General features: G+C 42.3%; 6 protein-coding genes and 1 long non-coding RNA gene across 21 annotated transcripts; 5 read left to right on the top strand and 2 right to left on the bottom strand.

The window, feature by feature from the left end:
- Window positions 1–27,979: 27,979 nt before the first annotated feature.
- LOC139354077 (uncharacterized) lies at window positions 27,980–29,453 on the bottom strand. The gene is made up of 2 exons (XM_070998341.1): window positions 28,657–29,453; window positions 27,980–28,557 (listed from the first exon to the last, which is right to left on the bottom strand). Exons 1-2 carry the CDS (start codon window positions 29,211–29,213, stop codon window positions 28,434–28,436), a joined length of 681 nt encoding a protein of 226 aa, XP_070854442.1. The 5' UTR covers window positions 29,214–29,453; the 3' UTR covers window positions 27,980–28,433.
- Window positions 29,454–39,264: 9,811 nt separating this feature from the next.
- LOC139354076 (uncharacterized) lies at window positions 39,265–39,989 on the top strand. 3 transcript variants are annotated; one of them, XM_070998339.1, is made up of 2 exons: window positions 39,265–39,746; window positions 39,818–39,989. In XM_070998339.1, exon 1 carries the CDS (start codon window positions 39,265–39,267, stop codon window positions 39,634–39,636), a length of 372 nt encoding a protein of 123 aa, XP_070854440.1. In that variant the 3' UTR covers window positions 39,637–39,746; window positions 39,818–39,989. The 3 variants fall into 3 exon arrangements, with proteins under 3 accessions (XP_070854440.1, XP_070854441.1, XP_070854439.1); XM_070998340.1 differs by having other exon boundaries at window positions 39,265–39,764; window positions 39,822–39,989; XM_070998338.1 differs by having other exon boundaries at window positions 39,265–39,764; window positions 39,818–39,987.
- Window positions 39,990–42,906: 2,917 nt separating this feature from the next.
- Window positions 42,907–44,083, top strand: LOC139354075 (uncharacterized). Its single transcript, XM_070998337.1, has 4 exons — window positions 42,907–43,168; window positions 43,223–43,449; window positions 43,511–43,568; window positions 43,631–44,083. The coding sequence occupies exons 2-4, from the start codon at window positions 43,377–43,379 to the stop codon at window positions 43,869–43,871; spliced, it is 372 nt and encodes a 123-aa protein (XP_070854438.1). The 5' UTR covers window positions 42,907–43,168; window positions 43,223–43,376; the 3' UTR covers window positions 43,872–44,083.
- Window positions 44,084–46,288: 2,205 nt separating this feature from the next.
- On the top strand, window positions 46,289–165,459 carry Stlk (Ste20-like kinase). Of its 13 annotated transcripts, none has more exons than XM_070998327.1 (6): window positions 46,300–46,469; window positions 47,532–47,960; window positions 59,936–60,172; window positions 164,031–164,152; window positions 164,774–164,930; window positions 164,989–165,459. In XM_070998327.1, the coding sequence occupies exons 1-6, from the start codon at window positions 46,316–46,318 to the stop codon at window positions 165,012–165,014; spliced, it is 1,125 nt and encodes a 374-aa protein (XP_070854428.1). In that variant the 5' UTR covers window positions 46,300–46,315; the 3' UTR covers window positions 165,015–165,459. The 13 variants fall into 13 exon arrangements, 11 of the variants coding, with proteins under 11 accessions (XP_070854435.1, XP_070854428.1, XP_070854427.1 ...); XM_070998326.1 differs by having other exon boundaries at window positions 46,301–46,619; XM_070998334.1 differs by lacking the exon at window positions 47,532–47,960 and having other exon boundaries at window positions 46,289–46,619.
- LOC139354081 (uncharacterized) lies at window positions 125,599–144,709 on the top strand. The gene is made up of 4 exons (XM_070998342.1): window positions 125,599–125,620; window positions 135,193–135,528; window positions 135,649–135,704; window positions 135,759–144,709. Exons 1-4 carry the CDS (start codon window positions 125,599–125,601, stop codon window positions 136,563–136,565), a joined length of 1,221 nt encoding a protein of 406 aa, XP_070854443.1. The 3' UTR covers window positions 136,566–144,709.
- A 413-nt stretch (window positions 165,460–165,872) lies between the features above and the next one.
- Window positions 165,873–168,530, bottom strand: LOC139354385 (uncharacterized). The gene is made up of 4 exons (XM_070998612.1): window positions 168,338–168,530; window positions 167,745–168,286; window positions 167,088–167,544; window positions 165,873–165,892 (listed from the first exon to the last, which is right to left on the bottom strand). Exons 1-4 carry the CDS (start codon window positions 168,528–168,530, stop codon window positions 165,873–165,875), a joined length of 1,212 nt encoding a protein of 403 aa, XP_070854713.1.
- Window positions 168,531–170,831: 2,301 nt separating this feature from the next.
- Window positions 170,832–185,255, top strand: LOC139354078 (uncharacterized). The gene is made up of 3 exons (XR_011605186.1): window positions 170,832–170,870; window positions 175,251–176,883; window positions 176,946–185,255. It is a non-coding gene; the product is annotated as an uncharacterized lncRNA (long non-coding RNA).
- Window positions 185,256–206,873: the final 21,618 nt, after the last annotated feature.

The raw sequence follows: 206,873 nt of genomic DNA, 5'->3' as shown, positions 1-206,873 counted from the left end.
GGCCGCCACCACCTCTCGTCGTCTGGATCTCCTCATCCTGAAGCGCTCCCTTGCCTTCTGGACTTTCCGTGAGACTAGACGCATGCCGCTCAGCTGATGCTCCGCAAAAATCCGTTCCGTTCCATATAACGGCGAAGCCTCTCATCCTCCGGCAGGTATCTTAGCAAGTACTTATGACTATCAGATGGACTATGTATATTCTTGTTTTCGTCTTCTTTCTTCGGAACTACTTCGCGGGATTCCAACCTGGGCGAGTCCCTCCCGCTTTCGGACTGCCCAGCCGACCGTTTTCCGCGCAATCGGGACATTTTAGAGAAATCACGCCCAGCTTGCCGCACCGGAAACAAAATCTCCTCCACTCCGTGGCCTCGCAATCTTGGAATCCGTGTTCTGCTGCAGGTAAGTAGCACGCCCTCGACGACCGAAACTCCTCTCTACTTCGACGCACTCCTCCCGAAGTTCGTCTACCGTGAGTACGTCCATCGCGTAAACATACCTAGCGATGCCGTCCCTCAAGCCCTTTTTGACCACCTTCACCAACTGCCGCTCTGGCATTGGTTTTTTTAGGCGTGAGGCGAGTTGCTGCATCGCATGGATGTAGTCATCCGCGCTCTCTCCCGGCTGTTGCTCACGTTGAAGAAGCTCGTGCATCCTTTCGTGTTCCGTCTGGTGGCCACGGAACCGATCCATCAGAGCCCTGCGCAGCTGGGCCCAAGTGTCCACTCTGGACTGGCGTACATGTACCCAGTACCACTCCTTCGCTCTGCTCGATAAGAGAACGTGGAAGTTGCGCAGAACTTCACTCCACGGACGTTGATGCTGCCGCTGCAGGAGCTCCAGACGGAACACGAAGTCGTCCACGGAATGGCCATCGTCCTCGCCGCCGAATGAGAGGTTCCAGCGGTCCACTCGGATGTAGCGGTTTCCGTTGCCGGCTCCCGCGTTGGCGTATAACCGCGGCTCGTCCCGAAAATCCGCCGTCCTTCGGTCCTCGATGCGCCATGGTTCTCCGGTTCCTGGCTCAGGCTGCTGTCGATCCCTGGCGAGTCATTTACCGGCAGTCGAGGTCGCTGCCTGGGCGGCAGTTCCGGTGGCCTTCGGTCGCATCCTCCTGTATCCTGCCGCTGCTGAATCCCCGCTGGGCCATTTGCGCCGCCTTCTGGACACGACGGGGTGGGCACCATCGACACTTGGCGACTCGCGCCCTCCTGAAGCGGCTGCGGCTTGCTCTCGGCTGGCCTCAGGACGTCGTTCAACAACTTCATCATGTCGACGAATCCGTTCTTGATTTCTTTCCGCAACGCCTGGCTCACTCCTAACTCCTGTGATGCGCGATAGGTTTGGGCAGCCTGTGCCAGAGCTGCGTTCATCGCCGACTCCGCCGCTGTATCCCGTTCCGTGTTCAGCTTTTGTGGTGCCGTCTGCTCCGGAACCAGAAGTCGATCGTGCGCCTCGACGATTGCCTTGAAGTCCAGGACCCTGGGCGACCGGTGGTGCTCCAGATCCGCCGGTTGATCCCCCGCACTGCCGCCTACCGGCGTTCTGGGTAAACCCCCAGCCAGCGATATCCGCGGCAACCCAGCGGCACCCTCTACGTCCGTGGACCAAACATCGTCCTTGTCGTCGCCAGGAGGACCCATCGATCTGAGCTGGTGGCCGTGCCTATCCCTGACGTCCCTACCCTCGGACATACTTCCCAAGAATTTTTAAATAAATACTTAATAGCTACTAATACGATAAAAAATATGATGAACAAATAAATAAATAAGACAACAAGAAAATACAATAATAAATAATATAATAAATATCTAAATAAATACGAAAATAACTAATAGCAAAAATAAATAACAAAAAACCAATCTTCCTCACTTTCCAACACCTTTCAAAGTCTCCTATTTTTTCAATTATTTTTTTCTTCCTGCTACTCTTGACTTGGGGAGATGGAACTGCCCCTCGCCGGTGGGCTTACGACCTACTTGTTTTGCGCTTTCTCCAAAAATCCTATTTTCCCGTCTCCGCCTAGCCGTTCTTCAACTGGACTAGCTATCACTCGTGGTGATAGCTGCCAGTTAACGACAACGGCTGGTTTGGCTCCTGTTGGCTTTTCTTTCCCGCCCTCTTTTTCTATCTTAAGTCGAGGCAACCGTGCAGCGCGTAGGGTTGCTACGGGTCACGATTACGCAATTAAGTTTACAACCGACATAAAATTAGAAATCCAGGACGGGGAGAAAAACCCAGGAACCCAACATCCTAACAAAAAAACATTTCAAATAAATAAATAACAAAATACAAGCTTTAAAACTACTCTATCACAGATCTTATCACAGATTTTCTATTAGTGCATCCCGTGATGCAAATCTTAGTTTGCTCCAAGATGCCATCACCGGTTCACTGGTAAACCTGTGACCAGGAGCAAATCGTCGGCAATGTCCGCCGACCCGCCTCCCGTTCTACTTCCAACTTCCCTACTCAGCTGACTTCCCCGTCACCACTCCCTAGCAATTGCAATATATGTTGCAAGCCATAGGTCGTGATGGCGGGGGCGTCAGGGTCATAAATGGGCGAGACGTCGTCGCCTCGACAATTTATTATGTTTAAATTGGCGCCAATATGTTACGAACTGCTTTTTTTCGGTGGCAGTGCCGCTAGCTCAGTCGTTCCTCAGGGCAGAGTACCCCTAATGCAACAGCTCGCAACATAAATATCGATACTTCACGGTCTCACATTACTAAACTATCGGTCATCACTAATGACAACAAAAACGTAAACAAAGCAAAATTCTACAAATATTGACGAAAAAATGGATTACATTTAGTGGCTATCGATGTCCTAGCCAAGCGCTCCCACCCATCCATGGATGCCCTCAAGATGCTGCAGGGCACCACCCATTCGCAGTCGGCAGGAGCCCCCTCCTCGCGACTACGGCTACTGTTCCATCTCCCTCATTGGGAAAACTTACTCACACATAGTGGGTATTACAAAGGTTTAATAAATATCGTAAGTACAATCGTTTATAGACATGCTCCTCTTGACAGATTTATCCTTCCTCAGCCTTTAAGACAGAAACCTGGCCGCCGTCTCAAATATTTACGCGGTCAAAGCAGAGGATTCGTTTTGTAGGAAAAGGGTACAGGCGCCGCGGAAATTATGCTCTACCAGCCATGTATTGGTAGAGCTCGCATGGAAACGCGGCCCTCAAAGGGTCACCTAATCCTGAGGAGCTCCAGGGGAAAAGAAGGGACAGGCCAAAAAGGTACGTAACTGCACTGTAAGCTATACCATTTAACTAATGCTCGCGACCTTTTTAATTTTAGGCAAACAACGAGGACAAATAAGGCTCTCGGGTCTAACTCCGGATAAACTCACAAACAGGTAAGTAGATATCAATATATATGATCGAGGTACACGTGTATTTAATTTCTCGTAAATTTCAGCCACCGTCAGGCCGGGCCTGGAGGCGAGGATAGCCCGGGCTGATGACTTTCCGCCGGAGGCCAGCAGCGATACGGATCTCCACACGGGAAAACGGCGCTCTACGGTGAGTTGTGTAAGGGCAGTCCGAGATTCGGCTACCAGACAAAATGGCGATACTTCTCAGCGCTGCAATGCGACCGCTGGAAGTTCCCGAGATGAGGAGGACGCGGTACGCCGGAACGGACTCACCGGGAAATGTTGACGTCGTCGGCGTCAGCTGTGGAAGGCCTTTCTGGATGGTCGTTGGCCCGGGTCGAACGGACACCGGTTGCTGGGCAGCCAAGTCGGGCTGGTAGGTATGGCGAAGTATGGCGATGTCGGTAAAACTCCAAATAAATTCTTCCGGGGCCCTTTGTATTGGGACCCCGGCTGCCTTTATAAATGATAAATATTAAATACCGAACTACTATAGAACTTTAACATAACTCACTATTTAATTTAAAGCACAAAGAAAATTTATACTGTCACTCCTAGCTGCATCTGTCTTGATCGTTGGACAGTATGGCCGTGACTATCACGATACATGGCCTCTCTCAACATTGGGTCATTGGATACATGGGTCATTTGAAGTAATCCCAGAGCGAACCGGGATTAATCTTCAAATGGCCAGATCGCCCGCCAGACTCATCCCGCTGCTGCAGCTATCGCCCTATCGACCTAACCTATCGATAACGTCGCTCCCACTCGACTCCAATTGCAACATCAACCAAAGATTTCGAGTGGCGCTGCCCGGAGTTTCAGCAGAACGATGAAATAATTGGTAGCTTTGGAGATACGATGGGATTCAACACGGCACTGATACCATCCTGCAGTTCGATCGGCGCCTAACGCGGGGCCCACGCATGACGGGAAGTATTGCAGATGTGATCGCGATGCTCGTATACTTTGTTTTGTCCTTCTTTCAGGTCACAACCGGATGTCTTTGGCATGATACACTCCCAGACTGCGGCCTTGGAGATCCTCCAGTATGTATGCATTGCTGCCGACGGATTTGACCACCCTGGCTTTAAGGAACTTGCGAGCAAACTTGGCGTTAAAAGACTTGCTGAAATCACTTAGCACGAAGTTGCGGCGGAAGACTTCTTGGCCTGGCTTGGCGAGCAGCGTACGGGCTCGCTTATCGTAGCGCTGCCGGCTCGTCTGGTATGCACCCTCCAGTTGCTTCTGCACCTTGGCGTGGATAACTAGAAGCTTGTCCTTGGTCTGCATTCCGGCCATTTCATGGTCGACCAGAGACCTGAGTCGTCTGGCTAATTTGTAGCTGGAACTGTTGAGGAACATGTGATGGCCGAATACAGTGAAGAACGGCGCTTCCCCTGTGGCTGAGTGGACAGTGTTTCGGATAGCCACCTCAATCTCCGGCAAATGTGCATCCCATTCCCGGTGATCTTTCTCGTAAATTTCAGCCACCGTCGGGCCGGGCATGGAGGCGAGGATAGCCCGGGCTGATGACTTTCCGCCGGAGGCCAGCAGCGATACGGATCTCCACACGGGAAAACGGCGCTCTCCGGTGAGTTGTGTAAGGGCAGTCCGAGATTCGGCTGCCAGACAAAATGGCGATAAAGAAAATTTATACTGTCACTCCTAGCTGCATCTGCCTTGATCGTTGTACAGTATGGCCGCGACTATCACGATATCTTCTGATCATCGCCCCCCGTCATATTACATGGCCTCTCTCAACATTGGGTCATTGGATACATGGGCCATTTGAAGTAATCCCAGAGCGAACCGGGATTAATCTTCAAATGGCCAGATCGCCCGCCAGACTCATCCCGCTGCTGCAGCTATCGCCCTATCGACCTAACCTATCGATAACGTCGCTCCCACTCGACTCCAATTGCAACATCAACCAAAGGTTTCAAGGGGCGCTGCCCGGAGTTTCAGCAGAACGATGAAATAATTGGTAGCTTTGGAGATACGATGGGATTCAACACGGCACTGATACCATCCTGCAGTTCGATCGGCGCCTAACGCGGGGCCCACGCATGACGGGAAGTATTGCAGATGTGATCGCGATGCTCGTATACTTTGTTTTGTCCTTCTTTCAGGTCACAACCGGATGTCTTTGGCATGATACACTCCCAGACTGCGGCCTTGGAGATCCTCCAGTATGTATGCATTGCTGCCGACGGATTTGACCACCCTGGCTTAAAGGAACTTGCGAGCAAACTTGGCGTTAAAAGACTTGCTGAAATCACTCAGCACGAAGTTGCGGCGGAAGACTTCTTGGCTTGGCTTGGCGAGCAGCGTACGGGCTCGCTTATCGTAGCGCTGCCGGCTCGTCTGGTATGCACCCTCCAGTTGCTTCTGCACCTTGGCGTGGATAACTAGAAGCTTGTCCTTGGTCTGCATTCCGGCCATTTCATGGTCGACCAGAGACCTGAGTCGTCTGGCTAGTTTGTAGCTGGAACCGTTGAGGAACATGTGATGGCCGAATACAGTGAAGAACGGCGCTTCCCCTGTGGCTGAGTGGACAGTGTTTCGGATAGCCACCTCAATCTCCGGCAAATGTGCATCCCATTCCCGGTGATCTTCGTCGAAGAAGCTGCGAATTGCGGCCAAGACGTTCCGGTTTACCCTCTCCGCGGCATTGCTCTGTGGTGAGTATACGGGAGTCCTCATGTGCTGTATACCGAAGCCATCGATCATCTCCTCAAACGCCTTGGATACGAACTGTTTGCCGTTGTCCGAATGTATCGTCTCAGGCACCCCGAACTTGTAAAATACCTCTTTTACCAGGAAATTTACAACGTTCGACGCCGTCGCCTCCTTCATCGCCTTTAAGAAGGTGTACTTCGAGAAGTGGTCCACCACGATAAATATCCAGGCGTGTCCACTCTTGGACCTCGGATACTTGCCCAGGAAATCGATGTACAGCTTCTGGAGTGGCCTCTCCGTCTCTACCCTGTAAAGACCTTTTTCATAGGCTGGGATAAAACTCAGTCCGGCCAGGGTCCTCTTCAGTTAAATTTGTAGAAAAATATAGGAACGAAACTGGACGGGGAGTTGCCGCGGGGATTTGCGGGGAAAAGAGGCCAGGGTATCCGCATTGCACCGAGTAAGCGGCTCTAGCGCAACACGCCACCCGAAAGGTATAGTGGAGGGCGAGGCTGCTCCCGGCGAAAATACTAGCGAAACGAGCAGCGTGGCCGATCCCTGAGAGAATACCAACAAAACCGAACGGCGGCGCCGATCCCGGATAAAGAAAATACCAACAAAGCTGTACGGCGTGGCCGTTCCCCCTGGATGTGCGACTCACAAGCTACTGGGGTAGTGGGTAGGGATCCGAGGGGAGGATGGCCGGAGGCGACCCTTCCCTGTGCTCCCTGTGGTCGATCGAGTGGTCGTTTGCACTGAGTAATCGTCTCTGGCGCCACACGATTCCCGACCGGCACAGATCACTGCACGTGGCTCGCGACTACCTAAACCGTATTTGGGGCGGGGTTTCCAGGAGAGGGTGGCCAGAGGCGATCCTTTCCTATGCTCCTTGTAGGCGATCGGGTGGTCGTTTGCACCGAGCAAGCTTCTCTAATGCAACACGATTCCCGACCGGCACAAATCACTGCACGTGGGTTCCCGAAAAATGCACAAATTCACGCGGACACATACTTCTTCATTCTCTTTTATCTTTATTATTCGCTAGTTTCACAAGTTATTTTCCTAGTCCCCTACTTGCACTCAGTCTGATCTCTATTGTCTGTGTCCCACTTACTCCTTGGATCTGGCGTGCCGACGCTCGTGCCGCTGTGCCACTCCGGGTTGAAGTCCGCTCCTAGGTCTGGTCGCCTTTTCTGCCATTCGGGAATGAGAGTGAGCTTCCGCCCTTGCGGCCGCATGTGAGCTCGGTTTTCCGGGCTTTTTCGTTTCCCAACACAGTTTCATATCGATCCTCCGCCTATCGCTATCGGCACTATCAGCTGTTGGCCCTCGGTTGATCAACACTGGGTGGTTTTCCAGCCCTAGTGCGCGCGATATTTAAATCTGATAAGCTTAGCTTCTAGTTTGAACTTAAATAAATTGCCTTCGTGGCGTAACGACTTATGGCTAACTTATGCTTATAACTTATAAATAAATGGCCGTCGTGCTGTAACATCCAATTGTATGCCTTCGTGGCGGAAAGAATAAAAGTGGCGAAATGTGGAGGGTGTGTTTCACGCATCCTCACACCCCCGCCTTTCTTCGGCGTGATTATGGCGGAGGGAAACGATCACCTCCCGCCCGGCGGTGATGGTGACTCGGAACCGATGACCCTCGATCTGGCGCAGGTAGCGCACCCTCCGTCGATCCTGCTCCTGGATGGATGCGACTAGGGCTGTTGGCAGTCGTCGCTGGTGGGTGTCTACCCTCCAGGCGACTGGGGCGACGATCCACTGGGCCTCCTCCATGACTTGTCCAGCGTCTGGACACTCCCGGAGGGCTTGCAGGACCTCCTCCTCCTCTTCCCCGCTGAGGAATAATTGCAGGTCCGGTTCCTCGCTCGTCCCCCGATGCTCCAGCTGCAAACGCCGCAGGTGGCTCGCCGCTAACTGCGATGCTTGCGGCCGGCGACCACGGCACGGTGGAGATGGAGTCGCCGTTACGAGCTTACTGGAGGCTGAGGATTGGGCTGAAGCTGGGTGGTGTGGGGCTCCGGTCTGACAGGGCCGAGTCCCGGCTGGGGGGTGCGCCGTCGTTGGTATCTATGTCCGAGTCATGGTGGTCGACCGGTTGGTAGACCCCTGCGACGAAGTTTGGGTAGAATGGCTCCATCCTGTTGCTGTAGATCCGATCTGTAAATTGCTAGAAAATTACCATAGGCCTACGTTCCTTACTTGCCCTGCCTGAGTGCGAGGATCGACTTATCTAGTGGGTACAACTCTCAGCTTAACCTAGTTTTCTACTAAAGTTATTACTGCGATGCTTTGGGTACATTCGTCGACTCCCTTATGTTGGGCACGCGCTCTCTCCGGTGGCTTCTTCCGGGTCCCCTAGTTGGTCACTGCGTTGGTGGTACTCCTTCAGGTCGCCTACTCCTGCTGTTCGCCTCTTCCTGTTTCCATATGTTGTATCCCGACGATATTCGGGGAGAGGAACTTCAGCACCTTAAATGGCCCCGAGTACTTAGGAGCAAGCTTCGCGTTAAAGCCTTCGCTGGCCTTTGACAGGTGGTGAAGGCGGACCATAACCTGTGATCCGAGCTGGGGTCTCCACTCGTGACGTCGCAAATTGTAGTGGCGGCGTTGTTCCTGAGAAGCCATCTGGTTGGTTTCCAGCGCAGTGCGGAAAGCTTCCTGAAGTCGTTTAGCTCGCTCAGTGGGGTCCAACGGCGACGAGTGTAGACTAGGCGTGACCACATCAAAGAGGGCTCCTGGCAATCTTGGTTCCCTACCCTGCACCAGATAGGCGGGGCTGAAACCGGTGCTATCTGAGATGCTCGTGTTTATGGCCAGCGAGATCTCTGACAGTAGCTGATCCCATGTCCTGTGATCCTGGTCCACGTACTGGGCTATCATTCTCTTGATGGTCCGGTTTGCCCGTTCGGTGGGGTTCTGCTGCGGGGAATAGGGAGCTGTGTATTCCAGTTTGATGCCATTAGTGCGACAGAATGTCTTGAAACCGCGGCTGGTGAACTGCGTGCCGTTGTCGCAGATCAAAGTCCTGGGTGCTCCAAAGCGGGATATTATCCTTTCCCGAAATCCAAACTCCAGTTGGGCGGCTGTGGCCTTCTTTAGGGAGATGATCTCGACCCATTTGGAAAAGACATCTATAAATACGAGCAGCATGGTATTCCCTCGTCGGGTCCGAGCGCGAATGGCTCCGTGGGATGGCGGGTGAACATTTTGCCCGCCGGTTTGCGTTGACTCACCTTGTATTGTTGGCAAACCAAGCAGCTGGTGACGTACCGCACAACGTCTCAATGTAATCCCGGCCAGAAATATCGTTGGGCAATCCGTCTGCGAGTCTTCCGGATGCCCAGGTGACCAGCAGAAGGGTGGTCGTAGCATTCCTCCAGCACTCGTTGTCTCTGCTCCCGAGGCACGCAAAGCTTCCATGGGTTGCTGTTTCCCACGTCTGAGGTGTGTCCGATGTGTCGATACAGCTGTCCGTGATCCAGAGTGTAATCCGGAAACTTTTCGGGGCGCCTCTGGACTTCTTCTTGCATCCTCCAGATCCATTTGCACTGAGTTCCGTGTTCCGCGAGCAGCTGAAGCATCCCTAGGGGTTGTCGGGAGAGGGCGTCGGCGACAACGTTGTATTTGCCCTTCCGATAGAGGACGGTAAACTGGTATTGTTGCAGCTCCAGAGCCCACCGGGCTATGCGGCCCGTGGGGTTGTCAATCGAGTTCAACCACTTGAGAGCGAGGTGATCCGTAGCGCAACACGGCACCCGAAAGGTATAGTGGAGGGCGGGGCTGCTCCCGGCGAAAATACTAGCGAAACGAGCAGCGTGGCCGATCCCTGAGAGAATCCCAACAAAACCGAACGGCGGGGCCGATCCCGGATAAAAAAAATAACAACAAAGCTGAACGGCGTGGCCGTTCCCCCTGGATGTGCAACTCACAAGCTACTGGGGTAGGGGGTAGGGATCCGAGGGGAGGATGGCCGGAGGCGACCCTTCCCTGTGCTCCCTGTGGTCGATCGAGTGGTCGTTTGCACTGAGTAATCGTCTCTGGCGCAACACGATTCCCGACCGGCACAGATCACTGCACGTGGCTCGCGACTACCTAAACCGTATTTGGGGCGGGGTTCCCAGGAGAGGGTGGCCAGAGGCGATCCTTTCCCATGCTCCTTGTGGGCGATCGGGTGGTCGTTTGCACCGAGCAAGCTTCTCTAATGCAACACGATTCCCGACCGGCACAAATCACTGCACGTGGGTTCCCGAAAAATGCACAAATTCACGCGGACACATACTTCTTCATTCTCTTTTATCTTTATTATTCGCTAGTTTCACAAGTTATTTTCCTAGTCCCCTACTCGCACTCAGTCTGATCTCTATTGTCTGTGTCCCACTTACTCCTTGGATCCGGCGTGCCGACGCTCGTGCCGCTGTGCCACTCCGGGTTGAAGTCCGCTCCTAGGTCTGGTCGCCTTTTCTGCCATTCGGGAATGAGAGCGAGCTTCCGCCCTTGCGGCCGCATGTGAGCTCGGTTTTCCGGGTTTTTTCGTTTCCCAACACAGTTTCATATCGATCCTCCGCCTATCGCTATCGGCACTATCAGCTGTTGGCCCTCGGTTGACCAACACTGGGTGGTTTTCCAGCCCTGGTGCGCGCGATATTTAAATCTGATAAGCTTAGCTTCTAGTTTGAACTTAAATAAATTGCCTTCGTGGCGTAACGACTTATGGCTAACTTATGCTTATAACTTATAAATAAATTGCCGTCGTGCCGTAACATCCAATTGTATGCCTTCGTGGCGGAAAGAATAAAAGTGGCGAAATGTGGAGGGTGTGTTTCACGCATCCTCACACCCCCCCCCCCCCTTTCTTCGGCGTGATTATGGCGGAGGGAAACGATCACCTCCCGCCCGGCGGTGATGGTGACTCGGAACCGATGACCCTCGATCTGGCGCAGGTAGCGCACCCTCCGTCGATCCTGCTCCTGGATGGATGCGACTAGGGCTGTAGGCAGTCGTCGCTGGTGGGTGTCTACCCTCCAGCCGAATGGGGCGACGATCCACTGGGCCTCCTCCATGACTTGTCCAGCGTCCGGACACTCCCGGAGGGCTTGCAGGACCTCCTCCTCCTCTTCCCCGCTGAGGAATAACTGCAGGTCCGGTTCCTCGCTCGTCCGGAGTCGCCGTTACGAGTTTCGCGTGACTGGAGGCTGAGGATTGGGCTGAAGCTGGGTGGTGTGGGGCTCCGGTCTGACAGGGCCGAGTCCCGGCTGGAGGGTGCGCCGTCGTTGGTATCCATGTCCGAGTCATGGTGGTCGACCGGTTGGTAGACCCCTGCGACGAAGTTTGGGTAGAAGGGCTCCATCCTGTTGCTGTAGTTCCGATCTGTAAATTGCTAGAAAATTACCCTAGGCCTACGTTCCTTACTTGCCCTGCCTGAGTGCGAGGATCGACTTATCTAGTGGGTACAACTCTCAGCTTAACCTAGTTTTCTACTAAAGTTATACTGCGATGCTTTGGGTACATTCGTCGACTCCCTTATGTTGGGCACGCGCTCTCTCCGGTGGCTTCTTCCGGGTCCCCTAGTTGGTCACTGCGTTGGTGGTACTCCTTCAGGTCGCCTACTCCTGCTGTTCGCCTCTTCCTGTTTCCATATGTTGTATCCCGACGATATTCGGGGAGAGGAACTTCAGCACCTTAAATGGCCCCGAGTACTTAGGAGCAAGCTTCGCGTTAAAGCCTTCGCTGGCCTTTGACAGGTGGTGAAGGCGGACCATAACCTGTGATCCGAGCTGGGGTCTCCACTCGTGACGTCGCAAATTGTATTGGCGGCCTTGTTCCTGAGAAGCCATCTGGTTGGTTTCCAGCGCAGTGCGGAAAGCTTCCTGAAGTCGTTTAGCTCGCTCAGTGGGGTCCAACGGCGACAAGTGTAGACTAGGCGTGACCACATCAAAGAGGGCTCCTGGCAATCTGGGTTCCCTACCCTGCACCAGATAGGCGGGGCTGAAACCGGTGCTATCTGAGATGCTCGTGTTTATGGCCAGCGAGATCTCTGACAGTAGCTGATCCCATGTCCTGTGATCCTGGTCCACGTACTGGGCTATCATTCTCTTGATGGTCCGGTTTGCCCGTTCGGTGGGGTTCTGCTGCGGGGAATAGGGAGCTGTGTATTCCAGTTTGATGCCGTTAGTGCGACAGAATGTCTTGAAACCGCGGCTGGTGAACTGCGTGCCGCTGTCGCAGATCAAAGTCCTGGGTGCTCCAAAGCGGGATATTATCCTTTCCCGAAATCCAAACTCCAGTTGGGCGGCTGTGGCCTTCTTTAGGGGGATGATCTCGACCCATTTGGAAAAGACATCTATAAATACGAGCAGCATGGTATTCCCTGGTCGGGTCCGAGCGCGAATGGCTCCGTGGGATGGCGGGTGAACATTTTGCCCGCCGGTTTGCGTTGACTCACCTTGTATTGTTGGCAAACCAAGCAGCTGGTGACGTACCGCACAACGTCTCAATGTAATCCCGGCCAGAAATATCGTTGGGCAATCCGTCTGCGAGTCTTCCGGATGCCCAGGTGACCAGCAGAAGGGTGGTCGTAGCATTCCTCCAGCACTCGTTGTCTCTGCTCCCGAGGCACGCAAAGCTTCCATGGGTTGCTGTTTCCCACGTCTGAGGTGTGTCCGATGTGTCGATACAGCTGTCCGTGATCCAGAGTGTAATCCGGAAACTTTTCGGGGCGCCTCTGGACTTCTTCTTGCATCCATTTGCACTGAGTTCCGTGTTCCGCGAGCAGCTGAAGCATCCCTAAGGGTTGTCGGGAGAGGGCGTCGGCGACAACGTTGTATTTGCCCTTCCGATAGAGGACGGTAAACTGGTATTGTTGCAGCTCCAGAGCCCACCGGGCTATGCGGCCCGTGGGGTTGTCAATCGAGTTCAACCACTTGAGAGCGAGGTGATCCGTAGCGCAACACGGCACCCGAAAGGTATAGTGGAGGGCGGGGCTGCTCCCGGCGAAAATACTAGCGAAACGAGCAGCGTGGCCGATCCCTGAGAGAGTCCCAACAAAACCGAACGGCGGGGCCGATCCCGGATAAAAAAAATAACAACAAAGCTGAACGGCGTGGCCGTTCCCCCTGGATGTGCGACTCACAAGCTACTGGGGTAGGGGGTAGGGATCCGAGGGGAGGATGGCCGGAGGCGACCCTTCCCTGTGCTCCCTGTGGTCGATCGAGTGGTCGTTTGCACTGAGTAATCGTCTCTGGCGCAACACGATTCCCGACCGGCACAGATCACTGCACGTGGCTCGCGACTACCTAAACCGTATTTGGGGCGGGGTTCCCAGGAGAGGGTGGCCAGAGGCGATCCTTTCCTATGCTCCTTGTGGGCGATCGGGTGGTCGTTTGCACCGAGCAAGCTTCTCTAATGCAACACGATTCCCGACCGGCACAAATCACTGCACGTGGGTTCCCGAAAAATGCACAAATTCACGCGGACACATACTTCTTCATTCTCTTTTATCTTTATTATTCGCTAGTTTCACAAGTTATTTTCCTAGTCCCCTACTCGCACTCAGTCTGATCTCTATTGTCTGTGTCCCACTTACTCCTTGGATCCGGCGTGCCGACGCTCGTGCCGCTGTGCCACTCCGGGTTGAAGTCCGCTCCTAGGTCTGGTCGCCTTTTCTGCCATTCGGGAATGAGAGCGAGCTTCCGCCCTTGCGGCCGCATGTGAGCTCGGTTTTCCGGGTATTTTCGTTTCCCAACACAGTTTCATATCGATCCTCCGCCTATCGCTATCGGCACTATCAGCTGTTGGCCCTCGGTTGACCAACACTGGGTGGTTTTCCAGCCCTGGTGCGCGCGATATTTAAATCTGATAAGCTAAGCTTCTAGTTTGAACTTAAATAAATTGCCTTCGTGGCGTAACGACTTATGGCTAACTTATGCTTATAACTTATAAATAAATTGCCGTCGTGCCGTAACATCCAATTGTATGCCTTCGTGGCGGAAAGAATAAAAGTGGCGAAATGTGGAGGGTGTGTTTCACGCATCCTCACAACCCTTCTTCCGATTACGACCTGCATCCGGAAGTTTGGCGCTTTGGATTCCTTGCACTCCTCGCAACTCCGGACGTATTCCCGTGCCTGGATGGTCATCCCTGGCCAATAGGACTGGCGTCGCAGGATCTCCAAGGTCTTCGTCATCCCACCATGGCCAGCCTTGGGGTCCGAATGAGCACGCTCTACCAAGCTGTGCGTCAGGCTTTGCGGGATCCACAGCTTCCATTCGGATCCCTCCAGTTCCTCGTCCATTTTCGGATTCTTCATGCGCTTGAAGATTAGTCCACCGTCCACTTTGAGGTCCGGTAAGTTCTCCTTATTGGACTCCACGTCTTGTACTAACTCCGTATAATCCTCCGCAGCAAATTCGGTCGTCTCGAATCCCAGTAACACCGTTGGATTTATCCGGACTTCCTCTATGATGCGGGACATAGTGTCGGCGACTACATCCTCGCTGCCTTTACGATGTTCAATGCTGAAATCGTAGCCCTGCAGCTGGAGAGACCACCTTGCGAGTCGTCCGGACAGATCCTTCATGGTTATCAACCACTTAAGGCTGGCGTGATCGGTAATGCATGTGAAGGGCATCCCTTCCACATACGGTCTGAACTTCCGAATAGCTAGGATGGCCGCCAGACATTCCTTTTCCGTGACCGAGTAGTTAACCTGGTGTTTGTGCATCTTGGCCGAGAAGAACGCGATGGGCTGCTCGTCTCCGTCCTGGTTCCGCTGAAACAATACCGCGGCGACGCCAACGTGGGATGCGTCGCACTGGATGAAGAAATGCTTCTTGAAATCCGCATGAACCAGGACCGGCGCGCTCGTCAAGGCCAACTTCAGGTCATCCACTGCCTGGGTGGCGCTGGGACTTAGGGAAAACTTTGTGTTTCCAGCCTTCTTCAAGGACTCGGAGAGTGGTGCGGCTGGCGTAGCGAAGTTCTTGACGAACCGTCGATACCATCCCGCTGTGCCGAGGAAGGCACGTACTTCCTTCATGGATTTCGGGTAAGGCATCTTCTGGATTGCCGTAACACGTCCAGGATCCATCCGCAGCAGTCCACCTCCGACTATAAACCCTAGGTAAGTCAAAGATTTGAAGCAAAACTTCGACTTCTTTAACCCTATGGTCAATCCGGCTGATTTCAGACTGTGGGCTACCCGACGCAAGTATTTCAGGTGCGTCTGAAAATCTGGAGCCAGGATTAGCAGGTCGTCCAAGTAGACGAAGACGTTGGATCTGAGCTCCGCTGGTATCACCCGATCCATGAGTCGCACCAAGCGTTGTGCCGCGTTGCACAGTCCGAACGGCATCATTCGGAACTGGTACAACGGCCTGCCTGGAACCGTGAACGCAGTGTACTCCTTGCTTTTCTCATCCAGTTCGATCTGCCAAAACGCAAACTTCAGGTCAACGCTGGAGATGTAATGCGTCTGATCTATTCTGGAGAGTATTCCTTCTATACTGGGCAAAGGGTATGCATCCTTGATAGTCAAGGCGTTCAACTTCCGGGCATCCAGGCAGAATCGGTCTTTCCCTGGCTTCGACACCACTGTTGTGCGATTGCTCCACGTGCTTTTGCTCTCCTCGATGACACCCAGCTCCAACATCTTGTCGATTTCGTCTTCGACCACCTTCTGCTTCGCCGGAGACATCGGATACGGACGATCCTTAAAGACCCGAGCTCCTTCCATCAGCTCAATGGAATGCCTCTCCATGCTGGTGACTCCGAGGCCGTCCCTTTCAAAGGTAAGGAACTCCTCCTTGACCTTGCCTAACGCCAGCTTTTCCTCCGCAGAAAGGCTCCAGGATTCGGGTTCCTCCCTTACCTCGTCCTCATCTTCCTGGTCGGCATAGTGCTCCATCTGGCTGGCATGGATTTCCTCCGCTGCCTTGACGCCTCTCGTCGCCAGCTTCCCCACGACGGCTGGAGCTAGTCCGAAGGCTCGCAAGAAGTCGACTCCGAAGTACGCCGTTTATTAAAACGTGACCGGCTTACTTACGCCTTTGTACCTCACAGGCAGCTCCAAGCGTCCGATGTTGGATCGATCTTCGCCAGAAGCCGTACGGACTACCGAAAAATACGGTTGGACGGTAACTCCCAGCGCTTCCACGAGCTCTCGACAGCCTTTGCCCAGCACACTTACGCTGGCGCCTGTATCCAACAAGCCGGTGAGCTGCTTGCCCAAGGTCTCCACGTCGGCGAAGGGTCTAGGATCAGCGGCATCTATGCGTTTAACGGCCGCCACCACCTCTCGTCGTCTGGATCTCCTCATCCTGAAGCGCTCCCTTGCCTTCTGGACTCTCCGTGAGACTAGACGCATGCCGCTCAGCTGATGCTCCGCAAAAATCCGTTCCGTTCCATATAACGGCGAAGCCTCTCATCCTCCGGCAGGTATCTTAGCAAGTACTTATGACTATCAGATGGACTATGTATTTCCTTGTTTTCGTCTTCTTTCTTCGGAACTACTTCGCGGGATTCCAACCTGGGCGAGTCCCTCCCGCTTTCGGACTGCCCAGCCGACCGTTTTCCGCGCAATCGGGACATTTTAGAGAAATCACGCCCAGCTTGCCGCACCGGAAACAAAATCTCCTCCACTCCGTGGCCTCGCAATCTTGGAATGCGTGCACCGCAGCCCCGCAATTCCAGCAACCTGGCCTAAATGGATTTCGGACTCGCCCACGTAGCTCGTCCACCTCCAGGTGTCGCTGCTCGTCGACTTCGTCCTGTACGAACGCCTCGCTGACCCGTACCTTGTTCTGCTGCAGGTAAGTAGCACGCCCTCGACGACCGAAACTCCTCTCTACTTCGAAGCACTCCTCCCGAAGATCGTCTACCGTGAGTACGTCCATCGCGTAAACATACCTAGCGATGCCGTCCCTCAAGCCCTTTTTGACCACCTTCAACAACTGCTGCTCTGGCATTGGTTTTTTTAGGCGTGAGGCGAGTTGCTGCATCGCATGGATGTAGTCATCCGCGCTCTCTCCCGGCTGTTGCTCACGTTGAAGAAGCTCGTGCATCCTTTCGTGTTCCGTCTGGTGGCCACGGAACCGATCCATCAGAGCCCTGCGCAGCTGGGCCCAAGTGTCCACTCTGGACTGGCGTACATGTACCCAGTACCACTCCTTTGCTCTGCTCGATAAGAGAACGTGGAAGTTGCGCAGAACTTCACTCCACGGACATTGATGCTGCCGCTGCAGGAGCTCCAGACGGAACACGAAGTCGTCCACGGAATGGCCATCGTCCTCGCCGCCGAATGAGAGGTTCCAGCGGTCCACTCGGATGTAGCGGTTTCCGTTGCCGGCTCCCGCGTTGGCGTATAACCGCGGCTCGTCCCGAAAATCCGCCGTCCTTCGGTCCTCGATGCGCCATGGTTCTCCGGTTCCTGGCTCAGGCTGCTGTCGATCCCTGGCGAGTCATTTACCGGCAGTCGAGGTCGCTGCCTGGGCGGCAGTTCCGGCGGCCTTCGGTCGCATCCTCCTGTCTCCTGCCGCTGCTGAATTTCCGCTGGACCATTTGCGCCGCCTTCTGGACACGACGGGGTGGGCACCATCGACACTTGGCGACTCGCGCCCTCCTGAAGCGGCTGCGGCTTGCTCTTGGCTGGCCTCAGGACGTCGTTCAACAACTTCATCATGTCGACGAATCCGTTCTTGATTTCTTCCCGCAACGCCTGGCTCACTCCTAACTCCTGTGATGCGCGATAGGTTTGGGCAGCCTGTGCCAGAGCTGCGTTCATCGCCGACTCCGCCGCTGTATCCCGTTCCGTGTTCAGCTTTTGCGGACTCTTCTGCTCCGGAACCAGAACTCGATCATGCGCCTCGACAATTGCCTTCAAATCCAGGACTACCGCCTACCGGCGTTCTGGGTAAACCCCCAGCCAGCGACATCCGTGGCAACTCCGCAGCACCCTCTACGTCCGTGTACCAGATGTCGTCCTTTTCGTCGCCAGGAGGACCCGTCGACCTTAGCTGGTGGCCGTGCCTATCTCTGACGTCCTTACCCTCGGACATAATTCCCAAGAATTTTTAAATAAATACTTAATAACTACTAATTTGATAATAAATAAAATGATAAATAAATAAATAAGACAACAAATAAATACGACAATAAATATTACAATAAATATCAAAATAAATTCGAAAATAACTATTAGCCAAAATAAATAACAATAAACAAATCTTCCTCACTTTCCAACACCTTTCAAAATCTATTTTTTTTTATTACTTTTTTCTTTCAACTACTCTGGACTTGGGGAGATGGAACTGACCCTCGCCGGTGGGCTTCCGAACTAACTCGACTTATGCTTTCTCCAAAACTCCTATTTTCCCGTCACCACCTAGCCGTTCGTCAACTGGACTAGCTATCACCCGTGGTGATAGCCGCCAGTTAAGGACATCGGCTGGTTTGGCTCTCTTTTTCTATTTTAAATCGAGGCAACCGTGAAGCGCGTAGGGTTGCTACGGGTCACGATTACGCAATTAAGTTTACAACCGACATAAAATTAGAAATCCAGGTCGGGGAGAAAAACCCAGGAACCCAACATCCTAACAAAAAACATTTCAAATAAATAAATAACAAAATAAAAGCTTTAAAACTACTCTATCACAGAAATTATCACAGATTTTCTTCAGTGCATCCCGTGATGCAAATCTTGGTTTGCTCAAAGATGCTATCACCGGTTCACTGGTAATCCTTTGATTAGTAGCAAATCGTCGGCAATGTCCGCCGACCCGCCTCCCGTTCTACTTTTAACTTCCCTAGCAATTGCAATCTATGTTGCAAGCCATAGGTCGTGATGGCGGGGGCGTCAGGGTCATAAATGGGCGAGACGTCGTCGCCTCGACAACTTATTTTGTTTAAATTGGGCGCCAATATGTTACGAACTGTTTTTTTTTGGTGGCAGTGCCGCTAGCTCAGTATTTTCTCAGGGCACAGTACCCCTAATGCCACAGCTCGCAACATAAATATCGATAACTCCACTGTCTCACGATAACAAACAAGCGGTCATCACTAAGAACAAAAACGCAAGGAAAGGTAAATACCTGCAAATATTGACGGGAAAATCGGTTTAATTTGGTGGCTATTGATGACCTAGCCAAGCGCTCCCACCCAACCATGGATGCCCTCAAGATGTTGCAGGGCACCACCCATTCTCAGTCGGCAGGAGCCCCCTCCTCGCGACTACGGCGGTTCCATCTCCCCCACTGGAAAAGCTTACTCAAACATAGTGGGTTTTACAAAGGTTTAATAAATATCGTAAGTACAATCGTTTATATACATGTTCCTCTTAACAGATCTATCCTTCCTCAGCCTTTAAGACCGAAACCTGGCCTCCGTCTCAAATATTTACGCGGTCAAAGCAGAGGATTTGTTTTGCTGGAAAAGGGTACAGGCGCCGCGGAAATTATGCTCTACCAGCCATGTATTGCTAGAGCTCGCATGGAAACGCGGCCCGCAAAGGAACATGCGCGAAGCGCGTGTGTATGGTCACCTAATCCTGAGGAGCTCCAGGGGAAAAGAAGGGACAGGCCAAAAAGGTACGTAACTGCACTGCACCATTTAACTAATGCTCGCGACCTTTTTAATTTTAGGCAAACAACGAGGACAAATAAGGCTCTCGGGTCTAACTCCGGATAAATTCACAAACAGGGAAGTAAATATCAATATATATATATAACCAAGGTACACGTGTATTTAATTTTTCCTAAACTTCAGCTACTATTGGGCCGGGCCTGGAGGCGATGGTAGCCCGGGCTAAGGACTTCCCGCCGGAGGCCAGCAGCGATACAGGTCTCCAAGAAGGAAAACTGGCGCTCTCCGGTGAGTTATGGCGATACTTCTCAGCGCCGCGATGCGACGGCTGGAATTTCCCGGAACGGAATCACCGGGAAATATCTGATGTCGTCGCCGTCGACTGTGAAAGGCTTTTGTGGCAGGTCGTTGGTACGGGTCGAACGGACACCGGTTGCTGGGCAGCCAAGTCGGGGTGGTAGGTATGGCGAAGTCGCGCAGACATCAGTGAACTCCCAAATAAATATTCCGGGGCCCTTTGTGTTGGGACCCCGGCTGCTATTTAATTTTAAGCACAAAAAAAGTGTATAGTATTACTTCTAGCTACATCTGCCTGGTTGGACAGTATGGCCGCGACTATCTCGATATCTGCTGATCATCGTTCATACCCCCGCCATATTACATGGCCTCTCTCAAAATTGTGTCATTAGATACATGGGTCCATTTAAACTAATCCCAGAGCGAACCTGGATTAATCTTCAAATGCCCAGATGGCCCGCCAGTCTGTACAATTCCCTCAACGTTATTCCGCTATTCCCACGCCACATATGTACATATGTACAGTGTACATACATACGTATATCGATATTTTCGGCAGTGCACAGTGGGTCAAGGGCTTACAAAAAATGTTCCCTTCAAACAAACAAAATTAAAGTCCGTAATTCTTTACATAAGTCCGACCATCCGATATAATAAATATTTATTGACTCTGCCTATCCGTCTGCTCCTAAATTCCAACTGGATTCTAGCCCGTTTCCTTACTTCTGAATTAAAATTCCAAGTAGACTTAAGCCCGTTTCCTTACTTCTGAATAAAAATTCTAAATTATTTTACGTCATGGCAACATCAGTAACTGTGACTGTCTGAACCACTTTGAGGCCACTGTGAATGCTCCAGGTGCTCCTACCCCAACGTTATCCGCCTGTAAAATCCGACAAGATCGCTTCAATTCCTTGTGGTAAACGGTAAAGGCAGCATACGACATATGCTCCGACTGCATTATAGCTGCAGGCGAGAGCGCCGCAGACGCGAAATCCATACTAAAGTCCAAGTATAACCAAACGTACTCCACTTATGAAATATTTGCCGCCCAGCTTATGGAACAAATCCAAAAAGGCTCCTCCCAAATACCTCCAGTAACTCCGTCCCAAAATTCCTCATCATATGGCTGACGGCTCCCTCCTATCGACACAGAGGTTATCTCTGGCGATTATCTTCGCTGGCCGACTTTCCGGGACCTTTTCACGGCCATATACATAGACAATCCTAGTCTAACGCCCGTTGAAAAATTATTCCATTTAAATTCAAAAACAAGAGGCGAAGCTCATTCCATAGTTTCAAGATCCCCACTCACCAATGACGGCTTTCGCTCAGCCTGGAATAACCTAACTGAGCGTTTCGAAAATAAGCGATTGCAGGTGAACAGGCACCTGAAAACACTTTTCAATGTGCAATCCATAGCACAGGTATCGGGAGCAGCCCGCACTTTTCAAGGTTGCTTAACTTTCTTAAAATTTTCCGGTGTTAATATTGAGAATTGGGACCCTATCCTGGTTTATATGTGCTCGACAAAACTACCAAAGCTCACTCTCTCATTATGGGAGCAATCCATCCAAAATAAAGCCGAAATTCCTACGTTTAACTTCAGCAGGCTGTGTCGAGCGGCAGATGTCTACATCTCGCGCGCTCGCACTGCCGTCAGCTCTCCCTCTCCATCTCTCCCCTAAGTCTCCGCTCTGCTCTGGAGCGCTTAAGTTAAGTTAGGCTTAAGCAGTTCTTATTTCAAAGGGTACAAATAAACATCTACGCGCGTCGCGTAAAATCCCCAAAGTACTCCCGTGTTTTTTGCGTACCATCCGATCTTGGGGCTTCATCTATTTTCAACGATCAAGCCACCCCGCCCCAACAGACGGCCTTACCGAAATATCGGAGATTATTCTCAAAAACATTAGTGCCTTTATTAAATCTTCCGTGTGGGAGACATGCTGATCAGCTTAACACAGGTTGAAACTACTAGAAACGGGACCCTAGAGAAGGAAAAACGAGATCTTGCGGTATCACAATGGACCCATTGAGGTCTAAGGTCGGACCATAGTCCGACAGCCGCCCAAACCTAACATAACCTAAGGGCGTTTAATTTGAGGAGGCAGTGTCGAGCGGCAGTTTTATCCAGATGTCTACATCTCGCGCGCTCGCACTGCCGTTCGCTCTCCCTTTCCATCTCTCCCCTAAGTCACCGCTCCGCTCTGGATCGCTTAAGTTAAGTTAGGCTTAACGAGTCCTTATTTCAAAGTGAACCAATAAACATCTACGCACGTCGCGTTAAACCCCAAAGTAGCCCCGTGAGTTTTGCGTACCATTCGTTCTTGGGACTTCAACTATTTTCAGCGATCAAGCCACCCCGCCCCAACAATGCTTTTAGTCTAATGATTTTAAATCCTTATTTAAATGTTCAGTGTTCTCTTCTTCTTCTTCAATTAGTACATTCGTTGTGTATTGACAATCGAGTTCACAATGTAATCGATATCTGTTGTCTTATCGAGGCTTAAGCCTAGTACTCACTTCGACGAAATCCGGGCGCTAACCATAGGAGTGAGCGAGAGGCAAAAGCTTTTCGTCGGGTCTGTTTTTCAGCGCGGTACTCAGATGAGCTAAGAAAATACCAGAAAAAATACCAGATTTCTAGAGTGAATTTTCGATGAACGCCGTTAGCCGCGGCTCAAAGAATAAGAAATTTAATCTTTGGCGGTATTCGTGCAGAAGCGGTGGGGAATTTAAAAATGAAAAATGATTGAAAAAAAAACCAAAAACGGCTAAAGGAGGTCAGTGCAGATGAAAAAGGACGCCTAATCCAAGCTGTTGCCCATTATTGTGGAAGCAATACCACAACGAGGCAAATATGCAGAATAGTTGAAGCTACTTGACAGCTAAAGTGGAAATGGAAGACGCGCCGGCTTCTATAGGGAGGAGAGAATAAGGTCGCCCGCTAAGGGACAGCTGGAGGAGCCATCACCAGCCATTATTGGCCAGCCTATTGGGATCCGGAGCTGGACTGCAGATGGCGCGGGAAAGATAGCGAAGCATCCGTGGGACGAGAAGGAAGCCTTAAACTTATAATTTACATAAATAAAAACATTTGTTGAAAATTTCATTTATTTTTATTTTAATTTCTTTATGCACCAGCAGACTTTTTTTTTAAATTGCTCCACTTGATTTGTTTTCCGTTTGGCATCAAGCCCAAATGCTTGACAGTAAGACCATGCCACATGCATTGCGGGTGAACTTTGAAAACTTCGGTCACACTACAAAAAATAAGATTTTTCGACTAGTGAAACTCTTAGCCGATCTGTGTACTAAGCTTTAAGCCTAGTACTCAGATCGACCAAAACCGCGAGCTAACCATAGGAGTGAGCGAGAGGCAAATACGCGGCTAACGCTTTTCGTCGGGTCTGTTTTTCAGCGCGGTACTCAGATAAGCTAAGGAAATACCAGAAAAAATACCAGATTTTGCGAGTGAATTTTCGATGAACGCCGTTAGCCGCGGCACAAAGAATAGGAAATTTAATCTTTGGCGGTGTTCGTGCAAAGGCGATGTGGAAACTAAATATTAAAAATGGAAGGAAAACACCAAAATCGAATCCAGAAGATCAGAGCTGATGAACTAGGACGCCAACTCCAAGCTTATGCCCTTTATTGCGGGGCTTCACCGAGAGGAAGCAATTCCACAAACGTGGAAAATTCCCAGAATAGTTGAAGTGTTGAAGGAGATCCACTAGAGAATCCCAGTGGGAAGGAACATGCCGAGTGGGACTTCGATCTCTACATGGACATCCTGCCGGGCGCGTCCTCGCAAAGAAAGTAAGATCTGGCCAAAAGAATTTGGTCGCGTTGTACTAATAGAAGTACCTTTGTAGCAGAACCACCAGTAATACGATCTCCGACGACCTCTCCATTAGGACTCCGGACACCACCACCACCAGCTACTTGGCAGCTTAAGCGGAGCTGGAGGACCCGCTGGCTTCTATAGGGAGGAGGAAAATAGGGCGCCCGCTAAGGAACAGTTGGAGAAGCCATAGCCAGCCACTGCCAGGATGCTGGGCGACTTCCTGCAGCATTAGTGGATCAACCCCGTTCCCAATCCGTCTCCCAATTCCTCAAGGTCCAATATGCCCATTGACACTCGAAGCTGGACTGCGGTGGAGCGCGAAAGATGGCGTAGCATCCATGGGACGAGAAGGAAGCTTTAAACTACTAAATTACATAAATAAAAACATTCGTTGAACATTCGATTTATTTTTATTTTAATATCTTTGTGTACCAGCAGACTCCTCCTTTTTAAATTTTAATTTCAAACCCAACTGCTTGACAGTAAGACCGTGCTACATGCATTGCTGGTGAACTTTAAAAACTTCGGTCACACTACAAAGAATAAGATTTTTCGACTAGTGAAACTCTTAACCGATCTGAGTACTAGGCTTTAATATAAAATTATATTATAGAAAGTACACACTAAAATACAATGCAAGCATAACAGTATACATTCACATATGCTTACAATAGAAAGCACACACTAAAGTACAATGCATAACATAACAGTTCCGACCGGAGCGTGGCGCATCTTTGACCACATCTACCGCAAAAAGAAAAAACGTTGAAACCATCGTTTAAAACAGCAACAACAATCAATAAAACACGTGTTAGCGAGAGCTTTCCAAAAAGGTATAGCATGACCCGATGCGACGAATAAAAATAGAACTACGCGCTAGTAGCGACAGCTAGCGAAAATACCGCAAGCCTTTTTTGACAACCTAATACATACCTTATGTTATCGGAAACGCTTGTTTCTACCTATAACATTTTTTTTCGAATCTAGTATAGCCTTAAATGGGTGCAAGCTTCCGAGATACTTAGCAGTTTTTTGTCGTCAAGTGTATACAACCCCTTAAAACAAATCTCAACTTTTAAAGCATTTCATAAATCAAGTCAGTATACAAATAAATAACCTGATCACCGATGGAAATTTTAAAATCTATATTGACTGCGTTCAGCAATACAAAATGATAACTGATTATTGATCTATCATTTTGTTTAGCTGAACGCTCTTGATCAATAACGACGTCGAAAAAGTAAAACATATTTTATAAAAAGCTCCACCATTCAATTCAAATGATTTTAAAATTTGTCCTAGCGTATGTTCCAAACAATCGCTTTATATACAAATGCTTTTTTATTAAAGAGAAGATATGAAGAAGAAGTCACTTCATTCACAATTTTGTTAATTCTTATAGCTATTTCACTAGTCGACACACGCCAGCAGCAATGCATCATGTATCAACAAAATTGTAATCATGTGCGTTCACCAGAACTATCCTATCAATACCATCAGTGATCAGGTATCATGTTGTTGTGCTGAACACGGCCATTTCTACTGACTTGTACCTTTAAGCCTAGTACTCAGATCGGCTAAGAGTTTCACTAGTCGAAAAATCTTATTCTTTGTAGTGTGACCGAAGTTTTCAAAGTTCACCCGCAATGCATGTGGCATGGTCTTACTGTCAAGCAGTTGGGTTTGAAATTAAAATTTAAGAAGGAGGAGTCTGCTGGTACACAAAGAATTTAAAATAAAAACAAGGAAGAACGCTATAGTCGAGTACCTCGACTATCAGATACCCGTTACTCAAAGGGAAATGGAGATATGCAAGCAGCAAAGCGAAATTAAAATGCGCCACCTACCGGCGGTAGACAGATTTAAGCGTTATGGGCGTTAGAGTGGGCGTGGGAAATTTATTTTTGGATCAATCGATAGGTATTGACGACACCAATACATTTCAGTTAAAATTTTTTATCTAGCATCCAAATTGTGGGCGTCACAGGTTTTTGCGGCAAACTTTTTTTAGGTCAATCGATAGGTATTGATGAGAACAATACATTTCAGTTAAAATTATCTATCTAGCATCAAAACTGTAGGAGTTTCAGTTTTGGGCGGTTTGTGGGCGTTAGAGTGGGCGTGGCAGTCTACTGAAACAAACTTGCGCTGCGTAAGAAGCTCAGGAATCTGTACGCCAAATCTCAATAGCCTAGCTCTCATAGTTTCCGAGATCTCAGCGTTCATCCGGACAGACAGACGGACAGACGCACAGACGGACAGACGGACAGACGGTCAGACGGACAGACGGACAGACGGACAGACGGACAGACGGACATGGCTAGATCGACTCGGCTAGTGATCCTGATCAAGAATATATATACTTTATGGGGTCGGAAACGCTTCCTTCTACCTGTTACATACTTTCCGACGAATCTAGTATACCCTTTTACTCTACGAGTAACGGGTATAATAAATCGAATGTTCAACGAATGTTTTTATTTATGTAAATTAGTAGTTAAAAGCTTCCTTCTCGTCCCATGGATGCTACGCCATCTTTCGCGCTCCACCGCAGTCCAGCTCCGAGTCTCAATAGGCATATTGGACCTTGAGGAAGTGGGAACCGGTTTGGGAACGGGGTTGATCCGCTGATGCCGCAGGAAGTCGCCCAGCATCCTGGCAGTGGCTGGCAATGGCTTCTCCAACTGTTCCTTAGCGGGCGCCCTATTTTCCTCCTCCCTATAGAAGCCAGCGTGTCCTCCAGCTCCGCTTAAGCTGCCAAGTAGCTGGTGGTGGTGGTGTCCGGAGTCCTAATGGAGAGGTCGTCGAGGATCGTATTACTGGTGGATACTTCTATTAGTACAACGCGACCAAATTCTTTTGGCCAGATCTTACTTTCTTTGCGAGGATGCGCTCGGCAGGATGTCCATGTAGAGATCGAAGTCCCACTCGGCATGTTCCTTCCCGCTGGGATTCTCTAGTGGATCTCCTCCAGCACTTCAACTATTCTGGGAATTTTCCCCATTTGTGGAATTGCTTCCTGTCGGTGAAATCCCACAATAAAGGGCATAAGCTTGGATTTGGCGTCCTATTTCATCTGCACTGAGCTCCTGCATTCGATTTTGGTGTTTTCCTTCCATTTTTAATTTTTAGTTCCCACATCGCCTTTGCACGAACACCGCCAAAGATTAAATTTCTTATTCTTTGGGCCGCGGCTAACGGCGTTCATCGAAAATTCACTCGCAAAATCTGGTATTTTTTCTGGTATTTCCTTAGCTCATCTGAGTACCGCGCTAAAAAACAGGCCTGACGGGTTCCTTGACAACGGGGGTCCCGCGGGGTCAGGACTTGTCTTCCGCACTGGCGCGTTTGGCTTTATGTGAGTCCTCGGAGCAGGCTTTGGAACTGTTTTCGTCCCCCCCCCTCGGTGCCTTGCGATGATTGCGGCGTACCGGGTGTGCTTGGGGATTGCGCGGTTGCGGCCGTAGGAGTCGCCCGTGTATCTGGGGTTGGTTTGTTATGTCGCCATCCCTCACTAATCGAGTAATCGAGAAAACCAGGGATGCAAAGTGGGTTTAGGGTTTCCAGTGATGGGCAACGTGAAAATTGGAGTCAGTTCGGGGGCGAATTCAAATTCAAACCGGACAAATGGAGGTTATAGGGACATTAACCCAGAGTGCAGGGAACCGAGGTCCGTAATCTGCATAGGTTGGCGGAAGGAAAATGGCCGACACTAGATCAGTTCAGACTTGGTGTCGGCGGCGCGCAGTCGCAGCGGGTTCGGTGAAAACTATCTCCTCACGCGGTCGTGGTGTTCAAGTGGCCATCAGCGCCTAGATAAGTGCAGCCAAAATTTCGAACGCAGTCAGTACCGATAAATAAAAAGGAGTGAGCCCGCTCGTGCAAAGTTTTCGCCGGTCGCCGACGCCGGAGAACGGTCTCTGAAGCCGGACTGGTCAAGACCCTACGGTGAGTGCGTTCCAGTTAGTGGGGGAAAAAGAAAATTCCAATAGGAATCCCATTTCAGGCCAGCGAGAAGAGACGTGGAAGGTAGTGGCCAGGTTCCATTAATTAGGGCCTGGCCAAGTTTTTCTTGGAGTAACCCCGGTTCTCGGCCGGAGATTACGTCATCGGCGAGCCCGGTGCCTCCAGCGCTAGCTACCTGGAGGAACCTGTCGTGCCCGCGAGAAATCGGTGGGGGATTCGATTGCGCGTCACGGCACGTGGAATTACATCACCAACCGGACCTGGAAAAGATCGGCGGCTTACTGCGAAATAGTCTTTTTAGCTTTATGTTGTGTTGTCCCTTAGTTTATTTAGTTATTTGTTTATTTAATTATTTGTATTCTTTTGTTGGGGGAGGGGATCTTATATAACACTTAAAAATTAACCTATATATATTGCACATAGATACACCCATATTGCACTATTATTTATTTATTATATCACCAATTTTAAACTGTTTATTGCCGGATGTGAACAATTCACGGCGAGTGTTTTTTCCACATTTGTTTATTTAGTTATTTGCCACTTATCGCTCCTTCTGGGCGAGACTTGACATTTAAACCGTCAAAGCCAAGTACTTGTTAATCCCATGGGGAATCCTCTCCAGCGACCGCGTCGAATAGGTTATAATCGGGTCAGGGGTCCCCTTAAGAGAGCTCTTTTAGGTAGGGACCGAAATAAAGAGAACAGACCAGTCTACGTAAATCCCTTTGGTGACTGTCGCACCCGGCGGGCGGTGGTTGATGGGTTTCCTTACGGGAAGCTGAAGCCCTGTAAATAATTTAAGTAAATAAATGATACTATAATGAATATGGAGTAGAATATCTTTCAGAGGGGAGGGAACATGTAAACGGTTCCAAGATATCTCACAGTGACCGGTCCAAGGGGCAGTCGGAGTCACCTACGGCTGCTACGGTTGGGTGGGAGCGCGGAGGCTTTGGGTTTGCCCCCAAAAGCCCACAATATATCTGATGGCGTCCTGTGACCTGAAAAGGAACAAGTCGGGGAATTAGTTTTGTGATAATCACGTGTTGTGTTAGTTTTATAGTTTCGCATATTTCGTCAATGTTTTCGGTCCAGTCATAAGACAGCTGTTGCAGCGTGAAGTGTTGTGAAGTACAAACATCTGTTTGTTTATTGTTGCGTGTGTGTGGGCAGGGTTGGAGTACCCACACCCCAAGTGCTCTAGAGCTAGCCGGCGCTGCCCACTCGCGGACACACGTAGTCCTATTTTGGGACATAACAGGTTCTACGTTCCGGGTGGCAGGTGGGGCCCATCCTCGCAGTTTCTCGGCGAACACGGCCGCGGATATGGGGCTGTGCGGAAGATGGGCGGCTGGGTTGGCGGCCGGTATCTCCCGTCCAGGGCTTTTCCGTAGGTTCCCTAAGCAGGGCACGGAAAGCGTGTGATCCTCAACTCCGGGCATCGGTGAGGTGGCCCGACTGGTGGACGTCCTCGGGGTGGGTGCTTCCGGGTATATTGCCTCCAGTGCGGCAAAGCGCTCTCGTAGAGCCGGGCTGTGGTCTCCTCCTCCGATGAAGGATGCCAATCGTGGTCGTAGTTCGTCTACTTGGCCGTTCGGGTCAAGTCCAAACTCTTTTAGCAGAGCCTGCAGCTCGTCCTTCCGGCGGTAGGCGATCCACCTGACCCCATGTTTGTGGTCGTGGAATCACACCCCGGATGCGGTGAAAAACCTGTCCTCTTCCAGTCCGGCAGCTGCCGGATCTGGCTTTGATTCTGCGTCCTCTGACGTTTTCTTTCCCGAGTCACTGGGCATAGGCGCGGTGGCGCTGCCGATGGCTCTGCTGGGGATCACTCGGTGAGCGCTCCTAGTGGCGTGACTGGGCGCTGGGCGCTGGGCGCTACCAGGGGCTCACGGCAGGTGCTGCTGACGTGCGGCAGTGGCTGACCGATGTGGTTGCGGCTGGCGCTCCCGTTGGCTCTCGGTTAGTGCGGCTGGTGAGCGGCGGCGCTGATCGTTGGGCGCTCCTGGTGGCGCTCGGTGGGCGCTGCTGAGGTTGGCGCTCCTGATGGCGCTCGGTTGACACTGCTGTGGGTGCCGTTGGTACTGTTGATGGCACGGTTTTGCGCTCTGTGGGCGTGGCTGATTGGCGCTCCTGATGGAGCTCCTGATGGCGCTCGGTGAGCGCGGCTGGTGAGCGGCGGCGCTGATCGTTGGGCGCTTCTGATGAACACGTGGGTGCCGCTGGTGGTGCACTGACGCCGCTCGCTGGGCGCTCGTTGGGCGCTGCTGGGCCGCTCTGTGAGTGGGTTGGCGTTGGCGGGCGCAGCGTTACGGGATCCTCTACTCTAACTATTCCTGCGGTCTCCTATCTTTCCCTAAATCTCATCTACTGGACATGGGTCTTTAGGCCATGCGGTTGGTGGTAAAAACCCAACTCTTCTGAAAGATATCTAGTCGTCCTTATTCGTCCCTGTTCGGGCGCCAAACTGTAAGGACCTTTTTCATAGGCTGGGATAAAACTCAGTCCGGCCAGGGTCCTCTACAGTTAAATTTGTAGAAAAATATAGGAACGAAACTGGACGGGGAGTTGCCGCGGGGACTTGCGGGGAAAAGAGGCCAGGGTATCCGCGTTGCACCGAGTAAGCGTCTCTAGCGCAACACGGCACCCGAAAGGTATAGTGGAGGGGGGGGCTGCTCCCGGCGAAAATACTAGCGAAACGAGCAGCGTGGCCGATCCCTGAGAGAATCCCAACAAAACCGAACGGCGGGGCCGATCCCGGTTAAAAAAAATACCAACAAAGCTGAACGGCGTGGCCGTTCCCCCTGGATGTGCGACTCACAAGCTACCTGGGTAGGGGGTAGGGATCCGAGGGTAGGATGGCCGGAGGCGACCCTTCCCTGTGCTCCCTGTGGTCGATCGAGTGGTCGTTTGCACTGAGTAATCGTCTCTGGCGCAACACGATTCCCGACCGACACAGATCACTGCACGTGGCTCGCGACTACCTAAACCGTATTTGGGGCGGGGTTCCCAGGAGAGGGTGGCCAGAGGCGATCCTTTCCTATGCTCCTTGTGGGCGATCGGGTGGTCGTTTGCACCGAGCAAGCTTCTCTAATGCAACACGATTCCCGACCGGCACAAATCACTGCACGTGGGTTCCCGAAAAATGCACAAATTCACGCGGACACATACTTCTTCATTCTCTTTTATCTTTATTATTCGCTAGTTTCACAAGTTATTTTCCTAGTCCCCTACTCGCACTCAGTCTGATCTCTATTGTCTGTGTCCCACTTACTCCTTGGATCCGGCGTGCCGACGCTCGTGCCGCTGTGCCACTCCGGGTTGAAGTCCGCTCCTAGGTCTGGTCGCCTTTTCTGCCATTCGGGAATGAGAGCGAGCTTCCGCCCTTGCGGCCGCATGTGAGCTCGGTTTTCCGGGTTTTTTCGTTTCCCAACACAGTTTCATATCGATCCTCCGCCTATCGCTATCGGCACTATCAGCTGTTGGCCCTCGGTTGACCAACACTGGGTGGTTTTCCAGCCCTGGTGCGCGCGATATTTAAATCTGATAAGCTTAGCTTCTAGTTTGAACTTAAATAAATTGCCTTCGTGGCGTAACGACTTATGGCTAACTTCGGCTTATAACTTATAAATAAATTACCGTCGTGCCGTAACATCCAATTGTATGCCTTCGTGGCGGAAAGAATAAAAGTGGCGATATGTGGAGGGTGTGTTTCACGCATCCTCACACCCCCCCCCCCCCCCCCCCTTTCTTCAGCGTGATTATGGCGGAGGGAAACGATCACCTCCCGCCCGGCGGTGATGGTGACTCGGAACCGATGACCCTCGATCTGGCGCAGGTAGCGCACCCTCCGTCGATCCTGCTCCTGGATGGATGCGACTAGGGCTGTAGGCAGTCGTCGCTGGTGGGTGTCTACCCTCCAGCCGAATGGGGCGACGATCCACTGGGCCTCCTCCATGACTTGTCCAGCGTCCGGACACTCCCGGAGGGCTTGCAGGACCTCCTCCTCCTCTTCCCCGCTGAGGAATAACTGCAGGTCCGGTTCCTCGCTCGTCCGGAGTCGCCGTTACGAGTTTCGCGTGACTGGAGGCTGAGGATTGGGCTGAAGCTGGGTGGTGTGGGGCTCCGGTCTGACAGGGCCGAGTCCCGGCTGGGGGGTGCGCCGTCGTTGGTATCTATGTCCGAGTCATGGTGGTCGACCGGTTGGTAGACCCCTGCGACGAAGTTTGGGTAGAATGGCTCCATCCTGTTGCTGTAGATCCGATCTGTAAATTGCTAGAAAATTACCCTAGGCCTACGTTCCTTACTTGCCCTGCCTGAGTGCGAGGATCGACTTATCTAGTGGGTACAACTCTCAGCTTAACCTAGTTTTCTACTAAAGTTATTACTGCGATGCTTTGGGTACATTCGTCGACTCCCTTATGTTGGGCACGCGCTCTCTCCGGTGGCTTCTTCCGGGTCCCCTAGTTGGTCACTGCGTTGGTGGTACTCCTTCAGGTCGCCTACTCCTGCTGTTCGCCTCTTCCTGTTTTCCATATGTTGTATCCTGACGATATTCGGGGAGAGGAACTTCAGCACCTTAAATGGCCCCGAGTACTTAGGAGCAAGCTTCGCGTTAAGGCCTTCGCTGGCCTTTGACAGGTGGTGAAGGCGGACCATAACCTGTGATCCGAGCTGGGGTCTCCACTCGTGACGTCGCAAATTGTAGTGGCGGCCTTGTTCCTGAGAAGCCATCTGGTTGGTTTCCAGCGCAGTGCGGAAAGCTTCCTGAAGTCGTTTAGCTCGCTCAGTGGGGTCCAACGGCGACGAGTGTAGACTAGTCGTGACCACATCAAAGAGGGCTCCTGGCAATCTGGGTTCCCAACCCTGCACCAGATAGGCGGGGCTGAAACCGGTGCTATCTGAGATGCTCGTGTTTATGGCCAGCGAGATCTCTGACAGTAGCTGATCCCATGTCCTGTGATCCTGGTCCACGTACTGGGCTATCATTGTCTTGATGGTCCGGTTTGCCCGTTCGGTGGGGTTCTGCTGCGGGGAATAGGGAGCTGTGTATTCCAGTTTGATGCCGTTAGTGTGACAGAATGTCTTGAAACCGCGGCTGGTGAACTGCGTGCCGTTGTCGCAGATCAAAGTCCTGGGTGCTCCAAAGCGGGATATTATCCTTTCCCGAAATCCAAACTCCAGTTGGGCGGCTGTGGCCTTCTTTAGGGGGATGATCTCGACCCATTTGGAAAAGACATCTATAAATACGAGCAGCATGGTATTCCCTGGTCGGGTCCGAGCGCGAATGGCTCCGTGGGATGGCGGGTGAGCATTTTGCCCGCCGGTTTGCGTTGACTCACCTTGTATTGTTGGCAAACCAAGCAGCTGGTGACGTACCGCACAACGTCTCAATGTAATCCCGGCCAGAAATATCGTTGGGCAATCCGTCTGCGAGTCTTCCGGATGCCCAGGTGACCAGCAGGAGGGTGGTCGTGGCATTCCTCCAGCACTCGTTGTCTCTGCTCCCGAGGCACGCAAAGCTTCCATGGGTTGCTGTTTCCCACGTCTGAGGTGTGTTCGATGTGTCGATACAGCTGTCCGTGATCCACAGTGTAATCCGGAAACTATTCGGGGCGCCTCTGGACTTCTTCTTGCATCCTCCGGATCCATTTGCACTGAGTTCCGTGTTCCGCGAGCAGCTGAAGCATCCCTAGGGGTTGTCGGGAGAGGGCGTCGGCGACAACGTTGTATTTGCCCTTCCGATAGAGGACGGTAAACTGGTATTGTTGCAGCTCCAGAGCCCACCGGGCTATGCGGCCCGTGGGGTTGTCAATCGAGTTCAACCACTTGAGAGCGAGGTGATCCGTAATCACGTCAAACTGGTAGCCCTCCAAGTAGCAGCGTAGCTTCCGCGTGGCCCAAACTATGGCGAGGCACTCCTTTTCGGTAGTGGAGTAGTTTTCCTCGGCTCGCTCTAGGCGTCGAGCGTCTGAAGCTGGAACTTGTATTCAAAATTTGGGCAGGCCAGTACCGGTGCGGCCGTTAGTCTGGCTTTGAGTGTTTCAAATGCCTGCTGTTGGGGCTCCTCCCAGCTCCACTTGACCCCCTTCCTGAGGAGTCGGGACATGGGCTGAACGATGGAGGCGAAATCCTGGACGAAGCGTCGATACCAAGATACGATACCCAAATGGCGACGGAGTTCCTTGACGTTGGTTGGCGGGCGTAGTCCTTGGATAGCAGCTATCTTATCTGGGTCCGTCCTGATGCCTTCTTCGCTGATCAAGTGGCCTAAGTATACCAGCTTTTTCTGGAAAACTTGCACTTGCCTTGATTCAGACGAAACTTTGCTTCCCGCAGTCGTCGGAAGACTTCCCTGAGATTCCTGGCATGTTCCTCCCACGTCGCCCCGATGACGATGATGTCATCCAAGTAGGCGAAGGCGTGGGTTTCCATATCCGGCCCGATGACGCTGTCAAGGGCTCGCTGGAACGTTGCTGGGGCAGAATGCAGTCCAAAGGGCATGACTTTCCAGTGGAAGAGTCCACGCCCAGGGACGGTGAAAGCCGTGCATTCGCATTTAGCTCGTCGAAAAGCTGTAGCTCCCCCTGCAGAAAGTTGGCGGTTTCCTCGGCGTAAGGTTCTTCGGTCACCAGTAGCCTGGTTGGGTCCTCCGCTACAGTGGCCAGGTGTCCGTGGGGACAGTGGCTCCGGAACGGGTTGTGCTTCCGTGCGCTGGCTGCGTCCGACTGGGCTGGCATCTGATATACACCGATTTTCCGTTGTGGTTCCCGAAGCCCAAGTGAGGTGGTTGGTTTGCTAGTGTGAGTTTGCACCGTTGTGGTGGCCAACATGGCGCTCGTGGAGGGGCGTCGAAACGGGTTCTTCTCCTTTGCCGTGGCGGCGTCCGCCTGCGGCTGTAGGCCGTACCTGTTCTCCGTGGTGATGCAGGTTCCCGCGGTGTCGCCTGACGGGTTCCTTGACAACGGGGGTCCCGCGGGGTCAGGACTTGTCTTCCGCACTGGCGCGTTTGGCTTTATGTGAGTCCTCGGAGCAGGCTTTGGAACTCTTTTGGTCCCCCCCTCGGTGCCTTGCGATGATTGCGGCGTACCGGGTGTGCTTGGGGATTGCGCGGTTGTGGCCGTAGGAGTCGCCCGCGTATCTGGGGTTGGTTCTACCTTCCGGGTGGCAGGTGGGGCCCATCCTCGCAGTTTCTCGGCGAACACGGCCGCGGATATGGGGCTGTGCGGAAGATGGGCGGCTGGGTTGGCGGCCGGTATCTCCCGTCCAGGGCTTTTCCGTAGGTTCCCTAAGCAGGGCACGGAAAGCGTGTGATCCTCAATTCCGGGCATCGGTGAGGTGGCCCGACTGCTGGACGTCCTCGGGGTGGGTGCTTCCGGGTATATTGCCTCCAGTGCGGCAAAGCGCTCTCGTAGAGCCGGGCTGTGGTCTCCTCCTCCGATGAAGGATGCCAATCGTGGTCGTAGTTCGTCTACTTGGCCGTTCGGGTCAAGTCCAAACTCTTTTAGCAGAGCCTGCAGCTCGTCCTTCCGGCGGTAGGCGATCCACCTGACCCCATGTTTGTGGTCGTGGAATCACCCCCGGATGCGGTGAAAAACCTGTCCTGTTCCAGTCCGGCAGCTGCCGGATCTGGCTTTGATTCTGCGTCCTCTGACGTTTTCTTTCCCGAGTCACTGGGCATACGCGCGGTGGCGCTGCCGATGGCTCTGCTGGGGATCACTCGGTGAGCGCTCCTAGTGGCGTGACTGGGCGCTGGGCGCTGGGCGCTACCAGGGGCTCACGGCAGGTGCTGCTGACGTGCGGCAGTGGCTGACCGATGTGGTTGCGGCTGGCGCTCCCGTTGGCGCTCGGTGAGTGCGGCTGGTGAGCGGCGGCGCTGATCGTTGGGCGCTCCTGGTGGCGCTCGGTGGGCGCTGCTGAGGTTGGCGCTCCTGATGGCGCTCGGTTGACACTGCTGTGGGTGCCGTTGGTACTGTTGATGGCACGGTTTTGCGCTCTGTGGGCGCGGCTGATTGGCGCTCCTGATGGAGCTCCTGATGGCGCTCGGTGAGCGCGGCTGGTGAGCGGCGGCGCTGATCGTTGGGCGCTTCTGATAAACACGTGGGTGCCGCTGGTGGTGCATTGACGCCGCTCGCTGGGCGCTCGTTGGGCGCTGCTGGGCCGCTCTGTGGGCGCTGCTCGGGGCGCGGTATGCGCTTGACGGCTTCGTGGGAGGCCACGTGGCTATGTGGTGCTCCGGGAGTGGGTTAGCGTTGGAGGGCGCAGCGTTACGGGATCCCCTACTCTAACTATTCCTGCGGTCTCCTATCTTTCCCTAAATCTCATCTACTGGACATGGGTCTTTAGGCCATGCGGTTGGTGGTAAAAACCCAACTCTCCTGAAGGATATCTAGTCGTCCTTATTCGTCCCTGTTCGGGCGCCAAGCTGTAAGGACCTTTTTCATAGGCTGGGATAAAACTCAGTCCGGCCAGGGTCCTCTACAGTTAAATTTGTAGAAAAATATAGGAACGAAACTGGACGGGGAGTTGCCGCGGGGATTTGCGGGGAAAAGAGGCCAGGGTATCCGCGTTGCACCGAGTAAGCGTCTCTAGCGCAACACGGCACCCGAAAGGTATAGTGGAGCGCTCCCGGCGAAAATACTAGCGAAACGAGCAGCGTGGCCGATCCCTGAGAGAATCCCAACAAAACCGAACGGCGGGGCCGATCCCGGATAAAAAAAATACCAACAAAGCTGAACGGCGTGGCCGTTCCCCCTGGATGTGCGACTCACAAGCTACCTGGGTAGGGGGTAGGGATCCGAGGGGAGGATGGCCGGAGGCGACCCTTCCCTGTGCTCCCTGTGGTTGATCGAGTGGTCGTTTGCACTGAGTAATCGTCTCTGGCGCAACACGATTCCCGACCGGCACAGATCACTGCACGTGGCTCGCGACTACCCAAACCGTATTTGGGGCGGGGTTCCCAGGTGGGGTGGCCAGAGGCGATCCTTTCCTATGCTCCTTGTGGGCGATCGGGTGGTCGTTTGCACCGAGCAAGCTTCTCTAATGCAACACGATTCCCGACCGGCACAAATCACTGCACGTGGGTTCCCGAAAAATGCACAAATTCACGCGGACACATACTTCTTCATTCTCTTTTATCTTTATTATTCGCTAGTTTCACAAGTTATTTTCCTAGTCCCCTACTCGCACTCAGTCTGATCTCTATTGTCTGTGTCCCACTTACTCCTTGGATCCGGCGTGCCGACGCTCGTGCCGCTGTGCCACTCCGGGTTGAAGTCCGCTCCTAGGTCTGGTCGCCTTTTCTGCCATTCGGGAATGAGGTCGAGCTTCCGCCCTTGCGACCGCATGTCAGCTCGGTTTGCCGGGTTTTTTCCGTTTCCGTTGGCCCTCGGTTGACCAACACTGGGTGGTTTTCCAGCCCTGGTGCGCGCGATATTTAAATCTGATAAGCTTAGCTTCTAGTTTGAACTTAAATAAATTGCCTTCGTGGCGTAACGACTTATGGCTAACTTATGCTTATAACTTATAAATAAATGGCCGTCGTGACGTAATATCCAATTGTATGCCTTCGTGGCGGAAAGAATAAAAGTGGCGAAATGTGGAGGGTGTGTTTCACGCATCCTCACAACCCTTCTTCCGATTCCGACCTGCATCCGGAAGTTTGGCGCTTTGGATTCCTTGCACTCCTCGCAACTCCGGACGTATTCCCGTACCTGGATGGTCATCCCTGGCCAATAGAACTGGCGTCGCAGGATCTACAAGGTCTTCGTCATCCCACCATGGCCAGCCTTGGGGTCCGAATGAGCACGCTCTACCAAGCTGTGCGTCAGGCTTTGCGGGATCCACAGCTTCCATTCGGATCCCTCCAGTTCCTCGTCCCTTTTCGGATTCTTCATGCGCTTGAAGATTAGTCCGCCGTCCACCTTGAGGTCCGGTAAGTGCTTCTTATTGGACTCCACGTCTTGTACTAACTCCGTATAATCCTCCGCAGCAAATTCGGTCGTCTCGAATCCCAATAACACCGTTGGATTTATACGGACTTCCTCTATGATGCGGGACAAAGTGTCGGCGACTACATTCTCGCTGCCTTTACGATGTTCAATGCTGAAATCGTAGCCCTGCAGCTGGAGAGACCACCTTGCGAGTCGTCCGGACAGATCCTTCATGGTCATCAACCACTTAAGGCTGGCGTGATCGGTAATGCATGTGAAGGGCATCCCTTCCACATACGGTCTGAACTTCCGAATAGCTAGGATGGCCGCCAGACATTCCTTTTCCGTGACCGAGTAGTTAACCTGGTGTTTGTGCATCTTGGCCGAGAAGAACGCGATGGGCTGCTCGTCTCCGTCCTGGTTCCGCTGAAACAATACCGCGGCGACGCCAACGTGGGATGGATGAAGAAATGCACTGGATGAAGAAATGCTTCTTAAAATCCGCATGAACCAGGACCGGCGCGCTCGTCAAGGCCAACTTCAGGTCATCCACTGCCTGGGTGGCGCTGGGACTTAGGGAAAACTTTGTGTTTCCAGCCTTCTTCAAGGACTCGGAGAGTGGTGCGGCTGGCGTAGCGAAGTTCTTGACGAACCGTCGATACCATCCCGCTGTGCCGAGGAAGGCACGTACTTCCTTCATGGATTTCGGGTAAGGCATCTTCTGGATTGCCGTAACACGTCCAGGATCCATCCGCAGCAGTCCACCTCCGACTATAAACCCTAGGTAAGTCAAAGATTTGAAGCAAAACTTCGACTTCTTTAACCCTATGGTCAATCCGGCTGATTTCAGACTGTGGGCTACCCGACGCAAGTATTTCAGGTGCGTCTGAAAATCTGGAGCCAGGATTAGCAGGTCGTCCAAGTAGACGAAGACGTTGGATCTGAGCTCCGCTGGTATCACCCGATCCATGAGTCGCACCAAGCGTTGTGCCGTGTTGCACAGTCCGAACGGCATCATTCGGAACTGGTACAACGGCCTGCCTGGAACCGTGAACGCAGTGTACTCCTTGCTTTTCTCATCCAGTTCGATCTGCCAAAACGCAAACTTCAGGTCAACGCTGGAGATGTAATGCGTCTGATCTATTCTGCAGAGGATTCCTTCTATACTGGGCAGAGGGTATGCATCCATAATAGTCAAGGCGTTCAACTTCCGGGCATCCAGGCAGAACCGGTCTTTCCCTGGCTTCGACACCACTGTTGTGCGATTGCTCCACGGGCTTTTGCTCTCCTCGATGACACCCAGCTACAACATCTTGTCGATTTCGTCTTCGACCACCTTCTGCTTCGCCGGAGACATCGGATACGGACGATCCTTAAAGACCCGAGCTCCTTCCATCAGGTCAATGGAATGCCTCTACGTGCTGTGTACGCAGTGTACTCCTTGCTTTTCTCATCCAGTTCGATCTGCCAAAACGCAAACTTCAGGTCAACGCTGGAGATGTAATGCGTCTGATCTATTCTGGAGAGGATTCCTTCTATACTGGGCAGAGGGTATGCATCCATGATAGTCAAGGCGTTCAACTTCCGGGCATCCAGGCAGAACCGGTCTTTCCCTGGCTTCGACACCACTGTTGTGCGATTGCTCCACGGGCTTTTGCTCTCCTCGATGACACCCAGCTACAACATCTTGTCGATTTCGTCTTCGACCACCTTCTGCTTCGCCGGAGACATCGGATACGGACGATCCTTAAAGACCCGAGCTCCTTCCATCAGCTCAATGGAATGCCTCTACGTGCTGGTGACTCCGAGGCCGTCCCTTTCAAAGGTAAGGAATTCCTCCTTGACCTTGCCTAACGCCAGCTTTTCCTCCGCAGAAAGGCTCCAGGATTCGGGTTCCTCCCTTACCTCGTCCTCATCTTCCTGGTCGGCATAGTGCTCCATCTGGCTGGCATGGATTTCCTCCGCTGCCTTGACGCCTCTCGTCGCCGGCTTCCCCACGACGGCTGGAGCTAGTCCGAAGGCTCGCCAGAAGTCGACTCCGAAGTACGCCGTTTGTTCCAGGTATGGGCACAGGTAGAACGTGACCGGCTTACTTACGCCTTTGTACCTCACAGGCAGCTCCAAGCGTCCGATGATGGATCGATCTTCGCCAGAAGCCGTACGGACTACCGAAAAATACGGTTGGACGGTAACTCCCAGCGCTTCCACGAGCTCTCGACAGCCTTTGCCCAGCACACTTACGCTGGCGCCTGTATCCAACAAGCCGGTGACCTGCTTGCCCAAGGTCTCCACGTCATCAGCGGCATCTATGCGTTTAACGGCCGCCACCACCTCTCGTCGTCTGGATCTCCTCATCCTGAAGCGCTCCCTTGCCTTCTGGATTCTCCGTGAGACTAGACGCATGCCGCTCAGCTGGTGCTCCGCAAAAATCCGGTTCCGTGCCTCCATATAACGGCGAAGCCTCTCATCCTCCGGCAGGTATCTTAGCAAGTACTTATGAATATCAGATGGACTATGTATATTCTTGTTTTTGTCTTCTTTCTTCGGAACTACTTCGCGGGATTCCAACCTGGGCGAGTCCCTCCCGCTTTCGGACTGCCCAGCCGACCGTTTTCCGCGCAATCGGGACATTTTAGAGAAATCACGCCCAGCTTGCCGGACCGGAAACAAAATCTCCTCCACTCCGTGGCCTCGCAATCTTGAAATCCGTGCTCCGTAGCCCCGCAATACCAGCAACCTGGCCTAAATGGATTTCGGACTCGCCCATGTAGCTCGTCCACCTCCAGGTGTCGCTGCTCGTCGACTTCGTCCTGTTCGTACGCCTCGCTGACCCGTACCTTGTTCTGCTGCAGGTAAGTAGCACGCCCTCGACGACCGAAACTCCTCTCTACTTCGACGCACTCCTCCCGAAGTTCGTCTACCGTGAGTACGTCCATTGCGTAAACATACCTAGCGATGCCGTCCCTCAAGCCCTTTTTGACCACCTTCACCAACTGCCGCTCTGGCATTGGTTTTTTTAGGCGTGAGGCGAGATGCTGCATCGCATGGATGTAGTCATCCGCGCTCTCTCCCGGCTGTTGCTCACGTTGAAGAAGCTCGTGCATCCTTTCGTGTTCCGTCTGGTGGCCACGGAACCGATCCATCAGAGCCCTGCGCAGCTGTGCCCAGGTGTCCACTCTGGACTGGCGTACATGTACCCAGTACCACTCCTTCGCTCTGCCCGATAAGAGAACGTGGAAGTTGCGCAGAACTTCACTCCACGGACATTGATGCTGCCGCTGCAGGAACTCCAGACGGAACACGAAGTCGTCCACGGAATGGCCATCGTCCTCGCCGCCGAATGAGAGGTTCCAGCGGTCCACTCGGATGTAGCGGTTTCCGTTGCCGGCTCCCGCGTTGGCGTATAACCGCGGCTCGTCCCGAAAGTCCACCGACCTTCGGTCCTCGATGCGCCATGGCCGTGCGTGGCGATCGCTCCTGCCTGCCGGATGATACTCCGGTTCCTGGCTCAGGCTGCTGTCGATCCCTGGCGAGTCATTTACCGGCAGTCGAGGTCGCTGCCTGGGCGGCAATTCCGGCGGCCTTCGGTCGCATCCTCCTGTCTCCTGCCGCTGCTGAATCCCCGCTGGGCCATTTGCGCCGCCTTCTGGACACGACGGGGTGGGCACCATCGACATTTGGCGACTCGCGCCCTCCTGAAGCGGCTGCGGCTCTCGGCTGGCCTCAGGACGTCGTTCAACAACTTCATCATGTCGACGAATCCGTTCTTGATTTCTTCCCGCAACGCCTGGCTCACTCCTAACTCCTGTGATGCGCGATAGGTTTGGGCAGTCTGTGCCAGAGCTGCGTTCATCGCCGACTCCGCCGCTGTATCCCGTTCCGTGTTCAGCTTTTGTGGTGCCGTCTGCTCCGGAACCAGAAGTCGATCCTGCGCCTCGACGATTGCCTTGAAGTCCAGGACCCTGGGCGACCGGTGGTGCTCCAGATCCGCCGGTTGATCCCGAATCCGATCCACCGCACTACCGCCTACCGGCGTTCTGGGTAAACCCCCAGCCAGCGATATCCACGGCAACCCAGCAGCACCCTCTACGTCCGTGGACCAAACATCGTCCTTGTCGTCGCCAGGAGGACCCATCGATCTGAGCTGGTGGCCGTGCCTATCCCTGACGTCCCTACCCTCGGACATACTTCCCAAGAATTTTTAAATAAATACTTGATAACTACTAATACGATAATAAATATGATGAACAAATAAATAAATAAGACAACAAGAAAATACAATAATAAATAATATAATAAATATCAAAATAAATACGAAAATAACTAATAGCAAAAATAAATAACAAAAAACAAATCTTCCACACTTTCCAAAACCTTTCAAAGTCTCCCATTTTTTCAATTATTTTTTTCTTCCTGCCACTCTTGACTTGGGGAGATGGAACTGCCTCTCGCCGGTGGGCTTACGACCTACTTGTTTTGCGCTTTCTCCAAAAATCCTATTTTCCCGTCTCCGCCTAGCCGTTCGTCACTCGTGGTGATAGCTGCCAGTTAAGGACATCGGCTGGTTTGGCTCCTGTTGGCTTTTCTTTCCCGCCCTCTTTTTCTATCTTAAGTCGAGGCAACCGTGCAGCGCGTAGGGTTGCTACGGGTCACGATTACGCAATTAAGTTTACAACCGACATAAAATTAGAAATCGAGGACGGGGAGAAAAACCCAGGAACCCAACATCCTAACAAAAAAACATTTCAAATAAATAAATAACAAAATACAAGCTTTAAAACTACTCTATCACAGATCTTATCACAGATTTTCTATTAGTGCATCCCGTGATGCAAATCTTGGTTTGCTCCAAGATGCCATCACCGGTTCACTGGTAAACCTGTGACCAGGAGCAAATCGTCGGCAATGTCCGCCGACCCGCCTCCCGTTCTACTTCCAACTTCCCTACTCAGCTGACTCCCCCGTCACCACTCCCTAGCAATTGCAATCTATGTTGCAAGCCATAGGTCGTGATGGCGGGGGCGTCAGGGTCATAAATGGGCGAGACGTCGTCGCCTCGACAATTTATTTTGTTTAAATTGGGCGCCAATATGTTACGAACTGCTTTTTTTCGGTGGCAGTGCCGCTAGCTCAGTCGTTCCTCAGGGCAGAGTACACCTAATGCCACAGCTCGCAACATAAATATCGATACTTCACGGTCTCACATTACTAAACTATCGGTCATCACTAATGATAACAAAAACGTAAACAAAGCAAATTGACGAAAAAATGGATTACATTTGGTGGCTATCGATGTCCTAGCCAAGCGCTCCCACCCATCCATGGATGCCCTCAAGATGCTGCAGGGCACCACCCATTCGCAGTCGGCAGGAGCCCCCTCCTCGCGACTACGACTACGGTTCCATCTCCCTCACTGGGAAAACTTACTCACACATAGTGGGTATTACAAAGGTTTAATAAATATCGTAAGTACAATCGTTTATATACATGCTCCTCTTGACAGATTTATCCTTCCTCAGCCTTTAAGACCGAAACCTGGCCGCCGTCTCGGATATTTACGCGGTCAAAGCAGAGGATTCGTTTTGCAGGAAAAGGGTACAGGCGCCGCGGAAATTATGCTCTACCAGCCATATATTGGTAGAGCTCGCATGGAAACGCGGCCCTCAAAGGAACATGCGCGAAGCGGGTGTGTATGGTCACCTAATCCTGAGGAGCTCCAGGGGAAAAGAAGGGACAGGCCAAAAAGGTACGTAACTGCACTGTAAGCTATACCATTTAACTAATGCTCGCGACCTTTTTAATTTTAGGCAAACAACGAGGACAAATAAGGCTCTCGGGTCTAACTCCGGATAAACTCACAAACAGGTAAGTAGATATCAATATATATGATCGAGGTACACGTGTATTTAATTTCTCGTAAATTTCAGCCACCGTCGGGCCGGGCCTGGAGGCGAGATAGCCCGGGCTGATGACTTTCCGCCGGAGGCCAGCAGCGATACGGATCTCCACACGGGAAAACGGCGCTCTACGGTGAGTTGTGTAAGGGCAGTCCGAGATTCGGCTGCCAGACAAAATGGCGATACTTCTCAGCGCCGCAATTCGACCGATGGAAGTTCCCGATATGAGGAGGACGCGGTACGCCGGAACGGACTCACCGGGAAATGTTGACGTCGTCGGCGTCGACTGTGGAAGGCCTTTCTGGATGGTCGTTGGCCGGGTCGAACGGACACCGGTTGCTGGGCAGCCAAGTCGGGCTGGTAGGTATGGCGATGTCGGTAAAACTCCAAATAAATTCTTCCGGGGCCCTTTGTATTGGGACCCCGGCTGTCTTTATAAATGATAAATATTAAATACCGAACTACTATAGAACTTTAACATAACTCACTATTTAATTTAGAGCACAAAGAAAATTTATACTGTCACTCCTAGCTGCATCTGTCTTGATCGTTGGACAGTATGGCCGCGACTATCACGATATCTGCTGATCATCGCCCCCCGCCATATTACATGGCCTCTCTCAACATTGGGTCATTGGATACATGGGTCATTTGAAGTAATCCCAGAGCGAACCGGGATTAATCTTCAAATGGCCAGATCGCCCGCCAGACTCATCCCGCTGCTGCAGCTATCGCCCTATCGACCTAACCTATCGATAACGTCGCTCCCACTCGACTCCAATTGCAACACAAGTTTGGGAGGTGATAGCGCCTTCAAATATATTTTACTTTATATAAATAATGTGCGTTCTGGTGCAACATATGTAAAGTTTTGCCACGAAGGACATCAGCTGAAAGTTGGTAATTTCTATAAAACAAAAACGGCAATTTTTATTTTTCTAGATAAGATCCGAGCTGTTGATCCTTAGTGTTGGGCCAACAACAATTACCTTTTAACAGCTGACTTGTGCCACTAAAATGCATTTCCGTCGCAAAAAAATACCAAAACGGCTTGAATAAAAGTCACCTAACCTCGTAAAATATACTGAATAAGAACATTGAAATACTGCACTGTTTGGTGTGTGCGGACCCATTTTCCGCTGATGCGAGCTGTAGCGACTGTTTGCCTTCACTTTTTAGCACGTGTATTTCTTATGGAAGAAAAAGTCGCTGAATCGGAAACACCCACCGTGTGAGTAGCAATTTTGATTGGTCAGCGCTGATTACTGGATTGTATTTGTTTTATTTAAATTTTACACTGGGACGGTCCACATTTGCTTAAAAATTTGTTAGGACCTACTTTTATTTCAAATTAAGGTATACCAAACTAAACTTTTTGGAAAATCCACAGGGATCCATCCACCATCTGCCATCCGTTGAACGGATGGTAAATAAGGTTTTGCCGTTCCGAATATTTCCCAATTAGTTCCCCATCCAAATTTGACGGACTCTTTTATGCAACAGTTAGGCGATGTTTTTTCGGTGCAACTAGGGTGCTTCTTTTTGACAGTGGATATTGAAACATTCACTACGAAAACGTAAGCAATGACGACAGGTTATCGGATGGTAGATGGTGAATGTGCTCTGTGGGAATTGGAGTTTCACATTTGAAAATGGGAGGAGCTGAAGCAAGTGGATTGGTTTGATTAGCCACATGTATTCGGATCAGCTGTTATCGGATGGTAGATGGTGGATCTGCTTAACCGCTTCGAACGGATGGTCTCTATGGCAAGAGGGTAAAGGGCTTGCGAATTGGTTTCAAAGCTTATAAGTCATACGAGTCCAGGTTGATCAAATATATTATTTCTAATCAAATGTCCCTGACTTGGATGAAGAGTCCGTTGTGTCCAGTTCTGACTTTAGTTTTCCGTTCAAAGACATTTCGCTACTTTTGGTCAATTTTCTATTCATAATGACCGAGATACGCGTGTTGACAAAGTTGGGGAGGGGAAATCGTACTTTTTGAAAAAAGTTTCGGCTGATATGTAGTATGTAGTATGAGTAATTTTTAAAGATACATTGAGGAAGATTCACTTACACTTTAATCAAGCAAGTAAAAGGGCGATAACCAGATTTCATTTTTTGGCCACCCTATTGTAGAAAATTATTATACATTAACAACCGAAGCGGGAAGAATCATAAATAGAATTTATCGAATTAGTTTCAGATTAATATGCGGTTTTTAAACACAGATGATTTCAAAGAAAATAAATCTAAATAAATTAACTCGTTCCCTTGAAAGCATCACAAGTTTGCCTTGCATTAGTGTGAGTGTAAAAAGCACGAAGTTGGCGCGCAGCGCGCTAAAGCCTGACGTTTCTCCGTTTTGCCTTGAGAATCTCTGCCGCAGCAGCAAAAATGCGCGCCGAAGATGAGAAAAAAAAGACCCGAAGACCCATGCCGATGTCATACGAACATCTACGTTATACGTGAGCGAGCAGCGGATAGTCAAAACGATTAATAGTCCGCTGCCGACCGCTGCTTTAAAGTAACGATAAAGTCGGAGTTTCACATCTGTTAAACATAACAACATTTTCTTAGGAATGGGTTGTGTGAAGAAGCTCTTACACAGAATTCGTCACAGAGTGGATGGTGTATTCTCGGTGGGAATCGGGTATAAGATGCACTTTTGGATTTCAAACAGAAAAATAGTCACATAAATCAATTTTAATAGCGATGTGCAGCAACAATATACACCACTATAAACTATTGCAAATATTGAAATATGGGAGATATGGAACAGTTTACAAGGGATATGATTTTAATAATAAATGTTTAGCTATTAAAAAATTGTCTCTGGACCAACCAATAGAAGAGCTTACGGCAATGTGTAATGAAGTTTTGACTATTCGTCGTTTTAAGCATAAAAATATTATTACAATCCTTCACTGCTTTTTGTTTAATCAGCATGCATATCTGATATTCCCATATATGTGTTTTGAAAACTGTGAAATGCTGCTTCAAAAAGTGTACACCTCGGGTAAATTTATTATGTTTTCATGCATAAAAGTATACGTAAAACTGAAACAACATACATATGTACATACCCCTTGCTCGCATAACTATGAAGTGGTTTCACACAAAAAGGCTTGGCAGCAGAACACAGTCGAAAAGAAATGCATTCCGGAACACGTTCGTTTATTAGCAAATGATCACACATAACATTTTCCGGAAGTGATGAACTTCCCATTCAATTTACACGAGTGCAGGACCAAAATAATGCATTTATGCCTTTATCTAGAAGGAGCCTGTAAACGCCCACTCTTACGCCCTCAAACCGCCCAAAACTGTCGCTCCTACGTTTAAATGCTATAAAACAATTTTTAACTGAAATGTACTGTTCTCTTAAAAACCCGTCGATTGTTCCAAAAAAATGTGGCCACGCCCACTTTAAAGTCCTTAAACTTCAAGAAATCGTCCATATGAAACCTCATACTTGGTATTTAAGATTCGTACGCAGTGCAAGTGTGTTACGCTGATGTGCCACGCCCACAAACCGCGCAAAGCTGTGGCGCTAACAGTTTTGATGACATGACTAGACAAACAAATTTAACTGAAATGTATTGGTATCGTCAATACCTGCCGGAGCTAAAAGAGAGCAGAGCGCGCGGCTAACTTATTATATTGAATAATAGTTTTCTTATAGTTTTATTGTTGCTTAAAAAAATAAAACTCAGATATTAAGTTTGGTTGGTAAATTTTGGTTTTTATATAAAAAACTCAAGGAACAACTTATATTTTTAATTACTTCAAGTAAAAATATAACTCAAAATCATGTGGCGATTCTGTGGACTTTGAAATAAGTATTGAAATAATAATCTTAACTGTTATGATCCCTCGTTTCTTCTTGTCTTATTATATATTTATTCTGAAGCCAAATCTTGTTTTTAAGGTTTTCCGGAGATTATAATAGCACTTATCATAAAGGATGTATTATCAGCTATTACATATATTCACTCTGAGAACTGTGTCCATGGATCTATAAGAGCTCAGCATATTCTTATAAATTCTAGAAAAGCTGTTATATCAAATTTTCGTGATTGCCAAACTTTTATTAATCACGGAGAAAAAAAAAAAGTGCTATATGGATCAACAGTGGGAAAAAAAAATCAGTTGTATTGGAAAGCACCAGAAGTCTTAAATCAAAACCTTTCTGGCTACACCGAAAAAACAGACATATACTCCACAGGAATCACTTGTTGTGAAATGGCAAATGGCTTTCAACCATATCAAGGCACAGAATTAACATACATGTATATTGAAAAGGCTCGTGGAAGTCGTCCTTTGCTATTGGATCAGAGCAGTATTTTGGAGGACCAAGGTAATTTATTTCACAACTATTTTTAAGTTAAGTCAAATATCTAAACGCTAAAAAATTATAACCTATATAAACTCATTGGTTAGATGTATTTATATATATGTCAGGGGCTGAGACATTTGCTGGTCTCCTTCTTGCATATTGTTGCAGATGCGCAGTGAGTCGCGGTCAACGTCTTCTCCGTTCAGATATCAAAAGCAAAGTGAAGTCGGCTTCCTTCTGCCGGCTTCTTCTGACACACGTCAAAATGACACACGTCATCTAATTGCAAATTCCTTTCTTTTCTCTCTCTCTCATTTGCAATTCCTTTTTGGTCCTTCTCTCTCTCAGAGTCCTTGACCTTGACCATGACCGCGCCACACTCGGCTGAGACGACACTCTCTCTCGTTCTCAATCCACGCTCTCAGCAATTGTGCAAATGACAGGAACCACAAATAACCTAGTGACTAGTTTATTTTATTCTTTATTCTATCTCTTTCTTAACGCTCTACATTTTCTTTTACATTTTCTTTCTTCTTATACATCTCCGACACGGCCATCCTGACTTTCACACGTCCTCGTGTGCATACTGTAACACTAGGTTGGTATCATTCTTGCTTAATTTCTCTTTTCATCTTTTACATCTTTCAACATCATTCTTAGCTTAATAATTAGTCTACACACACAACTTTATAAATTGCGTCATCAAATGTCGGTTTCGCAGGCTATCTCGCTTTCTCACATCGTACAGTGAGTCAAATCAAACTTGTCTCACCAGTCAACCGCGCCACACGCCATGACAGAACACTTCTGGTTCCACACTTGTGCCTTCGGCTTGACCTGGTTCAACTTTCTCTCAGTAGCTCGTACTCTTCTGCGCAAACCCGACCATTTGGCTATCCTTGTTATCAAACCACAGTTACAGGCTCTTGCCGCCCCAGGCGACGCTTTGCACCTTTAGTGCCACGATCTGCTCAGATCCAAACTGCATCACACAATATCATCCATACCAGGCATGACTATTGTTGATCAAATCTAGCCCCTGTGTTTGATGTCTCACGACGAGTGTCTTTTTCACCACTGTCACTTTCCTCAATAGTCTCATCAGAGATCTGCTCGTCCGGCAGCCTTCTCAAACTCTCGTGCGAATACTTATAGGTTCGCTTGCTAGTTAACGATTTTAACAGGTATCGATCACCTTCAAACAACTCGGCAACCACAAAAGGTCCTTTGAACTTAGGATCCAATTTGGTCTGATGCCGCTCTTCACTTCTAAGCAAGACATGATCCCCAACCTTGTGTTTTACAACTTTGGCCTTATTCTTATCAACTCGATTCTTTTCATATTTCGCATTTATTTCAATATTTTCTTTGGCCTGAGCCCTCGCTTGCTTACAATCTATTTTAGTCTCTTCATTTATTGGCAATAAGCCCATTGGCCTGGCCTCTCTTCCAATCAATATTTCTAATGGGCTATACTTTGTTACCCTGTTCGTTGTGCAATTCATGGCTAACTGTACTTCACTGAGTGCATCCTGCCAGGAACGTTCACCTATCTCTACCGCTGTCAACATACTCTTCATCGTGCTCATGACTCTTTCAACCTGTCCATTGGCCCTACTTGCACCTGTTGCTATCAAATGTAACTCTATTTTATGCATTGAACAGAACTCACGAAATTTCCCACAAGAGAAACTCCTGCCTTGATCTGCTATGATACGGTTAGGTACCCCAAAAAGTGATATTGTTGATTTTACAGCCTTAATACAGTTTTCTGCATCTAAATGCAAAGTATGATATAGGTGAACAAATTTAGTAAATGCATCTATTTGTACTATGACATATTCCTTGGTATCATTTTTACCACTCAGCTTTCCACTAATATCAATGTGCACAGTATGCCAAGGTATCTCAACTTTCGGAATTGGATGCAATTCCATTTGAATTTTCCCTGATGGAGGCTTTGCTAGTTTGCATTTGATGCAGTTTTCTACAAATTTTCGTACATACTTGGACATATGCTCGAACCAATACTGCTCATAAACCTTGTCTAACGTTTTCTGCCACCCCAAATGCATGATTGCTTCATGGACGTGATTTACTACAGACCACCTAAAGGCTCTTGGGATTACAGGTAGACAGCGTGTTTTTCCATTTCTCTGAATTTTCCGATACAGAATTCCTGCTCTTAGCTCATACGTCTTTGCTAAACTCTCCAACAACTCTCCATCATTCAAATGGACTATAATTTCCCTTACACACGAATCACGCTGCTGCTCAGCTACAAGCCAGTTGTCTGTCACCTCTGTCAGGTCGATGCGGACTTCGGGTACTCTATTGGTTGTCTCACATTCAATGACAATCGGATTTCTGGATAAAAAGTCCACGTGCGCCATGCGATTTCCCTTGCGGTACTCTACAGTGAAATCAAATGATTGCAAATATGCCCACCAACGGTGAACTCTCGGCGTTAGTTCTATTTTAGCACGACTTGCTTTCAATGAATTACAATCTGTGAATATTACAAACTTTCGACCGTGAAGGTAATGTCGGAAACTTTTTACAGCGTTGTATACTGCCAGAGTTTCTAATTCGTATGAATGATACTTCGATTCTGGGGGCGATGTACACTTGCTAAAGTATTCGACCACTCTAGGCTTACCGTCTATTTTGTGCATGAGAATGGCACCATAGCCACTTGCACTTGCATCTGTATGCAGCTCTATGGGATATTGTGGATCAAAAATAATTAAAACCGGATCATGTGTTAGTACTGAGATGATCTTCTGCCGTATTTCTTCATGCTCAGCTTTCCAAACGAAACTACTAATTTTGGAAGTCAACTGATATAACGGTTTCATCTGTTCAGAGAACTGTGGGACAAATTTACGGAAGTACGACGCTAATCCTATAAATTGTCGTAATTGTGAAACATTCTTTGGTTGAGATAGTCCAGCCAGAGCTTGTATTTTTCGCGGATTTGGTTCAATACTACCATCCTTGACCAAGTAGCCAAGATATTCTATTTCAGTTTTCAGAAAAGAGCATTTTTTTATATTAAATGAAAATCCTGCTTCCGATAGAGCCTTTAGCACAACTGTCAATCTTTCAAATGCCTCCTCTTTTGACCTTGCTACTATCACTACATCATCAATGTAAACAATTGCATAGGAGTACGCCAGGTCACCCAGTGCTCGCGCTATAGCTCGCTGAAAAATCGAAGAGGCATTCTTCAGCCCAAATGGCATAGATAGAAACTCGTACTGGCCCTCAGGGGTTACAAAAGCAGTTCGCTCTATAGATCCTACATCTATTGGAATCTGATAAAACCCACTAGCCATATCTAAACAAGAGAAGTATTTACCCCCACGCAGTCTGTTTACTTGATCTGATATTAGAGGCAAAGGATATTTGTCAGCCACTGTATTTGCATTTAGCTCTCTATAATCTATGCACAAACGATCACTGCCATCTTTCTTCTTAACTAACAAGATTGGACTCGCGAATGGAGAATTACTTGGACGTATTACATTTGCCGCCAACATTTCTTTGATTTTATCTCTAACTAATTCCTTTTCATCTACGCCAAGTCGATATGGACGTCTCTGCACAGTCTTGTTGGCATCTAATAAACGAATTTCTAATTCTCCAGTCGTGACACGTCTGCTCGGTATTCCAACAATAAAATGCTCAGTGTATTGGTCAACAATGTTCTTCAATTTAGACTTATCATTATCACTTAAATCATAATTTTCATCAAATAGCTTATCATAATTTGTAATAGTTTCATCGGATATTGAATTAATTTGTTTACTTTTAAAAATACTAAATTTATCAGCATCCATCGTTATGCCAAAGCCAAGTGCCAAGATTTCACGACCAATCATTATGTCATGTTTCAAATGCTCGTCCATAACTACATTAAACATGATTTCCAAATTAAATTTACAAATTTGTATGGTGGACAGTATTTGTAAATTACAGTGTACAACATTTGTTCCAATTCCTTTTAGAATGACTAAATTATTAAATCTTTTTCCGGCCAGTTTGACTGCTAACTTTTCCTTTATTAAGGAGCACTCGGCACCCGAGTCGAAAAAGAATGGAAAGGCCTCACCAAATTGATATAAAATTCCTTTCGGCTCCAACACTGCACAGACATCTACTCGCTTCTCGTTCATACTGCTACTCGATGCTGCTGTTCCCTTCATACATGCCGATGCAATATGACCGACGATTCCACATTTAAAGCAAGTCACGCCAATCCTGTCTCGTCCCGCCAGTGGTCTTCCAAACGATTGATTTGGTTTTGATTGTTCTGCCTTCCTTTTACGGCAGTCCAGCATTTTGTGTCCAGAAATTCCACAGTAATGGCACTTCATTGGTGTGTGTGCCTTGAATCTCTTCCTGTCGGGGCCTATCGAAAGATCTGAAGCCAAATGCTCACTTCGCTTGCTGTATGCGTACGCCTTCAACTGCTGCTGCAGTTCATTTCTGTTCGTTATATTGGTGGTGAACAGTAGACGCTGCAGTCTAGTGTCGATTTGTGACGTGTGTGCCAGCACGAAAGAAACAGCTATTTCTTCGATGTCCATCGACTTCCATTTTGTCAAAAGTGACGTCACTAATCGGCTACCGTACGCTGACAAACACTCGCCCGTTTTCGGCCGTCCGTTGAGAATGTTCAATAAGGTGGCGGCCGGCGTCTCAGAATCGTCGTAGCGCTGAACAAACAACTCTTGGAATTGTGGCCAGGTAATACCAGCGTAGCTGATCTGTGCAAGCCATTGGGAAGCGCTCCCTTCTAGTGCTCCACTCAGCGACATAACCAGCGCACTGCCCTCCAGAGGATGCTCCGTGAGAATCATGTCGGCTGTTTTGCGCCACGCGCTGGCGTCAGCTTCAGCCGCGTCTGGATTAAACTTTGGTAGTCTCAATGATTTTTCACTTGTTGTTGTTGAAGCAGGCTGCTGCATTGTTTTTAATATTTCGATGAATCGTAGATTTTGTGCTTCCAACAGAGATCGCCATTCACTATCACGCTGGGCCTGAGCCGATCCCACTTCTGATGTCAGGGGCTGAGACATTTGCTGGTCTCCTTCTTGCATATTGTTGCAGATGCGCAGTGAGTCGCGGTCAACGTCTTCTCCGTTCAGATATCAAAAGCAAAGTGAAGTCGGCTTCCTTCTGCCGGCTTCTTCTGACACACGTCAAAATGACACACGTCATCTAATTGCAAATTCCTTTCTTTTCTCTCTCTCTCATTTGCAATTCCTTTTTTGGTCCTTCTCTCTCTCAGAGTCCTTGACCTTGACCATGACCGCGCCACACTCGGCTGAAACGACACTCTCTCTCGTTCTCAATCCACGCTCTTTCAGCAATTGTGCAAATGACAGGAACCACAAATAACCTAGTGACTAGTTTATTTTATTCTTTATTCTATCTCTTTCTTAACGCTCTACATTTTCTTTTACATTTTCTTTCTTCTTATACATCTCCGACATATACATATTTCGCAAGAAAGGAGATTATATAGTTATTTGTATCAAGATACCCGAATGGGTTCAAATAACAAAAAGATGGATCTACAAAAAGGAGACGCAGATTCCTGTGCCCACCTTCCTACGTTTTGAAAAATCTAATCTAGACTGCAAAATAAGGGGAGAGGTCAATAATCTACGGGGGTTAATTAACCGAAAAAGATTGATTTCTTTAAGGTGAAGTTAATCGTATGTGTAACGCCAGACAGACAGATTAAGCGTTATGGGCGTTTTTTGGCGAATGTGCGTGTCAATCCGATAGAACAAAATTGCGCTACGCAAGAAGCTTCAGAATATGCATTCTTATCTCAACATTTTACTTCCTATGTTTTCCGAGATCTCAGCGCTCATACGGATAGACATTCAGATATGGCTAGATCGACTGGTGTTCAGGATTAAGAATGTTTATACTTTATAGGGTCGGCAACGTTTCCTTTAACCTTAAAAGTTGACAAAAAATTATTTTAAATTGAAAAACTTTTTTTCGGGGACGTAATAAAATAGGGTTACTCGTCCGCTTTGTAGGGCAGGTTGTGCTCCATTTTCTTATTTTTATTAACCGATTTGACAACTTTGGGTTACGGTGCGCTTTCCATTCAATGAAACTGGGTCCAGTAAAATACATGTATATATATTTGAAAACGATAATCGATCGTCTACGAGGGCAATCCGATAAGTACTTAGCCTCACCGCCCGATGGCGTCACTATCGCAAGAGAAATGTACTATCGTGTAGTAATTCTCGTAGACGGCTACTGGGGAAATTTCAGCCAAATCGAACTCGTAGTTTTGATTTGACTGCGTGTGGAATCGGACGTGTCCGCGGAATTTAGAAAAATCGAAAAAGAGCAATTCGATTCTTGTGTTTGGGGGGAAATCGCACAGCGAAATCAAAGAGCGCTTGGATGCTGTGTGCGGTGACTTCTCCTTCGATGGCGACCGTCAAAAATTGGTTTAACGAGTTTCAAGACGAGTTAACGAGTTTGAGACAGTAGGCATGTCAACAGACCGCAATGAAATTTTGGGCATGAGAAAGCTGTCGGCGCGATGGGTGCCGCGTTTGCTCACTCCGGACAACAAACGCAATCGTGAGACCACTTCAGAGCAGTGTTTGACGCCTTTTAAGCGTCGACGAAACATGGATCCACTGGTACACACCAGAGACCAAGAAACAGTCGAAACAGCGGACTTCACCCGGCGAACCTGCTCCGAAGAAGGCGAAGACTGTCCTATCGGCCGGAAAGCTGATGGCCACCGATTTTTGGGACTCACAAGGTATGATCTACATCGACTACCTGGAGAAGGGCAAAACGGTCACAGGGCCGATTCGCCGCCGAATTGCAGAAAATACAGCCCAATTTGGCGAAGAAAAAAGTGCTCTTCCATCATGACAACGCACCGGCTCACACTTCCGCCCTTGCAAAGGCCAAATTGGTCGAATTGGGCTACGAACTGCTACGCCATCCACCATATTCTCCAGATTTGGACCCGTGTGACTTCTTTTTGTTTTCAAACTTGAAAAAGTCACTCGCTGGACAGAAATTTGCGTCGAATGAGGAGGTCGTCGCCGTCACTGAGGCCTATTTTGCAGACCTCGAGAAAACGTATTTTTCAGACGGGTTAAAGAAGTTGGAGCATCGCTGAGTCAAGTGTATCGAGCTAAAAGGAGATTATGTTGAGAAATAAATCGCCACTTTCACAAAATTTTCGTTTTTCTTTTGGAGGCTAAGTACTTATCATACTACCGTCGTAGAAGTAACCAATATCTCTTCTTTTTTTTTTACCCGTCCAGTGTTGATAATATTAAATTTCAACATTTTGCTAAATTTGACTTCTCACTAAATTATAAATATAATGGGTATAAAACCCGTTGAGCAACTAGCCAAGTCGATCTACCCAGCACCGTGTGTATGTTCGTAAAAACGCTGAGATCTCGGATACGATAAAATCGAGTTGGTCCAAGATGTAGTTTATTTGAGGTATCGGGTAGCTGTCTTTTATAGATTTTGCGTTGATCTGCATGAAGTCGGATACAGTCTTTATTCACCTGTCTTCTTTTTCACCAAAACGATGGAGGAGCTGTGAGGGCTGCGTCCCCCCATCTCGAGACGCTACCAACGCATTGACCTACCCCCTCGATTTTTGTGTTCTTGGGCTTATGCTTGATTGGTTTGTTTTCTCCTTCAATGTGATCTGATACTATGCCATGTTATATCATGGGTTTGAAGTATGTCTGTTCCTCCAGGAATTTCGATGTGTCGTGGTCCCTACCTGTCTGCTGAACGACTGGCACCGATAATTATACCCGTTACTCGTAGAGTAAAAGGGTATACTAGATTCGTCGGAAAGTATGTAACAGGTAGAAGGAAGCGTTTCCGACCCCATAAAGCATATATATTCTTGATCAGAATCACTAGCCCAGTCGATATAGCCGTCTCCGTCTGCCCGTCTGTCCGTATGAACGCTGTGATCTTGGAAATAAAAAGCTGCTATACTGGGATTGGGCATGCAGATTCTAGAGATTCCTGCGCAGCGCAAATTTGTTTCTAAAGCTCACAAAAAAATGCAACTAAAGTGTATTGATCTCGACCCAAACAAATTTTGCCACGCCCACTCTCTCCCATAAACTTCAAAGAATCGTCAAAATAAGCGCGGATATCTCGGAAACTATCAAAGATAAAGGGTTGGTACTTGAGATGTAGATTCCTTAGCTTCGTTCGCAGCGCATGTTTGTCACGCCCACCTAACGCCCACAAACCGCGCATAACTGTAGTGCCCACAGTTTTGATGCTAGACAAACAAATTTAACTGAAATGTATTGGTCTCGTCAATACCTATTGACCTTAAAAAAGTTTTCCACACCCACTCTAACCCACTCTAGCATGTGTGTGTAAATAGTTTCAGGCCGAACTGCGCGACAAAGCGAACAGCGCTGCCGACGCTAAGAGAGAGAGCAGAGTGCGCTTGTTACTTATTCTATTGAATTTATTTCATTAAAGTCAGTAAATATCTGCCAACATAAACATAACACACGTCTCACATCAAGTGGGCGGGGCAAAGACAGGTGGGTTAAGATGTTTGTTACATTAAAATTTACAGAGCAATAAGTGAATATCAAAATAACATTATATCATTATATTGCGAACATAAAACGTGAATTGGATCATGTGACTCAAAATTAGTCTTACAAATTTTTGGGCAATAGGTCGAAAATGACGAGTTGACTTTACAGGGATGGAGAACTGTATTTGGCCAAGAAGGTAGGTAGCTTGAATTTACAAGTCCACTGATTAATTTGTGAAAGAACATAACACAATGGCAGGCCCGGCGATCCTTGAGTGAGGCCAGATGTTTCCTAATTTAAACCATAGTAAGCCACGTAATGCTAGCAAGAGGAACTGTTTCTGTACTGATTCAATAAGGTCCTGATACCTAGCAAAGGTGGGTGACCATACACACGAGCAGAATTTAAGGAGTGGACAAACCACGGAAATGAAAAAGTGTTTCGTGGTATAGGGTCCTCAAATTCCTTTGACCAGCGTTTGACAAAGGCAAAAACCCCTTTTGCTTTGCTAACTATGATGACAATGTGATCAGTGAAGTTTAAGTTGTGGTTAAAAAGACTCCAAGGTCTGTAACGGAATTTATGCGTTCAAGATCACTCGACCCTATAAAATATCTTATGAGGAAAAGATTCTTCCGATAAAAGGACATAAAGTTACATTTGCAGTTGTTTAATGTTTATAGCAAATTCTTCAAAGCGGCTTGTAAAAGTGCATGGCAATTGGGATTCGTTAACGGCAAACAAAGTTTTACGTCGTCAGCATACATCATAACATGAGCGGTCCTAGGTAAATCAGGATTCAATTTAATCGGTTAATCGAACTAAAACGGAGAGAACTAAAAAGAGAGAAAAAGGCATACACATCTTTGCACAAAGGAAAATAAACATTCAAATTCAATTTATTTCTTAAAAATACCAAACGCTTAAAATAGTAAAAAACTAAAAAGTTTACACATTCATTGTGGTGAGATTATGTATATAAAACAGATAATTCTGTTCTTTTAGAGATCATATACACAATCATTGTGGTTTGTTTTGATAGTAAAAAAACTTAAAACATATAAGACAGTCTTCATTGGTTTTTATGATAAGCTAGAACATGTCTACATTTTTGGATTTTAATGCTGATCTTCTATAAGAAATTATGTTTCCAGCCGCACTGAACACTCTGTGGAGCTAGCTGGAACGCAAAGAAAGTTGTTACCGCACGTTGCACAGTGGTCGAAAAGGCTCATCTAGCAGCGTTTAATTGATACCTCTTAGCGTAAAACTTTTTCTTTTTTTAATATTTTTTTTTACGTGCATATATGTAGATTTAGCTACAATGTTTAACAAAAAAAATATATTTTTTTAAATTTATGTGAGGTTTTTTATTTTGTCAAAGATGCAACTTTTTATCATAATTTGAACATTGTTTATTTCAATGACCAAATTATGAAAAAAATTTATAAATGTGTTAATTTTTTATTCAAATAAAAATACATTCAAACTGAATAATAAAAATATTAAAATTTTTTTTTTTAATTATACCATATATATTTTGTTGGTTTAAGTCACAAGTTTTTATTTTCGTAATTTCTTATATTTATAATCAAACAAATACACATCTTAACGAGGTAAAAAGAAGTGGCGAACGCGCCTTTAACAAAAATATCTGATATCAACAATTGTGACGAAAAATAATATTACATTCGATAAAATAAGTAAGCTATATTAAATTTGTGATTTCGGTCCGCAACAGTAAATATTTATTTACCTACACGTAAATTTTCTGTTGTAGCGTGCCGAATACATAAATTTAATATAGTTTATTTATTTTTTCGGATGTAATATCATTTTTCGTCACAATTGTTGATATTAAAAGTTTTTGTTAAAGGCGCGTTCGCCACTACTTTTTACCTCGTTAAGAGGTGTTTTTTTTTGCACAAGAGTTTAAGTACCCCAATACCATGACTAGGAGTCGTCCCCATATGTCTTGGCTATTGAAAAACCAAACACACACTTTCATGTTCCACTTCGGCTTAACTTTATTCTAATAAGGTATCTGTTGTTTACATTCACATTCTAATAAGAATGACACATATAATATGAATATTAAACTTTTCAATAACAAGTTTTATCGCTTCAATTACCTATTTTAATAGAACAAGTTTGGAATCTCAAGAGCTGTATAGTTTCAGATTTCAAGAGAAATCTGTCGTTTCTTACATTTCCCGCTGAACTAGCGGGTTTTTCCAAAGTAGTAGAACAAATAGATCAAGTTTCCTATTTCGATTAGCTTCATGCAAGTAAAGGACCCTAAAATCATAACAGATTTTCCGTTTGAAAAAATCTATTAAGAATATTTTTCATCAAATTGGTTTTTTCTTGTTTATTTTAATAAGTATGAATTATTACGTATACGGAGCTGAAACGAGTTGCACTTTTATCGCTTAATATCTTCCAAACGGTAAAAAGTGTTGTATATCAAAAGTTGAGGAATCTCAAGGGCTATATGATATAAAATTTAAAAAGAAATTGTTCGACTCAATTTTGAGATAATAGTCAAAAAGTGGTTTTAAAAAATAGTTTTTTGTCTAGCACTAAATCTATTATATTCAGACAATTTTACTATATGAAGAGTATTTAGCAAATTAAATTATCTTTTTAGAGATATAGCACGTTTTTGTAGCATTAGTTGTTTAGCTAAATCTGTTTTTTTTTGATTTTTCGCTAAACTAGCGGGTTTTTCCAAAAGTTACGAACAAACGTTTCCTATTTCAAGCTGCTTTATACAAACATAGGGTTTCCAAAACGCTAAAACTAAGATGGGATGCAAGAAACCCACAAACAAAGGGACAAACATTTTCATTTTGGGAAGAAGAAAATCTTGTTTTTTGAATTACTTTTGAACGGAACATCGGATTTCAACAAATGAGGTGCCATTCGCCGCGTATTCTCATCAACAATAAAACTAGCTAAACAGCCGGGGGCTTTTATCCCCACCGTGTCCAGCAGCTCCAATTTTCAAAATTTTTAATTTTTCACTTTCACCGTTTTTTCTCTTAAACAAATCTATGTTTCGAAAGTCTTGGTAAACAATCTTCTTAGTTTTTGCAATACCTTTCGATTGGTGTATCACTCGATACGATCGGACCATAATGGCAGATTTTCAATTCTGCGGCTATATATAGTAGTTGTCTTCGCACGCTCTCTTGCGCGCTTCGCCACTACGTGTACTTCCGTCCACAGTGATATTCACTTAATACGGTTTTTGTTATACGATTTTAATTGCGAGCCATAGGTTTGGCATTCGGTGTATATTAATCGGTTTATCGATGGTAGCTTACTTTCTTTACTTTTTAATATATTAATACTTTTTAATTAATATTATGTAAACCTTTTATTCAATTTCAGAGTCAAGCTTACTGCCTGAAACAAATGAACAATTTCGCCGTGATATTTTTATGAAAAAATCGTTTTCAGATGACTTTCATCAGTTCGTTGAACTATGCTTGAATAAAAATCCACTATCTCGATGGGCCGCGTCAAAATTAATGACACACTCCTTTCTAAAGCAATGCCGCTGTACAAGTCTTGCAGAGCACTTCAAAGATTTCAATCATGATTTGTCAAAATGTAAACTAAAAGAACGTATGTATATTAATACTACCAACACATATATTATGGCTTTAATTAAATTTAAGGAGTCACAGCGACCAAACAAAAAAATTTCAATACTGAATGCTATTACTTTTAAGCAAATTTATTAAATGTTTTGTAAGTTTATATTTTTCAAAAGTTTATTTTCGTACCCAAAGGTGCTCAACATGACCACACCCAACAAATCAAGCAGTAGCCAAGTTGGGAACAGTACCAGGCGCTCAGTAGCACCCACTGCATATGAGAATTGCTGATCAGCATATTATATGTCTCACTAACTCACCGTCTCACCGACTCAACGGCACACTTTGTAGCCTGTGGTCCGGCGTTACAGTAATCATCGTTACCATTGTGATATTTTTTTTCTTTTTCACAAAAATAACCAAAAAAAAATCGATTTTATAGTAATTGGATGTAGAAAAGAAAAAAATTGACAACTACCGAAAAAATTAAATCTTCATACCCTAACAATTGGTACTGTTGGGAATATGATGGTGCCAATTTCAAAAGCACAAATGAAAAAAACCACAAGGTCCCACGAAATGTTTGCTAAAGATATTATTAATACGTGTATATAATACAAGGTGAGTTCCATCTGTATGTCAACTGATGCGTTAGAATCTGCTATCGTTTATCGACTTCCAGTAAAAATTTCATGACATTTCATCTATTGGAAGTGAGGTTATTGCGTTTTAAGTGTCAGTATGTTTTTGTCATCGGTGCGAAATTGAGCTTCAAACAAAGAGCCATCATTAAATTTTGTTTTAAAATTGGTAAAACAAGTTTATGGCGATGATTTCCTATCCCGTAGCAGAGTGCACGAGTGGTTTCAACGTTTTCAAAGTGGTCGTGAGGACATAAATGACGATGAACATGTGGGCCAACCAAAATCCGTGATCACCGAAAATTCCATCGAAACTGTGCCTGAATTCATAAAAAATCAGCCAAATCATCATTGAAATTCATGGAAATAGAATGGAACATCTCCAAAACATCGATTTATCGCATTTTGACCGAACATTTGGGCATACAAAAGGTGTGTGTACGCACAAATTTCTGACGTCCAAAAATTGCTCAGAATTCAACATTCGAAGGACATCATTAAAGAGGCAAAAAAAGACCCGAACTTCCTTTACAAGATTATGACTGGTGACGAAACGTGGTGTTTTCAAAATGATCCCGAATCGAAACGCCAGAGTGCTGAATGGAAGGCGCCGGACGAGCCGAAACCCAAAAAATCGCGCCTGGAGAAGTCAAAAGTGAAGACAATGCTGTTTTGTTTTTATGATTCCAAGAGTATTGTCCACAAAGAATTTGTTCCACCCGGCCAAAACGTTAATGCGGTATTCTACCTTGGAGTTTTGAAGCGTTTGGTGCGCCGTATTCGACGTGTTCGGCCCGAATATCGCGAAGATGGAGGTTGGCGTTTGTTGCACGATAATGCGCCGTCTCATCGATCGACGCTTGTGTCCGACTATTTGACCAAAAATCACATTTTAACCATCAACCACTCCCCGTATTCACCTGATATGGCAACGTGCGACTTCTACCTTTTCGGAAAAATGCATTTGCCGATGAAAGGAAAGCGTTTTGCAGACGTAGGCTTGCACCGGCATACTGGCGGCCATACTGGGCAACGAGCTAAAACACTCGTTCGACATGCTTTTGGACCGTGCAAAACGCTGTATTAAAGCAGAAGGAGACTATTTTAATTAAAATAAATTAATCAGTTCTAGACAGTCTACTATATGTAGACCACCTAGCAACTAGATCCCTATCCTTAAAGCGCCACCTCTCTATCATCTCGTTGGATTTTTCCAAGGCTTTCGACAAAATAGGTGTCCACTCAATAATTCAACAACTCCAGGAATGGCAGCTAGGACCCCGAATCATAAACTACGTCTCGAACTTCATGAAAAAAAATTATTATCAAAAACGGCAGAAATCTATCTAACAGTTTTCCTCTCGACAATGGAATCCCACAACGATCACCCATTTCAGTCATCCTATTCCTAATTTCCTACAATTCCCTAACAAAAATAATAGCCTTACCAAGACAAATCAAATTCACTGCTTACGCCGACGACTTCCACCTAATTATTGAACACAACAGAAGACAAGAAGGCAAACTTTTTTTTGGGTCAATCGATAGGTATTGATGAGAACAATACATTTCAGTTAAAATTTTTATTCTAGCATCAAAACTGTAGGAGCCACAGTTTTGGGCGGTTTGTGGGCGTTAGAGTGGGCGTGGCACTGTGCTGAAACAAACTTGCGCTGCGTAAGAAGCTCAGGAATCTGCACGCCAAATCTCAATAGCCTAGCTTCCATAGTTTCCGAGATCTCAGCGTTCATCCGGACGGACAGACAGACGGACAGACGGACAGACGGACATGGCTAGATCGACTCGGCTAGTGATCCTGATCAAGAAACGCTTCCTTCTGCCTGTTACATACTTTCCGACGAATCTAGTATACCCTTTTACTCTACGAGTAACGGGTATAAAAACCCCATTGTCGACCTATCTTCCCTCTTCCAGGAAATAGGACATTGGTGTTCCGACTCGGGAGCCTCCCTATCAATCGAAAAATGCCAAAGCCTACACATATGCCGTAAACATAATTGTAAATCAGAAATTCGTACCGGCACTGTAAATATCCCAGAAACCAAGAACACAACAATACTAGGTCTCACGCTAAATAATAGATACAACTGGTCCACCCACATAAACAAATTAAAAACCAATCTATGCAAGCCCCTGAACATCATTAAACACCTTTCCTCTCTAAAATACAATACCAACACTTCCTCGCTAATCCATATTGTAAAATCCATCCTCATATCAAAAATAGATTACTGTCTGCCCATTTACGGAAACGCTCCCAAACACCTAATAAACCGTATTAAAACTTCCCTAAACTCAGCCATCAGATCAGCGCTAGGTGCATTTAGGACAACACCAACAAACAACTTACTTATAGAAGCCAATATAAGCACAATAGAACACAGAACAAAACTTTTAACAGGCAAACTTTCAAAAAAACTTATACACTCTTTTGACACCCCACTTAAAAAACTTACTAAAACCTCCAAAAAGAAATTCAAATATCCCAGTACAATAGACAGAATAATTAACATTTGTAAGCAACTTCACCTTCCCTTTGCACCAATCAAAAACAACTACAATAAAAAATACGACATGGAAATTATTAACAAAGCTACTAACACAACACTATCCAACTTCAACAAAACCAGCACATCTCCCATAATATATAAGCAACTCTTTCAAACTCTAAAGAACACTCTGCCCAACCACCAATTCCTTTACACCGACGGCTCAATGGCCAACGGTATAATCAGCTATAGTGTAACCAGCGAAACCAATACAATCAAAACAGGACTCCTTCCCCACTACTCATCTGTTCTCTCTAGCGAGCTTATAGCCATACACGAAGCCGTCAAAATCGCGCTAAAAATACCAGGGAAACATGCTATCTGCTCAGACTCTCTCTCTGCGCTAAAGTCCCTCACCAACCCCAATAACCATTCCTACTATCCCTCAACCATCAAAAACCTGGTTTCTAACCACTTCCCTAAAATTATACTAATTTGGATCCCCAGCCACATCGGCATAACAGGGAACGAAAACGCCGATAAAGCAGCCAAAGAGGCCCACAAATACCCCCTTACCTACTCCACAAAGAACAACTCTAACGACATTTCACACTTCTTGAAAAAGCACATACAATCAAAACAAGCTGACATCTACAGCAATGTATCGCCTTGGTACAAACAAATTCTACAGACCTCACCGCAATCCATCTGTCAGTTACCCCCAAACACCAATAGGAAAACACAAATACTCATACACCGGATACGACTAGGACATACCAAACTGACTAATGCCCATTACATGGATAGAACACTTCCCAACACATGCCCATTCTGCCACCACTCCCCAATAGACATCCAACATATCATTATACACTGCCCTTCCTTATCCCAACCCAGATCAGAATCCTTCCAATCACTTAACCCCATCAACACCATCTCAAACCCAACCCCCGTCGACATCAAAAAAATCATCACATTTCTTGAAAATGCCCAAATTAAGCTTAAAATTTAAATGTATATAAAAATGCTGTTAATCCCACACCTTAGATGAGCTGAAGGCCTTAGCTGCTAGAGCTCTTAAATTTAGTTAGCCTATAGTTTTAACTCTAAGCTAGCTTTATATAAATAAATAAATAAAATGAAAATAAATTGATTTTGCCGAAAAAACTAATTGCTCTGTCTTTTTTTTAAAAGTCCCGTTTACTTTGGAACTCACCTTGTATATATGTCTTGGTTTTTCACAAATCTTCCCTCTGGCACTGCTGAAGCACTTATAAATTGAATAGGTTTCATAAATTTTTACTCCGCCTTTTTAGTCTAAATTATCTCACAATCAAATTACTCGAATTCTAAATAATAATATTGTAAATACCTTGTCGGCACGACAAGAGAAATCGGTAGTATTCTTTTCGTGTTCTTAGCAACATTCATACGCTTCGCGAATATAAAGTGATTGTTTTTGTGTTTAAATAAACAACATTAGCTAAAAACTTAAGTCTCTGTGCAGTGATTGTTGTTATAATCGTTACTCGTAGAGTAAAAGGGTATACTAGTAGTATGGAAACGCGGATTCTGGGACGGTTATCATATAAATGGCCACCCTCCCCCCCCCACTCATTAACGTATGCGAGTTCTTGAACAATTAGCATAATCCATAAATTAACTGGTTTTAATGGGCTTTGAAGTCATACAAATGTCACGATCATTTCCATATATTACTTAATTTCCCCCATCGCCTCCACATCCCTATGTGACAATATTGATCATGTATCCTATCCCTCATTATTAGCAATTAAAAGTTACGTGAGAAAGGTCGCACAACCTTATTACCCAATGATTGTTATCTTAGCGGAACTTTTCCGATCATGCTGGGAAAATATCTAAAGATGGTTATCTTAGAGAGACATGTCCAAACATATTCGGGAATAATGTTTCCTATGACTGTAAAACTAATTTGGAAATCAAAAGAACCCTAAATCAATGATTCTCAGATGTGGAATAATTTCATACACATGTTTTTGTTTCCGCCCCAGAACTTTTAACTTGTAAATTCTCTAAAATTCTCTCCTTTCCACAAATGGGTCATAAACATGTCATAAAATGGGTTCAACCAAGAACTACCCGAACATGCGCACCTGTCCATTACCTCACCGCAAAAAAAGGGACACATGCACAAGCCTGAAGGAGCACGCTCATTGATGAGATCATGAGCCTCAAGCCAACGACCTCACGGCTGACTGCTAGCTCTAACATGTACCATAATAGGTGTTGAAATCACGACCGCGCAACAATTCGCAAGTGGCCGATATATCTCAGTCAAGAAAATATTTTCCATTCCATTCCTTACCTGTAATTTTAACTCGAACTTAGAAGTCAGAAGTTTATTTTGTAGCATAATAATACATTTGTTCATTTATTTTGATATTGCGAACATGTTTAAATATATTTTGAAACTAATTTTCTGGCTTCGTTCCGGCGATTTGCATAGAAGAGGCAGGCGCACGTTTCCTTTGTCAATTCAGGATTACAAAATGTAAAGTGTTCACCATCATTCATGAACATAGTTTTTGTGTTTAGAAGGTATTGAAAATGCTGATAAAATATCTGTCCTTTAAATTGTTCAATAAATTGGTCAATTTCCTCATGAAATTTTATTTTATTAATTTTGTTTTCTTGTAGGTCTTCAAATTATTTTATTGTTTTAGAGCTATTTTAAAAAAATGTCAAAATAACGTATGCGTTGTTAAGAGCACAAACTCCGCCCTTAAGATGTGTTTCACAATATGGAAACCGGGTTCCCTTAAGCCTGTATAATGACAGACAGCCCATTTCCTCGATGTTAATGACGCCTCCCAAAAAACGTCTGTAGAAATCGTTTCTTTTCCACACCTTTATAAATAATTTATTTTCCGTTTGTAATTGTCCTTAAATACTTTCGAGTTTGCGGAAAACTGTTTTCTCCATCGTTCCAAAAAACTTTGTGATGTGTATTGGTTCGAGAGATTTTATATTTAGCAAAGTAAAATCATATGGTGATTCTATTAAAAAACTATTATTCAAGCTTGTATCTATATCGAATACAACTCCAATTTACTTTGAGCATTTATCGAAACAGTGTCTTTCAACATTTTTCAAATGTTAAACAACTCGTTGCACTAGTCCGTTTAATGGGTTATATTCAACTAATCGGTCATGTATGAGGAGACAATAAGCTTGTATATTTTCATGACCTGGTGTCTTCAGTTCTATTTAAATTCTGGTATGAAATTTTGATATGTAAGATCAACCACAATAACAGGGGCCTTAAATTTAAATTCATTTGGGGTCAAAAATGATTGTGATCCACATTTATAGTAACTAGATTGAAATCTTATATACATTTCATATAGGTGAGCGTACTGTTTCTTACTAAAATCGACATTCAGATTATCATATGGATATGATTCAGATTTCAAGTGAACTTTAAAGTTTGATAGATTATTTGTGATAAGTTCTCCATTTAGTGTAAATCCAATTATTGCAAATCTCGGTTCTTCGCGGCTAGGCGACAATTTCACTTTCCAGCTGGGTTGACTGCCATACCCTAATTTAAGATTAACATATGTCATTGTTTTCCTTTTAACCTTTTATATTATACTCGAAGCTTCAATCCTAACGACTTTAAAAATAGTTTATTTTTCAAAGTAAGTGGGCATCTTTTTACTGTTGGTGCTCTTTCTATTGTTTTACCATTTGTTATGATTGGCTGAGGACTTAAGCTGCCCTTTTTTTTTTTGTTTATTTTGGTTTTAATTCTTCCTAACGCTACAAGTACAAGAATACTTATAAATTAGTGCGCTAGTCACAATTCAATTTACTTCATGAACATAAAAATTTCTTAACTATATAGTTCTAATACGAGACATTAAAGCTATGACATTTGACATTGAAACATTGAATTCTTAAGGGCTAAGTTTTGTTTTAAATTATATACTGTTTTGAAGTTGTATGTGTAAATTGGCTTTGAATTGCGTGGCAGATTTAATTGTTGTATGTAATAGTTTATTCCAAGAACGTACAGGACAGATAAAAAAAGTGCTTCTCAGCATAGGAATGTTTTAGTTTTTGACAAATTAGATTGTTTGTTCTGTTGGAAGCGCTGAATTTTAAGTTGCAAAAGAGATATTTTGGCTCGGAAGTTGTTATTAGTTTGTGCTGTAGTAGTGTTTTGTACTCGATCCAGACTTTTAGCGGCATATCAAAATTTTTAATAGTTGCATCAGAAATTCGATCTGTGCCTTTGCGATTATATATATAGATCGCTACACTGTTGAAGGCTACAAGGAGTTGTTTTCTTTTTCTATAATCATTCTATTGAACGAATGTGCATGCAAATGGATACGCTTTCACCACGTAAATTCACCAAATCGCCGTTTTGATCAATTATGCGAATAGATAGTGTGCTTAGCGTGCAGTTGATTGGTAAATAAATTAGGTTATGTGATGTCACTGTCATTTTATATTCAGGCGGAACATTAACGCCAAACTCATGTACCGTGTGATTCGGTGTTCTACCTACATATGATCCCCTGATTATATTAAATTCCAAACGAATTGCGTTACTTTTTAATATGTTCACAGTCTGATCTGGTCGATAGGTTTTGGTAGGATGTGGTTCTAGTACTTTTTGATGGAAGTCAGAAGTTAGCAATGCAGTGAAGAAGACGTTTCCGACCCCATAAAGTATATATATTCTTGATCAGCATGACTAGACGTATCGATCTAGCCATTTTTTTTTCGATGTATTAAAAAAATACCAAGAAACAAAAAGAATATTAAAAATGATATCAAGAAATAATAGTTCCAGTTTCATGTCCGTCTGTCCGTCCGTTTCTACTCAAACTAGTCTCTCAGTTTTAAATTTATCGGGCAAAAACTTTCGCAAAAGTCTTCTATCTTTTGCAGGTAGTATATAAGTCGGAACCAGCCAGATTGGAGAACTATATCTTATAGCTCCCATAGGAATAATCCGTAAAACAAATTTAAAAAATTAAATCCTTGATGTTTTTAACATACAACCTCCTAAGCTTGGAAATAAACATTTTTTAATTAGTTTTGCATTTTGAATTAAATTTTATCAAAATCTATACTACTATATCATATAGCTGCCATAGGAACGATCGTAAAATTGGTGGGAAAATAATATGAAAGAAATTATAGTTTCGGTGTTCCTTAACATATAATTTCCTACGCTTGGAAATAACATTTTTTAATTAGTTCTGAATTTCGAACTTAATTTTATCAATATCGGACGACTTTATCATATAGCTGCCATAGAAACGATTGTAAAATTGGTGGGAAAATAATATGAAACAAATTATAGTTTCGGTGTTCCTTAACATATAATTTCCTACGCTTGGAAATAACATTTTTTAATTAGTTCTGAATATCGAATTTAATTTTATCAAAATCGGACGACTATATCATATAGCTGCCATAGGAACGATCGTAAAATTGGTGGGAAAATAATATGAATCAAATTATAGCTTCGGTGTTCCTTAAGATATAACCTCCTACGCTTGGAAATAACATTTTTTAATTAGTTCTGAAAATCGGACGACTATATCATAAAGCTGCCATAGAAACGATCGTAAAATTGGTGGGAAAATAATATGAAACAAATTATAGCTTCGGTGTTTCTTAACATATACCCTCCTACACTTGGAAATAAAATTTTTAATTAGTTCTGCATTTCGAATTTAATTTTATCAAAATCGGACGACTATATCATATAGCTGCCATAGGAACGATCGGAAAATTGGTGGAAAAATAATATGAAACAAATTATAGCTTCGGTGTTTTTATACCCTTGCAGAGGGTATAATGATTTCAGTCAGAAGTTTGCAACGCAGTGAAGGAGACGTTTCCGACCCCATAAAGTATATATATTCTTGATCAGCATCACTAGACGAGTCGATCTAGCCATGTCCGTCTGTCCGTCCGTTTCTACGGAAACTAGTCTCTCATTTTTAAAGCTATCGGGCTGAAACTTTTCCAAAAGCCTTATATCTTTTGCAGGTAGTATATAAGTCGGAACCAGCCGGATCGGACAACTATATCTTATAGCTCCCATAGGAACAATCGAAACAAAATGTAAAAAAATTTATATTTTCGGTGTTTTTTAACATAAAACTTCCTAAGCTTGGAAATGATATTTTTATACCCTTGCAGAGGGTATAATGATTTCCGTCAGAAGTTTGCAACGCAGTGAAGGAGACGTTTCCGACCCCATAAAGTATATATATTCTTGATCAGCCTCAATAGATGAGTCGATCTAGCCATGTCCGTCTGTCCGTCCGTTTCTACGCAAACTAGTCTCTCAGTTTTAAAGCTATCGGGCTGAAACTTTCCCAAAAGTCTTATATCTTTTGCCGGATCGGACAACTATATCTTATAGCTTCTATAGGAATAATCGGAAAAACAAATGTAAAAAAATTATATCTCTGGTGTTTTTTAACATATTACCTCCTTTCCTTGGAAATAACATTTTTTAATTAGTTTTGAATTTCGAATTAAATTTTATCAAAATCGGAAGACTATATCATATAGCTGCCATAGGAACGATCTTGAAATTGGTGGGAAAATAATATGAAAAAAATTATAGCTTCGGTGTTCCGTAACATATAACCTCCTACGCTTGGAAATAACATTTTTAAATTAGTTCTGAATTTCGAATTTAATTTTATCAAAATCGGTCGACTATATCATATAGCTGCCATAGGAACGATCGTAAAATTGGCGGGAAAATAAAATGAAACAAATTATAGCTTCGGTGTTCCTTAACAGTGTTCCTTAACGGTGTTCCTTAAAACTTTCCCAAAAGTCTTATATCTTCTGCAGGTAGTATATAAGTCGGAACCAGCCGGATCGGACAACTATGTCTTATAGCTCCTATAGGAACAATCGGAAAAAAATGTAAAAAAATTATATCTTTGGTGTTTTTTAACATATTACTTCCTTTCCTTGGAAATAACATTTTTTAAATAAAAACGATCGTAAAATTGTTGGGAAAATAATATGAAACAAATTATAGCTTCGGTGTTTTTAACATATAACCTCCTACGCTTGGAAATAAAATTTTTAATTAGTTCTGAATTTCGAATTTAATTTTATCAAAATCGGACGACTATGTCATATAGCTGCCATAGGAACGATCGTAAAATCGGTGGGAAAACAATATGAAACAAATTATAGCCTGGGTGTTTTTTAACAAATAACCTCCTACGCTTGGAAATAACATTTTTTTATTCATTCTGAATTTCGAATTTAATTTTATCAAAATCGGACGACTATATCATATAGCTGCCATAGGAACGATCGGATAATTGGTGGGATAATAATATGAAACAAATTATAGCTTCGGTGTTTTTTAACATAAAACCTCCTAAGCTTGGAAATGACATTTTTTTTATTTAGTTCTGAATTTCGAATTAAGTTTTATCAAAATCGGACGACTACATCATATAGCTGCTATAGGAACGATCGGAAAATTTGTGGGAAAGTAATATGAAACAATTTATAGTTTCGGAGTTTTTTGATATATTATCTTATACTATTGGAAATAACATTTTGTGTATTTTTAAGAATTTCGAATTATATTTAATACAAATCGGACGACTCTAACATATAGCTGTCAAAGAAAGATTAAGCGAAATAATGAAATAATTATTTTAAAAAAAAATTTTGCTTTGTTGATTTTGATCGTATTTGACTTTACTCTGGGTATAGAATATTTTAACTTTTCAGAATTACGAAATTAATTTTACACAAAAATCTGACGACTATAATATTTTGCTGAATGGGGTGGTGTTAGGACACGAATAACATGTGTACAGGTGTCCAAATTATAAGGTAGGATACCTAGGTATACCCGTTTTTCCTATTTTATATTACAGAAATAACCTTTACAAGGTTGCCACGAAGCTAGATAACAGGTAATAATGCAGTTATTACACAATCCTTAAATTAAGTAATCAACTTGGTTGACCTAATTTACCTACGAATTGTCCCTAAAATCAGGCATTGTCCGCCATCGAAAGGGTTATATGAAGGTTAATAGCAGGTATGATTCAAGTCAATATATATGACTCGTAATCCTAATCCGCGGATTAGTCTGTGAAAACCAGTTGCCGAGTGACAACGTATACATTGTTGTGTGTATCTTTTATATTCAATTAATATAAACACACCGAAAGTATAAGGTGAAAAGTTAATGAAAATCTACCAAAAAGTACAAGGTGAAATGCTAATATAAGCCCATAAAAAAGTAAAAGGTGAAAAGTGATTAAAAATCCACCAAAAGGTATAAGGTGAAAAGTGAAAAGAGTGTGTAACAAAATAATAAAGTATTATTATACTTTTTTCCTTTGGTAATTATTTCTATAAAGTAAAACAGGATTCATAAATTCGTAACACATAGGTCTCTTCTGGTGAAATTCAGGTGGAACATCAATGAACATAAATAAATATTTACCAGAATCCCGACCAAAGAGATTTTAAAAATCTCTGACAAATTATAACCCCTTAACTTTTATACAATTATTTTTTAACAGCAAAATAAAGAGAATGCCGCGCATATCTTTTTTATCTCAAGAGCCGCCAAGCTGCGCTTAGACGAAGCCGATCCCAATATGCTCAAAATGCGTCACAAATAAGGACCCGTAATGCGCAGCACATTGCCTTGGCCCGTACAAGTAATTTGGAGGTAGCAGAAGAAGCTCGCTCGCGAAATTCCGCTGCTCGCTCTCAGAGAAGGAGAAGCGAAAGAATTCGAGCCAGTGAACGATTGAGGAACACTGACAATCGCGCTACCTGGAGGGCGAACGAGGAAAATCGAGGACCAGAGCGCGCACGGGACGCTGTAGCGCGCGCAATAGTCAGGTCGGATTCCGAGGAGCGACGACGACACTGCTGATCATGCTACCTGGAGATCGATCGGGGAAAATCGAGGACTCGAGCGTTTACGGGACGAATGCAGTTCATAGGATCACTAGGAACAACCCTATCACTAGGACACAGGAGTAAAGGACCAACACAGTGCATCATCGGAACACAAGATTTCAGCAAAGATTTCGGGAACAACATATTCAGGAAATGGCTGACAAGCGACTTCTCACTTACAGGTCGAGTTCACAAAATCGACAGGCGGAATCTTCCAGACAGTCACAGCGCAATATTGCTGCAAGTGCACAACTTTCGGTGGATGAACGAGAGGATCAACGGGAACGCCAGTTACGGAGGTGTCGAGCTACGGCAAGGGAACAATATCTTCGTAACATTAAGGACGGACCAACTAAGTTTTCTACGTGCTGTGGAGGAACGTGGTTTCCATCTCAGGTAAGTGGTTTGAACATACGTACTATTTCTTCCAAATACCGTAACTTTAGTCTAGACAATGGCTTTTATTTAAGTAGAAAGTTTCCGAGTCCGACCGGCAAATATCAATTTTGCAGTACATGTCGTCAAGGCGTTTCCAAAGGTAGGATACCATCCCTTTGTCTCTCTAATGGCTTCGACTTTCCAGAGATACCTGAATGCCTTAAAAACTTGACATGTCTTGAGGAGCGCCTTATTTCTCCTCGAATTCCCTTCATGCGCATTATACCCTTGGATATGAAAGGCAATGCGGAATAAGAGGCGCTGTAGTCAATGTTCCAATTTCAGTACCTGATAGTGTAAGCGTACTCCCGCGCACCTTTGATTCGACCCATGTAATCCAGGTTTATTTAAAAAGAAAGTTAGAATATTCCCATAATTTCATGACGGAAACTATTCGACCCGCTCGGGTTATTCAAGCTGTGCGATACTTGGATAACACTGAGCTCTACAGAAAGCACAACATTTCCTTTGACGGTGATTGGCTCAATCAAATGGGAGCCGAAGAAGAGATACCTTTCATCGCAGATGAACCTGACCGAGAAGCCGTAGAAGAGCTTCTTCGTCTACATTCTCATTCTCAATCAAATGACGATCAAGAAGGTGATTTAAATCCCGGAGGTCATGAAACCCTATTAGAAAACGATGATAGTGGATTTCAGCGTATTGCTATGGCTCCCGGAGAAGGCCGCATTCCAACAAATTTAACCCTTGACGACGACGCAAAAGAACTTTCCTTCCCAACAATTTCTTGCGGCGAAATATTTAATGGGAATTCGAAAAAAAGTTATAGCCATGATAAGACAATTTGGGTTGCCTACATTCTTCATAACCCTCTCTGCTGCTGAATCTAAATGGAACGATCTCTTAGTTATTATATCTCTTTTATTGGATAGCAGAGACATTACTGAGGAAGAGGCAGCAGCTCTTTCTAGCGCCGAAAAAGCTAGATTAATTCGATCCGACCCAGTAACGTGCTCCCGGTACTTCGACTACAGGTTCCAGCAATTAATGAAATTATTTTAAAGCTCCGAGATATTTGGTGAGTTAAGACTCGTCCATTATTATTGGAGGATCGTGTTCCAGCACACAGGATCGCCGCACTCTCATGGGATGTATTGGTTTTCTGGTGCCCCAAAGCTAGAAGGACCCGATAACGCCGAAGAGGTCACCCGCTTTATTGATCTTTTCATTACTACCAGCGGGGACGATCCTGAAATTCATGAAGTAATTCAATATCAGCGCCATAAGCACAGCGCTTCATGTTTAAGGGAATTGCGAGGACGATCGCGTCGCGGCTATGGTAACGATGGTTACTGCGATGCCGGACCACAGGCGATGCGGAACTGCGCTGAGGTTGAGCTAAGTTGGGTCAGCTGCTAGTGGAGATAGTGTATTACGAGCCCTATTCCCAGAAATAGGAAGTAGAACCGCGGAGTTATGAGATGCGTTGATAACTGATTTATTCTTCATTTGGTACATGTTTATATACTACTTGGAACACGGAAGTTTAGTGTAATGATTAGTGAATGAGCTATATTCTAAAGTAGGTAGGTAGGTCAGGGAGTTTTGATTATGGTAGCAGTTTGTGTAGTTGGCTCGGCAGACACTGCAAAATGTGCTGACTGCATTGGCCGGTCAGTGTGCCGTTGAGTCGGTGAGACGGTGAGTTAGTGAGACATATAATATGCTGATCAGCCATTCTCATATGCAGTGGGTGCTACTGAGCGCCTGGTACTGTTCCCAACTTGGCTACTGCTTGATTTGTTGGGTGTGGTCATGTTGAGTTCTTTTAGGTACGAACATTCTCCCCCCCATTGAGGGGTACCCTCAATTAAGTCGTGATGTCGGTCAGCCCTTGACCGAATTGTATAGGAAGCACCTAACAAATCATTGACCAAGGTGGATCTTTCCTTCAACTGCGGTTTGTGATTCAGGTCCTTCACATCTTCTTGATGTTGCTTAACACTCCCCTTTGCGTTAAAATTGACATTACCGTGGGGACTGAAATTGTGCTCTCGTAGAACTTGATCATTTGGCACGTCTATGGTATGTGGACATTCTGCAATAAAACTAAGATATTTCTTGGTTAGGTTTGGACATGTTGAACCAAAGTCAGCCTTCTTGTCGGTTTTAAATTGATGAGAAGTCGGTACTATATTCGTCGGATTTTTATCTTTTGTTGGCTCATAAGCAGCGTTCGGTCCTGCAAAATTACCTCTGCCTTCTACCAGAATAGGGTTGATTTCCGTATCAGATGAGGTTTCTTTATTGAGATAACCTGTGATTACATAACCAAGCCTAGTGCCTTGTGCCAAAGGTTTATTAGGTCCTAGTTCAAGAAGTTCACCGGTTATTACACGAGAATACACCTCAGACCCTAAGGTTAGGTCAATGGGTCCAGGTTGCCAAAAGTCAGGATCTGCTAATGGCAGTCCCCCGGGAATATTAAGATCGTTATCAATCGATACTGACGGTTGGTCTGGAATGACTGTGGGAATAATAAATACCTCTATTAGTCTTTCAAACCCTGATGTAACTGATGAGAGCTTTAGTGTTGATCTAATTGCTGTTGATATTTTTCCTCCGATTCCAGATATTTCAATCGGTGACCTTTCCTTAAGAGATAGCAGATCTGCCATTCCCCTTGAGATAAGATTCACCTGTGATCCACCATCTATTACAGCGCGACATGTTTGTAATTGACCGTTTGGCCCTTGTAATGAGACCTTGGCGGTCGCGAGCAGAGTATATCCTCCTACGTCGTCGTAGCCTGCAATGGTTACTGCGCCGGCCACTGGATTGATAGTTGGTCCTTTGTGTAACAGTGAATGATGCCGTTGCTGGCAGACTCGACAATTGGTCGGTGATCCACAGTTTTCAACCATATGAGCTGTAGACAAACAATTTGTGCATGCTCCTATTTGAATAATGGCTTGGCGCCGTGTTTTGGGGTCCATTTCCTGGAAACGGCTACATGCTCTAAGATTATGTGGTCCTAGGTGACAAATCTTACAGCTCTCTTCGTTGTGAACTGACTGATGGCGTAGCGTTGCTGTAGGTTGAGCGCTTATCGTCTCCAGCATGCAAGCGCGCAGTTCAATAAACGTCAGTACACTCCTTAACGTTGGAATTTCCGTTGGTGCATCTGCTGAATTTTCTAGAGCAGCTAGAGACTGCTGGTCTAGTTTTCTTCTGATAAGAAAACACAGGATTGGATCCCAGGATTTTGTGCTGATATCTGATATTTTTTATAGTGTCATGTAAGGCCCTTAGTTGGCGCGAGGAACCGTCTATAGGCATATGGTCAATAATTTTTGCAATGGCGGCGAATACTAGTATTTTTCCGTTCTGGTACCTGGCCTTTAAACGCAACCAGGTGTCGTCATAGCCACCCTGTGAGAAGGCTGTGTCTGTCAAGACGTTTCTCGCTTCACCACGAAGCGAACTCTGTAGAATATGTAGTTTTTGACTGGCCGAATATGGTTTATTATGTACCAATTCCACAAAGAGATCATGGAACCGTGGCCAGTCTAGATACTCGCCGTTGAACTCCAGAATGCTAATTGGCGGAAGTTTAGGCTCATTGGCGCGTCGTTTTCTCGAAGCAGGTTCATTTCGTATTCTTCGTATAATGTGTGGAACTGAGCTAGCTCTGCTTCTGCCAGGGCTGCGGCTCCAGGTGTGCTGTCCAATTCGTCGTGGGCTTGCCTCAGCAACGCCCAAAGGAGATCCAGGTGCCTTTGTAGGGCTGGGGTGACGGTTGGGGCGTTCGATGCTAATGTTAATGATGACTCCAATTCGTTGCATCTTCTCTGCAACTGTCGGATCACCGTGTCAATTGCGGAATCTCCTTTGACTTGATCTCTTGTTGTGATCTTGATGTTGGCCGACGTTCGTCTCGGGGCCTTCGGAAGCCCGCTTCCAGTCGGCATGTTGTCCAGAAAGATATTCTGATATTTTTCGACCAGCTCCCTAAGTGCTACTACTCGTGAAGAGTACTCACTTCCAGTGGGTAATGCCGCTTGCTGGACTTCTTCATCTAGGTCGCAAAACTGCTGCCAGAGATCGTTTAACTGATGTAGCTTACCGGAATAATAGCCGTCGGTGGCGTCGGTCGGCAGAATCCTTGCCATAGTTCTTAATGAGCTGTTGGATTTTCCCTTCCAGCTCGTTTTGGGTGTCTAGTAATCGATTGTGTAAATCGATTCTTGTGTGACTTGTTTCCTCAATGAATGAAGTAGACATATTGTGTGCCTTGGAAACAAAGAATTCTGTGAAGCTGGATGAAGCTGAGTATCCTGTAAAGCTGGATGAAGCTGAGTATCCTGTGAAGGTCTGGATGAAGCTGACGTTCCTGTGACGCTCGAAGACGAAGCGTATCCTGTGAAGCTGGATGAAGCTGAAGTTCCTGTGACGCTGGAAGAAGAAGCGTATCCTCAGAAGCTGGATTAAGCTGAAGTTCCTGTGACGCTGGAAGAAGAAGCGTATCCTGTCAAGCTGGATTAAGCTGAGTTCCTGTGACTCTGGAAGAAGAAGCATATCCTGTGGAGCTGAATTAAGCTGAAGTTCCTGTGACGCTGGAAGAAGAAGCGTATCCTGTGAAGCTGGATTAAGCTGAAGTTCCTGTGATGCTGAAAGAAGAAGCGTATCCTGTGAAGCTGGATGAAGCTGAAGTTCCTAAGGCGCTGGAAGAAGAAGCGTATCCTGTGAACCTGGATCAAGCTGAAGTTCCTGTGACGCTGGAAGAAGAAGCGTATCCTGTGAAGCTGGATGAAGTTGAAGTTCCTGTGACGCTGGAAGAAGAAGCGTATCCTGTGAAGCTGGATTAAGCTGAGTTCCTTTAGTGGGAAGGGGGTTCCTTGAGTGTGATCCTTTCTTGTTAAAGATTCACGTCGGGGTCACCAATGTTTGTGCCTAACCGAAGTAGACACTTCCGGGTCACACCGCGGGACAAGGGGGTAATGAGCACTTGTCGCTGGCACGCTGGGACGCTTTGCTGTGGTAACGATGGTTACTGCGATGCCGGACCACAGGCGATGCGGAACTGCGCGTTAGCTGCTAGTGGAGATAGTGTATTACGAGGCCTATTCCCAGAGGTAGGAAGTAGAACCGCAGAGTTATGGGATGCGTTGATAACTGATTTATTCTTCATTTGGTACATGATTATATACTACTTGGAAGACGGAAGTTTAGTGTAATGATTAGTGAAGTACGCTATATTCTACAGTAGGTAGGTAGGTCAGGGAGTTTTGATTATGGTAGCAGTTTGTGTAGTTGGCTCGGCAGACACTGTAAAATGTGCTGACTGCATTGGCCGGTCAGTGTGCCGTTGAGTCGGATAGACGGTGAGTTAGTGAGACATATAATATGCTGATCAGCAATTCTCATATGCAGTGAGTGCTACTGAGCGCCTGGTACTGTTCCCAACTTGGCTACTGCTTGATTTGTTGGGTGTGGTCATGTTGAGTACCTTTGGGTACGAACATTCTCCCACCCATTGAGGGGTACCCTCAATTAAGTCGTGATGTCGGTCAGCCCTTGACCGAATTGTATAGGAAGCACCTAACAAATCATTGACCAAGGTGGATCGTTCCTTCAACTGAGGTTCATGTTTGTGATTCAGGTCCTTCACATCTTCTTGATGCTGCTTAACACTCCCCTTTGCGTTAAAATTGACATTACCGTGGGGACTGAAATTGTGCTCTCGTAGAACTTGATCATTTGGCACGTCTATGGTATGTGGACATTCTGCAATAAAACTAAGATATTTCTTGGTTAGGTTTGGACATGTTGAACCAAAGTCAGCCTTCTTGTCGGTTTTAAATTGATGAGAAGTCGGTACTATATTCGTCGGATTTTTATCTTTTGTTGGCTCATCAGCAGCGTTCGGTCCTGCAAAATCACCTCTGCCTTCTACCAGAATAGGTTTGATTTCCGTATCAGATGAGGTTTCTTTATTGAGATAACCTGTGATTATGTACATAACCAAGCCTAGTGCCTTGTGCCAAAGGTTTATTAGGTCCTAGTTCAAGAAGTTCACCGGTTATTACACGAGAATACACCTCAGCCCCTAAGGTTAGGTCAATGGGTCCAGGTTGCCGAAAGTCAGGATCTGCTAATGGCAGTCCCCCGGGAATATTAAGATCGGTATCAATCGATACTGTCGGTTGGTCTGTAATGACTGTGGGAATAATAAATACTTCTATTAGTGTTTCAAACCCTGATGTAACTGATGAGAGCTTTAGTGTTGATCTAATTGCTGTTGATATTTTTCCTCCGATCCCACACATTTCAATCGGTAACCTCTCCTTAAGAGATAGCAGATCTGCCATTCTCCTTGAGATCAGATTCACCTGTGATCCACCATCTATTACAGCGCGACATGTTTGTAATTGACCGTTTGGCCCTTGTAATGATACCTTGGCGGTCGCAAGCAGAGTATATCCTCCTACGCCTGCAATGGTTACTGCGCAGGCCACTTGATTGCTAGTCGGTCCTTGGTGTAACAGTGAATGATGCCGTTGCTGGCAGACTCGACAGGTGGTCGGTGATCCACAGTTTTCAACCTTATGAGATGTAGACAAACAATTTGTGCATGCTCCTACTTGAATAATGGCTTGGCGCCGTGCTTTGGGGTCCATTTGCTGGACACGGCTACATGCTCTAAGATTATGTTTTCCTAGGTGACAAACCTTACAGCTCTCTTCGTTGTGAACTGACTGATGGCAAAGTGTTGCTGTAGGTTGAGCGCTTATCGTCTCCAGCATGCAAGCGTGCCGCTCAACAAACGTCAGTACACTCCTTAACGTTTGAATTTCCGTTAATGCATCCGCTATATTTTCCAGAGCAGCTAGCGACTGCTGGTCTAGTTTTCTTCTGATAAGAAAACACAGGACTGGATCCCAGGATTTTGTGCTGATATCGAGGTTTTTAAGAGTACTCATTGAGTTTTTTATAGTGTCATGTAAGGCCCTTAGTTGGCGCGAGGAGCCGTCTATGGAATACTAGTATTTTTCCGTTCTGGTACCTGGCCTTCAAACGCAACCAGGTGTCGTAATAGCCACCCTGTGAGAAGGCTGTGTCTGTCAAGACGTTTCTCGCTTCACCACGAAGCGAACTCTGTAGAATATGTAGTTTTTGACTGGTATTCGGCCAGTTGGTTTATTATGTACAAATTCCACAAAGAGATCGTGGATCCGTGGCCAGTCTAGATACTCGCCGTTGAACTCCGGAATGCTAATTGGCGGAAGTGTTGGGATCTTGATGTTGGCCGAAGTTCGTCTCGGGGCCTTCGGAAGCCCGCTTCCAGTCGGCATGTTGTCCAGAAAGATATTCTGATATTTTTCGACCAGCTCCTTAAGTGCTACTACTCGTTAAGAGTACTCACTTCCAGTGGGTAATGCCGCTTGCTGGACTTCTTCATCTAGGTCGCAAAACTGCTGCCAGAGATCGTTTAACTGATGTAGCTTACCGGAATAATAGCCGTCGGTGGCGTCGGTCGGCAGAATCCTTGCCATAGTTCTTAATGAGCTGTTGGATTTTCCCTTCCAGCTCGTTTTGGGTGTCTAGGAATCGATTGTGTAAATCGATTCTTGTGTGACTTGTTTCCTCAATGAATGAAGTAGACATATTGTGTGTCTTGGAAACAAAGAATTCTGTGAAGCTGGATGAAGCTGAGTATCCTGTAAAGCTGGATGAAGCTGAGTATCCTGTGAAGGTCTGGATGAAGCTGACGTTCCTGTGACGCTCGAAGACGAAGCGTATCCTGTGAAGCTGGATGAAGCTGAAGTTCCTGTGACGCTGGAAGAAGAAGCGTATCCTCAGAAGCTGGATTAAGCTGAAGTTCCTGTGACGCTGGAAGAAGAAGCGTATCCTGTCAATCTGGATTAAGCTGAGTTCCTGTGACGCTGGAAGAAGAAGCATATCCTGTGGAGCTGAATTAAGCTGAAGTTCCTGTGACGCTGGAAGAAGAAGCGTATCCTGTGAAGCTGGATTAAGCTGAAGTTCCTGTGACGCTGGAAGAAGAAGCGTATCCTGTGAAGCTGGATTAAGCTCAAGTTCCTGTGACGCTGGAAGAAGAAGCGTATCTTGTTAAGCTGGATTAAGCTGAACTTCCTGTGACGCTGGAAGAAAAAGCATATCCTGTGAAGCTGGATTAATCTGAGTTCTTGTGACGCTGGAAGAAGAAGCGTATCCTGTGAAGCTGGATTAAGCTGAAGTTCCTGTGACGCTGGAAGAAGAAGCGTATCCTGTGAAGCTGGATTAAGCTGAAGTTCCTGTGACGCTGGAAGAAGAAGCGTATCCTGTGAAGCTGGATTAAGCTGAAGTTCCTGTGAGCTGGAAGAAGAAGCGTATCCTGTGAAGCTGGATGAAGCTGAAGTTCCTAAGGCGCTGGAAGAAGAAGCGTATCCTGTGAACCTGGATCAAGCTGAAGTTCCTGTGACGCTGGAAGAAGAAGCGTATCCTGTGAAGCTGGATTAAGCTGAGTTCCTTTAGTGGGAAGGGGGTTCCTTGAGTGTGATCCTTTCTTGTTAAAGATTCACGTCGGGGTCACCAATGTTTGTGCCTAACCGAAGTAGACACTTCCGGGTCACACCGCGGGACAAGGGGGTAATGAGCACTTGTCGCTGGCACTCTGGGACGCTTTGCTGTGGTAACGATGGTTACTGCGATGCCGGACCACAGGCGATGCGGAACTGCGCGTTAGCTGCTAGTGGAGATAGTGTATTACGAGGCCTATTCCCAGAGGTAGGAAGTAGAACCGCGGTGTTATGAGATGCTTTGATAACTGATTTATTTTTCATTTGGTACATGTTTATATACTACTTGGAAGACGGAAGTTTAGTGTGATGATTAGTGAAGTACGCTATATTCTAAAGTAGGTAGGTAGGTCAGGGAGTTTTGATTATGGTAGCAGTTTGTGTCTTTGGCTCGGCAGACACTGCAAAATGTGCTGACTGCATTGGCCGGTCAGTGTGCCGTTAAGTCGGTGAGACGGTGAGTTATTGAGACATATAATATGCTGATCAGCAATTCTCATATGCAGTGGGTGCTACTGAGCGCCTGGTACTGTTCCCAAGTTGGCTACTGCTTGATTTGTTGGATGTGGTCATGTTGAGTATCTTTGGGTACGAATATCAACGTTGAAGAATATAAAGAAATATTTAAAAAAGTTAAAGAGCTCCTAGAGTCTGTTTCCGAAGAAGAATCGGCCATGTTTAATAATTTTGAATATTTTCTCAGCCATCTTGAAATTTAATATGAGGAGTTCAAGTACAAGCTTAAAAAAGCCCCAAACATTTCTTCGTCGCCAATTTTCTGATAGGTTGCTAAATGCTTACAATAGAAATATTTTAGGCTTGCATAGAGCAAACATGGATATTCAATTCATTCTAGATGCTTACGCCTGTTGTAGTTATATAATTAACTACATAAATAAATCCAACCATGGCGTGTCGCAACTGCTTCGAGAAGAAATGGCAGAAATAAGCCATGGAAGTGTTTCCGTCAAAAGAAAATTGGAGCATTTAGGGAGCAAGTTTATTAACGCTACAGAAATATCTGCCCAAGAAGCTGCATACAACATTTTAGGTTTACACTTGTCTGAGGCTAGTCAAGGGAATGGTTTTATTAACACTTGCCATCCAGATAAAAGGGTCCGGATAGTCCGATCTATCAGAGAATTAGAACAGCTTCCCGCAAACTCAACAGATATTTTTGAGCGAAATTTACTTGATCAATACGTGCAAAGACATGAACAACTAGAATCGTTATGTATTGCTGAATTTGCGGCTTGGTTTAAATTCTCCAAGCTAAATGCACGATCAGAACAGTCAAAGGAAGAATATGACGAAGCAATCGACTTTGATGCAGATGAAGAAAATAACGTTGCTGCACAAAGATACCAAATGCTGAATGGGACTTGTTCACGTCAAAAGGGCGTTTAATTTCAGGAGGCAGTGTCGAGCGGCAGTTTTATCCAGATGTCTACATATCGCGCGCTCGCCCTGCCGTCCGCTCTCCCTCTCCATCTCTCCCCTAAGTCTCCGCTCTGCTCTGGAGCGCTTAAGTTAAGTTAGGCTTAAGCAGTTCTCATTTCAAAGTGATCCAATAAACTTCTACGCACGTCGCGTAAAAACGCCAAAGTACTCCCGTGTGTTTTGGGTACCATTCGATCTTGGGGCTTCAACTATTTTCAACGATCAAGCCACCCCGCCCCAACATTTTGGTCCAGTCGAAGCCGGATTTCAAAATCTTTGGATTTTCCTCTCCTGGAGTTTCCTTTGATTTTGTCCCAGCAGGCTTGAAACGCTCCAGATAAGTTCCACTTACCATAATTGCCGGTCATACAGCCAGTTTTTCGAACCCTATTTCGACTAACTTTGTGTATGATATATATTGTCTAAATCCAGAAGTGATTAATCCGACGCAACGGCATTTAAAATATGTATTTCAATTCCGTTACTTGGGCCCGACAATATTCCAGTTTCCTTTGCCCACAGTTGTACACTTGAAACAATTCCAGTAAATATTTCAGTGCTACTATTCAACGAAAATATTTGTCAAATATATTTTCAATTCCAATTGTGTGTAAAATATAACTCAGCCACAGTAAAAAATTCCCGATTATAAAGATTGTCCTTAAGATTTGCACTCTTTATTTTTTACTGTGTTCCAGCTGCATGTGTATATTTACAAAAACAATCTAATACAGTCCGCTCGAACTACTTTTTTCTAATACAGTCCACTCCAACTACTTTTCTCGACCTACAAATACGGCTAAACTATTTCTAAAATTAAAAACAAAGTGACAATATCCACAAATTTACTCCAGCAAATCGTTTGCAATTTAGTTGTGCAGGTGACAAACAAACGCACCGACATACAAACATAAGCGAAGTCTTTCCAATTCCCGCAACGTTATTCCGCTATTCGCACCCCACATGTACATATGTACAGTGTACATACATACGTATATCGCCAGTGCACAGTGGGTCAAGAGCTCACAAAAAGTGTTCCATTCAAACAAACAATATTAAAGTCCGTAATTCCTTACATAAGTACGACCATCCGATATAATAAATATTTATTGCCTATCCGACAGTGTGACCGTATATATTTACAATCTTAATTGGTTCCTAAATTCCAATTTGATTCCAATCCGTTTCCTTACATCTGAAGTAAAATTCTAAATTATTTAACGTCATGGCAACATCAGTAAAATCCGCTTTAACCCGATTTATGGCCACAGCTGACTGTCTGATCCACTTTGAGGCCACTGTGAACGCTCCAGGTGCTCCTACCCCAACGTTATCCGCCTATAAAATCAGTCGCGATCACCTCAATTCCTTATGGCAAACGGTAAAGGCAGCATACGACATATGCTCCGACTGCATTATAGCTGCAGGCGAGAGCGCCGCAGAAACAAAATCCATACTAAAGTCCAAGTATTACCAAACGTACTCCACTTACGAAATATTTGCCGCGCAGCTGATGGAACAAATCCAAAAAGGCTCCTCCCAAATACCTCAAGCTCCAGTAACTCCGTCCCAAAATTCCACGTCCTATGGCTGTCGGCTCCCTCCTATCGACACATAGGTTTTCTCTGGCGATTATCTTCGATGGCCGACTTTCCGGGACCTTTTCACGGCAATATACATAGACAATCCGAGTCTAACGCCCGTTGAAAAATTATTCCACTTAAATTCAAAAACAAGTGGCGAAGCTCATTCCATAGTTTCAAGATCCCCACTCACCAATGATGGCTTTCGCTCAGCCTGGAATAACCTAACTGAGCGTTTCGAAAATAAGCGATTGCAGGTGAACAGTCACCTGAAAACACTTTTCAATGTGCAATCCATAGCACAGGAGTCGGGAGCAGACTTAAAGGAACTTCAACGCAGTTTTTAAGGTTGCTTAACTTCCTTAAAATTTTCCGGTGTTAATATTGAGAATTGGGACCCTATCCTGGTTTATATGTGCTCGACAAAACTACCAAAGCTCACTCTCTCATTATGGGAGCAATCCATCCAAAATAAAACCGAAATTCCTACGTGGCTTGAGCTTGATTCATATTTGACGGAGCGCCATCTAACTCTTGAGGCCGTCGATAGCTTCCGATCTGCCAATTTCCACCACGTCCAGTCCAAAGACACAAATCAAGAGGCAGAATTTCCAAAAATAAATTCCTTCAACACAAGGTTAGTTCCGATAACCAAAGGCTGCGATCTGTGTTCGAAGAAGAACCACCCCGTGCGTATATGTCCACGCTTCCTACAGATGACGGTAGAAGATCGCTTAGCCTATATCCAAAGGAAGCAGTTGTGCTCCAATTGCTTTGCAAGTAGCCATCAATTCCGGGATTGCACAAGCGCTCACAACTGTCTCACTTGCCAAGATCGGCATCACACATTGCTGCATCGAAACAGCGGTCCTACTACTCCGACGATTCCATCCGACCCTCCAAGGCCAGTATCCGCCTCAGTTCCACACATCATTTCGTCCTATTCAACGCAAGTTTCCGTACAAAAAGTTCCTCCTAAGAATACTCCATCCGAATATTGGGTTCCATACCCCGCCTTGGATGGCAGACGTACTCGAGGTATTAAATCCTACCAATGCCGAGTCTGCCAAAAGATCCATCCTCTACGGAAGTGCCACCACTTTCTACGGCTAAGCCCCCAGAATCGGCTTCAGGAAGTACATATCCAGAAGTACTGCTCCAATTGCTTGGCTCACAATCATTCCAAGGACTCCTGCCGCAGTGGTCATCACTGCCACAAGTGTGGAAAGGCCCACCACACTCTCCTACATACGGACGACCGATCTACACTTCCAACATATTCCTGAGCCTACTATCCTGAGGTTCTTGCTACGGGTGTCCTCGCAAGGGGGGGGAGAATGTTCACGCCAAAAGGGCGTTTAATTTCAGGAGGCAGTGTCGAGCGCGCTCGCACTGCCGTCCGCTCTCCCTCTCCATCTCTCCCCTAAGTCTCCGCTCTGCTCTGGAGCGCTTAAGTTAAGTTAGGCTTAAGCAGTTCATGTTTCAAAGTGTACTAATAAACACCTACGCACGTCGCGTAAAAACCCAAAAGTACCCGCGTATTTTTATGCGTACCACTCGATCTTGGGGCTTCAATTATTTCAACGATCAAGCCGCACCGCCCCAACAGATGTGGTTTTAGGTGTTAGACAAGACACAAATAATTGCTTCCTGTATGGAACAACCGAGAGGCTTTTTCTTCCACCACCAGCAATCTGAACATCATTCATATGATTATCGAGACTAGGGACTCCTATAGAGCTAACTTCATCTGTAGGTACAGAAAGCTGCGTAGGGTTTGACCCCTTAGGCTAAAACTTTAAATCCCCCAGCCCCAGTGGATGCCGACATAGCTGCCGTTACCGATCGGGTAAAAATTTTTGAAGCTACGTTGGGATTTGGAACTGATGCCTTTACTGAACAGATATTGAAGAAGCGGTCTTTTGGCGTTTAGGTGACCCTACTCACATTTTGTTATTATAAAGGATCAGCAACTACGCTCATAAGTCTATTAAAAAGTTTCATAAAACGATCAATGGTCAGCGTAACATAGCCATTCAAATCACGGTCTATTTCAACGCATGAGGCACAAGTCCACGAAAAACCAACACGAAGATCAATAAAATCTTTTACTCTGCCAACAAGTCCAGTACATTTTGGATGTATGACTGTATTAAAGAGACGACAGTAAATAAAAACGTCATTAGGTGACGATCCAAACTGACAATCTTTCTTGGAACTAAAAGAGCCATTTTTAAGTATTTAAATTTAAGAAAAAAAGTTATTTACAAAACCAAAAAATCAAAAGAATTATAAATACCTCACTTAATTTGACACTGGGATCAAACAATAAAAATGTAGACACACAAAAAAACACAAAAGTATAAGAGCGCGTAGAGACTGCGAAAGCGAGAGAGCGCGACAGAGTGGCTGTCGACTGAGCGTGGCTTGCGAAACACAAACAAAATATACACGACAACAGTCTAGACGACAAGAAACGGGAGGGAGATTACAAGAACGTTATGGGAAACAACAACAAAAGCTATTGAAACAAATGCACCGCAGCGTATAGAAGTTACAATAACAAAACGCACAGGCTAAAAACAGAGTTAGGTTTTGTTAAGAATTCTACAATAAAATAGACAATTAAACATAAACAAACGATTTAAAACACAAGCAAGGCTGGTTATGTTGGACTAAGTCACGAAGCAAGGCAGCAGTAACACAGATATTAATGACAAATTGACAAAAATCACAGGGCACAAGATAAACACAACCAGTCACAAGCGACGCTAAATCAATTATGACACCCCCATCCGCTCATGTGGCCAAAACAAGCACCTTTTGCCTGTTGAATGCTACACATACTAACAAAATACCACATAAAAGGGGTTTTTAAAAGGCCTTTTAATTAAACAAAGAAAATGCGCGAATGAATCTAATCCTGGTGGAAAACTAACGAAAATGAGAATACTGAAAACAAGATATGCGTGCGTGTGTGTGTATACATAATGCTTTTGCATTTGACGGAGGATGTGAGATTAGTTTAAGTACCAAATCTTTATAATACCCACTGCTATTCAACAACAATATTTCTCAAAAATATTTTTAATTCCAATTGTGTGTAAAATATAACTCAGCCACTGTAAAAAATTCCGGATCATAAAATTTTTCCTTAAGACTTGCACTCTTTATTATACCCGTTACTCGTAGAGTAAAAGGGTATACTAGATTCGTCGGAAAGTATGTAACAGGCAGAAGGAAGCGTTTCCGACCCCAAAAAGTATATATGTTCTTGATCAGGATCACTAGGCGAGTCGATCTAGCCATGTCAGTCTGTCCGTCTGTCTGTCCGGATGAACGCTGAGATCTCGGAAACTATGGGAGCTAGGCTATTGAGATTTGGCGTGCAGATTCCTGAGCTTCTTACGCAGCGCAAGTTTGTTTCAGTAGAGTGCCACTCCCACTCTAACGCCTACAAACCGCCCAAAGCTGTGGCTCCTACAGTTTTGATGCTAGAATAAAAATTGTAACTGAAATGTAATGTTCTCATAAATACCTATCGATTGACCCAAAAAAAAATTGCCACGCCCACCCTAACGCCCATAAACCGCCCACAAACTTCAAAAAATCGTAAATATGAACGTGGATATCTCGGAAACTATCAAAGATAGAGAATTGGGATTTCAGATTTAGATTCCGTAGCCTTATACGCAGCGCAAGTTTATTACGCGAATATGCCACGCCCACTCTAACGCCCACAAACCGCGAAAACCTGTGACGCCCACAATTTTTATGCTAGATAAAAAATTTTAACTGAATTGTATTGGTCTCGTCAATACCTATCGATTGGTCCAAAAAAAATTTGCCACTCCCACTCTAACGCCCATAACGCTTAAATCTGTATACCGCCGGTAGGTGGCGCATTTTAATCTCGCTTTGCTACTTGCATATCTCTATTTAGCTGAGTAACGGGTATCTGATAGTCGAGGTACTCCACTATAGCGTTCTTCCTTGTTTTTTACTGTGTTCCAGCTGCGTGTGTATATTTCTTTGGACGTTGATGCACTATGGTCAGTACAAACAAGTGGCCCTACGACACCAAGCAAAGCTTGTTACGCGCGGAGCCCATCACCGTTTTGGGCGAGTAAACATAATCGCGGACAAAGAAAAAGACAATGTAACAATAGACAATTAAAAATACAGGTCAATATACGAATAGACAAAATACATCAAGTAAAACTAATTAGTTACTAGGGAGGATAGTATTATTGATTTAAAGATAGGAAGTGAGTCAGTAGTAGATATTAGATGATATAGTCTATTATAATCATTGCAAAGTACTCTAAAAGGTTCATGCATTGCGTAATTAGAGATACAGTGATTTAATACTAAAGGAACATAGTTTCTAGTGAATCTATTTGGCACATTAAAATGCAGGCGACCCAGTAACTCGGGACTCTCTACATCACCATGAATAAAATTTCTAATAAACGTAATACCAAGCATAGTTCTACGGTTAGCTAACGATGGTAAGTTAATTAGAAGTAGTCTACTAGAGTAGGATGGTAGTATTAGGCTTGTATCCCAGTTAAGTCTCCGTAAGGCAAATATTAAGAAGTTTTTTTGCACAGACTCAATCCGGTCTATATGCACCCCATATTGGGGACTCCAAACAGGAGCGCAGTACTCAAGAATTGGTCGGACTAATGAAATAAACAAGGTCTTTGTGACATAGGGATCATCGAATTCCTTCGACCACCTTTTGACCTTGGCTTTATTTACCATAGTAGTAATGTGATCGGAAAATTTAAGTCTAGGATCCATGTAGACTCCAAGGTCGTCAGCATGCGTTATCCTATCTAACGCACAACCACTCAAAGTATACGTTGAGTAGTGGGGGCTGACACGAAAAAAGGTCATTAGTTTACACTTAGAACCATTTAAATTCAATTCATTATCCATGCACCATGTTTGAAATGCATTTAGATCCGATTGTAAAGCTAAACTTTGTGCGGGGTCATTATATTGCAGGCACAACTTAACGTCATCTGCGTACATAAGAACCCGTGACTTCGTTAAGACTAATGGAAGGTCATTTAAAAATAATGTAAACAGGAGCGGACCGAGATGACTTCCTTGTGGTACACCGGAAGTAACTCGGATTAGGGATGACAAAGAGTTTTTAAAAATGACCCTTTGAGTCCTATCATTCAAATAACTTAAAATCCACCTAAGAAGATCACCTGAAAACCCTAAAAGGTCCAATTTCCGGACTTACAGAATCAAACGCCTTACTAAAATCAGTGTAGACCACATCAGTCTGACGATTCTTTCTAAAAACTCCTATAACAAATGAAGTAAACTTTAAAAGGTTGGTTGTCGTTGACCTACGTTTTATAAATCCGTGTTGACAAGAGGAAATAAGGGACCTACAACTGTGTTGTAAATGAGGCGTAATAATGTTCTCAAAGAGCTTCGGTATAGCTGATAGCTTTGAAATACCTCTGTAATTACATGCGTTCAATTTACTCCCTTTTTTATGAAGCGGGATAACAAACGATTCCTTCCATCTGTGTGGGAAATCGGATGTTTCTAAAGACAAAGTAAACAGTTTGTGCAATGGTCTACACAAAGTCTCAGCGCAATACATAAGCACACATCCAGGGACTCCGTCAGGACCCGGACAGTAGACTGGTTTGACCCTTTGAAATTCTAAAAGAAGTGAGCTTTTACTTATAACAGGACAACAAATAAAGTTTGATTTAGGAATGACATATGGGTAAGACTGATCTGGAGGACTTGATGTTGAATAGGTGGTTTGAAAAAACTGTGCAAAAAGATCGGCTATAGCTTGATCAGTGCTAGCAGCCGAATTTTCAAATTTAAGTGATGATGGGTAACTAGAAGATTTACGCTTTGTGTTAACAAAATTATAAAACTGTTTTGGATCCAGTGTAAACTGGGTCTTGCAACGAGCTAAATAGTTTTTATAACAGTGGGCGTTAAGCACGGTGAAATCAGACCGAGCACTTAAGTATCGGGAAAAGGCAGCTTGTGAACCTGAAGCTCTAAATTTTTTGTAGAGTCTAGACTTTACATTTTTAAGTCGTGCCAGCTCTTTGTTAAACCACGGAGGTTGGTTTGAAATTTTAGGATAATACGTAGGAACGCATGTATCAAAAACTTCGTTTAATATGTTATAAAATATATTAACCGCTTCATTTATATTAGTACTTAAGTACAGATTGGACCAATCCGAGCAAGCTATAAGGCTATTAATGAGTGCAAAGTTCGCTTTACGAAAGCAGGGGATGCGTTTAGCTATTTTTTCAGATACTTCATACACTTTTGTACCCGTGTCAATAGTCAGCTCTAGCGTTGGGTGATAAGGGTCTTCTGGTAAAGTAATTGCAGAGGTTCTAGCTATGCAGACACAATCTGGACTGGAAACAAAGCATAGATCCAGTAATCGTCCTAAGAAATTTAATACATGATTTACTTGAGACAATGAAATATCAAGCAAACCGTCAAGAAAATCATGCTGCGTTGAAGGTAACAATATATTTGAGGTTTCGACGGTGGACCATGTCGCCCTAGGTATATTAAAGTCACCTAAAACTATTAACTGATCCCTATCTGATAGTTTACTTGAAATAAACTGGATAGCGGACAGATGATTCGCATATGTCGGGAATTCCGATGATGGCGGAATATATGAACATGTTATGTATATAGAAATACCCGGAAGGGATAGTTTTATACACAGAAATTCAATGTCATTTATTTCGTCGGACGTTATTACTTCAGACGTTAATTCTGAGTTAACTGCAATTAAAACTCCACCTCCACGTCGGGACGGACGATCAAGCCTGTAAGTTGTGTACTTACTTGGAAAAACTTCGGAACTTAGAACTTCCGGTTTTAACCAGGTTTCAGTAAAAACAATAACATGGGAAGACAAGGAAAAACTATCAGTATACAATTTGGTCAACTTACTTTGTAAACCTCTTGTATTCTGATAATAAAGCTAAAGAAAAGAATCTAGTTTTTTGAGATAGATGAGGATGTAGATGTGGATGGCTCTTTAAAGGGATTTCCAACTTCCTTTGAACGAATTTTCTTTTTTTTAGCTTCGTACTCTTTAACAAAAATGCCAACAGGCCAAAAATTGGCTGAGCACATAGTTGCAAAATGAGCACAGGGAACACCGATCTTAAAAGATGATACTTCCCTAGCATATGGAAAATTAAATCGTTCAACCTTTAGATCATCAATCTGAACTTTGTTACGGATATAGGCCGTAATGTCCAGCGATGAAAGGTCAGGATTTAGCCGAGAAACAAAAATTTGTTTCCGCTGCGGTACACAGGTTACTGTTTTAGGTACCACGCATGTGACAGGTTTTGGTACTACGGCATTTACGGCTGCACTACCAGTTTCATTCGGTACTCCGGACGTTAAGTCAACATGCGGCGTTGGAATTATTAAAGTATTGTTTATAGCAGATTTTTCGGGCGTCTCATGCGGCAAAATCTCGCGTCCTTTGCATTCGGAAACCGAATCTTTTTTAGCTTTCGATCTCAGTACCATTTGTGCGGCGGCTGAGATCGACTGCTGTGCTGCAGACCCCGGATCGCCAGAGAGAGTTACACTAGCGGCTACCGTGGGTTGTCTATCGACCGCGATCTTTTTACGCTTACGAGAATCGGGCTCAGATAGCATACGGCTAGTGAGCTGCGACTCAAGCGCCACAAGCAGATCCGTATTTTTACGGCTGTTCCGGATTAATTCCGTAACAGTGCTTTTTGTAAGCCGCCTTATAGAGAGTGCCTCGGTTTCATAAGCAATGCATTCATCACAATAGTAGCGCAAGCCACTTCTCATGTCGATTGCATCGCGTACCAGGCCCGAATAGCCAAGGCATTTTGCATGAAAAATATTCTCACACGAATGGCACGGAATGCTCTGTTGTCCAGCCGAAATTAACGACTTGCATTTCTTTAAGTTGCAGACAGCCATTATCGGGATATTCCGAACCACAGTGCCAAGAGAATAAAGCTACGCAAGTAAAAGAGAGAGTTAGAGAGCGGGAGAGAATAAGCGGGAGTAAGTAAGCTGGGGGAGCGTAAGTTTTAGATGTTCCAAAAACAAAGTTATAAGCGGGAGTGCGGGAGAGCGGGTAACTACCGTTTAGACACTTACCGCTCCAAACAGCGTTTGGAAGAAAAGAAGAAGGCAATTAGAAAAAAACAATAACAACAAACACTGCACAGAGATTAGACGTGCAAACTAATTTTGTTAATTTAAACACAAAACAATCACTATGCACTCGCGAAGCGAACGGATGTTGTTAGGGACATAAAAAGTTATATAGTCGTATGAAAATATAAATTAAACCCCGATGGTTTATGGACAAAAAGAACAAAAATTCGGAGCGCAAGACAAAAACACGACCGTTCACTGAAAGTTCTCTTGCACATTTACATAAATATTCTAATACAGTCCACTCCAACTACTTTTCTCGACCTACAAATAGGGCTAACCTATTTCTAAAATTAAAAACAAAGTTACAATATCCACAAATTTACTCCAGCAAATCGTTTGCAATTTAGTTGTGCAGGTGACAAACAAACGCACCGACATACAAACATAAGCGAAGTCTTTCCAATTCCCGCAACGTTATTCCGCTATTCGCACCCCACATGTACATATGTATAGTGTACATACATACGTATATCGATATTTTCGCCAGTGCACAGTGGGTCAAAAGCTCACAATAAATGTTCCTTTCAAACATACAATATTAAAGTCCGTAATTCTTTACATAAGTCCGACCATCCGATATTATAAATATTTATTGACTCTGCCTATCCGACAGTGTGACCGTATATATTTACAATCTTGATTGGTTCCTAAATTCCAATTAGATTTAAGCCCGTTTCCTTACTGAATTAAAATTCTAAATTATTTTACGTCATGGCAACATCAGTAAATTCCGCTTTAACCCGATTTATGGCCACAGTTGACTGTCTGATCCAAGGCAGCATACGACATATGCTCCGACTGCATTATAGCTGCAGGCGAGAGCGCCGCAGACACAAAATCCATACTAAAGTCCAAGTATTACCAAACGTACTCCACTTACGAAATATTTGCCGCGCAGCTGATGGAACAAATCCAAAAAGGCTCCTCCCAAATACCTCAAGCTCCATTAACTCCGTCTCAAAATTCCACGTCTTATGGCTGTCGGCTCCCTCCTATCGACACAGAGGTTTTCTCTGGCGATTATCTTCGCTGGCCGACTTTCCGGGACCTTTTCACGGCAATATACATAGACAATCCGAGTCTAACGCCCGTTGAAAAATTATTTCATTTAAATTCAAAAACAAGTGGCGAAGCTCATTCCATAGTTTCGAGATCCCCACTCACCAATGATGGCTTTCGCTCAGTCTGGAATAACCTAACTGAGCGTTTCGAAAATAAGCGATTGCAGGTGAACAGTCACCTGAAAACACTTTTCAATGTTCAATCCATAGTACATGAGTCGGGAGCAGCCTTAAAGGAACTTCAACGCACTTTTCAAATTTGCTTAACTTCCTTAAAATTTTCCGGTGTTAATATTGAGAATTGGGACCCTATCCTGGTTTATATGTGCTCGACAAAACTACCAAAGCTCACTCTCTCATTATGGGAGCAATCCATCCAAAATAAAGCCGAAATTCCTACGTGGCTTGAGCTTGATTCATATTTGACGGAGCGTCATCTAACTCTTGAGGCCGTCGATAGCTTCCGATCTGCCAATTTCCACCACGTCCAGTCCAAAGACATAAATCGAGGTGCAGAATTTCCAAAAATAAATTCCTTCAACACAAGGCTAGTTCCGATACTTAAAGGCTGTGATCTGTGTTCGAAGAAGAACCACCCCGTGCGTATATGTCCACGCTTCCTACAGATGACGGTAGACGATCGCCTAGCCTATAGTCAAAGGAAGCAGTTGTGCTCCAATTGCTTTGCAAGCAGCCATCAATTCCGGGTTGCACAAGCGCTCACAACTGTCTCACTTGCCAAGATCGGCATCACACATTGCTGCATCGAAACAGCGGCCCTACTACTCCGACGATTCCATCCGACTCTCCAAGGCCAGTATCCGCCTCTGTTCCACACATCATTTCGTCCTATTCAGCGCAAGTTTTCGTACAAAAAGTTCCTCCAAAAAATACTCCATCCGAATATTGGGTTCCATACCCTGCCTTGGATGGCAGACGTACTCGAGGTATTAAATCCTACCAATGCCGAGTCTGCCAAAAGATCCATCCTCTACGGAAGTGACACCACTTTCTACGGCTAAGCCCCCAGAATCGGCTTCAGGAAGTACATATCCAGAAGTACTGCTCCAACTGCTTGGCTCACAATCATTCCAAGGACTCCTGCCGCAGTGGTCATCACTGCCACAAGTGTGGAAAGGCCTACCACACTCTCCTACATACGGACGACCGATCTATACTTCCAACATATTCCTGAGCCTACTATCCTGAGGTTCTTGCTACGGGTGTCCTCGCAAGGGGGGGGGGAGAATGTTTACGTCAAAAGGGCGTTTAATTTCAGGAGGCAGTGTCGAGCGGCAGTTTTATCCAGATGTCTACATCTCGCGCGCTCGCACTGCCGTCCGCTCTCCCTCTCCATCTCTCCCCTAAGTCTCCGCTCTGCTCTGGAGCGCTTAAGTTAAGTTAGGCTTAAGCAGTTCTCATTTCAAAGTGATCCAATAAACTTCTACGCACGTCGCGTAAAAACGCCAAAGTACTCCCGTGTGTTTTTGGTACCATTCGATCTTGGGGCTTCAACTATTTTCAACGATCAAGCCACCCCGCCCCAACAGGACTGGTAGGGTAAAAAGACGTAATCATGCCCTAATTCTTAGGTGGATTCGCTTCAGTTTAAGCTCTTCTCCATCAGATTATTTTAGAGAGCACGTTATGCTCTTTTTCCCATGGAGAAGTGAAGAGACGGAACTCATTGCAAACGACAATGAAAGCACATTTAGAAATAATTTTGAAATTATTAAACGCAATAAAGAGCAGTATGATGTGTTTGACGACATGGAGTTAGAAAGAGTTCTTCAAGATCTGCAAAATGTGGATAGAGAAGAAAACGGCCCCCTTCCCGAAGGGCCAGCCTCTCAATACCTTGATGAAGAGTTCAGAGCTTTGGCAGTCCCCGACGTCGACAAAATCGTAAATGTACTCCAAGATGAAAATGATTCAAATGGCGAACTTCCTCTTATAAGACTTCCTCCGATAGTATCTGAAGATAACCTTTGCTCGCTTACCCGGTCTCTCAACTTTAAGCAACGCCAGTATTACGCCCACGTAATGTATAATGTTGCAGACAAAAAAACATTTTATGAATATGTTGGTGGAGGGGCCGGAGTGGGAAAAAGCAGATTGATTTCTACAATATTTCAGTCTATAACTTGGCGAGCAAATAAACTTCCTGGGGCAACAGATTCCGCAAAGGTTTTACTTTGTGCTCCTACTGGAAAAGCAGCTCCCTTCCTGTTAATCAAACATCTGGTCCTTTAAGACCCTTAAGCAATGACACATTAAATGCAATGCATTGCAAGTTGATTGATATCCAATTAATTATTATAGATGAGATCTCGATGATCGTATCAAAAATGCTTGGATACTTAGATCAAAGACTTTGTCAAATTTTTAGAAGTCAAGATGTAAACTTTGGTGGCAAGTCTATAATAGTGTTTGGAGATCTGAAGCAGCTTAGCCCAGTTGGAGATCATTGGATATTCGCAGAAAATACATCTAATCCGTATAATATTCTGGCAGGAGCTAACTTTTGGAATAACCTAAAGATTTTCGAGGTAACGGATATAATGCGGCAACGTGACGACCACGCTTTTGCTTTGGCGTTGAATAATATGTCTAAAGCCAACATGACAGATGCAGATATTGAGTTTTTCAGGACAAGAGTTCTTCCAGTAACCGATGTTGCTGACGACGCAATTCACTTATTCTGTTCTAATGCTGACGTAAACCATTACAACTCCCTAAAACTTGCCCAAATTAGAACCCAAGAATTTGTGTCAACTGCAGTAGATACAGTTAAATCAGCTAATATGTCTGAAATAAGTCGAGAATGACTCTTAGGCATGCCCAAAACATGAAGACCTCTGAAACTCAGGGTCTACCATGTATTTTATACCTGAAGACTACTGCAAAATATATGGTTACCGTCAATATTGACACAAATGATGGACTTGTAAATGGGGCAACTGGTCAATTAATGCGAATTGACAACTGTATGGTTAACGGCTCATTATTAGTTACTGGACTGTGGATTAAGCTTACAGATGCCACTGTCGGTACTATAGCTATGTCAAAAGTTCGAGGAAATGATCACCCAGACTGGACTCCAATTTATAAAACAGCCCGAGTATTCCAATGCGGAAATTCGTGACATTCTTCTATTGATCGAAAACAATTTCCAGTTCTTCCTGCTGAGGCTATTACCATCCATAAGAGCCAAGGAGCAACCTACAGCAAAGTCGCAGTGCATCTTAAAAGAGGCATTAAGCGAGCTTCGTTGTACGTAGGTTGCAGCAGAGCAACTAGCGCATCGGGTATTTTCCTTTTAGTAGACTTTGTCCCTCCAACTAGATTTGGAGCTACAAATGTCCAAGTAGAACTTACAAGTTTAAGAGGGGAAAGGCTTTGACTACGCATTATGAATTTTTGGTCAATGAAAATGAGGATATCTCTTTATATTACCACAACGTGGAATCTCTTCGCGCTCATCGCGAAGATGTTGCCTACGACAACATTATTTGTTCTGCCAACTTTTTATGTTTTGTTAAAACCTGGACTCTTCCACAAGAAAAGTACAGTTTAAGGGATTTCGACATTATAAGAAGAATAGATTGCAATCGTTTGAATGGTATTGGGAAGAAAATAAATAATAAATAATTAAATATCTTGACACGTTATTTATAATTGTTTATAGGAGTCCCGGATTTCCTATTGCAAGATTTCGAAATGAAATTAAAACTGATGTGGAAGAAGTGCGTAGAATGGATAATACTAAAGTTGTATTATTAGAAAATCTTAATATTTGCAGATCCACAGGGACTGATATTCTGAAGGAACATTTGAATGCCTATAACCTATTTTCAATCAATGATTCTCCCACAACAAAACAAATAACACAAATTGATTGGATATTTTCAGACTCTCGAATTCCACAAGCTCTTGCCCTTACTTATGAGACACCATATAGCCACCACTATGGAATTTTTTTAAGTATAGCTTGTAGTAGGTAATATAATTAAATATATAAATTGTAAAAATTGTAATAGGTTAGAAAAAAAAAATTAATTGTATATAGCATATTGTATATATGTATTTTTATGGTATTATTAATTTATTTATTTCTATCTATCAACGTAGTTTTCAAAATTGTATATATAAATTAAAAGTTTAGATAGTATTTTTATTTAAAAAATATACAAACTTTATTATTTGAGTTCAGATTTACAACTAACTTTTCTTATGTTAATAATTTATAATGTAGCCTTGGTGCTGCTGCCGTTTCTGCCGCTGCTGCTGCTGCCTCTGCTGACGTTCTCTGCTATCGTCATTGACCCTCGCTGCTGTTGTTGATGTGGTCGGTCCTAATTGGTTGCTGTCGCTGATATTGCTGCTGCCGCGGTGCAGTTGACCATTTCTTATTCTGATTGGTCAACTTAATTTGGCAATAATTGTTGTTGCCAAATGCACTCGGCGTTGGGTTCAATCACCCAGTGTTGAAGCTTTCCCACGATCGTAAGGTGGGCAGTGCAAGCTCAGCGCACGTGGCTGCTGAACTCAATTGGGGGCCTATTGGGCAACGTTCTGGCCAGTATAGGGTTACTGTTGGGAAATTGGTGCCTATGCTTTTCTCGCGCTTATAACCAATTTGTTTTTGTTTGGGATTTTGCGCGTGTGGCGATACTCTTACTTGAGCATCTAGCATTCTAGGTGTTAACTCCTCCCCCCTTAAACGCGACTGTCCTCGGTCGCAACGTAAAAGAGTACAAATCCGGAAGGGGATGGCTCTTCAGTTGTTTTCGCTGGAGCTGGCAAGCCTTCTGTTGGTTTGCGCCTTCGCATGAATCGTATGATCAGTCCTAGGGTAACTACAAATAGGATGATGGCGGATCCATAATTCAGGGAAGAATCTATAATTCCTTCGCTTCTGAGTTTCTCTAGTACTCTTGTGTTGTTTATGTTAAGTTCCTTGACCATTTGTAGTGACAGTACTTCATCTATTTTCGACTTTTCCGCTGTTAATTGAAAAAGTGGGGGTTCCGGTTCGACCGTGCTGGTTTCTTTTGACTTGTAGATGTTTTCTCCAATTGTTACTGTAGAGTTCCTGTATTGGATTATAAATGAGCCCTGTAGTTTTAAGAGTTTTTCGTCCAACGATACAAGTCCGCTAAAGTCGTTCAGCAGTAGAGTTCCTGGCAATATTTCCTCGACATCGGGAATGTGTTGATTGTTGACCCATTTGCATACCGGTTCCTTAAGGTTGAGCAGAGCATTTACGCAAGTATCGTTACTTAAGTCTAGCAATTTTTCGGAATTACAAATAGTTTTATCGTTATGTGCCTCGCAAGGTTCTGTTATTGCGAATAGCTGTTTCTTACATTCTAGTAGATTTTCATATTTTAGATCGTTAATTATATGGGCTTTTTTTAGTGCTTTTACTTTTAATGTTCTGCAAGTATCTTTATTAATTGTTGGTAGGCTAATAATGTAAATGAGTTCGTGGCCGTTGGTGGCAAGTTTGACTTTAGCAAATTCTAAAAGTTCTTCTATGTCGAAAAATAAACTGTTTTCTTCTTTAAAAATGTTTTCTACAATGTTGGTTTCTTTTGAATTTTTTGTATTATTTCCTCTCGTTGATTTCTTATATCTTCTGGTGTATTAGGGATTGTGTTTCTAAAAAAAATGTCTATGGGCTTTTCTTTTGTTACTGAATGTATTGATTTATTGTATTCCTGGACCGCCTGAAAAAGTAAATCTTCGAATACCATGCTCCCGTTGTCTTTTTTTAAGCACCTTAAAATTTCGGATAGTGTCGAATGGAACCTTTCTACTTGTCCATTACTTGTTGATGCGAATGGGGCAGTGGTGTGCACTGAGATTTTAAGTTGGTCTTCAAGCATGAATTTTATAGCTGCAGAACTTAAAGAGCATTCGTTATCCATTATTATCCATTTCGGCATACCGAAAGCTATAAGCATTTCTCTTAAGGGGTTTTTAATGTCTTCAGCTGCTCTTGACTGTAAAATTTTTACTTGAGCGTATTTGGAAAATTTGTCAATACCTGTTAATACGCTGTTTTTTTCTGTGATATAAATATCTACATGGACTATTTCTCCTGGATATTTGGGGATAGGTGTTGGTTGAATTTCGCCCTTTGGCGGATGCCTATCGTATTTAGATTCTTTACAGGTCTGGCAGGACTGAACTATTGCTTGAATTTTCTTTTGAGCTTGCGGGAAAAAATAATTCTTAAGTATTTGTATTTTATTTTCTTTCGCATCTCTATGCGCTCTCTTGTGTTCTAGAGTTATTAATTCATTTTGTTGTAATTCGGACGTGACGTCGTCTACTTGTTTTCGCGTAAACCTTACTTTATATGAACTGAAATATGTGGGATAAATATTTTGTATTTTTCCCATTACTTCTTCGGAAGTAAAAATTCCGTTTATTAATCTGGGATCTAGTCTGCATGTTAGGATTGCTATTATTTGTTCTTCTGTGTACTCTCTTCTTTTTACTATGTGTCTATGGTAGGTTGGGAATGGAATTTCAAAAGTATCTGAGTCCGTTTCGTCCATGAGTAGGAATAATTGATTTTTGAAAACATTAATGGGAGCTTCTACAGAAAATATAAGATTGTGAGATGAGCTTTCGTCGCTATGAATGGTTGCTGTGGAGCTGAGTGAATTTATTTCGGCCGGGGCCCTAAAAAGTGCGTCAGCTACTACATTAGCTACTCCTGGCTTGTATTTAATTTCGTGATTATATTCGCCAATAAGGTCTCTCCATCGTTTTAGTTTCGCGTTATGGTTATTGACACTATTTGAAAAACTTAGGGGCTGGTGGTCTGTGTATATTACCACTTTCGAATATCCGTAAAGATAATGTCTTAGGCTTTGAAGTGCCCACACGATGGCTAACATTTCCCTTTCGTTTGTTGCGTAATTTTCTTCGGTTTTTGTGAGTGTACGTGAGATAAATGTTATTGGTCTATGGTTTTGTTCTAAGACTGCGCCTATCGCATAACTTGACGCGTCGGTTGTAAGCTGAAATTCTTTTCCAAAATCTGGGTATGCTAGGGTGACGTCTCGGGAGATAAGTGTATTTTTTAATTTTTCGAAAGCATTTATTGCTTCCTTGTCTAAGTTAATAGCTGTCCTGCTTGATTTATTTTTTGATATGCGACCTTCTTCTCCTCTGAGGAGAATGGTTAGTGGTTTTGCAATTTTTGCATAATCTCTAATAAATCTTCTATAATACCCTGTCATGCCTAAGAAAGATCGTAGATCTTTTAACGTTTTCGGAATCGGAAATTTTCCAATGGCTTTTATTTTGTCACTATTTGTCTTTACTCCGTCTTGTGAGATGGTATACCCTAAAAAATCTACTTCGTTTTTGAAAAAATGACATTTTTCTATTTGTACCCTCATGTTGGCATTTTGTAGGGTTGAAAATACTTTTTCGAGGTTCTGACCGTGTTCTACTTCGTTTTTGCTAAAAACGATTATGTCGTCCACGTACACATAGCAAATTTTCCCTATTTATTCCCTCAGGATGTCGTCCAAGGCTCTTTGGAAAATAGATGGCGAGTTTTTTAGACCAAATGGGAGCCTGGTGAATTCATATTTTCCACCGTTTACTGCAAAGGCTGTTTTTTCGATATCCGTGTCCTTTAATGGGATTTGATGAAATCCACTTTTAAGGTCTAACACTGAAAAGTATTTATTATCCCCTAGCTGTGCGATAATTTCGCCAATCTCTGGGATAGGGTACCGATCAGAGATAGTGACGTCGTTGAGTTTCCTGTAATCTATTACTAATCTATACTTTTTTTCTTCGGACTGACCTGACTTTTTTGGAACTACCCAAACGGGTGCATTATACGGAGAACGTGAAGGTCTAATAATGCCATCTTCGAGCATTTCGTTTATTTGTTTTTCTACTTCCTGTCTTAGTGAAGCTGGGTATGGGTAGTGTTTTCCATAGACTGGGGAGTCTTATGAAGTTCTTATTTCTCCTACTACTTTAGTTGTGTATGCTAATTTTGTGTCTGGGTCGGCGAATAAGTTTTTGTGGCTTTGTACAAGGTTTTTTATAATTATTTTTTGTGACTCGGTCATATGACTGACTTGTGGTCCTATTGTGTTAACGGCTTGTGCGGCTAATTGGTGAATTTTAATTTTCCTTTTGTTTTCAAGAATGAGTGTATCGTTTTTGACATCTATAATTGCGCCTAATATTTTCATTGTATCGTTGCCTAATATGCCATGGAATGTTTTTAGTGTATCTAGTAGAAAAAATTTCATTGGTTTATCTGAGATATTGGGGAGTTTAAGAATCGTGTGTTGTGTAATATTATTGTTGCCTCCCACAGAGCTAACTGAAAAGTTTTTCTCGTTTGGTTTTGGGTTTGGTACCAGTTGTGGTTGGATGTAATTCTGGTTTGAGCCTGTGTCTATTAAAAATTTTAAGATTTTTCCGTTCCCCGTCGTTACTTTAAAATAAGGTAGTGAGGAACGATTTATTCTAAAAAATAGAGCTCGGACATGTCAATGTATTCTTGTTGTTCTGTATCAGTTTGCCAAGTAAATTCTTCTTGAAGTTCGCCTATGTTATTATGTTCTGCCATTTCGTAATATTCCTGTTCTGCACTAGTTGTATCTTTTTGCGTTTCCTGTTGTGTAGTAGTTTCGGACTCGGTTTGAATATGAAATTGTCTTGGCATCTTGCTAGTGTTCTGAACATTAGAAGTGCTGAGAGGTCGTTTCCCAGAATAATCGTTGTTCGCCGGCTTATTCATATAGTTAATATGACGCGATCGAATTGATTGATCAACTTCCATAGGTATTGCTTTTGGTTGGGGTCGGGGGGGCGGTGTCGGGGAAATATAGGGTGTTAATTGTCTTGCTTGGCCTGAATTAGCTTGATTGTAATAATTAGGTTGGGTGGTTTGTGTGAAGGGGAATTTCCCGGTTGCGGCTACTACTTGCATCTGTTTAGGGTTGTGGTATAAATGGGGATGAAAATTTTGTTTCGCTCCTACCATTCGGAACGGTTGGTGAGTTCTTGGTGGTGGTGTAGGCGGTTTTCCTGAGTAAATGTTTTTAGGTGTTTGATTGTTTCTAGTGGTCTGGTTCTCAAGCAAACTGCATAGGTGTAGTGCGTGCCCTAAGTCGTGCGGTTCTTTGATTGCTAACAGTTGAGCTAGATTTCCGTTTAGGCCTCTAACAAAAGTGTCTAGAGCTTTTTCCCTGTACATAGTTGTTAAAGATTGTATGGTTTCTTGTGAAACGTCCATGTTACTAACTTGGTTCAGGATGAGGGATAGCTGTTGGTAGACTGTTTGGTAGAACTCGACTATAGTATTGTTTCCTTGAGCGAGGGCATAGAGCTGGTATTCTAAAGTTTTAAGGTCTCGTTTGTCGGCAAAATGCGATGTTAGGCATTTCGAAATAGCTGTCCAGTCGAGTGGGGTGTTGTATGATTCTAGCACTGCGTCTGCCTGTCCAGTAATTTTATTGCGGATTGCTAAAATAATTCCGTAATATTTTGGTGAACCAATTCTCCCTTCATAGATTTTTAAAACTCGTGCTACACTCTTTTTCCATGAGGAATATTCACTTTTGTTTCCTGAAAATTCCCTAAGCGATCGTACAATGTCCGGTATTTTGTCTAATTCACTAAGGTTGTGTTCTAGTTCTCGTTTAATTGTTTGGTCTGTATATTGCGAAAAATCATTATTAGGTTTAATTATTTTTTTCACCAAGCCACTTAATTTGGTTTCTAAGACACCTTTTATTATTTCTTCGATATCCCTCTCGGTCATAAGTCGCGCATGGGTAGTTGAGGAAGGGCCTGTAAGGTTTCCTAGTCTGTCTGCTAAATCTTGGTCGGGCATTTTAGTTATTTTTTTGTGATCACGATATTTGAACAGTAGGTTAAAAGAATGAATTTATATTTAAAAAAATTTTCTGATAGTTACTCAGAATTCGGAATGAAAATAGTTAATTATTTCGTGCTGTAAAAATTATAAGGTTTGGTTTAGAGCTTAGAATTTAAGTGCTCTGTGTTTTCTTAATTCTTAATATAGATTTTTAATCCTTACATATTTTTCTTTAAATTTGATAGGTAACGATTATTTGTAAAAAAATTTTGCGATCGATTTAATTTAATTTTAAAATTCTTTGATTCTTTGTTTATCAATTTAATTATTCGTTAGTTATTATACTTTTCCTTTTCACGGAATTTGTTTGTCGCTTGACAATTATTGTTTCCTTTTTTTGTTTGGAATATTTGCTTAATTTTATGCTTACAGAATAATCATATCTCGGTGTGCTCTCGTGCCGGTAATCTTGGTGTTTTTCCTTTTTGTCCCACGTTGCAGCGATTTCTCCAGAATGCGGGTCTACTTGGGCACCTCCTTTACACCTTTGTTTGCACGTTCCCTCCGAACGGATACTAAAGGGAATCACAGCGATAAAGCTTGGCCTGATATGTCCACCAGGTACAAGTCCTTTTTGCAGGAGTGTCACTTTGTAGCGTTTTCTGGAACGGCACTTTAACTGTGGCACTTCCGGGCTTCGGTGGTCGGTTTTTTTCGTACGGATTAGGCAGGATAATTTTACCGAACCGGCAGGATTTTTTTTACTGCTCGTCGCGAAGCGCGGAACTTGTATCTTTCGCGAACTTTTATATCAGGTCCCTGTTCGGGCGCCAGTTAAAAGCTTAGATAGTATTTTTATTTAAAAAATATACAAACTTTATTATTTGAGAACGTTCTGGCCAGTATAGGGTTACTGTTGGGAAATTGGTGCCTATGCTTTTCTCGCGCTTATAACCAATTTGTTTTTGTTTGGGATTTTGCGCGTGTGGCGATACTCTTACTTGAGCATTTAGCATTCTAGGTGTTAACTTATATATATATATAAATGATAACATTTTCCCCCTCGTGGACTTTGACCTTGACGTGGTGGGGCTGAGTACGTAAAATTGTTTTAATATCACTGAAGCTAGCAACAATCCTTTAAATGTAACATAGTGTTACTAACATTGAATTTTTCTTATAACTGCAAGGGTATTCAAACTTCGGCTTGCCGAAGCTAACTTCCTTTCTTGTTTATAAATAAATTACGTATGTATGCTTAAATACTCTCGCTTTGGTTTTTTAAAATATTTTTAACTCTCTAATATTTACGCTCGTATATTTTTTAGGAAATACCATTCCGTTTTTCAAAATATACAAAAAGGATCATTTAATTCTATTTGATAATGTCTTATGCTATTCCTCATTGTTTTAGATGAAATGTTTTCTGGCGCTGACACTAACAGGAACAATGATAATACAATATGGAATTTTTAGTCAATTTTAATAAACTGCTAATACTTTGGGAAAATTTGATTAATAAATTAACATTTTCCTCTACGCTTTTTGGAACTAATTGATGTTTATATATATATGATGGACGGTGAAGTACTATGAGCAGTACAAACATGGGGCCCAACGACACCAAGCACGTGCTTGTTACGCGCGGGGCCCTTTTATCCATTTGGGCAAAAAATTAGAGTTCGCGAGGAAGATACATAAAACAAATAAAGACGGGACACAAATGAAAATAAAAGGGGCAACTAAGAATGAAGAAAATGAGTTAAAATATTAGTTTTTAATACCGGTGTCGGGTCACGCAGCCGCAGCAGCTAATTAACGTCTTAATTCCATCTGTTATATTAATTGCATCGCGAAAGGTATCTCTCTCTATCTAGCTCTCTCATTTTTGTGTACTTGCATTCCTGGACCCAGCATTCGGATGGCTGTCCCTTTGTAAAATCAGTAGGAATTCTGATCTCGACAAACGCACTTTCGTCTCGCCTGCTGTACTCTCTTTCGCTAATAAATTGTTAACAAGCATAAAGCAACCCGAAATGTCGTATTTTAATTTATCAATAACTAATAAAAAACGTATTATTTCAACATTTGGCGACCCCGACGTGATTTGTACATAAATAATACTAAATGGAAATCATATAACTCTATTTATTGACTTTTTCGTTCTTGCGGCTGCGGTGCATTGGCGGAGCAACAAATCATAAGTCCTTTTGTAAATGCAGTGAGCGCTATAAATAAGTAGCAGTTGGTGATTGCGGAAATTTGCATATAAGGCGCAAAATCATAGCCCAAGTAACGGGCTGTCATTCCCTCGTTTGCTTTGCGCTCATTCCCGCTGGAACCGAATTTCGGGCATTTCGTCTGTTCGGTTTGTTGTTGTTGTGGAGCGTTTAGTGGATTCCCTATCAAGTGCGGTGTTAACTTCATGCGACGAATCCGGTCTTCATGTGAGGTTGGAGTTGATTGATGAGCTTCAAATGTCATTTAAAAAGGTTCTCGGTGATCTCTAAGAATTGGATTTCGAGTAAATTGAAAGTGATTTGAGTGAGAAATTTGATGACATTCTCGTAATTCGTGTTCTATGTATCCCATTTGCAAAAGCTCGTCCACCTTCGCATTGATCTCCCCTTGAACTTTCGGATTCTTGGGGTACTGTCGCTGCTTTATTGATTTGTCGTCCTTCATTGTGATCTGATGCTCTGCCATGTTCGATGTTCCCGTCATGGTGTTGAAGCTCGATAGCTCTGCCTCCAGGAATTTCGTCGTGTCGTCATCTTCGCTTGCTTGTTGCACGAGTTCTTTGCTTATAAAGCTTGCTGTTGCCCTGGTGTCGATTGTGGCCTTGTATGTCTCCCCACCAATCGTCACCGCTGCGGACAACTGCTTCTCCTTCTCGATCAGCTTTCCCGTTAGTTTGGAGAGGTAGCATCTTGCGACCCCAGCTCGCCTCTCTGCGGCTGAGATCGCTGGGCATTTCCCGTCTGCTGGCAGCATTCGACGCTCCTGACGCCTACTCTCCCGCACACCCAGCAGAACAACAAGCGTTGGTGCCGACACCCCCGCGCCCAGTATCCATGACCACCGCACTTTCGGCAGGCCTCCTAGGGGTCTGTGATGTGTGTCGTTTCACGAGGCCTTTGTGTTGTACTTGGTGGCCTCCAAACGTTGTTTGCTGGCTGCATCTGTTGCTGTTGTGGTGGTGTCCATTGGCCTCCGCGTGGTGCTCCTGTTACCTGCGTTGGTGATGCCGACTTGGTCTTCGAGAATTTGTTTTCTTGCGCGAACGCTTTCCGCTCCTTTTCGAGTTCTGTATACTCATCTGCTAATATCATCAGCGTGTCCAGGTCCGACACTTTGTACGCCCTTGGGAAGATCCTTTGACTTGGGGTGCTGTTTTCCTTGATGATCCTTAGGGTATCTTTCGCGGAATAATTAAGTGGCCTCACCATCGTCTGCATGTCGATCATGTAGTCTTTGAACGACTCGCTGAAGCCCTGCTTCCGTTGCCTGACCTGATCCGCCAGCCTGGTGAAGAAGTCTCTCGGCAGAAATTATGTGTGGAAACTATCTATGAACTCCGCCCAGGTTTTCCATTGTTTGTTGTTGGCGATGAACCACTTCAAAGCCCTTCCCTTAAGCAATTCCGGCATCGCTCGGGGAATTATGTCTAAATCCAAGCCGTATGTGTTGGCGGACCATTCCACCTGCTCCAGGAACTCGAACGGGTTTTCCGCCCCGTCGAACCTGAACGACCATTCGCGGATCTGTTTAGCGACCCTTGAATAGTCTGACTGATTAGGTCTCGAGATCAGCGCTGTTGTTTTCGTGTCTTGGCTTGACTTTCTCCTGTGGGCCTCTTTTTGTAAGTTGTCAACGCTCAGGCTTGCCACTAGGTTGTCCCCTTCGGCGTTCGTTAGCGTGATGCTTGGGTCTGCTCTGTCGTGGATATGTAGCTCGGCCCAGATGTCGATGAGTTGTGGGTCACTCTCCGTTTCTGAGTAATACTCCGATAATGCCTTTCTCATGTCTTCTAAACTGCAGTCCAGAGCGACATTAAGCCTCTGTGCGACTTTGGCGAAGTCCTCCTTTTTAAGGCAGTAGATCCACTTCTTTCCCATTCTGTTTAAGTTACTTCCACTGCTGGGACAATCGCGTTTTGGGCGCCAGATGTAAGGATCTGATTCTTGTGGTCTGCTCGTTATGAGATTCGTGCGGCTAGCTCAGTAGATTGTGTGTTCGTCCCACCAAATTTATATTAACGTGACCACCCAGTAGCTCAGTAAGAAAGCACAAATTTCAAGGTTTCGTAGTGGGTTTATTGCAGGTATATATGATAATAAATGACTTGGTAGCTTGGTTGGCCTTAATATCGCCACTTGTGGCCTTCGATACCACCGACGGTCCTTGTTGTCTCGATGACCTCTTGCCTCGTTGACTCGGTGCTCCAGTCCTGTAGCTCCCTAAAGATCATTGAAGTTACCTGAAGATGCTCGCTCGCTGCTCGTCCCTGACGCGTTGACTCGGCGACTGCTTATAACGACTCGGACTCGCGAGGGGGGTCATCCGCGCAGGATTAGGGAAGCGTCACCGATCTCAGACTAGGGTAAATACATGCTGCGCTCTCCATGATCACTCCTTTCGACACACCGCCGCCTGTCCCTTGCCCTGTCCCGGATGGTCCCACTAGGTTTCTGCTCAGCCCGCGCGGACAGTCAAGGCTAACCGCCAGGAAGCTGCCTCGCGTTTTTTTTCGCTTCTACGCCTAGTGTAAACGAACGTTCAACCCTAGCCTCACCCTTCCGGGACGTTTCCGCGTGGCTCAATCTGTCTTGCGTGTCTGTCGTGATGTGGTGGCTGGCTTTCTGCTGACAATGTCCTGCGCACTGCTCTCGGCTGTGAAGGCTGTGCGGGGGACGAAGCGCGGCTTCTGGTACTCGGGTTTCGGGCATACGCCGATCCGGGATTTCACGAGTCGAAGCCGTAGGGCTCTCCTGGACAAATCCACTCGAGACCGTATCCTTGTTCAAGGATTGTTTTATTTGGTCAACTTTACACAAATTGTAATCACATCCATACCTTTATATATACTTTTTCAACATAAATGCAAAACTTTTTGGAGAGTCTGAACATGCATGGGAGAGAAGTGAGATAAGCGTATACGTTTACATCTCCGCCGGCGCCGACTCAGTTTTGAGTCTCAAAATTTCTTAGTTAAAATAAAAAAGCAAAAATGGTGACAATCAAAATCATTTTACCTTTCTGTTTATTTTATTTTACTATATTTGACCTCAATCGAGCCAAACTAAGAAATTCTTTAAAAAGCAAATCTAATAATGTCCCGAAAAGCGTAATGGAAAATGAAAATATATTAATAAAATTTTACCCAAAAAATTACGCAATTTTATCTAAGACAATGAGATAAGTTAAACCTCATTACAATAAAAATTATTGTTATTCATAATAATAATTAATTAATTAATATTATTATATTCTATTGTGATAAATGGATTTAAGAAAAAAAAGCAGACTGACGTTATATTTACAGTTTTTCGTAAGGCCTTTGACCAATCTCTTCTCTTATTCAAATAAGATCAGCTTTGGTTTCTATGTAATCTATTAACTTTAATTTAAAGTTATTTGAATGGTAGGACTCAGAGGGTTATATTCAAGAACGCTGCTTCAAAATTAATATACGGGACATCTGGAGTGCCTCTGGGTAGACATTTTGGCCCCCTTGCTGTTTACTTTGTTTATTAACGATCTTTCCTCTATCATAACACATTCTCGTATACTAATGTATGCTGATGATGTTAAGCTTTGTTTATCATATATCGAGTTTCAACTAACAGTCAAATATTGATTGTTATCATGGATGGTGTGAGTAACACCTTTTTATGAATTGGTACTCCTACTTTTGTTAGTTACTCTCTTCAAAATACGCCATCCGATCGTATATATTCAGGTAATGAGTAAGGTGTTCTTTTGGACCCAAAATTTAAATTTCACTGCCACATAATGTCCACTGTCAACAAAGCCATGAGTGTTCTTGGGTTTATAAAGCGTTGGTCAAAAGAATTTGATGACCCTTATACAACCAAATTATTATTTACCTCACTTGTCCCTCCTATTGTGGAATATTATTCTTCGGTTTGGAGTCCGCAATATCAAGTGCATATTGACCGTATTGAGTCGGTACAAAAAAAATGTCTCTTTAGAGTAGATTAGTATTGCTTAATTTACCTACACTTGTAAATCGTAGAACAATGCTTGGTACTATTTTTATGCAAAATCTTATAAGAAATGATATTGATTCTGACGAACTTGTAAACCGCCTATCTTTCAATGTTCCTGTTAGCCCTTTTCCGTTCTATGTACTAATTATAACAACCTTTATCGTTTAATATGCACTTCAAATTCTATCCCGGTATTAAAAACTAATATTTTAACTCATTTGCTTCATTCTTAGTTGCTTCTTTTGTTTTCATTTGTGTCCCGTCTCCATTTTGTTTTTTGTATCTTCCTCGCGAACTCGCATTTTTTGCCCAAAATGATAAAAGGGCCCCGTGCGTAACCAGCACGTGCTTGGTGTCGTTGGGGCACTTGTTTGTACTGCTCGTAGTGGATCAACGTCCATCATACAACTTGGGGAATGAACTTGCTATTATCAGCATATAAATATTTAACTTTAAAAGTAGTCAAAATTTTCACCGTTTTTATGTCATTGATGCGAAGCTTTAGAGAAATGGGCCTCCTGTTGAACTTTAAAAGCTCATAACTTGGCCAAAAGGAATCAGATTTCGATATGGTATACCTTTATGGACTTGTGGAATTATTATGCTGCTATCTGAACTAAAATATTTAACTTTAAAGGTAGTCAACATTTTCACCGTTTTTAGGTCATTGATTTTAATTTTGCGAAAGTTTAGAGAAATGGGCCTTCTTTTTGAACTTTCAAAGCCCATAACTTGGCCAAAAGGAATCGGATTTCGATATGGCATACCTTTATGGACTTGTGGAACGAATTCGCTGCTACCTGCATACAAATATTTAACTTTAAAGGTAGTCAACATTTTCACCGTTTTTATGTCATTGATTTTAATTTTGCGAAGGTTTAGAAAAGTAGGCCTCCTTTTGCACTTTTAAGGCCCATAACTTTGTCAGAAGAACTCGGATTTTTGTATGGCATACCTATATGACGATTTAGCGTCGCTTGTGAACAGATGTGTTTTCTCTTGTGCTCTGAGTTTTTGTCTTATTTCAGTGATTTTTTGCGAGTGTCTTGTGCTTGTTTGTTAACAAAGCTTAGCCTAACAGTTGTGTTAGTGTTTTTGACTAGATCTCCCAGTAAACGTGTATGTGGTTATAGTTATTTTAACTTTTCTATTTGATTTGTTTAATCTCCATGCTTTGTTAGTGTAATTTTACACTCACTAAGTTTGCTAAAACTCTGTTGTTCCCTCTCTCTCTCCCGCTCTATATTACAACTGTAATTTACACTCTCTCTGAACCTGCCGAATTTCTGGTAGACTTTTGGTGTGCTATCCTCTTAATCTCTCTCTCTCTTGCTTGCTTTCGTGCGTAAAGTTGTCAGTGTCCCACAAGCAACGCTCAGTCGATTGAAGATTTACTCTCTCGTGCTCTGCGATTCGATGATGCACGTAACATGCGCTGGATTTACTGCTAGAGTCAAAGACTTCATTGATCTTGCAACAAAATGGTAGTTGAGATGAGCGGCTTTATGAAGCAGACTCGAGACAGTCTTTTGAATCTCTCAGGTGGTTTTAAACAGCTCAATGAGGGGTTCAATTCCGTTTGTGCCCAATTTATTAATAGAAAATTACTAACGGCAGTTAATACGATCATGGTATCCACCCCAAATCCGAACTTGGTAGCTGCAGCAGTTTCTGTTGACACAGGGGTAAGTGAACATACTGCGAATATGTATACAGCTGACTCCGGTGGAGTCACTGTTTCTGAAAGTCTGGTGGTAAAAAATCTTTAGTGACGGCTACGGTGCAGACCGTACCAATAGGTACAGAAGGTACCGTTTCTGGCTCTCAGCTTAGTGAGGTTCAATATGCTGCTGGGGGACGTAAGAAACTGTCAGTTGTTCCTCATAGGAAGAAATTATTTGTTTCTAGGTTCACCACAGATACCACATCTGAGGATGTTTTGGAATTTATACGTGAAAAATTCCCATCCGAGAATATTTCAGTTGAACCATTTCGATTTTCAAACGCTCGTAGTATATCGTCTTTAAAAATATTTGCTAAGCCTGATGTTTTTAAGGTACTACTTTCTGAAAGCTTGGCTTATTGATGATATGGTAATAAAAGAATTTGTTCCCAATAAACCGAGAACAAATAACAGGCCTTCCACTGCGCAAAAAAAATAAAAAGTTTTTTTTTGGCTTTTCAAAATGTTAGTGGACTAAATATGAAGCTACCCAAGCTTTATGCTGACTCCTCAGCATTTACTGCAGCTATTTTGGCTTTTATGGAAACTTGGCTGAAACCAGAGATGTCTGACTCTAAAGTTCTGTCAAACAATTTTAAGGTGTATAGGACCGAACCCATCGCTCTTCACGTAGGGGAGGCGGTGTGCTGATTGCCGTTACCACTAGCCTAACATCTGAGAGTATTCACTTTGATATCCCTATCGAAATTGAATTTGTTATTGTGAAAGTTTCCTTTCAATCCTTTTATATTTTTGTTACATGCTCCTATATTCCACCTGGCTCTGACTTAATAATTTATGAGCCCCATCTGTCTGCGATTAAATCGCTATCCCTTCTTTCTAACAGAGACCTTTTGATTGTTTTGGGTGACTTTAATCTCCCTGAAATTTCTTGGTCTCCTCCTACTGACTCACTTGTCGCTATACACTTATCCGTCCATGATTTTGTAGATGGTCTTTTAGAATTATCGTTACAGCAAATAAGCTACGGAATTCATTAAATAGACAATTAGATCTTGTGTTTGTTTCAGACCCGTCTGAAGTCACGGAATTGACGTTCTTTTTGTACCTGAAGACCGATACCATCCAACAATGGAATTGACAATCTGCCTCCCATGCGTTGATACCCTCTCTTCTTTAGTTTCTCCAACTAAAATGTGATGTTTTCGCAAATGTGACTATAATAAACTGAACGATATGATTTCTCAATGTAATTGAACAGACTTGTACAAATGTATGGATATTGAAAGTGCCACTGAACTATTCTATATAGTGTTAAAAACTTTTTTTAATGAATGCGTTCTTGATAGGCTTCCTTCAAAGCTAAATGGCGTCCTTGGTTTACCAATGCGCTTCAAAGACTTAAAAACCTGAAAACAAACACTTATAAAAAGTATAAAAAATCGGTTAAGCGATTTGATTTTTCGAAATATGTGGTGGCTCGATCGGATTTTAATGCTCTCAATAGTCATTGCTAATCTATGTATTTAAGTCTATGTAAATTTGAATTTTCAAATGATCCGAAGCAGTTTTATAACTTTGTTAATGTCAAGCGTAAGTCGTCGGCATTGCCTTCATCGGTACGTTTTAATTCAATGGAGGCATCGACGGATTCTGAAATTGCTGATTTATTTGCCGAGTTTTTCCAAACTACTTATAGTTCGGCTGCTTGGTCAAATTCTAACCTCCTAATCCTAATCCTAATCCTTTAAACGGGGAAAATTGTATTTTTACCCCTGTAATTACGAAAAGTTCTTTCTTAAGAGACCTAAGAGACGGTGCAGATGGACTCCCCGAATGTGTGATTATGTTTTGTGCGTCAACCCTATGTAAACCGATTCTTAAGCTTTTTAATTTGTCTATTTCATCATCAGTTTTTCCTACTATCTGGAAGGACTCTTTTATCATTCCATTTTACAAAAAGGGTGCGAAGGCGGATGCCCAGAATTATAGAGGTATTTCTAAATTGTCGTCAATTCCTAAAGCATTTGAACGTATTATTACTTCTCATTTGCAACATTTATGTTCCTTGCTAAAATCACCGTGTCAACATTTTTGTGAAGCGAAGATCGACCACCACCAACTTTCTTGAATTGTCATCTATAGTAATAAATGGATTTAAAAAAAATGCAGACTGACGTTATATATACAGATTTAAGTAAGGCTTTAGTAAGACTCTGTCAACCACTCTCTTCTCTTATTCAAATTAAATCAGCTTGGGTTTCCATGTAATCTATTAACTTGGATTTCAAGTTATTTGAATGGTAGGACCCAGAGGGTTATATTCAAGAACGCTGCTTCAAAATTGATCTACGGGACATCTGGAGTGCCTCAGGGTAGACATTTGGGCCCTTTGCTGTTTACTTTGTTTATTAACGATCTTTCCTCTATCATAACACATTCTCGTATGCTAATGTATGCTGATGATGTTAAGCTTTGTTTATCATATAATGATACAGCGTCGGTTTTCAACTAACAGTCAAATATTGATTGTTATCAGGGATGGTGTGAGTAACACCTTTTAAATTTGAACTGCCTTAAATGCAACGTTATGAATTTTTATAGTTAGTTAGTTTATAGTTAGTTAGTTATAGTTACTCTCTTCAAAATACGCCACTCGATCGTATATATTCAGTTAATGAGTTAGATGTTCTTTTGGAGCCAAAACTTAAATTTGGCTGCCACATAATGTCCACAGTCAACAAAGCCATGAGTGTTCTTGGGTTTATACAGCGTTTTTACCGTTGTTAGGTCATTGACTTTAATTTTGCGAAGGTTTAGAGAAATGGGCCTTCTTTTAAACACTAAAAGGCCATACCTTGAATTTTTGGTTATCTGCATAAAAGTATTTAACTTTAAAAGTAGTAAACATTTTCACCGTATTTATGTCATTGATTTAAATTTTGCGAAGACTTACAGAAATGGTCTTCCTTTAAAACTTTAAAAGCCCATAACTTGGTCAGAAGGACTCGGATTTATTTATGGCATACCTTTACGGACTGGTTATCTGCATACAAATATTTAAATTTAAAGGTAGTCAACATTTTCCCCGTTTTTATGTAATTGGTTTTAATTTTGCGAAGATTTACAGAAATGGTCCTCCTTTAAGACTTTTTAAGCCCATAACTTGGCCCAAACGTATCGGATCTCGATATGGCGTAACTTTATGGACCTGTGGAATGATTATGCTGTTATCTGCATAAAAATATTTAACTTTAAAGGTAGTTAACATTTTTACCGTTAGGTCATTGACTTTAACTTTGCGAAGGTTTAGAGAAATGGGCCTTCATTTGAACATTAAAAGCCCATACCTTGAATTTGCGGCTATCTGCATAAAAGTATTTAACTTTAAAAGTAGTCAACATTTTCACCGTATTTATGTCATTGATTTAAATTTTGCGAAGACTTACAGAAATGGGCCTCCTTTAAAACTTTAAAAGCCCTTAACTTGGGCAAACGAAATTGGATTTCGATATGAAATACCTTTATGGACTTGTGGAATGATTATGCTGTTATCCGCATAAAAACATTTAACCTTAAGGTCAACATTTTCATTTTAGTAAGGCCTTTGACTCTGTCAACCACTCTCTTCTCTTATTCAAATTAAATTAGCTTGGGTTTCCATGTAATCTATTAACTTTGATTTCAAGTTATTTGGATGGTAGGACTCAGAGGGTTATATTCAAAAACGCTGCTTCAAAATTGATCTACGGGACATCTGGAGTGCCTCAGGGTAGACATTTGGGCCCTTTGCTGTTTACTTTGTTTATTAACGATCTTTCCTCTATCATAACACATTCTCGTATACTAATGTATGCTGATGATGTTAAGCTTTGTTTATCATATATCGAGTTTCAACTAACAGTCAAATATTGATTGTTATCATGGATGGTGTGAGTAACACCTTTTTATGAATTTTTATAGTGGTACTCCTACTTTTGTTAGTTACTCTCTTCAAAATACGCCATCCGATCGTATATATTCAGTTAATGAGTAAGGTGTTCTTTTGGACCCAAAATTTAAATTTCACTGCCACATAATGTCCACTGTCAACAAAGCCATGAGTGTTCTTGGGTTTATAAAGCGTTGGTCAAAAGAATTTGATGACCCTTATACAACCAAGTTATTATTTACTTCACTTGTCCGTCCTATTTTGGTATATTATTCTTCGGTTTGGAGTCCGCAATATCAAGTGCATATTGACCGTATTGAGTCGGTACAAAAAAAATGTCTCTTTAGAGTAGATTACTATTGCTTAATTTAACTATACTTGTAAATCGTAGAATAATGCTTGGTACTATTTTTATGCAAATTCTTATAAGAAATGATATTGAATCTGTTGAATGCTGGGCCCAAGAATGCAAGTATACAAAAAACGAGAGAGCTAGATAGAGAGAGATACCTTCCGCGATGCAATTAATATAAGAGATCGAATTAAGACGTTAATTAGCTGCTGCGGCTGTGTGACCCGACATCTCCCACCTTGGAAGCCTGGGTTTCAACATCATCCTTAAGGGGTAGCAGACACAACTTGTTTACTGCTCGCTTTGTCACTCTTGATGCTGTCTTCAGAACGGCAACTCTAGCAACCCCATCTCCATCGAACAGAAGCTCGATCTCTCTGGCGAGGGGCTACTTTAAGTTTTCGTCCTTGACCAGAACGAAGTCATCGACAACCAGGCCAGGTTTTGGGGTGCGCCTCTTGGAGCGCTGCTGCAGTAATGTTAAGTATTCTTCCTTCCATCCATTCCATGCCATCCATCCAAGCGATTGAAGCTAAGACTGGTCACATCCGGCTCGACGAAAAAGGAATGCGGACCACCATTCAAAAAATGTGCTGGGGTTAATACATCCAGATCAGCTGGGTTTTCTGAAATCGAGACTAATGGTCGAGAATTAACAACCGCCGAAATGTGACACACCAGGGTCCGCAACTCCTCAAAGGCTAAAACAGCAGTGCCAACAGCGCGATAGAAATGATGCTTATCGATCTTCACAGCCGCTTCCCAAAGAGCATTATCAGCATTATCAGACCAAATCTGCCGCGGCCTTCTTCTAGTGCATATACATCTTTTGAGGTCATGTAGAAACTATACCGTAGAGAGATCCTTGATTAACCCCAAGTGAATAGCCTTCGTGGCGAAACAAATGAAGACACAAACGTAGCATTTTACTGGAGGCTTGCTTCGCGCCTCTGACTTGTAGAAAAATGGCCCGCAAAAGCCAAAGCCAGTGACTTCGAACGCATGGGATCCATCAAGTCGCTTCTTTGGAAGATCCGCCATAATATGCTCCACTACTCGAGGCTTCATTCGAAAGCATCTAATACATTTGTTTACCGCCTTCATAACCGTCTTCCTCCCCCCAATAGGCCAATATTGGGATCGAATTATGCCGAGTAATGCCCGTGGCCCAGTGTGCAGATTGCGTTCATGAAAGTGAGTAATAATGGCAATAGTGACCGAATGACTCCGTGGTAATATAATTGGATGACGCCCATTAAAATCCAGAGAAGAATTCCTTAGCCGGCCATCCACGTAAAAATCGCGACGAATGACCTCAGCCCCAAGCGGACACGCTGTATGCTCGTCTGCTGACAACTGATGCAGGGATCTCCATTCCAACCAGAGGGCATAAAGAACTGCACGCCTTCCTGGGATTGGGTTCTGGGTTCTAGATGGCAAGTTGGTCCAGAAAAAACGGTCAAGCTGCATGCCACCGGGCAAACAAGCAAGCGGTTTCCAACTGACTGCCTAATCCCCTTAAACGGCGCTTTTTTATCGCAGATTTCACTCTGAATTCTGCACTCAGGACCCCGAACCCCGAACTCTGTGCACCCTGCACTCTGCACTTTCCAAGTGCCACTGGCTTTTTGTTTCACCGCACTTTTTGGCGCATCGTCGAAAGGTAACAGGCAAAACGGTGAAATGGCATTGAAATGTCGGTGAAATGCCACCGGCTTGACCTTTGCACACACGGCTGCAGATTGTTTTTTGCGCGAGTTCTCTTCATATCACTGGCGTCAACGGTATCACGGCAGTTGCCAACTTAATTTCCATATGGTGCAATTTTGATGGCTCCGACCGTAATTCAATGCCGTCTGCTTTTTTCCCCGTTGTTTGCAGCTCGTTCGTGATGTAGTGTCATATGCAGCAGAGGAGAAAAAATTGGACAAAAATTGAAAAAATTGAAAAACACTGGTGGCCGCTAACAGCTGCCAACAACAGGAACTGCGATTTGACCAACATCAGCACCTGCCATTTAGACAAAATGGTCAATAAGGGCACCTAAAAGGAAAGTCAATTTTACAGGAGTTTTGGGCAGACATATTCTCAGATATTGTATAATATATCTCTAATCTTTCTAAATCATTACAACAATTTTTAATATACATTGTATAATTTTTTAAAGAAATAAAATCCTATTTATTAGGTCGGAATTTTATTCAAGTCTCTCTTTTTAGGAGTTTTCGAATAATACCTAAATCGGTATATTCTTTTTAAAAAATTGATCATTAGATCTATTTTTTTTTAATTTAAGATCAATTACAAGTGTTTAACAGCTTAACTAAGCAATTTTTAAGACAATTATTTTGTTGGTAAACAGTAACTTATAAAATAATATTATTGTAATATTAAACAAAAATATTAAAACTAAAATAACAGTTATGAAAGTTACAAAATTCATTTTCTAGTTTAAAAAAATTATTATTAATTCTGTTTCTTAAAGTGAGTTTTAAATAATGAATAAATTAGCAAAGGCGCATATTTTTAATTGGACCATAGCCAATAAAGCTAATTAAAAGTTATAACTTCTATTGACACTATATCAAAATCGCCAGCTCTGCGAAATCTTTTCAAGTATGCATTTGTAATGACAGGTTAAATTGACTCTTTGGCTAGATGATGCACTGCCGGAAATGATGTTGGCTTCGTGCCATTAGTAACGGCGTCTAGCTTAAACACCCGCAATTGGTCCTGGGGCGAATCCCTCCACAAAATGCATTGCAAATGGCTGTCCTTAGGTTGAACCCTAACACAACGGTACATTTTCCAAATGTCTCCTGTGATTGCTACTGGGTGTGAACGAAACCGAAGAAGAATCTGGAACAGCTTAGGCTGAATAACAGGGCCTGCCATAAGAACATCGTTGAGAGAATAGCCTGAGGAACTGGCCGCCGATCCATCAAAAACTACGTGAAGCTTTGTAGTGGAGCTATCTTCCTTTATGACGGAATGATGAGGGAAGAAGTATCGGCTGTCGTTTTGTTATGTTCGGAGCAACCACCGCGGTAATGTTGGCTGAGTATTCGGAAATTCGGGACTAAATCGTAATATTAACCGAGTGACCATCCGGCACAAAACTGGAATCCCCTTCCAGTTACATCGGGACGTTATTAGATGCATTTGGGAGCCCGAATCGAGTACAGCTCGACAGGGAACGAAAACCTCGGAAAGATTTTTTACTAAAACGCTAGCCGTTCCTAAATGCACAATATCATTACTAATATACCAATAATCTTGGCCTAGGAAACTGAACGAGGCGAAAAGCCGAACGCTCAACGGCGCTGAGAAAAATAACTCACCGACCGAGAAGGAGTGCTTTACAATCGTCTGGGCGATCCGAAAACGAAAGCAGTAACCGACCACATGACTCTGAAGTGGCTCAACAGCATAGAAAGCCCTTCAGGGAGGATCACCAGATGGGCACTGGAGTTGCAGCAGTACGACTTCAAAATAGCGTACAGGAAAGGATAACTCATCGTGGTGGCAGACGCTTTGTCAAGGCAGCCACTACCAGAAACGCTTCGAGAGACCAAGGAGACATCGGCGGCGGAATCTTCAGCAGCAAGCAGCTGGATTCAGGAAATGATAAGGACCCAGCCGCAAAAGTACCCAAACTACGTGATGGAGGGTGACACCCTATTAAGGAATACCTCATAAAGCGGGCAGCGAGGATGTCGCAACTTGGAAGATCTGCGTCCCGACAGCTGTACGGGAAACGGTGCTGAAGGAGAACCACGATTCACAACAGAACGTCTGGCAGCCCGGTATTATTCAGGTCAGGAATGCACAGAGACGCACGAGCCCACGTGCGAGGATGCGAGACATGCATGAGATTCAAGCCGAATAAGATGCTGACGCAGAAGCCAACGGAACCATGGGCTAAGGTATGTGCGGACTTCGTCGGACCCCTGCCGCGTTCAAAGCACGGCAACCAAATGCTGCTGGTACTGAAAGACCGGTTCTCCATGTAGAGTGAGTTGGTGCCACTGCAAAGCGCGACGGCCGAATCCCTAAAGAAAGCTTTCAGGTAACGCATAATCGCGAGGTATGGGGTCCCTAAAGTAGTCATATTGGACAACGGATTACAGTTTGCCTGCAGAATTTTCAAGAGTTTCCTGACCGAAATGGGAACCAAGCAACGGTTCACAGCTCCATACACTCCGCAGGAGAACCCGACTGAGGGAGCAAATAGGACGGTGAAGACAATGATAGCGCAGTTCGCAGGCAGGACCAAAGAAACTGAGACGAAAAATGGCCGGAAATCATGCTGGCAGTAAACACGAGCGTTTCGGAATCCACAGGTTACACACCGCCGTCGTTCATTACCCAAGGCAGAGAACTAAGATTACCGATCGCCCTATACGACAGAGAGACCTTAGGGAACGGACGACCGACTGAGACCCCGGAGGAGAAGGCCAACAAACTTAGGAAAATCTTCGAGATAGTAAGGCGGCATCTGGAGAGAGCCTCCAAGGATCAGGCTAGGCATTATAACCTAAGGAGGAGGCAATGAACGCCAGCGGTGGGTGACGTCGTGTGGGCCAAGGAACGCCATTTATCAAGGGTTCGAAGCAAAATTGGCACAAAGATACGACGGACCTTACCAAGTCAAGGGTTTTGCGTCACCAGTAATCTGCAAAATACGACTATTAAACACAAAGAAAGAGCGGACCATAAACGTAAGCGAGCGGAAACAGCAACAAACGCAAAACACAAGCGAGCAGCTACAATAAGCAGGCACAGCAGACGCAAAACAACATTGAAACTCAAACGATAACTCCTAGGATTCTCAAGGGATACTACGAAAAGAGTCCAAGGATAACTCCAGGGATTTCTCAAGGATAGTACGAAATAGCTACAAGGACACGATAAGATATATCCGAGAAATCTCCAAGGATTCTACAAGGCAACTACAAAGGTGCAAGGAAATACGTAAAGGATAACAGGAGAATGACAAGAACACGCATCAGCAGTCTGCCGATGGAAGAGGGAAGACGGCACAGATCAGAAAGCTGTACCGTAGATCTGGTTAAGAAGGAGAGGTCGAAGAAAATGAGAAATATTTATTATCGCCCACTGCCAATCGCCTTTTGGCGGAGCCATCGGGTGGTGGCGTTTCAGTTGTCGCCAAGGAAAGCGATGTGCCCCCGCGGAAAATGCGACCCACAAGGAAACCGACACCTCTGCCAGCGCCTCGACCACGCCCCGTCCGCCCAGGAACACGATGTTCAGCAGTTGGTTTATCCTGCAGACGGTGCGACATGTCGGTGGTCACCCTGCTGCTGGAAAGCGAGGCCATCGATCTGATCATGTACTCCCTGATGACCGGCTGTTAGGATGTGCGCCTCTACGAGATTCTCATCGGCGGTGTAGTTCGCCGAACTGCTCACCTGCAATCACAGCACAATGGGGTCCCTGTTCAAGCTGACCAACTGCATGGAAACCGCCATGCGGATCCAACTGATGCGACTCTTCCAGTACATCATGACCCACGTGCTCAGCGGCAAGGAGCAGTTCGCTGTCGACTGGTACGTCTGCTTTGCCGCCTTCGAAAACTCCGACAAGAATTTCGGCAGGATTCTGCAGCAGTCCGTGAGCGGTCGATTGGCACTGGACGATAGTGCGATCGATGGGCACACGCAAAATGGAAACATCGTTTATGGTGAATATCGCAGCGAGCAAGTGGCAACGCCGCCCCAGCGATATCGGTTGCTGATGGGTATCGATATCATGGGGAGTCCCGCTGGGTTATCTATAGCTGATGAGTATCGGTGCCCAGTGGGAACAGATGGAGGATCGGCGCGGGAGACTTGAAGTTGCTACGAGGAGGATGACCAGCGCTGTAGAAACTCAATGGAGTTAAAAGCGTCGAGGGCGCATCGAGAGAGCCACGAGGGAGCAAATAGGGAGCACCGGGGGGATCGGTAGGAGCGTCGTAAGGGCTTGAAAGCTATGATATGCAAGGAAACGCCGGAGAGTAGGAACGAGCTTTTAAATGATTCCCGAAGTAAGGAGGGAATGTGAGGAGTTGAATAACTCCCCACGAATCCCAGCAGCAGCAACAAAAGATGGCCGGCCGCTTACCAGGTACGCGAATTCGCGTAGTAACGGCGCGGCGAGGTGCGGTTGGAGAGGAAGAGAGTTTGGAGACCAAGGTTGGAGAAGAAGAGAGTTTGGAGACCAAGGTGCGGAGAATGAGAGTGTGGAGACTTGGCGGGCGAGCGAGAGTGTCGTGTACAAAAGGGAATAACGGAACTCCACCGGACCTTGGACCCGGAGTGGAGAGATTCAGCGAGCCGTGCGCAAAAGGGAAATAACGGTTCCCGGAGGCCCTATATAAAACCGCAGGGCGCTGGCAGCAAGATCATCAGTCGATCACGAGGAGTCAAACCATCAAGATCAGTCAATATACCAAAATGAAATGTCAGTCAACCAAGTAAAATACAAGGGAGCCACAAGGCGAATCGTCGGAAGCAGCGCCGTGGGAAGCCTACAAGGAGCAAGATCGCCACGTCGAGACGTTCGGGATTGGGATACCAGGAATCTCCGAATTGAGACTCAGGTAGCTGAGGTCCAGAGGGCATCACACGGCTAGGTCAAGGCGGTTGATTAACCTTATCCACAAAGTCCTGGCGTTACGCCTGGAGAGAGTATAACAAGCCAGAAGGGAGAGCAGTCAATCGGTACGGTCTCGAGTGGAATTGTCCAGGAGAGCCCTACAGATTCGACTTGCGAGGTCCCGGAGCGGCGTGCCCGAACCCCGAGTACCAAAAGCCACACGGAAACGTCCCGGACAAAAAGCAAAAGGGTGAGGCTAGGGTGGAACGTTCGTTAACACTAGGCGTGGAAGCGAAGTAAAGCGCGAGGCAGCTTCCTGGCTTTCCGCCTTGACTGTCCGCGCGGGCTGAGCAGAAACCCCAGTGGGACCATCCGGGACAGAGCAAGGGACAGGCGGCGGTATGTCGAAAGGAGCGATCCTGGAGAGCGCAGCTTCTGTTCACCCTAGTCTGAGAACGGTGACGCTTCCCTAAGGCCGTACGGCCGATACCCCTCGCTATTCCGAGTCGTTACCAGCAGTCACCAAGTCACGCGTGAGAAGTGAACAGCGAGCGAGCGTCTTCAGGGAGCTGCGAGGATCTTCAGGGAGCGGCGAGGATCTTCAGGGAGCTGCGAGTATCTTCAGGGAGCTACAGGACTGGAGCACCGAGTCATCAAGGCGAGAGGTCGTCGAGTCATCCAGGACCGTCGGAAGCACCGAAGGTCACAAGCAACGAGTCAAGGCCAACCAAGCGACAAAGACACTTGTAATAATACACCCAGTACGAGTACCAGAAGCCACTCTACGTCCAGCCGCGCAGCCAGCACAGCCAAGCCACCAAATCACGACAGCCACGCAAGACAGATCGAGCCAGACGGAAACGTCCCGGACAATAAGCAAAAGGGTGAGGCTAGGGTACGCTAAAACCCGTCTTTCGCCACCATTTTTAAATACGCTGTAAAAATTTCTTCTTGTTATAAATACCCATACATATGTCCAAAATTTCTCAAATCGGACCATTAACTAATAAGTTATAATCAAATTAAAATTAATAATATTCAAACTCAATGGAGTGCGAAAGGAATTGAGATATATTAATGAAAGAAATCGGCTGCTAACGAAATTTCACTAACAAGCCACCTAGCTTTCATTCCTATAGACGCTCGATGGTATCTTAGTGAAATCTCGTAAACAGCCGATAGAAATGAAAATATAGTATACCCTTTTACTCTACGAAAAACGGGTGTAACTACGTGGTTATTAGAATCGTTAAATTTCATAAGAACCATTTTGATTTTCTGAAATGGATGCACTGGAGAACCCTCTTATGTCGGCAAAAGGGATTTTTTTTATCAATATATTACGTATGTATGCCTAAATACACTCGCTTCGGTAATTTAAAATATTTTAAACACTCTAATCTTTACGTTACGTATATATTTTAGAAAATAACATTCCGTTTTTCAAAATTTACAAAAAAGGTTGTTTGATTCTATTTGATAATAATTTCTAATGTTATTTCTAATTGTTTTAGATGAAACGATTTCTGCCGCTGACACTAACCGAATCAGGAACAATGATAATACAATATGGAATTTTTAATCAATTTAAATAAACTGCGTAATATTTTTGGTAAAATTTCATTATTAAACTAACATTTTCCTTTACGCTTTTTGGAACTAATTGTTTATAATAATATTAATTAATTATTATTATGAATAGCAATAATCTCTATTGGAATCAAATTTAAATTATATCATTGTTTTAGATGAAACTTTTCTTGCGCTGACACCAACCGAATCAGGAACAATAATAATACAATATGAAATTTTTAATAAATTTAAAAAAATTGCGTGATTTATTGGGTAAAATTTTATGAATATATTTATCTATGAGTGGTCACAGTACACTTACCTGAGTAACGGGTAACTGATAGTCAATGGCGTCGACAGCGTTCTCTCTGGTTTCTTTTATTTTTATTTTTGGCCAATGAAATCGACCACTATACGGTGGTGACTCGTTAAGTTGAGTAGGTCAAAAAGGTAAGATAGGCCTAAGCAGTTATATTTTCTAAGTGTTACAATAAACACCCACGCACGTAAATACCCAAATAGGAAACAGCACTAAATTGGCAGCAAGGAGTGGAAAAAATGGAAATATAAGTTTGCAGCACGAACATGTAAAGGTGCGCTTGTCGCTAAAACTTTAAATATTGCTATAGCCCAAAAGCATGCCTGCGGTCCTATATCTTTTGTACAGACTCGTAACTGCCCAATTATTTTAGACTAAGATGTGTGTTATGATAGCTATCGTAAAACTAGTTGGAAAACATACCAGCTGACGACTGTCGTGGTAACCCAAAAAGGACCGGCAAAACATAGAAGAAGCAGTTTGGGGTATAAAAAGACCGCACCTACACAATTCGACCTCTTTTCTTGTGATAAACTCCTGACTAATATTTTCAGAATTTGGCTGTACTAGATCAAAATATTGTTAAATTTTTTTTTGTGTGCCAATCACAGGTAACGAAACCCTTAAAAGCTAACTTGTTTGAGTTTAGGCTGAAATATTTCTGTTTTATCAGATAATAGGCACCTAATATTGCGTTTAAGTCCGTCAGAAGGGAAAGCGTTGCTAAGGCCTCACGTGGAGGGCTTCACTAAGCTGGAAGATTGAGAAATTCAAGAAATATTTTCAAATATCACTACCATCAGGAACAGCGTACCCAATATCTCCTAATTTTTGGCCGCCATGTGACATAATAAACCTTAACTGACTTTACCCGCATGCGGTATAACCTACCTAGTGCAAACGGGAAAATAACCGGTAACGTTTCGGATTCGCACATAAATATTATACCATAAGTTACACGCAAGTCAAAATTAGAAATGTAGTGAAAAAAGACAGCAAATAAGATTATCCCCCATTAGAAGGTAAAACCAACTAGTTACGTAAGCACCACATGATCATGACAAAAGCTTAGTTTTTATACTGAGTCCAATTCAGTTCCCGTTATACTCGAACTAACAACAGATAAAGAAAATGAATTGAAATAGAAAAATGAATTAAATAAGCAAAACCAACAGAATACTGCAATCCATATACCTATGGGATTTACATGAATTTTAAACGATAATAAAACTTAGCCTATCCACAAGAATACATTTTCGTTTGTTGGAATTTAGGCAGTTATTTTTTGATTGATAAGTTAAACGAGTGCGTATAATCCAGAATAAGAATATAGTTACAGGTGCGTAGCGCGATAAAAGGAATCAAAACAAAACCCCCAAAATTTTGTATATTACGTGCTATCGAATACCGCAAAAAGAACAAAAGATCTCGGCACTCCTCTCCTAATCTAATGGCGCGAGAATTGCGAACATGTAAGTGATATACCCAAATATTCATTGTCAACTGAAAAGTTCATAAATATACATATTAATTATGTTTTTTGTTTCAGGATATATTAAAAAAAAGCGATTTTTGTTTTAATATATAGCGGAGTTTTTATTGGTTAAGTTCTTTCAAGTTTGATTCCCAATCTTAAACTGATTTTACAAAATGCATTATTCTTATAACTATGGCTCTTAACGGTGACAGCGACGCGAGCAGCGAAAGTGGACTTTGATTAAGAATTTTGATTGGTCAAATCTGTGGCCCGATGAAACGGTTTCTAGGCTGCATCTTTTGTTTAATTAATTTGGATTGGCCAAAGCTTTTATGCTGACGAATGGGTTCTCAGGCTGGACCATTTGTTTAAATGTTCGAATATTGATTATGTCTGCCCTCGTCGATAAGGGCGTGAGAAGTGTTTATATTACTGGTGCCGTCGATCGAAGGCGTGGGAAAGATTTGTGTCTGAGGGGTTAAATGTTTATGTCGGATTGATTTGAATAACTGGACCTATGTTATTGACAATTGGAATAATGGGTATCTCGGGATATACAGGTTGTATGTTGTGTTTCGTATCCAGGGTATTTGCGTATACGTCACTCGCCCCTTCCTTAGAAGATTCAACATCCCTGTTGAATTTAAACGAAATTTTTTTTTTGTTGGCTAGGCGCCTATAGGTGAATATGATGTAAGTAGAAATGCTTAAAAGTATAATTATTAATGTTGTAAAAACAATCCACTTATAAATTGATTCTTGTTTTTGTTGATAGGTAATAAAATTTTTAAGTTTTATCAGTCGTATTGGTTCATATAAAGTAATATTAGTATTAGATAATATAATTTTGTATTCTTTTATAGTTTTTGAAGTTGTAATCTTAATATCTGTTATTTCTAAAGTACATTGACTTAATTGTATTATATTTTTTCCCTGAATTGTTTTGTTGAACACTTGACAATCTTGATTAATTTGTGTCTCTTTTAAATTATAAGTAATAATGATGTTAGGCTCAATATATTTTACAGATTCATTTTCTGATACAAAAGTGTGTTGACATTTAACAAATTGATTAGTAAGGATTTGAGAGATACATTGATCAGTGATTATAAATTATTGGTCTAATATATTTGCTAATGAATTTGGTGAATTTTCCAAGTAAAATACTTTCTTTTCGTCATTTACAAAACATTCATAATTATCATTTATATCAATTTGTCGGCCCATATTATCTGGATATTTAATAATTCTATATTTTTGTGTTTCTTTAAATGAAGTGGGTATATGGGCTAGAATAAAAGTGTCCTTTTGTTTGACTGCTTAACCAAGCTGAAGTTTTGATTGATAGTAATTTTTCGTCGTTTATGTTCTCTAACTCTTCATGTTTTAGTATTTTAGGATTAAATATTCCAACTCTTGTTAATTGTAAACTCATTTGTAAATCTTCAATATATTCTAGGAATATATTTAAGGAATATCTAAAAATGTGCAAAGCTTTTTCTTCTTGTTTATCTTTTACGAGTTTGTTTATATCTTTTGATTGTTCATTTATTATTTGAATTATTTCATTAAATTCTTTGTTTTCAATTAACATTTCTTTTAAGTTTTGTAGTTTATCTTTCAACTCTTTTTTATCATCTTCAGTTAATGTTCCAAATAGATACTTGTGAGCTGTCCCTAAAAAGTTAATTAATCCCCGTTTTTGTCTCGATGATGAAGTAATTCTCTTGATTTCATGTTTTAATTGTTTCAATGTTAATGCAATGTCCGGTACATTTTTAAATTGGTTTTCGTATTTTATAAATTCCTGATATGTTTCAAATATTTTAGTTTGATTTATTTTAATCATATGATGTTCATACTTTAGAGGTATTTTTATAGTCCCTGTGTTCAGAAGTAAATAACCGTTGTTCGAAGTAATGGGTGTAATGCTAATTTGTTGAGCTGTTGTCAATGGTATTTTCGTCCATGTCACTATCATGATCATTTTCATTATCAGAATCAGTACTGTCAGTTTCCCTGGAATGAGGAGAGAGATTTTGTATTTTAGCTTTTTTAAATTTACTAATGTGTTTTACTACTTTATGACCCCTATTAGTTTCTTGCCAGTGCTTTTCGTCTTTTTGTTCTAATGCTCCTGTCTTTTTAAATGGGCTTACTAATTTAGCTTTACGTTTCATTTCTTTTTCAACATAAGTGTATTCCAGATCTACTTCATGTTCCTCGCGATCTTTATTAATTGTATCTATCTGATGTTCTTTTTGTTTTTGCATATTTTTCTTTGGTTTTATTCCAAAAAGAAATATTTCAGCGCGAGTTTTACCTTTGGTATCATGGGTTATTTCGTGTTTATAAACGTATGTTGCCTTTTCTATGTTCATTAACTTATCTTCAGCGTCCGTAAGTGTATTAATAATTGTAAGTTTTTCATTGATTGTTTTATGTACCCTTTATCGGCTATACCATTCTTGCTAGTTGTAATTTCAATATTAATATTTTCTTTTTGTAACCATTTTTGTAATGATTTAGATACTAGGCCAGGATCTTGATCCATTTTAATTGTTTTCGGTTTACCTATCATATTAAAGATTTTAAGAAGAGCTTTTTTTACTTTCAATCCAATCTGTGGTTTTTGTTTCAATAATAGAAATGAATTTTGAATGAATGTCGATGCATGTTAAAAATTTTCGTTGGTCAATAAGTAAAAGTCTAAACATATTTATCGCGAATATTTTTAGTTTCTGGAGTTTTTCAAACGGAAGAGCAACTTTTCTGTGTTCTGCTTTGCATAAATTACAAATTTCACATTTATTAATAATGTTTTGAATAAGTTTTTGTGCGTCTGGGAAGTAGTATTTCGTTTTAAAAGTCTCATAGGTCTTTTTAATACCTTGGTGTATTGTTTTCTCATGTATTTCTAATATTTTTTCATGAAAGTCTGCATATGTGGGTAAGTTGGGAAGTACTACTGAAGTTTTCATTAATTTCTTACCAGTATTTGGTTTAATTAATTTCATATAGGCTCGTTGAAAAATTGCAAAGTCTTCGTCATTATTAATGTACGTAACAAAATTGTGTCCACATATAAATTTTATAATTATGTCTTTCGCCAAAGTTTCAGTCATGTCACTGTAAATAATTTTATTAAATTTGCTAAAGTAGTGAGTAAGTTCGTTAGTGTCTTGATTTCCCTTTTCAAATATAAGTTGGTGATTAAAAACGTTAACTGGTCGTTCGGTAATTTGTATGCAATCACCATTATCTTCTTGTGCACTATGCACTGTTGCTGCAGTAGTATATACATCATATTCTTGTTGAAATACATCTTCAATTTTGTTATCTTTTGATTCATTTTTTGTAATCCTTGATAGAGCATCTGCTACGTGATTCTCTTTACCCTTAATGTACTTTATTTCATAATCAAACTCTCTAAGTTTTATTTTCCAACGACAAAATAGGAATTCACGCAATAATAGACGAGTTACAGAGATGGAGAATCGGACCAAAATTGTTGAATTACGTAAAAGACTTCCTAACCAATCGCAAGATAAAAGTCAAAGTGAGCAACACTTTTTCTGAAGACAGACCACTGTACAATGGGATCCCTCAAGGTTCACCACTGTCCGTAATTCTCTTTTTAATATCTTACAACAAACTATGCCGCACCATTGAAGTCCATAGGGGATTCAAATTCTTTTTCTATGCAGACGACTTCACTATACTGAAGAAAATTCATAAAAATGTAAACACAATGTCTATAAACAGCCTATTCACAGACATATTAAGCTGGTGTGGCTACTCAGGAGCGAAACTCTCTGTGCAAAAATGCAAATATTGTTCTTCGGTTTGGAGTCCACAATATCAAGTGCATAATGACCGTATTGAGTCGGTACAAAAAAAATTTCTTCTTTTTGCCCTGCGTAGTTTGAACTGGGATCAAAACATAAGGCTACCTTCCTATCAGAGTAGATTACTATTGCTTAATTTACCTACCCTTGCAAATCGTAGAACAATGCTTGGTACTATTTTTATGCAAAATCTTATAAGAGGTGATATTGATTCTATAGAACTTGTAAACCGCCTAACTTTCAATGTTCCTGTTAGACTAACACGAAATTATTATCCCCTAAATTTGCCACGATGTACATCTAATTTTTGTATGCACGAGCCCTTTCGCGTTCTATGTAATAATTATAACAACCTTTATCATTTAATTTGCACTTCAACTTCTATCCCGGTATTAAAAACTAATATTTTAACTCATTTGCTTCATTCTTAGATGCTTCTTTTATTTTCATTTGTGTCCTGTCTCTATTTGTTTTTTGTATTTTCCTCGCGAACTCGTATTTTTTGCCCAAATTGATAAAAGGGCCCCGCGCGTAACAAGCACGTGCTTGGTGTCGTTGGGCCACTTGTTTGTACTGCTCGTAGTGCATCAACGTCCATCATATATATCTGCATATCTGCCGGAAACATAGGTGAAATTTTACAATCACATCACAAGCATACCCTCTTAACCAAGCTAATTCCCTTAAAATCCTTGGCCTTACCATATCAAGTAGATACAGGTGGAAAGATCACATAGACACTCTTGCAGTAGAACTATCAAAAAGACTCAACATAATTAAATGGTTAGGCAATCGTAGATACAACTGCGACACCAGATCTTTAATAAATACAATAAACGCTCTTGTTATGTCCAAGATTGACTACTGTCTCCCATTTTATGGGAATTGCCCTCTCTCTTGTCTAAGAAAACTCAAAACTATCTACCATGCAGCTTTAAGACTTGCTTTTGGAGCACCACGCACAACTCCAATCAATAACCTTCTGATTGAATCCGATATTACACCTATCGAGATTAGAATTGAGCTGACCACTGCGCGGATTTGTAAGGTTTTCTCATTCGCCAAAAATACGCCTCTTCAAACCGTCCTCCAAAAGATAAAGAACGCCAAAAGACGAATTCTGGGTGACCTTCAATCCTACATAAAGCGTCAGAATTCGTTCTCGAAAATGGAATAAACTGCACTTCAGTTAAATTAAGGAAACAGAAACATCCACCATGGTCCTTCTCAGAAGGTAAAGTAGACTTAACACTACATTACACAACCAAATCGAACACTCCTACAACTGTTTTCCAAACAAAATTCCTCTCCCTTAAAGAACTCTACAATAACTACGCATTCATATACACAGATGGATCCAAATCTGGGCACGGAGTATCTTATAGCATCACTACGGACACACGCATCATTAAAACAGCACTCCTACCAGCACAAAGCTCTATCTTCACCGCAGAAGTGGCAGCTATGCTAAGGAAGCTCACTTATTTCCACACCTCTACGAAAACAATTACAACTACAAGGACACACAATTATTTATCAAACAGAAATTCAAAAAACAATTCGCATCTCTATGGGAAAATACTTCAGACCACTTAAACTTATAAACCCCAACAAACTATCTCTAAAAAATTACAACATTAAAGCAAACGATATTAATCGCCAAGACTTGATTAAGTTTTCAAGACTAAGGCTGGGACACTCCAAGCTCACGCACGAACACATAATAAACAAACAAGCAGCACCGCAATGTGAGCGCTGCAACACATCGATCACCATCAAGCACATTCTCGAAGAATGTCCTCTCTTTCTATCAGAAAGAAACAAATTCCTACCCTCAAACCCGTCAGAACTCCTTACCCCCAACACCCCCAATATCATAGCTTCCATGAATTTCTTAAAGGCAATAAAGTTATACCATGTAATTTAAAACCTAGACATAGTCTATATGTAAAAATGTAAATTGTATATAACAAACGTAGCTTAAGGCCACAGTAGCTATAACTTCAATGAAAAGCATAGGCTATAGGTAATTTCTCAATTGCCTTTTAGCCTGAGAATAAATAAATAAATAAAATGTGTAACCAAACAAGTGGTTTATGGTCAGAGCATATTTTAAAACTTCTTCCAAAGAGATAGGGGCGGAAATACTTAGTCGCCCATACAATAGGCAATAATACTTTTTCAATAGTTGCATAATTTAACTCATGTTCATTAACTTCATGTTCAAACAGCACCTAATGCATAATTGCTTGCATCTGTAGTTAGATTAAACTTCTTTTCAAAATCTGGATATATGAGAAATGGATCGTTACTTATTAAAGTTTTTAATTTTTCAAACGCTTCAATGTAGCTAGGATCGTTTCTATTTATTTTTGCTCCTTTCTTTGGCAATTTTTGCGAAATCTTTTATAAAAATTAGGATAAAATCCACAAAGGCCTAAAAATGATTTTATTTGTTTTGGAGCGTTTGGAATTTTAAAATCTTGAATATAAATGTTATTTGGATATGCTCTGATTCCTTCAGTTGAAATTATGTGACCTAAAAATTCAGTTTCTCGTTTCATAAACTCACATTTATCTAATTGTAGTTTGAGATTTGATCTGCGAAGATGTTCGAATATTTTTTTGAATACGCCATTGTAAAGAGGTTGAAAATATAACAATGTCGTCTAAGTATACTAGATGTTCGGAGCAGATCGCCAGCGCCTAGTCATGCGCGCATAGGTGTACGACGGCACCTGCATCGCTCTCTGCTTATCTTTCGCCTTCTTTCTTATACCCATAAAGCTGTCGCTTATCTATTCAGCAACTACTTTGTAAGCCTGCATATGTCTATATGAAGATCTTGGAGCCAAGCTTTTTACACATTCGCAGTCCGTCTGCCGCTCCGAATAAACGCTATACATTTTAATATAACCTATTCGTGCGTTATTAATTATAAATATAAGGGTGGCATATTTGTTGTCTTCCCCACAAACACTAGACGATGGGTATTTACAAGTATTATGTCGTATAAAATATAATTCATACAACGCTGAAATGTAGCGGGTACATTTTTAAGGCCGAAGGGCATTATAGTATATTCATAGTGACCCTTCTTAGTGGAGAACACAGTTTTTTGAATAGAGTCTGGGTCCATTTCAATTTGGTGGAACCCTTTAGCAAGATTTAATGTTGTAAAGTATTGACATTTCCCTAACTTGTCTAATATTTCGCCCATGTTCGGAATAGGGAATTTATCATTGATAATTATTTCATTCAGTTTTCTGTAATCAATAGCCATACGAAATTTGGTTAAGCCCGATGCGTTCCTTTTCTTGGGTACCATTACAATTGGACTGCAAGAAGGAGATTTGGATTTTCTTATAATGCCTTGTCTTATCATTTCTTCAATTTGTTTTTCTACTTCTGTATCGTATATGTAAGGATAACTATATGGTCTCCTATAAATTGGTTTTGTTTTGTTTTTATAATTTTTTGATTTCGTTCGTGAAAGTCAATTTTTCACCTTCATGATACTGAATATCAAAATATTTTGACATTAAATAATGAACTTCAGTTTTTTCTTCATTATTTAAGTGATCGTCTCTAATATTACTGTCAGATAAGTCCGTTTGTAAGGCATAATTATATTCCTCATCATCTACTACATTTGAAGAAGTTTGATTACGTTTTTCCTTTATATTTACCATAGGGATTCATAATTATGTAATTCAATAGTGTTTTTCATAAAATCAATTTTTGCTGACGATTCTTTCAGAATTTGTCTTCCTATAAGAATGTCATAATGTTTTGAAAAGTTTTTTTATATAAAATGTGTAACGAACTGATTTTGTGTGTCTGCTCGCGACGAGATTCGTGCGGCTAGCTCAGAAGATTGTGTGTTCGTCCCACCAAATTTATATGACGTGATTGCCCGTAGATCAGTGAGAAAACAAAGGGTTCAAATGGCAATAGTGGGTGTTACTCTCGTGGTATTAGTACAGCGGGTGTGTGGCTGGGCTGGCTTCGGTATCTCCTGGCTGTGGTTCCGCCGGCTGCTGGCGCTCATCTTTCTGGCTCCTCGACGCGTTGACTCGGCTTTCACTGGATCCTGGGTTTCGGGACGCTCGTAGTGGCCGCCTCTGCTTGCTTGCCGACGCGCTGCCTCGGGGTCGCTTGTTGCCTTGTCTGCCTTGTGGGCTTAGGGAAGCGTCACTGTTCTCAGACTAGGGTGAACAAGCCTTGCTCTCCCGGCCGACGCCCTTCGAGGGAATACCTGTCCCTTGCTCTGTCCCGGACGGTCCCGCTAGGTTCTTGCTCAGATCGCGCTGACAGTCAAGGCTGCCGCCAGGAAGCTGTCTAGCAGTTCACTTTGCTTTACGCCTAGCGCAGACGAACGTTCCACCCGGCTTCACCCTAATGCGTGACGTCCGCGACGCTCCTGCGCTCCCCAATGAGCTCCGCGCGGCGGTGGTAACGTGGCTGCCGGAAATGTCTGCTGGCGTCGCTGTCGATGTCCTCTGCGCTGTCGTCTGACCAGTGTCTCGTCGTTCTGGTTCTCGGGGAGTTGGGCGGTTGCTGTTCGGGAACTTCGCCGGTAATCGCAGGGCTCTCCAGGCGGCCGCCTCTTGAAACCGCAAATCAATCTACCGCTCGTCCTTCACGCCAGGTCCTGCTGCAGGTACGCTGGGTCGCAGACAACTTTCCTCCCCAAGCTGACGGTTCTTCGTCGTAGGACTCTTTTGTTTGTCTCTGACAGACCCGCCGGGCGACTCACCAGGGTGTGGTTCGTGACAAAGTTGGAAAACAAACGCCTTGACTTAACCACGTGATGCCTTCCAGAACTCAGCCACTTGTGTCTCAATTCGGAGATTCCTGATGTCCCAATCCCGAACGTCTCGACGTGGCGATTTTGCTCCTTGTGTGCTTCCCACGGCGCTTCTTCCGACGACTCGCTTGGTTTTAGCTCCCTCGTAGATTACTTGCTTGACTGACTGTTTACTTGGCACTTTAACTGATCTTGAAGGTTTGACTCCTCGTGATCGACTGAACCGTTATTTCCCTTTTGCGCACGGTTGATCCACGTGACTCCTGGTTGATCCACGTGACTCCTGGTTGATCCACTTGTCCTTCACATACCGCTTCCAATCGATGCTCCGCCCACTGCTGCCATCCCGCTGATTCCCGTGATGCTTGTGGCACGCCTGTGTGCCGCTCCACTGCCGAGATGTGGCACTTCCTCTCCCGGTCCAAAGTTCACGGGAGAGTCCAAAGTCCGGTGGAGTTCCGTTATCCTGTTTTTGCACACGGCACTCTTGCCTTGCCCGCGAAGTCTCCATTCTCTCTCGATCTCCATGCTTGGTCTCCAAACTCTCTCGCTCTCCGTCCTTGGTCTCCAAACTCTCTCGATCTCCATGCTTGGTCTCCAAACTCTGTCGCTCTCCATCCTTGGTCTCCAAACTCTCTCGTTCTCCATCCAAGTCTCCAAACTCTCCTCGCCGTGCCGTTACTACGCGAATTCGCCGCGTATCTGGTAAGCGGCCAGCCATCTGCTGCTGCTTCTATTTGTGGGGAGTTATTCAACTCCTCACATTCCCCCTTACTTCGGGAAACATTTAAAACTTGTTTATACTTTCCGGCGTTTCCTTGCATGTCCTAGCCTTCGAGTCCTTGTGATTCCCGCGGCGCTCCCTCGTTGCTCCGTCGATGCTCCCTCGACGCTCTTAATTCCCTTGAGTTTCTACAGCGCTGGTCATCCTCCTCCTAGCAACTTTAAATCTCCCGCGCCGATATTTCCCGTGTTTCCACTGGGACATCGATACTCATGGGCTATCGATCCCCAGCTCGGTGCTCATTGCTGCGTGTCACTCCTTTCCATGTTTCCTCCACCTGGTCACGCCATTCGTGCGTGATCGATGTTTATTCGCATATCGATACCGACGGTGCGGCGTTGCCACCTGCTCGTTTCGATATTTCCACCGTGGCCGATTGTTCCATTTTCGTGAGCCCATCGATCGCACTATCGTCCAGGCGCCCCCTTCCCTGGCTCGTGGTGATTTTGCAATTTTCATAGGTAAGTTTTTTGCATTTCTTTTACTCCTTTTCATCTTATCCTTTTCTCTCCTTTCCTCTCTCCTTCCTCTCTTGCCCTTCACTCGTCCTCTGTCGGCTGCATCGGACTCCATATTGGCAGCTCTCGAGAGCAGGTGCGGAGAGGACTTCGCATTCACTTTGCAACCGGGACAGCAGGTAAGTGATTGATGTTCGTCTCTGCTTTCTGTATTAAGACCCTTTGACTTTCAGGCTGCTGGAGTGGCCCATGCATGCCCCGTTCTTTTCAAGCCACATCCCCAATCAAACTCTTGGCCCCGTGCCCCCTTCTCTTGTTACTTGGGAAACCATTGTGTTTTTTTTTTTGATTTTTTTGATCGTTTATTTTACTGCGCGAACACCCGGGTGCCCGCGACTCCGAGCCTCACCCGGTACCGTCGTCCGCCTCCGCTGACCAGGACGCAACGCCTGCCGCCCTTCCGCCGTGCCGTCGCGACCGCGGGTGCCTCATCTATTCCCTCCGGCCACTCGCTCCTGGCGATCTCGCGCCAACCGCCTTCCTCCGGGGCCGCTACCTGCCGCATGAACTGCGGCCGCGGTCGCGTCGCTCCGGGCGTCGAAGTTTGTCGCTGCAACGGAGGTCTTTGGGTGACCGGTGGCTCGGGCCATACCCAAGGTCCCTTCTCCAGCGATTCCGCCTCTCGTTGCCGTCGTCGCCGGTGTTGGCGGGCCCGTGCTCGGTGTCGGCGGGACCCACGCATCCTGCCGGCCTCTCGTCCGGGGATCCCGAGGATTCACCTTAGGTTCCCCCTCCTCCTATATCCTGGGCTCCTCCTTCGTTGGTACCGTCGCGGGCCCTTCGGGCCACGTCCATACCAACGTCTGCTGTCGCCACCGCACGCCCTGCGTACTGCGAACGCTGCGTCGCACCGACAACGAGAGCAGAGAAGCTACAGCCTAGGTGGCTACTATTGCGCGAAGCAATACCTTGCGGTGATACCGCGCAACCACGGCCCCCTATTCCTGTTCTTGAACTCACTTTTACTTGTACATATATAATTGTAGGGAATAAATGAATATAAAAAACGAACGCCCGCGTGCTGTGGCTCACGTGCGCGGCCGGTACCTCCGTCCGCACCACCGTCGGCTCCTCCGCCTGTGTCTGGTGGACTGCCTCCTCGTGCGGTTGTGGCATCGGCTGCGCGTTCGATTCCTCGGTTTGCGTTTGCTCCTCCGGTCGCTGTGGCTCAATGTATCGCGGCGTGGGTGGCCGGGCCGGCCTCCACGGCGGCGTGGCCAACGGGGCTCCTCCGTCGCTGTCTCGGGCTTCGTCCGTGAGCCACTCCCCCTCGTAGCGGGGAGTGGGTGGCACCTCCGGCAACCACCGAGGAGGGGATGGCGCGCATGGCTCGTCCCCATCCTCGCTCCTCGGGCTGGGCTCCTCGGCCGCGTATCTGGGGGTGAGTGGAACTTCCCACGAGCCCTACACCGGTCCCTCCCACAGACGTCGCTCCTCCTCCTCCGCCTCTCGCAGACGGGCATGCAAGTTATCCAACCCGTAAAACGGTTCCACTTATGGAATTTATAAACAAATTTTTGAATTCAATCTCAGCTATGTTACCCTTGCCATCAGCGACATTGCCTTTGCCTTTGTTTAAGATTCTGCCTTTGCCTTTGCCATTCACTTCGAGGGCCGCGCTTGACCGTCCTGCTAAGATAAATAAACCAATCGTAAAGTAAACACAAGCTTCCGTTCGAAGCCCAAACTTTTCCGTTCAAAGCCCACAGTATTGCGTTCTAAGTTCAGAACATATTGCGTTCCGATTTTCAATCAAATTGCATCGGTCAGCATAATTTCATTTCACAACGAGATGCGACAGTTTCAGCATAAGCTTTTATTTTAAACAAAAATTAAAGTTCTGGAAGCTTAAGAAAAGGGAAGCTTCTGGCCGAGGTTCATTGGATAATTTTTTAGAATTAACATTTAGTCCTATTTTATCCGAGACCGCGATCGGTTAAAAAATAAAAAAATAAATTTTTTTAAATCATCAACTAACGACAAATTTAATTGGCGCCCAACGTGGGGCCGCGTTAAATAAAAAGTTCCAAAAATTATTTAGTGAAAAATAAGTTAAATATAAACGGAGCTCGCACGGCCAACAACTCAACATTTCTAGTGGAGAAATTAAAATATCCACCAAACATCACAACAAAGTGACAGTGGTCGTTAACAATAATTAAATGGAAATTAAAAAATGAAATAATCCATTTAAAGGTGAACTTTAAAAAAAGGGTGGACCAAAATCTTAAATAAAAAAAAATACAAGAACACAAAATAAAGCAAAACCAGAAACGCACTAAACAAAAACAGTTAAACAAACCAGCTCTTACAACAACAACAACAAAATCACAACTCGCTGATAAAGGAAAAATTTAAGAAGGAAGGAAGGGCATTCTATTGCCAATAATTTCTACTGAATCCAGGAAGGAAGATCAACCCGCAACCTCACAGAAGGAAGACCCCATCGGGACAGTCTCGTGAGAAATTAATTTTCAATAAAAAAAATTAAATTAAAAATTATAATCTAAGATCAGGGAATTTAAAAAAAAAAAAATAAATAATATAAGATTTAAACATTGATAGAAAGTAAGATAGATTCACGATTTAATAAAAAATATTGAGAAACAATCTGGAAGATTTAATAAATAGCTTTGGTGAAATAAATCTAACCATGGCAACCGGAGGTTCAGCACCAAATTTTTCTGCAGGTAGTATAGCCACAGCAGGCGGCTTAACAGTGGAATTAATAAATAGATTGATAAATGTTCAATTAAATGAAGTGAGCAGGAAAATAGAAGGCTTAGAAGGAAAGTTAGCCACAGATGCAAGCACTGTAGAGGATTATAAAATACAAATAATCGACCCAACTATAAAATGCGATACAACACTTGAAGTGGTAAAATCTTTACCAAAATTCACGGGGGAACCAACACAATATGTATGTTGGAGGGAAGCCGCAGAAACTGTAATGAGTCTCTATAAAATTCGAAGTGAACAATATTTTATCGCCTTAAAAATTTTACGAAATAAAATTTTTGGAGCTGCCCATGATGCTCTTACTAATCATGGCACCGTTTTAAACTTTCGAGCAATCTTATCTAGATTGGACTTTATATATAGCGATAAACGACCAATACATATTCTCGAGTCAGAACTAAGTGTCCTCAGGCAGGGACGAATGACAGTTACAGAATACTATAATGAAGTCAATAAAAAAATGACACTACTAATAAACAAAACCATAATGACATACGGAAAGGACAGCGTAATTGCCAAAGAAACAAACAAAACTATAAGGAGCAATGCTTTACGAATTTTTATATCTGGGCTAAATGGATCTATCTCAGAAACTCTTTTCTCATTAAATCCACCAGATTTACCCAATTCTTTGGCAAAGGTCCAAGAACTAGAATCAAACAATTTCCGTGCTCAATTTGCAAACAGGTTTAATGGATTTAAAAATGAAAATAAATATCAGGGAAACAACTTACAATTTGATAAAAAAAGACAGAACAATAATACTAATAAAACGGGAAATTATTGGAGTAATAACCAGAATTATAATTGGCCACAAAAGGGAAATTTTTGGCAAAACGATAATCATAATAATAATCAAAAGCAACAATCGGTCGAGCCAATGGATGTTGATCCATCGATTCAACTCCAGAATAAACCTAGTTACAATCGACAGCCGAATAATAATTGGCAGGCAAATAATAATCGAGGTAGATACAATAATAATTATTATCAAAATAATAATCGATCAAATAACTATCGCGCTAATCAAAATAAAGAGCAAACTCAAGCTCAGAAAAGGGAACCAGATGGAACAGTAAATCAGCCAGCTAATAAAGTTACCAGATTAAACAATATCAACGAAGATCATTTTTTAGACCAGACCCCTACAGGGGAATGCCTTATTTAAATAGGACAGACCGAAAAACCAAGAAGCAGTTAAAGATTTTAATAGATACAGGAGCCACTGCTTGTTATATAAAAAAGGGAATTTTCGAAAATAAAAATGAGTTATCAATATACATAAAGGTAACTACAGTTCATGGGTATTCAATTATTAGGTATTACCATATTATAAATATATTTGAAACAAGACAATTATTTTATGAAATCGAAGGATTAGAATCTGATCTGCTAATTGGATTTAATTTATTAAGAAAAATTGGAGCTATAATAAATATAGAAAAGGGAGTCTTGGAATATAAAGGGAAAACAGAAAAGTTAAAATATTATGATAATGAGGAAAAAAATGAAATAAGTTTAATTAAAGAAAATAATATTCTTCCGTTAAAAGAATTTATTATAGAAAAATATTTTGATGAAAAAAATAGCGAAAACACAGATTCATTATTTGTGGAAAATAGAGAAAAAAGCTTGGGAATTCAAAATCCTGAGAGTGCCGACGAAGTAAATACCGTCAATAAAAATACAAATATCTTGGGAATTCAAAATCCTAAGAGTGCCGACGAAGTAAATACCGTCAATAAAAATACAAATATCTTGGGAATTCAAAATCCTGAGAGTGCAGACGAAGTAAATACCGTCAATAAAAATACAAATATCTTGGGAATTCAAAATCCTGAGAGTGCCGACGAAGTACTTACCGTCAAAAATCAAATAAATAAAAATCGTTTGAAATATAAAAATTTCAAGCCCGCCGTCGTTGAGTTATCCGACAAACAACAGATAAACAATATAGGTACTGATCAATTAGACGGACTAAAGGAAAAAATAGTTCTCTATATTGAAAAAGAGCATTCAAAGATAAATATGCAAATTCCTTTTAGAACAGACATAAAGGGGGAAATAAATCTTATTCACGACAGGCCAATATACGGGAAACAATATCCGTGCGCTTTTTCTGTCACCGACTTCGTGAACAGCGAAATCAGTAGAATGTTAGCAGAGGAAATTATAAGGCCTAGTCGAAGCCCTTATAATTCACCAGTTCTGGTAGTACCAAAGAAAGGAGAAAATCAAGACGGAAGCCGTAAATTAAGACTCGTCATTGACTATAAAAAATTAAATGAAAATACCATACCTGACAGGTACCCAATGCAAGACCCATCAGTAATTCTATCTATTTTGGGAAAAGCAAGATATTTTTCAACAATAGATTTAGAATCAGGTTTTCATCAGATATTAATGAAAGAATCTGATGTAGAAAAAACATCCTTTTCAATAAATAATGGAAAATATGCCATTCGGACTAACAAATGCACCAAGAATTTTTCAGAGAGCAATGGACGACATCCTAAGAGAACAAATAGGGAAAACATGTCATGTCTACATAGACGATCAATCAAATTGCATCGGTCAGCATAATTTCATTTCACAACGAGATGCGACAGTTTCAGCATAAGCTTTTATTTTAAACAAAAATTAAAGTTCTGGAAGCTTAAGAAAAGGGAAGCTTCTGGCCGAGGTTCATTGGATAATTTTTTAGAATTAACATTTAGTCCTATTTTATCCGAGACCGCGATCGGTTTAAAAATAAAAAAATAAATTTTTTTAAATCATCAACTAACGACAAATTTAATTGGCGCCTAACGTGGGGCCGCGTTAAATAAAAAGTTCCAAAAATTATTTAGAGAAAAATAAGTTAAATATAAACGGAAATTTTTTATCTAGCATGAAAATTGTGGGCGTCACAGGGTTTTGCGGTTTGTGGGCGTTTAAGTGGGCGTGGCAAATTTTTTTTTGGGTCAATCGATAGGTATTGATGAGAACATTACATTTCAGTTAAAATTTTCTATCTAGCATCAAAACTGTAGGAGCCACAGTTTTGGGCGGTTTGTGGGCGTTAGAGTGGGCGTGGCAGTCTACTGAAACAAACTTGCGCTGCGTAGGAAGCTCAGGAATCTGCACGCCAAATCTCAATAGCCTAGCTCTCATAGTTTCCGAGATCTCAGCGTTCATCCGGACAGACGGACAGACGGACATGGCTAGATCGACTCGGCTAGTGATCCTGATCAAGAATATATATACTTTATGGGGTCGGAAACGCTTCCTTCTGCCTGTTACATACTTTCCGACGAATCTAGTATACCCTTTTACTCTACGAGTAACGGGTATAATGACACTACTAATAAACAAAACCATAATGACATACGGAAAGGACAGCGTAATTGCCAAAGAAACAAACAAAACTATAAGGAGCAATGCTTTACGAATTTTTATATCTGGGCTAAATGGATCTATCTCAGAAACTCTTTTCTCATTAAATCCACCAGATTTACCCAATGCTTTGGCAAAGGTCCAAGAACTAGAATCAAACAATTTCCGTGCTCAATTTGCAAACAGGTTTAATGGATTTAAAAATGAAAATAAATATCAGGGAAACAACTTACAATTTGATCAAAAAAGACAGAACAATAATACTAATAAAACGGGAAATTATTGGAGTAATAACCAGAATTATAATTGGCCACAAAAGGGAAATTTTTGGCAAAACGATAATCATAATAATAATCAAAAGCAACAATCGGTCGAGCCAATGGATGTTGATCCATCGATTCAACTCCAGAATAAACCTAGTTACAATCGACAGCCGAATAATAATTGGCAGGCAAATAATAATCGAGGTAGATACAATAATAATTATTATCAAAATAATAATCGATCAAATAACTATCGCGCTAATCAAAATAAAGAGCAAACTCAAGCTCAGAAAAGGGAACCAGATGGAACTGTAAATCAGCCAGCTAATAAAGTAACCAGATTAAACAATATCAACGAAGATCATTTTTTAGACCAGACCCCTACAGGGGAATGCCTTATTTAAATAGGACAGACCGAAAAACCAAGAAGCAGTTAGAGATTTTAATAGATACAGGAGCCACTGCTTGTTATATAAAAAAGGGAATTTTCGAAAATAAAAACAAGGAAGAACGCTATAGTCGAGTACGTCGACTATCAGATACCCGTTACTCAGCTTAATAGAGATATGCAAGTAGCAAAGCGAGATTAAAATGTATTAAAATGTTCTGGTAGTACCAAAGAAAGGAGAAAATCAAGACGGAAGCCGTAAATTAAGACTCGTCATTGACTATAAAAAATTAAATGAAAATACCATACCTGACAGGTACCCAATGCAAGACCCATCAGTAATTCTATCTATTTTGGGAAAAGCAAGATATTTTTCAACAATAGATTTAGAATCAGGTTTTCATCAGATATTAATGAAAGAATCTGATGTAGAAAAAACATCCTTTTCAATAAATAATGGAAAATATGCCATTCGGACTAACAAATGCACCAAGAATTTTTCAGAGAGCAATGGACGACATCCTAAGAGAACAAATAGGGAAAACATGTCATGTCTACATAGACGATCAATCAAATTGCATCGGTCAGCATAATTTCATTTCACAACGAGATGCGACAGTTTCAGCATAAGCTTTTATTTTAAACAAAAATTAAAGTTCTGGAAGCTTAAGAAAAGGGAAGCTTCTGGCCGAGGTTCATTGGATAATTTTTTAGAATTAACATTTAGTCCTATTTTATCCGAGACCGCGATCGGTTTAAAAATAAAAAAATAAATTTTTTTAAATCATCAACTAACGACAAATTTAATTGGCGCCTAACGTGGGGCCGCGTTAAATAAAAAGTTCCAAAAATTATTTAGAGAAAAATAAGTTAAATATAAACGGAGCTCGCGCAGCCAACAACTCAACATTTCTAGTGGAGAAATTAAAAAATCCACCAAACATCACAACAAAGTGACAGTGGTCGTTAACAATAATTAAATGGAAATTAAAAAATGAAATAATCCATTTAAAGGTGAACTTTAAAAAAAGGGTGGACCAAAATCTTAAATAAAAAAAAAATACAAGAACACAAAATAAAGCAAAACCAGAAACGCACTAAACAAAAACAGTTAAACAAACCAGCTCTTACAACAACAACAACAAAATCGCAACTCGCTGATAAAGGAAAAATTTAAGAAGGAAGGAAGGGCATTCTATTGCCAATAATTTCTACTGAACCCAGGAAGGAAGATCAACCCACAACCTCACAGAAGGAAGACCCCATCGGGACAGTCTCGTGAGAAATTAATTTTCAATAAAAAAAATTAAATTAAAAATTATAATCTAAGATCAGGGAATTTAAAAAAAAAAATAAATAATATAAGATTTAAACATTGATAGAAAGTAAGATAGATTCACGATTTAATAAAAAATATTGAGAAACAATCTGGAAGATTTAATAAATAGCTTTGGTGAAATAAATCTAACCATGGCAACCGGAGGTTCAGCACCAAATTTTTCTGCAGGTAGTATAGCCACAGCAGGCGGCTTAACAGTGGAATTAATAAATAGATTGATAAATGTTCAATTAAATGAAGTGAGCAGGAAAATAGAAGGTTTAGACGGAAAGTTAGCCACAGATGCAAGCACTGTAGAGGATTATAAAATACAAATAATCGACCCAACTATAAAATGCGATACAACACTTGAAGTGGTAAAATCTTTACCAAAATTCACGGGGGAACCAACACAATATGTAGGTTGGAGGGAAGCCGCAGAAACTGTAATGAGTCTCTATAAAATTCAAAGTGAACAATATTTTATCGCCTTAATAATTTTACGAAATAAAATTTTTGGAGCTGCCCATGATGCTCTTACTAATCATGGCACCGTTTTAAACTTTCGAGCAATCTTATCTAGATTGGACTTTATATATAGCGATAAACGACCAATACATATTCTCGAGTCAGAACTAAGTATCCTCAGGCAGGGACGAATGACAGTTACAGAATACTATAATGAAGTCAATAAAAAAACAAGGGAGAACGCTATAGTCGAGTACCTCGACTATCAGATACCCGTTACTCAGCTAAATGGAGATATGCAAGCAGCAAAGCGAGATTAAAATGCGCCACCTACCGGCGGTATACAGATTTAAGCGTTATGGGCGTTAGAGTGGGCGTGGCAATTTTTTTTTTTGGATCAATCGATAGGTATTGACGAGACCAATACATTTCAGTTAAAATTTTTTATCTACAATAGCATGAAAATTGTGGGCGTCACAGGGTTTTGCGGTTTGTGGGCGTTAAAGTGGGCGTGGCAAATTTTTTTTTGGATCAATCGATAGGTATTGATGAGACCAATACATTTCAGTTAAAATTTTTTATCTAGCATGAAAATTGTGGGCGTCACAGGGTTTTGCGGTTTGTGGGCGTTTAAGTGGGCGTGGCAAATTTTTTTTTGGGTCAATCGATAGGTATTGATGAGGACATTACATTTCAGTTAAAATTTTTATTCTAGCATCAAAACTGTAGGAGCCACAGTTTTGGGCGGTTTGTGGGCGTTAGAGTGGGCGTGGCAGTCTACTGAAACAAACTTGCGCTGCGTAGGAAGCTCAGGAATCTGCACGCCAAATCTCAATAGCCTAGCTCCCATAGTTTCCGAGATCTCAGCGTTCATCCGGACAGACGGACAGACGGACAGACGGACATGGCTAGATCGACTCGGCTAGTGATCCTGATCAAGAATATATATACTTTATGGGGTCGGAAACGCTTCCTTCTGCCTGTTACATACTTTCCGACGAATCTTGTATACCCTTTTACTCTACGAGTAACGGGTATAATGACACTACTAATAAACAAAACCATAATGACATACGGAAAGGACAGCGTAATTGCCAAAGAAACAAACAAAACTATAAGGAGCAATGCTTTACGAATTTTTATATCTGGGCTAAATGGATCTATCTCAGAAACTCTTTTCTCATTAAATCCACCAGATTTACCCAATGCTTTGGCAAAGGTCCAAGAACTAGAATCAAACAATTTCCGTGCTCAATTTGCAAACAGGTTTAATGGATTTAAAAATGAAAATAAATATCAGGGAAACAACTTACAATTTGATCAAAAAAGACAGAACAATAATACTAATAAAACGGGAAATTATTGGAGTAATAACCAGAATTATAATTGGCCACAAAAGGGAAATTTTTGGCAAAACGATAATCATAATAATAATCAAAAGCAACAATCGGTCGAGCCAATGGATGTTGATCCATCGATTCAACTCCAGAATAAACCTAGTTACAATCGACAGCCGAATAATAATTGGCAGGCAAATAATAATCGAGGTAGATACAATAATAATTATTATCAAAATAATAATCGATCAAATAACTATCGCGCTAATCAAAATAAAGAGCAAACTCAAGCTCAGAAAAGGGAACCAGATGGAACTGTAAATCAGCCAGCTAATAAAGTAACCAGATTAAACAATATCAACGAAGATCATTTTTTAGACCAGACCCCTACAGGGGAATGCCTTATTTAAATAGGACAGACCGAAAAACCAAGAAGCAGTTAGAGATTTTAATAGATACAGGAGCCACTGCTTGTTATATAAAAAAGGGAATTTTCGAAAATAAAAACAAGGAAGAACGCTATAGTCGAGTACGTCGACTATCAGATACCCGTTACTCAGCTTAATAGAGATATGCAAGTAGCAAAGCGAGATTAAAATGCGCCACCTACCGGCGGTATACAGATTTAAGTGTAATGGGCGTTAGAGTGGGCGTGGCAAATTTTTTTTTGGACCAATCAATAGGTTTTGTCGAGACCAATACATTTTAGGTAAAATTTTTTATCTAGCATAAAAATTGTGGGCGTCACAGGTTTTCGCGGTTTGTGGGCGTTAGAGTAGGCGTGGCATATTCGCGTAAGGCTACGGAATCTAAATCTGAAATCCCAATTCTCTATCTTTGATAGTTTCCGAGATATCCACGTTCATATTTACGATTTTTTGAAGTTTGTGGGCGGTTTATGGGCGTTAGGGTGGGCGTGGCAATTTTTTTTTGGGTCAATCGATAGGTATTGATGAGGACATTACATTTCAGTTAAAATTTTTATTCTAGCATCAAAACTGTAGGAGCCACAGTTTTGGGCGGTTTGTGGGCGTTAGAGTGGGCGTGGCAGTCTACTGAAACAAACTTGCGCTGCGTAGGAAGCTCAGGAATCTGCACGCCAAATCTCAATAGCCTAGCTCCCATAGTTTCCGAGATCTCAGCGTTCATCCGGACAGACGGACAGACGGACAGACGGACAGACGGACATGGCTAGATCGACTCGGCTAGTGATCCTGATCAAGAATATATATACTTTATGGGGTCGGAAACGCTTCCTTCTGCCTGTTACATACTTTCCGACGAATCTAGTATACCCTTTTACTCTACGAGTAACGGGTATAATGAGTTATCAATATACATAAAGGTAACTACAGTTCATGGGTATTCAATTATTAGGTATTACCATATTATAAATATATTTGAAACAAGACAATTATTTTATGAAATCGAAGGATTAGAATCTGATCTGCTAATTGGATTTAATTTATTAAGAAAAATTGGAGCTATAATAAATATAGAAAAGGGAGTCTTGGAATATAAAGGGAAAACAGAAAAGTTAAAATATTATGATAATGAGGAAAAAAATGAAATAAGTTTAATTAAAGAAAATAATATTCTTCCGTTAAAAGAATTTATTATAGAAAAATATTTTGATGAAAAAAATAGCGAAAACACAGATTCATTATTTGGGGAAAATAGAGAAAAAAGCTTGGGAATTCAAAATCCTGAGAGTGCCGACGAAGTAAATACCGTCAATAAAAATACAAATATCTTGGGAATTCAAAATCCTAAGAGTGCCGACGAAGTAAATACCGTCAATAAAAATACAAATATCTTGGGAATTCAAAATCCTGAGAGTGCCGACGAAGTAAATACCGTCAATAAAAATACAAATATCTTGGGAATTCAAAATCCTGAGAGTGCCGACGAAGTACTTACCGTCAAAAATCAAATAAATAAAAATCGTTTGAAATATAAAAATTTCAAGCCCGCCGTCGTTGAGTTATCCGACAAACAACAGATAAACAATATAGGTACTGATCAATTAGACGGACTAAAGGAAAAAATAGTTCTCTATATTGAAAAAGAGCATTCAAAGATAAATATGCAAATTCCTTTTAGAACAGACATAAAGGGGGAAATAAATCTTATTCACGACAGGCCAATATACGGGAAACAATATCCGTGCGCTTTTTCTGTCACCGACTTCGTGAACAGCGAAATCAGTAGAATGTTAGCAGAGGAAATTATAAGGCCTAGTCGAAGCCCTTATAATTCACCAGTTCTGGTAGTACCAAAGAAAGGAGAAAATCAAGACGGAAGCCGTAAATTAAGACTCGTCATTGACTATAAAAAATTAAATGAAAATACCATACCTGACAGGTACCCAATGCAAGACCCATCAGTAATTCTATCTAATTTGGGAAAAGCAAGATATTTTTCAACAATAGATTTAGAATCAGGTTTTCATCAGATATTAATGAAAGAATCTGATGTAGAAAAAACATCCTTTTCAATAAATAATGGAAAATATGCCATTCGGACTAACAAATGCACCAAGAATTTTTCAGAGAGCAATGGACGACATCCTAAGAGAACAAATAGGGAAAACATGTCATGTCTACATGGACGACATTATAATATTCTCAAACTCGATTGAACAACATTAAAAAGACTTAAACAAAATTATAAATATATTATCAAAGGATACATCGTATCTTATAACGTCATCAAGACAGACCCAGAAAAAATTGACACCATAATTAAATATCTGCTTCCAAAAAATATTCGGGAACTAAGAAGTTTCTTAGGCCTTACGGGCTATTATAGAAAATTTGTTTTAAATTAGGCCTCTATAGCCAAACCTCTAACAAAATATCTTGGAGGTCATAATGGCAAAATTTCAAAAAGAATGTCAACAAAAATGTTAATTCAGCTGGATGACCCAGCTATTAAAGCTTTTAACGAGCTGAAAGAAAATCTCATTGCTCAAGTAGAATTAGTTCAACCGGATTATAATAAAAAATGTACCCTGACCACCGACGCTTCGGACGTCGCAATTGGTGCAGTATTATCTCAAGAAGGTAAACCAATTACTTTTATTTCAAAAACCTTGACTAAAACGGAACAAGTTTATGCAACTAATAAGAAAGAACTTTTAGCCATAGTATGGGCTCTTAAAAATCTAAGAAACTACTTATACGGAGTGATTAAAAATGGAAATCCAAACCGATCATCAACCATTATCTTTCGCAATCTCTGATAAAAATCCTAATATTGAAATGAAACGCTGGTACTCCTTCATAGAAAGTTTCACTCCTAAAGTCATTTATAAGTCAGGTACAACTAATGTAGTTGCAGACGCCTTATCAAGAATTCAGATCAACAACTTAACTGACAGTAACGAATCGGTCTCAGATCAAAACACTCAGCATTCAGCAGAGAGTAGTTTTGAGAATGTTATACAAGAAACCCGTAACCCTTAAACCAGTTTAAGCCACAATTGCTATTAGCAACGGGGAGGTATACAATACATGAGTCGATTAATTTATTCGAAAATACCAGACATATAATAGAATTTGACACTCCCGAAAATTTGATATCAATCTTAAGAGAATATATTCCTCCTAATTTAACGGTAGGTATTCGTTGTACTTTAGAGGACTTTTATAGAATTCAAAAACCACTTAAAGATAATTTTGTGAATAAATTTTTGTATACAAAAATATTTGTCCAAGATGTAAAAACTCCTGAGGACAGAGCACTTATAATCGAAGAAACACATTGCAGAGCACACAGGGGACTTGACGAAAATTATAAACAAATCAGTAGATTGTATTATTGGCCAAACTTACTTACAAAATTAAAAGAATATATAAAAAATTGTAAAATTTGCAATGAAAACAAACACAACAGACACCCAACTAAAATTCCAATTGGAGAAGCCCCAATCCCGAGTAAAGAAGCCGAAAATTTACACATCGACATATATTACGCGCAAAGTCTAACTTTCATAACTTGTATTGACGCTTACTCAAAATTTTTAGTAGTAAAAGAAATCCAAAATTAATTAAATATCGAAAACAAAGTAATGGAACTTCTTCAACAATTTCCACAAGCCAAAGTAATAATGACCGATAATGAACCAAGCTTTATCTCGGCCCAATTTAAGTCTTTTGCACAAAGGTGCGGTTTAACTTTACATTACGCAGACCTGAGGCACAGTACCTCAAACGGACAAGTTGAAAGGGCACATTCTACACTAACAGAATTAGCTCGATGCATTAAAGAAGAATTTAATCTAACCGACTATTCCGAAATAGTAATAGGAGCCGCTCAAGAATATAATCAGAGCATTCATTCTACAACGAACCAAAAACCTTTTGACGTACTATATAATAAAATAGAGCACGATAACATTCCTCAAATTTTAAAAAATACACAAGAGAAAATGTTAGAAACACATAATGAAAACAGAAAAGAAAAAGTATATCATGTAGGACAGGTAACTTATGAAAAGAAACACAAGGAAAGAAATAAACTTAAAACTAGATATAAAAAACAAGTAGTTAAAGAAAATTTACCTAACAAAATAATAATCAACAATAGAAATATAATTATTCACAAAGATAATATAAAATTCTAAAAATTTATATGTTACTTTTTTTTTCCTTTTCCAGAAAATGTTTTATCAGGTGCTCATACTACACCTTATTTTATTAACAAAATCAGAAATAATAGACTATACAAGTCACGAGTATCTTTTATTCAAGGACAATAAAGACGTATTGACGTACGATTCATACGCAGAATTATTCCACGTAACTAACTTAAGTTTTTATAAAGAAATAATAAAATTGGTATCAGATAATATAAAAAGGGATACTAATAAAAGGTCACAATGGGAAATTAAATATGACATAGAAGTAATCGAATTAATTTTATCCCAATTAATATCAACTAGGTCAAAAAGGGGGATAAATGAGATAGGCACTGTGTGGAAATGGTTAGCTGGAACTCCGGATCATGATGATTTTATTAAAATACAGAATAAAATCGATGAATTAATTGAAAATAATAATAAGCAATTTATTATCAATTCCAAACTGTTTTAAGAAATAGAATCTCTTTCTGATGATTTTAAAAATGTTTTTATTGATCAAGATTTACCACTGCGAAAACATCGCTTACGATTATTAACATTTGATCTGCAAAATTTAATTGACACAATCACACTAGCAAAAATTGACGTTTTTAATACCAAAATATTAAACAATGATGACATCATGGAAATATTAGAACATGAACAAAAACCAGTAGTTATCGCTGACTTAATGGACATCTCTGTTTTTAAAATCGCACTGCATAAAGAACTAGAAATAATTTATATAAAGTACCCAATAATAAAAAACAGATGCAAAACATATCACGATAGATCGATTTCCCAAATCGATGGGAAACTAGTATTAAGCAATCAAGTCGCAAAATGCGCAAATATGTTTTATGAAATGTCTAACTTTAAGAACGAACTTTTTAATAATTATTGCACTTTAAATAATGAAAAAACTTGTTTTACCCGCTTATTAAATGGCGAGAAATCCACTTGTAAAAAAATAAGAGAGAAAAACAAAAAAATAGACATCATACAAGATGGTGCCATTCTTATAAATGGTAACAATATTGTGAACAACTCTCATTTAAACGGTTCATTTTTGATAACATTTAATGGTACAACCGAAATTAATAATATTTCTTATACCAATTTGGAAAACAAAATACTTTACTACTTAACTACGAACCACTTCAAAAATTATGAAATATCCGATTACATATTATCAAATAACTCGGAACTTTCTTTAGATAATATAAACATTTTAAATCCTTTCATTAAAATTAATAATACCAAAAAATCACTTACCTTTATATTATTAATTTTAATCATTATATATTTAATTTTTTTACTTATTATAAAATACAAAAATGTCATATTATTTGTAACCAAAAAACAACGGCCAGAACCAGAAAAATCTATTAACCAAGAAAATTTTTTAACAGAATTAAGAGATCAATCAAATGAATTTCATATTGAATCGGGACGATCTATTTTAGAAGGGGGAGAGTTATCCAACCCGTGAAACGGTTCCACTTATGGAATTTATAAACAAATTTTTGAATTCAATCTCAGCTATGTTACCCTTGCCTTCAGCGACATTGCCTTTGCCTTTGTTTAAGATTCTGCCTTTGCCTTTGCCATTCACTTCGAGGGCCGCGCTTGACCGTCCTGCTAAGATAAATAAACCAATCGTAAAGTAAACACAAGCTTCCGTTCGAAGCCCAAACTTTTCCGTTCAAAGCCCACAGTATTGCGTTCTAAGTTCAGAACATATTGCGTTCCGATTTTCAATCAAATTGCATCGGTCAGCATAATTTCATTTCACAACGAGATGCGACAGTTTCAGCATAAGCTTTTATTTTAAACAAAAATTAAAGTTCTGGAAGCTTAAGAAAAGGAAAGCTTCTGGCCGAGGTTCATTGGATAATTTTTTAGAATTAAGATTCAGTCCTATTTTATCCGAGACCGCGATCGGTTCACAATTTTTAAAAAGTGTCTTGTATTAATTGAGTTTAAGAATAAAGGTTTATCACCCGAGTTTTTAAAAATAAAAAAATAAATTTTTTTAAATCATCAACTAACGACAAATTTAATTTGCATGCATCGCCCCGCCGCCGCTTCGTGGTCCTCCCGCAGCCGGATCTGCCATCGCGCCTCCTCCTCCGTCGACCGCTCCTTAGGGGTATTGTTGGGGTGTCCTTTGGGTGTCCTTAGTGTATCGCTGGGCTATCCCAAGGGTATCCTTCGGGTGTCCTTTGGGCACACTTAGAGGTATTGTTGGGGTGTCCTTCGGGTATTTTTAGAGTATCGTTGGGCTATCCCTAGGGTGTCCTTTGGGCACACTTAGGGTATTGTTGGGGTATCCTTGTTGAAGTGATGTGCTTTTGTTACTGTTGTTGTCGACCTTGTCCGTGTCCTTCCCGTCTGGCCTTACCACGGATGACTCTGGCAAATGCCCGACGCTGAATCCTGTTGCCTTGCGGGTGGACCCTATACGTTACCGGTATCCTTGTGCCGTTTTGTAAGTGTCCCTTCCGCCTGGCGTTATAGCGGATGACTCTGGCAACTGCCCGACGCTGAATCCTGTTGCCTTGCGGGTGGATCCCTATATGTTACCCGTATCCTTGTGATGTTTTGTAAGTGTCCCTTCCGCCTGGCGTAATCGCGGATGACTCTGGCAACTGCCCGACGCTGAATCCTGTTGCCTTGCGGGTGGATCCCTATATGTTACCCGTATCCTTGTGCTGTTTTGTAAGTGTCGCTTCCGCCGGCGTAATCGCTGATGACTCTGGCAACTGCCCGACGCTGAATCCTGTTGCCTTGCGGGTGGATCCCTATATGTTACCCGTATCCTTGTGCTGTTTTGTAAGTGTCCCTTCCGCCTGGCGTAATTGCGGATGACTCTGGCAACTGCCCGACGCTGAATCCTGCTGCCTTGCGGTTGGATCCCTACACGTTGCCCGTATCCTTGTGACCTATATTTATGGTTGATCTTTCTGCGTGGCGTTTGGATGACTCTCGCTTCGGCCTGACGCATAATCCTTTGGCCTCGCAGTCTGAATTAACGAGAAATCCTTTTCCATGTCCTTGTGCTATCCTGATTGTCCTTTCCGCGTGGCACATGGATGACTCTCGCTTTGGCCTGACGCCTAATTCTGTCGCCTCTTACCTGTCGTTAGACAATCTGACGTTTCTGTTGTCTGTTCGTTTTGTTGTTGCTTGAGCTCGCCAACGTGAACTGTCCTTTCTTTCTTCGACTGTGTGTGGCGAATTTTACAGATCACTGGAGAGACGAAATCTACAACCTGGTAGGGGCCATCGTACCTCGGGGCTAGTTTTGCAGCGAATCCTTCAGCCGCTTTGGACAGGTGATGTTCATTGGCCCACACTATGTCGCCCACCGCTAGTGACCATTGCCTCCTCAGATTGTAGTGTCTGGCTTGGTCCTGGGACGCCTTTTCCATATTTCGCCGCACGATCTCAAATACCTCTCTTAGTTTGTTGGCATTTTCCTCAGGGGTCTCCGTAGCTCGTCCAGTTCCTAGGGTTTCCTTATCATATAGGCTGCTGGGTAGACGTCGTTCCCTTCCCTGGGTAAGAAACGCAGGTTTATGGCCGGTGGATTCCGATGTGCTCGTGTTCACTGCTAGCATAATCTCCGGCCACTTCTCGTCCCAGTCTCTCTGGTCCTGCCCTGCGAACTGCGCAATCATGGTCTTGTTCTGTTTTCTCGTTCGGTCGGATTCTCTTGTGGTGTATATGGCGCGGTGAATTGTTGACTGATACCCATCTCAGCCAGGAAATTTTTAAATATGGGGCTTGCAAACTGTACTCCATTGTCCGTTATGACCACCTTCGGGACCCCGTACCTTGCGCTCCCTAAACGTCTTCTTGAGCGACTCTGCTGTCGCACTGCGTAGGGGCACCAGTTCCGTCCATTTCGAAAACCTGTCTATCATGACCAGCAGCATTTGGTTCCCGTGCTTAGACCTTGGTAGGGGTCCAACGAAGTCTGCACATACCGTTGCCCATGGTTCCTCCGGCACTTGGGTCAACATCTTCCCGGCCGCCTGCATCTGATTGGGCTTAAGCCGCATGCAAATCTCGCATTTTCGTACGTGGGCTCGGGCGTCTCTATGCATGCCTGGCCAGTAGTATCGGACTGCCAACCGTGCAATTGTCCTCCGGCCTCCTACGCAGACGGTGCGTCGTGGTTTTCCCTCAACACTGTTTCTCGTAACGACTTTGGGACGCACATCTTCCATGACGCGACGTCTTCACTGCCTGCTCGGTGTGGTACTGGTGTCCACTCCCACTTGCTGCCTTTGCGCAGCAGGTCATTCAGAGGTTTGACGATTCTGGAAAAATCTGGTACAAGCCGGCGGTACCACGACGCTACTATTAGGTATTGCCGGAGATCTTTGACGGTCGATGGCGGTTCCAGTTCAGCGATGGCGGCAAATTTTTCTGGATCTGTTCCTATTCCCTCGCTAGTCACTCGTTGTCCCAGGTACAGCAGTTCCTTCTCAAAGACATGGCATTTTTCTGGATTCAGCGTTTGCTTCCTTTAGACGCCGGAACACTTTTTTAAGGTTTCTCTTGTGTTCTTCCAGCGTGCGACCGATCACTATTATGTCATCCTGGTAAGCGAATGCGTGAGGTGACATCTCGGGGCCAATTACTCGCTGAAACGTTGCCGACGCCGAGTGAAGTCCGAACGGCATTACCCTCCACTGAAACAGACCTTTGCCTGGTACCGTGAACGCCGTATATTGCCTGCTACTTTCTTTCAGTGGGATTTGCCAGTATTCATCCTTCAGGTCCAAACTGCTGATGTACCGCGCTTCCCTTAGTTGGTCCAGGATGTAGTTTATGCGGGGCATTGGGTAGGCATCCTTAACTGACTTCGCGTTGATCTGCCTGAAGTCGAAACACAGTCTCCACTTGCCTGTCTTCTTTTTCACCATCACGATGGTGGAGCTGTATGGGCTCTTTGAATGCTCTATGAACCCCATTTGGAGAATCTCGTCCACCTTTGCGTTGATTTCCCCTTGGATTTGGGTAGTATCTCTGCTTGATTGGCTTGTGATCCTTCATTTTGATTTGGTGTTCTGCTATATTCGATGTTACCGTCATTGTGCTGAAGTCTGCCAGCTCTACTTCAAGAAACGCTGTAGTATCGTCCAAATCGTTTACTTGTTGAACGACTGCTACTGATAGCTTTTCCTCGAGCCGTCCATTGTGTCGGTTCCTGGCTGTTATTATTGTCTCGTGTCCAGCACACCTTATCTCGGTTCCGACTTGTCTCAGGAAGTTCCATCCCAACACTAATGGATCCACTACTCCGGGTAAAATCAACAGGCTCATGGTCACTTGTTTGTTGCCGAATTTGATCTCCACCTCGATCTCGCACCTTCCATCTGCCAACCTAACTTGCCGTCCTTGTAATCCTTCCTAGAGCAGCAATATTGTCCGCCAATTCTTCGCTAACGAAGCTTGCCGTTGCTCCGGTGTCGATTGTGGCTTTGTAGCTGTTCCCACCAATCATCACAGCTGCGGACAACTGCTGCTTCTCCTCGATTAGCTTGCCCGTTAGTTTGGAGAGGTGGCATTGTGCGATCCCCGCTCGCCTCTCTTCGGCTGAGATCGCTGGCCATTTCCCGATCGTTGGCAGCAATCGACGCTCCTGACACCCACCTTGCCGCATATCCAGCAAAATAACAGCCGCTGGTTTCGACATCCTCTAGCCCAGTGTCCGTTCCCACCGCATTTTCGACAGGCCTCCTGCGGGTCTGTGATATGGGTGGCATCTTGTGGCCTCTGTGTGTTGCTTGGCGGCCTCCACACGGTATTGTTTGGCTGTCTCTGTTGTTGTGGGGGTGGTGTCCAATGGCCTCCACGTGGTGCGTCTGTTGCCTGCTGTCGTCTGGCTTGGTGTGGTGGTGCCCATTGGTCATTTCCTCGTGTCTTCTGCATGTCACCTGCGTTGGTGACGCCGACTTGGTCTTTGAGAACTTGTTCTCCTGTGCGAAAACATTCCGTTCCTTTTCAAGTTCTTCGTACTCATCGGCTAGGATCATTAACGTGTCCAGGTCCGACACTTTGACTGCTCTTAAGAAAATCCGCAGGCTTGGTGTGCAGTTCTCTTTAATGACCCTTAACGTTTCTTTCGTAGAGTAGTTAAGTGGCCTCACCATCGTCTGCATGTCGATCATGTACTCCTTGAACGACTCGCTGAAGCCTTGCTTCTGTTCCCGGACCTGGACCCCGAGCCTGGTGAAGAAATCTCTTGGCAGAAAATAGGTGTGGAAGCTTTCTATGAACTCTGCCCAGGTTCTCCATTGCCTGTTGTTGGCGATGATCCATTTCAACGCCCTTCCTTTAAGCAACTCCGGCATCGCTCGAGGGATCATATCAAGGTCCAAGCCGTACGTGTTGGCGGACCATTCTACCTGCTCCAGGAACTCAAATGGTTTTTCCGCCCCGTCGAACCTGAACGACCATTCGCGGACCTGTCTAGCGACCTTTGCATAGTCCGACTGGCTTGGTCTCGGGGTCAGCGCTGTTGTTTTCTTATCCTGGCTCGACTCTCTCCTGTGGGCCTCTTTTTGCATGTTGTCAAAGCTCAGTCTTGCCACCAGGTTTTCCCCTTCAGCGTTTGTTAATGTAATGCTTGGGCCGCCTCTGTCGTGGTGTGTTGCTTTCAGCTCGGCCCAGATGTCGACAAGCTGTGGGTCGTTCTCTGTTTCTGAATAGTATTCCGATAGTGCCTCCCTCATGTCTTCTAGCCTGCCCTCCAGGGCGACATTAAGCCTCTGTGCGACGTGGGCGAAGTCCTCCTTCTTGAGGCGGTAAATCCACTTCTTGTGCTGTTCTCACTTTGGGACAATCACGTTGGGCGCCAGATGTAACGAACTGATTTTGTGTGTCTGCTCGCGAAGAGATTCGTGCGGCTAGCTCAGAAGACTGTGTGTTCGTCCCACCAAATTTATATGACGTGATTGCCCGTAGATCAGTGAGTCAAAGTCAAAGTGGTTCAAATGGCAACAGTGGGATTTATTCTCGTGGTATTAGTACAGCGGGTGTGTGGCTGGGCTGGCTTCGGTATCTCCTGGCTCTGGTTCCGCCGGCTGCTGGCGCTCCTCTTTCTGGCTCCTCGACGCGTTGACTCGGCTTCCACTGGATCCTGGGTTTCGGGACGCTCGTAGTGGCCGCCTCTGCTTGCTTGCCGACGCGCTGCCTCGGGGTCGCTTGTTGCGCCTTAGACCCGCAGAGAGTTCGGCCTTGTGGGCTTAGGGAAGCGTCACCGTTCTCAGACTAGGGTGAACAAGCCTTGCTCTCCAGGCCGATGCCTTTCGAGGGAATACCTGTCCATTGCTCTGTCCCGGACGGTCCCGCTAGGTTCTTTCTCAGATCGCGCTGACAGTCAAGGCTGCCGCCAGGAAGCTGTCTAGCAGTTCACTTTGCTTTACGCCTAACGCAGACGAACGTTCCCCCCGGCTTCACCCTAATGCGCTCCCCAATGAGCTCCGCGCGGCGGTGGTAACGTGGCTGCCGGAAATGTCTGCTGGCGTCGCTGTCGATGTCCTCTGCGCTGTCGTCTGACCAGTGTCTCGTCGTTCTGGTTCTCGGGGAGTTGGGCGGTTGCTGTTCGGGAACTTCGCCGGTAATCGCAGGGCTCTCCAGGCGGCCGCCTCTTGAAACCGCAAATCAATCTACCGCTCGTCCTTCACGCCAGGTCCTGCTGCAGGTACGCTGGGTCGCAGACAACTTTCCTCCCCAAGCTGACGGTTTTTCGTCGTAGGACTCTTTTGTTTGTCTCTGACAGACCCGCCGGGCGACTCACCAGGGTGTGGTTCGTGACAAAGTTGGAAAACAAACGCCTTGACTTAACCACGTGATGCCTTCCAGAACTCAGCCACTTGTGTCTCAATTCGGAGATTCCTGATGTCCCAATCCCGAACGTCTCGACGTGGCGATTTTGCTCCTTGTGTGCTTCCCACGGCGCTGCTTCCGACGACTCGCTTGGTTTTAGCTCCCTCGTAGATTACTTGCTTGACTGACTGTTTACTTGGCACTTTAACTGATCTTGAAGGTTTGACTCCTCGTGATCGACTGAACCGTTATTTCCCTTTTGCGCACGGTTGATCCACGTGACTCCTGGTTGATCCACGTGACTCCTGGTTGATCCACTTGTCCTTCACATACCGCTTCCAATCGATGCTCCGCCCACTGCTGCCATCCCGCTGATTCCCGTGATGCTTGTGGCACGCCTGTGTGCCGCTCCACTGCCGAGATGTGGCACTTCCTCTCCCGGTCCAAAGTTCACGGGAGAGTCCAAAGTACGGTGGAGTTCCGTTATCCTGTTTTTGCACACGGCACTCTTGCCTTGCCCGCGAAGTCTCCATTATCTCGATCTCCATGCTTGGTCTCCAAACTTACTCGCTCTCCGTCCTTGGTATCCAAACTCTCTCGATCTCCATCCTTGGTCTCCAAACTCTGTCGCTCTGCATCCTTGGTCTCCAAACTCTCTCGTTCTCCATCCAAGTCTCCAAACTCTCCTCGCCGCGCCGTTACTACGCGAATTCGCCGCGTATCTGGTAAGCGGCCGGCCATCTGCTGCTGCTTCTATTTGTGGGGAGTTATTTAACTCCTCACAAATGTTTGCTTAGATGAAAATAATTTTGGAATGCTAAACTGAATATATTTATTGAAAGTTACAGATTCACCTATTGTTCCAATTTTAGTAGAATTCTTTTTAATTGGGTAGTGAAAGAAGTTTTCGTTAATTAAATTTATGCTTGATCGTGTATCGATAAGACAGAGGCATGGTTTATTATCAATTTTAATTTTTATGGCTGTGGTGTTTCGTCCGAGGCTGTTGTCTGAAAATTTTCAAATGTGTCCATTGGCTCAGACTTACTCGTACGTTGTTGATCTGAATCTGAAACTCGGGGACGTTTTTGGGGAATATTAGTACTCTGAGTACTTTGGTTACCCTGTCCTTGATTGTTTTAAAAAGTCTTAGGATAATAATTATTTTCTGAATTATTATTATTAGAATTATTGTTGTTATTAGAGTCGAACCTATTCTGTCTCTGCTGGTTTTTGTTATATTTGTTTTGATAATTGTTATTTTGGAATCTACCCCCTTGGTTATTATCTGAATGATAGTTGGGTTTTGCATTTGAGTATGATTTTGATGTTTTAAAATCTTGAACTTCATCATCTTCCTGAGAGTTTTGGAATATATACGAACGATTATTTATGGGTTTATCTTCAAAGATTCCTACAGCTTGGGCAGATTGTTTTAATTTAAGAGGAGACGAAATATCAAATTTACTCAACATAATAAAAGTTTTGATTGGTAATTTTTTACGAATCACTTCAGCTAATGTAAAACTCAATGTCCTCGAAACTAGGACTGTGTTTGATAGATTATTGTCTAGGCTCAGTTTACAACAAATTCTACTTGTCTATTCTTCTAATTCTTCAACAAATTTATGTAAATTATTTTTATATTTAGTCTCACGTAGTTCTGCTATCATTCGATGTGAACTCGCTGATAAGTAGGGTCCTTAATTCCTTTAAGTCCTGTGGTATATTTCTCAACAAGAGTGATTTGGCTTGTCCAACTAGGAGGTTCCTGATGGCTTCTTGGATAATTTGGTTTTCTGATGTTGTAGGGTAATGGTAGACTAATTCATCGACTTCTTTTATGAAAAGAGCCAAATAGAGTGGGTCTCCATTGAATTTATTTATCTGATTCAAATGATTCATGGACAAATCTGAGAGGGTTTGCGATGCTTTTGCTGCTGCGGCTACGGCTGCTGCTGCTGCTGATGTTGATGGCAATTCCATTTTTAATGGTTTTTAGGCGAAATTAATTAGATTTATTATTGCTGGGTTAGACACTAGAAATCCTCATCCGTGATTTAACTAATGTTAGTAAGTTCGATTTGCGGATACAAATAATGTTTTTATTTTCGCGAAGTGATTTTTTAAGTCCTTTTTAGGTAGTCACTCGCGAGGATATTACTTGTATCCTACCGACTGCGCCAATTATGTTTTTTGTTTCAGGATATATTAAAAAAGCGATTTTTGTTTTAATATATAGCGGAGTTTTTATTGGTTAAGTTCTTTCAAGTTTGATTCCCAATCTTAAACTGATTTTACAAAATACATTATTCTTATAACTATGGCTCTTAACGGTGACAGCGACGCGAGCAGCGAAAGTGGACTTTGATTAAGAAATTTGATTGGTCAAATCTGTGGCCCGATGAAACGGATTCTAGGCTGCATCTTTTGTTTAATTAATTTGGATTGGCCAAACCTTTTATGCTGACGAATGGGTTCTCAGGCTGGACCATTTGTTTAAATGTTCGAATATTGTTTATGTCTGCCGACGTCGATGAAGGCGTGATAAGTGTTTATATTACTGGTGCCGTCGATCGAAGGCGTGGGAAAGATTTGTGTCTGAGGGGTTAAATGTTTATGTCGGATTGATTTGAATAACTGGACCTATGTTATTGACAATTGGAATAATGGGTATCTCGGGATATACAGGTTGTATGTTGGGTTTGGTATCCCGGGTATATGCGTATACGTCACTTATATAACATGACAGCTCGTTGAGAAGTGTGCGGAGAGTTAAAATTGCATTGTACTGGTTTGCAGCCCAATTATTACGGCTGTTCAACAGCACAAGACAGAATAAAGGTAGCGCATATACATATAGGTATATTTATTTTTATACGTATATTTACACAGTAAAAGAATAAAGAAAAATATTAATACAGTCCTCATTATTATTTGTCAGACATTACGCATTCCTTAGCATGAACGTAATTTAAGAGAACATTTGATTTTAGTTGTAAATTTATAAACTTGTACACCCAGAAAAATTGAGAACGGAAAAAACAGAGATCGGTTCTTCTCGGTTTTAGTATTGTGTCTTCCCACATTTTTCTTCTCGGTTTCATGACGGAAGCGATGTCGATTTTAGTATTCCGAACTAAAATCAATCTCGGTTCTGTGGTTGTTGACAAGGGACTTGAGGGGAAGGCGTAGAAAAAATGAAAGTGATAGGAGAGGAAAGGAGAGAGACCAAACTGTTATCGAAGGAATCAAAGTAAGCGGCGCCTATATGGCTGCAAATCCACTTCTTTGTATATGTTGAAACTGTGCGGTTTAACAGTGTAATGAGTGACAACGAAGACGAGCAAAAATTGGAGGACCTGCTTCAAGAATTTAAACTAATAAAAGCCCTTCCGTATTTACTGCGTAAGTAAAATGATTTTATTACAATTTGTGTTAGTGTGTTAGTTTGTCTTTGATTTTTATTCGAACTCGGTTTTCTTAATAAAACGAAATCAGTAATCTGTTGTAATGTCTGTTTTGCATACATACATATATACCAGTGGTCGGCAGCGGCCTATCTAGTGAGCATAGGGAAGTGTTCTGCCCATCCTCTGCTCGCACACGTATAACCTACATGTTCGTGTCACTTCGGCATGGGTCTTCGGGTCATTTTTTTCTCAACTTCGACGCGCTTTTTTGTTGCTGCGGCAGAGGATCTCAGTGCAAAGCAGAGAAACGTCTCGCTTCAGCACGCCGCGCGCAAACTGCGTGTTTGTTACACTCACACTAATGCAAGGCAAACTTGTGATGGTATGTGTGTGCCGACCACTGATATATACACAAACATAAACGTAACGTAACGTAAACTAATAATTATTAGCTTATAAGCTTATGTGTGAAATAATTAAGTAAATGGGATGCTTTTAACAAACACAGATTTCTATGAACATATGTATGTATGTTAACATAACTTATGCGCGCAGCGCACCCACATCAATGCTCTCATCCCTGCACTCTCCTCCAAACTGAACATCATAAAATGCCTAGCTAGCCCTAGATTTAATTGTAACACACATACCCTTCTAAATGTCACAAAAGCAATTCTAATATCAAAAATTGACTACGGACTTCAGTTATATGGACACACCTCAAAAAGTTCTCTAAACAAAATAAAAACATCATTTAACTCCGCTATCCGGCTATCTCTGGGAGCATTCTATACAACACCTATTCACAATCTTTTATACGAAACAGATACATCAACAATAGAACAAAAGCGCGACTATCTTACAGCAAAAATCTTTAAGTCCTTACTACATTCAAAAGACACCCCGATTCATAAATTAATTACACCAAAAAAAAAACATGAAAAAATGGACCTCAACAATTCAGCGATCAATTAAAATATGTCAAAAATACAACATACCCTACAAACCAAAAATAATCAACAAATTAAATCCCGCCTGGCAACTACCTAGCAACACTATCAATACATCATTACACATTTACAACAAGAACAAAACAACACCAGAAACATACCAAACACTCTTTAACGAAGCAAAATCACTTTTCCAAAATCACATCTTCATATACACCGACGGATCCCAACAAAACTCCATAACAACATTCGCAATCACCACAGAAACAGAAACCTTAGCATTCGGAAGTTTACCTCCCTACTCTTCAATTCAATCAGCGGAAATCTTAGGCATCCTTGAAGCCCTAAAAATAATCCAAAAAATGCACGGTAAATTCGTAATATGCTCCGACTCTCTAGGAGCCATCGAAGCCATAAAAAACACACAAAACAATAACATGTAGCCAGCCCTAATCCGTTCAATCCTAACAAAACACTACCCAAAATTCAAAATCTTATGGACCCCAGGACACTGCAACATTAAAGGAAACGAATGGCCGACAAAGCAGCAAAGTTAGCTCTAAATATGCCACTAATATACACACAAAACTTAAGCACAAAAGACATTAACAAATTCTTAAAACAACAACTCAACGAAACCAAAAAGAATATACTTGTTAAATGCAATAATTGGTACCAAAACATCAACACAAACAACACACACACATCTTTCTACTCAAACGTAACACAACAACAAATAACTCGCCTTGATCAAATTAAATTTACTAGACTGCGTCTAGGACATACAAACCTGACACATAAATATTATTTAGATCGCACCACCCCACAAAACTGCCCAATTTGCCTAACACACTCCCCAATTAATATGGATCACATCCTTAATTCATGCCCCGCCATAGCCCAAACAAAACTTAATATCCTCAATAACATTAACGCCATACAGTACCTTAGAAACCCATCAATAGAAAACATCAAAACAATAATAACATATTTAAAAGAAATAAAGTTATTTCATAGCATATAAAAACTCCTCACATCCCTCAAATTAAAAATATATGTAAACCTAAATGTTAAAAAAAAAAAATTGTTAAATTAAGTAAATAAATAAATTGTTACATTAAGTAAATAAATTCGTAGTCGAAGGCCTCGTAGCTAGCACTACATTTCCCTATGTTAGTATTAGTTTTGTAAACTTTACTATCATCTTAAATAAATAAATATTCGACTTAGTTACAAGTTTGCATGCACGCACAGAGACACACGACATAACCTAAAATGTACACAGACATATGCGAATGCAAAATATATGTATGTATGTCGGCGATTGGTATATCTCAGTGTATAAGGAATGCTATTTTCTTGTGTCCTCTCTTGTGTCATCTTATGTCCTTCATTTTTGCAATATCATTGTTTCTCTCTGCTCGCCTTTCAAGGTACCGTTAGAACTGTTGCCTGTGCGGCGCTTCTAAAAGTGTAGCACAGCTGCGTTGCAGGCTTCGTAGATTTTGTCATGTTCTTTTTGAGAGGAACCGTTAAAGCGAGGCGTCAGCGTTGTGGCGCTGTCGCAGTGTGTGGTTCGCAGGAACAGGATAGGCAGTTACAAGAAACGCACTCCGCTCTAATGGAACCCGAACGTAATTCGACATGTACATATGTAATAAATTGTGGTTGTTATTTGCAGCTGTCTTCTAGTATAGTATTAATAAAAATCATTTCTTGTTTTAGGTGCCGGGGTTTTTTATGAGTGCCTTCAATTCATAAATGACGACGAAATTAAAGAGGCCATTCCACCGATTGGGCTCCGCGTGCTCTTCAGGGTCATGTTGACGGTGTGGAAGAAAGCAAAAGTAAGAAATATACGGTGTGCCACTAAATTCATGATACAGTAGACGATTTTTACTTTAGTTAACAATAACTCCTTTATTAAAATATAAACAAAAAAAGTAAGGATGCCATGTTGTTTATTTCGAATATCTTAACAACATTACAAATTAATATAACGACTTTCTCCCTTGGTTGACCTTGGAAAAAAAAACAAAGTAACCCCAGTGGAAAATTATATCTAAGTATAAGAACAGACGTCGCAAAGTTTTATCTAGCAAAGATGATGAAAATATTCCACAAGATTTTGAAGACGACGACAAGGGACTATTACTGTCATTAAAATTGCATTTAGAGAGAGACTCATCGGATAGGAGCGAAGTCTGTAGACTCTGGGAAAAAACATGTAAAATTCGCCAAAAAGATGTAAAGTCGCTAAGCAATTTAGAATTCATGCAAGACTGGCCAAAATTAAATCATTCTAAAGTTTCTTCTTTGGTAATATTACATACATACGTTTATTTGATTGTCTGTGTAGTTAGGTTCCTTAGTGGTGATTGTCCCCTTTCATTCGTTTGTATTGTTGCTTTACTGTTTCTCTTTTTAAAATTATAAGAGTGATTTATCTTTTGTATATATTTCCATAGATCGAGATTGACTTTGATTTCCTTTACCAAGGAAAGACAAATCTCCTGTTCGATAGGTGGAACAGCTTGAAGGACAAAATTCTAATATATTTCAAATGGCACATCCACAACGAAGACTGCAAGCGACAACTACTTGATGTAGAACGCGCCATCGTTGGTAAGTTTTCTGCTTAAGCAAAAAATGTTGTCAGAACTACATAATTATCATTGCCCAGGATTACTTGCCCCTTATTTTGCTTAATGCCGTCTTGCCGCCGACATCTCGGATCTTGAATCAAAACGGGAGAAGGAACCAAAAACCGACAATAGCGGATGCTCAACTTTCGATGGTACTACGGCTTTCAAGCTTGAATGACTATAAACGTCGTATCAACAATATAGTCAGGGAAAAGTATTTAGAGGGATCAACAATACAGCCATTTATAATTATTCACGCATCGTCTGAGCTGGAGCTCTTAGATTTCTTTGTTTACTTTGACAAGTCGCTGGTAAAGTGTGACTCCTTCTTAAAAAGCATAGATTTGTGTTTTAAGTGTTTCATATCATACTCGCTGAGCTACTCGAAAGCCTCAAAGCAGGCTTGGTACGCAGTTCAAAAGATTATTTTCGAAGTAGACATAAGATCATCGAATTTACAAAAGTTAATCGATTTAATGAATAAAAATTAATTTTTTCAACATGTATAACTGCTATTGCTGTCGAAAATTATTTCCAACGCCCAAATTTAATATCCCATTTAAAGATTAAGCATTTGTTAAGAAGAACATCCTTGAGGCTGCCTAATCAGCAGGATGTTTGCACACAAATTTTTACAAATTTCCTGAGTTTTCGGCGGCACTTAATTAGATTACATACGCAACCAATTCCAAATCGAAGAAATTCATGTGAAGAACTGTTATTCTCTAAGTACAATCAAACCGTTGAAGAAGTTGAAGAAAAGGATGAGGAAGAACAGACAAATTTATGTTTTGAAGCCCAAAGCATACAATCAATCATAGACGATTTAAAACAAAAATCTCTTGAATTTACTTTAAGTTTATATGAACTTACTTTTATGCCGAGGAAACACGTATTGCAAATTCAAAACAATATTGTAATTTTACAGCTCTGTGTCTACAGCTATTGAAAAGCAAGTAAATCTGGAAACAGTGGATAGAATTAATCCGACTCTTGGTTTTTGCAAAGATCCATTTGAAGGCTGTAAGACAGAGCACACATTTTTTAAAAAATTATCCGATTCAAATCTATATAGGCAGCCAAAAAAAATTTCCATTGATAATAAAATAACAGAAATAGTATTGAAAGGAAATCCCACCTTGGGTCCGAAGTCAAATGACGTCTTTATAATGCCTTTGGCTTTTACAGTAAAAAGAATTTTCGAGATACCAACTATTTTGAAGCTAACATTAAGCAACATACAAAAAAATTTAAAAAGTAATGACTTAACAAATTTTTCATCTGGAGAAGTCTTTAAATCTATAGCAAAGCAATTTGATCCAGACATTGTTGTGCCATTTGTTTTATACTTAGATGACTTTCAAATTAACAATGCATTAGGAAGCCATACATTCTCCATATGTGGCTGCTACATTAATTTGCCTTTAATGCCAAGATATTTACTTTCTAAAGTTCAATACATATTTCATGCTGCATTTATAGCGACACCAAAGCTTAAAAAGTGTGGAAATGAAAATTCATTTTACCAGTTCGTTGAAGAATTTAAAGTTCTTGAGAGTGGAATAATAATAAGAACTAAAAACGGCTTGCAAAGAGTGCGGCTTATATTGTCATTAATTATTGGCGACAACTTAGCTGTTAACAGCATACTTGGTTATGTCCAATTTAATTTTCAAAGCGATATTGCCGCGTTTGTTCTAGAACGCAACCCGAAATGGAAATAGATTCTTCCCAAAGTGTCGAAAGTTTACGAACTGAACAATCTTATTACGAAGTGTTAACAAATTAGACGCCAGAAGTGTAACTGTTTGAATTGATTTTTATTTGTCTTCACCGAACATTCAATATAATTTAGTACAATCAATCTCGATGCGCTGTGGTTGCGTTGGTAGCAAAAATGTGACTGACTGTAGCTGGGTATATTACTACAAGAATAGGCTGAATTAAGTCGTAAACACGTTACCGTAAGAGATGAATGGAAAAGTACTGACCGAGGCAATGCATTTGGCAAAGCTCTTGCACGTACATACGATTAAGGTGCGCTTCATGCGCGTGTATGTGTAAATAGATAACACAGGCGAGCGAGAGATAAAGTTAACAAGAATAAATGTATAGGGTGTCTGGTTCCCCAACATACCGCCAGGTATGTCCCAGTGTATTACAGCGGTCCAACTTTCTTGGAAGATGAGCTTGAGAAGCACGGTGGTAGGCGCTGCAGTCCCGAGTGGGTCATAGATCTTGGAAAGCTGCGATAATAGTTCTCGTTTTGTGGGGACAATGCTGAGATCGAATTCTGTAGGTTTGACGAACATTACATCACGACCTGGATTCCACTGAATTCCAAGGACCTTGACGGGCGATTCCATGGGTGAACCTTTGGTGAGCTGTGTTGGGGCATAACATCGATCCTCTTCAGGTAATGATTGCAGAAGTAGTTTGAACTTCGCTTTTCCTAAGAGTCCAATCAGCTCCGTCTTTAGAACCAGAAGATCTTCTACCGAATCGCATCCAGTTGGGATATCGTCCACATAAGCATCTTGTGATAATGCTTGTGATGCGGCCGGGTACTCGAGGCGATGATCGTCAGCTAGTTGCTTCAAAACTCGAACGGCCAGAAATGGAGAGGGCGCTACGTGACTGTTAACAGCCGAAAATGAAGCATAGGTTGATTCTCATTTTTTCGCCACACAATACGTTGAAAATTGGTGTGACGCCTTGAAACTTGAATCCCTCTAAATATCTTTTCAATATATGCGCATAGAACATATCGGTGCTGCCGGAAACGTAGGCAAACCTCGAGCAAGTCCCGCTGAATCGGTGGTCCAATATGAAGTCTGTCGTTTAAGGAGATTCCAGAACTGTCTTTTCCAGATCCATCGAAGACCACCCGACATTTGGTCGTCAGGCTATCCTGCTTGATGACAGCGTGATGCGGTAGATAAACGCAAGTGTCAGAGTCGTCCATTACTTGGGCTGATGTCAGTTGTTCCATATGACCGCGTTGCAAGTAGTCATCCAAAAACTCCTCGTATTGTTTTTTGAGTTCCGGATGTCGACGAAACCGTCGCTCCAATGAGACTAGGCGGTTGGTGGCCTGGGCAAGAGTTGATTCGATAGGCGGGGCTCCATCCTTGAAGGGATACTCGACGATATAGACCCCGTCTTCGGAGCGCGTGTGAGTGTTTGCGAAATGACTCTCTGTGGGATCACTGGAGTCCAAGAGAGATTGGTTAGGTTGCATATTGTCCATTTCCATGACCGATCGAACCATCGTGTCGAGATCCGCGTGATGGGTCACGGCCGGAGTGATGTGGTCGTCGCAGGCAGTGTACGAGCCTGCAATAATCCAACCAAAAATTGTATTGAGAGCGATGGGATAGTCCTTACCAAAATATTTTCTTTCTCCGGTATATAGAGACCATAGTTGATCAGATCCAACGATGACATCCATAGATCCAGGAGTGCAGAACGTCGGATCTGCTAAGGGAAGTGCTGAGATTTCCTTCCAGGTTGAAGATGATGTGTCAATAGTTTGCGCTGGAAGCGATGACGTCAGCGAGGACAAAATGAAGGAGTCCATCTCGATGATATGATCCGAATGCCGAGAGCGCAGCCTAAAGTGTGCACGCCCTCGAGTATGACCGGCGTTGTTTGCGGCCAGACCAAGAATTGAAATTCGTGCATGCGTTCGATGCACGCCAATCCGCTAAACAAATGATTCCGATGCCAAAGTAATGATGGATCCCGTGTCTAAGAGCATTCTGCATTTTGTTGTGTTTCCCCAAGCGTCGTCGACGTCTGCGAGAATAGTTGGCAATAGGGTTTGCGAACCTGCATACGGAATATTTTCCAGGGTATGATGAGTGTAATTGTTCCTCACAGGAGGAGTGCTGCTTGATGGTGTATCTTCGTGAGTGCGAAGTTGATTGCTTGTGGTGAAAGGTCTAGCTCGGGGTGTTGAGGACAGATTACCGGAGTTTACGCTAGGCGACTCATTAGGCTCTACATTTCGAAAAGGCTGCGGCGTGTCGTGGAACAATGTATGATGTTTGCGGCGGCAAACCCGGCATGTGTGTTTCGCTGAGGCGGTTAAAACAGAGCTTTCTGGTTTTCAGGAATTCTCGGCGAGCTGCGATGTCCAACGTTAGAAATTGGTCACACCAGTACAGTTGATGAGTCTGCTGGCAATATAAACACTTGTTGTCGTCGCGTCTCTGGTGGGCGTCAGCATGATGAGTAGCAGCCGATCGTCGAGCTTGAGGCGCGCGACCGAGTTGGCAGGCTTCAAAGGTGTCGCAGTGAGATGTGGGAATGGTTAGAAATTGGTCAATGGTCACGCTGGAATTTTCAGATTCTGCGCGCTGGGCCCATGACTGCCGAGTTTCAGGATCTAACTTTGATAATAATATAAAAATTATCCAGGGATCTCGTTCATCGCACTGAAGTGCTCTTAACCCACGAATAACTTCATCTGCGCCGTCCACCAATTTACGCACAGTGCTGATGCTACTGGTTGTGGCACTAGGTAGCGTTAAAAAACTGTTCAGAAATGATCGAATAATAACCGTTTTTCAAACTTGTCCCAGGCTTCACTGTAGTTTTCATTGGTCACGGGAATATGTTTCACTAATGCGAGCGCCTCGCCAGACAGGTATGATTTCAAATACCTCAGTATTGGCCAAAACCGGAGATATCGGACTCTGAATTTCTGTCCAAATACGTATGTATGTAATACGTATAGAACTGATCGCTCTCCTCGTAGGGGGGGTGGGGTGCTGGTTGCCGTTAGCTCTACTTTAACATCGGAGAGAATATACTTTCTTAATCCCAATGACATAGAATTCTTTGGTGTTAAAGTTTCTTTGAAATCTTTTTTTATTTATGTAACTTGTTCTTATATTCCACCTGGATCCGACTTTTATGAGCAACATTTGTCTGCAATAAAAACTGTTTTATCTCATTTTTCCGAAAGGGATCTTTTAATTGTTTTGGGTGATTTCAATCTCCCTGACATTTCTTGGTCCCTTTCCACTGACTCACTTGTCTCTACCCCTTTATCTGACCGTTGACGGTCTGTTAGAATTATCATTACAGCAAGTTAGCTTTAAACGTAATTCACTAAATAGACAATTAGATCTTATATATGTTTTAGATCCGTCTGAAGTTACTGTATCTAGAATTGACCCACTAGTTGTGCCTGAAGACCAGTATCATCCCACATTAGAACTTATAATTTGTCTTCCCTGCGTTGATACCCTCTCTCCTTCATTTTCTCCAACTAAAAGTAGACGCTTTCGTAAATGTGACTTTAGTAAACTCAACAACTTGATTTCACAATATAACTGGACAAATTTATATAGTTGCTTGGATATTGAAAGTGCTACGGAACTATTTTATAGTGTCCTAAACTCTTTTTTCTGTGAATGTGTTCCTGACAGTTTTTCTCCTAAGGTAGACAGGCCACCTTGGTTTACCAATCAGTTGCAAAGACTTAGAAACCTAAAAACAAACTTTTATAAAAAGTACAAAAAGTCGGGTAGGCCATCCGATTTTTCAAGATATGTGGTGGTTCGTACTAATTTTAATGTACTTAACAGTCATTGCTATTCCATGTATTTGAACCGATGTAAATTTGAATTTTCAAAGGATCCGAGGCAATTTTAAAACTTTGTCAATGCTAAGCGAAAGACTTCAGCATTGCCATCATCCGTACGATTAAACTCTATTGAGGCATCTACGGATCCCGAAATTGCAGATTTGTTTGCTGAATTCTTCCAATCTACTTATAGTTCTGTTTCTTGGTCTAGTTCTAGCTACCCTAATCACTTAAACAGGGCAAATTGTATTTTTTCTCCTGTAATCACCGAGAGTTCTCTCTTAACCAACCTATTCTCCGGGGCCAGATGGACTCCCTGGGTGTGTTCTTAAGTTTTGTGCCCGAACTATTTGTAAACCCATTCTTAATTTTTTTCATTTGTCTATCTCATCATCTGTTTTTCCTACTATCTGGAAAGATTCTTTTATTATTCCACTCCACAAAAAGGGTGCGAAGGTTAGTGTTCAGAACTATAGAGGAATCTCCAAATTGTCTGCAATTCCTAAAACATTTGAACGCATTATTACCTCTCAGTTGCAACATTTGTGCTCTTCTTTAATACCGCCGTGTCAACATGGTTTTGTTAAGCGTAGATCGACCACCACTAACCTGCTCGAATTTACATCTTTTGTACTAGATGGATTTAACAAAAAATTGCAGACGGACGTTATATATACAGATTTTAGTAAAGCCTTTCACTCTGTTAACCACTCTCTTCTTTTATTCAAATTAGATCAGCTCGGGTTTCCGAATAATCTGTTAACTTGGATTTCAAGTTATTTGAATGGTAGATCTCAGAGGGTTTTATTCAAAAACGCTGTTTCCAAGATGATCAACGTGACATCTGGAGTGCCTCAGGGCAGTCATTTAGGCCCTTTGCTGTTTACTCTGCCCTTCAGTTCTGCAGTAGGGTCGCGGTGACATGGCTCAAGGCAAAAAGCTTTTTTGTTTTTTTTTGTGCCTAAAACGCTGTGCCGTTGTTGACGTCAGCAGAGAAGTCGGCGCAGTGTAGACGACTGCCTATGAAAACGATCGTGCAACAAATAGAGGCAGATATTCGGAGCTTCCCTCTCTTTCTTTGTCTTATAATCTGCCTGCACTCGGCGCTCTCAGAGACAAATTTCGGCAGGTCCGTTATTTCTTTTGAGTCTCTCCTTTATGTCCGGCTAGCGACTAATGTTTCGGCGGAAAAATTTTCGTGGCGCAGCGACATGTGAATGCCCTTATATTTTAGGAGCATTATTGTATATCGAAAAAAAACAACTAATATTGTTTTATAAAAGTAAATTATTTGATTATAGTAAAATTAAGTATATTGAATATACTTTTAATGTTATGCTTACGTATTATACATTAATATTACAATATAATTTTTTAGTTAAGTTATAGAAATTTAGTTCGTTAAAATTTATTTAAATATTTAAAACATTTTAATAGTACCATTTTTAAAAAATTCCTTATTTATATTTATTACTCAAAAAAGTAAAAGTTATGTAGTCGGATATTTTTCGCTTTAGAAAGGGTATAGGTGCAGTAGCACGCGCCAACTGCGAAGAGAAAAGAAAAGAAATCATTCATTCTGTTTGAGTTATTGAAAGGGAAGCAAGCCATTTAAATTGTGCGCAGCAGATTTACTTCTTTCGTTTTTTAAAGTGAAAATAATAAAGTCAAGTAAGTGTTTCATTAAGTTGAAGATGTATTGGTATTCAATGGGTTCCGTAAGCCGAAAGTGGATGATGAAATGTTTTGCGCCAATAAAAATCCTGCAAATGGTGAAACACAGCTCTAAAAGGTAAATATGCAAATAAACAAATAAAACGCATTTTTTAAGCATATGACCATAAATTTTATCAGGAGCGTTGGCCAAGGATTCGGAGGACCCGGACAAAGGTTTAAGGAAGGCGATGACCAATGTAAAAAGCAAATTAACGTAACATAAAATTAGGCTTACTAACAATAATTGTCCTTTAACAGAAAACCTAAATAACATTATTTAATTAAAATATATAAAAATTTATTTATTTTGAATTCTATAATTAAAAACTCATGGGAAAAATTTTGATTTTCACAAGTGATTTCACTTGGGACGTGTCACTTGCAAGTGATTTCATAAGTTAAAACTCATGGAAAAAATTTGATTTTCACAAGTGATTTCACTTGGGACGTGTCACCGGCACGTGACAGGCCATACGAAAAATGAGTATAAGGAACAAGTGAAATCCCGTGGGACTTCGAAAAATTTTCATTTGAATTTTCACTTGTGAAAATGCGGACATCCCATACAATTTTCTATACGGAGCATCACTTGTTCTTCACTTGTGCAAGAGGACATGTCCCACGGGATTCACAAGGTGATTCCCAAGTGAAACTTTTTTTTTGGAACTGAAGGGTGTTTATAAATGATCTTCCTTCTATCGTAAATCACTCTCGTGTACTAATGTATGTTGATGATGTTAAGCTTTGTTTTTCATATAATAATATTGAATCTGGTTTCTGCTTGCAGTCTGACATGAATAGATTCCAGGAATGGTGTCAGTACAACCTTTTGAATTTAAACTATCTTAAATGCAACGTTATGACTTTTTATAGGGGTACGCCAACGTTCATGAGTTACTCTCTTCAGAACATGTCCTTGGACCGAATATACTCAGTAAACGATTTAGGTGTTCTCCTAGATCCTAAACTTAAATTTGACTCCCACATAACCTCTACTGTAAATAAAGCTATGAGTGTTCTTGGGTTTATAAAGCGTTGGTCTAAAGAATTTGATGATCCATACACTACCAAATTACTATTTACCTCACTTGTCCGTCCTAATTTAGAATACTGTTCTTCCGTTTGGAGTCCTCAGTATCAAGTGCAAATTGACCGTATAGAGTCCGTACAGAAACAATTTCTTCTTTTTGCCTTACGTGGTTTGAACTGGGATCAAAACGTCAGGTTGCTTCTTACTCGAGTAGATTGCTATTAATTTATTTGCCTAGTCTAGTAAGCCGTAGAATTATGCTTGGTACTATTTTTATGAATAATCTTATCAGAGGCGATATTGATTCTGTAGATTTGGTAAGCCGCCTAACTTTCAATGTTCCTGTTAGACTAATTGGTCACACCAGTACAGTTGATGAGTCTGCTGGCAATATAAACACTTGTTGTCGTCGCGTCTCTGGTGGGCGTCAGCATGATGAGTAGCAGCCGATCGTCGAGCTTGAGGCGCGCGACCGAGTTGGCAGGCTTCAAAGGTGTCGCAGTGAGATGTGGGAATGGTTAGAAATTGGTCAATGGTCACGCTGGAATTTTCAGATTCTGCGCGCTGGGCCCATGACTGCCGAGTTTCAGGATCTAACTTTGATAATAATATAAAAATTATCCAGGGATCTCGTTCATCGCACTGAAGTGCTCTTAACCCACGAATAACTTCATCTGCGCCGTCCACCAATTTACGCACAGTGCTGATGCTACTGGTTGTGGCACTAGGTAGCGTTAAAAAACTGTTCAGAAATGATCGAATAATAACCGTTTTTCAAACTTGTCCCAGGCTTCACTGTAGTTTTCATTGGTCACGGGAATATGTTTCACTAATGCGAGCGCCTCGCCAGACAGGTATGATTTCAAATACCTCAGTATTGGCCAAAACCGGAGATATCGGACTCTGAATTTCTGTCCAAATACGTATGTATGTAATACGTATAGAACTGATCGCTCTCCTCGTAGGGGGGGTGGGGTGCTGGTTGCCGTTAGCTCTACTTTAACATCGGAGAGAATATACTTTCTTAATCCCAATGACATAGAATTCTTTGGTGTTAAAGTTTCTTTGAAATCTTTTTTTATTTATGTAACTTGTTCTTATATTCCACCTGGATCCGACTTTTATGAGCAACATTTGTCTGCAATAAAAACTGTTTTATCTCATTTTTCCGAAAGGGATCTTTTAATTGTTTTGGGTGATTTCAATCTCCCTGACATTTCTTGGTCCCTTTCCACTGACTCACTTGTCTCTACCCCTTTATCTGACCGTTGACGGTCTGTTAGAATTATCATTACAGCAAGTTAGCTTTAAACGTAATTCACTAAATAGACAATTAGATCTTATATATGTTTTAGATCCGTCTGAAGTTACTGTATCTAGAATTGACCCACTAGTTGTGCCTGAAGACCAGTATCATCCCACATTAGAACTTATAATTTGTCTTCCCTGCGTTGATACCCTCTCTCCTTCATTTTCTCCAACTAAAAGTAGACGCTTTCGTAAATGTGACTTTAGTAAACTCAACAACTTGATTTCACAATATAACTGGACAAATTTATATAGTTGCTTGGATATTGAAAGTGCTACGGAACTATTTTATAGTGTCCTAAACTCTTTTTTCTGTGAATGTGTTCCTGACAGTTTTTCTCCTAAGGTAGACAGGCCACCTTGGTTTACCAATCAGTTGCAAAGACTTAGAAACCTAAAAACAAACTTTTATAAAAAGTACAAAAAGTCGGGTAGGCCATCCGATTTTTCAAGATATGTGGTGGTTCGTACTAATTTTAATGTACTTAACAGTCATTGCTATTCCATGTATTTGAACCGATGTAAATTTGAATTTTCAAAGGATCCGAGGCAATTTTAAAACTTTGTCAATGCTAAGCGAAAGACTTCAGCATTGCCATCATCCGTACGATTAAACTCTATTGAGGCATCTACGGATCCCGAAATTGCAGATTTGTTTGCTGAATTCTTCCAATCTACTTATAGTTCTGTTTCTTGGTCTAGTTCTAGCTACCCTAATCACTTAAACAGGGCAAATTGTATTTTTTCTCCTGTAATCACCGAGAGTTCTCTCTTAACCAACCTATTCTCCGGGGCCAGATGGACTCCCTGGGTGTGTTCTTAAGTTTTGTGCCCGAACTATTTGTAAACCCATTCTTAATTTTTTTCATTTGTCTATCTCATCATCTGTTTTTCCTACTATCTGGAAAGATTCTTTTATTATTCCACTCCACAAAAAGGGTGCGAAGGTTAGTGTTCAGAACTATAGAGGAATCTCCAAATTGTCTGCAATTCCTAAAACATTTGAACGCATTATTACCTCTCAGTTGCAACATTTGTGCTCTTCTTTAATACCGCCGTGTCAACATGGTTTTGTTAAGCGTAGATCGACCACCACTAACCTGCTCGAATTTACATCTTTTGTACTAGATGGATTTAACAAAAAATTGCAGACGGACGTTATATATACAGATTTTAGTAAAGCCTTTCACTCTGTTAACCACTCTCTTCTTTTATTCAAATTAGATCAGCTCGGGTTTCCGAATAATCTGTTAACTTGGATTTCAAGTTATTTGAATGGTAGATCTCAGAGGGTTTTATTCAAAAACGCTGTTTCCAAGATGATCAACGTGACATCTGGAGTGCCTCAGGGCAGTCATTTAGGCCCTTTGCTGTTTACTCTGCCCTTCAGTTCTGCAGTAGGGTCGCGGTGACATGGCTCAAGGCAAAAAGCTTTTTTGTTTTTTTTTGTGCCTAAAACGCTGTGCCGTTGTTGACGTCAGCAGAGAAGTCGGCGCAGTGTAGACGACTGCCTATGAAAACGATCGTGCAACAAATAGAGGCAGATATTCGGAGCTTCCCTCTCTTTCTTTGTCTTATAATCTGCCTGCACTCGGCGCTCTCAGAGACAAATTTCGGCAGGTCCGTTATTTCTTTTGAGTCTCTCCTTTATGTCCGGCTAGCGACTAATGTTTCGGCGGAAAAATTTTCGTGGCGCAGCGACATGTGAATGCCCTTATATTTTAGGAGCATTATTGTATATCGAAAAAAAACAACTAATATTGTTTTATAAAAGTAAATTATTTGATTATAGTAAAATTAAGTATATTGAATATACTTTTAATGTTATGCTTACGTATTATACATTAATATTACAATATAATTTTTTAGTTAAGTTATAGAAATTTAGTTCGTTAAAATTTATTTAAATATTTAAAACATTTTAATAGTACCATTTTTAAAAAATTCCTTATTTATATTTATTACTCAAAAAAGTAAAAGTTATGTAGTCGGATATTTTTCGCTTTAGAAAGGGTATAGGTGCAGTAGCACGCGCCAACTGCGAAGAGAAAAGAAAAGAAATCATTCATTCTGTTTGAGTTATTGAAAGGGAAGCAAGCCATTTAAATTGTGCGCAGCAGATTTACTTCTTTCGTTTTTTAAAGTGAAAATAATAAAGTCAAGTAAGTGTTTCATTAAGTTGAAGATGTATTGGTATTCAATGGGTTCCGTAAGCCGAAAGTGGATGATGAAATGTTTTGCGCCAATAAAAATCCTGCAAATGGTGAAACACAGCTCTAAAAGGTAAATATGCAAATAAACAAATAAAACGCATTTTTTAAGCATATGACCATAAATTTTATCAGGAGCGTTGGCCAAGGATTCGGAGGACCCGGACAAAGGTTTAAGGAAGGCGATGACCAATGTAAAAAGCAAATTAACGTAACATAAAATTAGGCTTACTAACAATAATTGTCCTTTAACAGAAAACCTAAATAACATTATTTAATTAAAATATATAAAAATTTATTTATTTTGAATTCTATAATTAAAAACTCATGGGAAAAATTTTGATTTTCACAAGTGATTTCACTTGGGACGTGTCACTTGCAAGTGATTTCATAAGTTAAAACTCATGGAAAAAATTTGATTTTCACAAGTGATTTCACTTGGGACGTGTCACCGGCACGTGACAGGCCATACGAAAAATGAGTATAAGGAACAAGTGAAATCCCGTGGGACTTCGAAAAATTTTCATTTGAATTTTCACTTGTGAAAATGCGGACATCCCATACAATTTTCTATACGGAGCATCACTTGTTCTTCACTTGTGCAAGAGGACATGTCCCACGGGATTCACAAGGTGATTCCCAAGTGAAACTTTTTTTTTGGAACTGAAGGGTGTTTATAAATGATCTTCCTTCTATCGTAAATCACTCTCGTGTACTAATGTATGTTGATGATGTTAAGCTTTGTTTTTCATATAATAATATTGAATCTGGTTTCTGCTTGCAGTCTGACATGAATAGATTCCAGGAATGGTGTCAGTACAACCTTTTGAATTTAAACTATCTTAAATGCAACGTTATGACTTTTTATAGGGGTACGCCAACGTTCATGAGTTACTCTCTTCAGAACATGTCCTTGGACCGAATATACTCAGTAAACGATTTAGGTGTTCTCCTAGATCCTAAACTTAAATTTGACTCCCACATAACCTCTACTGTAAATAAAGCTATGAGTGTTCTTGGGTTTATAAAGCGTTGGTCTAAAGAATTTGATGATCCATACACTACCAAATTACTATTTACCTCACTTGTCCGTCCTAATTTAGAATACTGTTCTTCCGTTTGGAGTCCTCAGTATCAAGTGCAAATTGACCGTATAGAGTCCGTACAGAAACAATTTCTTCTTTTTGCCTTACGTGGTTTGAACTGGGATCAAAACGTCAGGTTGCTTCTTACTCGAGTAGATTGCTATTAATTTATTTGCCTAGTCTAGTAAGCCGTAGAATTATGCTTGGTACTATTTTTATGAATAATCTTATCAGAGGCGATATTGATTCTGTAGATTTGGTAAGCCGCCTAACTTTCAATGTTCCTGTTAGACTAATGCGAAACTACCATCCTATCAACTTGCCACGATGTTCATCGAATTTTAGTCAGCATGAGCCCTTTCGCGTTCTTTCTAATAATTATAACAACCTATATCATTTAATTTGTTCCTCAACTTCTATCCCTGTACTAAAAACTAAAATCTTAGCTCATTTGCTTTAATCTTGTTGATCTATGTTTTGTCCGTATTTGCCCGACATAAAAAAGGGCCCGCGCGTAACAAGCACGTGCTTGGTGTCGTTTGGGCCACTTGTTTGTACTGCTCTTAGTGCATCAACGTTTAACGTTCAAAATAGTGAAATCTTTGGCAATCATTGAAATTCGTATTTGATGCGATCGATGCCGTGAACATGTCCGAAAAATGTTTCCAATCCTCATAATTTCCTAAAAAAGGTTGGGAGCTTGGTTCGCTCGAACTGAAAGTCGACATGGCTTCTGCGAGTAGTGTTGAATGATTGATCGGAAACAAGAAGAGTATTGTTAGCGACTTCAGCCTTTAAATCTTCAAGCGTATTACTGAGAATAGCGTATGTAGCGTAGTGTTTTTCCTCGTATATTTCAACGTCTTCAGCAGGGTCTTCCCAACCCTCTTCAGACTCGTAGGCGTACAAATCCTCCAAAAGTCGCACAAACCGCAAAGAGTTGTCCTGTAGCTGGGCCAATCGCACGACTAATGTCGGGATTGACTGAATATCTTCCAAAAATTTCGTGGCATTGTTATGCGCACGAGTGATTTGGCTTTTGCAAAAGCCCCGCTGTTGAATCACACTCCGCATGACGATTAAGGTTAGAGGACGGTTCTATACGATGCAGATATCTATAGATCACCGTTGACAAGTACTAATTTTAATCAAAATGTCCCGAAAACAAACGCTTTCCTGGCTATCCGGCTCGAAGGACCAGTAATTTTATGTTAACAAATTAGACGCCAGAAGTGTAACTGTTTGAATTGATTTTTATTTGTCTTCACCGAACATTCAATTTAATTTAGTACAATCAATCTCGATGCGCTGTGGTTGCGTTGGTAGCAAAAATGTGACTGACTGTAGCTGGGTATATTACTACAAGAATAGGCTGAATTAAGTCGTAAACACGTTACCGTAAGAGATGAATGGAAAAGTACTGACCGAGGCAATGCATTTGGCAAAGCTCTTGCACGTACATACGATTAAGGTGCGCTTCATGCGCGTGTATGTGTAAAAAGATAACACAGGCGAGCGAGAGATAAAGTTTACAAGAATAAATGTATAGGGTGTCTGGTTCCCCAACATACCGCCCCCCCCCCTGAACGGCTGCTCAGCAAAGGGGCAAGATCGCCAATTTGGTAATTGGCCGCTTGAAGACTCCTTGGGCGGTTTTGACGGTAACAACTCGGACCTTGTCGTCTTGTCCGGCTTGTACCTCCTGGATACGTCCTAGAATCCATTTCGATGGAGGTAGATTTGGTTCCTTAAGCACTACCAGTGTGTCGACCTTTAAATTATCGTCTTCCAGTTGCCATTTGGTGCGCTCGTGCAGAGAGGTTAGGTACTCCATATGCCAGCGCTTCCAAAAGCCTTGGACCATTGCTTGTAGTTGAGTCCATCGTTCCAAGCGGTTGATGGGGACGTCTAGACGGGATGGCTCCGGTAAGGCAGTATAGGGAGTGCCAGTCAAAAAATGGGCCGGATTAAGCGGATCAAAAGTAGAATCCCCTGATGAGCAAAGAGGGTGAGAGTTAAGTAAGGCTTCAATCTGTATTAAAACTGTAGACAATTCCTCGAAGGTTAGGGCTGACGATCCCATTATCCTTTTCATATGTAGCTTGATGGACCGAACTCCGGCTTCCCATATTCCCCCGAAGTGTGGCGCAGAAGGCAGTATGAAGTGCCACAGGATTCCTTCGTTGGCGAAGAAGTTTGCTAAATTCTCATCCTTGCGTTGCTCCATGGCTAGCAGCCGCATTTCGTCGAGTACTCGTTTGCTGCCATGAAAGGTGGTACCGTTGTCTGAGCAGAGATCAGTTGGTTTAGATCGCCGAGCAATGAATCGTTGGAAAGCCGCAATAAAGGCATTGGTTGTTAAATCGGTGACTGTTTCGATGTGGAGAGCCTTCGTTGTTAGACAACCGAGTATTGCGAACCATGCCTTTCCGATCACTGTTGTGCGCCCAGTTGAAATTGGCCCGGCATAAAGCAACGGCTGGCTTGAAACCGAGGTACAGGTAGCTCTCCCATGATCTGGCTACTTGTGCTCTTGCGTTGGAGGAAACAGCGTTTACATTGAAAGACAGTCTTTCGGACGATATTTCGTGCACCCAGGATCCAGTACTGTTGTCGAAGATTTGTGAACGTGGCGTCCACTCCAGTGTGAAGATTCGTCACATGAGAATGTCGTACCAGGAGCTCGGCGACTGGAGAACTCCTTGGAATTATAACCGGGTGCTTGGCGTTGTAGTTAAGGGTCGACCTCTCGATTCGTCCGCCAACTCGCATTAGTCCGTCCTTATCCAGAAATGGAGAAAACCGGATCAGCTGCGATTTTGCATGAAGCTGGCGTCCGTTTTCTAGCTGCGTATACTCTCTTTGAAAGGCCTTTCTTTGGATGTGACGAAGAAGTTGGTTTCGTGCTGCCTGCAGTTCCGTTGAAGTTAGGTACTCAGAATAAGGCCTGTGCTGCGAACGAAGACGATGAATAAAGCGATAACAATAGCTAGTTACCCTTATGAGCCGAGTCCATGATGAGATCTTGTTGATGAGCAACTCGTCCATACTTTCGTCAGAAACGCTATGTAGAGTTGTTGGCTTGGCTGGACGTTCCTCTGCTCTGGCCTCCAAATGTGTATCAACTCGGAACTTGCTAGTAGACAGAGGCCATTCGTATTGTGGCAAGGCCATCCAGGATGGGCCGTTCCACCAAAGTTCGTGGTCAAGAAGCTTAGATGGGTGAAGTCCCCTGGATGCGCAGTCGGCAGGATTATCCTCGGAGCGGACATGGCTCCAGCAGCTACGTGGGTATTCGCTCAGTATCTCAGCCGTTCTGTTGCAGACGTATGTGTTCCATTTCCGTGGTGGTGCGGACAGCCAGTGTAGCACGATCTCCGAATCTGTCCAGCAGATCGTGTTGTTAACAGGAATAGTTAACGACGCTTTAACAATAGTGAGCAGCCGCGTCAGGAGTAGGGCAGCGTTCAATTCCAGGCGTGAAATTGAGACTGATTTTATTGGAGCCCCACGTGTTTTGGCGGCTACGAGATTTATGTTGAACTTCCCATCCGATGCTACTCGACTATACACAACAGCACCGTAAGCGTGGAAGGATGCGTCTGCGAGTCCGTGCAGTTGGATGTGTTGGTAGGGTGCAGCAATATACCGAGGTACTTGGCATTTTGTCAGCGACGAGAAATCCTCTACTAATGCCCTCCAGCGTGCATTCAGGGCTTCAGGAATAGGTTCGTCCCAGTGTATTACAGCGGTCCAACTTTCTTGGAAGATGAGCTTGAGAAGCACGGTGGTAGGCGCTGCAGTCCCGAGTGGGTCATAGATCTTGGAAAGCTGCGATAATAGTTCTCGTTTCGTGGGGACAATGCTGAGATCGAATTCTGTAGGTTTGACGAACATTACATCACGACCTGGACTCCACTGAATTCCAAGGACCTTGACGGGCGATTCCATGGGTGAACCTTTGGTGAGCTGTGTTGGGTCATAACATCGATCCCCTTCAGGTAATGATTGCAGAAGTAGTTTGAACTTCGCTTTTCCTAAGAGTCCAATCAGCCCCGTCTTTAGAACCAGAAGATCTTCTACCGAATCGCATCCAGTTGGGGTATCGTCCACATAAGCATCTTGTGATAATGCTTGTGATGCGGCCGGGTACTCGAGGCGATGATCGTCAGCTAGTTGCTTCAAAACTCGAACGGCCAGAAATGGAGAGGGCGCTACGTAACTGTTAACAGCCGAAAATGAAGCATAGGTTCATTCTCATTTTTGCGCCACACAATACGTTGAAAATTGGTGTGACGCCTGGAAACTTGAATCCCTCTAAATATCTTTTCAATATCTGCGCATAGAACATATCGGTACTGCCGGAAACGTAGGCAAACCCCGAGCAAGTCCCGCTGAATCGGTGGTCCAATATGAAGTGTGTCGTTTAAGGAGATTCCAGAACTGTCTTTTCCAGATCCATCGAAGACCACCCGACATTTGGTCGTCAGGCTATCCTGCTTGATGACAGCGTGATGCGCTAGATAAACGCAAGTGTCAGAGTCGTCCATTACTTGGGCTGATGTCAGTTGTTCCATATGGCCGCGTTGCAAGTAGTCATCCAAAAACTCCTCGTATTATTTTTTGAGTTCCGGGTGTCGACGAAACCGTCGCTCCAATGAGACTAGGCGGTTGGTGGCCTGGGGAAGAGTTGATTCGATAGGCGGGGCTCCATCCTTGAAGGGATACTCGACGATATAGACCCCGTCTTCGGAGCGCGTGTGAGTGTTTGCGAAATGACTCTCTGTGGGATCACTGGAGTCCAAGAGAGATTGGTTAGGTTGCACATTGTCCATTTCCATGACCGATCGAACCATCGTGTCGAGATCCGCGTGATGGGTCACGGCAATATAAACACAAACAGAAATGTTAGAAATTGGTCGATGGTCACGCTGGAATTTTCAGATTCTGCGCGCTGGGCCCATGACTGCCGAGTTTCAGGATCTAACTTTAATAATAATATAAAAATTAACCAGGGATCTCGTTCATCGCACTAAAGTGCTCTTAACCCACGAATAACTTTATCTGCGCCGTCCACCAATTTACGCACAGTGCTGATGCTACTGGTTGTGGCACTAGGTAGCTTTAAAAACTGTTCAGAAATGATCGGATAATAAGCGGTTTTTTGTTGTACCGTTTTTCTAACTTGCCCCGGGCTTCACTGTAGTTTTCATTGGTCACGGGAATATGTTTCACTAATGCGAGACAGATATGATATCAAATAGTGAAATCTTTGGCAATCAGTGAAATTCGTATTTGATGCGATCGATGCCGTGAACATGTCCGAAAAATGTTTCCAATCCTCATAATTTTCTAAAAAAGGTTGGGAGCTTGGTTCGCTCGAACTGAAAGTCCACATGGCTTCTGCGAGTAGTGTTGAATGATTGATCGGAAACAAGAAGAGTATTGCTAGCGACTTAAGCCTTTAAATCTTCAAGCGTATTACTGAGAATAGCGTATGTAGCGTAGTGTTTTTCCTCGTATATATCAACGTCTTCAGCAGGGTCTTCCCAACCCTCTTCAGACTCGTAGGCGTACAAATCCTCCGAAAGTCGCACAAACCGCAAAGAGTTGTCCTGTAGCTGGGCCAATCGCGCGACTAATGTCGGGATTGACTGAATATCTTCCACAAATTTCGTGGCATTGTTATGCGCACGAGTGATTTGGCTTTTGCAAAAGCCCCGCTGTTGAATCACACTCCGCATGACGATTGAGGTTAGAGGACGGTTCTATACGATGCAGATATCTATAGATCACCGTTGACAAGTACTAATTTTAATTAAAATGTCCCGAAAACAAACGCTTTCCTGGCTATCCGGCTCGAAGGACCAGTAATTTTATGTTAACAAATTAGACGCCAGAAGTGTCACTGTTTAAATTGATTTTTATTTGTCTTCACCGAACATTCAATATAATTTAGTACAATCAATCTCGATGCGCTGTGGTTGCGTTGGTAGCAAAAATGTGACTGACTGTAGCTGGGTATATTACTACAAGAATAGGCTGAATTAAGTCGTAAACACGTTACCGTAAGAGATGAATGGAAAAGTACTGACCAAGGCAATGCATTTGGCAAAGCTCTTGCACGTACATACGATTGAGCTGCGCTTCATGCGCGTGTTTGTGTAAATAGATAACACAGGCGAGCGAGATATAAAGTTTACAAGAATAAATGTATAGTGTGTCTGGTTCCCCAACACGAAGATTTACAGTTGAATAATTTTCGAGAAAGTGGATTCAAGCCAAATTGCATATTCAATGAGTTATTGTCGTTTCATGTTATAAATAATTTTTTTTTTGACATTATGCACGATATTTTCGAAGGCGAATGTAAATATGATATTTGTCACATTCTTATTTCATTAATAAATAAAGGAATAATCACTTTAAATGAAATAAATAGCAGAAAATCGCTATTTCCGTACGGAGAAAAAGAAGTTGGCAATTCGTCTGTAAAAATCGAAATGAATCGACTAAAAACATGTAATTTAAAAAGTCTGCAAGCGAAACAGAATGTCTTTCCCACTTCTTGCCCTTGATGATTGGAGATAGAGTTCAACACGGTAATGAAGCATGGGAATTGTTATTAACTCTACTTGATATAATAGAGTTCTTATTTAAGTCAAATTATAAGAAAAAGGAATTAGAAACGCTACGAAGCTTAGTGCAAAAACATCGCACTATTTACGATAAATTATTTGGCAAATTAAAGCCTAAACACCATTTTATGGTCCATTATGCGACACCTATTGAAAAGTATGGATGTTTAAGATATTTGTGGTGCATGAGGTTTGAGGCGAAACACAAGGATTCCAAGATTTATTTTCACAATGTAAATTCAAGATTTAATCCTCCCCATATTTTAGCCATTAAATGTCAAATTAAGTTTGCAAAGTTTCTGACGGACCATGCCAAATCTATTGAGCCGTATTTAAGACTTACATCAAAAGAGCAAAGTATTTTGAATTATAATCTTGCATTAGAAATAAATAAAAACCATGGGAGCGTAAATAACTTTTAATTTTATAACCAATTAGAATATAAGGGCACTAATAATAAAATTAATTATTATTTAGGTTTAAATAAGAATAATTTTATGTTATTTAAAATTAGGCAATTTTTAATACACAAAATAAATGTAAGTGAAGTTTATGTTTATTGTGAAAAAATTGAAGTAGAATACAATTGTCATTTAAGATCATACATTGTAAAAAATCCATTAAGAAACTACATTTTTAATTTAACAGACTTCGTAAGGCCACCCCCTCCATGTATTAATAATGACATTAAAGCCGTAAGGCTAAAATATATATAAACATAAAAAATTTCGCATTTTTATTGAGAATAGGTTCTGGAAGCGAGATCGATGCGATGTTGAAACCGAGAACGGATCTTCTCGAAATCGAGATCGATGCGATGCTGAAACTGAGAACGATTCATACCGAAATCGAGATCGATGCGATGCTGAAACTGAGAACGATTCATACCGAAATCGAGATCGATGCGATGCTGAAACTGAGAACGATTCATACCGAAATCAAGATCGATGCGATGATGAAACCGAGAACGGTTATTCTCGAAATCGAAATCTATTCGATGTTGAAACTGAGAACGGTTATTCTCGAAATCGAGATCTATTCGATGTTGAAACCGATAACGGTTATTCTCGAAATCGACATCGATTCGATGTCTAAACCGAGAACGATTCATACTGAAATCAAGATCGACCATTCTCAAAGGCCCGTTCTCAAACCGAGAAGACTTCGATGAGTCGTTCTTGGCTCACTTTTGAAATCGAAAATACTAAAATCGAGAACGCTGAGAACGGTTTTTCCCTGAATTTAAATTGAAATTTTAGAAATTGGTCTTGAATAACTTTTACATCGTATGTAACCATGTCGGCACTTTTTGAAGTCTTTCTTGCAATAAACAACGCTTTTCAAAAAATTATCTAATTTCTTATCATATTGGAACCTAGCCGTATTGGAATGTTGTAGATTTACCTCTAAACCTTTCTGAGGGATCTCTGATTTTATTAGTTTTTCTAGGTTTGGGTGGGAGTACTTGCAACGGTGCGAGATTATGTAAGAAAGGTAACCTTTGCTGACACGATACCCTGTTCGTCTGCTTAGCTGTAATGGATGATAAACTATGTGGACGAAATCTAAATAGCTACCTTTTGCAAGTTAATAGCTCTTGTATTTTAATTCTTTGATTCGTTCTTAAGTAATAGATGTGCAGAAGGTAGACTATAAAGTGTCTATATGCACAGTCAACCCAAATTGCAATCCTATTAGACCAATATTCTAATAAAGAACATCCAACAAATATAAAAAATCTCAAGATTTTTTATTCGGGTTACATACACATAAACAAGTATTAACTACAGTATTACTAGTATGTTCACTTCCCAATCGAGCGGACAAGACACTAACAGTGCAGTTTGCAATCGGGTCTGTGGGATCTGTGTCAAGAATATATCAGAAATCAGTCTTTGATTAGCATTCGTTGTAGTCAGTCGTGTTTTCTTTTCGCTATGAATTCTTATTCGTGCACCGAGTGCAATGCTGAAGTTACAGCAGCGCAGCTTCGCGGCTTTGAGGCGGTTCGTTGCTCATCGCTTTGTCGTCGTACTTTTCACACTGCATGTGTTGATCTCCCGGAGGATGTTATTAGATTATTAACAAATATGCCGAATCTACTCAGGCAGTGTGATCGCTGTGTTGTGAGTTATGATTCATACTCCAAAATCCATGAAGTAATGGAAGAACTTTATGACCTGAAGAGTCTATACATGGATTTAAACTCAAAGTTTCTGAAGGCTTTTCCCAATTCTACCACTGACAATAGCAATGTCAGTCAGCGTAAAAAAGTGGTGAAACCATTGGCTCCAGCTTCTTCAATTGGTGGTCAAGCCAACCATGCAGATCTGATACCCCCCGCACCAGTTTTTCTGCCGCCAGGAACCATGCAATGAAAAACAGGAACAAGAGGCAAATAGTTGGTCAAGCTCCTAGTTGTGAACTCCTCGAAGTTGTGCCAAGCAATAAATTCCTTCATATTGGTCGATTCAGAGCGTACGTAAAATCTGATTCTGTGTGTGAATATGTTGCAAATCAGCTCGGTGTGGATACCGCCACCATAATTTGCAACACTTTAGTCAAAAATGGTGTAGATGTTGCTACACTGGAATTCGTCAATTTTAAGCTAGGAATACCTGAGCAGCACTTTCAGACTGTGTTTAGTGATGCGTCCTGGCCCAATCCAATCAAGGCCAGTCGATTCATCCACAGGGATAGGCAGATTGTTGATGGGAACGTTCTGGATTTGCACAATCATCATACATCGGACTCAAAAAAACACCAATAATCGGCGCCTCTGGTGTCGAATTGACTTCGGCAAATTTTTATGATCCTCTTTCTCATCTTCATGCTACTTATTCGCAATGTCAACGTCCGCTGGTTTCGATATCGCTAGCTGCTACCATTACTCACTCATACGCCGCTCCCAGTGCACTCTTAAGCATTGGGCGCTCGTCACTCCCAAATCAAAAACATCATCAGCTGTATTTTTCCTTTTTTGTTCTGTCTAACGCTTATCAAACGCTCACTGGAGAGGCGTTATCACCAGATTCCATTAAGATTCCCGCTCTAAGCGCGCTCTTCGGAGATGTGCACTCATCACTATCAAAGCAACATCGGCATCAGCTGGATTTGTCTTTGTCTATTTCGCGTGACGTTCATCAAACGCTCTCTGGAGAGCTGCTCTCATCATATTTCATCAAGATTCCCGCTCTAAGCGCGCTCTTCGGAGTTGTGCGCTCATCACCGTCAATCAAAAACAACGTCAGCTGGAGTTGTCGTTGTCTGTTTTGCGCGACATTCGTCAAACGCTGATCGATGAGGCGCTGTCATCATATTCAATCACGCTTCTCCCTCTAAGCGCGCTCTTTGGGGATGTGCAAGTTATATGACACATTATTTAGGGGCTCTTACCCAATTTATAAACAACTTTGAGCGGAGAGCTAATTTCCAAATAACTCTGACAGACCCGAGATAAATCCGTGGTCAGCTATTTCTGCCAAGCAGGCCTCCAAATCATTCCCACCCAGATCAATTTCACGCAGTCCGAATCAAACGGATGCTGTAAACATCCAAACCAATATTGTAAACAATCGGAGCCCCAAGCGAGCCCTGAGTCCGCTAACGTAAACAAAAGATCCCCAAAGCGAGTCCCGAGTCCGCTAACGTAAACAAAAAGATCCCCAAAGCGGTCCCTAAACTCCGCTAATGTAAACACCAATTTCCGGCCAAGATTGGACTTCGAATTTAAATGGCAAATTGCATCATCCTATTTTCCGACTCTCTTGAGTCATTCTCTTTATCAATTTTTGGGGATAAAATCTCTTAAGCCGAGGTTTGATTATTGATCATTGAACTAGAGAGCAGTCAGTCCGTCTTTGAGATCCGAATCGAGCTGAACAATAATTCGAGAATAAATACAAGAGCAGTGAATTAAATAAGTTCGACCTATTGTAAAATTTTAATAGTGAATAAGTGATTGTTAGAAATAAAAATAAATTTTTTTAATCAACGTGGGGCCGTGTGATTAAAAAATTCTAAAGCAAAGCTTTTAAATAAACCCCAAAAAAGTTTAAAAGTGAAAAAGGAATTTAGCGCGGCCAACAACCCGATACAACCGACGAATATATAAAGCCTGTGTTGATAAAAATAAGGTGGAAATTAATAAATGCAATAATCCCCTTAAACTCTATACAACCGGCAAAAAAATAAAAAGTTTGTGTTGATCAAATTAATTTCTGATTTCGAAAACATTCTCAAAATGTCAGAACCTTCAACAAGCCAGAACGGAGCAAATAAAAGACTCCACATAAGTTCGCCTCAAGAACATCATCAGGCGATTACAAACAATACCATGTTAAATGTAGGAGATTTAATTAAACAAATTGTAAATTTTGAATTGAATCCATTAAAGGAAGAGATCGTTAACTTAAGATCGCAGCTTTCTCATAAAATTAAAACGGTTGAAGATTATCAGATAGAGATTATAGATCCAAATATAAAGTGCGACACATCTTATGAGATCATCAAATCTGTTAGGGAATATAAAGGAGAAGAAGATAAATATGTAAGCTGGAGAGAATCGGCGGAAATAGCCATGGGGCAATATGCCAGAGGGAGTGAAAGATTTTATTCCGCCCTATCAATAATAAGAAACAAAATAACGGGAATGGCAAACGATGCCTTAACCCATAACGGTACGCTATTAAATTTCGATGCCATAATGGCCAGACTTGACTTTGTCTTTAGCGACAAACGTCCTATTCATATTATTGAACAGGAACTAAGTGTTTTGAGTCAGGGAAAATTATCAATTATGGATTATTATGGTACAGTTAATAGAAAGTTAACTCTACTTATTAATAAAAGAATTATGACCTACGGGAGAAACAAACCGATAACAGCAGAAATGAATGAAAAACATAGGAAGACTGCTCTTATAGTTTTCATTACCGGCCTAAACGGCCAAATTTCAGACACAATTTTCTCAATGAATCCACCTGACCTACCGAATGCAATGGTCATAGTTCAGGAATTGGAAAGCAACAACATGAGGGCGCATTTCGCAAATAGTTTCTCAACCACTCAAAGAAAAAATAGTGAGCCAAACACTGGTGGAAATGGTCAAACACATTTCAACCAAAAGCAAAGACAACAAAACAACAATTACAATAACCAGCGAAATAGTAATAATTTAAGGTTTAATCATGACAACAACCAGAACAAAAATAATTATGGTTATTATAATCAGAACAAAAATAATTCCTGGAACCAGGGTAGATTTAATAATAACCAACAAAATCAGTGGAACACCTATAGGCAGCCACAAAATAAGCCAGAACCAATGGAGGTAGACGAATCTATCCAGGTTCAGAATAAGGCTAACAACGGCTATAATCAAAACTATAATAAATATCAAAATAATAATTATAGCCAAAACAAGTGGGATCGAACAAAAAATTTTGAGACCCAGAACACTCAGCAAGGACAAGCCCAAAATAAAAGGGTACCAACTGGAACTGTTAACCAACCGGCTAACAAGACAATGAGACTAAACAACATTGAGGAGAACCATTTTTTAGACAAAAGTCAGGAGTAGGCTTACCCTACTTATTTAGAAATGACCCGAAAATAAATAAAAAATTAAAAATATTAATTGACACTGGGGCAACCTCGTGTTATATTAGAACTGGAGTTTACAAAAATAAGAATGAGCTCCCAATATACAAAAGAGTATCCACAGTGAATGGATATTCAATAATTAAATATTATCATATGATAACTATTTTTGATACACGATATACTTTTTATGAAATAGAAGGGCTAGACTCAGATCTACTGATTGGCTATAACCTATTGAAAAAAATAGGAGCTGTGATTGATACAGCTAAGGGAGTTATTAAATATAACGGAATAGAAGAAAAATTAAATTATGACAACGGAAACAATTTAAACCAACATTCTTTAACAAAAGAAAACACCATTCTTCCATTAAAAGAATTTATATTAAAAAAATACTTTGACGAAAAGGCTCAAATCAGATCCGAATCTGAAATGGGTAATCAAAGCGAATTTAGTTTGGGATATACAAATCCTGAACACGCCGTCGTTGAAATATCCGACAAAAATAAAAGTTTGGAATTTAAAAATTCCGAACACGCCGTCGTTGAAATATCCGACAAAAATAAAAGTTTGGAATTAAAAAATTCTGAACATGCCGTCGTTGAACTATCCGACAATCAAAAAATAAACAACAGAAAAATATCATCTGCAGATCAAAGAAAAGATCTGGAGAATGAAATATTAAATATTATAAATGAAGAGCATTCAAAAATAAATATGCAGATTCCTTTTAGGACGGACATACGCGGTGAAATAAACACCGTAAATGATAGGGCCATTTACAGCAAACAATACCCTTATGCTCTATCAGCTTCAGATTTTGTAAATTCTGAAATAAGTCGAATGCTAAAAGAAGAACTTATAAGGCCAAGTAGAAGTCCTTATAATTCCCCCGTACTAGTGGTACCAAAAAAGGGTTTCAATGAAGATGGAACTCCAAAACTAAGACTCGTAATTGACTATAAAAAACTAAATGAAAATACTTTACCTGATAGGTATCCAATGCAGGACCCTTCAGTGATTTTATCAAATCTTCGAAAAGCCAAATACTTTTCAACAATTGACTTGGAATCTGGATTTCATCAGATTCTCATGAACGCACCTGACATACAAAAAACCTCATTTTCAATAAATAATGGGAAATACGAATTCCTAAGAATGCCTTTCGGTTTGACAAACGCTCCTGGAATATTCCAACGAGCGATGGACGATATTTTGAGAGAACAAGTGGGTAAAACATGTCATGTTTATATGGATGACATAATCATATTTTCAAAAACAATTGAGAAACATTACAAAGACCTAATTGTCATTATTAAAATTTTGCTGAACGCAAACATGAAAATTTCGATTGAAAAATCAAAGTTCTTTAAATTAGAAACAAACTTTCTCGGTTACGTTGTTTCTCACAATGTGATCAAAACCGATCCCGAAAAAATTTCAACAATTGTAAAATATCCGATCCCTAAAAATATTCGAGAGCTTAGAAGCTTCCTAGGCCTTACAGGATATTACAGAAAATTTGTGCAAAATTACGCAAAGATAGCTAAACCTTTAACAAAATATTTAGAAGGCCAAAACGGCAAAGTATCTAAAAAAGCATCACGTAAAACTTTAATACAGTTTGATGATTCAGCTGTAAGAGCTTTTAACGAGCTCAAAGAAAATTTAATTGCACAAGTAGAACTAGTACAACCGGACTATATTAAAAAATGTACCCTAACAACTGACGCGTCTGACTTAGCAATTGGTGCGGTTCTTTCTCAGGAAAGAAAACCAATCACATTTATTTCAAAAACTCTAACCAAAACTGAACAATTATACGCGACAAATAAAAAGGAACTTTTAGCCATAGTATGGGCTTTTAAAAACCTTCGTAATTACTTATATGGGGTTAACAACATCGAGATCTATACCGATCACCAACCTCTTTCATTTTCCATTTCTCAAAAAAATCCAAATATCGAAATGAAAAGATGGTATTCTTTTAATGAAAGCTATTCACCCAAAATAATTTATAAGCCAGGAGCAACAAATGTTGTTGCGGACGCTTTATCAAGGATACAAATTAATAACTTAACGGAAAGTAATGAATCGGTCTCAGATCAAAATACTCAGCATTCAGCAGAGAGTAGTTTTGAGAATGTTATACAAGAAACCCGAAAACCCCTAAACCAGTTTAAGCAACAATTGCTAATAGCAACGGGGAGGTATACAATACATGAGTCGATTAATGTATTCGGAAATACTTGACATATAATAGAGTATGATACTCCAGAAAATTTAATATCAATATTAAGAGAATATATTCCACCCAATATAACAATAGGAGTTCACTGTACTCTAGAAGATTTTTATAGAATTCAAAAACCACTTAAAGACAATTTTATAAATACATTTTTATACACTAAGACATTTGTCCAGGATGTCGAAGACGCTGAAGACAGATCCGTGATTATCACAGAAACTCATTGTAGAGCTCATAGAGGGCTTGATGAAAATTATAAGCAAATAACTAGACTCTATTATTGGCCTAATTTATACAAAAAGCTTAAGGAATTTATAAAGAATTGCACAATCTGCAATCAAAACAAATACAACAGACACCCAGTACAGATTCCTACCGGTCAAGCGCCTATTCCAGAAAGAGAAGGTGAAAATTTGCATCTTGACATATATTACGCCCAAAATCTTATATTCATTACTTGTATAGATTCCTGTTCGAAATATTTGGTCGTAAAAGAAATCCCTAACAAACTAAATATAGAAAATATAGTTTCCGAAATTTTACAACAATTTCCATTAGCCAAATCTTTGATGATAGATAACGAACCAAGTTTCTCTTCATCCCAATTCAAATCCTTTGCTCAAAGAAATGGGATATCTCTATTCTTTGCAGATCCTCGACATAGTACGTCCAACGGACAAATAGAAAGGGCACACTCTACTTTAACAGAAATTGCTCGTTGCATTAAAGATGAGCTTAATTTAGTTGATTATTCCGAAATTATTATTAAAGCAGCACAAAAATATAATTTAACAATTCACTCAATAACCAACCAACGACCTTTTGACATACTATTTAATAAAATCAAACACGAAGATATGCCTAAATTATTGCAACAAGCTCAAGAGAAAATGTTGCATTTCCACAATAAAGATAGACAAAATAAGAATTATCACGTAGGAGAGGTAATTTACGAAAAGAAACATGGGGAAAGAAACAAGCTAAATTCTAGATACAAAAAACAAGTAGTTAAGGAAAATCTCCCTAATAAAGTTATTATAAATAACAGAAACCGTACGATTCATAAAGATAATATAAAATAATTTGTTTCAAATTACAGATAATGATTTCTAAAATGTACTTATTACTGCTGGTAGCTACAACCAAATCCGAAATTATGGATTACACGAACCACGATTTCCTTCTTTACAAGGATAACAAAGATGTTCTTATTTATGAATCATACGCACATTTATTTCATATAACTAATATAAGTCTTTATAGAGATATAATTAATCTTGAAACAGAATTTCTGAAGAGTCACGACAGCAACAATTTTCTTTGGGAAATATCCCACGATTTAAAAATTATCCAAATACTTATCTCCCAAATTATACCCAGTAGATCGAAAAGAGGCATTAATGAAATAGGCACTATTTGGAAACACCAGATCATGATGATTTCATAACTGTCCAAAATAAAATCGATGATTTAATACAGAATAATAACGATCAATTTGTTATTAATTCTAAAATATTTAAAGAGATAAAATCTTTATCTGAAGTATTCAAAACAGCCTTTAAAGATCAAGAAATTCCGCTTAGAAAATATCGTCTGCGTTTGCTTACTTACGATCTTATGAATTTAATGGACACAATTACACTCGCCAAAATCGATGTATTTAATACTAAAATTCTAAACAACGACGATATACAAGAAATTTATAAACACGAAAATAGACCTGTAGTTATAACAGACCTTTTGGATATATCTGAATTTAAAATCGCTTTGCATCAAGATCTTATTATAATTTATATAAAATACCCTATTATTACCGATCGCTGTGACGTTTAGAATTCAAGATCCATTTCACATGATGATGGAAAATTATTAATTGATAATCACGTCGCAAAATGTAGAAATAAGTACTATGTAATGTCTAATTTTAAGACAGAAATATTTAACAATTATTGCACACTTAACCCAGAAGGTTCTTGTTTCACCAGATTACTAAATGGAGAAAAATCTTTTTGTAACAAAATCAGAGAAAAAAATAAAAAAGGAGATGTAATCCAAGATGGAGCCATTTTTGTAAATGGAGAAAATACAGTTAATGACACTCATTTAAATGGGTCATATTTAATTACTTTTAATGGCACCTCTATAATTAATAATATTTCCTACACCAATGTAGACAATAAGATATTGGAATACATCACAGCTCGAAAATATACAGATTTTTTAATATCCGAATATATTATATCTAACGATTCGGAACTCTCATTTGATTATATTAACATACTAAATACATTTATTCAAATTAATACCAGTTACGTTAATATTAATCATATTAGCATTAATATATTTAATTATTATGATTATAATCAAATTCAGAAAATTTTTAATATTCAAACCATGGCGAATTCGTATAGAAATCGAACCAAAAAGCAATATTTCCGATATTGAGATAAATAATACCCCCGACAATGAAAATACCCTAGAAGAAAATATCATTGTCGAATTAACCAATCAATTACATTCAATATACCCAACAGTTCCAATGCATCGGGACGATTCAATTTAGAATGGGGGGAGTTATATGACACATTATTTAGGGGCTCTTACCCAATTTATAAACAACTTTGAGCCGAGAGCTAATTTCCAAATAACTCTGACAGACCCGAGATAAATCCGTGGTCAGCTATTTCTGCCAAGCAGGCCTCCAAATCATTCCCACCCAGATCAATTTCACGCAGTCCGAATCAAACGGATGCTGTAAACATCCAAACCAATATTGTAAACAATCGGAGCCCCAAGCGAGCCCTGAGTCCGCTAACGTAAACAAAAGATCCCCAAAGCGAGTCCCGAGTCCGCTAACGTAAACAAAAAGATCCCCAAAGCGGTCCCTAAACTCCGCTAATGTAAACACCAATTTCCGGCCAAGATTAAACTTCGAATTTAATTGGCAAATTGCATCATCCTATTTTCCGACTCTCTTGAGTCATTCTCTTTATCAATTTTTGGGGATAAAATCTCTTAAGCCGAGGTTTGATTATTGATCATTGAACTAGAGAGCAGTCAGTCCGTCTTTGAGATCCGAATCGAGCTGAACAATAATTCGAGAATAAATACAAGAGCAGTGAATTAAATAAGTTCGACCTATTGTAAAATTGTAATAGTGAATAAGTGATTGTTAGAAATAAAAATAAATTTTTTTAATCAATTGACTAGTGAGAAACTTAATTTGCATGCATCGCAATCAAAGCAACAACAACATCAGCTTGAGCTGTCGTTGTCTGTTTCGCACAACGATCATCAAAAGCTCTTTGGAGAGCCGCTCTCATCATACTTCATCAAGATTCCTGCTCTAAGCGCGCTCATCGGAGTTGTGCGCTTATCACAATCAACAACGTCAGCTGGAGTTGTCGTTGTCTGAATTGTGTTACGTTCGTCTTATGCTCACAAAAACCCAACGGCTGGAGCTTTCAAAATTTGCTTTGAGTGACACTCGTGATCACAGTATCATTTCCTTATTACCGCGCTCCTCTCTGACGCTACGAAATTGCTTGAATTTCTCATCGACTGCTTTGTGTGGCTCTTCCCGATGGCAGCATCAACAACAACATTGTCCATCTTTCCTCAACTTGGATAGATATTCTCTGTTAACGGCGACATTTCCATCGCTCTTAAGAACTTGTTGCTCTTTACTAAAAGTATCTAGCAAACTTCAGGAATGCATCGATCCTAGTCTGCATGAAAAAATTCGTATTAAAATCACTACATTACTGAAGGCGATCTGCGGGCCTACAACATTGGGATCGCAAGAACAAATACTTCCTAGGGCATTGGACTATGATGCCTTAAATGCGAATCCGGAGATTGTTGATCGTGCTATTGTAAGTAAGGCCCCACTAAAAATTTATTTTCAAAACATCTGCGGAATGCAGACAAATTCGGAGCAAGTATACCTTGCCACATCCCAATACGAGTTTGAGGTTATAGTTTTAGTTGAAACTTGGCTCAACATAAACTTTTACTCAAATGAATTTTTCGACTCCAATTTGTACCATGTGCTCCGCAAAGGCAGAGATAGCACGAAAACCCACTGTGCTAGAGGGGGTGGTGTAAATGTTGCTGTTCGCTGCAATTTGCGCTGCTTGTCAATTGGACTTCTCATTGAAGATACCCTTCTTGATCAAGTTGCGGTGTCGATAATTGGAGAATCGGAAACGCTGCAAATTGTGGTGTCATACATACCACCGAATGGTTCATATAAACTTTACAAGGCTCATCTGGAAAACATTACCGACATCTACAATAATCTGCAGGACCATCAACATATCTGTGTGATTGGAGACTTTAATCTATTATCCCTCGTTTGGTCTCAGGTTCCGGAGCATCACTCTTTACTGCCAAGCAACATACATCAACCACACGAGATTCTTTTCAATACAAGTCAATAATATATTCAATAACTTACATACAATTTTAGACTTAGTATTCGTAAGCGCTGATATTAACTTTTCTTTAATCCAATGTAGTTCACCTATAAGCAATTGTGATATCCATCATAGACCATTGCTACTAGGTATAAACTTTTACAGTTTTGCGCCTTCAGCTGAATATTCACCTAGATTTATTTTCAATGAAACCAGCCTTTGTGCCATCAGAAATGAGATCTCTGCCATTAACTGGGAGTCAGATTTATCACATGTCAGTTTGGAGTCGTGTTATGACACTTTTTTAGTTGTTATTTTAAACATCATTAAGAACAATGCTCGAGAAAGGGTCTAAAATTCGTTTAAGTTGTTTACGAAAAGTTTGAAAAAGCTTAAAAATCTTCTAAATAAATTCTATAAAAGGTTTTTAGTTATTAGTGATTGGAATAGACACTTGCAGCACAAACGAGAAATTGAATTTCTAAATAAATTTCTTTACAATCAGTATATAGCGAGTGTTGAGAACGGCCTAAAAAGTAATCCCAACTCTTTTTGGCGATTCATCAATTCAAAGAAGAACGCTTCTTCAGTCCCATCTGCTATGTTCCTAGGGAATTTATCTTCCCATTCATATACAGAAACTGCAAATCTCTTTGCCTCTTATTTTAAAGCTAATTTTGAGCCAACAGCAGCCTGGAATGGTTCTCAAACCTTAAATGCAATCACTCCTCTATTGAATTTAGGTAGTTTAACCGTGCTAGAAGAGAATATTCATAGGGCTGTGGAAGACATGGGTGATTCTTACACTCCGGACTATGATGGGATTCCGGCCTACTTTCTGAATCATTGTATAGAGGTGCTATGCCTTCCACTAAAAATTCTGTTTGATAAATCACTTTCTAGCGGACACTTTGCGGACAGATGGAAGGTCGCATTCGTGACTCCAATTTTAAAATCAGGGCCGAAGAATAACATTGCCAATTACAGGCCCATAGCTAAGATCAGTAACATCGCTAAACTCTTCGAACGCATTGTTGCCCATATATTATCATTTCTTGTAAAAACATATACAAGCACTTCTCAGCATGGTTTTGTTGCAGTTCGGACAACTACGACTAATCTTGCCGTTTTCAGCAACTATTGCATTCATGCCTTTGATATGCGATCTCAGGTTGATGCTGTGTGACCTCTGCTTTTCATCATTTTCATTAATGATGTGAGGTTCTGTCTATCTTCAGAGTGTCTCCTATATGCAGATGATTTAAAAATGTTAAAGTCTATTAAATAAGCGACAGACTCACAATTGGTTCAACATGACTTAGATTCCTTGAGCTCTTGGTGTAGCTGAAATTCGCTTCCTCTTAACATAAGCAAGTGCTTCTATGTCACTTACAGTAAAGTCGTATACAATTTCGACACATCCTATAATATCAATGGTCAACCTCTACAACTGTGGCAGGAATCCTTGGATCTAGGAGTGTTGTTTGACTCGAAATTTAAGTTTGCAGCAACGGAACGCATCACTATTAACGGATCCCTACACCAGACTTGCGCTTTATTTTGCATTTGTCCGATCTAAACTAGAATATGCGTCTCTTACTTGAAATCCCTTCACTACCACTCATGGAAACAGAATAGAACGTCTACAGAAACAGTTTTTGAAATTCGCAAGCTAAGGTTTTTAGACCCTACCCCATCATTCCACCAGCAATGTAGGCTTGTTCACCTATCATCCCTTGAGCATCGTAGAAGTATCCTCGCCCTTTGCTTCATCTCTGACTTGGTGGATGGTAGTATCGATTGTCCAGTACTACTCTCGAAAGTTGGTTTTCACGCCCCGTGTAGACAACTTCGGAATTTTGATCCCTTTTTCCTCGAGCTGCGGCGGACAAATTATTCCAATTATTCCAAATTATTCACCTACCATCCCTTGAGCATCGTAGAAGTATCCTCGCCATTTGCTTCATCTCTGACTTGGTGGATGGTAGTATCGATTGTCCAGTACTACTCTCGAAAGTTGGTTTTCACGCCCCGCTAATGCACTTCCAATTGATATGCAAGTGGACTACTTCTTAAGTAAATCAATTCTTAAGCATAGGTTAGTCAATTGTTTTGTAAATTTTAGTACGTAAGTTATTGAATTGTACACGTAGCCAGTAAAGGAATTCTGTTGGCGAAATAAATAAATAAATAAATATTCAGAATCAATCGGAAGAATTTCGGACTCGGTGTAATCACAGTGTTCAGGAAACTTGTTTTAGAACTCGTCACGGAGTAAAAACAGTTTGCCCAGTTTGCAGTGTGTATCGGCAAGCTCCAGCACCATCAGTAGCCGAAGAGTTAGCTGCAGCGCAAAGAGTCTGCGCAAATATGCCCAGATTGCGATCGCAGGGTTTAGGAGCCAGAAATCGTGTTACCAGTGGCCGGTCCACCGAATACAGGTAGAGAGACAAACGCTGTTGTGCGTACGCAAGAGGGAATAGCCCAGATAAATATATCCATAACTCAAGCTATGGCGCAAATTGGACGAATGGCAGGAGTCATGTCTCAGTTACCTGTTGCGATAGAAGGAGGCTTGAGTAGGTTGACGTCGCAAAACGTAGCGCCGCCAACTCTGGCCACAAATCACCAAACTTTTGAACAACTTTTTCAAATACTCTCTCGTCCATCAATGGGAGGTCATCAGGGTAATGAAGGGCGACCCGATCCAGGATCGTCCGGTATGTCCGTGGACGATAGGGTGGAAGCTCTGACTAACCAAAAGTTAGATGGCAAGCTACAGGTACCAGCACAATCTGCTAATAACTATTTTTAAGGAAGCACCTCCGAGTGGTATTGGCGTTATCATAAAAGCGTACCACTAGTTATATGGGAGCAATTAAGTGCAGCTCTCAAAACTCAATTCAAAGATGGCCGAAGCGATTTAGAAATCCGTTCAGCTTTATTTACAAGAAAGCAGAAGGTATCTGAAACATTTGATAAATTTTTTGATGAAGTTCTTGCTATTGCGGGAAAATCATCGGAGCCTATGTCAGAACCAGCATTACTGGAAGTATTGCGAGCCAATTTGTTGACGGAAACACAGCATGAAATTTTACATGTGGCAATATATAGGGTTGCTCAGCTGCGTCACATAGTCCGTACAAGGAAAATATCTATGCAGGCCATGAATGAGAATGCCCCTAAACAAAGTTTCAGTCAGGTTCAACGTCCCCGAGTGCACGAATTAGTCAGCTCCACTTGGAATTGTGGTGCATCCGACCATCGATATCAGGAGTGTTTGGGGGAAAAGAAGATTTTTGTTGTGGATGCGGGAAACTGGAAACGTATAAACCATTTTGTACTCGGTGTAATGGTCCAAAAAACTGGCGGGCCCGTGCACCATCGAGCGGTGCACGCAAACTGATATCCACCCCAGACAAGATTACAGAGGATAGAAGTCATGAAAAAGCGATACCTTCCCGAAGTTATTCACCTTACCAGAAATAACAATCTAGTAGCGAGTACAAGAGTTTATATCTAGCATAGACCTTAAAGATGCCCATTTGCAGTTTCCGTTAAAGTTTAAGTGGTCTCATCTTTCTTTAAAACCCATCTCAGTGCTAAAAGAACTAGCTACTAGATTAGGCAAAGCTGGCTTAACAATTAATGTAGAAAAATCCCATTTTTGTACTGATTATGCTGATCCAGGATTATGCTATGGGGTAACTGCTCCTATAACGGATGTACTTAAACCAAAAAAGAAGTTTGAGTGAATCAAGTGCTCAGAACGCATTTGAGCTGTTAAAACAAAATGTGTGAAGCACTTGTTTTACACAGTCCCAATTTTATCAAACTTTTTGCGATTCACTGTGTTGCGAGCTATACAGGTCTGGGAGGGGTGTTAATGCAAACAGATAACGAGGGGAATGAGGTTCCGATCGCGTATATGTCCCGTAAACTAAATCAATGCCAACGCAATTACTCAGTTACCGAAAAAAAATGCTTGGCTGCTTTCATGAATGTAAAAAAGAAGAATTTTCCATTATCACCGACCATGCGTCTCTGGAATGGTTAATGTCGCAACCAGACCTTGGATCGAGACTGGGGCGATGGGCAGGGAAACTCGTAAGGTTTAAGATCTTCCACCGAAAAGGTTCCTAAAACCTTGCAACTGACGCCCTATCGGGAGTTTTCACCGAAGATTTATTCAAATGGGTGAACTTGTAAACTTGGAATCTGATCATTTCAAGTCGGAAAAGTATAATGAAATTATGGGTTGCCGATTGGAACACGCCACAGTTGACAAAATAGCCGGCGATTTATGTTGAAAATTGTGGATCCCAGAAGGCCTTGTTCCTGAAGCTCTTAGACTTTGTTACGAGCATCTAATGGCAGCCCACAGCGGCATAAGAGTAAATAGATCCGTGTTGTCCGCAATAAAATCGTATATTAGCCCTAAAGTAACTGCAATACAACGCTTGCTTGTTACGATCCAGTTTTCATTCAGCTATTAATAACAGCCCTTCTCGCGTTGCATTTGGACGCAAATTATTACTAGTGGTTCAGTGTATCCACTAATTCGAAATCTGGAAATGTTAGAGGATCGCGATGTCGTATTTAATAACTCCCTTTATTTTGATCACAAAAGCGGCCAAAAAAAAGATTGAAAAGCGGCACCTACGTAGTCGGCAAGTCTCTTTTCAAGAGGGTCAAGAAGTGTTCAGACGAAATCATCAGCGGAGTAACTTCGCAGAGGGGTTCATGGCTAAACTCGCCCCAACCTTAAGAAAAGCGGGAATTGGAAAAAAAAGAAACAACTATTATGACCTCGAAAATATGCAGGGCAACTTTATGGGCAAATACTGCCGCCATGAACCATGCAATGAAAAACAGGAACAAGAGGCAAATAGTTGGTCAAGCTCCTAGTTGTGAACTCCTCGAAGTTGTGCCAAGCAATAAATTCCTTCATATTGGTCGATTCAGAGCGTACGTAAAATCTGATTCTGTGTGTGAATATGTTGCAAATCAGCTCGGTGTGGATACCGCCACCATAATTTGCAACCCTTTAGTAAAAAATGGTGTAGATGTTGCTACACGGGAATTCGTCAATTTTAAGCTAGGAATACCTGAGCAGCACTTTCAGACTGTGTTTAGTGATGCGTCCTGGCCCAATCCAATCAAGGCCAGTCGATTCATCCACAGGGATAGGCAGATTGTTGATGGAAACGTTCTGGATTTGCACAATCATCATACATCGGACTCAAAAAAACACAAATAATCGGCGCCTCTGGTGTCGAATTGACTACGGCAAATTTTTATGATCCTCTTCCTTATCTTCATGCTACTTATTCGCAATGTCAACGTCCGCTGGTTTCGATATCGCTAGCTGCTACCATTACTCACTCATACGCCGCTCCCAGTGCACTCTTAAGCATTGGGCGCTCGTCACTCCCAAATCAAAAACATCATCAGCTGTATTTTTCCTTTTTTGTTCTGTCTAACGCTCATCAAACGCTCACTGGAGAGGCGTTATCACCAGATTCCATTAAGATTCCCGCTCTAAGCGCGCTCTTCGGAGATGTGCACTCATCACTATCAAAGCAACATCGGCATCAGCTGGATTTGTCTTTGTCTATTTCGCGTGACGTTCATCAAACGCTCTCTGGAGAGCTGCTCTCATCATATTTCATCAAGATTCCCGCTCTAAGCGCGCTCTTCGGAGTTGTGCGCTCATCACCGTCAATCAAAAACAACGTCAGCTGGAGTTGTCGTTGTCTGTTTTGCGCGACATTCGTCAAACGCTGATCGATGAGGCGCTCTCATCATATTCAATCACGCTTCTCCCTCTAAGCGCGCTCTTTGGGGATGTGCAAGTTATATGACACATTATTTAGGGGCTCTTACCCAATTTATAAACAACTTTGAGCCGAGAGCTAATTTTCAAATAACTCTGACAGACCCGAGATAAATCCGTGGTCAGCTATTTCTGCCAAGCAGGCCTCCAAATCATTCCCACCCAGATCAATTTCACGCAGTCCGAATCAAACGGATGCTGCAAACATCCAAACCAATATTGTAAACAATCGGAGCCCCAAGCGAGCCCTGAGTCCGCTAACGTAAACAAAAGATCCCCAAAGCGAGTCCCGAGTCCGCTAACGTAAACAAAAAGATCCCCAAAGCGGTCCCTAAACTCCGCTAATGTAAACACCAATTTCCGGCCAAGATTGAACTTCGAATTTAATTGGCAAATTGCATCATCCTATTTTCCGACTCCCTTAAGTCATTCTCTTTAAAATTTTTGGGGATAAAATCTCTTAAGCCGAGGTTTGATTATTGATCATTGAACTAGAGAGCAGTCAGTCAGTCTTTGAGATCCGAATCGAGCTGAACAATAATTCGAGAATAAATACAAGAGCAGTGAATTAAATAAGTTCGACCTATTGTAAAATTGTAATAGTGAATAAGTGATTGTTAGAAATAAAAATAAATTTTTTTAATCAATTCACTAGTGAGAAACTTAATTTGCATGCATCGCAATCAAAGCAACAACAACATCAGCTTGAGCTGTCGTTGTCTGTTTCGCACAACGATCGTCAAAAGCTCTTTGGAGAGCCGCTCTCATCATACTTCATCAAGATTCCTGCTCTAAGCGCGCTCATCGGAGTTGTGCGCTTATCACAATTAAACCAACAACAACGTCAGCTGGAGTTGTCGTTGTCTGAATTGTGTTACGTTCGTCTAATGCTTACAAAAACCCAACGGCTGGAGCTTTCAAAATTTGCTTTGAGTGACACTCGTGATCACAGTATCATTTCCTTATTACCGCGCTCCTCTCTGACGCTACGAAATTGCTTGAATTTCTCATCGACTGCTTTGTGTGGCTCTTCCCGATGGCAGCATCAACAACAACATTGTCCATCTTTCCTCAACTTGGATAGATATTCTCTGTTAACGGCGACATTTCCATCGCTCTTAAGAACTTGTTGCTCTTTACTAAAAGTATCTAGCAAACTTCAGGAATGCATCGATCCTAGTCTGCATGAAAAAATTCGTATTAAAATCACTACATTACTGAAGGCGATCTGCGGGCCTACAACATTGGGATCGCAAGAACAAATACTTCCTAGGGCATTGGACTATGATGCCTTAAATGCGAATCCGGAGATTGTTGATCGTGCTATTGTGAGTAAGGCCCCACTAAAAATTTATTTTCAAAACATCTGCGGAATGCAGACAAATTCGGAGCAAGTATACCTTCCCACATCCCAATACGAGTTTGAGGTTATAGTTTTAGTTGAAACTTGGCTCAACATAAACTTTTACTCAAATGAATTTTTCGACTCCAATTTGTACCATGTGCTCCGCAAAGGCAGAGATAGCACGAAAACCCACTGTGCTAGAGGGGGTGGTGTAAATGTTGCTGTTCGCTGCAATTTGCGCTGCTTGTCAATTGGACTTCTCATTGAAGATACCCTTCTTGATCAAGTTGCGGTGTCGATAATTGGAGAATCGGAAACGCTGCAAATTGTGGTGTCATACATACCACCGAATGGTTCATATAAACTTTACAAGGCTCATCTGGAAAATATTACCGACATCTACAATAATCTGCAGGACCATCAACATATCTGTGTGATTGGAGACTTCAATCTATCATCCCTCGTTTGGTCTCAGGTTCCGGAGCATCACTCTTCACTGCCAAGCAACATACATCAACCACACGAGATTCTTTTCATCGATGATATTTTCAGTATGGGCTTAATACAAGTCAATAATATATTCAATAACTTACATAAAATTTTAGACTTAGTATTCGTAAGCGCTGATATTAACTTTTTTTGAATTCAACGTAGTTCACCTATAAGCAATTGTGATATCCATCATAGACCACTGCTACTAGGTATAAACTTTTACAGTTTTGCGCCTTCAGCTGAATATTCACCTAGATTTATTTTCAATGAAACCAGCCTTTGTGCCATCAGAAATGAGATCTCTGCCATTAACTGGGAGTCAGATTTATCACATGTCAGTTTGGAGTCGTGTTATGACACTTTTTTAGTTGTTATTTTAAACATCATTAAGAACAATGCTCGAGAAAGGGTCTAAAATTCGTTTAAGTTGTTTACGAAAAGTTTGAAAAAGCTTAAAAATCTTCTAAATAAATTCTATAAAAGGTTTTTAGTTACACAGGATCCTGGTGATTGGAATAGACACTTGCAGCACAAACGAGAAATTGAATTTCTAAATAAATTTCTTTACAATCAGTATATAGCGAGTGTTGAGAACGGCCTAAAAAGTAATCCCAACTCTTTTTGGCGATTCATCAATTCAAAGAAGAACGCTTCTTCAGTCCCATCTGCTATGTTCCTAGGGAATTTATCTTCCCATTCATATACAGAAACTGCAAATCTCTTTGCCTCTTATTTTAAAGCTAATTTTGAGCCAACAGCAGCCTGGAATGGTTCTCAAACCTTAAATGCAATCACTCCTCTATTGAATTTAGGTAGTTTAACCGTGCTAGAAGAGAATATTCATAGGGCTGTGGAAGACATGGGTGATTCTTACACTCCGGACTATGATGGGATTCCGGCCTACTTTCTGAATCATTGTATAGAGGTGCTATGCGTTCCACTAAAAATTCTGTTTGATAAATCACTTTCTAGCGGACACTTTGCGGACAGATGGAAGGTCGCATTCGTGACTCCAATTTTAAAATCAGGGCCGAAGAATAACATTGCCAATTACAGGCCCATAGCTAAGATCAGTAACATCGCTAAACTCTTCGAACGCATTGTTGCCCATATATTATCATTTCTTGTAAAAACATATACAAGCACTTCTCAGCATGGTTTTGTTGCAGTTCGGTCAACTACGACTAATCTTGCCGTTTTCAGCAACTATTGCATTCATGCCTTTGATATGCGATCTCAGGTTGATGCTGTGTGACCTCTGCTTTTCATCATTTTCATTAATGATGTGAGGTTCTGTCTATCTTCAGAGTGTCTCCTATATGCAGATGATTTAAAAATGTTAAAGTCTATTAAATAAGCGACAGACTCACAATTGGTTCAACATGACTTAGATTCCTTGAGCTCTTGGTGTAGCTGAAATTCGCTTCCTCTTAACATAAGCAAGTGCTTCTATGTCACTTACAGTAAAGTCGTATACAATTTCGACACATCCTATAATATCAATGGTCAACCTCTACAACTGTGGCAGGAATCCTTGGATCTAGGAGTGTTGTTTGACTCGAAATTTAAGTTTGCAGCAACGGAACGCATCACTATTAACGGATCCCTACACCAGACTTGCGCTTTATTTTGCATTTGTCCGATCTAAACTAGAATATGCGTCTCTTACTTGGAATCCCTTCACTACCACTCATGGAAACAGAATAGAACGTCTACAGAAACAGTTTTTGAAATTCGCAAGCTAAGGTTTTTAGACCCTACCCCATCATTCCACCAGCAATGTAGGCTTGTTCACCTATCATCCCTTGAGCATCGTAGAAGTATCCTCGCCCTTTGCTTCATCTCTGACTTGGTGGATGGTAGTATCGATTGTCCAGTACTACTCTCGAAAGTTGGTTTTCACGCCCCGTGTAGACAACTTCGGAATTTTGATCCCTTTTTCCTCGAACTGCGGCGGACAAATTATTCACCTACCATCCCTTGAGCATCGTAGAAGTATCCTCGCCATTTGCTTCATCTCTGACTTGGTGGATTGTAGTATCGATTGTCCAGTACTACTCTCGAAAGTTGGTTTTCACGCCCCGCTAATGCACTTCCAATTGATATGCAAGTGGACTACTTCTTAAGTAAATCAATTCTTAAGCATAGGTTAGTCAATTGTTTTGTAAATTTTAGTACGTAAGTTGTTGAATTGTACACGTAGCCAGTAAAGGAATTCTGTTGGCGAAATAAATAAATAAATAAATATTCAGAATCAATCGGAAGAATTTCGGACTCGGTGTAATCACAGTGTTCACGAAACTTGTTTTAGAACTCGTCACGGAGTAAAAACAGTTTGCCCAGTTTGCAGTGTGTATCGGCAAGCTCCAGCACCATCAGTAGCCGAAGAGTTAGCTG

This window comes from Drosophila suzukii (genome assembly GCF_043229965.1).
Source record: "Drosophila suzukii chromosome 2 unlocalized genomic scaffold, CBGP_Dsuzu_IsoJpt1.0 scf_2c, whole genome shotgun sequence".
Classification (NCBI taxonomy): Eukaryota; Metazoa; Arthropoda; class Insecta; order Diptera; family Drosophilidae; genus Drosophila; species Drosophila suzukii.
This window is presented reverse-complemented; position numbering and strand designations above follow the sequence as displayed.

Coding starts and splice junctions, on each gene's coding strand:
- LOC139354385 (XM_070998612.1), bottom strand. CDS start 168,530: ATGGACTCCTTCATTTTGTCCTCGCTGACGTCATCGCTTCCAGCGCAA. Junction 168,287..168,337: donor CGGAGAAAGAAAATATTTTG/GTAAGGACTATC, acceptor GGATTATTGCAG/GCTCGTACACTGCCTGCGAC. Junction 167,545..167,744: donor TTCAGCGGGACTTGCTCGAG/GTTTGCCTACGT, acceptor CGAGTTTTGAAG/CAACTAGCTGACGATCATCG.
- LOC139354077 (XM_070998341.1), bottom strand. CDS start 29,213: ATGCCCGGAGTTGAGGATCACACGCTTTCCGTGCCCTGCTTAGGGAAC. Junction 28,558..28,656: donor TGCCCCTTGGACCGGTCACT/GTGAGATATCTT, acceptor AATTATTTACAG/GGCTTCAGCTTCCCGTAAGG.
- Stlk (XM_070998326.1), top strand. CDS start 46,316: ATGTGCAGCAACAATATACACCACTATAAACTATTGCAAATATTGAAA. Junction 46,620..47,531: donor TCAAAAAGTGTACACCTCGG/GTAAATTTATTA, acceptor CTTGTTTTTAAG/GTTTTCCGGAGATTATAATA. Junction 47,961..59,935: donor CAGTATTTTGGAGGACCAAG/GTAATTTATTTC, acceptor ATTCAATTTCAG/AGTCAAGCTTACTGCCTGAA.
- LOC139354081 (XM_070998342.1), top strand. CDS start 125,599: ATGGCGCGAGAATTGCGAACAT. Junction 135,529..135,648: donor TGATTTTGCAATTTTCATAG/GTAAGTTTTTTG, acceptor CCATATTGGCAG/CTCTCGAGAGCAGGTGCGGA. Junction 135,705..135,758: donor CTTTGCAACCGGGACAGCAG/GTAAGTGATTGA, acceptor TTTGACTTTCAG/GCTGCTGGAGTGGCCCATGC.
- LOC139354076 (XM_070998339.1), top strand. CDS start 39,265: ATGATAGTCAAGGCGTTCAACTTCCGGGCATCCAGGCAGAACCGGTCT.
- LOC139354075 (XM_070998337.1), top strand. CDS start 43,377: ATGCGCGAAGCGGGTGTGTATGGTCACCTAATCCTGAGGAGCTCCAGG. Junction 43,450..43,510: donor AGAAGGGACAGGCCAAAAAG/GTACGTAACTGC, acceptor TTTTAATTTTAG/GCAAACAACGAGGACAAATA. Junction 43,569..43,630: donor CCGGATAAACTCACAAACAG/GTAAGTAGATAT, acceptor CGTAAATTTCAG/CCACCGTCGGGCCGGGCCTG.